Source organism: Sturnus vulgaris, chromosome 3 (genome assembly GCF_052056855.1).
Source record: "Sturnus vulgaris isolate bStuVul1 chromosome 3, bStuVul1.hap1, whole genome shotgun sequence".
Taxonomy (NCBI): domain Eukaryota; kingdom Metazoa; phylum Chordata; class Aves; order Passeriformes; family Sturnidae; genus Sturnus; species Sturnus vulgaris.
Window position 1 is genome coordinate 79881755 of NC_142245.1, and position 220469 is coordinate 80102223.

Sequence of the window (220469 nt, forward strand, 5' to 3'; positions counted from 1 at the left end):
CACCCCAAGCCCTCAAAAGCCATCCACTGAAATGCATATTATTCAGGAAAGAGAAACAGCAACAGGAATGCTGAAGCTGGGACATGGAGGGTGTCCTTAAAGGATTAATCGGCTTTATTTATGTCTCCAAGTACAGACAATTTTTCACTGGAAAGAGGGAGACACCGGATGAAATGAATAGCGGAGAAAAACAAAGAGAAATAATTAGGTACACAATATGCCTGTGGAGTGCATCTTAAAAAGAGTTATTTGGGACAGGCTGTACTGATGCTGGATTATAAAAAGGGCTGGATAATTTTGTAAGTGATATAATGCTTCTATAGTGTGTGAATGTATCTCAGGCTTCAGGAAATAAGGTACTCAGCTTACAAAAATAAAATCTGCCACTTGTATCATATGATTATACAATTCTCTGGATCAATTACTATCCTTTTTTATAAATTTTGCATTTCCTCAGGCCTTGGGTACCACCCAGCACTGGCAGTTGAATGAGCTATTAATGGAGCATCGGTGATCATCCTAATGGAAAAGATCACATTACCAAAAAAAAAAAAAAAAACCCCAACAGAATTGATTTGTTGTGTGTTCATCGATTTAGCCCCTTCCCTGACAGAAGTGAGGCATGCTGTGATCCCACTGCTTGTCCTTCAGGCGTCCATCAGTCATTCCCTCAGCCTCCAGCTGCCGCACGCTCCTCTGGCCGCAGCAGCCGGGGAAGCAGCGAGGGGCCACGTCCTCTGTGAGTGCTGCTGCCCGGGCTGAGGGAACAGCCCATTAGCTGGCCACACCAGCCTCTGCTTGTCTCCTGCTGTCAACCAAGAGCCTCACGGTCGATGGTGGCATTTGGAGAGCCACAAAGGAGAGAAGGCTCCCGTAACAGAGGTGAAGAAAGGATGGAGAAGGGCTGTATGTATTGTGAAAGGTTTAGGAAGCTTGAGTGGAAAAGGGCATTTGGTTGGGGCAAGCTGGGAGTGAGTTAGAATTGGGGTATAGAAGCATACAGGAGAAATTGCAAGAAAGAAAAGAAGGACAAACCTCTCAGCCATCCAAAACCCTAATGTATTCTAACATGAATCTGTCTGGCTGCAATGATTTCTGAGCTGTCCAAACAGCCATATCCCATTTCTTCCCATAGCCTTGTGGAAGAAGCATGTTGCTGCTGCCCCACTGAAGCTGGTAGCCTCTTTTAAAGGACAGAGCTGCAACTACCTTCATTTCAAATGCTAAAAAAGGGAAAGATAAGGAAAAGGGCTTAGCAAGGAAGAGAAACCTGGGAAGGACATGACAAACAATGCAGAGCCATACAGCTTCAAGACCCCTGCAAATGGAACTGTGTTGGGGCCATGGCCAAGAAGAAGCAAATGGAGCCAAAACAGCCTTGCCCCTGAGCATCACTGCCCTCCCAGATCTCTCTCCAGATCCTTGGATCTGTGTCAAGGAGCTGCAAAGTCACCCAAGTCCTCTTCATCTGCTCAGACCTAGCTACAGTGGAGTGTCATGAGTGTGCTGGAGAAAGCTGTTTCTTGTGTCTTCAGGAATAATTTGATGCTCACTGTGGTGTTTGATGTGGAGTTGCCATTGACTGAAGCTGGCAGTACCTCTGGACTGGTACCTTTGTTAGCAGTCACAATCACTGCACAAGTGTTGTCACTTGTGTGACTGCTAAGGGCTTTGGCATGAGTAGCACCATTTGGGCATTTTACATCTCCCTCACACACCTAAACCCACTTTTTGACTAGCTCTGACTGGACTTGAAAATGCAATTTTCCTTTGTTGCATTAAATTTGGGAATATCTTACTGTAAAATCTAAACAGGACCCAGCCTCTCATCGCTGCCCATTTCTCAAGGTAGGTAGCTTTGAGGGCTCCCCAGAAATGGTAGGGCTGGACACAAAAACAGAACAAGGAAACTTTGTACAAAAGGTTTTTAGTCAAAGAAAGCAAAGAGCAGAGCAAAGAAATGTATTCAGACTAAGGTCAGTCTTAAACACACTTCAGGGGTCTAGTCTGAAAACCTGTGAAGTCAGAGTTTTTCTGTCAAGTACAGTGGGTTTTTTGGATCAGGATCCAAGTGCAATTTATTTCCTATTTTTTTCCCTAGGTCATTTCATTGGGATTTTTTTGTTTGTTTTTGGGGTTTTTTTGTTTTTCTTTTTCCCTTTCCCTGTTCCTTTTTTTTCTTTTTTTTAATATAATGAGTAAAGCTACATTGCTTCTCCTCCCTCTGCTTTCAGGAGCCAGGAAGAGAATCATTGAGCCATATTCTCCTGCTCCTCTGCAGAAAGCAAATGGCTATCCTTGGATATCAATCACTGGGGTAAAAGCTAAGAAATGTTACCAAGGAAACATTGTCAGGCCCATTGGCAGTCTCCTTTGTTTACGAAGTTTACCCATGAGCAGCATTTTATTGTTTTGAAATCAAGAAATGTTAAAATAAAATAAATCTTCGAGGATCTAACCTGTTATGCACCCTCCCTAGTGTAACAAACACCCAAAATATATAGCTCTACTTTGATCCAGCAAATAGTTAATTCATTCATCATCTTTGAATTAGTAATCTACACTGGCCTCCTGAACAAATAAAAAGTAGATTTATCACTGGGTGAAATGTGTTATTTCTCCAAGCAGGTAAACATTAAAAATACTCATAATCCATAGCAAGAAAAATGAAGGACTGCAGTGTGTCACACAGTGATCCAGCTGTGAGGTGTGAATAATAGCAAAGTGGATGCAAAAGTGACAGAGCTGACTTTGATGAGTGAAATGCTACTTTCTCATTGTGTGGGTGCATTTAGTACTCATGGAAGCAGGGGATTAATAGCATCAGTTCCAGCCAGACCTTGTGAAACAGGTGCTATACCACGCTTCCAGTATGCAGCACTTACAACACCCTCCAGCCATGGACCTCTGTTGCCCCAGTGTAGTTTTCCTGGTCATGCTACCCACTGCTCTGCACCTCCTGGCAGGTGGCAAGTGCCCGTGACTGTGAGTCACTTAGGGGCAAGCTGAGGGCACCCCAAGTCTTGTAGGAGGCATTTGTGCTTTGGCAAAAGTTTGCTATTTAAATAGGAGGCCGTGCTGTATGTTTTGTGACACATGTGAATAAAAATCGTGGTGTCACCATCATCTCCTTTACAGTCCCAGAGCTGTGGATCTCAGACTGTGAAGGTGGAGGCCTGGTGCTCTATAGCAGTGTAGAAATGGAGGGAAACTAGGATGCTGCCCAGCTCAGAGCCATCAAGGGTGCACGTGAGACCACTCAGATTTCCTGCTAGTTCACCTAAAATGATGCCTATTCTTGGCCCCTAAGACCTTTGGAGAATATCTAATCCTCAAGCCACATTCAGCATGTTTGCATTCTCCCCTAAATGGGAGGGAAGAGGCATTCAAATACCTAGGGAAAGCTGGGCCATGTAGTCATGGTGCAAAGGAAGAGAGGATCCAGTTTTGTATGAGCACTATAGCCAGGCCAGCCCTGCTCTCCCATAAACTCAGCTGTGAGGTGCCAGGAGCCTGGGGCTGGTGCTGGGTGGGAATGCATCCTCTAGGAGCACTGGGGCCCTAATGGACAATGTGGTGTCAAAGCACAGTCTGAAAAGACATCAATAAAAAATATTTTTCATAGCCAGGTGCTTCCAAGCATTATAAACTTTCCCTCAGACAGAAAGGGCAGAGTTGATGCCTTAATTATTGCAAAATAAAAAGATTAAAATTGACTAATGTGTTCAGGCACCAGGATCAAGTCACATATCTATCTAGTTTTATCGGCACTTTCTTGGGCAGAGCAGACGGAGGCCAGTCAGGCAGTCTTGCTGATTAACTGTAATATTCTCTGACTTCTATCATGATTTCTGCTTATTTTTACATTTTATCTGTAAGGACAGAGTATTCTGGACTGCAGGATCTTGTGGGAATTACAAAATTGAGGAGGGGAAAACTCTATTACCTTGAAAGGAATACAGAACAAAAAATAAAGGAACAAGTAATGACCTTTTCTTCTCTGGCTGACTCAAGATCCATACAGCATGATCAACCCTGCAACCACAGGCAGGCTGCAGTCAGTTGGAGGGGATGCTTAGCTAAACAGTGACACCCCCACTGGAGAAAACCCCCAAAATCTCACTGGCCTCTGCTAATCTGGGAGGAAACAGCAGCTCACAAGCCTATGTGAGACTGAGGTGACTGTCACTTTTGGGATGCTGTGCTTGGGCTTTCATTAGACTTCACTTGTGTGCCTCCTGCAGTCTGCTGGAGCCAGCTGGCAATTTGGGTGCTGTTCAGAGGGAAGAGTTTACATCAATGCTAAATGCTGAGGAAACCTTCACAGATAAAGATATGTGCAAATGTCTCTCTGCTCAGGAACTCAGGGGCCAGGATTTACTTTCTCTTTTCCTATCTTGCTGCTATTTATTGCTTGAAATCCATCATGAAGCTTCCTGAGCCTGATCCAGATCAAGTGATTTTCCCCAAAACCACAGGAATCTTTATTAGAGCCTGTAGTGAAAAGGAGATACTGAGGGCATTAACCTCAGATGCAGGTCCCTGCCTCCTTTCCACCAAGGGCTTCCTCTGCCATAGATGAAAAATCAATTAAGTTTTGTTCTCTGCCTCAGCTTCCCATCTGCAGAACAGTGAAGACAGCACCTTTGTGCCTCTGAAAGAAGGCAGCATCAGTGAGGATGTATTCCTAGCCCTTGTCCCAGGGATGAGAGATTTTCCCCTCACAACAGGAGCATTGTTTTTCCATCAGGGCTTGCACATTAATCCATTGCTCTGTAAGGGCAGCTACCTCCCAGCAACCTGGTCCCTTCCCAGGCATCCCATTGAAGAGCAGCCACAGCACCTACTGCTCTATTAAGGCTCACAAAAGCCACAGAGCACTTTCCCTTTTATGTTTCACAAACCAGCCACAGGCTGTAAGGACTTCAGTCCTTGGGGAAGGATCTCCCTCTCACAGAGGGACACTGAGTCATGGAGCTGGGACATGAACTTCCCACAGCTAGGCAGGACACCCTAGCCATGGTTCACCGGGGAATGGACAAACTGCAGAGAACTGTTCACCTTCAATTTCCTTCTTTTCTACAGGCTGGATGAAAAACTATTCCCTTAGCTGATAGAGGGGAGTCAGCATGCTTCAAGTCTGTCATCATTCTGCTCTGCTTGACCACTTCTCCTTTTCTCTACATACTAAAGCCCCTTCTTTCCCCTGTGGCATCTGCAAGCAGGGAACAGCCACTGCCTGCCAGTGACTTGGTGGTGGCTGGCAGTGGGGAATCAGTGGCAGCTGAGAGCAAATACTCCTCATGGTCCCAGCTCACACAAAGGAGGGAAGGCAGACAACCAAGTGTGGCAAGGAAACATAGCCCCAGCCTGGCTGATAACTGCACTTTCCTGCCTTTTGCCACTTGTGTGATGCCTGAACAGCATGAAAGCGTGTCAGTGCCTCATGTCTATAATATGGGGTTCTCAGAGATGCTGAAGAGAATTCATAGTGATGCTGTTGTGTTCAGAACAAACGCTTATCTGAATTAGTTTAAAATGGTATCATTTATCTTAGTGCTGTTCCCCCACCACTTTCCTGTTCCAGCCCCAGCATCGTATAAAAGAAAGTCCCTCAAAGTGGGCTTCTTGTTCATTTTTATGGATAGCTGCTAAAACCAGATAAAATGTATCTCAAGACACTCATCACGCTTGGAGTGTCTCCTGTTCTCTGTCACTCTGTGGCCTTACCCTGCTGGGAACAAGTAACTCCTCAGAGCATCTCTCTGTTGCAGTATTCACAGGTCCAGCTGTGCGAGGCTGGAAGAACTTACTTTTCTGTAGGGGGAATCCCAGGCAACGAGCAAAACTGGGATAGAAACATTATGAATCACATTAAACAAACAGAGGGAAAAGAGTCCATGTAGTGCAAGAGTTATAGATCAGACAGGGACAGACCAGATGGGGAAGTAAAATGTGGGCAGTCTGGAGGGTGCTGAGTTGAAGTAGTACTAGCTCCTGACTCCTGCTGAAAACTCTCTCCCGGCTTTAGCTGGCTTGCAAAGCCAACTGTTAGTGAGCCCCTGTGAGCAAAGGCAATGTCCTGGGAGTGGCTGTGCCTACAGCAAATGAAAACTCCAAACTGCGGAGCTGAGCAGGGCTGTGCCGGGGGACCCGCAGTGCTCCTGCCACATCAGCACCTGGGGGCACTGCACAGCTGAAATAACTGCAGCCGGGGCATCACCAGTGCCCGGCTGAGCCAGGCACAAACAACTGGCCATTGCCAGCAGGTATTTAAGCACCAGGAATGATTTTGGGCATCTGTTTGCCTAAGGGCTTTGCAATTGCCGTTACCCCTGTTCATACAAAGCTGTGCTGTGATTTTTCATTAGCTGATTGCTTTTACAGCCTCTGAACTTTACTCTTTGATACTTGATCATCTGGACTTTTATTTGTTAAAGGAAGCATGGCATATAACCACTTTCTTAATGTACGCCAGGTTGGTTTCCCTTGCTCTCGCCCCGGTCCAAAGAGAGCCCACTTAATTATCTATGTATATTTCTGCTTTGTGTTTTTTCCCATGGATCCTGCTCCTCTATGTATGCCAGCGTTCATACGCCACCCAGTGGCTCCCGAGGCGTTGGGTGCGGATCTCACCAGTGACAGTGCTTCCAGTGACAGGTCCCCAAACCCACTTTCCCGTGAAGTATCTTCCCAGCGGCAAGGGCACGGGCAGCACAGAGCCGTGCTCCAGGGGGCTGAAGCAGCAACATCCTCTGAAGCTCTTTGCAGACCTTGGTGCAGGTAACCACACCACTTGCACGCTCATGTAACCACATCGCTTGTTGTGCAGTCTCGGGGTGCAGCACTGCACTGCCAAATTTAGCATAAAGCAATGGGGCACCTCATGTGCATCCATTCCAGTCGCTCACGTCCAACATGCACACGTGAATGCTTTCTGCCGGGTCACTCGGGCTTGTGGTCTTGTTCTTAGTTTTCAGCCAGCCTTTAGTCAAATTAAAATAAAGAAATACATCTTCTTGGGTGAACATCCTTTCCCAGTCATGTCTAGCCATGAGTCCTTCAGTCAAGCAAAAAAATAGTCTGTGCTATGTCCCTGGCTTCTTACTGAGCCTCCCTGTTCATGTTGCCCTGCACTGCTATTCCTGAGCTGGGCAGCCAGCTATGGGGCAAGCTGAGGGGAAAAAAAGAAATTACAACATACAACTGAGTTCTAGACCACAAAGAGACTTGGGTGGGACCTCAGTTTTACCTGAGCTGCCATTCCTGCCTGTTTGTTGCTTTTTCTCCTTCACTATTTTGCTATAAAACAATGTCTTACACTCTTCATCTACTCTTTGAAAGCCTACAACATGCACAAATTTCTCTCCAGCAATATTTACATACTGTGCCATCCTGTGCAACAATAAATTTCCCTGCTGACTCTCTACTTCTTGCATTCACTGGACTCTGCCAACTTCGTGCTTTAAGAGTCTGGTCTTTGATTTGGCATGTAGTTATTGGACATTAGGCATTCATCTCATTCATTTCGCTGTTCCCTGAGGGCATGTTCTTCACCATTTGTTGTCATAATGCTTGAGGGCAAGAAGTCATTTTTCTTATTTAGCCTCTGGTCTATTATTTCGCCCTGATGCTTGCTGTCAGATGCCAGAGATGAGATGCCCCTTTGGGTAGAGCAGGCACACCCAACTATATTTGCAAAGCAAATCACTGTGAGCAAGGCAGCATTAGTGGCTGAACTGGGACAGAAAACCTGACCCTTGTAAAGAGATACCCTAATGAGAGGGATTGATCCTAACATATATAGGTCCCCTTCTCTGGAGAGAATTATGCTGGAGGTCTTAGAAAGTCCAAAACATGGAGTTTCAATGTTTGGTTTTACTGTGCCCCAGCTGTACCCCACCCTATATGCACGACCAGGGAAGAGAGACCTTTGTTTTTACAACCACAGCAGGATCAGGATTTTGTTCCAGGACAGATTTTCACTGGTTAGCACAGCCAAGCTGGGGTTCAAACAAGTCCCGGGGGCAGGGCAATAGCTCCTCTCTCCAGCTGCCCAGGATGGCTTGGCCCTCTTGGAGTCCTTCAGAGGAGAGAGGGAGTTAACAAAACGGAGAGTAACTTTCTGTCCTCTGGAAGAGAGCACGCGAGGGCAGGCAGCTCCCTTTCCAGGATGCCCTTTGTCCAAAACCCGACTAGCCAAGCATACTGCCTTCCTTTTGTTACCCAAACGTTGCTGCTCCACAGCACTTGACCAATGCTGACCCCAAGCAGATTAGACACAGGCGAGTGCCTTGTGCTCTGGCAGGGCTTGTGGGGGCTGCAATTCCCTGCACGTTTTTGGGGCAGCCTCGTCGTGGGGCTCAAACACCACTGCACAGCCTGGCACACGTCATTCTGGAACCCTGTGTGCCACACCTGAAGGGCAAGGTGGGCAAAAGGACATCTCCCATCTGGAGAGGAGCATGTGGCAGGACTCCATGTGAAACCCAGACCAAATTCAGCTAAGTCTACCCTTTTGCAAAGTAGGTACCACATTCCCTTCCCGAGCATTTCTGAATCACCACATCCATCTGCAAACACTAAATATAATAAACGCCATTGTAGGCTCCATCCAAGCCTGGCTATAATTAAATATATTGACTGATAAATGGAATATAGTTATACCTCTCCATCTGGTCTCAGCAGAGGACCACTGACATTTTGTTCATATACCCTCATTTTTTCGTCTCTTTCAGAATGAGATTTGCATCATAGCTTTTTAATGAGCTAATAGTTAAAATAGCCCCCTATAATTACGCTAGAATAATCCAGCATTATTTCAGCTTAATTATAGGGGGATATCTTAACTATACATCATTTGCAGTTCTCAGTCACTCTAATGCGCAGATGTCTGAAGAAATGACATAAAACACTGGCAAGTTATAAAATATCTAGAGTGGTGCTCATTGCGTCTGTGGAAAATGATCACATCTATTTTCCGTACCTCTGCTATGCAGTCTCCCTGCTCAGATTATTTCCTGCTAACACACAAGAGATAATATTGAAAGCAATGGAAATAAAATACTTCACTATCTCATGTCATTCTCTGATATTGTTGACTCTTTCATTTTCATATCTCCTTGATCCTCTCATAAATCTTCACATCAACATACTGCAGTTAATTTCTCTAAACCTTTAACATCTCTGGAAGCAAACCAATTCCTACTGCCTTCATAGTTGTGGCTAGGCTATGGGCTGCCTTTAACTTTGCTGTGGGTTGTTGCTTATTTGCATTAAATGACCTGGAAAAATTGCCCTGGGAGCACATGGCATTGCTATTCATGGTTAAACTCCACTTCCCCTGTTGGAGACTCCCACATCCCAACAAGGCAGCGTTGGAAATGCCAGCTTGCCACTTTGGATAGACATGTCTCTTCCTCATCACGTGGCTCTTCCCCCTGGTGCACCTCCTGCTGTGGATGTGGGATGCCTGTGAGAAGACAGGAGAGGACTGACTGCAAAGTGGCTGCTGTTTGGGGAGGTGTAGCTGTCACGTGTATCGCCACTCCTTTCCTTGCAGCAGGAAACAATGTGTGTCCCTAAGTATTTACTGTTGTGCTGACAGGTTTGCATACTCAGAGAAGGAAAGATTCACGAGAATATTCCCCTAAGGACTTCTATAACAAGAAAAGCTCAGATTTTTGCTCCGTCAACACCATTCCTCATGCTGCCTCATGGAGCAGAATTAGAGGGAAGACCTTTGTATGTTGGAATAGGTGAAGAAAAGAAGTGGTGGGAAAGCTGGTGTCAGCAACCCATGAGGACAGTAAGAGCTGCAAGCACACACACAGACACACACAGACACACACAGACAGAGCTCAGGGCCACCAGAGACAGGCTGAAACCACATGGGAACTTCTGCAAGGCTGCTCTGACCTTGGAGGGTGCTGCTGGGAAAGGGGTCTCTATAATGCAGTGAGGTGAGCAAACTGAGGAGATGGGCAGCACTGCTGCTTCCAGGGAGGTATTGAGCACTATGGGAGAGCACTGGAAGAGGTCTGCTGGCTCCAAAAGGAGCACAGGCAGAGCTGCGTTTCTGTGCAGACTGTGAACCAAGAACTATTTTTAGATTCACTTCTCTCTTTTAACACCTGTGGATCAGCCTAATGGACAGAGAGATAGTGTATAATAAATGTCATAACCTCCTTGGAAAATACCTCATGGCTTTTAAAGTAATCCCTTGATACTTTGAGAGGACTGCTGCGTGACACTGATTAAACCACCAGGGTTAGTCATGCTGAGGTAGCACTTCGTGCTCTTCCCTTGCCAGGCTGGCCTTCAACTTTGCTTTTCAAGGCAATATAGGGTGCAGAACCCCTCCAGACTATGATCCTGATTATCTGGGCTTCCATCAATGCAGCCGTGGAAAGGTGTTTTAACCTTTTAAGTGTGGTGGAAATAAGATGCACAGCTACATGGTCATCTTTCATGACAGGAAGAAAGAGACAAATTTATTCAGAAACACACTTGGTTTTGTAGCATGACTCGCAACTCCAAGAGTAGAGAAGAGGTGATTGGTTCAGAGAGAAGACACCCCATTCCCAGGGCCTGGTCACACACCACAACAGGTGTTCTATCTTTGTTATTAATTCCTTTTTATTTTGACCAAATTATCACCCTGGGAGAAATTCTCCCTAGCCTTGAGCTGGACCAGCTTATCAGCTGGGAACACAGCTGAAAAACTCCAGCCTGGAATATTTTTCAGGCTGTAATTTTCTTACTTTCTCAATATGTGTCCCACACATCAGAGATGTCCCTCCTTGAGGCACGAACTCATCTTCCCTTCAAAGTTGTAATAGTTTTTACAGAAACCTTGTCCTTATTCCCATTAGTCCTACAACCCTACCAGCATCCCTCTTCCTCAGCAGAGGTCCTGGTGTCTAGGGAGGGTAACACATCCTCTTAACTTCTCCATGGTAGTTTACCCTTTCCGTCCCTTCACAGAGCATCTGACTGGAAATGAAGGAAAGATTACCCTTTGAGCATCTCACACCCACCCAAATGCTCCAAATTTGCCTTGGGAGAATTACAAGCAGTCATTGATGGTGGAGAGAACTGCAGAAGTTGGTTTTATCCATGCCTTATTCCCACAGAAGCCCTTGACAGGCAATAATCCAGAGCTGATACACTGTGCCTGGAGAGGATTGGTGTCCTCTCTCCTGTCAGTCCTGCACTTTGGGCTAAGGAAAGTCTTTACATGACTGTTTTTGCATGCTAGAAGTGGGGCTGCACTAGCCTGAGCTGTCAGCTGAGATATCCCCCTTGCAGACCATCCGACTTTGTATCTACATACTGAAGAAATTCATACTCTAGAAACTTCTAGCCTTCCTATGCTTCTCTTCTGATACTTCATAAGTTAGGATGCTATCTACCCTTACTTTCCTATACTAGGGAAAAGAAGTGGAGGAAATTGGAGCACTTGCTCATCATCATCTTTTTAAAATGATTGAGAGCAGTCTCATTAAAATCCTGAATATTAGGAATTACTTCAGTATGCATTTTTCATTTATCCAGGGCTTTGGAAACATTGCTTTTAGGGTGAAGTCCTAAAGAAAATCACCTTTTTTGACCTAACAAACCCATTAGAATCAATTATATTGAGTTATACCAAGCTGGAAGCTGACCCCATCAGCAACTTTCTATGACCCACTTATGGAAACGGTAAGGATAAAATTATCAAGAATTGCACAGACCTCTCATACCCAGAGGTCTGTTTGCTCTGCTCTGCTCTCTTATTTACATATGCATGTCTTCCTCCTGCAGATCCTCATTAAACTCCCTCTTGTATGTGAATCAAAAAAGTATCTCCCTCATCTCCCTCGCTGGTGCGAAAAGGCCTGCATGCAGGTGAACTGCGAATGCCTGTCTTACACTCAAAAAGCTATCACATCCTGGAAATGTCTGTAAAACCAATGAATACATCTTATCAAGGCAACTGACTCCTGTTTCCAGAGCCTATCAATTTCCCAGAGCTCAGTCCCCTCCAGAGTCTTCCAAGGAGTGTTCTACACCATGTCTATAAAAACCCCTTTATCATCCTTCCATAGTAGCCATCCTGGGCTGCAGGTGATCAGGATTTTCATTCCTTCATCCTTTCTGTAAGCTGCACTTCAGATCGTGACAGTGCAGCTGATAATGCTTGTTTTGGTCCAGAATCTTCTCAGCTAACTGCAGGTGCAGGACAGGGGCTTCCTCTCCAGCAACACAGGAGAAGAGGAAAGAGGATATCTCCAGCAGCAGGGAAAGCTACACGTCTTCTCTGCCTTAGGGAGGTAGCCAGACCATGTTTCCAGCTGAAGACCTTTAGCTGTGGCCCTTAAACTGCATGATGAGCCTTTAGATCAGTGTAACATTGCCAAAGCTCATCTAACTGCTAAATAACGTTGAAACAAATCATCAGTACCTCCCTAACACCACATCTAATGGCTTGTGCTTGAAGGATTAATGAGTGGGAGAGTTGGATGAGCTTTGCCAGAATGTTCCCAGACACAGTCACTCACAGATTTTAATGAATTTGGCCAGCAACTCCTCTTGGTACTTGCTGCCTAGCATATTCATATGGCAGCTCAAGGCTTTTATCAGAGTAAAGCCTTGAGTAAAGGCAGTGTGTCCAGAATGCACACATGAGCATTCCCAGGAAGCAGAGCTTGAATCTGGGCTGAGCAGGTGTTGGAGCTCAAAGTCCACACATGTCCATTTGTGTGGTGAGCACCCAGGGCCTGGTCCCCCCATCTGGGCAGTGATGCTGGAGTGAGAAGCAGCAATTCCTCCTCCAGAGTTCTTTGAGAGGAAACCACTAGCTCGGAAAAAACTAAAACAGTCTTGGAAATGGGCATGCTGAACCATTGTGGGTAGCTGGGGGTTGCTGTTGAGAGCACTGGCTCAGGATGCAGAAGTTTGCTCTTGTATCGCTGACCCCCTCTCCATGTGTGAAGACACTACATCAAGGTCATCTCTGACACATAAGCTCATAATGGTGAGAAAAAGGCTGTGAACGTTTCAGTTATTTTATCCTTTAGGAATCTGTAAAGAAAGAGTTGAAGGCCAGGTTGTGATGCATCACACTGAGCAAAGAAAGGGATATTTTGATTATTTAATGAAGGCTCCCTGCTTGACTTTCACTGGATCTTGTGTTTGTTCATTAATGTCACTTTACTCCACATTAACCTGTTCAAATACTAACCCAACAAAGCAAAATGTCTCAACCCTTTTACTTGTCTGATCACACATAATTGTGCTGATTAGATCTTCACTTAATTTAAATCCTTAACTAAATCCTTAATTTGAGGTGAGCCCTTGAAGGTGCACTGAACAAATAAAAGTACCTTCTAACGAAGAAGAGTCAGGCTTCCCATGCTCAGTCAATTGACCTTAGAAGTTCATAATGTCCCAAGGCCACGAGTGAGCTCCAGGGCTCCTTCAGGGTTTATGAAGCACAGCAGAGCTTCTGTAGAGCAAGGTGCTGGCTGGGACTGTCTGCTGCAACCCCCAGGCCCAGGTCGGACACACAAAATAGGGTGTGCTAGGGAAGGAACACCAGCCAGCCTTGCACAGGAGAAAAGGAAAAGTTATTGGATCCGTGCATTTTCTCGGGGCTGACTGAGAAATCAGATGTTGTTAGAATGTGTGTTCAGCTTAAAAACCTGGCAAGGCCAGATGTTTGCTAAACGGATACACTTCGGCAAGTGCCTGCACATTAAAATATAAACTAAAAGTGAAAAAGTGAGTGCAACTGAAGCATTAAACAAACACAGACAGGACATGCATGAGCACACACAAATTGCCGTGTTTACAGCACAGGATGCACAGAGCTCCCATTTGCATCTGAAGACATTTAATTGTTCGTATGCTGCATACACACGCTCCCTTTTGCCTGTGGAGCCACGTCAAATGGATACATAAATAAGGGCACATAGCTACCTAAATGGTCAGTTCATCTGGCAGCAGACACTCACATCTGGGAGTGAGGCAGCTTCCAGTCTGCCCCAGCCGTGGGACATCCCCTCCTGGCAGCAGTCAGCTGGTTGTCTGAGCCGACTGTCCATGCCACGTCCTGGCTGCAGCTGTTGGGTGTCCCCAAGTGCTACAGCATCTCCTGACCACTGCCTATGAAATGCCAGCACTGCCCCAGTGCCTGTGAATGGATTTCTCTGTCTGACACCTCCTGTCTTCCTGCAAACAGAGAGGATAAACCACAAGCAGTTCTTTTAAATGAAGTAATTCAGAATTTACACTGCAGCAGTCAGATCCCAAAACTGCAGCAGATGTTACAGCAGGGCTCCAACTTCACTGCTCCAACAAGTAATGCAGTATCCAGTCAGCTCTCACTGTGACCAGGCACAAAAGCAGGCACCAACATCTACATCTCCCACTAGCTTGTGAGGCAGAAACACCATTGTAATTCTGAGCAAGTCAGCAACACAGCCAGTGAGGTCCCATAATGGTTAATGCTTCCTTACCAGGGAGAGTTTTTCAGTAGACTCAGTCTGTACAATGTGTCATTACCCCCTCAGCTTTGATCGTCAATCTGAAGAGCATATCACCTTGGAGATTAACAAAGAAATTCTGGCTGCAAAGCTGCTGAAAAGGCCACTTTGGTTTATTTTCTTTTTATATTGCTCTGTGTTTCTGCTTCACAGAACAGAAGGGCAATAAAAATTAATTTCATGATGTAATAAAATATTTGCCTCTGAGGTTTCTGGAAGCTGGAGCACTGGTATTTTATTAGCATGCAAAAATTCATTATGGATATAAAAGTGTGATGACATGGTGTGGTCACTAAACCTTAGGATATCACAGGCTTAGAGCAATGTAATCAACCAGATGAAATAGCATTTTAAACCAAACAAGTTTACAAACATTATCATTAAAAAATAATAGTAAGAAAAGTAACTATTTCCAATCCATAATTGCTTTAATCTTCATGGAGCGGGACTAAAAAAAGCGCCATCATCTGGCCCCAAATGCCTCAGGATTTGGTTTTCAGTCCAGAAGGTCTGCCTTTCTGAAGGTTGCCAGATGTTCACAAAGTTTCAGGTAAAATAGCAGGCTATCTCTGTTTTCCCAGGTTCTCTTTCCTGTCCTCCCAAATCTCTTGAGTTCAGTGAAAAATCCCATTTTGTTCCCTCTCTTGCTGCCTGGCTTTTCAATAAGGTGGATTGGCATCTCCAGAACAAAGGAATGGAGCACATCCTGATGACCTTCCTCTGAGAGTCAGAGCACTTAGCTGGAGGAAAGAAAGAGACAGATTACTTTGTGTTACTTGATTTTTTCTTCATTTGCTCAGACACTGTGTTCCCGTGTTTAGGTCAGGCTTGGGATGTGCGGGACAAGACCATGACACAAGTTACACAATGTTCTCAGTAAGCCAGAAAGATATTAACAAAGTGATTTTTTCTGAAAAGAGGCTTTCACTGGCAATGGGGGATGTTGCAGTACAAAGCATTAAATTGCTGGCTGACAGTATGGAGTGTTTATTAAAGGAACTGCAGAAGCTAAAAGATCCACTGCAAGCACTCTGATGTGTGGGGAAGCATCATTTTGTGGCCTTGCTCAAAGTTTAATCAAACAGGCACAACCAGATTCTACATTTTTCCTGATTTTCGCTGGGATAGAGCTCAGTTTCTTCTGAGTAGCTGTTTCAGTGCTGTGTTTTGGATTTAGTATGAGAACAATGTTGGTAATACAATGATGTTTTAGTTGTGGCTCAGCAGTGCTTACCCTGAGTCCAGGGCTTTTCAGTGTCTTGTGCCCTGCCAGCGAGGAGGGGCAGAAGAAGCCAGGAGGGACCATGGCCCGGACAGCTGACCTGAACTGGCCAAAGGGATATGCCACTCTACAGAACGTAATGCCCAGTGTATAAACTGGGGGGAGCAGGCTGGCAGGGACTGATCACTGCTGGGGGACAGGCTGGATATCTCTCAGCAACTGTCTTGTGCATCACTTGGGTTTCTTCGGTTTTATTCCTGTCTCTCACTCTCCTTTTCTTTATTACTACTACTACTATTATTATTACATTTTACTTTATTTCCAATAGTAAACTCTTCTTAACTCATGGGTTTTCTCCTCATCCCACTGAGGGGTGGGAAGTGATACTTAATTATTGGGTGGACTTAGACCACAACTTTTATTACCAGGAGGGCAGCAAAAACAAAGCTATTGATTTACCAGCAACTGGGTATCTGGTGGATGCAAGAGCTGTGCTTTGTTTGAGTGTTTTGCAGAGGCTGAAATGTTCCTGCATGAGCTGAAATAGCTTAAAAACTGCTTGAAACACTGAGCAAGGCAAACCCAGGACCCAGTAGTGTGAGCAGGAGGGTCTCCATATGGTCAAATGCAAACAGAGAGCAAAGTGACAAGGTTCAGGACCCTGTTCCAGCACCAAGGTAGAGAAAGCAGATGAAGGAGGCAAGAGAAAGCTGAGCAGATGAGTAGCATGGTTTTCCCTGGTCCATGAGAACCTTATGTCAGCAGAGGAAACACTGCCCATCACCTCCAAGCAAACCTCATCCCACCGGCCCAGAAGAGGACAGAGATACATGAGAAAGGTGGGAAATGTCACTGAAGCAGTCAGACAAAGGCAAGGACCCATAAGAGAAAGGTTTACAGAATCACCATGACCAGAAGTTTTTGGGATGAGAAAAGGATAAAGGATATGAGCTGTCAGCTAAGAAACACTCTTCTCACCTTCACCCACACCACAACATTCAGACCAACGGGACTTTGCACACCTTTTGTACATAACCAGCCCAGACCAAAGCAGTGACAACATTTTATGGTTGCTCTTCTCACTAGCCAAGCTAAAAACCTGGAGGAGCTCACAGACCAAAGTCAAAGTCTAATTTTACCTTTGTTAACCTTGTTCTGTAGCCTAGACTCTTCCACACAGGGAAGGCTCATTAAGTCTGAAACACATTCATGTTTTGCCTTTTATATCACAGCAAGTCAAGAGCATTTTTAAAGCATGATTGTAATAATTTCATAGAAATACCACTTATTTTCCTGTGGCTAAATTTCCTTATTTGATGAAGAAAGCAGCAAGGCCACAGCATGAGTACCAGAAAAGACTTTTGCAAGCCACAGTGAGCCCAGCGTTATTGATACCACAGGACCCTGCGTCCCAGAGGATCACTGGTGAACCACTGGAATCCTTGCATGTTTTGGGAAGAATTAATCACACTGGGCTTTTGTCTTCCTATTCTTAATGTCCCCTCAACCCTGAGATCATGATGGATGAACAGGCTGGAATGACCAGCAATCAAAAAACTGCTGCCTCCCCCATTTCACCATGAGCACCCTATGCTGCCCTCTGAAGCCTTCAGTCCATAAACCCCCAGGAACTTCTAGGTTTAGTGTTTTGGAGGGCAGACTCGTTGTCCAGCATTGCTCTTTTCATAATGACCAACACCACATTTTTTATAGCCAGGCCTCAGTTACACTGACAGTCATGGGTTTTTGGGTTTAAACATTCCTTTGCCAGGTAGCTTGAGAATATTTGGAAGACATGTATGGAAAGGCAAAAGTTCTGGGACCATTCATTCAGTACCCTACATTTACAGCACCATCACCTGAAACTGCTAAGGATAGCACTCAGTGACCCACATGGTCCTTTCCAGTCCTCCTTCTTCACTAATCAAGTGGTATCAAGTCACAGGCAGAACGCAATTATGTAGTGAGGTTCAGTTAGGCATAATAAAAACATCCCACCAAAATGAGCAGTCTGTGAAATAGCAGCAATACCAAGAGACCAAGCAGTGACAATGCTCAGGGCATATTAACTGACAATGAAGTGTAAAGACAAATAAAGATTAATACCATTTTGGTCTTCTTCAGTGAGGACATTATGTTGTAAGACAGGATATTTTCTCTTTCATGGTAATGGACCTGCTCTCTCTCATATGACCTCTCCACACAGAAAATTACCATGTGTAATTGCTCCAGCAGAGTGAAGCTCTTAATGCAGTCGCTCTTTAGCTAAGATCACTTTTTCTCTGAAAATAATAGATTTTGGTAAGTCATCGGGAGTTCAAAGAAGAGCAGTGAGAAATCCAATGAAACCAGGCCAATTTTCTTACTTTCCAATCTTGCATAAGGTTATGACAGCCTATTCACTGCACACACGGAGTCCTGTGGGGAGGTTAGTGAAGTTAAATAGGCAGCTGCTAGATGACAAAAACTAAAGAGGTATAAAGTATGCAATGGCTATTACCTAGGCAGCAGACATCATAGCTGTCAACCACCCTGTGAAGAGAGAGAACAGCCCACCACAGCCTATGGAGTAATTTTCCCCGAGGAAGAATTCAATTGTAAAGATCACTATGAAAAACTATTGAATTGACCTTGGAGATAACACTAATAAAGAGTCCTGTATCAGCAGAGAGATGGACAAAATTACTTAAAAGGGTTTTTCTTCTTTATAAAACTCAGAAGAAGTGATGCTATGCATTTTTTCTTTCATTTGAAAGGCTTGCCTAAGTAAGATTTTTTCAAAGGCATTTCTCCTGGCAGCATGCTGAAAATGAAGACTTTTCTTTGATAGCAGCAAAGTGCATAAATGATTCACTGGAGAGAAAGAAAAAAATCAGTCAGGGTGACAAAGACACTAAGCAAATGTCAGTGTGAAGAGGCATTTCAGAGAGCTGATAAACAAGATTCCACCCCTAGTACATGCCAACTTGTGGACTAAGACCTCAGGACCTGACTTTCAAGTACGGATTAATCAAACTTCCATTTCTGCAAGTGCTGATGAGAAACCGTGTCTGCATTATTGCACCGCAAATAAGTTTTGAGTGGAAATGTCAGCAACAAGACACCTGAACTTCCAGTCTGTGGGGAGAATTGGAAAGATGATTAAGTAAAGGTACAAAATGATCATCGAGTAGCAAGAGACTTTCTCTTCTAATTAAACTGGTTCTGGATTGTGGAACAGATGGTAAAGAAATGTGCCTGATTTCAGGGTGGAGTCTGACATCACTTAAGGGATGTAGGTGCTTATGATTGAAGATGGCTGGATTTGATAGTCCATGAAGTCGCTTTCTTTCTTGTGATTGCATGTCCCTAATTCTACTCCCTCTGGAGACAGTTATAGATAATTCTTTGGCTTCCACAGGGGCATGATGGCATAAGGACGTGAAGTCTCTAGCAAATATATGGCATCTGCCTCCATGGTCTATGCTTCTGTGCACAATGGCAGCACTTGGGAAACACTAGTATTGACAGAATGGGTAAAACAGCATGCCCACTGTCGAGCAGCACTGAGAGCTGGGTGTATGATGGTCGTTCAGTTCAGTGCAGCTGTGCAAGCACTGCTTGCCAAAGCAGGTGCTCCTTCTCCGTTTTATCCGGAATGACAGCAGCAAGAGGCTTCCCAATGCACAGCTGAGGGGTACATGAAGTATCAAATGCATCAGTGAGAGTCCTGGGTTCTGGGTTCAGCAAGGTACTCCACCAGAGTCTTCTGGGCTCTTTTCGAGATGCGTGGACATTTCTGGGCTACAGCTGAAGAAAAATCTCAAAGGCATGGAGAAATAAATTACTGGCCTGGATGCCACAGATAGGAGATCTTAGTCATGTCAGCACTTGGGCTTGACAACGCTTTGATGTTTCATTATTGTCTTCAGGCTTTGTTGTCAGGCCCATTGTAGTCTAGTCTCACTCATGTTTTGGCCATGACTTGGTTCTAACTTGGTTGCCACCCCTGAATTGAATAGGACCTAACTGTGCACTATGGTTGAAAGCAAAGGCCTGGCCCCTATCATTTTACACTCCCCCCAGCACCCTTCTGCTGTGCAAAAGGTGTTAAAGATATTAGCAGATCCTGATGGCTGGGTGTTAGCTAGAATTGGGTCTGTGCAACCAGGGAATGAAGGAATCATGCCCTCAGGCATGGCTGCAACAATCTCCAAGCATTTCAGGTTCAACCCAACCACACCACCCCAACCCTGCTGCTCTCCCACATTTCTTCTGGAGAGATTATTTGCAAGCCTACAGAGAAAGAGAATAGTCCTCTGCTCTTTTGGTTTGACTTTTTTTGCCAGATCCACCTCCGTGCCTTTTCCACACACAGTCCCAGAGGCAGACAAAGCAGCAGACTGCAGGAGGCAATGATTGTTCCTGAGTCCCTGGCTAGGAATAAAGTAGGCAGGAGCTGCTAAAACCAGTCCAGCCATCTATTTCCCATCACATTCATGCCAAAAGGCATTTCCTTTATATTTTGAGCTTTCAGAGAGGGGAAGAGAAGCTAAGCTCACACCATTGTCCTTTCATAGGCAGGATACAACTGGGTGGTTTTGGAGACAGTGAATGAAGATGATTAATTATTGCTCACTTTTTCACTCCATCAGATGTACAAGGGATATGCCTGTCACGCTGACAGTCTCCCTGCTCAGCCCTCTGTACACACAGCATGAGTGGTGTGATTCAGTCTCACACGCCACTCCTGAAGGGAAGAAACAGAGCCATGAGTCAGTGGGACATGGTTCCAAGTGTCCTTAATGCAGTAGTGTCAGCCTTATTGAGCAGCACTGAAATATTTATGAAACACAAACACGGGAACAATTGTTTTTAATTTGGCAATGCTATCTGAAGAGTCAGAAGACACAGCACAGATCAGATATTATTAAAGATATTTCATTTCAGAATGATCCTTACCTTGCTACAAGGAATTCAATGAAGGAAACAGGAAAAACGTTAACTATAGCATTATAATGAACTGTGGGACATAATAATAAGTGTGAATTTCTTTTTCTGATACCCAGTTCCCCTTTGTGTATGTACCAGCCAGGAACCACATATCAGATAAAAGACATGATAGCTATGCCTAGGAAATCTGGGACTCTTAGCTGGGCTAATGGCCCAGCAAGTGTTAAGGCCCCATTAGTAATGACAATGGAAATTATTAATGACTGTAATAAATAATAACTTGGCCTTTAGATAAGATGTGTTTATTTCCCATTGTGTATGCCAGAAGTTAAGAGTATTTATAAGCTACAGTCACAAATGACTGGCTTGTGCTAAATGTAGCTAGGAGTAGGCAGACAAAATTTTCTTGGAAGTCTCTGGGCCAAATTCAGACGTCAGCCATAATTTCAGCAGTACCACTCATTCCCTATCTGCAGGAGCAATATTCAATTTAGTGCTTAGAGTATTTGAAGGAAGTGGATACAAGTGTAGTCATAAAGTTTTTCACAGTGTCCCTGTTCTTTGAGCACCAGTGTAGGGTGTAGGAAACCAAGAGGGGAGCCAAAACCAGGCCACAAGGAGGAAGCCTTTCCCAAAATCTGAAGGGCCACAGCTTCCTTGCATGGGAACGGTCAGGCACTGGGGCAGGAATCAATGAGATGATGCTCTTTTCCTTTAGTCAGCCTCAGTGGAAAAGTGCCTTTCCCTCCCACACAATATCCCCCTTCCTGCCTTCCCCAGGGAATATGTGACCCCCACGGGCAGGAGTAGAATCTGCCTTACAGAAGGACTGCTGTGGGCAGTGTTGGGCAGGAGTCACTGGTGTTTGCTCCTCCAGGTGCTCCAGAGTTTAAGGAGACCAGCTCTGGAGACACTGAAATTGCTGGTCATTCAGTGATGCTTCCAGACTCGTAAATTCAGAATAAACCAGAGCAAGAGGTTCCTTAAGCTTGGCAGTCAGTGGCACCTCATCCTGCAAAGAGGAGCAGTTGGGGAGTATTGCCCACCCTTGGAAAGTGTCTAGCTTATTTCTTTCCACTTGACAGAATCCAAAACAGTTTGGTGGATTTCATTTTCCCTATTCACAGGGTTCACTTTTTACCCATGCACAAAAAAAGAAATATGTTACTAACAGACCAGAATGCTAGAAACATTTAAAAAGTGGTGACAGGGGTGGGGGGAAGTGAGGAGCTCTGCCAGCTAGCTGTGGGCCAGCGTTTTTCAGCCTGTGATATTATTCATCACAGGTGTGTCCATGGTTTCCAGGAAGGTGAGAAAGCCCAGAAGTCAGGTGTAAGTCAACTGCAAGTGGTAGTTCCCTTGTTTGGCTTTAATGTACCCCTTGAAGTACTCCACGGCCCTTCTCAGGGATCTCTGACCATGGGCTAAACATTACTGTCCTACCACTGCAGCTATTAGAAAGGAGACAATGTGACTTGAGAGGCCACTTTCACAGCCACTGAAGCCATGGGGAGCTGCTTCAGAGGCACAGAGGGATGATCCATTTCCCATTGCTGGAAATCTGCTATCCTTTTCTCTGGAGCAGTGAGGCTGCCTGGTACGCTTGTGCTAAGCTGCTGAAGAGAGAAATGCTCGGCTACTACAAATCAGTGTATATTGTCAAGACAATTTGGACTTTACAGTCCATTTATTTAGCTCTTAAAGACACTACTGATTCTTTTGGTAAGCAAAAAGTTTTTACATAAAATTGGAGACTTTCAACAGACTGCACTGCAGTTCCTGTGATGACTATGCCTATGAAAAAAACCTCTCTGGTAAAGAGGAAAAAGGAAAAGGTCTGTTTGATTAGTGACTGCAACAATATAATTTCTAGAAAAGACTAGAAGAGGGGCTACTCAATCTGAGATAACATTTGCTCTAGTGGCATGACCTGTTGTAAACCTCTAACAGTGAACAAAATGTGAACAGAGACACATTAAAATGTCAAGCTGCAAAACCTACAAGCAACAGGGAGTGTAATTACCTGGAGAAGAAGTGGAAGGCTTTCCTGAAAGCCGATTTCTTTTCCTTGTACTCCTGTTCTCCTTGCAGTTTTGTGCTGTCTCTTTACCAAAAGCTATGTGGCCATCACACTTAGCAGGGGAGACAGGGAAGTGGGAGAGTTATCAGCAAAGCTGGCTAAAACATGGAGATATTTGAAACCTGCCTGGATGTGAGCCTGGGCAACCTGCTCCAGGGGAACCTGCCTTTGTGTGGGAGGAAGGAGGTGGACTAGATGGCCCCCAGAGGTCCCTTGCAACACCAGCCATTCTGTGATTTGTGGTTCTGTGATAAGCAGAAGCAAGAACTTCTTAATGCTCAATATATATTTTAAATGCCAACAAAGTGTGAAGGAAAGCCAGCATATTTCTTACAAGCAACTGTTATAGGGAGGTGAAACAACTGAGATGAGTTATGAAAGAGTCCGAAGACGGCAGCACCTAAAGGAAAGAGTGTCATGACACTTCTTTAGGTCCCCAAAATCATTCAACAGGTTAAACTGAATGTCTTTCATCAGAGGTCATACTAAGCAAAATCGCTAAAATTAAAATCACATCACTGTATGACTGACCTTTCTTCTGACAAAAATTTAAAATATGCATTTTTAAAGCATTTTGTTTACAAAAGAAAATTCAAATTTTGAGACAAATTATTTATATGAGCAATATAGTTTATGTCAGTTCAGAGTCATCAGAAATAGTAGTTTTCACGACTTAAATGCAGCAAAATACAGAAACACAGTTTTGTTTTCCAGAAAAATTTTGTTTTCTAAAGCAAAAGGAAAGTAACTTAAATATATTATTAAAAATATAATATATAATAAACTATAACACTAATATAATATAATATAATATAATATAATATAATATAATATAATATAATATAATATAATATATTGTCTATAATGCAATGTTACAATAGATAATTAAATGTAATATATAAAATATAAATTACTAAAATATTTTAAAATATCATTGTTTTCTCATTAATGTCTTTGGTTCTTTCTCTAATAAAAGAAGATATATGATCCAATTCTTCAAAAGAAAAAATTTTCCAAGACAAAAGAGTTATGAGAGCATAAAAGCATCTCCCAAGAAATCTAAATCTGCCAAGCTCCATTTTATATTGTATTTCTCTAAGTCAAAAATGTCTGCAGTGAATATTACCAAACTCAGTCCCTGTGAGAGATCCTCTGAGCTAGGTTTCATCTCAGAAGAAATTGGTTTTCCTGTGAGGAAAGTGAGGAAGTCATTGAACTCAGAGCATGATAACAGCCTGATCTCCTAAAGTTTAGGTATAATATTTTCAGTTGGCACCACTGGACTCTATTGAGGGATTCAGTGGACACGTTGGTAACCATGAAGACAAAGCTCAGGGGTTTTCTGTGGCTATCTGAGTTGTAGAAAACATAAAATGAGATATACATTATCCATGATATCACATCAGTATACAGCATTTTTCTGAAGGCTTTTCATGAAAATTCATGGCTGTTTTGGGGCCTTTCAAATGTCTGGATTTCAGGAGGGCAGAGCTATGTGAGAAATCTTACCTGAAAATTCAGTGATGGAGGGCAGACCACTGGGCACCACATTTCCTCATGGACTGGCCTGGCCTCAGGGAGGATGGGGGTGGAGATGGACCCTTCCCACTGGGACTACAGATGTTGGGTAGAAGTCCTGGGAAGGTGGGAAATGCTTCTCCAGCCTCCAGCCACTGCTGGCCTGTCCTTGTCCCATGGGGCCGTGGGATGGTCATTGGACAGGAGATGGAAGCAGAGAAATGTTGCTGCAATGAACCCAATCACAAGGGGCAGCCTGGGTGCTGACTGGCACATCAAAAAGCACTTTATAACCGTATGAGATGCACCTTTGAAAATTAAACTGCAATTGAGGTCATGCACCCTTTTGTTCTCCATCCCCTGACTGCAGGATTTCTCCTGCAGACTAATTTTACTCAAAGTAAAGGAAAGCATGGGTGAGAGTCAGTTTCAAGCGAGCAGGTTCTTTTTCAGTACAGTGCTCTGTACAAATTGCTCTGTCAAGAAAATGTTACATTTCGAGATTGAAACTCTTAATATCTGGCAATGCCAAAATTTTGGCTAATACATCAGCCCCCACTGAAGATGATGCAGCTTTTAAGAGGATGAGGGAAGCTAAGTTGTTGCTGATAATGATGTATTTGCATTTCTCAGACTTCTTTCATGTGTCTACAAAAATGCCTCCTCCCGCAGGGTAATACAATCAGCCTTTGGGTCTAAGAAGTCGGTGAGGGGCTGTAGTGAGAATAAAGCACAAGCTCAAAATTCAGACCAGTTTGGGTCTGACTTATCTCACTTGTCGTCATCCATCTGTAAGTCAGCCTCTCCCTCTTGGCAATGAAGAGGGGCACTTCCAATTATCCCCTCCTAAAAAGACAAGTGAACAACCTCTCTGATAGGTGCTCATCTCTGTTTGGCTGGACAGGAGGCTTAGACATTTACCTTGGATGAAGTGCCCAGTGTTTCAGTAACTATGCTTACATAAAAGAAAACCAGGAGGGGATGGCCTTGGGGAGCTGTCAAGGCTGTGATTTTTAAATATCTTGTCCAAAACACTCCAGTGAGGAGGGACATGGACTTCTTATGGAAAATAAACAGCCTCAGCTGGTCTCAGCTGTGTGTCACAAAGTACACGGAGCAGCTAGGGTGACCAAAGCCTGCACAGATGTTATGCAAGAAGTTTCCTCCCTCCAAAAGCACACCTCTAAATGAGGGACTAGAGAGATGCTTGTAGCCAGCAAATATTCTCTCTGCCTCATTTAATCAAGACAGTGAGATTGGCTCTGGGATGAAATTAAATCAATTTTTCTGATTAAAAACCCTTGGAATTAAATTTCTATTAAATATTTCACCACTGTCTGATTTCTACAGAGATTTCAATTTAGTGTTGCAAAAACTATTATGAGCAAGTACACTATTCTTATTTATCGACAACTAAGGTATTTTCATTGATTGGGAAGAGATGTTTTGTTCACAGTCCAGTTTCCTCATGTTCCTGTACTTAAGTGGCAGCAAAATCAGCAGCCAAAAAATCTTTTTTGACAGGTGCTGCATGAGCCCCCATGGAGGCTTCATGGTCCACCTCTGCAATCACGATCACACAACACAGTCGAAGTGGAGGAGAAGGGGGATCTGAAGTATTTCAAGTTTTTTCTCAAAACCACAAGTGTTTACCACTGAAAACTTTTGCCCACCTCTCCTTCACTTCCTTTGAAAAATGTCATTGGAAAATACCCTTTTGCTAGCAAGGTCTAGTTTGTAGACAAGGAAAGTCTCTCCAATGACAAATGTGCAGATAGGAACCTGGCCCAGGCTTTCACTGTACCCAACCTCCAGAGCACTTTGTGTCCCCAATTTCAACTAACTTCAGAAGGAACTGGAAATATGTGGCACCAATAGGACACAGGTCTCTCTAGGCCAACAAAGGTCTAGTTAATTGCACAGTTAACTAAGGATGGAGTACTGAGGGAGATGAGAAGAGCTGGAAGTTCAGCCATCACACTGCTGGCTCCCTAGGAGAGCTCCATTACAAGTAAACTCACCCACAACCACTCAAAAGGAGAGTTCTGTGCTGGACAATTGCAGGACAATCAGCTTCATCCTCACTTTGCTACAGCTAAACAACAGTTTCCATTATGCAGTTGCCAAGGGTTATGGGGAAGTCACTAGGTTGTAAGCAGGATTCTAAAAATACCATCCAGCCACCACTCCGTAGCACTTTTAACACTATGGCTTGCAAAAATCTATAAATAAACTCCTGTGAGGAACTAACATAGAATTTTTCCTTGGAACCACAGCTGGGAGAGTGAACATCTCGTTCATTTTATGTCTTTTTTTTTTTCTTCTAAAAACATACTATTTTTTTTCCTAGCTAGTGAGAGTTGTTCAGCATCAAAACCAGAAGTAATTTTTGAAGAAAAATAGTTTCTTTAAAAAAAATCTTGACTAAAGGGATTGTTAAATTTTGAAAACAATTTGAATACAGAGGTAAAGACACTCCCAAAAATCTTATGTTCTCTAAAATGCACAGGTTCCTGGCTCCGAATTGGCATTATAGGTTGAAAGGGACATCAAGGATCCTCTGGTCCAACCTTTCTTGGCAAAAGCATATTCTGGTCAAGATAGGTCAGCACTCTGTCCCTCTGAATCTTAAGTGTCCACTGTTGGGGAATCCACCACTTTCCTGGTGAGACTATATATCATTCACTTGCATGCTAAATAAAAATGGGCATGAAGTTTTGAAAAGAGGAAGGAAGGAAGGAAGGAAGGAAGGAAGGAAGGAAGGAAGGAAGGAAGGAAGGAAGGAAGGAAGGAAGGAAGGAAGGAAGGAAGGAAGGAAGGAAGGAAGGAAGGAAGGAAGGAAGGAAGGAAGGAAGGAAGGAAGGAAGGAAGGAAGGAAGGAAGGAAGGAAGGAAGGAAGGAAGGAAGGAAGGAAGGAAGGAAGGAAGGAAGGAAGGAAGGAAGGAAGGACCCATAGAGTGTTTATGTGCATATTACTTTTTGCCTAAACCTAAAGCTTGGAAAAATCCCCTAGTTCCTTTTTTAAAATCTTTGTCAAGAGTGGACATTTTACAGCCTTCATGCACCATATTTTTGGCAGGATGATGAGCTCTGAGAACATATGGATTGGATCAGGGCAGATGGGGTGAACCTTTTCTGGTCAGTGGATGGCCTTGAAGGTCACACAGCCCTCCAGTCCTGCAGGTTTCCTGTACCAGGGAATGACCCCAGCCATTTCATCACAAACACTGGAAAAGCAGTCCAGCTCCTAAAACCTTCCAAAAGCCCACATAGGTTTTTTGATCCCAAACACCTGCCAAAGTCCAAACAGAGACTCAGGTACCTTGGAATATTGTGGTGAGCCAAATAAGGGCTGTGAGGTGAGGCTGGTTAGATTCCTGGCCATGCATAAGAGGCTTTCAAACAGCAGGATGAGTGCATGCATGAATCTGCATGTATGTCCCATGTGCACAAACATAATGCTGTTGTCACTCAGCCCACAGCATGACTAGCAGATCCTTTAAAAAGAAACCACACACGCACAAATATTTTATGTGCATGCCTTATACATAAGGTATGGGCCAAATGACTTGCCCACACAGTTCTAAAATGTACCCTTTTCCTCCCTTTGGTGCCAAGGAAATGTTATTGACTACAAATGGTGACAGAGAGAATTGCACAATCCAGTCCATACGTATGAAAACCAGCAGGCTGAGCATAAATGTCTATTTCAAGGAATACAGATGAATCAGTAATGATATTAGAGTGATTAGCCAACTGCCTTAATTGATATGTACAAAACCATATGTGCTTATAGGCTTACAAATGCTAACTCACGCTTATCACCATCTGCACAGAAAAGCCACAGTGAATTTACTTTTTCTTAATGCAGGTTCATAATTTTAAAAGAGATGGGCTGAAGAGGGTAGTGAAAGGCTGTGCCATGAAATGTTCTTTGCCTGTAGCATGGGGGTCTCTCAGACCAGATTTATTTAGTGACTATAACAGAGCTCAATTATTGTTCAGTTCAGTGCAAAGACATGAGGGAAATATAATAACCAGCTTTTCAAGAACAAAAATAAAAGCAAGTTCTTAAGAAAAATTATGAGGAAGGCCAGTTGTACATTGGCTCCCATTCCTCTGCAGCCTTCTCCAGGTTCTTTCCTAGAGTTGTGTATGAATCCACAGCTAAAGAAGAGCAATCCAGAAGTGCCTAAATGATATCCAAGTCCACAGGCAAGTCACTCATCACCACAACTTCCACCAAAGAGCAGTGATGGCCAGAAATAGTTGAGTGTATTTCTCACAAAGTTACTGTGAGAGTGTCTGACTGTAGGTACAAGTTCTTACCTTCAGAGCCAGGTAGAGTGGGAGCTTACAGCTCAGGTGTTATATACATTCATTCCAGGCACATGTGCTTTCCTATCCCTTGGCAATACAAATATGTTATAGATCACCCACAGTCAAGGGCAATCAGTCACATTTCTGCTAATATAGTCAGAGCACAAAACTGCAGTGTTGATGCCAGCTCCATGCCTGACCCTAGGGAGACAACTGACATCCAACCTGGAATAAAGACTACAATGTAGTTTGGTCCTCCTGATCCAGGAGAGTGAATTTTGTGTCAGGTATGGGTTTTGTGAATTATCAGCTGCCCTCCAAGGTTATGGGATGAATCTGTGAAGATATTTGGGGGTTAAATTCTGCTTATAATGAGGAGATAAGGGGGGAAAAGTGCATATACATCCCCATGGCCTCAAGGCTAAGTCACTTGCTTAAGCAACACAGCTGAAAGTTTTACGCTGGCTGTCTCTGCAGAAAGATCCATTAGAATTTGCTGAGGTACAGCCTGCCATTTTTGACTCAGGCTTCATGGCAGAAGACTATTAAGACAGAAAAATTGATAAGGATTCTCCTGACACTTCTGAAACATGGAGGACATGCGTGTGTGACAGGGGCAGGTGAGTTACTCTCATTTTAAAAATCTTGACAGCACTGTGCATTAATAGTGTCATAAATATTGTATCCTTTCTGCAAAGGAAACTGAGAAGTTGTTATAATTCAGTTGTCACCATTGTGTGGGCACTGTGTTGTGTCTGGGTGACCTGCAGGCTCAGAATAATAACGAGGGTGATTCATCAGACCTCACCAGCAACAAAGTGGAGAGGGAGTATGTGATGGGTAAAGGCTTTGATCACGTTAGACAACAGCAGCTGAAGGAAGGGTTGGATGAGAAGGTGCATGTGAAAAGTGTGATTATTAGACAGGTCCCAGTAGCTCTGGAATGACAGGGAATCCCTGGGTGCTGGCAATAAGTGTCAGTCACTGCCAATTTAACAGGCACACCTGAAACAACTCACTCCAGAGGAGCTGGCAAACATCACAGGGGTGCAAATAAGTAAGAAACTGGTACAGAAATACTGAAATACTCCTATCCTGTAAAGCACAGTCAGTATGGGAGCAAACTATAGGTCATGATCCAGTTTGGATATGGGCAAATTCAAACCAGGACATCATGTCACAGGAACACAGATACCAAGTCATGTCTGTGGCCATTGGCCCCTTATGCACATGGCCAAAGCAATATGGCTTCAATCCTTCCTGAACCAGGCATTTGCAGAGCAAATTAGTCCTTTGAAAAGCAGCTGCTTTAGAAAACCCAAGAAACCATCTCAACTCTGAGACTCTCTGGGTGTTTTCTTCAGTTGGGGTATCCCACTTTCCCCATCTCCCTGTGCCCAGGTGCCTCCAGTTATAGAAATCTATACACAGAATCTCACAAGTCTCAGAATGATTTAGCAAGAGGAAGTCATATGCAATTGCTACTTTGAAAAAGCACACTCAGACATGAAAAAGAGAAGTGAACTTGGCCTCTCTCCCATGAAATCCATACACCACATAGCTTACCATGTAAATACAGCAAATTAAGTCAACTAAAAAAAAAAAAAAAGACCTAACACAAAATAGTTCAGGAAGTACTGGTTTTATTCAAGGTGTTTAGAGGTGCATGCATCATTAGCATACATTAGCACCTTGCTCAGTAGAAGCTTGGGGTCAAAGCTGGAGCATGAGAAAAATGAAATGTACATCTCTAAAATGTGCTGGCAGGGCCTCAAAATAGTGGCCTCAAAACCAAAGGAACTTACTGTATTTTCACCCAAACATAGCATGTGGTTTAGAGTCAACACAAGTGTAAGTCAGAATAACACACGTTAAATGTACTGATAGATTTGAAAAGCAGTAGTAAATATGGAGCCAGAATCCAATGACTATTTTCAAAGGCATTTGTGATTCCAAAACTCAGTTTTATGGCAAATACAATAAAAGAGATTGACAATAGAATTGCATGTCAGTAGTTGCACTATTGCAAAAGAAGACCTGGAGGAACTTGATAGCTTATCCAAATCACCCTCATCCCAAGGAAGAGTCAATGATACATTTACTAGTCCCACAAGGGCTTGTCAAACCCATATATAAAAGCCTCCAGTAATTGCAAGTTAAGCTGTGCACTTCTTGTCCTAAAGACATAGCAAGAAAGTTTTTCTTTTCAAAGAGACTTTTAACAACTTTGAAGGCTGTGTAAGTCCTTCATTCTGTACACTCTGCTGACCCAGTTACTTTAGTCCTCCTGTGGAGCCCATGTTTTTTGAGATGTGTCAGCAGTGGTGTTCTCCTATGGGTTCCCTCCAGCTGATTCCATTTGCTTTGAAGTGCAGCATCTAAAATCAATCTTAGAGCTGCAGCAGAGGCCCTTCCAGTGCTGACCAGACCAGCAGGAATATTTAATTTGTGCTGCAGGCTAAACAGATGTCTATATTCCCCACTGTAACACTTATCTTTTTCTTTTTTCATCATATAGACAGAGTTGCCTCACGTTGAACCTGCAGTTCACAGAAAACTCCAGTCTTTTCTGCAGATTTGCTGAAAACCAAGTATTCTCCATGTATTCCTGTACAGGGGTACTTCTATCTGAGTGTGCTTCCTTGAATTTTTACTGCCTGAAACTGACCCTCTTTATTTTCAGTCCATGCCTCTCATTTGGGAAGACTGTTATGAATTTCTAGTCCTTTCTTTCAGCATGTTCACAGTTCCTCACAGGTTTATATACATCATCCAAGTCATCAGTGGGAACACAGATCAGAGTTATAGCACAATTACAGCACCTCTTTAGAGCATGTAATAGATGCTGGTACTTTAATATATAAAAAAAATCAAAAGCCATGAACACTAACATTTACAGGTAGTACAAAAAGTGATGCATGAAATAATGACAAATCAGTGATACAAAGAGATCTAGATAGTTTTGTAAAATGGATTCATCTGACAAGTATGAGTTTTAATATGCCAAAACACAAATCACAAGCATCTTTGGAAATTAAGAATGCAGATCACAACTGTGGGATGAGGAAGCATGTTTTTGAAATGGGAACTCTCAAACTTACCCCACTGAAAAGGGATGTTGAAGCAAAACCACAGCAGGGCATAACAACACTGGCTTAAGTAAGCAGCGAATCACAAAACAGAAAAAAACATCCAAGGAAGGGAACTTTTAATGAGTCAGAATGTCTCCTCCATAAATATTTCCCAAGTTAAAATTAAATTGACAACTCATTTTTCTAGGAGGCCATCAATGCACTTCTTTCAGATACTTTCCCACCTGCTGATCAGATGATATATGCATATCAGCACTATCAGTGTGATTGCTTACTCAATGAAAGGAGCAGTGATGTCTGTACTGCTGTCAAACACGAGGGCAGAATTGAGGTCTGTGTATTTAAGGTATCAGACAGATGTTTAGGACAAGGAACAAAATGCTGCAGTCCCCAGAGGAGTCTGTAATAATCCATTCCAAACTTTCAAAGTCTTAGCCTGTAGCATAGAAACTGCACAAACCTGTGGTTTCCATTTCTGAAAGTTTTAAGCAAGCAAGTCTTATGTAGTCCAACTTGTCAGTATGTCTGATCACAAACAATGCTTATGTCTAAAGGACTGGTATGGCTTTACAGCTGAATAGCTGAGGCCGAGAGCTCCATTCTGAAATCATTAGTGCTGCACAGCTGAGTAGAGACCACTGAGATGCAGTCATTTGCCTAGAGACAGTTAGAAACTAAAGAACTGAATAAAGTTCTTCAGTGCCTCAACTACTAACTAACTCTTAAAACATATCTTCTAAGGGTTCATCAAACAGCAGAATATTTTTAATTTCCTGCTAACAAATTTCCACAAACAGGAAGAAGGTTGGCAAGGAAGAAGTGCAATGTCAGACCTCCATATATCAGCACTGTCAATAGAAAAATGAAAATTCAGGAGGAGTCTGGTTTCTACTATAGTTCACAGATAGACAATGTCAGATCCTCAGATCTGTAAATTCAAAACAGTCTTCCCACACTGGATATGAAGTGCCACCCATTTCATCCAGCCCACTACTTCCAAGGATGGCTATGTCAGATACTTTGGAGGCTGGTGTGAGACCCTTCCTATACCAGGAGCAGGATTATGCAAAGCTGTACTTGAGAAACCTCTGGCTGTTTTGAAAATAGCATCACAGAGAAAGCCATCTATCTAAAGCCCACAAGCAGTTTCATCCAAGAGGACTTTAGAATCCAGTGCCTGGAATTCCTTGGAGAACTTTTTGTTCCTCTGTGATACTGAGAGAGAACTACTGAACTAGTTTTCCTTAGCTGCGGTGCAGCTCTGAAATCTCCTTGATTTTCTGTATTTTTAATGTCTAACTGCCTGAACTGGTCCCATACAGCACAGTACAGATCTAACCTCATTCTAATTTATTTAAATGTATGCAATAAAAGTGTGGCTACCATGCAATTAAAGTGCCATTTCTGTTCATTTTAAATGTCAGTGTAATTAAAGTTCACAGCTAATAATATTCATAAATCTGTAGATTTTTCCAGGCTCCTCATTTAGTACTTCTGGAGATTTCCACACATGAAAACCTTGGCCTCCGTTATCACTCATGTATGGATAGTTGTGGTGCTTCTCTGCTCACTATCTTTGGCCTAAGGCTTTCCTACACTGAATATCTGTTGCAGTATGATACATGATCTATCATTTTAAACTTCTACTTGCTCATCACTTTTTTTATCAAAAATCACCTTCTTTTTTATAGTTCTTAAATCTGCAAACAACTGTACTGAAATACAGGGGTAGTGCATCCTCATGTACAAGAGGAATGGATGAATATCCTTGAGATTCAGCTGCTGCACCTGCAGTGACTTCCTTCTGCTTTAACACACAGGACTGTGCCAGTGGCAGACATTACACAGTCTCATCATCACTGCACTGTGTTGTTCTAGGTTTTGGGGGTTTTTGACTGTCCCTGTGCCACAGGTAGATCAGAGCTAAACTCTGGTCATGGCTCCTGTCTGAAAAGCTCTGGGAACTCTCATTCCTTGCTTCCCTGATGAAAACCAAGAGACTTTTCCTCTCTGGAGAAGGCAACATTTCTTACATGCAGAAATTTCAGGAAGCTGCTGCTAATCCTCAACATCCTCCATATACCTTTCCTTCTTCTGGTCATTCAGCTATGCAGAGCATGGTGAAAGAGATCCATATTCCTTCTTAGTTCAACTAACTAGAAGTGCAAAAGGGATACTCATAATGAGCAGAGCAATGGAGCAGCACTGAAGTCCATGAATACAAAAGTTGCATTGCCCATTTCAGAAAGTAGCTAATATCCTGCTGCCAGGGATTTTTCAGCAATATTCTCATAAGTTAATTCATCCCAATATGGTTAATTCACCTTGAAGTATCAGTGTGAAATACTTTTTTCTTTTGAGAAAGTCCAAATGCTTCCAGGGCATAAAAGAAGTGGCACACAGATCTCCCCCAGTAAGACAGCACAACCTAACTGCCAACCCAAAGTTTTCCACAACAGTGCTTTCTGCGTATATTTTTTTAAGCTTTCTCAGCTCCTAAGATGGTTCCCTATATGGGCTGCTGCAGAAACAACTCTTGAAGAATTGTCTGCTGGCTTTAGTCTCATCCTCCTCAGGAATGTGGCTTTGGAGTCACTGCATGAATATCAATGTATTTGCAGCAGACTGATGAGGTTCAGCATCAGTGTACTTCCACAGTGAAAGCACTTGGGAAATTGCTGTCACTGACTATCAGAAAAAACAGAGGGAAATGGAATAAAACAAAGAGAATTATGTGGATTATTTAACTGGGACACAAACTCCTTAATATTGTTGCTTACCAGTGCAGAGAAGTCTCAGAAATCTGAAGGTTTTATTCCAAAATAGCAGCATGATTGACATGAAAGAAGTTTATTACCATGTCAGGACTCATTTCCCTAAGTCTCTCTGTCTAAAATTCGTGTGTCTCACTGTCTCTGGCCCCTCTTTAAACAGCAGAGAGCTAGGTACTTCAAGAAGTTGTGACACAGGTAAGGGGCTTGGGCCTGATGATCCAGATCCTCCTCTAGATATCCTTGCATCACTCCAACAACAGGATAACCCTTTTACAGGTTAAACAAAAGTGAGTTCTATGGGATAAAACCTACCCAGCTTGAATGCACTGGCTCTGGTTTTCCACGTGGCATCACTTCTCAGGCAGGAACACAACAGAGAGAAGAAATTTTGAGTGGGACCTTCTTTTGTCCATGTGCCAACACTCCCACCATAACACCTGTGGCTTATTGGCATGTAAGGGTTATGCCAGGCAGGCAGGTAACTCTTCTGTCTGCCCTAGGAAAATGCCCTGCTCAATCACCTGCCATCTCCCTGGGACCCCAGTACCTGCTGCAGATTGGTCACATTGCAATAGCATCTTTCCGAGCTGCAGTGTCTGGAAAACACAGCAAAGGAGAGAAAACAAATTTAAGGAGCTAGGCCAACACCACAAGGAAGGAAATGCTAGGCTCTATGGACTAAAGAGAAGTCCTTCAGGGACACAGCCTTTTGCATCATAAATAATGAGTATGTATCCTACTACTAAAGCATGTAACAGCTTAGGCATCGTCATAAAACAAGGTATTTCTGTTAGTCTGCTTTGCTTATAGTAATGCCAAAGGGAAAGAGAGCTTGTAGACCAACAAAATTACTTGAACACATTTTCACTGGAGACTGCTGGATCCTGAGAGAATGTTTCCTTCTAATTTAATAAAGAAAGTCTGAATTCATAAACAGCTCCTTGAACTAGAATTTCTACTTTGTTGAACTTGCATTCAGTCTCACTTTTTATGTCTCTGATCTTGGCTTAGGATGATGGCTGATTCAGATCTGTGGAAAAAGAGATAGTGCCCTAATTGCTAATGCAAAGAAAATCTTATCTGTTTCAAGCAAAAGTCTGGTGGAAGAGGAAACTTACAGTTACAGATGGCAAAATCTATTTTGTCCTTATTTGGGCTGGTTTAAGCTTTGGGGAATGAAACAGAGGGGAGCTGTTTGTTTGTCTGTTTGTTTTGTTCTGGGAATACAGCTCTTAAAACAATTAGTCATCTCAGAGAAATTAAACAGAAGCGGCAAATATAACTGTGAAAAAGCTATTATTCATGCCCACATTAACTAAAACAATCTTTTTATTCTTAGAGAAAAATAAATTAGATGTTATTTGGTTCGGAAACTTATTGGGTCTACTAAATGCAAACAACTCAGAGATTTTCATTGCTTGTGTGCCCTTCCTGAGCAGGGAAGGACAGTGCACATTCCCAGTCATGACAAACTTCCTACTCCATGTTGAAGTAATACAGTCAGAAAATTGAATATTTCCAGCAGAAAACAGAAGAATTTCAGTGCCATGGTACAGAAATTGTGCTGTTCTTCAGCATAATTATAATGAATTACAAGCAGTACACTTGCACAGCTGACAATATTAATATTCTGACCTTAACACTCATTAATATTCCAAAGTGACCCAGCTGAAGTGAGCTTACACCTTACATTAACCTTCCCAATAAAGCTCCAAGCCCTGTTACAACACAAGAATCTCAAGGCTGACAACACAGGCCAATGTAGGAATCCCCTACAACAACCAGGCAGGGTGGAAGAAGGAAAGAACACTTCTTGCCTTCTTTGGGATGGAGCCACAGGGACACGGGCTGGCTCTGCAGCAGGACCAGGAGAAGCATGAGCATGCAACATGTGCAATATGGCTGGCTCAGACAGTGCATCCTGAAATGTAACTGTGCCTTGGACAGTTTGGTATGGATTAGTACCAGCTTAGCCTACCCAGAGCTTGCTTGAGCTACCAGGGCATTGAGGTCACAAAATCCATCTCCAACATTCATCTCACAAGTCTGTTCCTCAGATGATGAATTAGAAAAACACAGCTAGAGGTGAGAGAGAGGGAGATGCCTTTGCTTTTTCCATCATGTCAGGAGCATGAGGAAAGAACAGGAGCAGGGGGTGACCCAGTGTCCCCTCCCTGTGTACACACAAGGCTAGTGATGGACCCAGGGCCTGGAGGAGTCTCCTGGGGAGGACATGCTCTTCTGTGTGTCACATACAGATCCTTCAGTTCCTGTGCAACACGGAAAGGACAGACTTTGGGGCTGACTGAATGGCCTCCCTTTGCCTCTTGTGAAACTATCAGGAGAACTCGCATCAAACTCCACTCACAGAGGATGCCAGGTACTGCTGAAAGACCCCATGTACAGGTGGAAATTACAAGAAAGGTCGCTCACTTTTTTATCAAGTGTTTCCATTTTCTGTGGTTATTTAGGGATAACCTAAATGACTGGTATTAAAGAAATCCACTCAGGAACAACAAGAAGTGTAACAGAGAGGAACAAGATCCCATTATGTTAGTGGCTGTACAAATCCAAAGAAGACATAGCCATTCTGCCAATGGAATATGGCCAATAAAATATTAATGGAAATTTGGATTATTTATTAGTGACCTTTTGGTCCATGGTGGCCTCTGAATCATCATTAAATACTTTGTGTGTCATGCAGATCTCGAATTCAAAACTGTGCTACTAAATCACACACAGGCATTAGCTACTGCTGCAGAAAGCACCAGTTGTTTCCCCTGCACATCATCTGATGCTTCAGGCATGCTTGGAGAAGCCCTGGACTGCCTTTTACAAGTTTGATATTATCTTTTTATAAGTAAGCTCAATATTACAGAACTTACCCTTGAAATAAATGCCCAGTTATTTTTGGTAAAATTTTAATTTCAACAATTCAGTCCTGTGTTTTTCCTAAATTCATGTGAAAACCTTTGCAATTCTTCCTTTGGATGGCAAAGAAAAAAATTCTGTCTTTGAGAAGACATTAAGTTCTCTCATAATTAACGGAAAAAAATACTGTAAGATGTGATTCAATAACTTAACTGATCCTGTGGCTTCAGAAAAAGGATGATGAATTCAAATAGCCAAAAAACTGATACACTCTATGGGACTGAATGCAGACGGACACTAGAGCCAAGGGAATTGCAGTGACAGGAAACAGAGCAAGAGGATGGTGGAGCTATGGATGTAAAATAGATAATTTCTCCAGAAACGAAATATATGCCATGTCCTGTACTGTTGTTAGTGATCAAATATCAAGCTGAAAAGAAGAGGACTAAGAGCCCAGAAAGCATGAGGTGGGTCTGGGATGCCGCTGACCATCAGAGCCCATCAGGGGAGCTTAACCTGGGACAAGCTTGGGAACTCAGTCTTGCAAAGGAAACAAACCTATCTGAACATCTGCTGCATGCACAGCTCAACCTAGCAGCTCCTATGCATCACATCTGTCCCTCCTGGCAGCCCAGGCTTCAAATACAAACAGCATAGCTGTGGCTGGCCCTAGAGGGAAGAGGTTTCCTTGGCCCCCTGAGGTGATGATTTTATAAGCAAACCCCACATATTTTAATGCTTTATTTTATCAGATGAGACCAGGACTATGTGATAGCCAACTCCAAGAGTCCAGTCTGATTTGGTGCCATTTCAGTGGTTTGATGTCAATGATGTTTTCATTAGTGAGAGCTTAGAGTCACATATTCGGTAGTCAGTGGCAAACATCAGACTGGAGGGATAATTCTTACCTTCAATCAAGCTATACAATACCATGGAAGTGGTTACAAGACAGTCTCATCTGGGGTCTAAAGGCACTTGAATTGCAAATGGTGTTTGTTCTGGCCCTTCTATGCACTAGCACATCTGCACCTGAGAGCAGAAAAAGGAACCACATGCTTTATCAAGGATAAGTGAATTCAGTATTTATTTTAAAACATTAAAACTTCAAATGGCTTCCCAGGAGTGGTCTTTATATGACATAATTACACTATTACTGAATCTTCCTTTTTTATTCTTGCATGACTTTCACTGGGGAAAATCACACTGAAAGCCACAGCTAGTTTATGAATATTATAGTCCTGGCTCTAACTGTTTGCCAGGATTTTCCATTAGGCACAGGCTATGTTGAGTAAAACACTGTGTCGAGGCCAATGTACAGCAAGCAAATTTTAATTTAACATCTCAGCTTTTTTTGCCCTGTTTTCCCAAAACCAAATAACATTACCACTTGTTATCAGGAGATTTAACTTGCATGTAAGCCTGTTTTGATTTTATTGATGATCCTTTTAGGTATCTCAGTAAATTTTGTAGGCATAACCACCAGCTGAAGGAGCAGTGAGGTATGCAGGCTGCTCACATGTTGCCAGCCTCACAAGAAGAGCAGAAAAGAGAAAGCAGCTCAAGTGCAGTTGAACCAGGACATCCACATGCATGATCAGATATTAAGGCCTTGGGGCAGTTACAACGTTCTTTTTTTGGGTTTTTTTTCCATCTTTCCCCCTAGTTCTCTTGTTTTAGTTATTATTCAAACCATTGGTTTTTGGTGAAACCCTCCAAGAGTGACCTCCCCACCTCATGCACATCATGTGCTACAGGAATGGAAGCAGGACCACTGTATGCTTTATTGATAATGCCTGGGGTTCATTCCATGTCTGACAGTAAGGAAAGGGTGCCTTGCCAGCATTACCAGGGCATTTTTCATGGTCATATTTGGATATGAGAGCGCTGGAGAAGTCTGCCAAACCATTTTTCACATTTTCACACAGCTGAAAAATAGCCACAAGGCAAGTGTGACAGTGAGGGAGAAGGAGGGAAAGAAGGGTTGGCCTGAGACACCCTTGTGCCTTGTCTCCTGCAATGACACCCCATGTCCCTTGCAGAAATGTCACAGTTTCCTGGCTGGTGCTCCAGCTTACCTTACACAGCAGTTCCCAGGGAACCAATACTGTGTTTTTAAGTTATAGAAAAGTCATGTCAGCTTGAATGGGCAGGTACCACTTGTGCAATTGTGAGACAGTGACAGTCGTGGTCTCTTTTGGGCAGCCACAAGAGGGCAATAGGACCAAATCTAACTTCTTGAAGAGATGTCCCTTTCAGCAGAAAGTAGGTGTGTGCAAAGCTCGTCTTTGCGAGATGCTGGGTGCTCCGTGAAGGACACGTGTTTAGGAAGAGCTGCCTGGTGTCAGGGAGATGCCTGGACCAGGAGCATCTATGTTGTCCTGCAGCCTCAATCTAAGTCGGCCTCACTCAGGAGCCATGAGCAGGTCACAGGCAGAGCCCTTGTGCTGATCTGCTCCCACGGACCTGTATGGAGCCAGGCAAGGAGGGGACACTGCAAGTTCTGGTGCAGGAAACCTGGTGGGAATTGCTCACCCACCCTGCTCCGTGGGAAGCAATCAGAGTTGTACCACTGCTTTCAGGAGACATCTTCCAGATCTACAGCCTATAACAAGCAGTTGTGTGGAATGATAAATAATGTCAACATATTCAAATAATCATGTCCTTTGCCCATACTAAAAGCTGAAGTGTTGTATTCTCACCATAACAAACCCCAGTGGGAACAGGATGAATGTTCCCGTTGTGAAAGTACACATTGTCGCGGGGTTCAGCAATTAGCTGCATCAGAATAATGAAGAAAGCTGCTATTTGCATAGAACATCACTGCATTTTACTTTTGTGTTTTCCGTTTAGCAACCTTCAATCATTAAAGAGACAAGTAGAGACAAGAACAAGAGGGAAAGCTGTATGCTTACTTGCTAAACACGATGTGCCTTGAAAATACAAAAAAAAAAATCATATGACTGTTGAATCCAGGTCAGCCCTGTGTGAACAGTCCTGCTAATAGGCCTCATTATCAGAGGGAAAATTAGTTCTTGCTGTTGGGATTGTTATAAATGAGGACTGTTAAAAGCTGAGTTTATTACTGTGTAGCTGGGCTGCATTTAAAAACGTTATTGAAGATTTTCCAGTCCTAACAATTTTATTAGGAACCACTTAAAAGATCAGCTGAAAATGTGGCAATTTCTGGATAATAGAAACAAGACTTGTTCTTCAGCATGCAAAGGCATTGTGGGTTTTTAATTAAGGTTTATGTAAAGGAGGTTAGAGATGATGGTGACCTCCATGTGAGAACTGGCTTACTAAGAGCTCAGCCCCACCAATGCACCAAGTTGTGAAAAATGGCTCCCAGAAAAAAGACCTTTGGGTTGAAACTAATATCCAACAAGTTAGAGAAGTCTACCTGACACTGGGGACTGGCAATTTAGCTCCAAGGAACTGCCTCAAATCCAGACATAGTCACCATAAGTAAAAGTAGCCATGTCCAAACAGTCTACCCACCAGGGTGCAATGGTTTGGATTTCTCATGGACAGAAGTCTCAGGAGAATATGGATGTTATGTATCTCAGCTGATCTGGGTCAACCTCACTGTGGAGCAGACACTGTCCCAGATGTTTCACTGACAGAGGAAAGTGCCTAATCTCCCAGCTCAGAAGTCAATGCCTGCTGGGCGTATCTAATTCAAGTTTTAAAGTCAAATCACAGGGCAAAAGAACTATCATCCCTGCAAGACTAACTGGGCTTTTCCCAGAAAGCAACCTCCCAAGCTCAAAGATTTACCTTCTCTCAAAACCCTTTCCTCTGAGGTTGTCTGTGAAGTAGCACAGAGCAGAGCTCACACTACCAAAGTATTTTTGACTGTGGTGGCCTGGGCGAGGGAATGGATATGATCACCACATCATTGCTGTTCATTTCTCCAGAAAACCCCTTCAGAGCTAGGAGGGAGGGATACAGCACAAGTTCACCCACTCTTTATGATGTGGGAATTCAGGACAACCTTCTCATTGAAAACACTGGTGAGCCTCTCACCATCAAAAGCCACGTTGGTATGGGCACAGCAGCACCTGGATCCCTGCACAGGGAGGACACCAGTCCAGCAGGCAGGGAGACGTTCAGCCCCAGCAGCTCGGGTAACCCAGCAGTGCTGTGCCCTGCTGTAAGGGATATGGCAGGGACAGCTGAGGAGGATTTTGTTCCATCAGCTAGATGAAGGAAGGTCAAGACAGGCCACCAACCTTGTCAGCTGATGTCATGGGGGAGAGCCCCTGCAGCGCAGCCCAGCAGACACCAAACCTCCCCTTTCCATATGCCTCCATGGTTTCCTGGAGCACAGAGTTATGTAAAAGGTTTTGCTCCATTTCCCTCCATGGCTATCATGTCAGCTCGTGGGTAAATTGCCATGACAATTAGGGAGAATAATAGGAAGACGTGACATATGTTCCTTTTACTTCAGCACTGTCTGTTGAAAACTGGAACTAAAAAGTACCAGGCAGCTCCTTCCCTGTCTCTGGAATTTCATAGAGAGTGACTCCAAAGCATTAAAGAGGCACAAACTAAATTTAAAACAATGAAAGAGAGTGCATGATTTTCTTTGTAGCAGCCCTTGCTTGCAGCAGTTATGTATGTTTCAAATAAATAGAGTGGATGCTGTGAAACCTTTTGGAGGTTAATGAAAGCCACTAACATAACAATAAAATCTTCTCACAGCTGGAGCCAGAATGCAGCATTAATATTTACTAGCCAATGAGCATATTTACATGACAGAGAGGATTCTAAGAGTATCTTCGATACACAATTAAGACACTCACATGCACTGGCAGGAAAATAAAATAAATAATTTTATTATGTCTATGATACCATCTCTGGTAATGCACTAATAATTACAAATGTATATGCAAGGCTCTTGCAATAGGGAAGGTCTTGTAAATTTTATTCACATTTAAGCACATCTTAAATTAAGTTGTGGCTTCTAAATTGTTGGATACAGAGGAAGAAAACCAAAGGTTTAATTTGGTATCAACTACTTCACCACATAGCCTGCCTAAGATTTAGTGTGAGAACTATGGATATATTTCAAAAATGTCTGGGTAACAATGACACTCGGTGTTCGAGCCTAGAGAAAAATGGTTTGGAGAGGAAAATACATCTCTTTTAACAAGATAATATGAGATTATATTCCTTTTATATTATACCCTTGTCTTTGGTGTCAGAGCCCAGGCTGGGATCTGCAGTGATGCTGGCCAAGAGATGTGAGTGTGTACAGCCCATGAGAAAAATGGGGCATGTGAGATCCACCTGGGTTTGTAACATCTGCACTGTGGTAAGGGTTTTCCCAAAGAATACTGCAAGTCAACACCACTACATAGGTAGCCTGATATATTTGTATTGCAATTTTATTATCTGGTCTAACATATGTGAATAGGTTTGTCTGCATACACAGAACTGAAGATTTACCTGAAGGTTCAAGGTTGCAACAAAGCAGGGATATTTTGCACAAGGACAGTTCTCCATAAATGTGAAAGCCTAGCTTACAAATCCTGTTATTCATCCAATTAAGCTGTAAATATGTTTCCATTAAAAAGTGGTTTAATTATTATGGGACATTACTGCACGTAGCTTAGGTACAGCATTAACAGTGAAATGCTCTGCACATTCATTCCTATTTGTACCAAGAAGCATCTAATCCTAGTGCTGCTGAAAGCTGAGTAAGGTCTGCTGCATTAGAACCTCAGTTTAATCACATCATTCTGGGTTTTTTTGGTTATTAGGTATTTGCTATTCATTTGAATTTCTGCTACAGGAATACCAATAGAATGTGTTCTATATCCTAGACCAAAACAGCTGAGAGATGGGAAAAGAAAATATTGCTGGTGTTCAAAGAATGAATGATTGCCTATATCATCTTGCCTTGAAAAGTCTGAAGTACAAAAAATTAGCATCATTCTTAACAAAAATTATTGGGTTCGGTCTATCAGTTATTATTATTTTGTATCTTTCAAGGCTCTGTTGTCAAAATGTTATCAAAAACATGTTGCTAGTGAAGGTCTTGGATTTATTGTGAAGATATTATTAAAAGGGAAAGGAAAACAAATCTGAACATTCAATTTATTTACCTTTTTTGACTGTTTCTCTTAGCTTAGCTAGTAGAAAGTCACTAACATCAGTCTTGTTTCATGTTACTGGAATGAGTTTCACTATCGGGTTGTCAGAGCTGCCATATTACGGCTGCCAACACTGCAGGAGAATATTTATTGCTTGAAAAACAACAGTTCCCACTGGATTTAGAAAACAATATAATTGCAGTATTTTATAGGGCATAAGTTTCATAATGCCAGAGGTGGTTGTCCTCTCCCCCCATTCTCTGCACCCCATTTCCTTTCCCTGCTCTGCTCCCCCCAGGCTAGGTCTGGGACCACTCCAAGACAGCAATGCTCTCTGCATGACAAGCATGCTGACACACTGAAAGGAGAACAGCTCTAATTGCCAGCTTAAGCCTAAAACTGCACAAGGGAATTGCTAAGCAAGGCTCGAGGTCACGTACAACCAGCCTTACCCCACTGAAACAGGGAATGACACCAAATGTCATTAGAGTATCCCCACACAGAGGACCCTGAAGCAGACCCCAATGTGACCTAAGCACATCAGACAGCAGTGGTTTTAGTTGGTTTTAGTCTCCTCAACCGAGAGATGCTAATTCTCATTTCAAAGCAAGAAACAAAGATAAAGCCTTGGAAGAGATTCACAGGTCTGGCTGAAGGACAAATAACTGAACATTCCTGAATGTGAAGAGTAAAGGAAGCAAGACAAAGTCCAGTTTTTATTTCATTCTATCTTCCTTTCCAGAATCAGTTAACTTGCACTGCAAGTCATGTCTTCCAGAAAGAAATTACAAAGAAAAAAAAAAAGAAAGAAATGGAAAAGCATAGCACTATGGAGAAAGAAAAGTTATGAAAATTAATATATTTCTCGTGTGAAAAGAAGAGATGTATAAAGAGGGAGGTAAAAAGAGTACTTAAAATGAACAGAAGCCAAGAATGAACTTCTGTTAACCAAAACACAGTGCTTGGGAAAATATTTCCCATAGGATTTAGGAAGAAATGTCCTTAATTTTTCCATTTAAAAAATTCCCCATACAAAGAATTTCCAAACCAAAAAACCCAAGAGAAATACAGACAAGTGCTTTAGCTCAGGGCCTGGAGTAGGGAAGCCATAGTTAAAGTCATGCAGGGAGTCTGCAGGAAGTTGCACTCTCACCACAATTTACCAGCGTGGTCCTTCCCCCATGGTGCCAGACAAGCATCTCCTTCCCATCCCTAGAGTTTCTCAGTCATGGGAGGCACAAAATGCAGGTGCCAGGGTGGCCAGCACCAAGTGTTGTGGACAGACACCTCAGCAACTGCAGCATGATAATAGAAATGCAGCCTGTCCCAAAGGGATAGAGAAAATACAAGAGATACTCAAAACTATTGAGTATTTTTGAAAACAATCACTTATGACAGACATTTAGAAGAGTTCCTGAGGAAAAGTGTGCAAACCACTAAGAGTTCATGGGATGTAATTGTAGACACATAAACATTTGTAGAAAACTGATTTTTAGGCACAGAATAAAAATCAACGTGGCCTTATTTTTTTAAAAAGAGAGCCTTGTCCCTACATGGAATCTGCACAGAACACTCTTAAATGTATGATATTAAAGCTACCTATCAATGAAGTAGATGCTGAGTGACTAAACAGTTCCTATCCAGAGGTCTCTTCTAGAGAAAGTACAAGGTGCTAGTTTTGCCCCTGCTTGTGGCCAATGTTTACAGCCAAAGAGAAGAAACAGCACTGCTTAAGCTGATAATCAGCTTTTGCTTCTGACACAGTTTTAAAAGCTGGCTGGGCAGGTAAGAGTGTACAAGAGGTTTGAATGTGCCAATGTGGATTTGTACTGACACTGCACTGGGCTGTCAAACACAGAGCAGAGACATGAGCTATGCAGCTGCTGCCAATGTGTCCTGGGAGCTGTTTACTTTGTCCAGCGGCTGTTTTTAACCTGAGCACCAGGTAGGAGCTTCACTGGTGAAGCAAGCTTGCCCAAAGCCACACTTCACAAAGGGTTATTAGTTATTTCCAGAGGAGACCAAAGCAGATATTAGTAGAGGGTCAGAGATGTCACACCTCTGACCACTGCTCAGGCAGGTCAATAACCAACCCTCTGTGGTGGTCTGGATGCCTGGCAGTGTGGGACACTCCAGTCCTGCTTCTGTCCTCGCTTCTCAGTTTGTACCTCTGTGATCTCTGTGACCTTACAGAGAAGTTGTTCACATTCTGAAGTGATGAAGTGATAGATCTTTGAAGTCATAGTTACAGCTAAATTGCATCAAAAAGCAGGATGGAGGCACCACATTCTCCAAACTGACTCATCAACTCCCCAACACCCTGATGTTCCCAAGACGAAAGTAAAAGGATTTTATTACCTGCTGCCTGCATTTGTAGAACACTTGCCCAATATGTAGTTGGTCTCAAGAGCAGTGGCTTCACAGGAAATATAAAAACTTACATAACAATAGAATGACCTGGTGAAATTTTCCAACTGTGACTCTCGTAGCTGCTCCGACTGAGCCCAAAATCCTAAGATGCCTGGTTACCTGGAAAACCATCTGTAGAGTCTCTCACAGCATGTGGTAGGGGTACAACTAACTCATTTCATAGCCACTTCATTTTGATGAATGTAGCACCAGGATTATAAAACAGTTTAAGTCTAAAACATTAGCTCCTACCTTGGTACAATGGATTAATTTGATTAAATCTGGGCCACAGTACTCCATGGGGCAATTCATAATGTCAATAGGATATCAAATGGTAGGACTTGTCCTCTGAGCAGTCAAATCACATATCACTCCAGCCCAATGGAGGACCCTTTTGTAAAGGTTCATGTCAGTTCATGGGACCTAATATCACTCCTATGAGTCACCAAAAGGGCACTTAAGGTTCAATCTCATTGAACATTAGGCAACAGCATGCACCTGCAGCTGGTCAGTTCACAAAGAAAGGCAGGGAGATAACCCACTGTGTACACACCAATGACAACACTAAGTATTTCATAAAATCCCCTTCCATTTTCCTGGGAAGGGCTGATTTTCATCAGGTGCTGATGTGGCTTGCTAGATCTTGACAGAACAGTTTACTTCACTTGTGCTCTGGGCCATATGAGTGTGGTTCCCAGAAATGTCAGTTCCCTCCTGCTGCTGCTATCTGGGCTGGCAAGCCTGAGACACACAGTACAATCCCAGTCCATACCTGGGAGTTGTCTCCTGTTAAACCACTTATCTCCATACCTGACATCAGCGCAGGGAATGTCCTAGCTGTGAAAGACAAAGGCACAAATGAAAGCCCATGGCTCAAGACTCCCTTCCAGAAAGATTTGATTTCTCCAACCTGTTTGCATTCACATCTCAAGGGCATTTAAGCCACATGGTCTAAGGAGCCCAGCCCCCAATATTAATGGATATAATCCTGATAGTTCACAGATCCCCAGCTCTCTAACTCTGGCACAATTGCATACATGTTGCCTATTGGCATCCCAAGGCCTCCTTTTGAGATTCTACTCACACAGCCTGCCAAATGTCAGGATGAACAATTACCTCTGGTGATTGACACAAAGGAAGAGAGCTTCAGCAGTCATTAACAGAGGCCTTCACTACAACAAAAAACCCTCGTTTATTCTCTCTTCCTAAACCACAGCTTGTGAAGAGAGAAAAAGAGAAAAAGATAGATAAAAAGAGCAAGCAAGCAAGCTTCTTTTCCTTTTTGTAAACTTAGAGCTGTTTTCAATTTTCATGTGTTTTAGCCTGAAGAACTGTACAATTCTTTTTTAAATGAATATATAAATTGCCATTTGATAAAAAGAAGAAGTTTGCTCTCTAGTGGCTGAATCTAAATAGCTCAAAAAAAACCCACAAGCTGCTGAAGAAAGGGAGTTTCATCAAAAATGTGCTCAGTTCCTAATCTTTATGCCACAAAATATTTGATCTTTGCCAATACTCACTGTTGAATGACTATGACTGCTCCGATTCTAATAAGCAAAATCAAAGTGCAGGGCATTAAGAACTAACCCTGTGCAGTTTATAGTTGCAAAAGGAATAGGTTCTGTCTCTAGATGCTTGCTGATGTGGGAAAGGACTAGGATAGGGTCTGAAGGGTCAACTGATATAGGAGAACATCCTGCACAACCCAGATTCACTGGCCATGGAAAGTTTATGAGAAGACCACTACAACAGTGGCTGACTCCTGCTTGTGGCTTTGACCATATCAGGCCAACCCTGCACTTTGACACTTCCATTCATTATGGTATTTTTGAGCTGGGACTGGCTTGTGCCAGCAGCCAGGATATCCTGGGATGGAAGAGTGCAGGACCAGGGACAGATGAGGTCCAGAGGGCACAGGGGCTTTCCCCAGGCCAGCAGGAGGACCACAAACAGTGCCCAGGCTCCTGCACCCATCCCTGACCCCAGGGTAGCTTGCAAAGCTGCACAGTTGAGTCAGGACACAGAAAATACTTCCAGTTTCTTCACATTTGTATTTCTGCCCCGGGTCTTCAGCTCAGGGATTTCAGAGCAAGAAGGCCCATTCTGCTTCTCCCAGCCAGCCAGGCCCCCTGGTTTCCCTTTGCACAGACTCCCATGGTGATGCCTCAGACCTCATGTAGATTCCAGCATCTGGATTTGGGATGGTGCTTTTGAGAAGTGCTTTTCCTAGGGTAGTCCCACAGCCTTTAGAAGAAGCAATCAGTGGCAGGGTCTCTGTACCATGGCTATCTCATTTCTCTCCTTTAGAGCACGTCTGGCAGGAGGAGCTGGGTGCCACAGTGTGATTAGGTCAGCCCAGGAATTGCAATGAGTATTCACAAGGGAGGGGAAAAAAGCGAAGAAACAAATCAAAGATACTGCCTCAGTGAAGACCAATCCTGTCCATGCTTTTATTTCACAGGAAAGTCTGCAAGACCTCGTGCTTCTTTGGCAGCCAGATGGAGAAGGGGACAAGGCAGATGAGTGACAGCCAGGTCTCAAAAGCCCACCCACTTGTGAGGTCCATTCCCAGGCAGAGTAATTGCCAATCAGAAGCAAACTACTTTATAATTAAAGCATTGTATGAGCAAAAGGATGTCTGGGGCTTTTGCTTAATTGATAGACATGGCAGAGAAGCACAGACGCATGGACAGAGGGGCTTAGGCAACAATTGCTGAAATCAGTGAGGGTTTTGCACAGTTAATCCAGGGCAGGAGCAGAGCTAGGGCAGATGTAGAGGCACTAGCAATTCTCCAGCCAAACCCTGCAGTACCTTAGCCCAGGAGAGTGTATATACCTCCTCCTTCCACACACCCAGGGCAGGCAGGGGCACAGCCAAGCCCTTAGGGATCTCATTCCCAAAAGAGGAGCTCCACATGTTTTGTCACCATGGATAATGCAAGTTGGGGCCATGCCCCATGGCTTCTGCTGCTCTGGCTCCTGCCCCACTGCCTGCCTTGCACACTGCATTGAGAAACCCTTTCTGGAGCATGAGCCTTGTAAAGTTCCCCACTGAGGAGTCGTCCTCTTTTCTTCCTGTTACTCTTTCTCAGAAGATGGGTCATGTCTGTGTTTGGCCACAATGCCAGACGACATCTCTTAACTGTCCTGTTCCTCATGCTCAGGAAATCCTCTTTTGCAGCTTAAACCAGAAAGAGAGTGCTGTGGTTATCCAGTCTGGTCTCCATATCCTGGTTTATTTGGCCTCCCAGCACTGAGCCCTTCTTGAACAAAGGTATTACCTTTGAGAAGAATCTTGTTTAAGAGTTGCAGCGTGATAAGGAAAGTCCATCCCTGACGCCAAGCACCAGAGATGGTACAATGTCACCCCACAGAGCAGAAATTATATATACAGTTGTTGTATTTGGATCTTGAAACAAATAATGCATAGTCATTTACAGAACAAAACCACCCACACCTCAGTCATATTTCATCATTACTGTATTGCAGCATTTCAGGGTTTTTTTGTATTTGAAGTTCGTAATACCCTAGATGAAAAATACAGAAGCAGGTTTAGAAATAATTTCTGAGTTTAATCAGACCCTTGGAGATAAGGAAGTGACTACATTAGTTTCTTGGGCTGTCTTTGGCTACAGCATGATTTCCTATTATGAGCTAATCCAGAGTGGCACAACATCAGTGGGAAACAGGTCTTGGGGCTCTTTGCAAATCCCTAACCTCCCCAGTAACCATATTTTACACCCAGCCCTGCAGGCAAGGGTAACTGAGGTTCTTATTAATAGATCGCCTGGGGCCGATTAGAGTTAAATGACACTGAATGACCGGTGTTCATATATGTGTATATTTGGCAGGTTTATTTTAGGACAATTTGGTTTCAATGGAAAGAAGGTATGCAGCTATTTTTGTTATTATCTGTAAAAATGCAACAATATCAAAGTATAAAGATATCACTTGAGAACATTTTTAAGGAAAAGAAAGAACAAGAATAAAAGGATAAGAGTAGATAGTGGACAGGAAAGATCAGTGGATCAAGCAACCGGACTCAGTTGTTGCAATTTCGATGTCCCTTGGTCCAAGTGATGGTCGCAGTCTTGGTCTCTAGGGACATGGGGGAAGCCCACAGAACATAAATTTCAAGGGATTAATAAAAGTTCAGCTTCAGGTGGGAACGTCCAGGTACCTCCCCTGGAGGGGGGAGTTTTACACTGTGTTTCAACACTACGGATGGTGACCAGTCCTCTCCGAAGAGCCCCCTAAAAGTGAGTCTGACGCCTCGGGGGTCTTTGATGGTCCATGACTCCCCCTAAGACCTGGCAGCCGCTTCTCTCCCCAGCCTAGTTCAGCCAGCTATGCCCGGTAAGAAGGGATGAAAACCTTCATGCCCATGTGAATGTGAATGTCCCTATACCTCCCGGCAGGGGAGACTCACACCTCAACCACTTGTGTAATAAGAGAGGACATTGTTATGATAAAAAGCATTATCCCACCTCCACAGGATGTGTTTCTTATCCCTCCATCTGGCTCAAAACCCAGGTTGTTGCTAAACAAAGGTCGGTTTGTCTTGGTCATCCCTTGGCGGTGGGAGCGCTCCCCCTCTGCACCTGGGCTGTTCTTGTGCAGATCAGAGGTTTTGCCACCACACACACAAAAACCCTCTTCTCCCCTTCAGCCGGGGTGTGCAAATCCGGCCTCAGCAGAGCACCCTGCTGCTTTTGCAACTGGTTCGAGTCATTAACCCTTAACACTTCAGTCCTTCACACCATCATCCTCTTGAAAGCTCCTCCAGCATCCCCTGCCACAGTGCGCTGTCTGCTCACCGTCAGCTGCGCCACACTGAGCTCCTCAGAGGAAGATTTTTAATCTCTCTCAGAAGAGACTATCAAACCCTTCCACTGATACAAGGTAGCAACGGAGATAAATTGATGACAAGACCAAATAAACTGCGACTGGTAAAACAAGACACCCCTCTCCTGAGGGGTCTCCGGAGAGGCCCAAGGAAAAGGAATATGTATATCACCAATCTTCTGAAAGTATCAGAGCCCTTAACGGATGTGGAAAGGATGTGCCATATATTCCCCTTTCTTCCCAGGAGTGTTTCCATGACTGAGCCTACCAGATTGGCCATGATATTGGACTACCTCCTTCACTGCTCTGCTCTTCATGTAATAGGTTCTAGCACCAGAAAGGTAACACTGTGATTATCTTTTCTGATCTCCCTCATAACCTGGTTCAGTGGACCTCCTGGAAGTCATCTATCTTTATGAAAACAACCACAAATGTTAATTTTCTTATGAGGGAAAAAACACTTCAACCATGTTTGAAGTCACTGAAGTCCAATTACTATTATACTCACAATAAAAAAATGCATCTTATTTTTGTTTGAGTTTCCTTACTTTCAGCTGCCATCCAGTTTTTCCATTCATCTAGAACAAAAAGCATTTGGCCATCAAGTATCTGTCCTCATCCAGGCAATAGTAAGCAGTGACCAGTCTTGCTCTCAGGGGTCTAGTGTCATTAGATTCTTTCCAATGAACCAAACAGGCCCTGGAGTCCTTCTTGTGTTCTGCCACTTCTGTTCCTAGATCTGTGACTTCATGTTAGACACACATTGAAGCACATGTGGTTTGTTTGCACCCAGCTAAACCACTGATCCCTGTCATCATCTCCACATGTCATCAGCAATGAGTCCCCCTTCCTCCATCAATAATATTTTCAGTTAAAAGCCAGCTTGTGGATAATGATGTGTACCTGTATTAATGGATTAATCTCCAACATTACTGAAGAAAAATCTGATGCTGCTTAGGCAGATGAGAACCAAGAAAACAGGTCTTACATACAGTATGGGTTTGTTGTTTGGAAAGCAGTGATGCCAGAAAAGACATGAGACAAGGAAGCAGGTTGAACACCAGGTCCTTGGGATGCTCTGACCTTTGCTGACCCATCTGATCTCTCTTCAATGACGAGAAAGGAAACATCTTGCTTCCTTGAAGGTAAAAATCTGAAGGCTAAAACTGAAACCTGCTTCCCAAACAGCTTTCCCTCAGTACCCTTCCAACAGATTGTAGACCAACTTGGGTGAGAGACTGTGCCTAGTGAGCTCTCCCCTGGCTTCTTAGGCTGGACACACCATTGCAGATGGAAGGTAAAGTCATCCAAGTTGCAGAAATGTCTCTCCTGCACCTTACAGCATGTGGGGAGGCTGGCAGAAATGGCAAGCAGATCGTGAGGGAGGGGGGAATGTAGTAGTGCAACGTGACAGGAATAGAAATTACATCGCACCAAGCTTTGATGTCTCCACTCATAAGCTCTCAGAAAGAGTTTTACGGATTTCCTTCCCAGTACTGTCACACAACTAGATTAGATTTTGCTTACAGTCAATCTGAGAAAGGCTTCACCAAAACCTAAGACTCTGAGCAGGATATGGTGGAAGTTTGTTAGTGTGAGTTGCACTTCAGCAAAGCTGAATGTTGCATAAAGCAGCTTTTTTTTGACCAGCACTGAATCTGAATGAACTCCTCTTTTGACTGAGCTTTCATTCCCTGGAAACTAAGACCTTTCGTCCCTGTTTTTTAAAGGAACTTATTTCCCCTGTCACTGAAAGTGAAATCAGAGCTGATTATTTCTGCTGACTTGGGTGCTGTGCTGTGAACAGGAGATGTCTTTTAATGTAGCTCAAACTTCTTTTAAAAGTGTATCTAAGGAATAGAAGTGAATGATGAGGTTGTTCTTATGTAGTCTTAGTGTTGCCATGGAAACCATTTCCTGCCTGTATTTATCCCAATTCATCTTTGTTTTTTCAACAAGGGGAGGTAAAATTTCCAAAATAAATAGACAATTCTCTGAAATGAAGGTACTTATTAATGAGACAGGGTATCCCCAAGATACACAGCATGGGATCTGGTACTTTTCCAGTCAAGGTCACTAGTTGAAATACATCCCAAATCAAGAGCTTCTGGGGGAAAAAAAAAAGATGTAATGAAGGGATAGTCTGTATGGCTGGTGGTCTGTGTATAGCCCATCTTAAACAGGGCTGTTTCTGGGGGGAAAAAGACACATTAGTCAGTTTCGTGTGCAGCTGGCCCTTGAAGTGTGTTCCCACCTCACAACTCTCTCTCGAATGGGACCTCCCTTTAAGGAGGTCTGGAGTTCCATCATGTCCTGGATTAAAAAATACCTTGGTTAGTGATTTGAATGCAAGCTCCATGAAGAGGCGATGGGCTGGTGTCTGACACACAGCACATCACAATGCACAGTGAGAAAGAAGAAGCATGAGGACCAGAATGCTGCTACCCATACTTGTCACATATGCTCCTTAGGACCACCATGGGACAATTCTGGAAGATAAAACTCATGATGATGGGACCAGCAGGAGAGAAAAAGTTGCCCTCTTTGTTCAGGTATTCATATCTTCCCTACTTTGTTTTCCATTTTACTGTTTTAAACATTCCTCATCATGTCAGAGCAAGAATTCAGTGGAAAAACCCTAATTTATAAGATTATATGCAAATACTTTGAAATTGGAGCATATTGCTAGATATACATGCTGGGGATCCTGTGGGTGTGTTTGGCCTGTAGCTGTTCAACTGGAGAGTGCTGGTTAGGCTGAAACACTAACCCTGTGAAAGCCAGAGGCTTTCATTCTTCCAGTGACTCCAGTGGGGTGGGGATGAAGCTCCTCAAGTTTGGTGCACTGACATGTGAAGGAGGTGACTGGCATGGCAGGCACTGTGCCTGACTGATGGGTTTTCCCGAGGACAAGGGGAATATATGTGATGAAAGTTTGGGTAGGAACTGGGCCTCCATATGAGCACCCAGAACATCCTTCTTCCTGGGAAAACAGCTGAAGGGATGTTCTGAAAGACTGGCTCTCTTTTACAGAAGCCTTCTCTGTTTCTGAGAGGGTTTATTTCCTTTGTCTCTCCTTTCCTTACCACTAACTTAACTTAAGTCTATGTCTCCTTAGTCTCCTTACACTAAAAGAATAGAGGCAATAAGGGAATCAAATGGACAGCTATTAAACCAATCTAAATGAAGGAAGTTAAGGAGCCTTCTGGAGACAGGCTATCCGTCTGTGGAATGTCACAGGCTGGGTTAAATTATGCAGCCTCACCACACCCCAGTATCTGAGATAGCTGTGAGATAAGCTAAGCACATTTTTAAACCCAAAACAAAAGCAAACACCTGAAGCTGCTCTAAATTCTGGGCAGAGAAGTTGGGCAAGGGTGGAGTTGCCTATGCATTTTAGGAATTTCTGGTAAAGACTTCCTATGAAAGAGAACATGCAGGGTACTGAACCCTGCACCTCACCTTGAGTACAGGCAGCAGAAGGGGAAGGAACGGGGAGGCAAGACATGGAAGCAGACCTGTAGGATTTAGATCAGAAAATGTAACAGCCTGTATAGCTGCAATGGCTCAGGGTAACAAAAAAAATCAAGCTTCTCAGTTCATGAAGCCACCTGGGTCAAAAGAGGGTAAGAACTCAGCAACCTCATCTTATTTTGAAGGAGATCATGGTTGACAGCTATACCACAGCCACCGCTTTTGGAGTCCTCAGCTGCACTGCCACCATGTCACCTCTGCTTAATGCCCAGTACCTGAGGGCAGACCAGAAGTACTTGTCTCCTGGAATGCAGGAGACATTTCCAGCTTACATCCTGAAATGTAAGCAGGGAATGGGGCATGGAGGTATGCCAGCCTGGGTTGCCTCAGCACTACTTGCTGGATCTCAGCAAAGTGCCTCCACAGATGTCTACAGGCTTAAGGCCAGGCTGGGATCCTGAACCTGGCCTAGGATCAAGCCAGCATCAGGAGATAGGCAGGCAGAGAGTAGCAGGGCTCCTGGGGTTGTGTGAGAAGCAGCAAAACAGAGACAGGAGGAGGACTGGGGACTGGAGCTGCACCCAGGTATGTACCAAACATTGCTAGACAGAAAAGAAGCTGAGAATCATCATGCTGGCAATCCTTGGAGAGGAAGCCCAACACATCCTGAACCTTCACTGTGTCTTAGACAAAGACAAGTATTTTCTCATAAGTAAACACAACTCACCAAACTTTATGATATTTTGCACATCCTACCTACAACCACCTGCACAATATTCAAGGCTCTTAGCTATTTGGATCTAAAACACTGTTTGTAAAACTAAGTTTGACTCAGCTATAACATTGATTTTGGTCCCAGCTGTTTATACTAAGGAACTCATTACAGCATAAGCATTTTGAGTATATTATATTGAACTATTAAAAGGGATTTTGTTTTGTGGTATTTAGAGTAGTTCTTAAATCAAGACCTAGTCTGTCTCTTGACAGTATTATCACTGCAACTTCCTGATATTCGGTCGATGGAAGGATAGAAGGACCATTACAGCTTCTTGCGAACATGAAGTATGATGCAGTTAATTAAAGAAACGTAAAGTTAAAATGCAGTGCTAAAGATCACCTCTGTGCCTCTGAATGCACACTGGCATTATATCAGTTGGGTAATGATGGGATCATTTTGTTCACCATTTTAAGCTGAGGTTTATACAGTCCATTATAGGATGGAAATGTCACCTTACAATTTAGCTGAAGGTGATGTCAGACTGTATGGTCTATAATTTAGGCCATATTTCCAATAATATTTTGATTTCATTACTCTGAAGTATGAACTTGAATGGTCAGACTTTGAGCCTTCTAAAGCAAAGGGTGTTTAAAAAGCCAGAGATTCCAGAGGAGAGGCTCACAGCCTTACTGCCCCTTTGCTGCTCTGTGCACATCCTCTAGCTGGCAAAACATCTCTCCAGGGGGACATTTGCACAGGTCCTCATGACAGCCTGACCCAGGCAAGAACTGAGGAACGCTAAGACAGAAAGCATGAGAATTGGTGTGTCTCCCACTCACTTCCACGTTGCTGAGGGAAAACCATCAGGAAAACTGTGGCATTTAAATGAGCAAAGGCACTCTGTTAGTTAGCCCTGGTAAAACACACATCTACAGAGAGACAGGTGACTATATCCAGAGCATCAGTGGTTAAATACAAAATGTTCCAAGAAATACCTTGACTTTTCTTCAGTATAGCAAATTTGAAGTTCTCTTTGAATAATAAAATAACAAAACTCTTTTGATTTCATGTTTGCCAGGTTGTGTATAATAATACCAGAAAAGATCAAAACCTGGGCAAGCCAGGCCATGACTGGCTGCCGGATGCTGCGTCAGAATAAGAATCACTGAAAATGGGAATGTTTCCAAAAAGGGAATGGGCTGCATCATTCATTCCTGACAGAGTTATGCAGCTGTTACTTAAGCCAGTCCTTGTCATGCCACAGTTCCCTGATAGTATCAGGAACTACATGGACATTTGTCAAAACAGGATGACATCTAAAGATAGCATTGAACTTAAGGGAAAGGAATTTTAAAGAAAACAAATTACCATGGTTACCATGTAGGGTGAGAAAAGTTCCCTGTGAGTAGAAACATGACTTAGGTGACCTTTGCTGAGACAGACTCCTGAGACAGCACTAAGCTGTGCAGAGCCAGCAAGAGAAAAACAAGAGAGTCTGAGCAACAAGTGAAGATATTTCAATGTTCAAAGTGGTACAGTGCAGCTGCTGCAGGTCATACCCCCCTGTAGAGCCCAAAGATTTGGCCCAGGAGGCTCAGTGATTTGTAGCTGAAGCAGTTGGAGCCTACATGCCTCTGCAGCACTGGCAGCAAAGGTGAACATGCCAAAACCTCCACAGCACAGCCAAGCACCACTACCAACCCATCCAAACACCCTGGCTAAGCCACAGGCCAGAGCTGTGATCCAGCAACATGCTGAAACCAGCACTAGGGTGCTAGTGCCAAGCCAAATGCCACATGTTGCAAAGCCTTGATAAATCAGGTCTGGCTACTCACAATTGTTTAAAATCATTGGTGGGTTAACCTTGTACAAGCGTGCTGGGTGCTGGAGGAGGCACTGATTGCTTGTGCTGCTCTGCCTCTGTGCTGCATCACATCCTCCCAGGAGCCATGAAAAGACAGCATAAAGTCAGTGGCTAATCTGATAGCAGTCGCGTGCCTGCTCTTGCCCAGCACCTGTGGAATTACAGCATGGGTTTATAAAAGAGCTTAGGGCTTCCTGTGGCTTGATCTGAGAAGCTGGCAAAGGCCAGAGCTTTCTTACCTGTGCACTTGGACAGTGACAAAGAAACCGGGGTAAATTGCAACCCCTCTACAGCCCTTGAAGCAGCAGCTGGGGTAACAATCTCAACTCTTATCAAAATCCCATGCATTGGCCAGTCTCTATGGAAGAGTGCTGAGTCTTTTGTTACAGCTGCACAGCAGCTTCTCACTCAGCCCCTGACTGGCAGAACACACTATGGCAGGAGCATATCATGCCTTTCACAGTTGCTCTCCTTCCTCCTGCTGCCCCCAGCACCACAGAGCTGCTCTGGTTTGTGCCTTCTGTGGTGTTTTGGTGACCCCAGGCCTAACCTGGAGGAGAGCTCCTGCTCCACTGTTCAGCCTGATAAGAGATGTAACATCTCGCTACAGCCCTTTGAGCATCTCAGCTACCACTAGGCAAACAGCCAACACATAAAGGTTTCTGGCACAGGTGCAGGCTGGCTATGCTATTGGAGTAGAAAAAACATAAAACCCCGATTTGTCTACCCAGGCAATCCAAAAGAAGTTCTTGGTCTTCTCTTCCCTGTCTCTTGCATGCCTCTATTTCAAACCTCACAAGCACTCAGACACCCAGGTATTCACCTTCTTCCACCATGTGAAATGCTGAGACTCAAACCAGGATATTGATGTGGTAACATATGTTCCTGAAATTCTTCTGAGCAACAAGGTCAAGAAAGTCCTGCTGTGGTGACTTCAAAGAGAAAGTCTGCATGAATCCTCTAGCTCCTAAATTTTTATTAGATATTTTTGGGTGGAGTGGCGTCCTCTCCCTTAGGCACTTAGTGGCAAGCTATAGTAATACAGAATGGAGTTTCTGACAGTGTTTGCAGTACTCAGGAAGGGACAAATTTCCATGAAATCATCACTTCCCTGCTGAGCTCAAAATAGCGTGACATAAGCAAACCATGATGAACGGACGAAAGTTTGTTCTGATGATGTAATCCCAACAGTGTTAGGTAACAGTGAAGGTTGGCAATGCCATGAACACACAGATTTTGCAATCTTCCCTTTTCTATATTACTCATGTGCTTTAAGGTAAATGCAGTTGAACTGGTCCTTTAATTTTAATAAAGTCTCATCTTGGCCCTCTTACTATTAAGCAACAGTATGTTGTGAAAGTTTTAGTTTTACTGTACTCAGATAACAGATGCAAGAACAGGATGAATATATAGCAGAATGATAAAATTCCTCTATGGCCTAGCAAAGTTTACAACTGTCCTTCACACTCCAGCCAGTAGCATATTTTCCTGTGATGTGAAGGAAGATAGTAGAGATGCTTTAGACCTCTAAAAAGTACCTCTGTTAACACTAGTCAGTGCTGCGACTTCTCTGGTGTCCCACATCCTTTCTCCCAAATACAAAATCAGCATTTCAGCTATGTAGTCATTAACTTTAATTTTTTAAATCAACAGTTAAAAGCATCTGACTAAAATTCCCTTCAGCTTTCATTTCCCATTCTTCTGACATCATCCTTTCAGTATCTCTCCAGCCATCAGAGTCCAGCCAGAGAAGAAGACTGAACAAATGCAGAAGCAGACAATTAATTTTCCCAGAATCTCTTCATCTGTTCCAAATAAATTAGACAGTAAAATGCAATGGGAAAGGCCATTTTAAATTCATTACACACTTTCAAGACCTGAGTTAAAACTGCAAATGGTTATACTGTGTATCAGAACCAAATGCATGATTGAGGTTACAAACAGATTTTATTGTTTACATTGGCCACTGTGTAACCTAAAGCAGCTGACTGTTTATTTCCCAGAACCAGTTACATCAATTCATAAAGCACTGGGTATTTGGCTTTCCTTTTTTTTAAGAACTGTGTTGCAATACAGTTTTTAGCATGGAAATTTATCAAAAGTATTTACAGTTGGTTTAGAGTTCAAAGGGGCAAGATAGGAATTCAGATTAACTGGAAATCTAAACAAATGTAAAGGAAAATGAGGATCAGATTCCAAAAACCTTCTACTCTACACTGCAAGCCTAACAAATGGTCTTGATTTGTGTTGGTTGTTAAAGAAGTGTAAATTCCATGATAAATTGATGTAGCTCCTGGGATGAATAAAATCAATAATGTAATAACACTGAGTTAATACCAAGCTGACATTGATTGAGAATGAGTACATAGAATTTGAGGTCTCCTTCCATGCACAAGGAGATATTAGTAAATCAGAACCAGATTGCCAATTAAACCTTGTTATTTTAGGGCAGATGAATAAAATAATGTGTGATGAATAGAGCAGACTGAGGGTGAAGCTAGTCAGTTTAAAACTGAGTGTTCAGAAGTCTATGATTCCAGAATGGGAGCATGTGAAGGAATCAATAATGCCCTCCGAAGGCTTGCAGAAGCTGATGGTTTGTATTGCATTTTTCCATAGCTGTTTCTATATGGGCAAAGGAAGGGGAGGCAAAAGATCTTTACTCCAAGGAATGGGCCCCAGTTCACAAATTAGTTTTTGCAATTTGTCTCCAATTTAGACATGTATTATTGTGTTCCCTTAGTATATGGTGAAACTGGTCAGTGAATAGGCCTTCTCCAGCTCCTAACAGACTTGTTCCCTTTGCATGTCCAGTGTCCCTGCTACTTAAATTCTACCCGGGTCATGGGTGGAGAGTCAACACCAGGTGAGCATTAGGCCTTTCCAGACACAATGCAGAGAGCAACTGAGGGCTTATGGTAGGAATATTTGATCGCTAATATACTAATTTACACTTTAAATCACAAGTCAGGCTTAGAGAAGGATGGGTCATGAGAAAACAAACAGAAAACCCAAAATAAAATGACTGTGTGCAACAGAATGAGAAAATGAAGCCTTATTTCTTATGTCTTTTTCTCTGTCCCTCTATCTCTTTTCCTCTCTAACATCTGGTAAGACTTCTCTCTCAGGAGAAGTGACATTTTAATTATTAATTCTCCCAATTTCATGGAAATTTAATGCAACTTTGATACCACTGAGGCCTCTATACTTATCTGGAGTTGGGTATTAGGGTAGAAGTCATCTGGAGGGATGAAGAGAGATATGCACATATGCAGGACACAAAATGCCATCTAGGTTTAAAAATATATTCCTTTTATTATGATAAATGGAGTGCATTTGTTTTGAAGATGGGAAGGAGGAATGACTGCAGAAGCTCAGGGTGCTGCTGGGTCTCAGCAATTACCTTGGAGTAGATGTGGAGAGACTTCAGGAGCAGTGTGACAGTGGGATGACTTGCCTGCAGATATGCAGACGGATATCACAGAGCCAGACCTCAGGTTTTTCATTTCCACCCTCCATCCTGAAAAAATGAAAACAGAAGTGTCTTTTCCTCTTGTTCTAAGACTTATGTATCAGCGGGGTAAATCTTCTGATAAAGAATTTAGACATTTGTTCAGAGAGAACACAATCTCACCTTCTAAAGAAAATCTCTTCTGGGCAAAGACTGCATCACTGCTGCAATGTGCAGTTCCTTTCTTCCTGGGGTTTGCAGCAGCCTTGGATTCTCCATAATGGCTGTGCTGGGATTGGTGCTGAATGCACCACTGGTGGTAAATAATTACTTGACCAGTTAGCAGACTCCTCATACTGTCTCCTGTGCTTTTACAGTCTCTCCAGATGTATTGTACCAGAGGATTTCACAGGATCACCACAAGAGCTTGCTTCCACCTGAAGCAAGTTTGGTCACCAGCTTCAACAGAAACAGGAGACAAACCCTACATGCTCCCCAGGGTTTCTGTCAGATACCAGTGTCTTCTAAACATCTGTATATAACTAAAGAGACTGATAAGTAATGAGGGAGGGAAGACGTCAGACAGGAATGCCCTTGAAATAAGCTATTCTAACAATATTATGTTGGGATTAAGATAAGCACATCATCCTCAACTCTGTGTGAATGAACTGAGGCTATTTAGCAGCTCCATAATTCATTCACCTTTTTTTTTTCTCCGAGTAAAGCACCAAACACATTCATTATTGTTGGCTTCAGGGCTCTTGGGAGCCACCTTCAAAGCTCTCCATCTTCAGCATGGACAGCTAATCGGGACAAATAATTTCAAGCAGTTTAAGAAACAGCTTGACCCCCAATGCAATATAACTAAAGGTTAAAGGGACATCTTGGTGTGTATCTTTAGAGAATATAAATTGAGCTGTTTATCCCTTGTCTCTGGAGCCTGTGCAAGGTTCAAATTCAGTTTATAAGCTTATCACCAAAATTCATTTTATAGAGTACCTTAAACTCCCACTCAGTCCGATCAAAGCTTTTCCGACATAAAGTGAATGAGCTACAATGGGTTCCCTTGTTCAGTCAGCCAAGTCAATGTTCTTAATCAGTATAAAAACATCAGGAGTCAAATGGTGGTTTTTATTAAAATGTGTTTGATCAGCTTCCAAGGAGGTGACAGAGGTCTGTGGAAAGAAGCAATCCTGCCCACTCCTAGAAAATGCATGTGAGCCCTGTAAAAGCACTGGGCTCTGAGAAGACCCTGTGGCTTGCTCATGACTGACCTCATTATCCTGGAAACAGGGCGCACCCTCTCACCCTTCACTCTAATCCTCCTCCAGCCTGACCTCTTTTGAGTTGTCTACTGCTGAAAACTCATTTATGGCAGCTCCTTCCACCGGATAATAATCAAGCCCCTGGGCTTTGCCAGGGATCAAAGAATGATTGCTCCAGTTGTCTCAAAATCTATTGCTTCTTTAGATGCTGTTACTGCTTATTCAGATAAAGAGACATTATGATGAAAGTCCACAGCAGCTGTGGATTAGAGACAGGGCAATGTTTAGGAAGTGATGTGTGGGGCACAGCGTCCATCTGACTTTCTGGGCACTCACTCAGCTCTTCAGGAGAGAGTGGATGTTCCCCCAAGAACACCACACAGACATGCCTGGCCCCAAGAGCTGCTTGTTGGTCATAGCACTCCTACAAGTCTTTTCCAAACATAGGCCCATAAGTGACAGCCACTGCTCAGTCATCATGCCACATACACCCAGACATCCCCCACATATCAGAACATCTGTCTAGAAGCCAAGGTCCTCTCTTGAACTCAGTGAACATAAAGTTGATTCTTCCAGCAGTAGGGAAGGAGCTCACTGAAGCCTTCACCCCTACAAAGCACAGACAGGGAGAAATTCCACATCCTGGGCTGTCTGGTCGAGAGAACTGATCACCATGAGTACACTTGGAAATTAGTTATATTGCCCAAGGCTTCATTGTGACTTGAGGCTGTCAAACAGCTGGATCTCTCCACATTACAAAATGGAAGAATCAGCACAATACTGTCTTGCTATCAGGTCCTTGATGGGCTCACAACTTTCCTAATGTTTCTCTGCTACAAACAATCTTATCTCAAAAATCTCCATGCACTATTGCCAGAAACCATTTACTACCAAGAATAGCTCAGACATGGATCTCTGAATGGCTGACATAGAGATGATCAAGACACATTCATGACAGCAAGACTGTTATGAAATAGAATCATTCTCTGGAACAGCTCTAGACTTCAGATACTTAGGGCCAGAAAATTAAAGCTAACTAAATTCTGATTCATGCAATTAAGCAACAGCAACAAGACAACAGGGCCATTTTACATCCATGTGCTGGGAAAAAGGAAATTACCTAATTAATAGAGAGGCTCTCCTGCATTCATGATGTCCTCTCCTTCCTCCAAAAGCCTGTCAACAGAAGTTGGCAATAAAACAAATATAACTGAGATATTTGAGGAGATAGCTCATCAACAAGACCTATTCACACATGCAAGTCATCAACAAACATTTCAGATGGGAAAACTAACCAAATTTGGCAGGTGAAGCCTTTTTTGCCCTTGGGACTATGCTTGAAACTAATAATTTGCAGTCATAAGTCCAGTTGGACACATCACTACCTCAAGAAGTTTAATCAGTGAAGACATAATCTCTGTTCAGAATTATTTGGTCAGATTTTTCTCTCCCCAAGGAGCCATTGGGAGGCAGGAAGGATGTGTCCACACACTGATTGGTGCAGGGATCTGACTAATAGGAAGAAACCTCCAACCAGGAGATGGGAGTGGAGAGTGAAAAGGCATGTAACAAAAAAAATTTCATTTTCGTTTATTTACATTTTGAAAACTTATGCATCTGCAGAGATTTGATAATTTTAAAGAACTTCAAATAAAGGACAGGAAAAGTAGCTGATTCATCTTATGGTCTCTTATGGACATTCCCTGTGATGACCAGTGACAGGACCCGAGGGAATGGCCTGTAGAAGTTGTGTCAGGGAAGGTTTAGGTTGCATATCAGGGAAAGGTTCCTCACCCAGAGGGTGGTTGGGCACTGGAATAGGCTCCCTAGGGAAGTGATCATAGCACCAGCTATGATGCAGTTCAGGAAGCATTTTGACAACACTCTCAGGCACATGGTATGATTTTGGGGTGATCCCGTGCAGGAATTGGATTTCAATGATCCTTGTGGGTTCCTCCCTAATCAGAAGATTCCATTCGATGGTCCTTGTGGGTCCCTTTCCCATTCAGAACAGTCAATGATTCTATCATTACCAATTCAGGCAAGTAGAAAAACTTACACAAACCCTGAACAACTGAACTCTATTCCATTCACAAAATAAAAGCATGAAGAAGAGAGCAGTTGAAATTGTCCATGATTCCACACTTTAGAAAATATAAGCAATTCCAAGAGCTCCTAAACACAGACTTGTGATTAAAATTTTACACCCGTTTGCTAAAATTTTTATCTTATGCCCTAGCAACATCCTGTGAGTAATTCCTATCTTCAGGAACTACATGGATCTTATATTTTTATCCTGATTTAACTATATCTTAATAAATGGAGCACAGTCATAGGTTTTTTTTTTTGTTTGTTTTCCCAAAGCAGACTGAGTTGGATTTGAGGAGATGAACACGGGAGCACACAAATCCTAAGCAACTCTCCCTAGGCTTCGGGCTACCTGTTGATAGTTCATCCTCTCTCCAACAGTGTTACATAATGTCTGTAATAGTACATTTAGGTAGTGTAAACATACCATGTTTCAATGCTGCAGTCAGTGCTTTCTCTTACATAAAGTACTAATCTAAGGGAAAAGGTAAGCAAATTACTAGTTAAAGAAATAGAAATAAAACATTTTTTTGTTTTCTCTCCTTTTTGCCTTGTTAGATGCCTCCCCCCCCCCCCCCCCGGCTTATCATTCTCCTTGTGCATCCTCCTTTCTTATCACAACAAAGTGACAGGTTAATTCAGATTTTCCCTCTGCAACCTTGACCACCTTACCCATATCAGCAATCTCACAGCCCTGACCAGGTGTGACCACCCACCTTGGTACTCAGAGAGCCCAAAGCCATCTTGGTGCTGCTGCCCAGCTTCCTCCTGTTTACTAACAGAGGTATGTTTGTGCTCAATTATAAATGCCATTGTACTGAATCACTGAAAGATACAGGACAGCAGTTGAGTGTGGAGATTTCTAGGAATAAGATGTTTTTATTGTGCTGCTGAACTCTCTCTCTTTCTGAAATGCTTGTAGATTTGTGATTTGAAGAACCCATTTTTTTACTGTATTCACCAAGCTAGAGGCATGCTGATTCCTCATTCAAATTCCTAAAAGTATAAAACAAATTACATGTTCTTGCAGTTCTTTTTAATACAATTAGTTACATATCTCTGTGTGTAAAATATTGTTCACCTGCATTTTTTACCTGTAGTGATGGAAGATGATTATTCAGAATAGTTGCTGCATTCTCATTGAGGAAGGCAGCTGACAACCTGGTTCAGTTCACATCAAGCATGCCAATAAGACTTACAGATAATCATTGTTGACACACTGTTAACTCTTAGTCACGATATTTACTGTGCTCTGTGTGAGATAATGACCGGTTTGAACCCACACCGTTGATAATAATACGGGGTTTGTCATGTCTTTCAGAAGGAACAGGATGAGGAGGGTATCATTCTTTGTTCATTATTGTTTCAGCTAAGTGAGAGGAATCATGTAGGGCATTGACTGGAACAGTTCAGTGTAAAGCCTTCACCCTTCCCAACTCATGCTGGTGATTAGTTGTTGACATGATTGACTAGTGACCTAGATATTGTAGGATGACAAGAAATCTCCATGTTGCATGGAAAAATCTTTGTTTTACTACAGCATTTCTTGCATCTCCTCTGGCAGCCAGTGCTCATTGTTGTCTGAAGCAGAATACCAGACTTAATCAGCTTGGCCTTGCACAGTAACCTCCACGTTCCCATAAACATGGAAAGTGCATTTCAGCTTCTCCCTACCAGACTGGATGCAGTGTCTGTGTGAATACTCACCAGACTGCTCCCTCCTTGCAGCCTCCACAGAACTAATTCCTTGCTTCCCATACTTGCAGCACTGTGCTACAGTCCTTTTCCATGATCCAGGGCTTCCAGCAGAGTTGACCGGGCAGTCTTCAACTGGCAAAGTGAGTGGTCTGGAAAAGCAGAGTGGTGGAAATATGAAAAGAAGTCAAGGAGGTGTAGGGACTGTTTTATCCACCATGGAAACAGCTGCAGGATGGCTGTTTATCCACGCTCTGTCATCTGGGAGGCTTGGTGTGGTGTCCCTCCCATCCTGCATGAAGAATGAATTCTCTAATGCATCAGAGCCAAATAAACTTTGTGTACCTGTATTTAACATGAACAAAGAGTGACAGTGTCACTTTTGATTGCAGGCTGAAACACAGCTGTTTCACTGAAGCCCAAATAATTGTGCAAGGAGTGAGAGTCACAAGACCTCTGATAAAAAAGGAAATGAAGGCATAGTCTGAGAATATAAGGCTCAAATCCTAAGAATGGGATGGGTTTGTGTTTATGCAGGTAGGTAGGTAGTGAGAAATGTGATTCAGATGTTTTTATGAGGCAGATCCATATAACTACAAACTGGGTAAGGCTGCCAGATTTCTGTGCGGTTCCATTGTGCTTTAGGGAATTGTCACACCCCTGATGCTGTACTGGAGAGGAAGAAGGTGACTTCCCCCCTAGGGGAAGTCCAGCTTGTCATGCAACAGCACCCATATTTTCCCAACCAAAAGCTGCACCAGCCACTTTGTCAGGAATGGGAGAACCACACCTCATCTGCAGAAAATAGAGGGTATTGCAACAAACATCCCTTAAAAAGATGCACAGCTCATAATGGCTGCAGGCTGTATCAGGCCTCTATCCTTCAATTAGTGATCTTCCAAATGACTCACCAGTGAGCATTGCATTAAAGACCTGCAATCTGCAAGGACCATATCTAAGTATTCATTGACAGGACAGGTAGCACCACTTTTTTGAAGGTTGCCCAACTTCTCTTTATAAGGTCCTATTTTCTGTTTCCTTACATCTCTGCCAACCCTTGATGAGTTCCAGCTCATGTGTTTCAAGCTTAGTGCCTGTCAACAGCTCATTGTCTGCTAGTTGGGTTTGATGATTTGGTTTGGTTGAATTTGGGGCAGACATCTTATTTTCTGTTCCATCAGTTTAGCTGTCTCCAAGAGAGATTTGTCAAAAACAAAGAAACAAAGAAAGACAGAAACAAGCAAAATCAGAAAAAAATGTTATGGATTTCTTCCTATAATTGCTCTTTGTGGCAGAGAAGTGAAATTTGTCAGGCAGATGGTCCTCAGGTCATGAATCTGCAGGAAAGCCCATGCTAATGATGTTTCAGCTAATCAGATTGTCGTGAAGCTTGGTCTTTCCATATGGCTCCTGACTGTGCCACAGTGGTGACAACATCATCAGTAGTAGCATTTGACCATCTCTAAAAGAGAGAACTAAACGGAACAGGGCACAAGTATCAGGCCTGAGGAAGCAGGCTTGCAGGCAAGAACCTACCATCAGATTGTAGTTGCAGTCATTGAGTGATCCATTCATTCCCTGAAAAGGTAAAACTACTTGGGCCAAATCAAGAGAACCACCTGTGAGTGAGCCTGTTGTTGCTTTGTGCTTCTGTTATCAGTTTTCTTTAAATACAGCAAAATGAGTCCTGCCAATTTGTACAAACTAATTTAGTGTCTAAGTAATTTCTGGAGGTTAATTCATTATGGGTGCTCCAGGTAAATATGTGGGAATGATAGGCATGTGGCTGTTGCTTGGGCTTGGGAGACTGTTAAACCAGAGAGCCACCATCAGTCAACCAATCAATCTATCAATTAGCATTGATTAATTGAAGGGAAGAAGAATGACAGCAAAGATAATGTAATCCTGTTTTCTGAACAATAAAATTGAGCATGTGTAAGCTCCAGCCATTTCTGAGCCATGGGCACTGCAGTATGCAGTGTCTGGAGCAGGATCAGTGGTAGGATCAGGCAGGGGGAAGAGAAGCTGTACCTTGGAGGAGGAAGATACAGCAGTGAGACCAGGCAAGCACAGTGAGACTAGGCAACTATGTGAAGGGAACAGTAATAAAAGAGTATGGATGATAGAGGCTAAAGCAAGGAAAAGGGAGTAAAGCAAGGAAGATATGCTTGGAAGGGGACCAGTCCAAATGTACAGGGGTATCCTGTACACTTCCTACTCTCCCCCTTCAAGGACAGATGAAGGGCTAGAGAAACTTTTTCCTACTTCTCGGGCCTATCCCTCTTGCTCCAAGTCATAATGAGCGCCCTTACCACTTCCAGACTGTAGTGGGGAAAAGCATAGGTCCCAATGTTGGGGTACAGGCTGGCTCCAGCTCCACAGCTGCACAAAGGTGTGATGGGATGTAGCCTGGACAGGTATTTACAGCACCAGAGGGCACCAGACAGCAAGGTGCACGTGTTAACTGAGTCCTTGGGGCTACAGAGTTAGAGAGGTAGGAACAGGGAGCTGACTTGGAAAAGTAGACAGGAGGGGCCATACATCATGAGTGTATGATGTCAGAGTGGCAATCTCAAAGTGCTTTTTTCATTCACTTTCTGTAACTGACTTGGAGTAAATCTCAAAATACCTGGCTTCTGGGATTTCTCTCTTTGCTCTGTCAAATCAAGAAAATAAGACTACCTTATAAATTCAACCTACCCCCTCTACTAACTCTACCTCACTGAACTGTACATGTCCATGCCATTCATACCCCAAACATGGCTTTGCAAAACACTTTAGGGAATAGAGAACCACTAGAATTTTTTAACTTCACAAATGTGGTGAAACTTGTGCTGTGGGTCTGTATAATCAGCACTCATTTACACCTCTAGAAGTAACAAGACAGGCTAAACCTTTCAGCCATTGCAGCACCAATTACAACCCCCTCAGCCTAATGCCAAAGATATCATCTCTACTTCCCTGGTATCTGGCACTGAAGTCATCTCAGTTGATTTCCTGCCCTCTGTTAACAACCCCGGTGGCAAGAAGGCCCAGAGGCACTCCCTGTGACACATATCTCTGCACTAATATGATCATTTGAACCCTGGAAAAATCAGGCTTCCTTTTCCCCTCTGTGTCCTTGTGCTCTGAAATTAGATTTCCTTAGATGTAGGGTAATTAATATGAGTCCTCTCCTCAAAAAAAGCACATCAGGCTACATACTTTACTCTTCAGCTGCAAACTGAGAGAAGTATAACAGCCTTCCTACACAGCTTGCTCAAAACCCAGTCTCAGGGCTCTAATGGACTGTTGAAGAGAAGCAGCTGTGGCCAAAGCACACTCCCAGCTTGGGAAATACTTGAAGGAAAATACCTTACCCGGCATGATGATTTATGAATGTGTTCAGAGTAAGACTTTCAATTGTTCCCCAGATATCTTCCTCTTTCTACCTTACAAATTAGATCCTTTAAATCCTCCATTTAAGTTCTTTCCCACTAAACATTTTAGTCAGGCTAAATGGGGTTTTATCCTTGGGTTTTGTCACAGTAACTGCTCAGAGCAATAGTGGTCTCCTTTGCAAAGGACATTGCTAAACTGGCCTCCTCTGCAAAGGCCTTTCAGCTATATTAGCTGCTTTAGGTCTGACAGCCCCTCATGTGAACTCACTTTCCTATGCCCAGCTTGAGTTTCACAGCAAGCTGGGCCACCAAGAGTGAAAGGATGTGATCTACCAATCACACCAGAGATTAGAAACACCTTGCTCTGGAAAGAAAACTAAGAAAAACATGAGGATGTATATGAATAGAAAAAAAGTATTCAGAAAACCTTGATGTGTCATCTTAATCGTCTTCCTATTCATGAATGTACTTGAAACCTCTCACAAGGTTATGATAAGAAGTTGTTCACCAGTGTTACAAGAAGACAAAGCGTTCTGTTTTTTTCCGAGCAGCAAGTTACAACATGAAAGCGAACGTGGTGTGCAGAACACTTTTCACCTCCACGTTCCCATCCAGAACTGTATTTTCCCTTGATAAATGAACTACGTCCTACAGCTGTGCTACATATTTCAGACTAACAAGGGCAGAAGTAAGGTCACACCAATTCTAGAGCACTGTCTATTGAGACAAAGGGATTCAGGCTTGTGTCATGTGCTCTGTGTTTCATGCAGCATAGATTTAAACTATTTCCTGAATCCCTTGTTTTCCTGGGGACATGGCAACAGTTTATGTACACTGAAGTTAGACATGGTCAGCTTATGCATTTTTCCCTTCCTCTACCAAACATTATCTTGTTCCTTTAAACCCAGCTTAACCTTACTTTGGTTCCTGTTTCTTTGGGGCACATACACCAACAAGAGAAGTGAAAGCAGCTATTTCTGTTTCTTTCGACTGCTCTGAGCAGCTCCTGAATGCTTGAAAGTGAATAAGGGCCAGAGACACCTCAAAGAGGATGAGTGAATCTCTAGTTCCAGTTCAAAACAAAAGGGATCCTTGAACTAAATCTCTGGTGCAAATTTCTTGTCCTTATCTGGTAACAGACCTGCTGCCAGCAACATACAGTCAGAATGTGCAAGAGCTGAACAGCGAACTTGGGATTCATGTCACTGAACACCTGCTGTCTAAAAAATTCAGATGGTCATCTAGGCCTCCTCAGCACACAGTGCAGACATACAGACAAAGAGAGTTCATCACATCCTTTTACACCTACTTTGGGCTGGTACAGGTTGTGCCTGGAAGGCGTCTCTTTGTCTCCATATGGTATGAGCTAGATGCTGAGCTATCTGGCTGGGGTTAGGTGAGAGGCACTGAAATCATCTTAACAGCTATGTTTATCTGGGTCTTCTGTCCATCTGGGCATTTATATCCAGGATCTCCTGATGCTGTCAATTCCAAGGCATTCAGAGGACTGATAGTGGTGTCTCTAGTCATCTCGTGTCTCTGTTGCTTTCTGGCTATTTTTTTCAGGAAGTTAATTCCCTTCAACCATGAACACGATTCTAGAATTACAAAGATGATGGAGGAAAAAAAGGGGAGGTTACCTCTCTCCCACTCTTAATGGAATCTGAAAAATGTCCAAAAGCTGTTCTTAAATGAGTAGCTCTGTGAGCAATGTAACTGGTGACTCCTGATTTCCTATGGATTCCTGTTTACAGTCAAATTCTCTGGAGCTTAATAATGTACAAATGCCAATTACAGCTTCTCTGGCACTTGGAGAGGTCATAATGATCCACTCCCACGTAAAGTGTCTCGTGTCAGATCTGAGTTCTGCTTGGGCTTTTCCTCCAGTGAAGGCATATACATGATATGTCTCTTCTAGAGAGACATCTATTTTCCTGACTGGAATTGCATATGAGTTCAAAGACCTGAGTGGACTGACAGCAAAACACAGCCAGTCTTCCAGCAAGCAGAAAGCCCCTTGAAAACTCAAAGAGAATCCATTTATACTGTAAGGAAGTAAACTAAGAATGGAAATACTTTTCCCTCTATACAACTTTCAATGAAAACTTTTGCTCACCTCTGCCTCTTTTTCCTGTTACATATCACCTCTGAAGGCACAGACCTGGCAGATGGCAAAAAAAGAGTAGTTGCTTTTGTTATTATTTAGATATAGAGCACCTTAATGTATGCTAGTAACTGCTGAGTTGGGTGGAGAAGCTTCCTGATGGAAAATTGTATCTCCCTTTGGAAAAAAAAAAAAAAAACAGAAAGAAAAGAGGAGGTACTTGGAAAGATAAAGGGCAATTCAGTCCTTTGAATGCTCATATCATAAAACTGAATATGAAATAATTACCATAAATGAGGCAACTACAACCTCTGCAACCTGGATGACATCCTTCTGTGTCATCAAAATAAAAGTTACTTGCAGAAAATATATCACTTACTACCTTATCTCAGTTACCCAAGCTCACACATACAAAAGAAGACCAAAGCCTTCTAAGTTAGTTCTCTCTACAAAGAAATTTAACTCTGCAAGGATTTTAAGCCTATTTCTTTCCCCAAAAATACTGGCACTAGGATAGGCATGATTTTATCCTTAAACAGGGTGTTCCTTAGGCTCTCTGCCAATTTAATTGGCTTATTCATATCCTTCCCTTCCAGATTACCTCAGGGTGATTTACATGTTGGAGGCCTATAAACACTGATGAATCAGTACATGAAAACCAAAAACATTGTTCAGTGTCTGACAGGGTCCTCGCTGTTTTTTGCCCCCAAATTAATTGTTCTAACTGGAACAACCTAATATGTCATCAACCTCTGACATCATTCTAATGCTATACAGAAAAAAAGAGTTGCTAAAATACAATAGCACTACTACAATTTGGTTTTTACCAGTGTTTCCAGGTACTTCATAGGAGCAAGTAACAGGTGAGGTTTTCAAATGGGAAAATACAGATGTTCCCAGTCTGGCTTCTTCAGCTGACTGGCCATTTTGAAGACTCCTTCTGATTTTCCATCAATAAATCACTGTGACTGAGCTCTAAAGAAATGCAAATACAAAGACAATTTAATTTCCTCTCTCTGAGAAACATAGCTTTTGTTGTAGCAGTTCAATACCTACACTAATACAGTTTTATTTAGAAGAGCTTGTGGACTTCCGTTGAATTCAAAACAATTTCCTTCACAAGTTAAACCTGAACTACACCTCTAGGAAATATTTTGCAGGCCAATTAAGGACAATTTTACCTCCACCAAATACAGGAACAAGCACAGATTTGTATTCATTAATAAAGAAAGAGCTGGAAGAGGTTAATTTTGCCTTTTTGTCGATCAAAGTCTTAGACTTGCATGTATCTCCTTTTTGTGATATGAACACTTTCATAGAAGCATAGAATGGTTTGGGTCAGAAGTCACCTTAAAGATCATCTAGCTCCAACTCCACTAGACTCCATCCATCCAGTTTTTTATCAAAACCATAAAATGGTTTTCATAAAATGCACTAGAAAGCTTTACAGAGCACACTTCTCTAGAACTTTGATAACAATTGAATATATTTTGCCTCAGTATTCTCACAAAAAGCAGTCACTCCATCATCCTCTGGGGAATTACTATACCCCATATTCAAACACATTACATTTCCTGCTTAAATTATGTGTCCCTGCAGTGCCTTTCCTAAGCAAGGTTCCTGCTTCTAGACCAGAGCTATTGGTGGCTATGCAGCCACTCATGGAAATACAACACCCTTCCAATAAGTTCCTATTTTGCTTTCAAAAAAAATTTTCAGTCTTAACACCAATCTCCCTAAGATCATCAACCAGCAGTTTTAAAACCATTTCACAGTAAGATTTCCATAATGTCTTTAAAAGCCACAGATTGCTTCATAAGGCATTCCAGTACTTGTTTTCACAAGGACTTTGTGAAAACTTATATCAACTAAATACTGAGTTAATAAACTCAGTACTCTTAATAACAGAGTCCATACACTTAAATACCTGCTGGAAGATGAACACTTCTCTACCATTACAGCTGAAATATTACAAAGTCCAGCACTTTTAAAACAGTGCAAATGCCTTAAAACTAGTTTCCCTGTTTGCACTGGCAGTTGTGGTTACAGGTGTCATGCACTTACTAGCTCTGCTTAGATATTAAATCTTGCACTCAAATTCACTCATATTTGCATTCACTGACTATGTTTATCTACAAAAAAATCTGCAATACATTTGTCAAGCCCACAACATGTTCATACAGAAGTTCTAAGCAACATCACAGAATTGTTACAGTCCATATATGTAAATGCAAGTGAGCCACTGCATGAAGTTTTTAATATGCAATACAGGAAAGCAAATGTGTAATGAAATAATGGGAAGAATGAGGAGTGAACTCCCTAAAATTATAGCACATATATACATAATTTTTATAAACAGCTGGAATGTTTCATTCCTACTGAATACTTTAAAAACACAAACCAGTAAATAGAATTCAGATCTCACAAGAAGTCCATTTCAGGACTTGATCATTTAGAGTAATAGAGAAACATTGCCTAACCAAGGGAAATACACGGAGCCCACACTCGAGGCTCACTGCAGGAAAGTGGAGAGCTGGCAGCCCTTTGAATTCCTCCTCTTTGATCCACAATGAAAAAGGATAATAAGGGTGCATGTACTCGCCCTTGTCTAGTTCTCACTTTCTTCAAGAAAAGGAGCTGTGCTGATTCAGGGCTGTAACTGTGGCCCAGGAGAATCTTGTCCTTAAACTCCCCACACATTAAAACTACTATTTAAAAGTTCTCAAGATTTTGTCTCCCTTTCCTTAATTCAATCAATTCTAGTAACAGACGCTTCTTTGTTGCTTGTCACCAAAGTATTTTAAGCACTTTGAATCCTGTCTCGTTTTAGACTTGTTTCTAAAGGAGTCAGATCTGGCCTTCAGCTCTTTGTTTTTCTTTCAAAACCTTATTGAACGAGTTGTGCTCCTCTGCATTCACTTCAAGGACACCACATTTTCTTTTGTCATGATAACTCTCACACTGGAATGCCTCAAAAAACTAAACGCAAAAATAAAACTATCTTTTCAATTTATTATTTTTAATAGCATCCCTATGGCTGAGTTTGAGATAACCCCTCAAAAGGACATGCTGGGGGTCACAATGCAGAAAATGGGGCTAAAGCCTTGCAAATTGTAGCTCAGGCAAGAAAACCAGGAATTCAGGAATGTTCAGTTCATGACTCTATTTACACCTTATGCTGCAACAGGGATTGACAGCTGCAGTAGGTCTGGCCTGCTCATTCACAGTAGGCTCTCTTTCCTACAACATTAAATGTAAGCATGTGTTTTGTGAGCAGGGGTATTGTACAGAAAAACAGCTCCTGCTTCCACCCAAGTCCACAGGAAAACAAAACAGACTAGGAGTCAGAGCTTTCCTTTCTTCACTTTTATTTAAATGTCAGTATTTTATGTGGTTGTTTATTAAATAATAATAATACAATAATGCCCAGAGGCTCCAATTAAGACTGGGAAGTCGCTGCAGTGGGATTGTGCAAAGAGAGAGGAAGGGGCTGGGAATTGGATGGCTCCCCAGCGACCGGGAGCAGGGGCTGGGAGCTGGCTCCTCTCGGCAGGCGGGAAGAGCAGGGGCTGCTCCCAGCGCTGCCCAACACTGGCAGCAGCAAAGCCTTTTGTTTGCGTGGGAGTTTGATGGTACTTTGGTTTTGGGGTTTTACTCCCTTGGGGTTTTTTTAATGTCAAGACACAGAGCAACCAGGAAGACATACAAAGAGATTTTCTTCAAAGTAGATGAGGGAATAAGAAGAGTATATGTAGCTGTATATGCTAATTCTTATTAATTAAAACCAGAGTGCTGGGCTGGAGCTGTGCACAGGCTTTATTAGCTAATATTAAAACAAAGGGTTGATTGCCTTCCACAGAAATTTTGCCTTGGCAAAGCTCCGTTTGCTGCAGTGGAGTTACTCCTCTGTTCACACCAGTGTGAGCACAGGATCAGGCCAGGAGCCCTCAGGAAGGAATTAAAAGCCGATAACAAAATAAAAGGACAAACGGGGAAGACAATCCTAAGGAGTGACACAAGAACAAGCATGTTGCTCTCGGCAGAAAGCAACTGGCAAAAATTAATTGTGTAGTCAGTCTCTTGCTTGGTTCTTTTTGTTTTGTTATGAAAGAGGACTTGTTTTTATAATAGAGCAATGGGATATATTTCAGGAGAAGAATCTGAGCTGGATAGGTGTTATAGCAAAAGTACATTTTATGGGGAGATTTGAACGAAGGCAGTGTGGATTTGGTTTACAAGATGGGTGCAGTTGTTCCAGGCTTAAAGAAAAAAAGGCAGCATGAGTGAAAGTCCTCTGAGGAAAGCCAGAGAAGGGAATGAAGAAGGGAAGGAAGTTACTAGACTGAACCAGAATGTGTGGGATTGACACAAACCCCAAATGAATGCATCAGTAGAAGAATGCCAGGCTCCAAAGGTGAGGCCTGAAACCAAAGCAATGAACAACACAAGAACGTCCAAGAAGAGGCACAAAGGTGATGAAATGCTCCTGGTTAGTGAGGGAAAAGGGTGAGGAGGGCAGTGAAAACTTTTTCTCCTGAAATGGTGAACAGAGAGACCCTGAACTGTGGGTTGAAAGGAGAAACTAAAGATTCCCTGGGAAAGAGTTCTGGAAAGCTGGTAATTTATGAGCATCTTCAGGCTAGAGGTGACCTAAGTCTGGGGAAGAATTTTGGAAACAAGGTCTGAGGTGGGGAAACAGGTCGTTGGAAATACTTCACAGAACAACTATGACCTAAAACCAGCTTTTATATAGAGAAAAAAAAGGAGCAGATCAGCTTGAAGGATGATAGAATTAGCAGCAGTGGCGGAGAAAGAACAAGGAGTGGGTTTGCCAGCAGAAGATAGGTGCTGTCTTTTGTTTTTTCAACGGAAAAGGTATGCTAAATGAGAAACACTGTACAGGATTGGCAGAGGGGAACAGAGGGGTGATTGATCAGAGAGGGAGAAGTAGGTTAAGCCACAGGTGTGCATAGATGGTAGAGCACACATACATTGCTTGGGAGACCAAAGAGCATCCTGGAGGTCAGCTGCAATGGGAAAGAAGTTTTTGAGAATAAAATGTAGCCAGGTACTATCTGAAAAGAACAGAAGGATGGATAAGACCGGTAAGATAGTGATAGAGGAGTTGAACACTTAATAAATGATCTGGAAAAATAGGAGTTTTAACTCAAGTCTTCAGTTCATTGTTCTATGTAGAAAACTGAGCTTAATAAAAGCAAAATTTCCAGCTGACTTCCACGCAAAATTTCCAAAGAGGCAACGGGGGAAGTACTTGCCCATTTCTTATGTGTTGCAAGTGAACAGAATGAACAGTATCTCAAACCTGCTCCTAGTCCTGAGGAAGTCAATAGGAGATAGTTAAGAGATAATTCAGTTGTCACTCTGTCCTATGCTGGCTTATTCTCTAACATGCTGGCACAGAAGAAAAACTGACCTTTACCATATCTCAGCCTGACACAGCTGTGTAAGCTCACAGAGAATCCAGCCTCCAGTCCACTGAAAAAGTGGAGAGACGTTCACAGCTCAGCATATTTGACTTCAATGGCTCTTAATTTACATGTTCAGTATTACTCACATTACTAATACTTGGCCTGTAATTTTTTTCACCATTCCAGCTCAATATATTTTTAGTTGACTCAATTCTACTCTCCAATTAACATGCAATACCATGCTGCTCCTTTACTCTTAGAATCAATTATGAAAAGTTCTTTTACAAAGATGTAAGAGAACATTTTGGAAAAAACATCTTTTCATAAGAAGTACAGTGTTCCTTTCTGTTAAAGCACTGCACCAGTTTAAGATCAATAGCAAAGCAGAGTTTAACATGGTGCAGTATTTGTCCAAAATCCAGGCAGGGAAAATTATATGTAAAGTTTAAAAATGTGAATTCTTAACAACAGTAAAAGAAGAAAACTGATAGGCACAACATAAACATTTGTGTATAAAAATGTTTGACATTGGGGGGAAGGGTATTCAGGACATGGTGATATAAGGCAATGTTTCTTTAGGTTGCAGTAGCATTTCCAGTACCTCACGACGCTGCCCTCCTTATACACCATTACTTTTTTGGGGATCCTACACAAGGTTGTGACTAACAACAGATAGAAAAGAGTACTGATCCATGCTTTGCTAGTTGATGCTTTCCTGAAGTCATTGAGGTAATTGCAGTAGTCAGAGCTGCAAAATTTTACTCAGTGCTTCGTAATTATTCTATATCCAGGTCTGTTAGCACAATCCACGCATATACACCAGTGAGTTTAGTAATTTTCTTTTTATAGCTTCAATATATAATTCTGAATACAGGTGAACTGACTCAAATGGGTTATTCCTGCTTCACATCCTTTCAGGCTGTCACATTTTAACTCCAGCCTGCAGCTAAGCACCACACAGCCACTCCCCTGGTGGGATGGGGGAGAGAATTGGAAAGGTAAAAGTGAGAAAACTCATAAGAGTTTTCTGAGATAAAGGCACCTTAATAGGGAAAGCAAAAGCTGCACACGCAAGCAATGCTAAACAAGGAAGTTATTCACTGCTTTCCGTGGGCAGGCAGGTGTTCAGATATCCCCAGGAAAGCAGGGCCCCATCACACCCAATAGTGACTCGGGAAGGCAAATAGCACGACTGTGAATCTCCATTGCCTCCCCTCCCCCCTTCCCAACTTTATATGCTGAGCATGATGCCATATGATGTGGAATGCCCCTTTCATCAGCTGGAGTCAGCTGTCCTGGCTGTGTCCTTTCCCAACTCCCTAAGCACCCCCAGTCTCCTCACTGGTGGGATAAGAAGCAGAAAAGACCTTGATGCTATGCAAGCACTGCCCAGCAAAAAATGAAAATATCCCTGTACTATCAACACTGTTTTGGTCACAAATCCAAAACCTATCCCACATCAGCTACTGAAAAAAAATCAACTCCACCACAGCCAAAACCAGGACACCAATAAAATGTTTAATTTCACAGTGACTTTCTTGTTGTCAATTTGTATTGCAAAACTTCCTGGGTTATTCTTAATAGTCTCATGTCACTGAAAACATCAATACCATAGAATCCCTTTTTGAAAAAATTACTAAGCCTTACCTAAAGCCTAGCCCACAACTAAAGACTGAACATTTTATTTTCACCCATACTGGTGCTACTAGAAGAGTGTTCTGGAAAGTCATTCCTCTGGCACTTCTAAATGTTCCTCTTACTTTCAGTTTAGGTGAGGTAACTGACAGTTCCTGTTATCAACATAGTCTTCATCACAAAAATAGATCTCCTGAACTTATTTTCCCCTTGTGCTTTTAAGGAAAAATCATAGAATTCAGCAATCAGTAGGGGTAATAATTTAAATAACAATACTTTAATTTCCTGGGGCTAATTTTTCCCTTTAATATTATTCTAATCAGCTCAGTTACCTTTTCCTATACAGATTCTGGTTTTAATTAATCTTTTCTGAATATGTGGAAGTATATACAGTATTTTAGAGGAAATCAGTGTTTTGAATGTCTTTTATATTTGGAATTACACCTTTTGTACTTCTGCTGGCAATACCTTAGTAGCTCAGGCCTAAGAAACAGATTTGTCCTATTGAAAGTTAATGTGTGTTGCAGGTTCAGGTCATAATTTTTGGTACAGTTTGTCAGCATAAGTCAGCATCTAAAGAAGCAGAGCTGACCTTCACTGACCTCTGCCTTTCATTCCTGTTCTTGTGTATCCTTTCCCTTCGGCCAGCACTATCTGCGTTCCTGTATAGCAAAGCAGACTGAGAAATTTACTCCCGTTTTCTTTCAACCATTTTTTACACCTTCCAATTCGTGTACTAATCCCTATTATTTCAGCTTAACTAATCCCTTCTCACTTGGCACCATACAAACACCTCACTGACATAATGGCAGATAACCACCACTGCATTTTGTCCACAAAATCTGCAACCACAGTGTGTGCCTAACACATAAGAAACCTTTGGTACCCATGTCCAAATTCAAGTGGTATATCACCACTTAAAGTGAATTTTGTTCACTTGTGGTGAAATGAGCAAGACCTAGAAACTGTTCAGCTAATCCGTGGTCCTGTGCTGGCAAGCACAACTGGTTAATGAGAAATGAGTCACAGGTGAAGTGGGAAGAATATGGTTAGATGGTGTAGAAGAAAAGGGCTGTGGTGTGGATCCTGCATCAAATGAATAGGATGTCTCAAAGAAAAGGAAGAGGAAGCAAAGTCAAGATGTCATACAAAGAGAATGAGAGGAAGACACCAAAGAAAAAACAATGGGGAAATGGAGCAATGGCAGAAGGAAGGGGAAGAAAACAGAATGCACAAAACCTAACATTTGGTCCACTGTGATATTTCCATCACCATCCCAAAGCAATACACTGAAAGGGTTACTTTCCCACCTCAATCAGAGCTGTACAGAAGTCAAAATATTGTCTTGAATCAGGACTTGCCTTTTTAACAGGTGCCATACTTAAAGTACACATTCAATAAAATCTAGCACAATGTCAGTTATGAATAAGCTCTCCCACTCCCAGTATTAATAAAATTTGTGGCTACCATTTATTTTAAAAAGATGCTTATAATACATAATTTTAAAGGCAGCCCATGTAGCACATAATGGGGCACTATAAATTGGTTATATAATAAGTAAGTAGAAGACAGAACAATATAAACAGTGGTTTGCAGCCTTGACCCTATGGTGTTTCCTGCCACAATGAAAGTAAAAACACATGTTCCCTGACAACCATCAAGCACTTTGTCACTGCTGTTGGACATTTTGCTGCCTTAGGGCTTGTCTACATGCAAAGCTACATTGGTTTGGCTGGGTTTAATTTGCTGCAAAGGGCTGTGTGAATTCTTATTTTGACCTAAATCAGACTTGCTTCAGTTTAGTTCAACAAATTAAAGGTCAGATAAAAGCTAAGTAACTCTGTTGATTACGACAATCACAGTTCTAATCAATTGCTTACAATTATAGCGCTGCCTGTGCTGGCAAAAGTTGACTTTCTAGTAGCTTATCTTGATGAAGTTTCACCTGATTCCTCAGACTGTCTTAATTAATTTAAATTGTGCTTGAATGGTCCTTTGGATCTAGTGCTACATGGTTAATGTCACCAAATCTTTGCTTCTGCTGGTGAATGCAGAATATATATCTAAAATAATAATTTCAGTGGGGAAGTGCTGGTTACTCTGAAACTTTCTTTCCACTACCTCACCCCAACACAGGCACTTCTCAGCATAAAAGTGATGGCAGAAGCAGGGCACAGAGCACTCCGAACTAAACAGGTGCATCATACACATACTAAGAGACACTTGGAGTTTCCTTAATTCAAAGCCTGCAAGAGCAATTTTGCCTGACTCTGTCTGAGTTAAGTGCTTGGTAAGAATATTTAACAGCAGAGCCCAAATACAGGGAAAGCTATATGCTTAGGGAAATGTAATGGAAATGAAGAATTAAACGAATGGAAAACCAGCCAGCATTATTCCAAAGTAGAGTGTCCACAGAAGTAGTTTTACCAGTACACTAATAGTAGGACAATTGTAACACTGTAATAACATCAGTACATTTCCTGAGTCTTGCTGCAGAGAAGCAGAACTTGTCTTAGTTTTAGAAAGGCTTGTCAACATCCTTATTTCCAAGGAAACACTCCAAGTACTTCTTCTTCAGAGGAACAGCTCATAGCAGAGGATTCATTTTGTGATTTTCCAGTATTAATTTGAGGCTAAGGCAACTCAGGCAAGCATAAGGTAAATTTCACCTAATTGCTCCAATATTGTCACAAGCTATCTGTCTCAGAAAACAAATAATTTGTTGAGAAGGAAGGTTCTGCTAGGTCACCCCACCACCTGAAACCTCAGCTACCCCAAGAGCAGCACAACCACAATGTCAGCACAAGCAGATTGGTGTTTAGACTGACTGGGTGCCACTATGGCTTAATTAACAATATATGCCACACACCAAACATACACAGCAAGTCCTGCTTCCCAAGGATGGTAAGGTTTGTGGGGTTTTTTTAAGTTATTAGAGAAAGCCTAGCTTACATACACTTCACGACACAATCAAAAAATAGCAAAGTGTCAAAACTTTAGGAGGGCATATGCATAACTTTGTCTTTCAAAGACAACTTGTCTTTGTATTCATGGTTGAATTAAGAACATTAGATACAGAAAAACTAAGTTATATGTATTTTGGGGGCTATCAACCTCTGTTAGCTTTCCCACTGTGGTGACCTGTAACACAGTTTGTTTTAATCAGGAAGCTGCACAGGAAAGAGCTGTGCTCTTCCCAGCAGCAGCTTTATCGTTCTTTGAACCTCTTCCCTCACCACTCTCCTTAAGCAAGAATGTGCTTTATGCAACTGCAAGGAAACCACTCGGTTACACCGTGACACAGTTCCCGATATCGTGAGGCCTTTCCATGAGTGTTATTAGCTACCACCTCGGTCTCCCGCACGCTCCCTGCTCTGCCCTCACCATGGAGGCCACTAAAACGCACTTTGCCCCCAATTTCACATACAGACAAGCGCCATGCGGACGTACATCCGCCGTCCGGCCCGCTCGACAGCTGCCCTATAAGGAACCAGGGCAGGACCACCGTCCCCTTTGTGCCCCCGCGTCCCAAGGAGCCCGGCCGGCCCTCCCCTGGGGTCCCACCGCGTCCCCCATCCACACCCCAGCCCGCACCCTCCCAGGGGGGATTTAAACCAGAACCCGGAAGCCTACCCTGCCGGCGCAGTGCACGCCGGGAGCTGTAGTGCCGGCTCCCCAGTGGCCATCCTGCCTTTTAGCGGCGGGGGACGGGGCGGGGAAACCACGAGTCCCGTGAGCCTCTGCGGCCGGGGGGGGCTGGCGTTTGAACCGGCGGCGTTGTTGTTGACGCCATATTGCTGGTGCGGGGGTTACGGCCGGGAGCGCCATCGCCGCCGCCATCGCCGCCGCCCGGGCCCTGCCATCGCCATCGCCCCGCATCGGCCGCCCCGCACCGCGCACCTGGGACCGGCACCGCGTCCCTCAGCACTGCTCGTGCCCCGCCACCGGCCGCGGGCGGAATTTGTCCCGGCCGGGCAGGGCGGAGCGGGCGGGGAGAGCGGAGACCTAGCCGGACTGAACCGGGGCTGCTGCTGCCGCTGCCGGGGCCGCTCCCTAGAGAGAGGCCGGCGGGGAGGCGGCGGAGGCGGCCCTGACGCAGCCGCCCCCTCCTTTCCCTTCCCTCCCCCCCAGCCCACTCCAGACAGCGGGGAAGACGCCTCTGGGCAGGGCCGGCTGCTGCTGCTTCCACCGCTGCCCCTCGCTCCGAGACCCCTTAGCCACTCTGCGCCATGGCTTGCGGCGCCACTTTGAAAAGGACTCTGGATTTCGACCCGCTGCTGAGCCCGGCGTCCCCGAAGCGAAGGCGATGTGCGCCATTGTCAGCCCCGGCCTCAGCCGCCTCCTCCTCCTTCGCCGCCGCTGCCTCCTCCCCGCAGAAGTACCTGCGCATGGAACCCTCGCCCTTCGGAGAGGTGTCGTCCCGGCTCACCACAGGTGAGGGACGCGGCACTCCCTGCGCCCGGCAGCCCCCTCGGGGGCAGTTCGGCGGGGAGGGGGCCGGGAAGGCGGCCGGGAAGCGGGGAGGAAGAAGGGGGCGGGGGGGTTGGGTGGGTCTGGCGTCCCCCTCCAGCCATTTTCTGCCGGGCTGTGCGGCTGGCAGCGGCCGGGGCGATCCCTGCTCGGCTTGGCACCGAGAGACACAATAGAAATGGCCGTTTGCAGCAGGAGAGGAGGGGGAGGAGGAGGAGGGACGAGGAGGAAGAAGGGGGGGCGGGTTGAGCCGCTGCGGGCGGGTGGCCATAGGAAAGGGGTCGGTGAAGGCGGGGGGTGCGACTGGAGAAGGGGACCTGAGTAGGGGGCGGGGGTGCTGTTGGGGAGAAGCTCGATCCTAGGAAAGGAGGAGACCGGCTTTTATTTTTTCCCCTTCTGTTCCTGCTCCCCTGGATGTGGCAAGGAGAGCCGCAGGGGCGAGTCGAGCTGCGGAAACGCTGGGGGCGGCAGGGGACCGGGGGTGTGACCGAGGTGGGGCTGGGGTCGGGAGTCGGCGAGGCCCCAATCGATCCCTTCCTCGCAGCCATTATCAGTGGGTCGAGGCGGCGGCACCTCCTCCCGTTGCTCAGACATCGGGGGAGGGCGAGGGGGCAGGGCGGGGAGGCCGGCCTGTCATCCATCACCCGCAGAACGCCACTGGGAAAAGGCAAAAGCGGATAAAACAAAGGGGTAATCCCCCTTCCCAGCCTCTTAATACGGGCCGTCGTCCCGGATAACCCATTCTGTGGTATCCTTAAAAGTTCCGTAGGGAAACCGAGCGTTAAAAGCGGTTGTGTGCAAGGGTGAGAGTTGCCTTTAGGGCAGATAAAATGGAATCGGGCGGTCTCCTCCTCTCGTCTGGGAGACGCGGGGCAAGAACGAAACCCTTTTACATTCTTAAGGTGCGAGAGATGAGTCAACCGGCGGCCTTAAAAGCTCGAGGTCTGCCTGTGTAATGGTTGTCACTTGAAAATCATCCTAGTTCTTTTTAGCAGCGGGTAGGGAGAAAAGAAAGGAATTAATCTTGGCTGGGCTCGGAGGATTGATTGGCCGATACCATGCTTAGTCCAGTGGGCAGCTTCCAGCCGTGCACTCGGGGACGGTGCAGCTCGCGGCCATGAGTGGCTGTAGCGCCGAGGTATGGATGTATCCGTGTCCTTTGTGTGCAGGAAAAAAAAAAAAAAAAGGCCCTCTGCAGTTGTTGCAGCAGAATTCCTTCCGCTGTTGTGTTTAGTACTCCCTTTTATAACAAAAGTTGGCTCCAGGTTACCAAGCACTAAGCTTGAATGTTCAAATTGCCATCTACACGTAGGACAGTGCCTTGTTTCAATATTCTTAGTTCGGAAAATGGTACTATACAATACATTTTTTAGAGGTTTTTAATAAAATAATAAAAAATTGCTATGGAGGAAATACAGAGGACATACAGAGTAAAACTTGGCATCAGTGCCTTGATATTTTTTTGAACCTCTAGGAAAGGATCTTGAATGAGTCAGCGGTCTGGGATGAGAGTTGTGATGGATGGCACTCACTGGTACAGCGAGGCATTACATATACTTTGAAATAGATATTTAAAATCAGACCTAATTTGATTCTTTTAGAGGATAAGTGTTACTTCTTTGCAATGATTTATTTTGATTTCTTTAGGGTTTGGGGAGCTTAGGTTATGAATATTTAATATAAATGTTGTCTGGTCAGTAAATATGTATTGCTGAAAGGAGGCAAATCGAAACAATTTTCAGGAGAGCCAGCCTACAGCAATATTTGAGGTAATACTTAAGCTTCTATCGTAACCATTCTGAAGGGCTTAAAAACCGAGATGTTAATAAAATTGAGCAAATACAGGCTTCTTTATCTCCTGAGAAAATCAAAGGTTCAGGTGGTAATCCATGTGAAAAGGTGATTTATGTACAGACAAGGATGCATTTTATGTATAAAAAATGTGTTTAATATAATGAAGAGTGAACGACAGTAAATCAAAATGTCTCCTACAGCATTTGAATACTCCTAAGCAAAACTTGAAGTTGTACACATTTACATGGATTTTGCTTAAAAGTTCCCTCTGGTTTCCATTTCAGGAAAAGAAGAAATCTTTATTCGGTGCTGGTATAAATGTATCCGTTAATCGGCTTGCTTAGTTTTTAATTTCAGTTGAATTTAGGGGTATTATCACATTGTATATATTTCATTTCAACCCTCACTGAACAAAAAAGAGCTCATAATTTTAAAGCGGGCTGTTGGAATATTGTGTATGTTTTATCTAATTATGTAAATGTACCTGTGAACTAATAGTTTGCATTTTTCCCGCTAATAACTTGAAAGAATCAGGTGGTTTATTCTAGAGCTCTGACTTAGGTTTAGACCTAGTGTGCTGCAGAAATATATATTGCTTCACATTGACTCTAAAATGAGTTCACGTGACCATTTCTGATGCAGATGTCTGCATTAGGGTCAGATAAATCTTGGTATATGTGTGAAAAGAATTCCAGTTCGATTTAAAAAGTGTTCCCGAGTCACCATTTTGTGTTAGTTTTTGTGTTGGGAAATTTATTAACAATGGCCAGAATTCTCTTGACTTGACTTGGGCTTTTCTCAGCCTGTTACTGTAATCCTTAGATTTCCAGCACTTCAAAAGTGTCTGTCTGAATTCTGTGTAATGAAAATTAATGTTCATATGAAATCAGAGCTCTGTATATTAAGGACCTGATTCTTAGACTTTAAGTTCATGCTTAAACGTTTTTTTTATATTTGATATTCTGGCCTAATAGTGTTTAACTTCACACAGTGGAGACTATATCAGCACCATGACTTCTTACCACATCGTTCATCATTTCAAAAATGAATTATCTGAAAGCAGAATACAGATTGATTGAGTGGTGTGCTGAGAACTGAGAATACAGTGTGGTAGTCAGATGAGAAAACAGCTGTCTGTATGGAGTGGTCATAGACAAATAACCAATGTCTGTTCGAGAGAGGGTAGGCTTATTCGAAATGAAATTTATCTCTCACAAGAGTGTTTTAATATTTTGTGGTTATTTGAACAGCTGTTAGGTCACTTCCAGTTTCTCGGTGAATTTGGCAGCCAAACTGTAATTGTGGCTTTATAGTCTGTACTTTCTGTGGAATTGTGCTTACTGGCTTGAGCATACTCATGAGTATGTTTGCTAATTTTTGAATAGTATTATTTTCATGTAGAATTATGTTTTTTAAAACTGTGTTCACTATAGGCAGTGCAGAACATACCTGCCTGGCTTCAAACTGGTTTAGTTTTGAAAGAGTGGCTCCTCTTAAATATTTTTCTACTGCTTGAATACTACAGATGAGTTTTAGTTTCACATAAATTCTAGCTATATATGAGTCTGTTTTGTGTAATCAGAATATCTGCACCTGGGTCTGGATGCTGCCTGTGTGTTATGCATACTCTTGTTTGGTTTCCTCTGAAGTCTAAAGGGTGCTTTTCTGTTTCAAAGCTGTTAAATGAATTCAAGAGTGAAAGGAGAAAACATTGGCAATATTAGTTCTCTGCTCTCTGCTGGATGTTTTGGAACCATTGTTTGCAGTTTTACCCAGATGAGAGATTGTTCAGGCGTGGGAGAAAAAAAGAAAAAACTGCTCTTAAATTTTTTAAATTCAGAGGCAGGTTAGTTATTGAAAACCTCCGTGTCTGGACATTTCTGAGATTGAATCTGCAGTGGGAAATACAGTTGAAAGAAATTGGGGGAACAGAAGGGACAAATAATGTTGATCTTAGGGATTTAAATCTCCTAATTCCTGGTGTATATAGAAGCTCTGAAGACAGACTGAGAAAAGGGTTTTTTTCCACACTTCATCCAAAACCAGAGGTTAACTTGAAAGACCTTTATGCAGTCAGAAAGGATGAAATAATTTAAAAATCCACCGGCTTTAGCACATGCAGTTTTTCCTCCATCTGAAAAGTTCATCTGCCTCAACACTTCCCAGCAACTAACTAATTTTACAAACTAAATACCTTAGTGGGTGGAGCTGTTGAGAACAGGCCTCTCATGAGGACTCTTTACACACAGAAGGTAGATAAATTTGCCTTTAGTATGTCCTTTTTCTTTCACAGAATAATCTGGAAAAGGATTGATGTAATTGACACAGTTTTTCAAAATTAATGAAAGAAAATGTCTTTGACCTTTTTGAATAGGAAGAACTGTCAGTCTTGCCTGTGGCCCGTCCTCCTATGACCTTTGAGTTGCCCTCTTGAGCAAACTGAACCACTTCTGTCTGAAACTTGGTCAGGCAATGGCCAAGCATAGGTTTGGCTTTTAAGTGAGCAAATCCAGTGGCTTTGGAATGTGACGTATTAGTAGTGCTGCATCTCCTTCTGCTTAATTTCAGTTTTGTTAAGTTATCCACATGTGTATTTATTGCTAAATTATCTCAGTGAGATGCCAAGTTTCTCATTCTGCTCCAGTATTGCAGAAGTCATTAGGATTTTAAAAAAGAAAACATTCCCACCCCTTAAAAAAAGTCACGTAATGACTGCATCTGGACTTCATAATTTAATTTATATGAAAAATTTCTGTATAGATGCCTGTGGTGACTATAAATGTTAAATACACTTGGTTGTAGATGTCATAAAATGTTGAAGCTGTTTTTTCTTCCAACGGCAAGTCTGATAAATGCAATGTGACATTTTATGTGAAGGGAGAGATCTAATTGCTGTGTCTAATACATTTTGCATTGCTTGATTTATTTTTCATTCCTCAATCCCTTGATCAGGACAACTGGGACTTCCTGAAATAACACATTTGCAGAATGAGCTAATTCATATGTGAGCATCCAACCTGTGGGAGAACCAGAGCTTTTATCAGCCTGAAACCGGGAGTAACTGGATCTCGTGAAGTGGCCTGCTCTCTGCCCCAGTCCGTGGCAAGGTGCTTCTATCCATTCTGTAGCAATAGCCAGTGGCTGTGAGGTGTCAGCATGTATACCCATTTATCAGTATTTTCTCTCTGGCTTAGAGCATGCTTCTCTGAGGGGGAGCATGGTTTCCAAAAGTATACGTTCTGTAACTAGTCTCTTAACATGCCTAATTGAGAAACGTAAGTGGAGTGGTTGATATCTGAGACCAAAGCACGGAGAGTAAGAGGAATATTTGGGTTGTTTTAATTTCTGTCTCTGCCGAGGTTCCCTGGTTAAGTGGAAAAAAAAACCCTGAGGAATACCTTTACCCATTGCTCTGCTGCAATGCTGCTTTTAGAGGCATCTTAAAATAAGCATTGTATGCCAGAAGTCTGGTGGGGAGACCAGAAGTAGGAATGTGGTGACCTCAACTAGGTATTGAATCAGGTTGAAGACCTAATGGAAATGTTACATGTTAATTTGAACTAGGACAGTGGAGCAGTTTTGCTTTAACAGAAGCTGAAATCCCTAAAGACTTTTGTGATTGACATCAGGATAGCATTTGATTGATTACTTAGAAGAAATCTCAGGCATGCTTCAAGTTTGAATGCATATGTTGAATGGTGACATTGCAAACTGAAACTTGAGCTAAAGGTTCCATTTCAGGCCAGGAAGACTGCTACTCTGATTTCAGTGCATTGAGTCACCTTCCTGTGTGTTTTGCTGAATTTTCCTTTCGCTAAATCAGAGAAGCCAAGAACCGTGATGAGAGATTGATAGTTCAAAAATCAAGCCCAAAGAAGAAAGTCCTTCAGGTGAAACAGTCAGCACCTTCATAGTTGATAAGCAATTACTAAAATGGAGAAAATAATTGTTTGCCTTGTTAACTTTTTAAGTTGAACGGTTTCCTTTGTACATAGTTTCTAGGTAATTATAGGCCAGGATGAAGTAATTAGGTGGCAGAATTTTGAAAAAGATTAACTTGACTTCTTATCATGAATTAAAGAATGTAGGAAGACTACATCTCTCCTTGGAAATGAATATTTGGCTTTGTAATCCATTAGTGTGATAAGATGTAAAGCTTGAATTCTAATTTACCCCGTTCATATTTCATCCTCTCTTAATTCAGAAGTCTTCATTCTCCAAATGGCATCTCAGGTTCTGAAAGATCTTAATGCAGAATTTAAAGAACCTATGTACTCAGCTTTATTCTCTCAGTACACAGATCTGGATTTAAAAAAAGTATCCATTTCATTGTACTGAATGAATCCTGACTGAATCCCTGATGCCTTTGGTGGTTATGATAAGATGATAGCAGTTTTCATTTGTCAATCTTAGCCTTGATCCTGAAGGACAAGGGGGCATGAAACAAGTTCTTGTGTAACTGGTGGAGATTCATAGTCATGTTGAATTTGAAATGCTATGTACGAAGTATGAAGTACTAATTCCTTTCGGTGTGTTAGCAGTGTGGCTTTTTCCTGCTGCTACACCAGATCCAGCAAGTCTGATTTTCACTTTCAGCACCTCTGCCGGGAGTTTTCTGCTAAATAGCTCTGCATCTTCAGAGGTGGTTCTAACCAGCAGGAAACACTGAGCAGAGGGGGTAGAGTGAAATTACAAAGAAACTGAGGATAGGCCTCACAACACAGTGATGTGTGTTTCATCATATTAAGTATATTCCTTTTGTCATCTCAGATCAAATCATTGTCTGACATACAGTATCTGATTTGAGCTTTAGTGTATGTTCAAAGTGGATGAAAGCTTTTATTTAAAATATTTAATGAGTTGTAATATATGTGATGCAAGTTCTCACTTAAATTTTACAGTCTTAGAGAAGGTGACAGAGTAGATTTTCTTTAATGAGCGTACTTTCAGATTCTAAATTTTTATATATAAAATAATTTGTTAATTAAAATGCATGTCATTGTTTTAAAGGACAATTTGGGCCTCCACACTGAGGCACGTAAACTGTGCCGTGTTTGACACCAGTTCAGTTCACATTTTAATTCAGTTGTGCACTGCAGAGAGAATAGTCAGAACTAATTGGAAGCCAGATAAGTTAAAAAAACTGAACTTGAAAAAGCATGAAGACTTTCTGGATGCAAAAGTAGGTTGGATCTACTAATTCTAAGATTTGTTTAACTAGGTCAGAGTTTTAAAAGTCTTTACAGCTAGATGTCTGCTGTATATAGATGGTGTTGAGAAGTTGTCTGGTTTGCACTACCTTAATATTTCATGGCTTTCTGCAGGTGCTGAGATGCTATAAAAATGTTAATATATTTGTGTGGAATTACGAAACAGAACTGTAAATGGGAGAAATAGCTTGGTGCATTTAAGCAGTTTTTCTTATTGTATTAGATGATTTTAATTTGGCATTCAGATTTTCATTTAAAATGAGTCATAAATATTTGCAGACTTACACTTCACAAAGAAGTAGTTTTAAGTCTTAAGATTTTATGCTACTGTAAGTTAATAAGAATCTACTTAGTCTTTGCTGATATAAAAATGTGCCTGCTCTATTTGAACGTTCCTGGTCTCATCATTCACATGAGAAGTCATTGAAAGTTTGTTGCTATGTTAAACTTGCATTTCTTGACTCTTAACCTCCGTGTTATAAGTGGTGGAAATCGGGAAGTATGAGATGAGTCAGTCTCCTTGCCTGCTACCAGCAAGGTACTGAGTACGCCTTACAGTCCCCTTTTCTGTGCTGAAGAGTGGTGCCTTAAATCTTGTAAGTTAGTCTGAACAAAGGAATACTGTTTACCAAACCGGGCTACAGACATGCTTAGCAAGTGTTCAGTTAGTGCTTAACATTTCAGGCTTTTTTTCTCCTGGTTGCTGTTTGCAGTGTAGGCTTTGTCATGTTTAAATAGTCCTTTCTCTTAAACTTTACTTAGCTGTATACTTTTAGCTGAAGTCATAGTAATGCTAACTGTTAAAGGGATTTTGTCAGAGTGGGAATCTCCCAGTATCTGTCAGTAGTGTTTATAGAGATTTTTTATTTTCACAGCAAGATTTGAAGGTGACAATTTAAAAAGTATTGCCAAATGAGAAGTAGATGAAATTGCTGTAATATCATTGAGACTTCTTGGCCACAATTCGGTATAATTTGGACTAGAATCATGTATGTGCACAAAAAATCCACATGTGATTTCTCTGCTTCGTCTCCCTGTCCACCCCCCCCAATTGCTTTTGCTCCTTCTATTCTGGCTGGTATTTTAACATTTTCTGTAAATTATTCCTTGTTTAATTTCCATTGTTTGTTAGGACTGAATGGGGACAGACATGGCATATGATTGTTGATTTAACTCTTGCAGTTTTATCGGTTGACCAGAGTATGTTTACTTCTTTTTGTCCTTAATGATTTTGGTGATTAATGTGGTTTGAGAATGTTTCTGCAATAAAGATAAAAGAAAGGAGAACTGTAGAAAATATTTTTATCCAAGTTGTTACACCTGAAATTTGGCTGGTTTTTTTGCAGTTCACATGGAGTTCGAAAAGTGTGGCCAAGACAAAGTAGTCATAGTGAAGGATGGTCATGGTCTATTATGTTTTTCAGTTAATACAAATGCAGCGTGAATATGTGCAGTCATGTTTCTCATAGTGTAAACATGCTTTAGCACAGATGATCCTAGGAGCTGCTTTGGTTTCTATTCAAAATTATGCTGTATCACTGCAGCCAGAACAGTGCTTGATTTTGAGAAGTATTGTTCTACCACCATAATGCCATTGAGTATAAATATTGTTAGGCCATTCTCTGACTGATGTGTGTATGCACATGACCAGCTCTGTATGGGATTCTGTTTAATTTTGGAAGCCTGACTGCATCTTGGTTTAATATGGTTTATGTACTTTGGTACTGCATGGGAGTGCATGTATTTTGGCCTACAGAAAGTATGAATCCTCTATTCCCCCAGCACCACTTTCTTGTGGTTCCTTCTCTTAATTTACCTGCTGTGCTTTTTTGTTACTGTTTTATTATTGTCTTCTGCACTTGCTGCTTCTTTGAACCATATTACTGACCTCTTATTAGAGAGTTGGAAATTGTACAGCCGGAGGCATGGGACTGAAAAGGTATCAAGTCCTTCATCAATGGACAAAATCCAAGAAGCGCCTTTGCTGACACTCCTGTTGACTCAAATTCCTCCTTTTATGAATTGGAAATCTCTAGACTCACTCATGGAATTGAACCATGTCAGTATTTAAACATCTAATCTGAGAATTGGTTCTACTTGGTCTAGCAGAGACTTCAGCCACCGACTGAAGATGGTGGTAGCTGAAGTTACCTGCCTCACATGGTTCCTGATTAAAAATGTTCAGATAGGGAACCTCAGTAGCATACGGATTGCAAACATGAAATTTGGTTAAAGTTTTCATGGTATTGTACTGGCAAAATGCAACAGAAATAGGAAGGTTCTGAGTGGAGTCCTTTGTAACTCTGACATGATCATGTAGATTTATATGCACCTGAGTTTTGGAAAGTTGTCTTTGTTAAAAAGTCTAGAAGTTTCAGTGGAAGCCAATCGTGCAGATAATCTTTTTCTCAATGCATTTGAGCATTTAAAAGCAAGAGTAATGAAGAATGAGAGTCTTTTGAAATTTCTTTATGGGAAGGTCTCATGTAAAAAGTAGAAGATTCCTTTATTTTCATGAATATTTTACACTGCCAGAGGATATACAGTTAGGCCACTGATGCACTTGAGAGCCATTTGGTATGTGGAATTTCATACCAAATGTGTGAGAGAAGGCACAAAGGATTGGTAGTTCCTGTTGCAAGGATTTGCTTTTCCCGTATGATTCTACAGTGGAGATGAGATTATTAAAATAATTTACTGTATTTTATTCATTGCAATCAAAAGCTGCACTACATATTGCCATACTCCTTTAAAAGTGACTGTTGATCCATCCACTGTATTTTATTTGGATAAATTTGAGGCTGTCAAAAATGTTGTGGAAAGCTTTTGTATTTTTCCTGTCAGCTTCCAATTCTTTGATATTTTAAGCAGCAGGTGCTTAATGCATATTGTATAAATTGTGTTTTCCTCTTCACTGTGCTGCCTGTAGGCCACTCAGCCTACAGAGAGGAATGGCAATTCATATGGATGTTTTATTCTAGAGTCTCTTGTTGTATGAGTGATAAATGCTGTGTAGGGGTCAAAGATTAAATATATGAAACAAAGGTAATTAATACTAATATAAGTTTTATAGCCAAATTTTCACCCATGCACATTGTATCGTTCCTAAATTTTAGGAAGTGGGGGTTTTTTGTTAGCAGTACTCTGGTGCCAATACTTGACCTTAACTAAGAACATTTTTGCTAGTGTTCTCCTGGTGAAAACAGTCTGGGTTACCTTTTTTTTAATCATTCTAATGGTTTTATGTCTTAGGTAAAACACTGTGGGTTTTGTGGGTCATGTTTTAAGGGTCTGTATGTCTTTTATCATCTGTTACTTATCTGCAGCATTTATGTTTCATTTGATGTTTGAGTGGAAATCGAGTGAAATGGTGAAATGTCAAGACAGTTATCTTAGGGGATTTTTTTTGTTTCTTTTTTCTTTTTAGAACAAATTCTGTATAACATAAAACAGGAGTACAAACGCATGCAGAAGAGAAGACATTTAGAAAATAGCTTCCAGCAGACAGATCCTTGTTGTTCTACTGATGCACAGCCACATGCATTTCTCCTTACTGGACCAGCTTTGCCAGGTACCCAGATAATTCTGTGTAATTTTCCTATGTTTTCTTAGGCTCTGCTTGTGTAAACAATTTTTTCCAGTTACTTGGTGGTTTATGGCACCCTCTCGCCAGTTACTGTTGTTTTTTTGGCCATAAATTGTGTGTAATTCTGCTATATTCTGTTATTCTGTCAGATTCCATTTGAGTAAATAGTTTTCCCTGTTACCTGTTGTGTTATGACACATTCCCACTAGTTACTGCTGCTTTTTTTGGCAATAACAGCATTGGTCTGGAACATGGTAGCTTTTCGTTTTAAGAACTGGTTGGACAAAAACCTGGCATTGTTTTCAGGAGACCATCCTGCCTACTCTGTCGCTGATAGGCTTTTGCAAAGCAACTGTCTTGGCACCAATATACTGTACTGTAACTTTTATATAAAATATAATTTGTATGTGGCAACTGCCATGTCAATGGTGTTCACAGTGTTTGTATAGCACTCTTGGAGTTTGGATAGCTCTGTGTGTTGTCCATTGCAGATGTCTTCCTTTTGAGCATCCAGTTTTGCTTCAATAGTAATTAGGAGGATTAAATAGCAGAGAAAATCTTCTTCAAATGCTTTGTAAAATTCTTTTAATGTAAAAGGTGTGAAAAAGCCTGATTATAAAAAACTGGTTCCAATCTACTTGTAATTGTAAATTGATATGCCCAAATATTTACTCTTAGGTACTTCATCTGCAGCATCATCACCATTGAAAAAAGAACAGCCCCTGTTTACTCTCAGACAAGTTGGAATGATCTGTGAACGTTTGCTGAAAGAACGTGAAGAGAAAATCCGTGAAGAGTATGAAGAAATTTTGACCACAAAACTTGCAGGTATCTTGCAGTTCAGGATAATATACCTCAGAGTGTGTTTGACAGCCTAAAACTTTTCTTATTTCTGTTTATGTTTTTTTCTGATGTAATCTGATGACAGTATGGGGTTGCATACATGACACGAAAAATGTTTACTCTCTGATAGGTTTTTTCCTTCTGTGCTGCTTTGGATAGAAAGTATGACTCTTAATTATTACTACTCAGTGCAGACAGTGGTTTTATTTCAGTTAGAACTTTCTCTTGCTATTTTGTCTGAATTGACAGTTTCCCCTTTTTTCCCCCTTTTTTCTTCTTTCCTTTTTTTTTCTTTCTTTTTCTTTCCTCCAGAAAGACTGCCTTTTAGAGCACTCTTTGAAGGACTGGTTTTTTTTGTTTTGTTTTTTTCCTGCTTGGGAACTGACTTCCTTTTTCTGGAATTTGGCAAGATGACAATACCTTAAATTTCCCTTTCTCTTCCCAGTACTTACCATTACACTGCTGCCAGCAGTGTTTGGTATCTGCCTGAGAATCAGTTCAGCTGTTCTTCTGATGCTCCATGTTGAATTCTTGTATTTCACAATTCAGCTGAAATTCTTGGCACCTGATGCCAGCTTATCTTTCCATAAAGATCATGCTAATGTCAGCATTGTAAATTATGACCTTTCTTCAGTTTTTGAGGTCCTTTACTTGTAAGCCTCTTGCTAGCATTTGAGCACCTAAATTCCTTTGCATTCAGAGGTAGATGCTTTCACAGTATGATTTGGAGTCTAATTTAATATTTAGTGTAATGATAATGAAAATCTGAGCACATTGTTCTGCAGACTTGCTTTTGAATACTTACAACTGTTCTTTTTCCCACCTGAAAACATGAGAATTAAAGTTGGCAGGTCTCTTCAGGTGGGAATAAAACCTTTTACAGGCATGCACATGCAGAAAGTCACCAGGCTTGTGGGTTGCTTGTGATAGTATTGTCTCTGCACCTGAAATTCTGTTCATGTTCTACACTTGATGATCTGCCATTTCTGTAGTTCTTTGTCCCTCTTAAATCTATATCTATTTAGAACTATAACTAGAGCCATGAGTACTTCTGCTGCTTTGGGCCTGGTGTTCCATTTCAGTGTTTTTCTTTTTAACCTGCTTCAGCCTGATGAATTAGGACTCTACAGAACTTTTTCTCCTAATTTATGTATGTTAGGAATTGGGTCATTTCTTGTATTTTCTTAAATGCATTTCATTTAACAGGGTTAATAACCATTTGAAGAACAGGTAGATTTACATTTGTTCCAGACAAATTTTGGAGTACAAGCTTGTAGTTCTTTGCAAACAGGAAACCCCTCTATCAAGTTCCTTACATCTGCTCTGTGTCTCAGTCCCAAAGGGAGCATTGTTGGGTTTGTTTTTGGGAAAGGGAGGGGATTGAATTCTCTCTGGGAGTTGTGGTTTAGTGAGATGATTTAGGTTTACTTGTTCTGACCATGGTGCTCACCAAAAGAGCATTTAGGAAGATCACGTTACTGCATCACATATATTAAGCCACTAATACATTTTCAACATTATTCAGTGATTTTAAAGACTGACAGAAGTGTTTAGAAATTCCTTATCTGGAAGGCCAGTTATGGTTGTCTGCTACAGAACGATTATATCCTTTTCTAAACTTTTTGCAGTAAGGTGATACTCTTTGTTACAGAAGTAAAGTCAAAGGAAATGTGACTGGAAATTCCATACTAAGTCCATAACAAATCTCAGTTGAATAGCTTCTTTCAAGTGACTTGACTGAATGTTTGCATCTTGGATATTTTCTGAATCAGAGTTGTCATGTAGATAGTTAGCCAGACACTGCCTATTCTTTCCTGCTTCCATGTTCTTTGCAAGCAGAGTTGCCTTTCATGCAGAGAAAGTGTTTGGTAAATGGAAAACTCAGATCATTGTAATCCCCTGATTTCTCTCCCTGCCTCTGTTACCTCAAATTGCTGTGTTAGCACAAGCTTGGTTTTGCAAGAGCCTTAGCAGACTAGCTTGAAAGGTTTTAAAGACTGTGAAAAACAGCCTTTTATAGTATCATAATTGTATTTGGGTTCATGTCATTTATCCACCTCACTTAAAATAGTTAGGATGTATATGACACAGTGATGTAAGTATTTGTGCAGTGTTCACTTAAATTTTCAAGTAGTTCACTGTAGGCTGCTCCTACCTTTGGACTGCTTAACTTGTGAATCTGAATGTAATAAAAAAGGGGCTTTTTAGTAACTGAATTTTTAAAAAATTTGCAAAACTGTAGTTCTAACAAAGATAATGTTACAAAGCAGCTGCGTATGTTGGCTTCCACCTTTAAAGAACATTAGCAAGTTTGATTTTGGCCTTTAATACATACTTTAAGAAAAGTTCTAGTTGCTTTTATTTTTTGAAATGGTTTCAGTGCACTAGATCCTTCAGTCTGCTCTTTGTGTTATTTTGTTGTTTGGCTGAAGTCCTTGCAGGGCTGCTGAAAAGCTGCTGGTCAGAACTGCAGTGAAGCAGGTGCTGCTTGTGTGCAGAGGGGAGCTGAGCTGGCTGCCATGACTGCAGGGCCCCTTGGTCAGGGATGAATGTCCTTAGATCTTTGGGTCACTCCGTACTTTGGGCTGCTGCTGCACTACTTGCTGATTACTGATACCCTGTTTACTTCAAAGGTGAAGCTCATCCCTGCAAGAGGATGGGAACTTTATTGGGGCAAACCTGTGGGACTAGGAACCACTACAAATCTAGCTGCATTTTTGGTTGAAGATTGCCTTCTTTGACCTTGCCCTTTTCTCAGAACACCCCACATTGCTGCACATGTATTTTTCCACAAGTGAGGAAGGGGAATGGAGAGAAGCGGCATCTGGTAGATATTACTCTCCTTGTTCAATTTCCTAATTCTGAAAGGTGATATCCTGCTGATGAGTGCAGTATTAAAACTGAATAAAATATTGTGAATGTATTTGTATGTATGTGTGTATAGAAGGAGTAACCTTTCTGGGAAATGACAGTGTTTAGTTCAAAGCCAAGTATGTTTCATATCAAAATTTCATTTCAGATGACAGAGTAACCATTTTCATACAGTCCACAGTTAGCTATGTGTCTCCCATAGTAGCTATTTTTGTGATTGGAATTACTGAAAAGTTAGTGACTTAGCATTTCAACCTTTTAGTTTCTTGTTTGCTTTTCTGGTGGTCAGCAAATAGAATTTCTAACTCTGTAGCAAATCCCTTTCCTATACTTTTGTGTTTCCATTTTATTAAATTAATTTTCTTATATATGGTAGTGGTAGGAGCAGACAAATTATATTTCCAACCCTAGCACTGACCTTTATGCCATGTTTTCCTTAACTACCCTGCCCCCATTATGGATCTGTAAAATGGGCACTTCATTTTTTCAAAATATGGTGTGTAATACTTAGCAGGTGTGAGGTATATTGAGGTCTTCATTATGTGCAGCATAATTCTCTTTGAGTTTACTGCCATCTTCCTCATTTACAGAAGTTTGTAAGGGAGAGCTGTTTAATTAAGGGGACATTGGCTGAATTGTTCTGGAGGATAAAAAAGAAATGGCAGCTACAAACTGTGTTAAGTTATTTAAAACTACTACTAGTTGGGGATGTGTTTAACTTGTATGATTTCTGTGTGAGTTAGCCCTGAGTATTTTTCTGCTTGATTTAAACTTAATACTCATACACGTAATGCTTCATCCTTGCAGAACAATATGACGCATTTGTGAAGTTCACGCATGATCAGATCATGCGACGATATGGAGAACAGCCTGCCAGTTGTGAGTATCTCTTTCTTCTGGTCCCTGTAACAGCATTGAGTTACCAAGTGTTCAATAATTTAAATGGCCATTGTTTGCTGTTAAGCTGCTAGGCCCCAAGGTAAAATACTCGAAATTGAGAATATGAAATATTGAAGTTGAAAGGGAGAGAAAATGCAGCTTGTGCTTAAAACATCCACAGCTGGTTTCCTGTAGCCTGCTGGGGTTTTAGTTCTGAAACCAGTTTTGATACTAGAAGGTTTGCACAAAGCTGATACTTGTTACTGCTGTCATTAACTCTTTTTTATTTTTTTCTTCTCTTTCCAGATGTTTCATGAATCACACTTTCTGCATATGTGGGCTGCCCTATACACCCTGTTTTATTGTTGCAAGCTATCCCAGTAAAGACTTGCAGCAATGCCATATTTTTTCCCCCCTGTGAACACAGGTTATTTCAAGCTTTTGTCAGTGGCAACCACTCTTATGCAGCAACTGGTTTTGGAGTGCTCCCTGATGTCAGTACCACCTGGATGTGGACCTTTGCTACCTGTAATAATACCAGTGGCCTCATTTGCTGTATCATTACGATTTGGCTTCTTATGTTAATAAGTTTGAAAAAGTAAAGGATTAAAGCTGGTGTTCTAGAAGTTGCCCTTCACTGGTTGTGTAAATAAAAATGTAGAATGACACTTCTGACTGAAGTTAGTGTGGTTTTCATAACTGTGCACTACAACAGAACTGTAATCACAGTTAAGTTAGAATGTAATCCCAGGACAATTTTAAGCAAATAGCCCACAGTACTGCCTGTGAAATAGTGAAGGAGGGCATTTCTGTATTCCATGACTTTTTTGGGGGTTAAGAATGGGTTTATATGATTTCTCATTTTTGTAGTTTTTATTTATTCTATCAGTCTTTAACAAATGTTTATTGCTGCAATTTTTCAGTGTATCATTGTTTTACTGCCCTTGTAGTACTGGAATTTAGTTGGAAGAATAAAACATTTACTTCTAATCTGTTTGTTTTTAATATGCAGGTGGAACTTTTGCTGTGTATGAATAAACTTAAATCTGAGTGTTTAAATGAAAACTTTATTTACTAGCAATAGTGGGTGGGTCAGTTTTAGACCAGGAGAAGGAGGTGGATTAAAATCTCAGGTCATTCTTCAGAGGCAGAGAAATCTTCCTTAGATCATCTGTATTTTGTGTTGAGGAAGCATGTTTGGTACAGAATGGACACAAAACTGGTGATGTAACTTGCTGCAGATGACTCAAACAGCAGCTGCACTTGCCTTCCTTCAGATTTCAGTGACACATTAAAGGAAATGTGTTCATGAGATAGAGCAGTAGCATGTACTGTAAACTGGGACAGCGTAGGTATTGCAAGAGCTGGAGGTGTGTAATGCCTGTTAAAGGTTGAGAGCCTTGTTGGATGCATTCAGCTGTTGACAGACTGCTGTGTCGGTGCTGGCTGCTGCTGTCTGGGCACTGCTGGGTCTCTGAATCACTGCCACGTTCCCACATGGCAAGTCCAGATCTGTGTGTTGCTATAAAGGCCTTCAGTTACCTGCTCTGGGGACAAGAAAGCAGTTTCAAAGTAATCGTTTGATTATCAACTGCTCTCTTCTGTAACTTACTGTCAGCTTCTGGTTAAAGGAAGTCTGCTCTGTGATAGATCTCTGTCCCATCTCAGATTAACAGAGGAGTTTGAGTTGAAGGTGGTAGATGAACTTGGTAATTGGCTCATGCTTACTTATGGTATCAGAGAAGCCTTTTGATGAGTTCTGCTTCTTGGTGAACTCTTTTAGGAGTGAGATTGAAGGTTCAGAATTGGACACATTGCCCCATAGTATCAGTATTTTTTGCTTGCTGTCCTGAAACCTATGTTGCCTAAATACTTGGATTATTTCTGCTTTATTTTCAGAATCCCAGAAATGAGAAATCTCTACTAGACTCTCCTCTCAGGTCTTCTGTCACTGAAGATAATACTGTCAAGGGCTGTAATTTCTGTTGTCTGTCTTGAAGTCTTTAGTCCCTCTCCTTCCTGCTCCTCACTTTTTGACCTCCTTCTCTAAGTTGCCCAGGCTAGGAAAATCACTGCTTCTAAGTGGACCACCATGCAAATTCTGGCATCCTCATACATCTCATGTATTTCCTGTGTTTTTATCTTTTCCTTTGGGATATTACAATTTATAAATAAGTGATGTCATGCTAGCTTCCAGCCACTCCTGTACTGCTCCAAATTGATGCATAATAAGCAGTCTTGTGGCAGATGAAAAGCATGGCACCATGGGTGCTGATGTATAACAGCTGTGGAATGCTTAAGTTGTGCCTGTTTTGGAAATGAGGTTGCATTCTTTGGAATTTTTCATTTTTTAACCTGCTGCTTGTTCTGTCTTGGACTTCAAACTGGCTCCTTTTCCTAATCTCAGTGCCAGTATCTGGTGTGATGAATCACACATGAAAGGCTTGTTCTAAGAGACATACTCTTCAGTAGGAAAATGGCTGGCAGCTTGATGGCTGTTGAAAAAATTAGGGAAATTCGGGTACTGTGAAGAGCTGACTGGTGCTTGAAAACAAACCTGCTTTGCAGAGCCTTTTCAAAGGCTTTTGAGTTGAGATATAGATACAGTTCAGTAACTACACAGTTCTTGGCACTACACTTTATGGTGGCCATGTGTAGAATATTTTTACCACTTGTGTGTAACTGCAAAAAAAAAGCCAAGCAGGCTGAGAACAGTTAATTGGAATTTAACAGAGTGAAACCAGAGGTCTTGGTTAACCTGTTCTTAAGGTAGTGATGTATTTATTTCTTTCCAAGCAGATCTCAGTTACTGTGTACTTGAGAAGCAGCATGTACATCCCATGTGTTGATTTTTGACTCTAGATGTGAGAGCAAGATGACTGAGCGTTTTTCAAGGTTGCAAAGGAAGGAGATGCAAGCAATCTTGTGTGCTGGTATTTGAGATTTGCCTCTTGAACAGTATGACCAGTTGCAGTTTCTGCTTTAAAAAATTGCTTTATGAAAGCTCTCTTTGTTGCCCAGTGGGGAATTGGGAAGGATTTAAGCTTTCGGATTCCACAATGGGGAGAAAAAAATGAAGGCTGGTAAAGTATTAAGAGTTTGTGCTCATGTTAACCAGTGCTTGTGACTTTTGTATTAGAAGTCATTCTCAGTGATGAAATGGCTTTTACAGGCACCTGGACTGTTCTTATAGTTTATTGCTGTTGTAGGCTTCAAGAAGTTATAAAGTTTGTGTTTTAAACCAGTAGTGCAGTAGTGTAAAGAGGTGTCAAAGAACAGCATCTGTAACAGTAGAGAAAAAGGATTGGAATGGTTATTTCAATGAGTGTTAACTTCCATTCAGGTCTGATTTTTGGCAGTTCTGTTGAGAGATGTGGTTACCTAAGAATATGATACAGTTAGTTCAGAGGTGAGGCTTTACACTGGAGTTTCAGAACTACTACAGACATTAGCACTTTAGTGATTTTTTTTGTCCTGTTTTTTTTAAGCGAGCATTGCAGACAGTGAAAGTTTTCTGGAATATCTGCAAAACATGTTATTACTATGCAGACAGTTGTAGAAACTAATTTTTAATTTTCTAGTTGAATTCTCTATTTCAGCTAAGGTATGTGAGTGAGGGTGTCTCAGCTGTTACTGACGTTGGTTCCAGATTCAGTGATGTTAAGCTTTTTCCAGGAAGGTAGGACTGATTGCAAAGTCCAGTTTCTGAAGAAAGAAAGGTGAACTAAATTAAATTTATGACCAGTTTAGTTTGTATTTTTAACTGTTCAACCTTCTTACCCTCCTTTCTGAAGAAAATGAAGCACCAAGTACAGAATTAAAGATTTGATCTGAGAAAACCCTATGTAGCACAGCAAATGTGACTTTAACCATACAGATTTGTTATTAGTTAAAGGGAATAAACAGCCATTAACTATTAATTTTACTGTTTTAATGTCATGTTGCCTGCACATTTGGGGATTAAAGGCCACACACTGTTGAGGCTGGTTTCTCTTTATTTCGGAATATTTCACCCTCCGGGGATGTGAAAGTAATCTGGGGTGAGGTTAGCGGAGGGGGATGGCAGGGGACAGCTACACACCAAAGCACTTGGTTCCCTGTCCTCTTGCACATCAGAGACATTTGGTGCTGCTCCCTTTCATTTGTCAAGTGTGTTTGTGAGATAAATGGGGTGAGGTTCAGGATGGGGGAGTGTTCAGCCTGCCCCTCTGCTGAAATGTCTTGTTTTCCTCTCTGCTGCTGGAAAGCTCTCTGTATACACTACTGAACAGGTCCCTGAGCCTGCTCACCAGGGAACAGGAATTTTTCACCTGTGTCTTGGAACTTCAGCAAGTGCTCCACTGCCATCCTAAAAATTCATGCTCTTGAGGTTTTAGTCATTGTTTCCCAAGTTGCATGTTCTGGCAATAGAGTCTGATAAGCTCCTCCTCCTCCCCCTCCTGAACTGGCTGGCAGCATTTAGAACCAGACCTCCACTTACACACGGCAGGACATGTTGCTGTGACTCTGCAATTTCTGCAGTTGGAAAATACACAACTCCTACCATCTCTGAGCATATTTATAACAAGCCTGACATCTCTTATATATGTTCCTGGGGAAACAGCTGGCTAAGTTACTGATTCTTTTAACAGGACTTCCCCTCCCCAGTACAGATCTGGTTTATGGAAGTGATTCTGTCCTCAGAGCTCCAGGCTGAAGTGCCAGTGCAGTTGAGTAGGAGCATCTGGAGTCTATTGATGGCTGAACTAGGGACCAGTTCAATGCCTCAGAATGAAAATGAAGCCTCTAATCCCTTCTCAGTCAGCTGAGGGTGTCAAAGTTCTTTGGAGGTAGTCTTTTACAATAAAATAATTACCACTCTGCAGTTGTCTGGGAGGAACACCTCTCTTAACAGCAGCCCTTTCTAGGTGGTCAGGCTGCCCTGAAGTTCCTGCCCTTACAAAACTCCAGTGCACCTGTCAGAGCCCTTGACAGGGTTTGTCAAAGCATGGCAGACACACTGCTCTGGAGGGCAATGCAGCTTTTCCCTTTGGTTCCTAAGGCTTTTCCCGTGGTTGAAGAACAGGGCACAGACGCTGCCATAAACACATCTGCTCCTCAAACGGAGTCAAGGGAAAAGGTTGGTCTGAGAAGGCTTTCTGAAGATGATCAGCAGATGAGCAGTGCTGGTACACACTCAGCCTACACTGCCCTTCACACAGTTGTTCCTTTGCCTGCATGCAGCACAAACCCTCAGCAAAGAGGGAGGTTACATACAACGTGCTTTAGGTGATTTTCCACCTGAGTGCACAAAGTGCCATGTTCTCAGTCTGTGCTGGCACAAGCTTCCCCAAACAGCAGAAGTCAGCTAGCAGTCATCAACTTCACTAGAAAAAGGAAATTATTTAAATAGTTCACTTTTGGACTTGCCAAAGGGCAAAACTTAAGTTTCTTCGCAATTATTCTCTCCTCTTCTCTTTCCCAAGGAGTTTTTAGGGCATTAAGACCAGTTTGGAAGAACACACTGCAGAGGCTGTGGAAGTTCATTGTCTTCTTTAGCATACTTGTTTTATTTATTTTTAAATCTAGTTCAAGGATCTAGGAGGCATTTTATAATAATGACTCAAATCCCACCAGCTTATAAGGATGTTAATAATACTGCTTCATCACTTTTGCGGCTGACAGAGCCAGTGTTGTCCTTTTGGCTTGCTAGCCTGAGTTTTATCAGTGGACTGTTAAATATCACAGCAAAGAAGATTGAAACTGACACAACAATACAGTATTTGGAACATGAACATTGGTAAAGCAGAACATTACACAGGGAAGATGAGCATTAAAAAATAACATCCCTATTCAAGCCTGTCCAGGCACTCACAATGTATCTCACAACATTCAGGCACTGCTGACTTTGACTCAGTATGCAAAGTTAGTGAGGAATGGTGTAGTGGGAACACAGCCCTTGCTCCGTCGGGAAGGTTTATTGGCACCTTGGTGGCACATTAACAGCCTCCCCATGTCAGCCTTGCCACGTGGTCAGTTTTCTGCTTGCTGGGCTTTATGAAGCCCAGGAGCTCCAGTTCAGAAACAGCTCGAATAAAGCGAGCGCTGGACATGTCAGTGAAGGAAAGAAACCAAGGACACTTTTTATGGCACAGTGACAGACACACTGTTCTCTTCCAGGAGGGCAAGACTTCTAAGTCACGGTAAGCACAGATTACACAACATGTTGCACAATAAAATTGTTGGAAATAAGGGCAGAGCACAAGCTGCCTACAGAAACACAAATCTTCAATCTGATCAGTAGTTCTGCCATATGCATATGATGTGACAGCAAAGGAAGAGTTCCCACTGCCAAGAAAAGCTTAAAGCCTACAAACATACCAATTTTGTAGTGTCTCAGAAGAATTTATACTTTTACGTCCCTTGACAAAAAAATGGATGGATAATTACAGAGATTTTTTTCTTCTCCTTACTTTTTATTCACTCTGCCTTTGTTGCTGCCTGTCTGACATATTCTCAAGTTAGAGAATTTAATTTATTGTGAGTGACAATTAACAGTAGAGCTTGTAAAAAAGGAAAGGCCAGGAATGCCAGGTATAGTATTAGAGCATATAATTATCTTTCCTTTAGTTAAGCCTATTTTTGTACAACTATTAATTTCTTCTCTGTGGCAGCACTACTGCTGTAGCCATGAGTTTTGGTTCTAATGCTCCTCTATTAAATACTTTTTAGACCTCAGTTCAGGATCAGGACAAAGTAAGAAGCAGAATGGGTGTCCTGTGGAAAGTAAGTTCTCAAGTCTAAGGTACTAGAACATAATGAGTTACTGCTTCTATTTCTCCTTCTGCTGTCCAGGTCACAGCCCTCCTCCCATCTGTTCCCCAGTAATGTTCTACCCCCATCCAACAGCTATACCAGCTCTGTTGATTTAACCAAAGAGTTTCAATTTTTTTTATGGACTTTTTGTTCTGTTTCAGACCCAAACAACTCCTATAGACAAGAGATGCTCTCTAACCTCATCACTCCCAGTCCAACTATTTCAACTGATCTATTTCTTAGACATTTTCAGTATATTAAGGCTGTTTAAAGTAATTTTTCTGAAATTAGTTAATGCACATGAAACTGTATTTTAAAACCCCTGGTTCATAAATCCTGTGAGCTTTTCCATGTCAAGCTTGATTAAAATGAGAAAGGATACTGGATAGTATCATCCACCTGGTCTGACGAAGCTGCGTCTGCGTTTGGTTCCTCGGCTGCCGTCACCACAGTTGAGAAAGCCTAGAAGGGGAAAAGCAGCACAGATTTATTCCAGTTAATAGACAGACAGATCTGCATATAAAACAGTGAGCTGTGAGCTAAAGGCTATCACTCAGGGGGAGTAAGATCTTGGAAGGAGAACTCTAGGAGCATGTCAGTTCAGCAGCAATCAAAGAGCAAGCAAGGTTACATATTACCATGGCAGGCAGGAATACAGAATGCAAGACATCACTCTGTGAACTCTTGTGCCTGCATTTTAAATCTCAAAAGGTTCTGAGTCCTGACTCGTTCTCAGCAAAACTACAGAACTGAAAAAATACTCTCAAAGTGAGACTGCTTAAATATTCTGGGGATGTGATAGAGGTAAGTTGGCTGTGAAGAAATCTATAAAACTGAGGGACAGCAAGAGTCTGGGTAGGAATATACAATACACAAGAAGCAAGGCAGCAGCAAACAAAACACACTTGGAACAACTAAAAGGATTACCCTCTAAACTGCAGGTAGGTAAGCTACAGTTTCTTGCAGAGGATGCTGTGGTTGCTAAAATATATTGGTAATGACATCCAGGTAGGTTTACAAAATACAGAAGAACCACTCAAGTGTAGGAAACCTTAGAACTAAAACGTGATAGTTAGCCAGGAAGACGATCATATTGTATTGTAATGTATGTTCTCTTCCTATACTCTCTCTGCTTTTGCCTACAGTATGAGACAGGTTATTAAGCTAGAAGGACCCTGGCTTTTCCCTGGCACAAGCCTTCTCTCCAAGAGCCCCACTTGCCTGTTTCCATAAAAGTGTCACAGAATACTTAAAAACAAAGACAAAAACAAGAAAGGCAATTTCTTTAAGCACAAAATCTGATCTGTGCCAAGCATAAAATAGAAGCAGAAGCAAAATAGTTTCATCACAGAGCAACAGAGTTGGAAATCAATGATTCACAGTAAAGACAAACTTATTGGAATTACTGTGAGTTCTTGTGGACCAAGGTATGGAATGATTTAAGCTGTCAAAAGGGGCACTAAAGAAAAGCAGACATGCAGCAAAAAGATCAATCAGAATACTGAAAGCAGGTAAGGGTACTGTTTGCATCATCACATACCTCTAACCAATCAACGAGATTGATTAATCTGCCACATTCCAAATGAAGCTTATACACTATGCATATATCAGGGGCTTTATTAGAAATGCCTCCTCCATCACATTTCAAAGCTTGATTCTGATGAAAAAAATTGAAGGCAATAACTTTGATCAGTGTCTAAATCTTGAGCAATTCGACGGGCTAGATAAAACATTATTTCAGGTAATTCAGATAGTAGGCATTTTAAGCAAATGTTTACTGTTTGCATGTTTAATGCTAAGTTGATGGTACAAAGAAAAAACCCAAAAAACAAACAGGAAAATAAGAAGCATACTATTAAAAAAAACCAAAACAATAAAACCCTCCCACAGTACTTGACTCCTGGTGTTCCTTCTATAACACTTATGTAGTATCTACTGTAATGAGTGATTATCTGACTATGCTTTTATGTAATTATTTTGCTAGTTCTATTTACATATGAGAGAGAAATATTCAGTTTTATGGAGTCAAAAGAAGAAACCAGTCATGATTTGCCATCCAGAAAATAGGAAGTATCCTTTTCCCAAGCCCCTTGAAAGGAAGAGGAAGACTTACTATAGATCTGTCATATGTACTAAAAATAATTGCTTCTCTCATCTCAGAGTTTTATCTTTGAAATGTAACAATCATTTATCTCTGGCTTGAAACTCGGCATCTGTAAAGGCAGAAGTCTAATTTCTCACAAAGCATTCTATATTTCAGGAAATTCAAAGAATCATTAAGGTTGGAAAAGCCTTTAAAGATCATGTGAGTCCAATGATTAACCCAGCACTGCCAAGGCCACCATTAAACTGTGTTCTTTACTGCCACATCTACATATCTTTTAAATCTCTCCAAGGATGGTGAGTGCACAACTTCCCTGGGCAGCCTGTTCCAATGCTGCTTCTTTCCAGAAAGAAATTTTTCCAAATATCCAACCTAAACCTCCTTTGGTACAACTTGAGGTAATTTTCTCTGGTCCTCTTGTGGATTCCCTGGGAGAAGAAGCCAAGCCCCACCTGGCTACAGCCACCTTTCAGGCAGATGTAGAGAGTGATAAGGTCATCCCTGAGCCTCCTTTTCTCCAGGCTAAACAACCCCAGCTCCCTCAGCTGCTCCTCACAGGACCCTGCACCACTTTGTTGTCCTTCTCTGGACATCTCCAGTACCTCAATGTCCTTTTTAAAGTGAGGTGCCCAGAACTGGCCACAGAACTCAAGCTGCAGCCTCACGGCTGAGAACAGAGGGATAATCCCTGCCCTGGGAGAGTGATAAGGTCATCCCTGAGCATCTTTTTCAGTATCAATATGTGCTTGTTAAAATGAGGGGCCCAGAACTGGACACAACAGTCGAGATGTGGCCTCACCAGTGCCGAGTGCAGAGGGATGGCCACCATCCTGGTGCTGCTGGCCACACTATTGCTAATCCAGGCCAGGTGCCATTGGTTTTCTTGGCCACCTGGGCACACACTGGCTCATGTTCAGCTGCTTTTGACCAGCACCCCAAGATCCTTTTCGCTGGGCAGCTTTCTAGCCTCTTTGGATTCAGGTCATCAGCACTGAACCATTTACTTGGGAAGTTAAAAAGTGACTCAAGCCAGACGCAAAAGTCTCTGTACAGCTGCAGAAATTTACACCATTTCATTTCAGTTTCATGCACTCTAAGAAGTCAGCTGTTTTAACATGAAAACAAATACTGATGGTTTCTTTCAGCTCATAGAAGTTTGTTCGAAAATGCTTTCATATGCTAGTAAAATATAAAAGCAACTTTTTGGAAGTTATAAAGCAGTAGCAATGACAGACACCTTCAAAATAAAAACGCTTTTCAAGACAGCAAAGAAGGCTAGGCAAAGAATATAACTTTGCTCAAGAATCTCTAGTTTACCCATAGATGTAAATTCCTGCAATTTTTGAGACTCAGCTCCAATTTGGACTCTGGCACTTATGAGACATTTCACAGTTTCCAGAACACCTAGCAATTTTCAAGTTTATTTACTCTCCTCTACAAGGAACATAAAAGCTGTAGACCTTAGGCTAATATCTGTCAGTTCATTACAAGATGGTTTCTAGAAAAACATCAGAGAAATATGGCTAACTGCTCACAATGTTACAATGCAGACATTAGTCTATCAGGAACTGTAACTCAGCAGTGTACCATAATAGTTTCAAATAGTCCTGTGTTAGTACCTGGCACACAAGGTTACACTTCTGGCTGATCTAGATCTAGTGGCTCACCACTGCCTAGAAGGACAACACTACACCCTATTCTTTTCCTCTCTCCTTACAACACCCAGGTCTGTCGTTTTCTACCACTCACCCATGTGCCAACCTGGCAATGCTGGACCCTTTGCACTGATTTTCTAATTTTAAGGTTTCAGGACAGTTACCACAACCAAGAGAGGATACAACCTCCAGAGCACCTGCACACTCCTGGAACAAATCCATCTGTAGCAGCACCTGAGAGATCCCAGCCTCCCTTGTGGTAACTGGGCCAAGCCTCTGAAGTGCAGCCACAGGGAGCCAGCGGGGAAACCTCGGCTGTGAGGCTGCAGCACACGTGTGGTCCCGAGAGGAAATAACCAGGCTGACAAGCAGGAAGCTGCCCTACAACGAGCAGCCAGTTGTGAAACCATCTGTACAGAGCACAGGTGCTGCTCCCAACAGAAGAGAACAGGAGCAACCCAGAACACAGCTGATGAGGAATTGCTCTTGCCTAACCCTGCCCCAAGGCTAGGCAGAGGACACAGCATACCTTGCTCTAGAATCAATGCTGTTATCCCAAGGACCAAATCCTCTTTCCCTGACAAGGGAGCTGGTATCCCAAGTTTCAGCTTGTTAAATTTTCAAGGGATCAATGAAACCAGAATTACGCCGGGTTTGGTGCAGTTCTTTTGGGGTTCTCTTCTCCCCTCACCTGATAAATATGACCCTTGGTTCACGTTTAGCTAAATAAATAACTGAACTTGACTCCTGTAAGCAATGCATCACATATTAATCATTCACTGGTACTCTACTGAAGCAATTTTCTGTCCTGGCCTTCTGAAAGGAACAGTTCTGGAGAACTTTGCTCTGGTCACAGCGCAGAAAAATACAAACCATGCAAAAGTCATAGAAGAAAATATTTGACTCACGTGCATTAAAATGTAAGCAAGGTACTCAGCCAATACTGCTACTGTTAGAAGCTATGCCAAAACTTCACAATCTTCTCAGAAAACATTGGAAATATGTTAAAGCATGTCCAAGTACAAAGTACAGGATGACAGGGGGCTTTAAATCTTGTCAACTCATCAAGGAGAACAGAATATTTATTAAAGACATCAGTAGTTAGATTTTCTTGGCTGTCCTAGTCTATATATATATATATATACAGGTTTTCTAAATATATAAATTACTAAGGCTCATATTAGGTTTCTTTAATGGTAACTTGTTAACTACTCTTCTCACAAATAAGCTCTGTAAATGGTTTCAGTAATAACTCCTGCACACAGCAAAACTGATAACCCTCATTCAAATCAAAGACGGTGCCAACAAACCCAATCACGTCGTAGATTTCAAAGGATGGTCTATCAGCTTCTACAGTTCCTGATAAGCTTTGACTCAAGTAGTGCATTATTCAGATACAGCTACAACCAATACTTTCTTCAAAATTATGATCACTTTTTAAGAAAAAATATTAGGGCATAAGAACAACTTCAAGTACCTTCTATAGTCAAGGATAAAAAGAAATGTATGTTCACTCCTTTTCCAGATCCTAGTCTATTTCTTTCTTTTGGTCATCCTTTCAGTTTGACTTATGAAGGAAGTGGAGAACAGTCTGCTTTTCTCTTCTAGAAAAGGGCAGGATTAGGCTGATAGAATCAAGGACTATCCCTTTCTTGGACTCAGAAAACATTGGATATCAATGCACCACAAGTATTAAATTAAAATTTCAGAGGAAAACAAATGGACTTGGTTAAATATGTTGTATTTATGCTATTTTAATGTATGACTCCACCTGAATAGTCTTTGCCTTACAGCTAATCCACATAGTGAGGACTGAGCACCAGCCCTAATAAGAAAGTCTCTGGAAAGAGTAACAGACACTTTATTTTTCCCTGTGGGCAGTCATCTTAATTGTAGTGGAGGACAAAATGTATTTTCTGCAGTATCTACAGAAGAAAAGAAAGTATCACGGCTAGAACACGCTCTGAAAAATGGATTCCTCCTACAGAACGTTTTCCAGAATTACCTTTGCAAGACAGATTCCCCAGCTATTTGAACAAAGTCCCCAGTTGCTTATCAGCACTTGCTAGTTCTGTGCAAAACAGCTGAATATGTGCCAAGCTTCCTGAAACAGTACAACTCAGCCTTGCACACCAGCCCCACACAGCCTCCCAGAACTACTTCAGCACCCAAACACTTGCTTCTTACCTTCAGGTACCAGTGTGGGTTATTTAAAGCTGTGTGCAGTGCAGTCCTGGGGGCAGCATTCAAGTGGCCTCGGAGAACAGTGGTAGTGTTGAAATACACAATCTCATGCAGGGTCCTGTCATCTGCAGGAACAAGGTATTTTCTGGAAAAGCATGAGGTATGGGGGGAGAGGGGGAGACACAAGCTTCAGCTTAAGGGAAACAACACAAGTCTGCTGCAGTCAGACTACAAAAATGCATGTTACCCATCCAGTACTGAAAAATCTCTGAAAAACAAGATGAACAGCACTGAAATAAACTTTTAAGCAGAGAAGTCTGTTATTATGAACTCTACATCTAATGAATTTAGCATAGAACTCTAGCTGAGACACGGACAAATTAAGAAAAAAGAGCAGCAACTACAGTGCTAACCAGTCAAGTACTCTACAGATCTTGCTTGTCCATCTCAAGGACTCATCATGAGTCTCTGCTCATCTTTGTCTTCCTATCTGAAGCTTTTTGCTTGGCAGTCATACTCCTGTTAGCTTCTCTGCCTCCCCCCCACTCTCTATAATTAACAAGTGCCTTCATCTCTTCCCCCACCACAACAAGCCCTTCACATTTTCCACTGCAGAGCTGCCTCCAAAACTGCATCTGCTATGGCTTGCTCACCAAAACAGTTCCCAAAATGGACAGGATATCACACTTGACATCGGTACAGTTTCATAAGTAGAGCAGATCAGCAAAGATTAGGGTAAAGACTCTTGACTTTATTTTGCCACGCATACCCACTCCTCCCTCAACACTGTTTCAGCAGCCAAAGTAGGTTGGTCAATTCGTATTCTAATTATTTCAAATGATCTATTGGAAAAGAGGTGTGCTTTGTTTGGTTTTTCTTTTTTTAGTTATTATTTTTAGAGCCCTCAAAGAAAGAATAGGAAGGGAAAAAATAAGTATGCCACAGAGACTGAGACATAATTTTGACAAGATTAATGTAACATTTCATTTGCAACTTATGGTGGAAACTAATACAGGAATATAAAACAGGAAGGCTCACCTTACAAGACTGTCTATATAGTCAACAACTTCAAAACGAAGCATTTCAAACTTCGTCAGTTTCTTAGACCTCCTTGATTCCTTCAACTCCAACAAAGTCTTTAAAAAAAAGTGATGCATAAGACTACATAGGAGGCAGTTATTCTCTGGAGAATACAATCTATATGTTTAATGTGTATAATTAATTTTTGCTAGCATGTTCTCACTGATGATGTCTGAAATGCAATCATGCAGTTATTTTTATTTAGGCCAATGTATTCAGTTCTCAAACCCGTAGGAGTTCAAGAAATTCAAAGAAGTATGTGTTAGGCAGAATGTCTAAATTACAAGTTAAATAAAAAGAAAACATCTAATTTGCATTTTAAAATCCTGGTTTATGATAGATATTTTCTATAATTTTGTATGTGTCAGGAAGGCCTGAAATACATCGTTGATACTTATTCATTCATTTTTAAGATGAGACACACACACAAACCCTTTACTCAGAGCTCCAGCAAGCTGGGAAGAACTAACCATGAACATTTTAAAACATTAATTTAAGGAACCAGTCAGTAAAGCCTAGGCAGGCCTAACCTTCTGAAGGTGATAAAGGTCTGTCTTCTTCTGGAGCTCCTTTTGTGACGATACGGACACATCTCGTTCTTGGGAAGCTTCTGCTACTGGAACAAAACGAATGTTTGATATGTGGGGTAGACTTTTCCTACATAAACCTCCTAAACCAAGCAATCTTCAATGTACTCAGTAGTTCCTTGTTCAAAGAGACCCAATCACAAGCAGCTTTTGGGTCTTACATCTTGTAAAAGATTATTAAAAAAGGAATCTGCAGTACAGCTTAGCCAATAGTGATTAAGTAACAATTCAACCATGAGCAAAGGCCCAGCACAAGCCTTGCACATCACTTTAAATCTGTTTAGGCCATCCTAGGCCATACTCTCAACATTTGTTAACTGGACAGATTAGGACTAGGTACTACTGATGCTTTTGGAATATTCAAAAAGCCACATGCTGCATTTTTTGTCCTCATGTGGAAAAAAATGAGTAAGAAATGAGTTCTCCCTACCTAACCCAGAAACTGCAACCAGAGTAGCAAACAGAAGCATGCTAAGCCATTTCATTGTCCAGTTTTATTCTCACCTTATTAATAATTTATTAATTATTAATAAGAATAATTTATTAGTTATTAATAAGAATAATTTATAAGAAAATTTCAACTTCATGGATATGTAGTTTGGTGATCAGTTGCACCATTATTAGTAATTTTTAGATAAAAACAAAGAAGAAAAACCTCCCAAAGCACAATCAGTGCAAGGATAAGAGATAATCAGAACAAAAATAATCTAGATTTCTTGCCATACTTAAGAAAATGGCAGATGGAGATTCCACTCACACATCACAGGTAAAGCTCTATCAGCAGTAACAATCATGATATTTAAAAGCTTTTTGGTGACATGCAGAGAACAATTTGGTAACTCTTCCAGGGTCCTGTGGACATTTATCTGAGTGTTGAAGACTTCAAAACCTCCTCTCCACTACTACATCAACATATTTATTTCCCAAATCCTTCAGCTCAAAACAGATTGAACGTGAAGCTATTTTGTTTGTTCAAGCTTCATGATTTTATGTTTTTGAGTTCATTAGGCTGTCAGGACAATGAACTTTATTGTTATTATAAAAAAGTAGCATTTTGGACTATCCTTTCACTCTAAGAGCTCTGTGGGTGATTTGGATACATCACATTTTTGGCAGATGTCTGAGAACCCTCAATAAAGATCAATACCATCACAAAGTAAGAAATTATCTAACTCAGCAATTTATTCACATACAGTTTAACTTAACTTCCCCGTCTCAATTTTCCTTCAGAGCCTAAATCCACTTTGTAAACAAACTAAGATCATCATGGATTCAGTAGACCTTCTCTATTTTAAAACCATCTTCAAATCCTAAGTGAAAACAAATGCTGTCTTTTTTGTGTTATAGTTCTGCAAGTTCTGAATCCCCAGAGTTGTTGTTACTTATTTATTTCCTCAAGGTAAAAATCCAACTACTTAAAAGCCTTTTGCTTTAATTCTTTTTTTTTCAAATGAGACAAACCTTTAGTTTTCCATCATAGTTCAGATTCCTCAGTGATGGTATCAGCAGTGACACACACAGCTTTATCAAAGTGATGACCTATTTTCTCTACCACAGCTCTGTTTTTACTACAACTATTAAAAAATACATGGTACAGACAGGAGCCAATTCTTCTGGACAGCCCTCAGTTAATCCTACAGTGTAATGTGACTACTTTAATTAATATTGACTGCATCTGGGAGTTGTTGCCTACTATGCTGTATAGCAACCACACTGATAATGAGCTTAATTAATAAGCATAAAACAGACCAGATGATAACCAATTCATCTTCAAAAGCCAATCTTTGAGGAGTGCTTCTCCATAATTCAGGGCAAGCAACAACATTCCTATCCAGAAGAATGCTGGAATACATCATACTCCTATTTCAGAGAGAATGCAGCAGTTTCAGTTAACCTGCCTCTAAAAGACAGAATGCTGCTACTCATTTGCCTTGCTAAACTTAGAAATATGTCCTCCACCATGAACAATCAAATCTAGGGGCTTGACAAGTCACAGCCTATCTGCAGAGCTGACAACTGGCACTCAGGGTCCCAGCTCTGAGCGTGCAGGGGAAGGAACCTTACATATATTTGGGTTAAATACCACGTCATAAGAAAGTCTGCTGCTATTTATCTTTAAAAACAGTTTGTTTTTAGCAACTGCAACATCTGCTAAAATGCTAAAAATACATTTCTGAGAGATTTAGGGGATAATGTTTGCTGATTTGTCCAATTTTTATCTTACATCACTCTTCCGTATTGTAAAAAACATGAACCACATACCAGAAGAGAATATAAACATTTCCTAAATTTGTGCATGTATTTAAAAAAAAATCCTGCAAATATGACAGGCTATCTCAGGAAAAATGTTTGGATTACTCATTGGTCAGATTACAAAACAGCTTTTATATAATTTGTAATGGAATACATGATGGTACACACCCACCTTCTAGATTCTGAAACTGGGTCAAGAACTCCTTCAACTTTTCTGCTGCCTTATCAAACTCCTTTCCAGAAGATGACATCAAAATTTCCACACATTGTTGGAGCATGGTTACCAAATCAGTCTTATTCAACATCCTAAAAGACACAATTGTTGGCTGAAGTTTGAAATGCAGAACAATGAAACAGCATTCAGTATTCTTAGTTGAAAAAGGTTAAAAACCAGAAAATTTGAAAAACTCTTTTTAAAAGAAAAAACCTCCAGGATTTCAACCATTTTATCTTGCAGCAAAGTAAATTTTTTTCCTGCTGTCATTAATAGAAAGAAACAAGCCTATTAGGTTTGGTGATTATGTTCTTCACATTTTCCTGCAGAACAGTAGTTTTCCTGATCATCTAAAAACACTTGCTAGACACAGGAGTTGCAGTTTTGAAACTGTGAGTCAGACATCAAAACAAAATTACAAAAACCCCAACACCCAAAACCCAACTATGGTAGGGTCCGGAACTCATTCCCAAAAACGGAAAATGAAATGGTTAAAAAAAAAAAAAAAAAAAAAAAAAATCACAGCGTAAACATATTCACAAAATTATTCTCCGTGACTCAGAATGACTCTCAAATGAAATCTGTATGCTTTTTTCTGTATTTAATTGCTGTAAATCTACACATCACTAGAATCCCAGAACCATTCAAGTTGGAAGGGATCTCTTGAGATCATCTAGCCCAACCTCCAGCTCAGCATTTACTTACTATTTCGTTATTAGGGCCTTTCCCAAATGTCACCAAGCACTGCCGAGTCTCAAAAATCTTAATTTAAAAGATACCAAAGCAATGATGGTGGTCAGTGTCCCAGACAGTGGGTTTCCATATCAGCTACCTAAAAAATGACTAAGAAATTTGAGGAAGAATTCAGAGGAGGCTGGGGAAGTTCTGTGGATATCTGGAGGGAAAACTGAAATTTGAGCTCTAGTTTCTAACTGGGAATTGATACTAAGTGCTTATAAAGGTTAAAATTTAAAACTTCAGTTTGTCTGCTTCAGAGTTATGGATTTTTGCAAGTGAAGTATTGCCTTCAGATGCACTTGTTTTGTACAGAAAAGCATCAGGAGTTAACAACAGAAAGGGTGACCTTGACCACACAAAAGGCTAGAAAACATTTTGAAACTGTCTTGTGTAATGTAATGGATAAACAGGATAGCTTTGTTCCAGGCCAGACAAAACACTGTAGTTAAACACCCAAGATGGAAAAAAAAGAAGCAGATCTGGAGATCTGTGAATGGGAAAGAACAAATTTATTTTCATAGTATTATTTAAAAGGAAACTGCAAGTTCTAGAAAAAACTTATTTACAACAACAATGGGATTACAGGGCCCAAAGAATAGGCAAGAAGACAGTTATCACATATGAGAAAACAGTAAAGGATCCTTTGCAACCTTTGAGGTTTGAGGTTACTGCAAGGTATGACAGGTATTGGTGGGTTTGAGATTTTAATTTAGTGAGGAGTCCAGCTTAAAGCAGAAAGGAAGATCTCAGATTAACAAAAGGCAATAAATAAATCTGATTATTCAGACAAGTTATGAAAGAGAAGAAAGGAAGCTACTATGAAGTCCACAGAAGCTCCTTCTGAATGCTCAAGTGGGGAATCACCTGAAGAAGTGATAGCAGGTTGGTCAGCACCAAATGACTGGTCACGGAATGGCAGGACTGTGATAAACAGCATGTGATGAAAAGCCATCCATAATTAGCAGACAAAAAACAGAGTACAATATGTAGACAGAAGACAATAGGGCAGACATTTCTTGAAGTTTTGCCAGCCAAAAAACTGATGAGATGTCCCAGCCAGTTAGCTCCACATAACCAATCAAGTGAGACCCTCTCCAATCTTCTTGATGTCTCTCTTCTGATGAAATTAACGCAAAATGAACCAAAGCTCACACATGCTCTCTGTCGCCACATGGCATCTTTTAGACTCTGGAAAACTCAGGTAGATTAACCACTGTTTAGATTACTCAAGTTAGATTACCTGAAACACCATCTTTGGAAAGAGCACTTCTAGAAGATTGGATAAAAGCCTGTCCAAGGAAAGGCTGAAGTCGAGAGGCCAATCACAAAAGAAACACATTTCAGCAACTTAAAACCTTAAATTCAAATACATTCATGAAAGGCAAAAGAGATACCTTGTTACAAAATGAGAAATAAGCTGATCTAAAGCTTCTCTATTTTTCACTTTCTAAATACAAGGGAAAAAAAGATGGACTCCAGAAAAACACTGAGAAGGAATATGAGATGGGGAAGAGTGAACATAAGGATATCAAGAGGTAATGTGACTCCCAGGAAGGCAGAAATATTAAAGAACAGCGAGTAACTTTTAAACATGAGCAAAAGGGGGGAAAAAAAATTGAGTAGAAGGGGAAAGACCATATTTTATCATTTTCTTCTAAAAGACAACAGCAAGATTCTATACAGAAAAAGCAGAGACAAGAGGAATTATTTGTAAAAAGGCAAACAGAAGTTAAAAGCTGAAAAAATTATAATTACAGCTAGAATTCCAAGCACTTGAAGAAGTTGTGTTCAACAAGTTTTGTTATGAAAATGACAATTTCTGGATTAAAAAAAACCCATAGAATCATCATCTATGAAAGCAGCGACCATGATCACTGTATTTCTATCAGAGGCTCCCACAGTGGGAGCCAGGACCAGAAGAACAACAGGAGGGAGATGAACAGATAAGAATAAAAGGGGAGCAAGCCAGAATCTGACAGCAGCATCAACTTTGAGATAGGAGAAGAGACATGAATTCAGAGAGGATGAAAGCAAATTAAACAGAGGAGAAGAAAAAGGAGAGGGAAAACCAGCCAAGAGCTATTAAGAGATTGCAAACAGACAGTAGAGGAAAGCAGAATGACACATTTGGGGGCAAGAGCTGAGAGCTGACTGAGTGTTGTCAAGATTCAGGAGAGTCAGAGAAGGAACACAAAGGAAAGACTGCAGAAATGACAACTCAAGCATGTAATCATTTCAAAGGGATGAGGGTAAAGAACACAAGAAAGTGGCTGTGTGCGAGAAGTACTCAGTATGGCAAAGGTACAGTTTGAATAGAGTGCTCCCTTGTGTGTGTTTCAGCTCAGAAAGCTACCCTCCATCTACCACTGAAAGGTTTTTTCTGTTTTACTGGCAGACACCTCAAACCTGAGCAGCTCAGGGGGTCTGAAGAGGCATTTATATTTACAGGGTCGCACTGGCTCCTTGAGCAACAAAGCCAAGGGATCGTCTGAACGAGTGCAACTCTCAGGAGACAGACACTGCCATGTGTCTGTTGGAAGCACATTTAGAAGTCTGTAGCTGCAGCACTGCAATTGAAAGGTTTTCTATCAAGAAAACTGGCTTTGACGATTTTGGCATTTTAAACAGTGGCAGACAACACAAGTACAGGCTCTCCTAAAGTCCTACGCTCACAGTATCAGAACAAATTAACTCAGTCCCTGTAAAAGCTGTTAAGGCAGATTAGGAAGAGAAGAAAAGCAGTAAAATAAAAAAGGAAGGCCTCAGCTAGTATTCATTTGGAACAGATTCTAATTTTCACAACAGATTAAAATTTAAGACAACTAAGACTAATAATTTGATTGATAATACCTACCACAATCATACTTTAAAAGACATAACCCAACTCATTCTCATTCACACAAAGTAATCTCAGTGGTTTCAGCAAAATTACTCAGGGCATATGAAATATTAGAACCTGGCTGAATTTCACAGAAATCAGTAGAAAACAAAAGTGAAAACAGCAGCCAATTACACTTGCAAACCCCAAAACTAGCTGTGAACAGGTAATATCCTGAGCTTTAAGTTCCAGAGTAAGTGATGACTGATATTTTCCATGTGTATGGTGGCATTAAAACAAAATGAGAAAAAAAATCACCTTGCTAGTTGAAGAGATGACTCATACTCCTTTGTCTCCCACACTCGGTTTTCCAAACAAGCACAGTGCAACTCCCTGATCTGTTATGCAGAAGGTGAAGAAAGGATAAAGTGTTTTACAGAGTAATGTGGAAATCTTACAACAAGCTGTTCAAAGCAATAAGCAATTCCTTTAGAGTCTATTTTCCAAAGATGCAGAATGATTGCAAAAGGAATGAGAGCACTTAGTATCTTCCAGAACTAAGCTTCTTGCTGGGGACTGTTGCTCTGCACCAGGTTCCAAACAACTAACATTCAGGTGACAATGACTGCAGTGAACAGAAAGGAACTCCAGTGAAATGCCCCAGCTAACACATCCTTTTATTCTCAAACAGTGGGACAGTTCGTGCTGCTTTTGTAGTCAGTGACAGATTCTAGTAACAGTATGCAATACATTGAGAACTGAGAGACAAGTGCACATAATACATAACTGCTCTTCTACTGGAAGAAATCGCTTAGTATGAGAAGGTGGATTAAATGACATCAGAGCAACAGGACTATTAAGAGCAATTATCACTGTTCCTCCTACTACTGCTTTTTTTCTGCACAGAAGGTTGCTAAAAACTCAGACTCTTCGTCTGAATTTGACTAGTGATCTAATAGGTGGCAGAAGAGTGTACATTGTCTGCAATGCATACAGATAATCTCAGATGTGGGAAAGTCAATGTGTGGATTCTTTTGCCGATCTGTGCATCTGCCTCCTCCTGGAAACTCCTTCCTGTTGACTGACAAGGTTATCATCCATGCCAGTAAAAAACCACATACTCTCATCCTCTGCCCATAGCAAGAAAGCATCTCTCTCCATTTTAAAAAACAAGGGGCAACATTAATAAATAAAGAGTAAATATTTATTTAGACATCACACTTTGAGGCAAAAAAACCTCCAAAACAACAAATCCAAACCAAAACCACAACAACAACAAAAACCCAACAAGATCCACATATAACAGTACATCACCTGCTTGCCCAAAGGATACTTTGGAAGAGAAGATGTGAAAACATGAAGACATCTCAGAATTGAAACATAATTTTCATGATAAACATGTAAGTCCTCCAGCAACTTCTCTGTTTCTTCCTACAGTGATAGAATAATTTAAAAAGTAATTCTGACATCCATTTAAAACTCCTATGAAGCACTTAAAATGACTCTGAAGTTTTGATATTGTAGTGTGCTATGATTTAAATCACCAATCTTAAATTGAGACTAAGCAAATGAGCTGTATTTCAACAGTTTACTGTGTTCCCTTTGCATATTGCTACCTTTACTATCTTCCTTCAGCTCAGCAGAGATTTACTGTTGACTAGCATTATTATTCTACCATTTTCAGCTGTATTTAGGCCTTCAGACTTGAAATGTCATCTCACAACAATGAGAGTATACACTCTTCCTTTAGCAGGGAATGAGAAGTTACATAGCTACTTTTACTCGAAAACTTGCATTTTAATAGTACAAGTACATTAAAAAATTTATTTCTTATCTTGTGGGTGGCTGTTGTTTTTATTAGTTATATGTACATAAGAAGACCAGGTCACAGAAAACAAATAAATATTCAGTTCCTGCTCCTATGGGTTTTTAATTCGACTTTTGCTTATTCATGTGTGAGAATATGTTATTCTGCAGTGAGAACCACAGAAATAGAAAAATCACATTAAAGAAAAAGAAATTATTGAGTACTGCTACTGAATTTTCTGCATGGCACCACATTATCACCGGCCTGCCATGAAAGCATGTATTAACACTTCTGGAAAGCCACATTCAAAAATTCTGGTAACTATTCTAAAGTAATTTATTCTTTGTGGTCATTACATTTAAGTCAGTGAATCAAAAGATCTTCTCTGTCTTCAGTCAAAAATAAAGAGGAAAAACCACAGGATCCTCTACATATTTTACTGCCCTTTTGCTTAACTCTGAGCAAACTATTCAAATGGAAAAACAAAATAAATCACTGACATTTTCTAGAGTTAAACTGAAACAAAAGGTATCAAAGATAAAAGAAAAGCAAAACCTTGTCTACAGGCAATATAAGGAAGTACAGATGTATGGAAAGAAAAAGCATCATACTGCAAAGACTGAAAGTAACAAAGACAGTGCTACAGAGAACTTTATAATTTTCAAAGAAGTTTTACATTATTAAAAACATTAACGACCTTTCTCCCCATGAACTTTTTATATATGGAAATTTAAGAGTCACTGATATAACAGCTGTTAAGGCAACCTCTAAAACCTTAGGTAGACATTCACAAGTTTTTATTTTAATTTTAAGTAGGATCATTAAAGAAAGAAACTATCCCCACCTCCAAATAAGCTAAGAAAGCAAGTTCTCTCTAATGCTGCTTCATCAACCTTATTTCCCCAAACCCCAAGCATTAACACACCTGTATTCTTCTTGCTCCTAGCTCAAGATATAGTTAATATAAGTAAATAGCAATGTATTTTGCCAAATAACAAAGTGAAAGGCATAATCCATTGTAGAAGAGTTTGAAAATGTCATTAGAAGACTACGTAATATTATTTCCAGAACAGAAATAGAAGACACAAATGCCACATTCACATAGTTTCAAATTAAATTTTCCATGAAACCTTTCAGACAGATTTGTTAATAATTATGATGTAAAATTGCTTTTAAAACTGATTATTTTAAATAGGTGAGACTTCCCATAGTTATTAAAAAAAGTGGTAACAACATGGAATATAAATGAAGCTGATAACCTGTATTGCAGGTTTAGGGGCTAAGCTGGAAGACTAAAGTGGTCTGGTGCTGAAACACCAAGTTCATATGAAAGATTACTGTAGTGACTTTGGAAGTGTCTCCAAAGCTGGGTTATAGGTGAGCATGACATCAGAATAAACAGCACCTCATTAATGCAGCAGTAGGACCTATTTCCCCAGGCAGAATACTCTGCCAGCTTGGCAAGACAGTATTGGTCCTGCCTCTACTGTGGAGATTAGAACAAGGGCCTTCAATTAAAAATCTGTGAGAAGCATCATATGCACCTAAGCATGAGAATTCCAGCTTCCTTTCCCCAAGTTAAAAGGTGAGGCTTGTGAAATAAGGAATATATTATCAAACATCTAAGGTTGAAAACGTATAAATTTTAAGCTGATGAGTATTCAGCTTTCAAAGCAAGTGTGAATAAAGGGCAAAGGAACAGTAGTAGAAGATAATAGATCATAAAATGATGTAAAATCATATCTCATATTGAATACTGCAACTGTACTTGTAATGTTGCCTGCTCCTAACCTCCCCTCCAGCCATTACCACTGTTCTTCACACCTGAAAAAGCTTTACACACCAGGCAAGTACCATTTGCCTGACAGGTTAGAAATATTTGAAATTAAGAGTAAGGAGAAACCTTTTACCTTGAGCACTGCTTCTGAGTGGCTCAGATGGTGAAAATAACAAACAGATTTTTGTTGGTGAATTCCTAAAGGGCTCACAATAGCAGTAGTCTGACTTCAATCAGTTGGCAAAGCTTCAGATAAACATGTAACAAATTAGTTTTAATCCTGTATGAGGTCTAGTATGAATGTGTGCCTTGGGACACAGACTGCCCTACTGAGTTCAATCAGAAACTTTGTAGAGACTATGAAGGATTAAGAGCTTATGAAATAACCTCCAAGATTACTTACACATTCTTCAAACGCTTAACTGACCTACCAAGAAAGTCAGTCTGAGTAAGCATGAAAAGACCTGGCCATAAATAAACCTTGTATCCTTCTTTTTAAGCAGTTATATTTCTAGACATAGCTAAAAGTTGATGTAACAAAGTTGTGCAGCTTCATATAAAGGCTGACCTGGCAACCCTAGAGATTTGGAATTTTGTCCTGCCAATCCTAATTCCTCATTACTAGTCACAAAGCACAGTACATTTTGTATGAAAGATGTTATACAGAACTTTACATCTTGGTCTTATATTTTATTATGTTCCACAAAGTGATACATTGGGCAAGTTATTTCTGTCCTTCAAAGACATTCTTAAAATTTTACCTTTAAGAAGCAGTCATTTGTCAGCAGCGCAACCTGTTTCCCTGACTCTTGCTTTTCCACATACCTTATGGCAAGAAGAAAAAAACAACATAAAATTATAATGTAAAGGAAGATTCTAGGGTGAAAAATGTGTAAAATGCTTACGCTGCTATAAGAAATACGTATCTTTCTTTGGAAAAATTCAAAAAGGACAGTCAAATCCAACAAGTTGAAAGGCCACACCAAAACCCTAGAGATTATGCTTCAAATCAGCTTAACAAGTTTAAAAGTGATTTACGATTACTTGTCAGAATAATTTGTTTCTGTATTAAGAGCAAGAAGAAAAAAAAGTAAATTCAAGTGATTACACATCACAGCTGTACTCTCTAGGGTAGAACATTAAGGCTTCCTGAAATTATTTAGAAATGTCCTCTGTTTGATCAATTTACCTTTGCTACAGAAATGTGCACAAATGAGCTACAGTCTTCACAGAACTACATTTACAGATTCTTTTTTATCTTTTTAAAGCCAACTCAATACATGATTGTCCAAAAAATATTTCCCCCTTTACCTTCTAAAAGAGGGCAGTCTCCGAATGTTTTCACACTGTTCATGTGATAAAGAATAAGCTCTCTTCTTAATATCTGCTAGTTGGCAACACAGTACACTGAGGGGCTGGGAATAGAAGTGCTCCACAATACAGAGCTGAAAAAGAAACCAAGAAATAAGGATGTTAATAAAATTAAATCTCCCTGCTATATCTACCTTTTAATGCCTTTGTACTACTACATTGCATATACTACAATGATAGCAATGGTACTCCTATAAAAAACATTAATTACAATTAATAAATATTCCCACAGTCACTACAGGACATTGACTATATAATTGTAAACATCCACATTGTTGCCTTCTTTGCTATATATGCTATTCATTTTCAGTACCTCAACTTTTCCCCCCTCTTATGTAACGTCACACCGAGATATATGACATGATGGTGATCTTGTATTTATTACTTCAAAAATCTGATCTGAAATCGCTTCATCCTTGAATACTTTTAACACACAAGGACACAGCCATATACTGTCAGGTCTAAAACTTGTATTTCCATGTCAGGCCAATGGAGAAGTAAATTTTGATGACACTTTCAAATTAGAGGAGCCGAAACCTATGAAAGCCCACAAAGCTCTGTTTTCAGGGAGAGGTACTATGGTCAGGACATTTCTCCTGGCCACATGTAATCACTGAATCTTGCATGTCAAAAAATCAGAGAAATTCTGTAAGTATATGACATTAAAAGGGCATATTTTACTAGCAGGTTCACACATGGAACTAGGCAAGAAAGAAACTATTTCACAATCCTGCATTAAAACAGACAGGGGCTACAAATTCTTCAGAGAACTCTTGTCTGCAATCCACAACAGCTATGAGGAGACCTAGACAGAGAAATAAATCTAGATATGAGGAATTATGTAAAACAATAAAGACTTAACTATCATGCTCTGTAGAGACTCTTTTTGAAAACCCCCTGAGCTCTTCCACTTTGCCTCCTGACAGAGGGTAAATGTAACTCCCACACTGCTACACAACTGCTTGGAGCACAAGTTTATTACCTCCTCTGAGGCACCAAGTAAATGACCCTGAAGCTCCTGTTTCCCTGAAAAGGCAGGAAGTGTGCATCCAGAAATTGTGCCAGGAGTTCCAAGTGGGGAAGAGACACTGCTGTAGCCAACTCACACCAAGACAAACCAGAGTCCAAGGAGCCCCTACAGATGATCAGAATTGGGGAGTTCCGCCAGGGGTGTTAAAAAGCTACAAATTAATCTATAGCAAAATGCACATTTCTGCCCATTAAGCCAGGTCACCCTTTTAAATGCAACCATAAAATATTGTGGGTTTTGTGGCAGAGTAAGCTTTTATTTGCTTCTTCATACAGGTCCTACCAGTCTGCTCTTAAACCCTTATCAGTAAAGATTTTAAAGTATCCATCTGTTCACAGATCCAAACTGTTTCCAAAGGATATTTTTTTCATGCAATTCAGCGATACTAGGACCTAAGAAACCTTTCAGTGCCTAGTAATTACCCTTTGTTTTCACAACATAATTTGAATTCTTGTTACCATTGCCTACCTGAAATCCTTTGATAAAATTCTGGACAGAAAAGTCATGGTACAGGAATATGTTGATGAGAACCTGCAGAACTTTTTCTCCGAGTTTAAAGGGAAACCGGGATGTCAGAAGCAGCTAAAAGATAAAAAGAAAAACTAGCCATAGCAGAAATTTTCTCCTGAATTCAAATTAGTAAAACTTATATAAACAACTCTTAGTATATATTAACATTCAACTAAATGAGATACTTAATACACTGTCAGCTTCTAAAAACAGTATTTATACTAAAATATCAATGCAACGATAGATTTTCAGTTTATTTTACCACATTTTCATAAGTATCTTCCACTAATACAACATTTTAAGCTAATTTTGCTAAATGCTATTTTTGTAAAATTACAAATAGAACTGACACTGCTGTAATAAACAATGACACCACTACTTTCAGCATGTGTAACAGAGACTTTGGAAATCCTGTGGGCTACCAAGAATCCACAGGCATGATATTTATACGGCTTGAACATATGGATAACTCAGCTAATGTCTGACAAGCGGCAAAACTCAGCTTGAACTTTACTTTTCAGAATTTTAGCTACTTTTCAAAGCTATCTTTTTCTGGAACACAGTAAAACTGAAATCACAGCTTGGCTTTAATGAAGAAGTGTGAATGTCAAAGTGTAATTGCACAAGGCAATGCAAATGAAAGCAGGTGTATGTGTGTGTATCTCAGTATGAGAAGGGAGCTCTCAGTATTGCACTACTCTGCAGCTGCAAGCAAAATATCTGAAATCCACAACTCTCAGCAATAGAGTCCTTTCCAAAACCTTCAGACAAACCTGCATTCAAAGGCCACACATGTAAACCGTGCTTACACGCACACACACACTCATTTCCATTTAGAAAGGAAATTACCTTATCAATTATAGTAGACAGGTGCTCCTTACAGGAAAGGGACTGGAAAAGCTCTATGCACAACAGAGAGGAAACCGAGTGAGGAAGTAGTCTGTGGATAATCATTGGTGATGTAGCGATTCCAAAAATCAGCACTAGAGGTAATTCATGGATATGCTGACTGGAAAATGGGGGAAGCAGAAAAAAAAGTAATAGTTACATTATAGAAGCTTGTATAACAAATGCATTATATTCCTACTACAGCACTGAATTTAAATACAGAAAGGGGTAAATTAAGAGATTTGCTGCCAGTAAACCAAAAGAGGAATTGAAAAGAGAAAATTAAACAGAAAGATGCTATTTAAAGCCCTTAAGTAGTTAAGAAAATGAAAATCCATTTTCAGATTCACATTTCAGAAAGTGGCACAAAAAGCATAATTTCAGTCAGTCTTGTGCTGATCCTACCTTCCCAAAAAGTTATATTCAGAGAATTGAGTCTTATAATTGGATTTTTTCAAAGATAGAGAGAAAAGATAAGAAGATACATTAAATAGGTAACAGCCAAAAAAATTTACAAGATTTACACCATTTAATAAATTCAAAATAAATACGAAACATCTCCAACGTCTGTGTTCCAATCACACTTAAAAAGATTTCCAACTTTTCCAGATTAATCTTCCTCTTCAAATAATTTTTGAGTATTTGGTTTAGAACTGAAAATCAGGACTCAATGTGTATTCCTTGAGGACAGCATACAATTTATACAAAATACAGTGTTTTCAGTATCATGTCATCATTATTTTCCATTTTTAATAGTTTCCAGGAGGTACAAAATATGCTATCTTAAATATCCTCTACATTAAAACTGTCAATTTATTCCTTTATTTTGTTTTTGCCACAGCAACTTTCTGAATTTGGATTTTAATTGTTATCCCACAATTCCTTCATTTCTCTAACTCCTCAAAAGAAATTGCTGAAGAAAAACATAAAACCAATAAACTTCATTATTACTATCCACTGTTGATAACCTTAAGAAGGAATGAGAACTTTGTGATTAACAAATCAGAGGAACCTCTCACATTTTCCCATTTCACCTTTATTATTAAACAAGGTTAAGAATGAGATGAGGATAATAACTGGTGATACAGCAAGTGAATTGCCTAGGCCTTGTTTAGAGGTAACACCAGGTGCACACACTGCAGCTCCAATTCTACCAGCTCCAACTGTAGCTCCAACTTGGGGACTTAAGTGTAAGATGCTCTTTTTGGAAAGCAGCATGAGCGTTTGATTAGCATGCCTGAGATTGCATTAAGACAGACTAGAGAAGAACAGAAGTACAGGAGTACCTGAAGTAGTCAGCTGCTGATTACAGATCCTGGCCAGCTGGGGAAATTTTATATACACCCCGGTTAGTAAGTTAGTGACCTTTAAGCAGCAGCATTACATCAGTAATCACACAAAAACACACTCTGCAAACAATTTTAAAAGATCTAGACATCTTACAAATTTAGTTTCACATTCAAAAAATTCTGTAACAACTAGTACCAGTGAATCCTACTATATGAAGAATTAAATCTCAACTGGCCCATAGGCACTCTGGTTCACAGTCTCAAGCTCAGCTTTAGCATAATTAACCCCTAAAAGCCAGCTAGTAATTTTTTGCTCAATCACTGCTGTGAAGAAGCTGCACCAATATTTGACTCCAACACTTCACTGGCCTCACTGTTACATTTCAAAACAGCTGCAAATAGAAAATGGGTAAAGGAGTGGAAGAACTAAATTTCAAGTTACATTACCTGCTGATGACTATGAAGTCTTGAAGAACTTTTGTGGTGAAACTTTCCATGTCTTTGAATATTACTACAACTGGAGGAGACTGCCAATGTCTAGAGGAGGAATTTCTTTTTTTGCTTGGAGTTTCAGAATCTGTTTTCTTTAAAGCCATTAATTAAACATTAATACACAGAAGCCAGCAAAATGAAAAAGACTGAATCACATCTCTGATATTATAATACTCCAAAGTGACATGACTGACTTTTTGTCAGCTGTATTTATTATTAGCACCCAGAACTGCCATTTTTCTTCCTTCTGTTTGGCACAGCACAAAGTATAAAGAATAAATAGATTTTTAAACACACAGTCCAACACTGACAAGATTAGCTCTGAGAGACAGAACTAGTGGAGCTCTGTTGGGAATGAGGGAGAAGATCTGAATTATGTACATTGACATTGCTTATTTTCTATATCTTTATCCAGTAATAAAAAGAGTATGCACTCAGTACACTTTAGTTTATCACACTGCCTCGATGGAGTAATCAGAAAATCAGTTGTAACTTGTATTCATGACAGAAACAAAACTTAAAACTTCAATAGCTTTAGCAAACACAAAGATAAAAAACATTTTGAAAGTTATTTCCTTACTGCTTGCCAATGTAGTGTGGGCTGCAGATGACATCATGGCTCATAAGTACTAATACAGTACCTTTGCCCTGGATGACTGTTCTTCTGTAAAGTTTTCTTTTAATAAACAAAATCTCAGCAGTCCTGGGAGAAAAGCATCTGGCATGAAGCTGATAATGCATTTTAAGCTTCCGGCTCCCAATGAAACATATGATAAAACAGTACTTCTTGCTTGTGTCTCAGAATTCTGACATTCTTACATCATCAGTACCTAACTCCACATTTGTTCTATGTGTCACATATTGTATTCAAATCATTTCAATATCATGTTATTTTTTAGTATTACATTAAAAATTAACCTTTGGCATTTTCTCACAGAAAGCTGAGTTATTAAATCTCTGTTTTAAACACATCCAAAGGTCAGACGTTTTCACAAACTGGGGATAAAAAAAATGCCAACAACATACCTTTGTTACACTCTCATACCAGCTGGTAAGAGAAGACATTGAACAACGTATTTTATTCTGTGAAACCTGCACACAGTTCTCATCTTCCAGTGAGTCCACATCTATATCACAGTTCATCAGCTGCCCCATCAGCTTCTGCATCAGATTTTTTATGCCTTCACAAGACATTTTTAGAAACATGGCAATGATATTTGGTTATCTGGCAACACTTCTCCATCTCCTACTATAAAAAACTACCCCAAAGTTATTATTCATTATTTTCTACATTTCTAACTATTCTCCTCTCTCCAGAATGCACATCTTATACTCCTGAAAGCATTAATGATATGCACGCTGTTCATGCAATCTACCTAGATGGCAACAACTGAGGTTAAAATGTTTGTCTTCCATCTTTACCTGAGCTCCAGACATCTGCTTTTAACAGTGACTTAGAAATAAATAAAGCAGCCACTCCACAGAACTGACTATGCAGCCATATGTGATTTTAATCTTTTTACTTAAAAAAGAAGCATGGAGGGTGGGAGAATTTTATTCCATCCATTCTCTCACTAAATAATGACTGTAAGCATTTAAAAAGCGGAATACATACACCTACAAGAAGAAAACCAACCTACAACATCTACATGCAATGCACTAAGCACCATATCCTTAACTGCTATGCTACAGCTAAGCAGCATTTCAATCTTCACTGTTTTAAACTGAACTGGATACCTCTCCAAATAGAGTACGATTACTGCTCTGGTGACATAGGTTTGAGCAAATCTTTGGAAAATCTTTAAGATCCCTCTGTCTGTTACTCTTACATTAGGGGGCAAAAGCTAGAATTGCTAGTTAATTTATATCTTATTCAAAAGAAGCAGCTATACTATTGCAATATTTACCTGGGCAATCTTTGGCTTCCAGCAAGGCTACATAAGGAGTAATGTTATCCTGAAGGACATCTGAGAGACCTCTGAAAGTCAAGTCATGATCTGTAACATTTACACCTAGAGAGAAGAGAAAAAAAAAAAAAAAAAAAAAGAGAACAAAATTTCAAGAGCATTTTTCCCATGACTCGTGAACAAAATGATTGAACAGTAGACAAAAAAAACCAGAAGATACCTCAAAAGGTTAAGGAAAGAATGAAAAGTATCACATCAGCTGTGAGGAAGATGAAAGACTAGCACAAGAGTAGACATACATGTTGACAGTCCCTGATTAAGAGAAACAGGGAGTCACTGTGAATACCCTTCATCATATAGCTTGGTGGGGTTCTTTAAAGAAAGCTTTCTCAAGAGTGCAAACCTGCAAGAAGCAGGACAGGTTTTCTAACATCCCTCAGAAGCCATCCAGAGCCATGTAAGGCCTGCAGACAAGAAGTTAAATTCACCTTCTCTAGAAGAATACTGTATCCAGAGCTGGATCCTCTCATGGCTCATATAAAGAGGAAAATTACTGTAAATTGCTGTGAAACTCAGTCTGAATTCACTATGAAATACTTAGTATTTAATGCCTTTTTTAATATCCCTAATCAACAGAAAAATAGAACAAGCCACTCCAGGAGGCCATTCAGAACTTCATCCACAGTAATATTTGAAGCAGTAGTTTTCCTATTACCTACAAAAATAAAGTACCTTCCACTCTTTGTTAGTGGTGTTACTGTTAGCCTACATGGTAAGTTTGAAGCATAGGTCCAATTTTAATTTCCCTAAAATAATCCACTGAAAATGTAATCAACTTGCCTTGAATCACGTTTAGGATTTATAGGCACAAACCTCTGAAAGAAAGGAGAAAGGAAGAAAAAATAAAAGGACTTCAGAACTTTACTAACTTCATCTCCAACTATTTTCTTCACTCTCTGCTCTTTTCCCAAGATAAAGACACTACTTTCCTATACATAAAAAGATGCATGCAAGAACACACATCAGAAATACAGAAGCTGTATCATGGTTAAGTTGTAGAAACCATCAAGCATGCTGGTGGCAGAAACGAGGACATGATCAAAGTTATCTCCAGTGCCTGGAACAAAAAAACCCCAAATCACTACCAGCTGCTTCAGAGAGACCTGCAGGGGAGTTGTTGACTTACTGGACTATTAAGCAACATAGACAAAAGGGGAAGGAGGTTTTATCTGACTTCCTTCTCCCTGCCCAATCTCTTCTGTTGACATGTTTGAAGCTGATATTGCTCACAGTAATTGCTGGAACTCAGTAAGTTTCTTTGATGTGTCTGTGAGTTTTAATCAGATATACATTACAAAAAATGTTTTTAAAAAAATTACCTAAGACAAGAGCTGCAGTAGGGATTTCTCTGAACTTCATCCTGCAAGTCCATTCTGTTGTCTTCTCTTGAAAGTCAGAATGAGACCTGCTCAAAAAACTCACCAGATTCTCAAGCAGCTGCTTATTCAAGTCTTCCTGTATCCGCTGCAAACATACACAGAGAGAATTCATCTATAAAAATGTGAAAACACCTCTGTATCTTCCTTTTTCTACTCCTTTCCTGCATCATCTTTAACCCTTAAAACTCCAGGGGTTTAAGCTTTCCTGTGATCTATAAACGACACGAACTTACGCATTGTGTGGCGAACAAAGACAGTTCCCATCTTGGAACTTCTGGTCAAGTGCCTCAAGAATAATTTGAAAAGCAAATAGGTTTTTCTGTGGTACTTTAAAGCACCACAGGCTTTAAAGGAGGAGAAAAAGCCTCAGTGACGTAGGCAGAGAAAAATAATATAATTAGTTTCTGGAACAATGCTCATGGAAATTCCTATTCTTCCTTCCCACCTTACAAAACACTTGTAAGCATTTTTCTGAGATATCTAAATGAGAACAAATATTCTGCTCCTCCAAATCTAATTTGGGATGAAAGAAGTAAAAATAGTAATAAAGGAAATAAATAAATATGTTTTATAGGAAAAATACTAAACCATGTGTCTCCCATGTTTGCTACACTGTCTTTTGACCTTCAGGATGATTTCCACACAACAATTTGTATAAGCAGGAACACACGAAAAGGTGAAACAAAGCAGGGGGAGATAAAGCTTTTAAAGGCAAATATATGTCTGCAGCATTTTGTATTTCTTTTTTTTAATCTGTGTGCCTTTGAAAATCTGTCCCTAAACCAAAATATGCCTCCTGCTAGAACAGACAATAAAACCTCCTGTACTCTGAAGTTCAGGATATCAATTTATGTACTCCAGAATGCACATGTTAGAAACAAGATTAAACCCTTGCTCCAAACAAAATCATCATCAAGACTTATTATCAACAAAAAGTGACACACACAGCTGTGAGCTTGATTTTAAGCAAAGTGGCAAAGGCAGTCTCTAGCAGCATTGAAGAGGCCACTATCAAAGAGTGACTGTCACATCTCCAGGAGACTGCACATGATTCCTGCTCAATAGCCTGAACCCCGTTTCCATTATACAGAAGGGCCTCTGTTGGTCTCCTAAACAACTGATAAAACTGTACACAAAGTAATTTTAGTCTTTTCATCCTCCACTTATTGAAGGATATTTTTCTGGCCTGATGTTGATTGTGCAGCTCTGAACCTGAAAAAATCTATGTAACTAAGGACAAATTGTAGCGTGACATTTTTGAAAGAATTTACACCATCAGTGTTATAACACCATTGTAACAACTCCTGTATTACCACAGATCCTTTAACAATCCTCCAAACTTCTGTTTCAGATTCCATAAAACCCTAAACTTCCTGTGATCACTATTGTTTTTGCTAAGCTGACCTAAAAAGAACCTCAATTCTTACTCTGGTATATATTATTTCTTCCACTGTGCATTTGTGACAATGGAATTCAGTCTGCCATAGCATTACACATTTACCTAGCTTTCTTAAAATACATCAGTCTTTTCTTGTCAAAACAACTTTGTTACAGAATTGTTTTGAGAATGTTCCAGAAAGTTCACCAGGCTGCTCTGCATCTCAAGTGACCAAGTCACTTACTTACATGGCATTCTCACTCTGGAAAAGTCACAGGAACTGGAAGTTCAGTTACTGCCACAACACCAGATTTTGTCATGACTACTTGTTATGTGGTCTGAAAACCATTATCTTCATATTAGAGCAAAAATTACTGTATTTTAGCCCTGCGCTTTGCCTTTTTGTTTCTAGCCCAGATGTTGGTAGAATGAATTCTCGCCTACATGAAAAGAAAGCTTCTGTAAGTCCTTGATGAGATTTATCATAAGAAATTTGCAAGACCACTTCTGACAGCAGGAGTCAAAACTGAGATACCTTGCAATACTGAAACAAAAAAAAGTCCAAAATTCCACCCTCCAAAAACAAAGGGCAGTTCCTGCCACACTTTTGTCAGCTTTTCAGTTGTGAGAAGTGTGAAAGGATGTCATCACCAGATGACAGATGGTGCTGCTACAACCACAGCAGTTTATGATGGACCTACAAAGGCCAAGAGTGCTCTACAATAAAGTGCCTTGGAGGGCAAATCCTCTTCTGAACACCTCAGGCAGATACCAGAGAACAAAGAAAACACCAGCGTAAGCACAAGGCCTGCCAACAAATCACCAGGCAGCAGGGCCCTGGCAAAACCTTTGGAGAATTTCCTGCTAGGCTCCCTTAGCACACTAGCAGAATCCCTGGAATAAAAGCCCAAACCAGCAAGCCACATGAAGCCACATGCTTCCCATGTACTCTGCCACAGATCAGGTATGTGTGTTGAAAACACATAAGAAATGAAATCCTGACTAGCTAAAGCCCTCACCTATCTAGTCTGACCTCACAGATGATGCTGCTTGGAGGAATTCAGGCTTGAGACTTTCTAAGGCCCCTTCCAATCTAAATTATCACACTGTTTTACATGTAAGAACAACCACCAGCTCCAAGTTTGCAAACACTGGGATAAAAGGATGACGATTCAAAACTCAGTAGAAAAGTTATCACAGATAGACCAGAAACAGTATGAAGAAAATTCTCTGTGTAGCAGCAGAAATAACTGCACATAATCTGCCCTTGGGCAATTCTAACTCTAAGGAAATGCTCATATCAATATGTCAGTATAGGAGGAACTGTCTTCCATCAGGAGGAGTAAGACCAGAAGAAAGTATCTAGAAAACTCCTAACAGCCTGAAAGAAAACAAGGGTTGGAACAGAATTAGAGGAATTTATGAGCTTAGCTCAAGGGTCCAGATTTTAAGCTATATCCATCTGGCTTCTACTGCACATCCCAAAACAAACTCCAGGAAAAAAAAGACCTCCTAATGTGTAAAGAGCCCAAGAGCAAGCAGAAGAATATGAAATACTTGCCTAGAATCTGTGACACTGAATAGAGGAGGGGAGGAAATCTCTGCTGTATGGAAGCAATTATTCATACTATAATGCAAGCCAGCTGGCTATAGAGACACAACAACAGCATGCCATGTAACACATAACAGCCAGGAGGCCACAGTTCAGTATGAAATTAACTCTGACCCCATTCACACCATCCATACTGATTCAATAGGCTGTATTTGCAGCAGTGTCATTTCGTATTTGACATCCATGCAGCTGTGTTCACATAAATCCACTGTGAATCCTGGGCTGCTGTGTATGAATTCTGGAACATTGAAGTCAAGATCAGCCTAAAATCCTCAGAGGGCTGCCAAGTAATAACTAAATTGGAAAAAACAGTATGCCAGGAGGTAATAAAGAAGACAATTACTAGGAAGAGAAGCTTAGAAGCAGCAGCTTGAAGCAGCAAAAGTGTACAGTTATGTGGTTACAAGTAATGTGTACTTGATGCATTTCTTATTACTACTTTATATTCTGGACAGTCAATATTTCTGGCGCTCCTACTGCTTTAACTAACTGCCATGCACTTTTAAGGACCTCAAAAAGATCCCCAGAAACAAAGAAGCAAGCAGTATTGTTACAAATACAAAACACCATTTTAGTGGGAGGCACAAGAATCACCTGTGTTTCGGATTTGACCTGGTTCCATAAAGACTGACAAGTGACAAACCGTAGCTCAGTATCCTCTGAATCATCACTTGTGCTTCTGAAATCATGAGCTGGAAACACAGAAGGCAAAGGAAAACACAAATAAGCTCACGAAAACAAAACCTTTTTTTTTTCCTGAGAATAAAACAAAGCACCAACTGTATATATACATATTTCAGGGAGATCACTTTTCTCTTAAGCAATTAATTAATTTCTGGTATTTGGTAGAATAAGCAAGGGAACAAGCACAATCTATTACCCAAGTATGCAGGCAAAAGGTAAAGAAGAAGCTTCTATCTCAAGTCCCAGATAAGCTGAAGACTAAATCAGAGCAAACAGCCTTTATTATTAAAGTAAAACAATCATCATCATCTTTCTCTGGTTTCAGCAAGCTTTGTGGGTCTACTTGATTGGCATTCAATGGAGCACCAGCAGTGCCTTGATGTCTAGAAAAGAGCCAGTTGATGAGCATAATCTCCTAAAGCACTAAACTCACCCGAAACAGGTCTCTAAATGACAAATGAGGGACATTGCTCCATTTCCATTGTCTCACCTATCATCTCATTTGTATCTCTAAGAAAAATCACTTAGAATACATAACCAACTCTGATTACACAGATCTTAGACTTTTAGTTGAAGAAAAACCAACCACCACATTATCTGGTAACATACCAAGGCATAATATCCTTTTTTCACTACCAAAATTCAAACTATAGGCACAAATGTCCTCAAAAGACCTTTTGTGGGGTATGACAGTATCATCAACTATTGATGCAGAGGAGTTTCACAACTAAAACTTCATTTTGGACAGGACTGGGCTTCAGACTGGACAGAAGCACATCCAAGTACATGTTTTAGAATACCACTTTAACCAACTGCTGTGAAAAGCCAAGCCAGCTCACCTCTGCCTCTCTCTTTTACTCTTTTAGGGCTAGTCCAGTTAAATTTACTTTTCCACCTCAAAGCATTTGCTAACTAGAACAATATGCTTAGCAGTTTATCCAAGCATTTCTAATCTTGCAAAAACAGAAACATAATATCCAGTAAGGGATAAAATTTCAATGCGGTGCAAATGCACAGGCCTTGGTTGTTGCAATAACAAAAATCTGGTCTCATTACTTTCCTCTTTTTCATATAAATTGTCATACCTTTTGATAGCTCTAATGATGATAAAAGTAGTTTAACCTGGGAAAAAAACAGTAAGTTTCCCAGTTGAGTCTCAAATAGCAATTATTTGAGATGCATTATTTCTGGTTCCAAGAAGAGTCAGTCCTCAAATGAAAACCGACCCCATACACATCTAGAGAAAACGTATACAGCAAATACTATTCTTCCTTCTTTTCCATAAGAAACTTAGGCAAAATACCCAGAATGTGAGATTTCTGCATGGGATATAATTTCTGACTCCCACAGCTTAAAAATGGCTCATTCAGACCTTCAGGTGAATTGTTTGTCTGCTAGTAAAAAACTTATGGTAGCATGGTGAGGAGTCCTCTTGTAAAAAAAATGTGCAAGGACAAAGATGGCTATACAATCTTGATTGCTGGAGATAAAAAAAAGTCCAGCGTTTATTCAAGCCAATAATTTGCTTGCATTCTTCCAAAGAAATGAGTTTTCAGCAATCAAGGAGTAAGAGAAAACCTCAGACAGCTATGACAGAACTCATTATATGAACTCAATCAGATGTGATGAACCTTTCAGGATTAACTCTTCTCAAAAACAGAAACATAAATGAAAATGCACTAACCTTTTTTCTCAGACAATCTTCTCTTCTTGGTAGTTGGTTTAAAAACAAAGCAGCCCTGGAGAACAGCAAAAAAACCCCAAATAAACTTCAATACAAACATCAATCTGACTGGCTCCAGAGGCCACTTCATTGTCCTTTTATTTCAGTGCTCCATTAAACCAATAATTTGCACTGAATTGCCAGCCTCTTAAGAATATCAAGTTACATATTGTCCCTTTATATTTCTGTTTCAAATTGGAACACTAGTGGAAGCAGTAACCCAGCACACTTGTTAGGAATTTTTTCATCTTTCCACTATGTTTTGCAATTCAACCATCAACTGGGCCAGTAGCAGATTTTTAAAACTTCTCAAAACCTCCAACAGGTTTAGAATTAAAAGGAAATTATTCCCTGGGGACACATCAGTACAGTTTTCTCAGGACAGCTTCAGTTAAAAACAAAACAAAAGGCAAGAGGCTGAGATGAATGGAAAACACAATCCAGAATAACGCAATGAGTATTATTAAATCACTTATAAAAAGAAATGACATGCCCAAGCCACAGTGAACTGCATCCCAACGCAAAAAAAGTAGATGGTTAGAATCAGAATGACAAATGTTTGGGAGAGGTTCATATAAAACCCTCTGTTCCAAGGAATTCCTGTACAGAGAAGTCATCTCCCAGTCAGACCTATTTTATCACACAAGTATTAGGCTTTGAGTTCTTGAAGATTTTTTTTCATTTTCTTCTAGAAAATCTGAAATTTCTTCCTCAATCCTTTCTACAGAAGCTCATCTCTTTTGAAGAGTTGTAAAGATTTCCTATATATTAGAAATCACATGCACTGCCCAACTCTCACTATGAATTTCTTGTCCTGCTGCAAGGGGGAAGGAAACACCTAAGTGCTGGAAATAGACTGATTCAATCCCATATTTCTAAATGGAGATGCTTACACAAGGATTTACTGAACTCAGCCTAGAATAGTTCAGCCACTACAGTAAGAATGATGTAGTGAAAATCAAACACCAGAGGTATGTTCAATTTTGCTCACAGTCACCAGTCTGTCGAGTGACTTCAGACACATTATTTCCTTTCTCACACAAATAAGAAATTGCAGTAAAACACCAACATTTACATTGACCCTCTCTGAAAAACAGCCTCAGGAACTGGAGATGCTTTCAGATAGATTCAATTTTACCACGTATATTAAGGACCATTTAAAAACAGTTGGACAAAAGTAGTGGTTATTGTACAAGTGCTAAACATTCTGGAACAATTCCACTGCAAAAAGGTGTCCTACAGATTTATTTGTGCTGCTGTGTGCACAAATGGAATTGGTCACAGAAAGTATAAATCGTGTACACAAAAGGAGAATGGATGCTTAATCAAACCAAACACAAATACTGCTGAATGCTTTGCAAACAATGGCTTTTCCACACCACTGCATGTGGCTGAGACTGGAATAGAAAACTGCAAAGAAGTACTATATATAAAATGTGGGAGGCAAGGTGAGGGGACATGATTCACTGCCAAACTATCAGGCAACAGCCATTGTCAAAAGTGAAATCCACCTGTTTCACATTAAGTTTTAAGTTTGTTTGGAAGCACTTCACTTCTGGAAGTAATAATCTGCACAATGCCTTCCACACCAAAGGACGCAGCTGCTTATCAAAACTCAGTGAAAAACAATGGAAGGGGGCAGGAGTCTTCCCGTGATGATAAACACACGCTGTGAAGAACTGCTGCTGTTCACTGTATGATCAAGCAAGAGAGGAAATAAGTTAAATGTTTCAATGCAACATTTCAATCTCGCTATTCATTGACACTCTGATGAATGCACTATCCCTACCGCCCACCCTGAACACAGCTCACATAAAAGTTCTCAATTCGGAAACATCAAGGCAATAACAGGCATTTAAAGTTACATGTGGGAGACTTTTAATTCTATTAGTTTTGGGGCGGAGGAGTGGGTGGGTGAAGCAATGAGTGTGGCAGCAAGCACTGCCACCAGACTTCATCTGGAAGCGACAAAGCCCACAGCCACAGCACCCTTGGCTCTGTTCTGGGCGAAATTTACTCTAAGTCGGAATGGGTTTTGTTGTGGCAAGAAGGCAGCGGGCAGGTGACACTGCGGGGTCACTCAGCCCTCACGGTGTGACTCTAGGGCAGCCCTGTGCAGGGATAAGAGCTGGACTCGATGGTCCTTGCGGTTCCTTCCAACCCAGGATACTCCGTGATTCTGTGGGACTGCGGCGAGGGCAAACAGCGCCTTGGGCGAAGCGAGGCCGGGCACGGATGACGAGCCAGAAAGGCTTTGGGAAGGGGCGGGCAGCGGAACAGGACAACCGGGAGCCTGGGCACCAGGGAGGCGGGAAAGGCAGCGGCTGCGGGAGGCGGGAGGAGGAGCGGGCGCAGAACACGGCGGACGATGCCGCGGGTCCAGCTCCCGCACAGGCCGCGCTGTTCCCTGGGGAGCCCTCCCCGCTCTCTCCCGCTCCTCACCTTGGATACGGAACACGTGCTCATGCTGCCCCGCGCCCGCCGCTACCAGAGAGCAGCAGCAGCAGGAGGAGGAGGAGGAGGAGGAGGAGGAGGAGGAGCAGTTCCCGCGTAGGCGCCCTCCCGACGCACCGCGCTCCCGACGCGCCGCCCACCTCCCTGCGCGTCCCCGCGCAGCTCCCCTCCCTTCCCTGAACAGTGGTACGGCCCCCTCTGCCCTGAGCCCCACGATTCCTCCACCCCCAGCGCAACCAATGGTCTCCTCCCCCTGTAAGCTGAGAATGGTACGGCCCAGCCCGCCCCTGGGCGGGCAGAAAGGAGCGGGGCGGGGGGGAGAAGGGTCGGCCGTGGAGCTTCCGCCGGGCAGTGTAGCTATGGCAGCAGGTTCCTTCCGGAGGAGCATTGCTTCCCAGGTACGCTCCGCTCCTTCCCATGGCTGGCGCGGAGCGGGAGCGCCCCTTGAACCAGATGTCCCCTCCATGCCCTCACACCGGGTCCCCCCTGCCCGGGCGTCCCACAGTGGGCGCGACCCTGTGCCGCGGTCTCGGCGCGCGCTGTCCCGCCCCGCCCCTGCCCGGGGCGCGCTTTGGGGTTTCCCGCGGGATTAGGATGGAGTGCGGGAGGAATGGCTGCCATCCCTGGAAACGTTCCGGGCCAGAGTGGATGGGGCTCTGGGCAGCCTGGCCTGCTGTGGAAGGTGTCCTGTCCCTGTACATGGCAGGGCTTGGAACGAGAAGATCTTTAAGGTCCCTGCTAATCCAAACCATTCTGTCATTCCATGTATACTTCAGTCCATAATGGGTTCGATGGGATCCTTCATGAGAAAAAAAAAAAAAATCAACTCTGGTGTTTTGCCTTGCCTTTTTTCTAAGGCTCCTTTAACATATCTTAGGTTTGTATTTTATTATATTGTTCATAATAGTTATGAAATCTTTACTTTTTTTTACATGGACTGAAACTAGATTTCAGATATAAAAGCTGCATTCCCCGTGGGTATTTAAACGGGGAGCAGTATTTTTTCTTGGACCTTTGTCTCTTTGCTTAAGTCAATTTTTTTTTATTTATTTTCAATTTAGCTTTCAAAAGTTTTGGATCTGCCGCCAGAGAATCTAATAAAGTCCATATCCGCAGTTCCTGTCTCCAAAAAACGGTAGTTGTTTACATTTTATCTTACAGTGCTGGTCATGTTTTATTATTTTATGTCATGCTTATTACTGCAAAAGCTTAACAAGACTTTAGGGAAAAAACAGAAAACCCCAAACCTTTTATACCAATGTAATTATAAGATAGTTTAATTGAATTAAATCCTTGTGTTTTTTCAAGAAAGCTCAAAGTAAATATAATTGCTTACAAGGCTGTACAAATTAATGGCAGTGCATGGATGGCAAATGCTTCAACACTGGTGATCTGAATGTGAAACTGCTTAGAGCCAATGCGAAGTTACATGGGATTTTTTTTTCAGTGTCCTGCTCAGGAGTTGCAGTAATGTTAGCAAATACATTTTACTCATTCATGAGCATAGTTTTTGTTTATTCTGAGGTGGTGTTCTCACCATATCTGCTTTCTGATCGTATTAGTGCAAAGGTGATATTTGGCTTTCTAGTCCAGCTTTCTAAATATAATGACTCCAGATATTTGTGACTGGGTTATGATTGGCAATTACACTTGTCATATGCAGAGTCAGCTTGGATCTGCCACATTTCCCCAGCATTTCAGCAGGTTTTCTCCCTGATTTTCATATGTTGTGGGTTTTTTTTTTCAGGCACGTTGCTGATTTCCAGGTCTCCATTGCTTCCGTGATAGAAAACAGTTCTAGTGATTGCTCAGCACAAGACCTGCATCTTCAAGCTCAGCAGCTTGCTGAAAGGGTATGCCAATGAACTCATCATATATTTATGTAATAATGAACTTGCAGACTAGAGGTGTAAGGGGCCTAATAAGATAAAAAAGGACTCTTTCTTCAGGCATCTCTTTGGGTCAAAGTAGTTTGATGACTGTACTTGCTGTAATTGTACACAGCATCTTCACAGGGAATTGGAGAAGCAGCTTCAATTAAGGTTCTTGTGAAATTGTTATTTGCAAACAGTTTAAAGTAAATAGTGCTGGTGAAGTTAGGTGAGTGTCTAAAGGGTTGCCCAGCACTTGAGGAAGAAATTGAATGTGTGGTAGCTTGGAAAACCAAAGACTGCAAAACCCAGTTCTGGTGATGCAATAGATAAAGTTGGCTTGTGGGACAGGTAGGCCTAACTTTCAAATCCTTTCCTGTTTCAAATTAAGTTTTCTTGGAACAGCAGTTTTTTCAGTTGTGCTAGTTTGGGAGATGGCAGCAGCTGGGGTGTTAATACTGAAAAAGCGACAAGTGAAACCAGTTATAATACTACTGAGGAGTTAAACTATTTCTCACGTCATTCTTCACTGCTGAAGTATTGAAGTTATCCATGTCTTGGGCCTGTTCTAGTAAGATAAATATTCTGACTCGGGTGGAAGAAGAGCTAATGATGCGCAGATATACAACAGAAAGTTCTGAAACAACTGCAAGATGATCTAGAAACATGAAATAATTCATGTTGGGAAGGACCTCTGGAAGTTATCTATTCTCATATCCTCTCCAGTGCAGCTGTTTTGGATGAAGTTGCTGAGGACTTTTGAAATCCAATGAGGTGTTAAAAGCCTCCAAGGATTTGACAGTCTCTCTCTCACTCTGTTTCAGTGACTGTATCATCACAGTAACTAGTTTTATTTTTTTCCTTGTGTGTCATTTTAAAAACAGCTGCTATTCCCAGTGTTTAAGAAGCTGCAAGTTTCCTCCCTTCTTAATCGTTTGTGGCTCAGTAAATAATCCTGAAACATTTATCCCTACAGCTTTACATGGAGGAGCAATTCTAACAGTAAAGAAGAATAGACCATCAATAGACTCCCAAACTAAATAGACCATGCCAGTTAGACAAAGGAGAATAAAAATCCATCATCTCTAGGGAATGGGGTTTTTTGTTGAATAAATGAAATGTATTTATTTTGTTGAATAAATAAGATACATAAGTTCAACTTGTTTAGATTGGTGTGTCATCTCCAAAGAAGTGTATAAACTAGCAAAATATAACCATGTATCAAAAAGTAGCAGAGAGACAGAAAAATGCAGGCAGTTGCCAGTTTTTGTCATGATAAACAGTTCATGGGGTGCCTTAAGGTTCAACAGAATGCTCTTAGTCTCTTCTGAGGAAATGGGCCACAATGTTTGAAATACAGGTATTTAGGTTGGACAAAAAGAGAAATTTTTCCAGTTGACTAAAATAGCCTAAATAACAAGGCAGCAATGAAGCAATGTGCTCTCAAGTATTGAAAATTGTCTGTCAGAAAGGTCAGAAGGGTCTTGTTTCCATGGGCTTTTGATTTCATTTGTCTGGCTGATTCTTGTTTTATTTTTGTATTGTTAGTTCTTTGTGGAGGGGACACTGTGTTGGGTTTTTTAGTGCTTCTGTACTGCACAATGGCATCCTAGTCCAAGCCTTGGGCACAAAGGCTTACCTGTTCAGTAAAGGACCACAGGGCACTTGGGGAAGAGGTTGTTAAAGCTGTGGAGAGGACAAATGAGCACTCTTATTAAAGAGAAATAAAAACTACTGACAAGACAAATGACAGATAATGTAGAAAACATTTATCAGAACAAATGTTGTGGAGAAAGTCCAGTGGGTTTGTTTCCTCTCTGCCCCATAAGTAGAAAGGACCATTTGTAAAACAGTAAGGTGGAAGATTCAGTGTCAACACAATAAATGTTTTTTTTCCCATAGCTTGTGAGTTAGCATTGGAATTTGTTATTATCAGAGCTTGTGAAAATAAAAGAATATCAAAGCTAGCTATGATTTCTCCTGGTTAGGTCACTGTCTTAAGCTGGAGACTTAGCATGGGGGTACAATTTCCTCTTCATGGTGATGAGCTTCAGTAGGAATGCACAGCTTGCCTCTCTTAGATACCGAGCCAGTGAGAAGGTGATTGTGTCATATTTTTATATGCTTTCCATCCCTCTTTTTCCTTTCTTTCAGACAACTTTTTGACTATGAAAGACAGCTAGTTTAATAAGAAACTCTCAAACGTGACAGGTTGAGGTCTAAACCTCTTGGCCTGTGAAGAGACCCAAATTTGTGTTGACATTAGGTGTTGGTTGGCCAAATACACCTTATGGGTTCAGAATGTTCAAGATATGTGCCTTATGGAAATTGTAAATGAAATTTTTAATAACTTGGCCTTTAATATCTTTATTTTGTGACACTGGGTACCGCAGAATGTTGTCACTAAACTTTTTTTTTTGTTGTTAAGTGCTGGCAGCTACTGTGTAAGTTGTCAAATGTATCTCAGCTTTTGTCTGTACAAAGAGTTCAGCTACTGCTCCCAATCAAAAGAAAACAGAGACTGTGCACAAGCAGGGTCTGAAGTGGAACATATGTGTGGCATTTTCAGTTGAGTTATATTCAGAACTTATAGAGCATGAATTGGAAATAATAAAATAGTCCCTTTTCCAACAGTATTGGTGAAATGATCCCTTATGATTGCTTCAAACAAATAAATAACACTTAATGTTTACAGTGGATTAAATTAATATTCACAGTGTATTGAATTACAGTTTTCCAGTCCAACTGTTTTCATTTAGAGTTTCTGTTTTGTTTTATTCTCTTAGCTAAAATGTGATTCAGTAGTGAGTGAGATCAGCGCTGGTCCAGGAACGGTGAATTTTACAATAAACAGGGAATTATTAGCAAAGGTGAGTAGTGTCTTTCAAGTGCTTTAAGGTAAAAATAGATTTTCTCAATATAAAACTACAGAATGCCTACTATTGTCTTAGGAAGGTATTTTCTATGTAAAACTTGTCTTTTCACAAGTTTTCCCTGAGGATCCCTGTTGCTTTGTTATGTAGGCCTAGAATTTGAAATGAGGCTCAATAAAGTTTCTTCCTGTGAGGAAATAACGCATCTACTGTTCACTGATAATCATAACTCTTCTTCTTTCCTCTCTCTGCCTTTAAAATGCAGAGTTATTTGCACCTACTTTGAGTTCTTACAGTGTACAACTCTAAAGTTTTGATCTTGTAAATACTCTTAGTTTTACCTGACATAGAAGTATTTGATAGCAGATCTTTCATTACACACTTTGCTGAAAAAAAAACAATCAAGGGGAAAAAATTCCCAAAGGGAAGATGTATTCCTCAATATCCTGACTGAAGTATACATATAGCTTGTAACTAAGCCAGTGGCTATTACAGATAGGTCTATAAGTAAATTTTGTGTATGTGTCTAGCTTGACTTCTTAGATGGTGTCATAATAAGAAGAGAATTAAAGGTTTTTTTGCAGATGATATTCCTTTTTAAAAAAATCAATAGCTGTTGCAGAAAAGAAGTGATTTTTTGAGTGGGAAAAATGAGAAAAATTCCCATTGAATGAAGTGAGATTTCCACTTTATTTCCCTTTGTTAAAGGCTTCTGTTATCTTCAGGAAGCTTGTCCAGTTCATGTGCTGCATAGATGAGGTCTGTAGTGCATTGGCTTGTGTGACCTTACACATTTCAGTTTTTGTAGGGGCTGACTTGTGCTATGGCACATTACTGATAATACTCACACAGACTGTCTTGAGGGATATTCTAAGGCATTTTACACAGTCTCCAGGCTTTCAAAACAGAGATTTTTTTAGTACAGATCACTCATACTGGCCTTACATACTTGCAGGTGGGAGAGAGAAAGAAGAGTTGTTTGGACACACTAGGATTGAAGAGTTGGCTTTCTTTGGTGCTAAAAGAGTAGAAGGTTTTCACAAAGTTCAGCCTCAATTTTCACCAAAACTCTGCCTACAATTTCTCTTAAATTTTTTATTTGATCAAATACAGCTTTCAAAAGTTAGTGGCATTTTTATCTGCATATGAGACCTTGTTTTCTTGGCAAAGCAGCCATCTAATTATTAATGTGAATAAAGGATGTGGGATCAGTCTCCTTTGTGCCTGGTAAACAGTTTTCCTGGCAATGCTTTCTGTTGATTAAACTTTTTTATGTGTGTGTGTTTTGTTTTGTTTTGTTTTAAATTGTACTTTAGACTGTGCTGCATCAGGTGTGGAAAGATGGCTCAGAGTATGGAGTAAAAAGTGAACTTTTCTCTACAGTTCCCAGACAAAAGGCAGTGATTGAGTTCAGGTGAGCACATCTGAGGGGGTCCTTTGAGACAGTTGCCTTGTCTGCTCATTGATATTTTCTGGTTAATATTCATTGCTGTAAAGTGTGGTGCCTGTATGTTAAACTGTATTAATCAGTATTATATTCAGCTGTACTTGACAATCCGATATAGTCACCAAGTAGAATATAAATTATATTCAGGGATTCGAGGCTTTAAGCAGGCTTTTAAATTTGGTATTTAAAGAGTTCATGCCTTACACAGCCCTCCATTAAGAATATTCTCATTTAACACATAGTAGCATTCAGTTTTTAAGAAAGCTGCTTTTTATTTTGTTACGAAGAAACAAAATCTGAATTTCCAGGCACTAATCCATTTCTTTTTGCACCTTAATACCTTCTTCCCTGACTTGTTAAAGCAGGCAGGCGTTTGTCTGGCTAAATTTTGTTCTTACTTACTGCCCCCAAAATTTTTTTCCAGTGCAATTCTGTTGACTTTCACCTGCTGATGGAATGAAAAGTGGCTGACTGAGATTTTTTATGTATAAGTGTTTTCATTGAGTAATATTCCCTCTGCAGGCTTCTATAGTCATGGAAAGTAAGAACTTGACCTTAATTTGAAGGTTGAATTTTCATAGCTGAACTTTTTAAATCTGGGCAAACAATTGTGTAGGGAGGTTTTTGTTGTTGTTTTTCTTTGTGGATGTGGGCATTGCTGGAAAGATATAATTTTGGTTACTGATCCTTGTACACAACATCTCTCATGCTGGTTTATCTCTGAAAAAGACATGAGGAGAATGATCCATATGTCCAAAACATGTAAAAAATGAGAATATATTTTTGATTCTTTGTCACTAGTACAGCTGGGCTTTGATTAGATCTTTTTGTTGTTGTTGAGTTGGTTTGTGGGGTGGTTTAACCACAACGCTGTCTGTTAATTGATAGTAGAGGGAAAGCTGGTTGGATAGGAAAACTTGCTGTCTAGGACAGAAGCTAGTCAGAATCTTATGGGAAAATTGAAAATGGAGCTTTTATTCCAGCACTTCTAGATTCATGGCTTGAATTCTTTTAACATGGTTATCTGGCAGTTTTGTCCACTGAACAAACGTTATTTGTAAAAATCTGTTACAGCTCCCCTAATATTGCCAAAAAGTTTCACATAGGACATCTGCGTTCCACCATAGTAGGTGAGTGTGCATTTCACTGCCTCCTGGGACAGCTGCTTTGTCTGCTTCACTTGACAGGGGAGCACTGGGAACATTTCACTCCTCGGGTGTGGGTGTGAGTGGCCGTGTCAGGCTCAGCTTGCTAATTAAAACCTTTCTGCTCATTATGCAGTGAAGAAGAGAATGTGGTGTGTTGCTGGCAGATTTATTGAGTCACACATAATATAGTTTTACGACTGCCAATGTTAAATGAAGTAGCTTAAAATTGGTCTTCAAAGACACCCAAGGCAGTTTTCATTGAGGTGTTATGAGAGCCCTTTGAATTTTAAATTCTCAATTTGCACGGGACTGCAGAGCAGTTCAGATCGTTATGTCTTGGTGGCTGTCTTGCAAAAAGCTATTTTTTATGCTAATTACTTTATGCCAATATTACTGAGACAATTGCTGCAATTTCTAATAGAATAATTAATAAATTTACTCTGCAGTGTTCTAATGGTATATGGAAAACTGCATTTGTCCCTTATTTCCTGATCTCACAATAAAAATTTATAGGTTGTAGCAGAAGATCCTACAAAATCTCTGCATCTAATCATATATTAGTTTTTAATTATACTTAATTCATCATGTATAATTATTAATTACGTAAAGTAATTGCCTCTTCCATGGACTGATAGTTGAGTGAAATGATGTATTTTGGGGTTTTTTATGTGCCATTTCTGGATCCTTTGTTGCAGAAAAAAAAACACTTTCAGAAATAGTTCTGTAGATCAATGTTTGTCCCAGAGTAAGACAATTAACTACAGAGAATGGAATGGAAAGTAATTGCAAGCTATAATGTAGTGTTTTAACAATACAAGAAGAAAGAGCTTTCTGCATCTTTTACAGCAATATTGTAATTAAAAGGTAGCCTTGAAGTACAGGAAGATAGAGGAAGGGATGTGGATATTTCTTCTTTGTAATTCTAAGGTTATAACAGCTCAGGAGAGAGATGATTTTGTTTTAAGAGCAGCTGGAACTTATATATATGTCCTTATGTGATAAGAGAGGTTTGGAGCATATTCTGTTAAGTGCAGAGCTCAGAACTGCTTCAACAGTCCATAGAGATTCAGGACTTGATGTTCTCTTTTTAGCATCACAGTTAACAGCAGTTTGTGAATTTTGAGTGCTTGCCTAACCTGGTATGAGGTTGCCTGACTGTGATGGAATTATGTATAATGCCGCATATTTGTGAGAATACAAGATGACTTTAAAAGGTTTTTCATGATCTTATACTTTGCAATATGTACATGTACATCCACCTGTGTATGTTTTTATCCCTGTTGTGTGAGACACTTTGTGGCACTGTTCAGATGCACAGCCTTTCTTTTCCTGCTCAGAAAGGAACTTGCTTTTTACTATTACTGCTACTGCTGCTTTCAGTTGTCAGGTGTTTTAACAAATCCTGTGGAGTATTCCATCCGATTTTTTTTCCTCTTCATTTTGAATACAGATGATACAAAACCAGAAAACTGTTCCATAGGGATGAGAGACTACCTACAACTGAATAATAATATCATTTTTGTTTCATTACCAGGGAATTTTATAGCAAATCTCAAAGTTGCGCTGGGACATGAAGTAGTAAGAATAAATTACCTTGGTGACTGGGGCATGCAGTTTGGTATGTTTCAATATTTTTTTATACTTCGTCCCTTTCTATGTTATAGTATGGTCTAGCTTCAGTTTTTTAGGCCCATTGGATTCACTCTGTGCTCATAAAGAATGATATCTTGTTTCCATGCAGGTAATGTATAGTTCATTTCCTTAAAAAAATCTGAACAAAACAATCTAGACTGATCCATCAGCAGTATGACCTCTACTGATGTCCAAGAAATAACAGGACCAAATTTATCCAACTGTCCCTCTCTCCCTGAGTAGTTCCTCTCTCAGACTAAATGTGTAGTTTGGGGGTTATATGTTTTGGTTTGGGTTTGGATTTTGTTTCTTTGGTTCTGAGGTTGTTGTTGTTCCTTTTCTCATTAGTCATAAAGTATAATTAATGTCCACAACAGCCACATTTTGGCACACTGGGGCCCAAAGAGTTTTTATCTTTAGAGATATCCCTACACTTTCCCCAAAATATTCTGTTTCCCCTTAAAATGTAGCAGAAGAGAGGTGTGTAGATGGAGAATGTGCAAGTGAATAGGGACTAGAAGACTATCAGTCCACTATGCACACATGTAGGCACCCCCATCTCTTCTGAAATCATCAGATCAGTGGGGACTATAATGTCCTCTCAAGTGCAGGCTGAGCATGCATGGTTTGATATTTATTGCCACACCAGAGATAATTTATGTCCCATTGCTGGATCTATAGCTATTCCTCTGGCATGGCAGCTTACCCATCCATATCATTCACAACTTTCACTTCTGCTGTTAATCTTGCATTTTAAAATGATCTATATTCTCCTCTCCTTTTCTAATTTCCCTCAAAAACCTGGTTCTGGCATATTTTTAGGCATTTAACAAATGGCAATCATGCCTACTTCCTCATTCTTGAAAGCTGATACACCTCTGAAAACTATAAAAAAATCCCCACTTCTTTTGCAGTAGGCTCTAGAAACTGTCAATTTACTGATGTTTAAATGGCAAACACAAAGTGTCTGTTCAATGGTCACTTTTGGTTATTCCAGTCCTTATGCTGCTTCCTTCAATTTCAGTGGTACTGCTGTTTTTGGGGACATCAAGGAATCAATTTTATGAACAGAATTGGATTAAAAATTTATAAAGTCAGTACCCTAATTTCACTCCATTTTTATATTCAAATTCATAAGTGTAGATAACTAAAATACATTCAGTTCTACCTGTTGTCCTTCTAGACTAAATTCTTGGATTTTAGACAGTGCAGTATAACACTCTCAGGACTGTGAGAGTGGTAATAAAACATTCTTTATTATAGTATTTCCCCTGCAGCTTGTCTTTCCTGATCAAACAGTAGCTTATAGCAGAGCTTTGCTTCGCTTATGATTTGTTTCATAAGAATTGAATACAGAATGAGTTCACCAAAAATTGAGTAAATTTCATCCTTGCATATTTCATTCATGTTTGCCCCTTAGATATAATTTTATCACTACACTATTGTATAATGAATATGGCCTTGACAGTTAAGCAGTGAAATGTTATGTGGATGAAAGGCTTCTCAGCTGACCTCATTCAGTCTGCCTTTGAAGATATTAAATAGCACTCTGAAGTCTGAATATTAAGAATTTTTATGTATTTTAATATAAAGGTTCCTGAAGGTATAAAGATCACAATACCTATTATTAACATGTGTGCCATTTGTGCAGCACACAACTCTTAGAATCATGCTTTTGACCTAGTAGTAGTTCCAACTATTTCTTTCAAAGAAGGTACTCCCCTCTTTGTTTGGACTGGCTCAGCTCAAATATATGGCAGATATTATAACAAATAATAGTCATCCTTCACAGAGTTATAGCATAGCAATATTACTGTAATGGTCCTTTCTCAGAAGCAGTGCTGTAATTAACAATCTGTCAGCTAGTTTTACAACTGCTATTGTCAGAGGCTTTTAAAATGTAAGAATTGAAAACATATTTTCCTGAAACATAGCAGAGAGACCCTCAGCCTTTAGGCAGTTTTGGGGCAGGTTTCTTAAGGTAACAAAGCCTATGCAGTCACACTATCTGTCCATCTGTCTTCCTGTCACTCTGCTCCTAATAAATTTTGAACCCATTGGGCAACTTCAGCCAGATCTGACAAAGAAATATTTTCATGAGAATTAATTTCTTTTGGAATTATGACAGTTGTCAGCTGAGTAGGGGTAGAAATACTATATATTGACCTCTTGGAGAGAAAGTTGACTTCTGTGTTTAGCCTACTGGCTAACCAGTCAGCACCTCTAAGTCAGAATCACTTCCAACATGTGCTGCATCTTGCCATTAACTGGTGAGCATAACAAGGTCTGGGGATAACATGAGAAAAACAGAAAATGTGTGGAAGGATGGATTTGGGTTGAATAAGGGCTGACAGTTGTGCTGGAGATTGGCTATCTAAGAGAGGTCATTAGGAAACCCAGCTCTGATTGCTCATAGAACAAGCTGTCCTTTAACTAAACTTCCTTTCAATAGGATTAAACTAATTTTATTTCCTAAAACCTAACCTGTTCTTTTTCTTAGAGCCTGCCATGCCTTCTTCTGTACAGCTGTACTCAGTGTTTCTAAGAGGGAAGCTCTTGAGACAGTGCTATTTGTTTAGTTGCAGAGAGTTTCCCAAAGGGGTACCTACATACCTATTCTATTCCTACATTAGTCCTGATCCTTGTCAGCTCAGAGGAATAAGCTGGCCTTAAAGTCAGCCTCAGATAATCTTGGAGACTGATGAGTTAATATTGGTGCATTGCTGAAGGAGTTAATAGGGTCTTGTCATTTAGACAAAAAGATTGGGATTTGGATTTCTTTCTCTTTTAGATGGCTTTTGGAAAGTCGTGAAGCCAAACTGGGTGCTCAAAAAAAGCTGCATATTCTAAGCAGGCAGCAAAAATTTCCCTTGAAAACATTGCATGAGTGGTATGAGGAATTGTGTTGTATCCTAGTTCTTATTGTCCTTAAAATGATAATACTAATAAGGGAGGAAGCAAAACAGGGACTTTTGAGTGTGTTCTGTTGCTGGACAGTTTCCACTGTGTGGCTTCTCATTTACATCTTGTTGCTATGTAAAAGATAATTTTCTATACGAGTCTAGAAACACAAATTCCTTTCACAAGGAATTGAGAAATCAACTATTTCTTACTGTTTTCTAGCTATTATATTTCTGGGTGGTGGTGTTTATGCAGTGGAATAATAAGTTATGCTTTTGATTTTCTTTTTGTTTAGTTTTATATTGTTTTAAAAAGTTACAGTGTTAAGACTAGACTTAAAAAAATAACCTATCAATATACTCTGGTCTGTTGTCTAACTATGTATGTAATTGTTATTCAAGGCTTATTGGGTGTTGGTTTCCAATCCTTTGGCAGCAAAGAGAAGCTAAAATCCAGTCCTTTGCAGCACCTTTTTGAGGTAAGTTCAGAGAAGACCAACTAGATTTGTCTTTCCAGAATTAAACAGGTTATGGTTTGTTGGCTTTCTCAATTCAAATATGCCTGATACCATCTGAGTTAGTATTTAGCTTTTGTTGATCTTTTGGTACTTGTAAGTGCCTCCATCTGAGCTTGCCAGCTTCGTTGGCACAGGTAAACTTTGTTCACTTGTTCCCTCGTCCCTGAGTCCTGCCGATTTAAAGTGATAGATTCTTGACACTGAGGTGTTTTAGAGCTGTAGGACTGATTTAAAGAGAAACAAGAAGCAATTGTATTTTTGGGGTTGTGCATCACTGTGTATTACTTCATTTTTATTTATAATTTCAGTCCGCTCTTAGAATTTAAATTTTTTTATACTTGAATTTTGCACCAAAATTCAAAATACCAGCTTTTGCAGTAGCATGTCGGCGTTATGATCTTAAAAAAAAAATTGCCTTTAGGTGTACAAAACAGTATTCAGTCAAGATGCAAAAAAGTCTAAAACAGTAGTTGTTTGAGACCGAACTACTTTCTCCCAGTTTTTAAGTGTTGGTTCAGCTGTATGCCTGGCTGTATGAAAAACTGAGATGTGTTTCAAAGTGGTGCTTTTTCTGCTGGTGTATGAAATCAATCTTTCCTATGAATATAAGCTTGTAAAATACTGAGTCTGTCAAGGATTTTGCTGCTTCAACTGCTGTCTCAATTTTAGACAGTGCAGTTGCCATAAATGTCAGTTTTTGTGGTCCTCTGAAGACATGTTTGTGTTTTAAAAGTCCGTGATAGGTTCCCTTCCACACATAAATTAGTTCTTCCATATTTTGCTGCTGCAGTTGTTTCAAGGTTAGGAAGAGGATGGTAGTGACAGCAGTAAGGAATTAGGACATTAGTCTTCTTTCAAGATAAGCTGCACATTTTCCTATTGGGTTTTGGGCCATTCATTCTTTCTTTAAATGGGGAATATGTTGCTTTAACAAGTCTTTTAAAATTTTGATGTTAAAAGTGTCATCTTTAAATGTATTTGTGTTGTTCTTGTAGAACTGTTTTTATTGGAGGAGGCGATTATATTACTTCAACATTTTCAGTGTCCTATTTTAGGTGTATGTGCAGATTAACAAAGCAGCAGAAGATGAAAACACAAAAAAGCTGGCTAAGGATTTCTTTAGAAAACTGGAGGAACATGATGAGCAGACATTGTCAATTTGGAAGCAATTTAGAGACCTCAGTATTGAGGAATACATCCGGATTTATAAGGTACAAATCATCCAAATGTTTTTTCTGTGTTGTTGGTAAAAGGGTTTCTTTCTCTGTTGCTTCATCAGCATAATTGACAGTGCACAGCACCTTTTCTCTAGGAGACTGCCAAGCAGTGGACTCACTTGGGATCAGAGATTGCTCTAATGTTATCAATTCATTGCCTTTCCCATAAACTTTAGAATGTTGTGGGGAAGCTCTTTCTCAGTATGCCAGACTATCCCTCATTCTGCTTGGAAACAGCACAGCACTTGATTTCTCATCCAAGCAGGCTGTCACTTCAGTTGCTGACATGCTAGATACACTTTATTTACTGGTGTCCAGGTGACTGGCCTTCAGACTAACTCTTACTTCTCAGAAGTCCTGAAGCTCAAAGTGTGGTGCTAAGCAGCAAGGCAAATCAGTGTTGGATAAATATTGCTCAGTTTTGCTTTATCTTTGAAGTAAGCAACAACCCACCAAATTAAACGGTTTCCATGTAATAAATTTTATTAGAAGATAACTCTGTTTTCACATTTCTGATCTAATGTTATAATGTTCTAATGTTGCGTATTAAATTGGGTGTAAGAAATTACAGCAGCAGGAGTTCTCTGCAGGTGGAGTTGAGCTAATATACAGCCATCTGTTGCACACAGTGATCTCATGAGCGGAGCCAGTGTCCCCTGTTACACGGGACATGTTTGTGCCCATAACCAAAAAATTAGTTTTGAAAAATTGGGAAGCAGTTTATAATCCAGATATCCTGGCTGGGCTTTAACTTCTTCCCTGAAACATCACTGGAGCCAAGAAAGTACTCTTAAATTAAGATCTCCCTAAGTGAGACACTTGATAATTCTTGTGGAAAGCTGACCTCTGAAGGTGATTGGGTACTGGGCTGTGCAGCTGCATCTTGAACATCACCCATCATTGATCAGATGATGACTGGTACAGCTGGATCTTTCTCTCCCAGTTTCATTTAAACTGTATAATTTAACTGTATAATAAAAAGTATTGAACTGATGAACTGACCAGGTTTGACAGTTAAGGTCATCTTGTCTCTTCTGAATGTACCCTCAGCCTTCATGGTAATGATGATTTCTGTATGCTCAGCAATGATTGTGACCAGCTTTTACTTTTTAAAATTCCTTTTAGCATCCTTTTAAAATAGGGTTGGTTTCATGTCCAGGTAGCTCCTCTGCAGCTCACTGGTCTCACCTCCAGCACAGCAAGTAAGAGACTTGCCTCAGAGCTTGTGTGTGAATTGCTCTAACCAGGTTATGCCCAATTCCTCATGAATGTTACATCCAGCCTCTCCTCAGGGAGAGATTCATTCTAATGCAGAAATTGATTAAATCAAAATCCAAGCATCCTTTCCTTTTAACAATGAAGTGACATTTCCTGGAATAACATTAATCTTTGCAATGTATCTGATCTGTGACCTATCATCTGACTTAATTTGAAGAAAAATGGTTGGCCTTGGTCTTAATAATATTACCCTTCTTTTATATTCTTGTAACTTTTCAGCGTCTAGGAGTGCACTTTGATGAATATTCTGGAGAATCATTTTACCAAGAGAAGGCCCAGGAAGTTCTGAAGATGTTGGAAGATAAAGGACTCCTTCAGAAAACAATGTATGAACTCATTCAGTCTATTGGTGTAGTTTATTTAACATCTCAGTTGCACTTCAAACAAGATGAGATGAGATGAGTGAGGTTTGTACATAATCTAGGGGAAGAGTTTTCTTTACATGGTTTTGGTAGCTGTTCTAGTAGAAGACCATCAGGGTTTGTGCAGTCACAGCTAAAATTTACACTTTCCTTTTCTGTGACTAGCACAGAAGCCTGGCCTTGACAAATCGGGTACGATGACCGTGTTCAACTCCTAATGGAGTTTTAGGCTGTTGATTAGTTTAGTAGCTGTGTGTGCCATTTAATGAGCATAATTAGATGAGATCCTTGCCTTGATTAAAGAGGTGCCTGGTTAAACTGGGATGAAAGCTGTAATCAGGGAATGCACCAGAATGTGGGCATGCTGCACCCTGGCATCAGCAGTGGTGACAGCAGACTTACAGGAACATTCTTCAGAAAGACTTAAGGGAGATGGTCACTCAAAGAGGAAGAATGACACTGTCTAGAGGGAGTGGGGTTTGTGACAAAAGGCCTTGGTTTTGGCTCTGACCTCAGTCTTACCTGAACTTACCTGTGAAATAGCTTGCAGTGACATCAGCATTTTCCCTCAACTTACAGAAAAGGGACAGGAATTGTGGATCTCTCAGAGAAGAAAGATCTCTCAACATTTTCCACTGTCATGCGCAGTGATGGGACATCTCTTTATATAACAAGGCAAGTAAGTCCATCTGTGTTCATTGCCAGGGAACTTTTGGATATGAGCACATCAATAACTGATGACATGGATTTTGAAGCTTTTTATTTCTAGGATAGTTGTAGGTGAAACCAGCAATGTAACTATGATGGGATGAAAATGGCTTTTAAATACTTTTCCTCCCCCCCAGTAATGTTAATAAATCTCCTCTTTGCATAAATCATAAGACTTTCTCCAGCTACTAACTTTGAAAATAAAGCTGGGATCTCTGGATCTAATAAATAGTTGCCAAATAATAAAAGTTTTAGAAAGACCTTTGCTTAAAATGTTTATTGATGGTGTGATACAGGAAAAATTGCTTATTCAGCCATGTTTTCATTGACTCAGTGGACCACCAGTGCTGTAACATCAATTTTATTGCTGTTTTTCAGCCATCTCATCAGCATGCTAAAATTCCTCTTGGGTATTTTAATATGGAAGCCTTAACAGTTTCTTTGTGCCAGGAATGTAAATAGATCTAGTGTCTAGCCCTCAGGGTAAACTCTGCACAGCTTTTCAGGGCAAGGGTATTAGAGAGATGCTACAGTCAGTCCTGCACTTTAGGGAGCTGCTGAATCCTGTAGCCAAAAGGAGACAAAGATGCCACAGCTCCACGCCCACAGGTCAAGCAGGAGTAAGCATGAGTGCCTGATCTCAATAGGCCCACACACAGGGCCAAAACCACTCAGCACAGTTGGCATTTTGCTCCCCTCTGGGTGGCTAGGTTGAGTATCTATTCCTGTGAAGAAACAGATGTATGTGTATGTGATAGATATGGTGACATAGATACTTGTATTATGTATGTGATATGTGTATTATTAAATAATTTAATTAATATACATATGTATTGTACGTGCACTGTGTATCCCTCCAGTAGCTGGAGGTCCCTGTGGTCTCTCCAGCAGCTGGCCTGGACCCTCTGATGCCAACAGTACAATGTCCTCTGGGTGCCTCATCTCTGCAGGCACATCTGGAGACTTCCTGGGATACTTTGCCTACTTGCTTGGCTATTCAGCTCGATATTTGCTGTCAGTCATACGAGGACGTGTGTGCTCTCACTCCAGCTGTTGGCTGAGACACCTTGTGACCCATGGTCAGACTCCAGCTGTTATCACTTCATTTCACTTATGCCCAGTCCACTCAGTCTCTGACACCACAGATGCATGGCCTACATGAGCTGTAGTCCCCAGCTCTAGTTACTGACACTCCAAATACCTGTGCACACTGAGGAGAGAGCTCCCTCACCCCAGGAGAGTTTGAAATGGAGTTTGTTGGGAAGACAGGACAGACTGTGCTGATGAGGTGCAGGACAGAACTAGGCAAACATATAACCAGCTTGGCTTACAAGGCACCCACTCCTGTCATCATCATCTCCTTCTCTTTTCTTATCTTTGGTTCCTCCCCTAAGCATCCCATAAGAAGTCTTGTGCAATTGCAAATGCTTTTTTCAGATTGGAATACACGGGTAATGGTTCTCCTGTGACAGTCCTGTGTGTGTAGATGAGCTTTGTACCATTTAAGCTAAGGCTGAATTCCAGGTTAGTTTTCCAGGAAAGGGTTGTTTCTCTCAGTTCCCAGCAGGCAGACAGACACTGGACTTACTCTGCACCAATGAACTGTTTCCTCAGTAATTTTCTTAAGTAGTGGTTTAAAAAAAACATTTCAGACATGTCATCAGCAAAGTATACACGTACTTTTTTATGTGTAAGGCATACATGGATCCTTCTATTCAGGAAGTCCTCTCCCCTCCATAAAAAGTAGGTTATTTTTCTAAGAGGCAAGTAGTGAGGTATGTTTGAGTGAAAGTCCGAATAGTTTCTCATTATCTCTTTCAGAGATCTTGCAGCTGCTATAGACAGAATGAATAAGCACAGCTGGGATACCATGATTTATGTGGTAAGTAATTCTAGATTCAGCACACACTTTTGTGCTGACTCTCTCCAGTAACCCAGGGGCCTCTGGCTTGCAATATGACTTTGACACACAGTATTTTTGGCAGTAAAATGGATGCCTTTACTATCTAGTGGCTGTGCCTCTGTGTGGCAGTGCTTCTTGGTTCTGTTTCAGTGCATGACGCCCAGAATGGTTGAAAAATACCTTTAAACTGAAAGAGAGTAGGTTTAGATTACCCATTAAGAAAAAATTTCTGACTGTGAGGGTGCTGAGGCACAAGAACAGGTTGCCCAGAGAAGCTGTGGATGCCTCATCCCTGGAAGTGTTCAAGGCCAGGTTGGATGGTGCTCTGAGCAGCCTGGTACAGTGGAAGATGTCCTTTCCCACAGCAGGGGGGTTGGAATAAGATGATCTAAGGTCCCTTCCAATCCAAGCCTTTCTATGATTTTATGAAAATTAGCTCTGGAGTTATTCTCGACTATAAAAATTCATTGCAATTAGTTTGAAAGGAACTCTTACTTGATTTGCCATTTTATTTTCTTTATAAATGTTGTAGTTAATAATTAAACAAACTAGAAAAAGCTGTTAGTATTATAACGGGTTTTAAAATGTTAATTTGGAAATTAATAGTCTAAAATTAATCTAAGTCTATCTGAAGTCCTGATATCCGAAATGTACATTTTTACAGCTTTGAAATGCTTTAGTTTCATTATGTAGAAATTGCACATGAAGTACTGTTTATTCAATCTGAATGAAGCAGTTGTAGACAGGGAATCTTTATATTTCTTGGTTTCATTATTTTGTTTTTTTGCAATTCTAGCAGTATCAATAATGGATATGAATAGCAGGACTGTCTCCTTTCTTGTCTGCAGCTTTTTGGATATCGTATTAGCAAGGAGATTTCGTGTGATGCTTTTAAATCTCCTTTTTCTCAGCTTTAGAAAAAAAAGTTATGGAGGCCATATTTTTTTAGATGAAGTCCAGAATTAGTAATGTGTGGAAAAAAATCTGTATGTGGTCATGTTTGGTAATGTCCTTGTACCTTCTCTGTACAGCTTTTTCAAAAGTCAATATAATGTGACACTTAACAAGATGCAGGGAGAGAGATCAGTAAGCAAAATATTTAATACGCAGTTTAAAGTAGAACTTCTAGTTGAACCACATTCTTCCTTTTAACTTCAGTCTTCAGGAAGTTTGCTGTAGCTTGCCACTCTCACGTGTTGTCATAGAACAGGGACTTTTTGGTTATTCTGGGGGAAGTTGTTGGGTTTTGGTGGGAGCTTTTCTGGCCCTGCTGGCTGGAGCAGTGAGCTCATTGGTGTCAAAGGGCAGTGTGGCTGGGAAAGTGCAGTGCTTTAGATGTTAAGGATGTTTCGTGTCTAGTTCGTGTGGATGGACAGTTATTTGTGCTTGATATACCAGGAGGTAGCAGGGACCACGGGAGAAGGAACAATTAGAAAAAAATAAATAGTTGGGTGTTAACTTTGCACAAATCAGGATGTCAGCTGAACTTTCAGCTAATGGAGTGAGCAAGCATAAGAGCAAGAGTCTTGAGCAGGCTGCTGCTGTAGCTGAACTCAGTCAGGTTAATTCCTTGCCTGGGCCTCCCTGGTCTCCTTCAAGTCCAAAGAGATACACAGCACAGCCAGATTGGGATGTGATTGTTGTGTCCATCATAGACAATGTCCCGTTCAAGAGGGAAATGACAGGTTAGCCTGTCCTGTCCTCTCAGCCTTCCTTAGCTTGTATGTTTTTCAGAGGACATGGTTAGTATTTTTATAATTTCTGACTTTCTACAGGCTGAGAAAGTGGGTCATAAAATAAAAGAGTGAAACAAACTCTTAGGAGACTCCTGTGGGACAGACAGCCTGGTGAGGGAACTGCCAGCCTTGCTGAGCTTTGCTCCTGTTTTGTGGCAGTGCTTTGTAGTGAGTTAGGACTTTACTCAGTGTTACCAGAGGCAGGAGGACTTCATGGGATTAAATTAGAATGCTAATGATTTTAGTCTTTAATAATTAAATACAAATATATTTCAGAATCCTAATCTTGTTACAAGAAAATTATTTAGAGACTCAAGAGTCTTATTTCATAAGATCGTCTTATTTTCATCAGATCAACTTCTTTAAAAGAACATTAAATTGTTTTACTACTTGTAATGCTGTAAATCTGTGTGTTCATCAAATTAGGTTTTAAAAAATCCTACTTATTTCATAAAAAGGCAGTGGTATGAGCAAAATATTCAAAACATTTTAAAATGTGTGGCACGTTATTAAAGAGGTACTAAGATTCCATTGAATGTTGCACTCAAAAAGGAGATGAAAATGCTTTTATATATTCAGAATTTAATACAATCCATGCTGTCAGACTGCAGACTTCTACATTAAAGCCAGCCACTTAATGAGAGAGGTCTGGCTTTGTGCAGAGATGCACCTCATCTGTAAGGTGCATGAAAAAGGACTTGGGAGGCCTTGTTTGAAGCACCAGCCACTGCTGTCTATTTATCAGCTGTCCTTTTATCAGCCTTGCTTGTGAGTCAGCACAGAGAGGTGATTCCCTGGAGCAGAGCAGGCTATGAGGAGCTGGGAGGGAGGAGGCAGGTGCTTGATAGCTTGGTAGAGTTGAGAAGGAACACAAGATAAACATTTCACTCCTTGTCCCAGGGCACCAAACAAATGAGGAAGTAGTGATTATTTGGTTATCTCTGCACTGTTTTTTAAGGAGGGATTAAAAGGAGTTCGAGTGAGGCAGTCAAAACAACTAGGCAGGAAAACGAACCTCATAGCAACAGCTGTAGCTAGAAACATCTATCAAGATTGTTGTTAGACATTACATAGTTAGAAACAACTTCAGTTCGTAGGAGAGTGTAACTGAAAGTGGAAGAAAGTGCAAGATGGATCATTGTTATGAAATTGTGATCATTTATACATTTTTAAAAAAATTATGTACCTGCCTTATGATGTAAAACTACAAATCACACTGCAGACAATAGAAACTAGTGGGTTCTGGAGGTAGACTGCCAAAGAGGTGTTCTGTTTCTAAGCCAAAGGACCCTTAGAGTTTGGTGATATCCCAGGGGTATAACAAGAGCAGCAAGGTTCTGAAGTCAAAATTGAGATGTTTTGTTTGATGGGGAGCTCTCAGGTCATGAGAAACTAAAGAATATTAAACTTTCTTTTACTTCATGTCTTTGCCTTCATGACGTGAGAATAATCATTTCTGAAAAGGTGGATTTATTTTTCTAACACAACTCAAAATCTCATTGCCATAGATTCCAGCTGTCACAATTTCCAAGTCTTGCTTGTCTTCATAGGTCTTAATTTTGCTTGCAATGACTTACTGGCACTGTAGTATGTGTGTTTATGTGTTAAAAACTACTCTTTATCAGACTTGTAGTGTTTTCTGATATGCATCAATTCTGTTCCTTAGACAGATAAAAGCCAAAGTAATCACTTTCAACATTTATTTCAAATACTGAAGCTCATGGGCTATGACTGGGCAGAAAGGTATGTACTTAAAAATAGTAATTATATACCGGTTTGGGGGTTAATTTCTTTTTCCTCAGTAATGGGTATAATATGTACATTGGCATTTCAGTGGAGTGCTCTTTTGAGGAGAATCTCCTGACAGTGTCCATCCACCACCATGCTATGGCACACATCATGTAGGCATTTTGGATGAAACTAAGCTACAAGATGTGTTGCTGGTGTGCAAGTCATGGACTCCAGAGTACAAGCAGACATTTGGTCTGTAGGACCCAACTAGTACTAGTCCAACAGAGAAACAAACCCTCAGAATTATGTGCAATGTGGGCCTCAGGTCCTTATCAGCAACCTTTTCATTCTGTGTGTTCACTCCTACTGGCCTGATTTATTGGTGAATGAAGTTATTGCTGTGTGTTCAGGATGTGAAAAACAGCCCTGTCTTTCATTTAACAGGTTTTTCATAACTGCCTGATGTGAAAAAGGGAAACAATTTTAAAGAGACTTTGTGGCATAGCTTGTGGGATATTGTGTGGTCACATATTAAATTATTACCTCTTGAAGTATTTTATTTTAGCAGAGATCAGAATCTGAGTTTGAATCATGCTTCAGGCTTGGAGTATCTATTGCAGGGAAGTGTATCCCTGCTGTTATTCATTGTAATTACCAATCTTGTTAGCAATCTGAACAAAGGTCAGTAATGGATCTCCAGACTAAATCATATTCCTCTCTGCCAGACTGCATGTCTTCTGTGGTTAAATACAGGGTTTTAACCTTCAGAAATACCAACCTTTCTCCTTTCACAGTGCTTAAAGTTGTTCTGAAATTGCCTTAGATTCTGGATCAAGAATAATGCTTGGGATTATTACGAGCAGAAGCAATGAGTACTTTATTATTAGCAATGATTAATTATACTTTTAGTTTAATGTGGCCACAATAGAATTATTATGACTCCTTTTCTAATTATATTAAGAGATCTCTGTTGCCACAGTAATTTGATCTGTCTACATCTTGCCTCTCCTCAATTTATTGCAAATTATTACATTGAGGCCTCTGTACTAAAGCTAGTAGCAAGAGATTCCTGAGAGGACACAAATGACCAGGCTATCATAACTCTGATCATTATTTTCCCGTTATATAATAACATGGAGCTTGGTTGCTGAAATGAGAGTTACTGATTATATCACCAAGCTTCCCATGTTGGAGTGTTATTTATTCAGCTGTTATTGCTGTTTCCTAATAGAGAATCCAGCTCTGAAAAAACACTGCAAACGTTTCTCTTGATTGAAATATAATTTTGGTCCTGCTGCTTCTCAACACAGGTGCCAGCATGTGTCTTTTGGTCTAGTTCAAGGCATGAAGACTCGGAGAGGAGAAGTAATTTTTCTGGAAGATGTTTTAAATGAAGTTCGCTCAAGGATGTTACAAAACATGACTTCCACAAAAAGTTAGCTATTTCAGGTCTTATTAGTTTCTTTTGATGTTCTGTGTTGATCACATTGTGTCATCTTTTCCACCCTTCACTTCTCCCTTTATTGCACTAATCACAGTAATATGGCTTTTTCTTTCTTTTTGTACTTCTCATAATATAAATAACATTACAATAATTCTTTGCAACTCTGTGAACTCCCCTAAATTGAAGATTTGCAAATTCTAACATTCAGTGAAATTATTTCATCATTCACTGGGAAGGAAGTACCTGCCTTTCAGGGACAGCAATTGTTTTTTTCTGGAGGGACAAACTAGTCATTAGTAGATTTGGGGCTGGAGTTCAAGGATCAGTCAGATTTCAGCCAAAGGATTTACAGCTCTGACAGTTTTCTCTGGCAAGAGCGACCCTCTCTTGCCTGCCACTGCTGCCTTGTCACCCTGCCAGCCTCCTGGCTGTTCCCGAGTGCCCGGGAGGTCGCTGCTCTGCCCCCAGATTGTGCTGAAGGAAGGGTTTGCCTGCATCTCACTCGGGCTGTGGCTCCAGGATCGTTTCCTCCTGATGCAGTACAGATCCAAGCCATTCCCAGTGAAATGCTGCCCCCTCTTGTGCTCTCTGGAGTTAAGTGCTGGATTGAATCAGCGATTTGATCAGCGTTAGTATGCATCTTCCTTGCTCTGCCTCCTCAGCTTTTTTAAAGCAGACGATCTTCCTTGTGAAATGGACAAGCAGGTGGTGTCCCTGCACATGGCAGGGGTTTTGGACGGGATGGTTTTTAAATGTCCCTTTCAACCCAAAGGATTCTGTGATTCTCCCAGTTCAGATTCCTTCAGTTTAGATATTTCCAGTGGATGGTGTGACTATTCCATAAATGTACATTCAAATGGTCCATTAGCCATTGGAACAACTTTTCTTTTTTTGTTTATGCATCTTGTATCACTTGGAGCTTTTTATCAGTTTTTCAACAAAATCTGAATTTCCCTGATCTTGAAGACTGACTGTCGGAATTGTGAAAAGGTATTCAGTGTAGCTTGCATAGCCTTTTGTAATGAACCCTTCTCATCTCAAAATCTGTGCTACACATAGGAGGGGAAGTGAGAAAAAGCCCGTGTGAAACAGCTGTTTTCAGCTTTTAATAGAGATTTATACCCTGGACTCCTTGGTGCATGCATCCTGACAATTTCCATATTGCTAGTTTATAGTTATGGAAGATCTGCTCCTTTATTGGCATCTCCAAGTATGAGCAAGAGAGTCATTATGGTACTGCAGACTTAACAATATTTTTCTTTTTCTCTTCAGCAACCAAAGAGATGCAAGATCCTGTGGAGACAGCAGAGAAGGTTGGTCTTGCAGCACTCATAATTCAGGTGAGTGAGCTGCCTCACGAGGTGTCTGCATTGTCTGTGAGAAGTTACAAATTGAGATGAAGAGCCATGTCTGGGTGACATCAATTTATTGTTCCAGGACTTCCGGGGCCTCCTGTCGTCTGATTACCAGTTTAGCTGGGATCGAGCTCTCCAGAGTCGGGGAGATACAGGTGTGTTCTTGCAGTACACCCATGCCAGACTCCACAGGTAAGAGAAGCATTTCCACACCACAGTCTGACATGAATTTTAACCTTATTAACTTACTGCTTTGCTAAGTAGTAGTGCTAACTCCTTAAATATGACACATGTTCTCTTTTTCAGCAGAAGTGTGAGTTTAAGATAGAAATCATTGAGACTTCCCAGAAGAGCAGGCCAATTAAAATTAATTTTCTACCTCATTTCCAAGGAACTGAACTAACGTGTAGTTTCTCAGTTCTGTGGTCAGCTTCTCTGTGGTTGGTGTCACTGATGAGGAATGGTTGCCTGGAACTAGGGAAACTGATGTAAAAGCCAAAATGCCCATACTTGTAAAACACACCACATCACAGAACTTGGATGCTTTGGCTACCACAGTAACTAAGGGATTATTTTTAACATTATTTCCCAGTGTTTATAGCCAAGATTGAAAGGAGATCCCTTCTTGTTGACTCAGGTCAAACACCTGACATATTTAATTTTTTTTTTAAGTGTTCCAGAAGAGTCCAGTTTAATCAATTATACTGAACTGCCAGAGCAGACCTTAATATGTGTTTTCATGTAAGATTCCTTCCTGGGTGAGGCCAAAGGTGTGAAGCAGCCTGATGTTGTGAGGCAATGGTAGCAGGACATGGTGTTCAGAGACAACGTGCAAGCCTGATCACTTTCTCTGGTCTGTTCCTCTTGTACTCCCTTGTCCTGTAGGTATTGGTGGTTCCAGGGTACCATTAGTGGAGATTGACTACCTTCCTAGTCCTTTTAGCTTCTGGACCTGTTGTCCATGCATATCTCTAATCCTGTTGATAACTGAATGGCCAGCACAAATTCATTTTTTTTTTCTTTTTTTTTTAAATCTTAGGTTGAAGTCATCTAATGTCTGTCTCAGTGTTCCATTCAGCTTAAGCAGAGCCTACACTGTTTTCTTAAAAACACAGATTACTGGGGTTTTTTTGTTCAGCATTTCTAAGAGGTGGTTTTCATCCAACATTTGCTTTCCATTCTTATGTTCTAGTTTACAACAGATGCATGGGAATGCAGAGATAACTGATGTAAATGTGGCATGCCTACAAGAGCCAGATGCCATCTCTGTTCTTCAGCATCTTCTCAGGTTTGTCTAGTTTTCTTTCCAAATACCATTTCCCTTAAAATAAATATCTGGATTGCTACTGACCTATTGAGAGGGCACAGACTGCATGATTGGAAGAAAAAAATGGCTTGTTTGAGGCAGTGACCTGCCTTTTGTGCCACATGGATTGCAACATTTGAAACGGTCATGGCTTTAGAAGCCATATGATGGAAAAAGCAGTATTTGGGACATACTCTGTGTAGCTGAGCCTCCTAGTTATTTCCTGTGTTCACAAAAGTGTGCTCAGCTCTGTATAAATATTGGTCTCTCATGTTCTGTTTTTGTCATGTGAGAAAAGAGAGAGGTGGTGAGGTAAACGGAGTATGTGCATGCACATTTGGGAGCTCAGCATCCTTCAGAGCTACTGAACATGCATAACAGGTACCTGTTAATAGCAGTAGTGTTCTTCATTAATTCAGTCTTAAAGTTGAGCAGTTTCTGTTTTCACTGTTTCATAGATGTATAATTAAACTATGGAGACAAGGGAACTGTCCATGTTGCGCAGCCTGTGATGGAGTCAGAAGTGACCAAAGCTTTCAGAATTCCTAGTGAGAATTCCTATATACAGTGTTGCACACTGTGCAGTGCCTGCAAGTTAACTCTTTTAACCATGCTAAGACCTTCCTGAGGCCATCTGTTTAAAATTAGGACTTCCAAAAGTCATGCCAGTGCACCAGGTGCCTCCTCTGACCTGCACATGTGGGCTGCAAAGCCCTGCTGTTAACTGTAATTGCCTCCAGAGGTCTGCCTGCAGTCCACTGAGCAGCAGCAGGACCAGCCAGCTCTCAGCAAGACCAGTGCTGTCTTATTTATGCAGTGCCATTGTATTTCACAGAAAACATGAGTTCTTTCTTGGGATTTTTTATACTCTTACCTGACTGCTGAGCTGTCGTTATCACGATGTACTCCCCAGTTCTGTAGCTTGTCTTTAAGAGAGGAAGATTCCACAACAGTTCAGCTTGGATGTGCCTGGGAGCTGAGCAGAGTTCAGCAAGTCCAGTCCCCACATTGAATTTGAAATCTCTTCAGCCCTGGAGGTGTTGTTACCTTTTTGCAGGCTGTGAAAAAGGACCACAAAACACATGAAGAAAAAACACAGCTCTTGTGATTGCCTGTACTACCCTGTTTAATACTATCTTACAAAGTTGAATGTATTGTGTAAGTTATATAAGATGACCCTGCTTGAGCAGGGAGGTTGGACCAGATCACCCACTGTGATCCCTTTCAGCTTGACCCATTCTGTGTGATTCTGTATTCCAGGATTTGTCTTTTTCTAATGTTGCAAGATTCCTTTTATCTACTTAAAATTTTTAGCTGCATTTACTAAAGGCAATGTCCTCTAAGGGACTATTTTGACTTCCTTGGTTATTTATCACATTTTTTGCTCCTAGAAACGTATGACTAGTGTTCAGATAAAACCAGACATAATGTTCCAGGAGCAAATACAGCTATTGTGTTCTCTTTGCTATAGCCTGCCTCCTTGAGCTGTTTGCATGATGAAGAGCAGAAGCAATCTCCTTCAATAATAAGTGAACAAGGAAGGAATAATCAGTTGTGTGCTAATGATATGGCTTAGGTCTGCTTCACAAAATTAGTTCTTCTAATTCTACAGCTGTGGTTGTGTGCTTGTTCTGACTTAAGCAAGTCTGATGAGCCTTCTGAGTACACCTTGTACCCCTTCAGCACCAAACAATAATTCCCTTCCTTCACAGGTATGATGAGGTCCTGTATAGATCTTCTCAGGATCTGCAACCCAAGCACATTGTCAGCTACCTCCTCACACTGAGGTAAGGTGTTTGCTGATACTGGTGGTGTCTCCAGAGAGGACAGGCATTCCTGAGCTGGCTCTGCAGCCCTCACTTCTGCACTGCTTTGAAGAGTAAAAATAGTGGGAAGATGCAAATTTGTGGGGCAGTTTCCCTGAAGCAGGAAATATATAAAGTAGGGTAGCAAATCATGTAATAAATAGTAGAGATTAAGGCTGGAGCCAGGACCCTCCTGAGAAACTTTACCGTTTTTAAGAAAAAAATAATAATTTGGCTGAAACCCAGTATCTGAACCTAAAATCATGCTGGACTAATGATGTCTTAAGGAGCAGATTTTAGCTGATAACATCCTATCAATATCAACATTTTAGCTAGGAAATTTTATCCAAACTACTTTTAACCACTATCTCAGCCCCTGAACAAAGCTTGTTATTAGTGTAAGTCATACTGTATATCTGATTCCCATAGGGATTGGACAGCACCATGAAATGCTGGTGTAGGCTTGGTGGAGGAAGCTATAGAGCCTGTGTACGGGGAAGGCTTTAACAAGTTAAGGAAAACCATGTAAAGAATCGTGCATCTTGGGAATGATAGGATAGGCTCTCAAGGATCTTCCCAGAGCAGTCTTGAGACTGTTTTGTGAGTTCTTTGTGGGGATGGAGGGTAGGGTGTGGGAGGGTATGTGTGAAGTAGGGAGATTATTTTGGGGTTGTTTTAGGAGAATTGTCAGGGCATGCCATCAACACCACACAGGCTACAGAAAACCCATGCCCTCCTTCAGCCGGGTGAAGAAGCTGTTGGAAATCAGCCTGTGGCGTGCTGCAGTTGTGGGTGGCTCTTCCAGTTCTGCTGCTTTCTGTAGCCCACAGCGCTGCGTTTGTCAAATGACTTACTCCTCCTCACCGTTCTGCCGTGTTTTCCCTTTCAGCCACCTGGCAGCCGTGGCACACAAAACCCTTCCCGTGAAAGGCAGCGCCCCCGATGTGGCACAGGTACGGCACAGCAGGGCTGGAGCCTGGAGGGCGGCCCCGAGGAAGGATCCATCCGCCAGGGCTTTGCCAGCCCAGCAGTGTCACCACTGGGGGGAATATGAGCCCGCAGGCAGAGGAGCCAACAGCCAGGCTCTCGTGGGCGGCACCCCTTTGGGAAGGCAGGGATTGCTGTTCACAGCTGTGCCTTCCGGAAAGGGCTGCTCTGCTTGATCCTCCAAAAACACAACACCCTAAGGACAACTGCTCCAGAGCCAGTCAAACACCTTCTCATCACCTTTCCTTCTGAATGTTTTAAGAGTAAACATTTGAGCTTTTAACTTGCTCGTTGACTTTTGATGGTTTCCTTTAGTGGTTATGTAGGAAGATACAGAATTAGGAGAGAACTAAATCTTGTCTCCTCCCTCTTGCCACCTACATATCCCAAGTTGTCGGTATTGCCTTTCTAGCTAAAGCACAGAGGCTGACAACTATTAATGTGCCATTCCAAATAAATGCAAATTCTTTTTACTGATCTCCTAGGCAATGTTTGACCCCCCAATGACTCAGTAAATGATATATTAATTACACTGCCTCTTTCATCTGTTTCAAAAGGAATTACCTATTTGATTTTGGTAGGAAATAACATTTAAGTGTTGAGCTGTGGTGTGGAGGAAAAACATTCAGTAGAATTGGTGGACCTGTAGTCTGTATTTGAGCTTAGAGACTGTAGGCATTTGTGCCTTTGGAGATGGACTGCATCAAGCTTCAAGGAAAACTTCAGATTCTTATCCTGTAAATAAAAATATTTCTAAATGTCTTGCACTGTAACAGCTTTCAAGAACTATCATTTTTGGAGCGAGCTTGATAGAGCCCTTCCCAAATAGCCAGCTGTGTAACAGCTAAGACATTGAAAAGGGAGTGTGAAATTTTCAAAGCAGCCTATAGTTGCTTGACAGCCTGTCACCTAGGCACAGCGAGGGGAGGGATTCCAGCGGTATCCTCAGGCTGTACTAGCCCTCGGTGCATGAAAGATTTTCAGCTTTTAGTCATTGCACTCTTGTTCAGGCATCTCTGCTTGCTCTGCCCCGAGGGCAGGGCTGGGCTGGGCTGGACATTCCTCTCCACCTTCGTTTGACAAAATGTCCCTCTGTTGACAGTGCAATGGGCTGCCAACAGCTGCTATGAATTCTGGCAGCATTGGTGTGTTCCTTAGTACTCAGATTTTGTGTAGATCCGAGCCCAGTGGCGGCTGAGACTGCACAGGGACAGGCTGCACACGGTGTTCTCACCTCTGCGTCTAACTGCTGTCCCAAGAACCACACCCTGTTCTGTAGCACTACCCTAAAATTACTTTTTTCCTTGTTTTCCAGGCACGGCTTTGTCTCTTCCATGCTGCACGCTCAGTTCTAGCCAACGGAATGAAACTTCTTGGCATTACACCTGTAACTCAAATGTAATGAGGCTGTATCCGATGTCAAGTCATCTCTCTTAGTAAACTGATTTTTTCCACAATAATATCAATCCTCTCCTGTATGTCACTGCTACTGCAGGCTGAGAACTCCATCTGCACTGGGACGTTTGTGTTCTCCATCCTACCAGCTGCCCAAGATCAGGTGTGGCACAGCCGTTTGCAGGGGGCAAGGCTGTCACAATCACTTTCTTCAGCCATTTGGTGGTAGCAGTGTACTCAAGACACTACTCTACGTGGAATTTCTTATAAAAGAGAACTGTGTATTTGCCATGTAAATATCAAATCCTTTTGTAGAGAAAGGGGTGTAAACTGTGCTGCCCTAAGCAAAGTTCTCCACTCCTGCGGTTTCCACTGTGTACCAAGGGCTCCAATGGCACAAGGGCTCCAGGTGCTGTGTGTGTTATAACAAATCAGTTCCTGGGTCTTGTGCCAGATGCCCCTTCAGGAACCTCAGCCAAGCCCAGCTGCCAGCTGTCACACCCTGCTCCTCAGCCCTTCGTCTGTCCCACTGACAGGGTGGCTGCTGCCCAGCTGGTGGAACAGGAAGCACAGTGTTCCCTCAGCACTGTGCACACAGGCAAACGTGGCAGATGCTGCTTGGCACCCGAGCCTCATGCTGCTGTAGAGGTGGAGCAGCACCTGCCTGGCAATACCCTCCACTATGAAAGCCTCGACTCCCAGGAGCAGCATTGTGGTGGAACAGTTGCTAAAAGGTAGAGGGGACCATCCTCTCCCATTGGAAAAGGAATTTAGGCATGTTTGTTACTGCTGTGTTTAACATGCTGCACTTTCAAGTACCAAAGCATGAAATTGGTCATATTTCAACTCTGCTGTGAATGTCATCGTTGCCCAAATGCACTAGGGTCAGTTTTTCCTCAATGTAGAGTTGAAATATCTGGAAGGCCTCAGAAGATGAGGAAGGAGGTTGGTATTACACAGCTAGTACTAATAAATTAAAGGCAAACATGCTTTACAGGAACCCTTTTCAAGCAACTGTATGCACAGAGAGGTTGAGAGGGAAAAGCTCTTCTAGATAGAAATTTTGTGTTGACTCATTGAGACTTAAGCCAGAGGTACAGGAACAAATACAAACCTTCCCCTGTACCACACCTAGAAGATCCCTTTACCACCTACAGCCAAAAAAAAAAAAAAAGAGTAAAAGGAAATTCACAGCTTCAGTCTTTCATCTGGCTTTTTAAACCAAACACCACAGGCTACCTCTCATCACTCTGAGGCAGGTGATGCTCAAAGCAGAAGTATTACGTGTAGAGTTGCATCATCTCATTGCCTTAGAAGAGAAAGTCTTCCTGTCATTAATCAAACTGCAATTGCCAAGTATTTTAAAAGAAAATGCTAGCAGTAGGGGTTTTTTTTAATAGTTTTTTTTATGAAGCTTTCAGGCATTTCTGCCCTCAAAGAGCAAGACAGTTTATCAAATACACAAAGAACCTATTTCCCTGTGTTATATACATTATGTACAATTGAGTGATCAGTTCCTTCATTGGGTTTTCCTTGTAAATGAGACTCTTCACTGTCGATGTGAATGAAGAATACCTTCCATAAAATACCCAGCCAGCTCCTCAGCTGCAGTGTAGGCTCAGTGTCAGCCACTGGAAATTCCACAAGTAAAACAGAACTTCTGCTTTTAGTCTATCCCTACTTAAACCATTTCATGACTAGCTTAAGGCTAATTTTGAAAAAAGAAAAGCAGTTTTATTTTAAAAGTCCGTTTTTCTCTTGTCCATCTGTCCATTTTTATGGACATCACACAGTAGGAAGTCTCTCTTTTGAGCTCGTAGTCTCTGAGGGCTGGATTTTTGTGGTGTCTTGTCGAGGTAATCCATAGAAATAAATAGAAAAACACACCAGGACAGCACCCAGGATGAAGGTAAAAGCTGAAAGGAAACAAAGTAGTTTAAATAAATACATTCATATATGAAACCTTCAGCAAGCCATGTAAGTTATGATATCTGAATGACAGTATTGAAGTTACCCAAAACGAAACAAGACAGCAAGCTATTGATAAGTCACAGCGTTTAGCTTCATCCTCTGTCACTGGGATCTCTTGAGTGTTTACAATCCCTACACGGTTCCAATTAGTGTTATCAGCAAGAATGTGGTGGTGGTAGTCATAAAAGGAAGAGTGAAGCATCTGCAGTCCCAGGTGCTATCTGTACAGGCTTACATTACAATAAACTTAATCATAAAAAGCCAGTGGGTGTGATAAAGTAGCCTCTGATAACACCTACTTTCCATGTCTAGACAGGGCTATTAAGAAACTATTAACGAGGCTTTCACAGAAAGCTCATTGGTCCAGGTTTAATTTGTGTCAACTGTCAAGAAAACACTCTGCCCAAGTAAGTTTTTAAAATCTTTTCATCCCTTGCTTTATGGCGCTCTTTTGCAGCCAAACACTGATTTTTTTTCTCCTTATGCAAACTTTCCTTAAGTTTTGTCTCACTAATACTACAACAAAAAGCTAGTTTTTCCACCATTTTCCCACTCCATCTTTGGATTAAGGTGGGAAACTACCCACAGCTAAATAGTGAAGGACGGAGCGGGAGTGCCGGGCACAGTATCAGACACAGACTTGACTGGGGAGAAAATCTTTGTAGTTGCAGAACAGCCCAGAGCCATCTGCTGTTTCCTCTCAAAGACATTCACCACATCAGTCAGTCACAACCCCAGCTGCTGTTTGACTTTCTCACATGATGGTGTCCACAGCAGATGAGCAAAGTACAAGTTAATGCAGTAGTGGGTGTAAGTCATCAAGGACGTGTAAAGCCCTTGAAGAAATAGCTGAGGAATTAATTTGGCACTGGCTGTACTAAACCCAACAAGAAATAACCCATTAACAGTAGTCCCAGGTAAACAGCTGTATCACACACTAAACTGCATCAGAAAGTGATGCGTGAAAATAAAGCTGTTTAAACCAGAAAGTTTTTTCTGTTTGAAGTTGTAGATGCCTCTGAAAGAAAAAAGCACCGGTGCCTCTGAAAGCATAGAGTCATCAGGCACCTTTGTGCACCACAACGGGGACCGACGATGCATTAGTGCACAGGAGTCCTGGAGAAGACTTGAAGCTGAAACAAGAAAAACTGAGAGGGGGCATAGACGATGGCTTTGATATGAGCTGTGTACAGCAGACTGGGCAAGAGGAAACATGCACAGCCATCAAATCAAAGGCAAAAAGGCACTTACTTATCTGGAGGCCAAAGAGGTTGACTGATGCCACAGTAGAGAGAACAATGGCTGCCGCTGCAGAAAAGCCTTTCATGATGTTATCTGTGTACTTAACAACCACCGAGGTGTAGATGCCACCCACGCTGGCCAGAACTGGGAAGCAGATAAGGTGTTACCATAAGTACAGATGCAGTAGGTTATTCTTGAAATGATGCATTTTACGCCACTAGTGTGCTCCCACTGTGGGCTACATTGTCCTAATTAGTGATTTAGCAGATCATTCAGTGTAATGGGATGTCTAAGTGGCTTCCAGTAAATAACTCATTTAAAGATTATCTACTTGCTAGTTCAATTATTTAGGCTGCTGTTTCAGCACAAGTTTAAACTGAATAAGTGAATAACTTCCAAAAAATTATACTTTTAAATAAAATCCCTCAAAACACAGTTGAGAGTGTGTCAGACTAAATTCATAGCGTCCTGCAATCAGTCGTATCATTGTTAAAGAAGAAAAACAATGTCAAAAGACTAAAACCACAAGATACTTACATATGACAAACCAGACGTAGTATGTGTAGCCATAGAAAAACCCTTTCTCAAGAACTTTGGCTCCATCTGACGTGTACACGACAAATAAATTCACCACAATCCCAGATAAGTACAGCTGAATGTTCCTCACCCACAAGGAAGTATCTGAACTCTTTAACACCTTTTCAAAATAAACTCCTGGAAAAAAAAACAAAACAAAAACCCAAAAATATTTCAGTGAGAAGAATGATTCATGGTTTGTTGCATCTTAAAACCAGACAACCTCTGAGAGCCAGCAAACTCAAGTTCACTATCCTTGGAAGATCTCTTCTGAACACCAATGATGGATCCAGAGTTGGTGCTCCTAGTTCTCAAGGCTCAACCCTTGATCTTCTGAGAAGATGAAAAGGCATCACATCGGAGTACCTCACTGAACTCGAGGGGCATTTTCTATCCTGTACAAACTCCCTTACATCTGTGTGAGCATGAGTATTCTACAGCAAAGGGACTACCTACGACTGTTCCTCTCTTACATTCTCAAGTACTTCAGATTTGTAACTAACTTAGCCATCTAAGGAGTTACTGTTGTCTCATAGAATATTTTGTTAAATTGTTTCAATTAGGCTGTTAAGTTTAAGTGCAGTTAAAACCTTCAGGCCTAAACCATTGGTCAAGTCCGGGGCTAAATTTAGCAAATTTACTCTTTCCTATCTCTACCCTTTTTCAATCCACAGCCTCCAGGAAGATAATTTTATGTTGATTTTAGTTTTAGATTGATATTAGTCCGATTTTTCTCGGGGAATAGGGGAGGAAGGGAGGATCTATATTACCTCAGTACTGAAACTCAAAACTCCTCAGGAGCTTTGTGTTGGCAGAGCACTTGGCAGAAACCACAGCTTCGGGGGATTGATTACAAGAGCAAATCAAAACCGAGGCCTTCTGCTAATTGAAACTACAGGCTGGTCTTGGGGAAGAATTCGTTTTAATCTAAAGCTCTAGTTCTCAATACCACATTGGAGAGCATTATTTTTATGCTTTGCATTACGGAAACTCCCCAAATACTTCTTCATTATACTAGCTGAGAGGCATTTGTCAGGCTAAGAGGCAGACATTTGGCAAGGCCCTCACCACCTGCCTTTTTAACCTCTGCTCACCCATCAGGACTCTGCCAAGCTCTGGAATTTCCTCCACATTCCAAAACAAAGAGAGCAGTTTGCAGGACTCTTACCAGGGACTTCCATGACCTTCCGGTGAGAGCCCTATTGACTAGAAGTTTATTGGTGATTAATATCACACATGATCCTTCACACAATGTGAGAAAATAATATGGAACCAACAAAGGTGGCACAAAGACCCGTGTGTTAGAAGCCCTAGGCACACCCTACCCCCTCACCCCCCAAAATCCCCAAGTTAGCTTCAAGAAAGGCCTTGCTAGTCTTTTATTAATGAAAAATGCAATTTATAATTTAATAGAATACAGTGGGTATTTATGGTTTACAAATGAGAAGGCAGATTTATATTTCGGGGTACAAATAATTCTAAAACCAAGGAAATATGGTATCTTCTCATAAGAATATACATTTTTGAACAAGAAACTAGTATTGTTAATGAACTGCAGCCTTTAAAATAACCTAGAATTACTTTGAGATTTGTGCCCCCTGAGAAGACCCACAGAGCACAACCAAGTGTAATCAACATAACAGACATTTGGCTTGAGTAAGAACCATAGTTGTAAATGTTATAAATGGAGAAAACAGTAGGCAAATCAGTAAAATTATGCTTTTAGATTTGTGAATATACAATTCACAAATCCACTAGGCAAGACGAAGGAAAGAATGGGGGCTGATTAGGAGAACTTACTCCTCAGACCTGTTTTAAGTCACAAAGGATCTGCCCTTAAATCATCTCTCCAATGCTTTTAAAAGCATTGCTAGGGCCCCAGGTACTTGGAAATTATCACAGGATCAGCAATTTGAAGAAAAAACTTCTTTTCCATCACTTAGTGACAAAACCGCACGACCTTTTTTTCATTTTGCTGGACTAATAAAACATACTGTAAAACATGATCAGTCCCAAAACTGGAGGTCTAATGGCAAAATAACTGCTTCATGGGAGCGTGGGAAGGAAGAACAGGATGGGAATTTAAACAGAGTTTATGTTTTCAACATGTAAAGCCCCAAGGGCACAAGGAGCTTTGTGGAAGAAACACCGTCCCTCCCAGCTGCCCCAGAGCTTCAGCTGTCAGCAAGGAAACCCAAGCTGCAATCTTTTTGCAGAAGAAGAAAGCCCTAAGTGTCTCAAGCTGCCTGCATCAGCCTGTCAGTGCTCTGAGTTTTGCAGGTCTTTGGGAGTACAGCTGTTGACCACATTATCAGGGAAAGCAGGAGTTTTAGGAGACTCTGAAGGCTGTATTTTGTCTTGCAGCTTGAGAGCATCTATTTAAATGAGGAAATTCATAACCTTCTAGGAAAAGCTGACTGAGCCCTACACAGTTTTATTATTTCTGCTTCAAAGTGCCCATTTCACTGAAACAACACCAAATAAGAATGACACTCTCCTCCTTTCCTCCTCTACCCACCAGAATGTTTTTCCATGAGTAATGAGCATCTATGCACAGCACAAGATTATTCTTGCATGATTTTACAGTACTAGAGGTGGGTGACACTACCTTGTTTTTTTACAGAGGAGGGGGGAAGAATCCAGTCAGGAGAATATGCCCCTGTGAGCCAAATTTAAAATTAACAAGTAATTTGCATTTCTTTATTTCTGAGCACCAGTTCATTTGTCCTAAAGTTTTGGTGTCCTTCTCAGAAGCCAGAGAAAAAAACTACACTGAGGGGAGACATTGGTTGTAGAACAAAACAAAGATAAACAAAACCAAAAATCCTTCATTGAGTTTACCCAGGCTCCTGCTACTAATCTACCTCTCTGCCTTCCTCATGCTCCCTCTACATCGCAGTTAGATTTTCCACCTACAGAACTATGATAATGTGTATTTCAGGGCTGAGCTCAGTTCCTCTTGTAAAAAAAAATGCAAGTATTTCATGTGATCACCAAAGGGGAGCTATTCACTGCAAAGTAAACTTTATTAAATTGATGTACATTAATTAAATGTACTGAGTGAGTCATTATGCTGCTCCCTACAGTCTTATTCGCAGCATTTGAAAGCCACTTCCACTTGCAAACCAGCCCTCTATGTTGCATGATGTAAAACCAATGGCACATGCTCCTATCATTTGCTTGACAATGGGAGTAATCATGTTATGAATCTGCCATAATTACCAAAAGTAGAAGATAATTATGGGCAGAGGGAATAAACTATTAGAGAAAGACAGTTAACAAATGCAGAATGTTGCGTTTTAAACACTGAGTTCTCCAGTCCTTTAGATACAACCCATATACAGAAATAATACTGTACCTGCAAATCCTGAACATAACACTGCCACAGCAATCGCTCCAAACCCTAGCCATGGATTCTGCTCCACCTGCAACATCAACCATTATTTTAAAAAAGGATACAACACTTCAGTCATTCACAATCAATTCATAATCACAGTAATTCATAGTAAATTCCAGAGTGCTGTGGTTTGACTTCAGCAGCTAAGCAGCACCCAGTTCCTCACTCATTTTCCCCAAGCCCCACAGTGGGGAGAAGAATTGAAAACAAAAGATAAACTTTTTGGGTTGATATAAGCACAGTTGAATAACTAAATCAAAACAAAAACTACTGATAATTCTAGTACAATTAACAAAAGGAGAGAGAGAGATATATAAAACCCAAGAAAACTAAGTGATGCACAAGATAATTGATCCCCACCTGCTGACAGATGCCCAGCAGCAATCAGCCCCTCCTGGCCAAATTCCCTGATTTTCCATACTGGGTGTAACATTCTATGGTATGGATTATCCCTTTGGCCAGTTCAGGTCAGCTGTCCTAGCCATGCCCCCTCCTGGTTTCTTGTGCCCCTCCTCACTGGCAGAGCAGGAGCCACTGAAAAGACTTGGACTCATGGTTAAGCACTGCTGAGTCACAACTAAAACAGCAGTGTGTTACCAACATTGTTCTCATACTAAATCCAAATCACAGCACTGAAACAGCTACTAGGAATAAATTTAATTCTATCCCAGCCAAAACCAGGGCACAGAGCTACTTCACTAAGTAGAGCAAAATTATTAGCATTTCACTGCAGTACCACGTGCTGCTCTAGGGCTGTCCCTCAGATCAGCTCAGTGTTGCTGTGTGGTGTTCCACTTTCTGTGGGTGCTCTCACAGTGCTCAGAGGCACTGTCTACTTGGCTGTGGCCAGTACTCCCAGAGGCATGACCCACCTTTCCCACTAATGCAGCTGGGGAGCAGCTATGACCTAAGAAACAGAAGACACTTGTTTCTCCCTACAAGGGTATTAGGTCAGTGCCTCTGAAGGGAGTGTTTAAATGACATACCCACACTGCGCTGGAGTTTCACTCCTAATTCCTCCCAGTGCTTTGATTCCAAGTTCTCTGTTCCAGCAATTACAGTGTTACCAAGGCCAACAGCTGGAAACAATCTATTACTCAGACATTCCTAGGATGGTGCATTAGACTGATTATGATGGTTGTGGTAATTTATACTAATTGTAGCAATCAGTTGCTTTTCCAACAAATAAGACCGGAGGAATACCACAAGCAATACTTCCTCAAATGGTACACAATAAAGCGAAAGCCAAAGATCAAGGATCATTTACTCTTCATCTGAAGAGGCAAAATATTAACTCTTACCTGTACTTTTGTAGCCTGAGCAGGCTCCCACTGAACAAGGGTAACACCAACACACAGCATGAAGACAGAAAACCACTGCAACTTACTAAGGGTACGGTTCAGCATCAGGACCGTACATAAAGCTGTACAAGGGATCTTCAACTGGTATGTCACCTAAAAAAGATGGGAATGTAGTGCCGAGGACATAGTTTTATAAAATCCTCCAAAACAAGAAAATAAAACAGAAAATTCAACTACAGAATGACAGATTTTTATATTCATTGATTTCCTACGGATTCATCGCCAGCTACAACAAAGTGAATTTGAAGTAACTCTAGCAGCGAGTGGCTTAGCTCAGAAAGCCAGGGCTATGCAGCAGAGTGTATGCTCTGAATAGAACAAAACATAGTTTAGCTTTTAACATTGAGGCTGAAGAGTGCTGTGTGCCAGGCAGATACCTATACATGTGCATCACAAACCAGAACAGAGAAATATATTTCCAGATCTGTTACTGACAGAAACCTGCATTACCTGGTAGACTGCAGCATCCAAGTTGCTAAGAGCCACGAATGCCATATTGTTTTGGAGAGCGTACACCACAGATGGAACACTTAACTTTAGCAATTCTTTAGGACTTCCGAATACATTTTCTTTTAAAGATGTTATTAACCTTGTCAGACTTCCAGTTTCTCTGCAAAACAAAACATTAGCATAACGAAGGGCATTTCTAAACTGGTATTTTAAAACAGAAATCAAATCAATGAATCTCTTGGGAGAGCTGAAAATTTCTCCTCCACAACCAGCTGTACTTTCTGCTCATAAAAGAAAGAAAAGGTTAACTGGCAAAAAACAAGTGAGGTTTTCAACAAGGAGAAAGCCCTGAAGGTGAGACAGACATTCTGGAATCGGGAAGTTAAATGCATTAATGTGTAGCAGTGTGTCAATATAGGCAGTGGAACAGAAGGCTGTTGTTCACATCTCCCCTTTTTTACTGGGTATTAATGGTTGCGTGTGATGTCAAATGCCCATGATTTTCCAGATCCCCTTTAAACTGGGCCTCACAGTCCAGTGAAAAAAGGATTGTACCCTTGCACACTACTTATCCAGAAAAACCTTTCATTCCTCAGTCAGCCATGGTTCCCAGTCTAACTTGTGCTGTGGGAGATGCTGGACCAGCACCAGCACATATGTGCAGAGGTGTGGCTGGTGTGTGGGGACTCCCTGTTGCCTATCCCTGTCTTTACATTTCACACCTCTCCTTCAAGTAATTACAGTGTGTGACAGAGCAGGCAATGGGGAAGAACATGTTGCTGCTGGCTGCTTTTACAGTTTGCAGCTTTTCACAGCTGCCCTCTGCATTACTGGTTCTCCCTAATCACTTATACACCAACCTGACATTTGCTGCTTACTTGTTGCTGCTGCTCCAGTCCTCTTCCCAGTTCTCCCACAGCCCTCTTTCCAATCTTCTCTTGCTTAGCACTGACAAATACCAACATCCAAAATCATTCCTGCCCCCTCCCACAGGCCTTGAAACTTGCAAACTGTACTGCTCTTAAATTTAACTCTCCTTGTGGTTCTGTTGCACACTTGTATGAATGAATAGCTTTAACCACATTGCTTCAGCATATTTTCCTTTCCTGATCAACCCCTGACTCTGTACTCCAGTTGTTAAACTTTTCTTCTCCAAAGATTGACAGACTTTACCCTCTCATGATCCTTCCATTCAAATTTCTCTCCTTCCTTGCCTTCCTCCCTACTTGCACCAAGCATATACTTCCTTTTCTTTTTTTTTTCCCTCTGTAGGGAAAGCAGTGTTTATGCAGGCAGCTGCAATGGATTCTTTTTGTATTTTTCTGTAACAGAAAGCACACACAAAAACCAGACATGTCTGGCCACAGGGAACAACCATGACAAGAGAATCCATGGACAAGTAGCAAAAAGTGAAGCTTGCAATACAAGAAAGGGGAAAAGTTCATGCTACAGCTCACCATGGTTAATTGCACTAGATATAAAACTGTAGAAAATGTTAGGAGTCATTGATACTACAGGCCAATTTTTTTTGTTTGTTCCATTTCTGAATACATATTACATTGTCTAGGACTGGGAGAAAAGATGTACAAGAAAACCGGGTGTCCTAGGGTGACGTTATGGTGTTTGTATCTCCAATCGTGTATTCTGTTTATTCTTGGTATTATGTCCTGTGCTTTCAGGACTGAATCTGAAAGGGAAGGTTTGTTTTGTCTCGTTATCAGCCAGCTCACCTCCCCCATGGTCTGTGTTTAGGAGATGCTGGCTGGTTTGGCTTGCCTGCCTGCTCGTTTCTGCCTCTTTTTCTTTCCTTTGCTTTGCCCTTGCTTTTGCTTATTAGTTAGTTCAGCTAGGCAGTCCAACTTTTTCCCTGGACTGTTTTTTCCCACCCCCCCCTCTTGGATACCATCTGAACCTGTTCCTGACGGGGACCTGGGAAACACCAAGGAACACCGGGACTCTGCATTCTGTGACCTGCAGCAGTCATCCCCCAGCGCCAGAGACTGATAACTGGGCGACCACTCGCCGGAGAGACTCTGTGAGTTTGTCATCCCTTCAGAACGGTGAAAGAGTTTTTTGTCAGCTGGTGTTGGTTTTTTGTGCTGGGGAGTGGTCTCGCTTGTTAAATAAACAGGTTTTTTCCACTCTTTTCTGAGGAAATTCTTCCCGAACCCGGTGGTGGGGGGAGGAGTCGGGGTTTGCTTTCTGGGGGCTCCTTCCGGAGGCTTTCCCCCAAAATCTGTCCTAAACCAGGACACCGGGTAATACCCAAGTACAGCTGGACTAAAGTGCTTCTATCTCAAATGTCTAACAGAAAATAAAATATATTTAGCACATGGTTCTACTCTATGAAAATAAGAAGTAAAAAAAACTCAAAAAACCACACAGCAGTATCTTCTTTTGTTGATTCTATTGATTGATACTAAGGTGGGCTGTCAAACAAGAAAATAATATTTAAACTATACCTGCTTCTGTTCCAGACCATACTCAGTGAATTTGCTGATCACATTTTTAAAGTCACAGCAGCAATAGTAGCTTCTGTCTACTTTAAGTTCTAGAACCAAATTTCAGCAAGTGAAGAATAGTAAGTCTAATAATCACCATCTTCTCTTTAGTTTTTGAGAAAAAGATTAACTATCTAATAGTTCATCTGTGCAGTGGATGTGCTTTCTGAAGCATGCATTTACCAAGAATCTCTAACTGTAAGTTGAATTCAGAACATGGCCAAAAAAAAACTTTAAACAAACCTCCATGTACAGCTGATAATGCAAAATTACGTGCCCAAAGAAGTACACTGCAAGATCAAATTGGAAAATAAAAAATTATCGAGCTTGAATTCAGCTTTCTTGATGTTGACCTAGGTTTGAATTTTAAAACATAATCAATTTTCTTTGTAGAATGGTTCAGGTTGGAAGAGGTCCTAAGACCATCTTGTTCCAACCTTCCTGCCATGGGCAGAGACACCTTCCATTAGACCAGTTGCTCCAAGCCCCATCTAGCCTGGTCTCAAACACTTCCAGGGATGGGGCATCCACCACATCTCTGGGCAGCCTATTCCAGAGATTCACCACCCTCACACTAAAGAATTTATTCCTAATATCTAACCTAAACCTACTTTCTTTCACTTTAAAGCCATTTCCCCTTTCATAAATTCATTACCCCATTGACAAAGCCAATTCCTAGGTATGAAGAGGTGAGAAATACTAATAGCTATCAGTTATGCAACAGAAAAATGCATTTGCTAGAAAAGCTGAAGTTAAAACTAGAGTTTGCAAAACAGCTCTGCTTTTCTTCATCCAATACTAAGTAGTTATGTACCAGCTAAGAATGTAGCAAATGCTATTACCAGATGGTGAACAGGACTTTAAATAAGCATGAGAAATAGAGAGTACACTTGAGTTAACAATTAGCACAGTTTAAACTATCATAAGCTTCTCTTTTGAAAGACAATTCTTTGGCATTCATCCATTCAATGAGCCCTCCAGGAGACGCCTTAAGAATAAACAGTGAAAGCATCATGTAATAATGTGTAAGAAAACAAATTTGGCACCTGGAACAGTGGGAGAGTTGTACTCTAGTATCCTATATACTGCAGTTACCAAGGCTGTCTCTTTCAAAAAGAAAAGCTACTCACACAAATGTTTGCTGCTGTACAGTAAAAACAGATAGTACTCTGTCTTCTGACTGGTTACTGAACTACAAAGGCACCTTACCTTGGGTGAGACAAATTGATTAGGATTTAAAACTGAAGGAAGCTGTAAAGGAGACATAGAAAGAATCTATGCTGGAATTTATGCTGTTCAGTATATTCATAAGTGATCTGAAAGGGGAGGTTCCTAGAAAGCTGGCAACTTTTGGACCCACCAGCATACCAGACATACCCACAACCATACCAAGGAGAGGTGAGCATAGCCTGACAAATGGTGTCTGCTGGTGCCCGTTTTGCCCTCAGCTATGGAGAGAAAAACCCCACCAGCTGACCAGATCAGAATAGACATTATAACCTCCAAAACAGCTCAGTGAATCTAATTCTTCCCATTTTAATTGGTAAAGAAGGCTCAGGTATCAATAAATGAGAAAGAACCATAGGAAACGACCCTGCTGCACTAGGTGTACTATAAACAGCCAGGGTCCCAGGTGCACAAGCTTTGACAAATGACACACACAGGTGAGGCTACCCAAAGGTCCCTCACTACTGAGAAGCGTGGGCTGCTACAGTCTCCAGAGAGCCAGTGGGATCCTCATCGGTCACAACAGTGAGAATCACAGCAGAACCACGTGTCAGCAGAGTCATTTCTGCCAGCATTTTGTGCTGACACAGTGAGAAGCCCAGGGTGCATGAAAAGAAAAATAGAAATTACTCACTGGTCACACCTGCCTTCTCTAACACATTCTATTTAATGAAAGGTTAAAGAAGAGAGGCAGTGTGTTACAGTTGCCTTACCAAATTCAAATATTGTCTCACTTCTAAAGCAAGTAAAATGCCATTTGTATGTTAAGAGGAAAAGAACTGATGAAAATCTAAGTACATCATGTGACTTCATGATCCTCTAGCACATAACAGCCAGCCTTCTGATGTACCACAAGCCACAAAGAGAAACATCTACCAGAGCAGCAAGAACTGGAATTTGAAAAAGTCCAGAATATAAAGATTCTTCCTAGAAAGGATGTAGCACAGGGAAGCTGAGAGAAAAGGCAGCAGACTGATAGCCTTCCTACTTGAGATGCTCAATCACGGACTAAAGTTCTAGTTCTTAGCAGCAGTCTGGGATTACAGAAACTGATATTTTTTTATCACAGTCTTTCAGCATTGGTTAGACACAGCAAAATGTCTGCCTGTAACATTGTTTGGGAAGATTCATTAGTAGGAACGTTAGAATTTTATGTGACTCAGCAGATGATGGCTCACAGCAGACGATGAAAAGTCGAACTTTCAACTACACCAACATTCTAAAGACCCAAAACATTGTGAATAATCCATGCTGACACTCTGAACTGTGATTCCAAAGCATACAAACATAGAAAATATGTTGAAAGGACACACCTGAATATCATGCTGTATACAAAGCAGTTTCAGGTGATGAAGACTCACAAGCTCTAACCCGCTCTAAAATTACCCTTTACAGCACGATTATCCAGCCACATTCTCAAACATATCTGCACTTCAGTACCCAAGAATCTGAGGTTAGAAGCAAGGACTGGTTTTCAAAACACTGATCAGCACTCCCACACTTACTTAGCCAGGATGCCCACGCTCAGGACCAACTTGATAACTTCAGTGACACACACAGCCGTCGTTGAAAAGTAGAGTTCTGTCCCCACTGTCCTGGTGTACCGCAGTGCCACCGTGTACGTGGCAGCAACCAGGGTCATCACCGTGAGGCAGTACAGCTTGAACAGTAAGCTGACATTTTCTGAAACAAAACAGAAGAGATGACTAAGCGTGACCCCCATTTTAATTTAAGAACTGAATCAGTGTAGTCTCCAGCTGGAGGGATGTATCAAACACTACTGTGTCAGCAGACAATAATTATAATGTTAGGAAACACTTCCCATAAAAAGGTTTTGGTTAAATTTCACAGCCTTCTCAAAGAAGCTTGTACAGAAACTCCAAGTGCTTGGAACAAGATGCTCTCTTGCCTTCGTAATCACCCTTCATTCTAGAAAAAACTAAAAAACTAATCATACATTAGTATTTCTCTAATAACAATCAAAAAGTCTTTCTGTGCTTTCCTGCTCTTTAGCTGACAATAGGCGCTTGCTCCGAATTGTCAGCTGATCCTCTTCATGTCATATACTGAACTCTGACACAAAGAGGATTGGCAGACTGACAAAATCAAAAAGAGAGGAAAAGTTCAGTATCAGCAAAGAAATCTAGCAAATCTTAATAAATAAGGCAGCATTTCCTTCAGCTCTATTTTCCACCTAAGTTAGTAAAAGAAGATTTTGCTTTGAATGGTGATGTAACTTCACACAAAGGGTTTTCTTGAAAAATTCTCTGTAGTAAGGTCAAAGGTTAAGGCTTTTCCAGTAATTTAAACCACACAAAGACTGTGTATCATTTGTGTTATCCCCTCTGTCTTCCTCACTGCTATACTCCTACAGCAGTAGCAATACCTGTAACAGTTTGACCTGGACCAACTACTATCCTGCAAAATTTAGGAGTTAGCCTGCCCAAGGTCTCATGGCACAAGGAAGTTTTTCATCTATCCACACTCATCTAAGGCCTGAGAGTTTCATCAGGCCACTCCAGTGCATTCCCAGGTCAGGGAATGCCTGACCCTGCATCTGAACCAGCAAAGAGAACAGCACACAACTCCAAATAGGATTTATCTGCACAAAGGCAAGATCCAACACAAGACATCAGCAAATACGAGGCTTCTATAAAATCCTTTTTCAAACTGGTAGATCGTTATGTTTGGCATCTCCCTGGTGAGTATTGGTCATCCAGCAGCACCCTTGGGGCCACTGTCATGTTCTAAATATATTAAAGAAACGTATTTTGATTGGTGTTTCTGTTCCACTGCTGATTAGAGAATAAGTAGTTTTGTAATAACTTTGCTCATCTAATAAAAGAATGAGTTGCTGAATCCAGTGCGACCAATGCTTTGGTTCATGTTTCTTTTAAGCCAGAGATGTCTTCAATTGCATAACATTTCTGCAAGGTACACTTAATACCTCCTGCCACTGCAATCATTTAAATTAGCTACTTCCTTATAGATAAAAATCTTACCCATGTCAGTAACCACTTTTAAAAGGTAGAGCCAATTAGTTTTTGGTCTAACAATGCTTAGAAAAGACTTATAAGCTGTAACCTATTTTTAAATTAAATTTGGATTGTGGGGAGGGAATCCAAGGGCATAACAACCAGGAAATATAATTAACTCCATCTGGTTTTACAAAAACATATCTTCGAATGGTGTTTCAGTGCTGACAGAAATTATATTAATGCTGCGATTTGACACACAAAAATTTTAAGCCTATGCACCACCAAACTAAAGATAAACTTAATCCTTGCCTCTATTAACTACCCTTAAAAAAAAAACCAAAAAACCCCCAATTTGACAATGGTTTGGAAACTTGGGTAAACCGAATGCAGCAAGACATAACAAATCTAGTATCTAGACTAGATAGTTCCAACATTATGTAAAAAGGTCTTTTCAATTCTTTTCAGCCTGGACATTTCTTCAGCCTGGCTCACATGTCTGCATCAGTACCAGTGCAGCAAGGGGAACAGAAGAAAGTATAGTTGGGGCACCTGTAACTTCTGATTATAAATCTGAACTTATAAATGCCTAAAGAAAAGAAGAGCTGCCAAGAGGCTTTTGTTTTTTTCCCAGTAAACCCCACCTGGATTTCTGGCAAAAAAGGGACCAGACAGGCCAAAAGCCTCAGGATATAAGTGCGGGCCTCCCACACATCTCCATGGCTCATCTAAGGGCTCCCGCCAGGGCTCCTGGAAGGCAGCCTCGGGCCAAGCGTGGCATGGGAGCAGAGCCCGCTGCCTTCCAGGCTATCCGGGGTGGCAGGTGCCTGGCACTCACTGCTGGGAGCCTCCTGCCCCTCACCCTTCCAGGCCCCCGGCCCTGCCAAGCCACTGCCGGGAGCTGAGGAGCCCTGGGCAAGGCTCTCCATGGGGGAGCTGGAAGAGGGGCAGGCGGCGCCTTCCTGGAGGATTTAAACTCTCATGGCTTGCCCGAGGTTCTGAGACCGTGTGGGCTCTGGCCTCCTTGTACACAGAGTCACTGAGAATCAGGGAATCAATTAGGTTGGGAAAGACCTCTAGTGTCATCGAGTTTGACCTATGACCGACCACCAAGTCAACTACACCATACCACTAAGTGCCATGTCCAGTCTTTCCTTAAACACCTCCAAGGATGGGGACTGCACCACCTTCCTGGGCAGTCCATTCCAGCAACTAATCATCCGTTCTGTGAAGAAATTCCTCCTAATATCCACGCTAAACACACTCCAATAGGCACCTGGGTGCGGCGGCGTTTCCAGGGACACCTGCGGCGCCCACGGGTGGGCGCAGGGAATGTCCCTCTGCACTGACCACCTGCGCCCCGGGATAAGCCCCAAAGATGCTGCGCCACGGTCAGACGCTCCCCGAGGGGAACTGTCGGCGGGGTAGACGCGACTGTGGCTGAGGCGTCCCGGGGACCCGGCAAGCCCCGTAGCGGGAGCACTCGGCGCCCACACGCCGGGACGCAGCGGTGCCGCACCGCGCGGGGAAGCTCCCGGGCGGCAGAAGGAGAGCGCGAGGGCGGGAAAGCAGGCGGGGAGAGCCCCTCCCCAGCGCGACCCCGCGGCCTCGCGTAGCCCCTTCCCCCCCTTCGCTCCCGCGGTGGTGGCGCCCGGTGCCACAGCCCCCAGCGGGGAGGACAGTTCCAATCCCTCTGGCAGGGGGGAGGCCGGGGGAGTCTGCGCGCGGGTCGCGATTCCTCTTGGGGAGCGGGTGGGAATTGTCCCCATTCTCCGGCCGTGCGGTCCACCGGGACCCGCGGGACCCGCCGGGCGCCCCTCGCCGCCGCCCTCACCTTTCGGAGGCGACATGGTGCTCGCCGAAGGCTCCAGGACCGCCGGGCCGGAGCCGCCCGCCGTGCCCCGCCGCTCCTCCCATCGCACCATAGAGTGCGGCGCGGCCGCCCAGAGCGCCCCGCCGCCCGCGCCGAACCATCGAGTCGAGCTCCGTCCCGCCTGGATATCCTGGAGAGCATCCTGCTCCACCCGGCCGCATTTCGGAACTGTTTCATCGGCAGCAAACATCCAGGAATCTCACACACGTATTTCGCATTGCCAGGAGTAAGCTCGTAGCCACCGACACGTTTCTGCTGCGACAAAACCGAGATGGAGGTTGCAATTGTATTCCCCTGTAATTTTACAGCACTGTAATTCCCTTGTAATTTTACACCTTCTCCAGTGGAAAAGAACAAAGTAGGATAAAATGAAATTTCAATCATCAGTTTACTTTTAAATAAAATGTATTTTTGGATTCTTGAAATACCAGTTTGTTGGTAAGGACTGTTACATAAAAGCCTCAAAGCAAATAATGAAAATATACAGCAAAAAAAAAAGTGTTTAATAAAGAAGCAACTGGGTCTTTTAATCTGGGGGAAAAAAAAGCTGCAGCTAGTAATTGCACTGATATGTTAATTAATAAATATAATCACTGGTACCTGCTCACAACTTAAAAACATGGAGGAGCAGGAGATCTAGCTGCTACTTGTTTTCCCAACAGAGAAAATCATGTAGTCAAAAACCATTCAGCAAAGCTCTTTGTTAGTGCTCCCCTTACACTCCTTTGTGTTTTTAATAATGCTTTGGTGTTTCGTCCCTGTTGTGTAACTTTTAAAAGTGAAGCCAGATACCTTGGAAAACAACAAGAGAATGCTATCTTGCACAATGCCACAGAAAAATCACTCAACCTCAAGCTTGAATCTTCGAGCTTCATTGCCACAAAAAAAAAAAAAAAAAAAGAGATTTAGAAACCTTAGCATGGCCTATCACAGTTGTGCACCTGGACAATGTGCAGATAGCAGCTTGAGGAAGTCTTTAAAACAGATATTCTTTTCATGACAATAAAGTACCCCCTTTTCCATTTGAGAAGATTTTTTTATCCTGAAGCTCAAATAATTTGGGTTTTCACAAACAGAAATACTATCTGCACTTGCATCGATCAGACCTGACACATATTTCTTTGCCACAATGACATAAAGATAATAATTTTTCTCTGTTGTGCTTTAGATTTCGCAAACACAAGCGAAACAGAGCTTTCAAAAAGGTCCCCTGAAGTCAAGTTCCTATGGTTTGCAGTGTGCTCATACACTCTTTAGCCAGGAAATTGCTAGAGACCTAAAAGGGTGCTAGAACCACCCAAGATAGATGCCTTCTTCTCTACCTCCTAGCCTTGGTCTACACTCATCGGGTTGGGTTAATGCCAGCACAAATGGACAGGCCCAAGGACCCAGACTGGTTTCATTTTGCTGTTCTTGACAATTCTGCTCTAAGGCTGGAGCTGTGACATTTGAGTGACTTTCCTGGGGTAAGTTTTTGCACTTAAAGATAGTATTTCAACAAGCAATTGCTGCATTAAAACTTCAGTAAAATCCCAGAATGTTACACATTTAAATATTAGAAGCAAGAGTCCTTGGGAACATCTTGATTCTAAATTGCTATTTAAAATCTGTGCTTCAGGCTTATCACTTCTGTCACTTAATGCCAGTCAGCAGCCCCAACAGATAAGATAAATGAAACGGACCAACTGTTCCTGGAATCAACAGACACAGCAAAATCTTTAGTGTTTAAAATCAGATATATTATGGGATTTTTATACACATTCAAGGTGTGCCTTCAGGTTTCTCATTTTCACTTAGGTTTCATCCAGTGGTCTTGTTAAGTCTACTGTGACCATATGAGTAGTGGGAGATGGTCCTCCTCGGAGGCCTTTCAAGAAAATCTGGGGTTTGGGTACATTGCTTGAGTTGTCACGCTTAGTCTGGGTGCCAGCATCTTTTGGCAAGTACACTTGGGTGAAGTTCTCTCTTCTCATGTGGCTGAGATCAGTCTGCATGGAATGAGTCAACTTGCGGCGCAAGTTGGCCTAAAGACACAAAAAGAATCAGATTAAGCAAAACTTTGTTTGAACATTTTAGCACCAGTATATACTCAGGAATGTTTGTCTATTATACATCTGTGGGCTTCACAAACCTGGAACATGGCCCACCTTACCCTCCTGTCAGTACAGGGTTGTGACTGATTTGGTAAGTCCTGAACTAACAGGATGTCAGTGAACAGCACTTTAGGTAGCCCACACAATTTTAAATGTGTCTCTTAATAATTTCATACCATTGGTCATTGTCCTTCAAATTTTATTAAATGCTTCACCTTTGTTTTGTTAGAATAAAATGATTTCATTGCAAGTGCTTCTGGTCTTTGTCTGGTTTCTGCCAAATGTGAGGTTTAGGGGTTGGTGTCACAAAGTACCAGATAAAAGTGAAAAAATGCTTTCTTACACCACATTGCTCACTAACCCCTTGACAAGGGATAAAAGTTAGGGTAATTTATGATTAGAGCTGGTTATTCACAGAAATTGCTGTAGATCCAACAACAAAACCACTTCTCACAAAGTGTTAACGTTCTAAAGCCAGCACTTGAAACAAAAAAATGATCCTTATTCCACTGAGCCTTCTATGTCAGCAACGATGTAAAACACTGTAAATTATGATATAATGCTCTCCTCAGAATATACAAAATACAGTCTAATGTGCTGGAATTCAGACCCCTCCATGTAAATGAGAAAGTCCCTGGAGTCCAGTCGGGTCAGTGAAGGCTGGATTCAGTGAAAGCTGGAGAATGATACAGCTGGCCAAATGTTCTAAATGTTGTATCAGGGCAGGTTAAAATACTCTCCAGACTCCACCACTGAGGTCCCTCTCTGCTGGAATGCAAGGTGAAGCATCTAAATGTAGGCACGTTTTGGTACCTTAATCTACAACTGAATCTTATATGCAGAGACATCAAGTAGAACCCAGAAAAGAACGATAAGGAACTTACAGACGAGATAGCATGGGAAGAAAGACAATATATTAAGTCTTTTATTTTTTTTTCTGAGAGTTTTAATGACTGAATGTATGCTCTTACAAGGAACTGTGCTTGCACAGAGAAATAAATGTGAGCTAAAAATGTTACTTCTAACAGCTTATAGGTTTTCTAACAAAGTAATAGCTTAATATTTCATACCAAAAGTTTTTTGGCTAAGTATGAACAACACAAAAGACCCCAAAGGCATGTAAGCTCATCCTCTAACAAAACCCATAAATATGTCTGATGCTTCCCCGAAGTATCAAATTCATTGATGCACTCGTAAACTATTTTTGTTATTTTATCACTTTGATATTAAATGTTTTATCACCTCCATATTATAAATTAGTATAGTCAAAGCACTTTTGCATGCATCTGGGAGTTTTTCTTTCAGTTCCACATCACTAATCTCTCATTTGGACAGCTGAGGCTAAAACACCCTTAGTACTTTAAAGTACTTTCTCTAAATATTTCAAACTAATGAGCTACAAATTTGTTTGGGAATAGGCTTCATGACCAGATATTGGAAAATATCCACTTCTGCTTATGCTGAAGAGCCACTGACCACATCTTATGTTTATTTATGTACTTCTTTCCTTTACAGAAGCAAAAGAGGCTTTTAGCTAGGCTTCTTGTAAACCTAATTGGCTCAGTAACAACTATTTCTTAGAATCCTTTATGAGCTATCAACACTGACAAGATTCCTCAGTCTAAAATTTGGGTTTCCTTTTATAATGGTAGAGATTTCATAGCAAAAATAGAAACAGAAAGGAAATAGGCTGCCCAGCAGACCACAGGCCTCCACAGTGTATCTTGTTCACAGAAGAAAAATAAAATCCCTTTAGTATTATAAGTTCAGCTGGGATTGTTAACTGCAATATTCCCTGTACTCACAAGTTGTTCATTTTGATTGAATTGTGAAAATCAGGTGCTATACCTTGACAGCTACATGTGCTGGCAAACCCTAGAAAGAAGCTTCTGAAATATTTACTGTTAATTTAGAAGTTTTTATGTACATATGTGGTGAACCTTCTATGGACAGACTGTTATTTCCAATCTATCCTGATAGTATGACAAACAGTCGCTCTCGCTTTTTTTCACAAAGAAATTATATAGTAGTATCTTCAACCCCTTAAATTGATTTGAATGTAGAACAACTTTAATATTCAATGCAATTCAATTCAAAATAACAAGCTCTTATTACATAAAGAAGAAATTTGAAATTAATAGATATAGCAGTGGAAAGACTGCTCAAAAAATAGGGAAAAATATGGAAGAAGTGAGAGAAGAAGTTTAGAAATAAGGAGAGAAAATATCTCGAAAAAAAATCGAAGTAGTTGAAATTAAGTGTATGTCTTTGAATAAAAGGTTAGATTTATGTTTCAAGGAACAAATGTTAAGAATAATTTATTCTCAAATTTGTTATCCAACAATGAAAATCTGGTAATAACAGTACAAACCAATTTTATAGCTTTTCTTCTCAGTTCCCATTCATTCCATTCATAGGATCTCACAATAGTTGGAGGCAAGATATGAGTATCAGTTTGAGTGCCACTGTCACGTTTTGGGGGTGGTTTCAGTGAACCTCTGCTTGCATTTCTGGCCTGAATGAAAAGAAACAACCAAAGCCAAACGAGGCATTGAGAAGAATACAGAGAAATAACATATGGATATGCAACTTCATAGAGACCTGCAAATCCCAGGTAATGGATAATGATTTTTACATTCAACAATATTTTTGTTCCCCAAGCCCCCACTTAAAGGAAAACATTAAACACCTGATGGATTTAATTTCTGACAGAAAACCCTTGAGGCAGAGGCCACAGCTGAGTTGCAGGCTCCTGCCTATCTAGTGAGTGCTTCATTGTTAGCTTTTGGAAAAAAAGGATCCCACCACCACCAGTATTTTATGATGCAGGCACCTCAGTTTGTCTTCATGAATGGACTAAAAATCACAAATCATAACTTGGAGAAGTGCACACATCTCTGCTACAGCTGGGATATAAACTCTGTTTCTAACCAAGGGCCATTCTTTTCACTCCTAGGGATCTAAAATTCACGAGTGGATCACAGAGAATGTTGTTTATAAATCCAAATCAAGTCTTTGAATTTCACATAGTAACACCATTACATTCATTATTGATGAATCCTTTTATTTTGTAATATGTTCCATAACTTCTGTCCCCAGGCAGCACTACACCCCCATCCAGCAAACATGGATGGACTGCTAAGCTAAAGCTCTGTTAACATGATATCTGACATATCTTCTGTTGCACTTATTTACTGTTCCTTTAAGCTACTTTTGCAAAAATGAGGAAAAGAAACATCAGACACAAGACCTGCCTAGGCTATGGACTAACGGCTTTTATCACTGCCAGAATGCTTTGGACCTACATATTCTCCTATGAATAGATAAGGTGAGAATGATATCAATTAGAAACGTTTCTTTAACACTCTGAAGACCTAGAAAAAATGGATCTTCAGACAGGCAGAGGATTTTACTTAATTCCTAAAGATAGGTATCTTCTGTTCTCTTTCAGAAAGGACAGACCAACCAGAGACCTGGCAGTTGTTCAGCAAGAGGCATGGGCAGTGTGTACCTGTGCATGTGGAACAAGGTATTCAAACTGATGATGGAGCTCAAGCAGTTGAATTAGCTCTGCATATTTTTTTGCTTTTTCTACATTCAATTGAATGAACTTATCTGGATCTTGAGCAAAGAGGTATGCAGCTTCTTTTGAACTAAAAACATAATATTTCTCCTTGTGCTTCAAAATTCCAATAGCAGGATTTCCTAAAAATGAGAAGAAAAGCCAACCAAAATAAGCTCCACAAATTAAAATAGTGAACAGTATGATATCCAACTCAAAAGACATTAGTAATCAAGATTCTTTGTTTCCCTCAAGTTAGTTTCACATCCTTCTTTTTCTGAACTCAGTATAAACCCTTGAGAACAAGCTTTTTTAAATATAAAATGTCTATTTTGTTAACTCAGTAAAACTGCTTTTGATCAGTTCACATCCAGCATGCCTTAGGTGCATAGCTCAGAAAAATAACAGATAAAGCATATATTGCAAAGGCCTTAGAAACCAGTCTCTACCCTCAAATGTTTCCCCTAAAATCACCAGTAAATATCTGATTGCATTTATACCAAAGGGCATAGCACTGAGATTAACTGAAGAAGTAGATAAAGCAGCTGGGAAGCTGAACAATAAATTAACAGAGAAAATGAAGTGTCAATAAAGGCCAAATAACTTATATAGGAAAACACAAACTGATTTCAAGGACAGGGGCAGGTAGTGCTTCAGATGTCATTGCCCAGGAAAGACCAGAATCATCACAGAGAGTGCCTTGAAAATACTCAGTCAAAAAAGGAATTATTAGTATGCAACAGAGGAAGATAAGAAAACCAACATTATAACAACCTATAGGCTACATTTGTAATAATACGTTTTGTTTCAACACAACAGAACAAGTAAAAGGGAGGTAGGAGTGATCAAAGGCTTGTGATACCTTTCATAGAAGGAGAGGTTAAAGAAAGAAGCCTCCTCAGCATTAAAACGAAAAAAATAAATAATATGATAGGGGGTTATAAAACCATTAATTGTGTGCAATATAAAATTACTATTTAGTAATTTTCCTAACAGAAGGACTATCAAGTCTTTGTTGAAATTATCAAGCCAGAGCTTAAAACCATCTCAAAAAGAGGTACCTTTTCGTAGCATATATAATTATAATTGTGAGACTCTTGAGAATAAGAATATCCCATGACAAACTCTAGATGGATTCCAAAATCAATTAGATAAATGAAAAAACTCTTTGAAGGATTATTCAACAGAAGGTTACAGACTCAGCATTAATCAGAGGAAATCCCATAACCACTAACTAGTAGAACAATGAAGGATATAATTAAGGAAGGATCACTCTGACTTGAATTCTCATAATTTTAAAGTGTTCATGACTCTCCATGTGCAGTAATCAGATATAGGGCTAGAGTGACCTTCAGTCCAACTTAGGACAGCTGTTCTCATGTGCAATAGTAAGTAAATGTAAGTAAATTACATTGCCATTAAAATATCTGTTCTTTAATACTGACAAGAAAATGGCTGTATTTTCTTCCCAAACTCCTACAGGTTTAAAAAAATTCTATATGGACATGTTCTAGAAAACATAGGGACACAAAAAAACATGGACTAGGATAGCTGAAATCAGGCTAACTTTCAAGACAAATGAGCCTAGAGACACCAAAAAGTCCTATGATTAGTTGACTTAATCAAGTGCACTTTTGCATTCTTTTTAGGAAAGATTTTTAGTACTTTGTCATGACTGTTTAAAAATACATATGAGGTAGGCATGAATGGCTATGTTTGCAACATATGGATACATAAAACAGAAGGAATGGCCATTTTCCTATGCCTGCATTATAGCACATTAACAACAGTAACCAAACCTGTATTCAGCTGCAGTGTAGGTTATATAGACATATATACAGCAGGAAGAAACATTTATCCATCCCATCTTGTTTCTGCCCCTGCTTGCTCTTCAAGCCCTCCTGCCTTCTACTAAGGGCAGTTTATTTGTGTATTTAAAATAAGATATTTTAATTAGGGAAATAAGTTATCTGGGGTGAAAATTGCAAATGCAGAAAAACTATTCCAGCTTTGACGTAAGAGGATGCATTCAGAATGCCTTTACATTTTTCCTAATCCTTGTGTAAATATATAGTATGGAAAATGTCTAACTACAAAGCATACCTGGAAGAGTGATACCTTTCACACCAATTGAATGTGCACAGAAACCATGGTACTGGATTAGCAACTGATCAAAATTATCAGTAGTCTCTGGAAAAAGCCATTCTTGGTTCTTGAAATCAGAAACATTCACTTTGGTTTCTATGAAAAAATAGAACAAAAGAAGGATTTCAATATTAAAATATCAGATCTCTAAAAGCAAATATTATTACAGGATGACCAGATTACGCTGTTTTTCACAGAATGACCTGCAGTGCCCAGATCCTAAAAGGCAAACTTCAGTCCTGCCTTGAAAGAGAACCTACTGAAAATCAGTCCTGCAAGAACTTTCTTTAGTAGCATTAGTTTTCCTTGAAAACATGGGACAACAACAGGAAGACAATATTTTATGCCTTGATTTTGCTTTCACCCACCCATGCATTACAAATTCCCTGGCATAAAACTTGGTTCCTAGGGATACCATCTTACAAACAAACTCTTCTGGTAATCAAAGCCCCATAAAATTATTTTGTTTATACCCTACCCCTCAATTTCCAAAGTTCTGAAAGGGTATAAAAAGACATATATACACTTCAAAATATTTTACAAAAAATTATAACCATTCTCTGATCATTCTGCCATTTTTGTAAGGTATACTTGTATCTAGCTCTATTTTAATTTTATATGTAAAAATAAAATCCCAAGCTTCACTACATGAAAATGTAAATCTACGTCATACAAGGCTTATTTTAATTTACTGTGCAAATTCTGAGTATTAAAAAATCAATATATAGCACCTTCTGTAAAGCACCTATTGTAAAGAAAATTCAAACTACAAAATCTTGGAAAATTAAGGAAAACCAAAAAGTTTCAAGTTTCCATACCCATGGTTTCTTTTATCCTTTCTTCATCACTTTTCACAGTCACTCCTTCCAGAAGAGAGGTTAGCATTTCCTCTGGAAAAAGCTGTGACTGGGTTTCCAAGAATTGTTGCAGATTGTTAGCCATATTTGTGAGGAAGCTTAGCAGTAGCATTTCATCCTGAAAGCTGGTCCAAAGCTTAGAAAGTTCCATAAACAGAGGCTAGAACATAAAGAACATTATCTGAAATGCAGATTTGTTTTATGTCTACAGTGCAACCCAAGCACTGTGCACAACAATCTCATCTATGAAGAAAGCAGGGCTGATCTCCAAGGCCTTCCAGAAATTCCAGTGGAACTCAGGGACACTGTAAGAGGAGCTCCCACCACTTGCTTCCACCTAAAGCAAGGATACCCAGCATGTCAACCCACAGGCAAGAATAGTGCTTTTCTATATTTTACTCCAGAGCCTTTCTCAAATAAATGTACTCTGTGACCATGCTTTGAATTTAGTGCTTCACTGACAGTACAGTTTTATAACTGAAAATAGGGTGTACAGGAGTAAGCACCAGGAGGAACACATCTGATTAATTACCAAAGTAGGTAAAACCACACCTATATACAAACTATCACGTTTTGGTTTTTTGCGTGCCCTGCTTCCAGAGTGACATGCTGTTGGCACACAGGTGTAGGCACATAAAGAAGAAGCCTGTAAGCTTTAAGTTTAAATGCTGTTTTCTATGACAGCAACATAAAATGTGCCCTGTTACATCTAAACACACAGAGAGCATTTACAGGAAGAGATTCAACCAATCTGAAATGTACACTTAGCCACATATTTTATGCATGTTAACAACATTATCATAAGAGCAGCCAACAGAACCAGCTCTGGAATTCATCAGTGTTGCTAATGCCGTGGAAATGTTATGGTTACAAAAATGGAAGAAGCTAAAGGAAGATCAAAAACATTCTTAATAGAATAAACAAAGAATATTAATGAAATGTACTCTTTTTCCCAAAACAAATGTTTACTACAAATATAGGCCTTATCCTATGCTTTTTAAAAGACAGAATGCCCTGCTTCTCTACCTTTGTAGAGGATCTAGCTTGCTAGCAACAAGCAAAAGACAAGAGAAGTTATTTAAATGGTGTGTTAATAGAAATAGCTCTACCTGAAATCTCTATCTGAAATCAAATGGCATTATATATTCTGTCTTGAGCAGAGAAGACAAAACAACTAACTAACTAGAAGGGAAAAAACCTCTAGGAAGGCAGCAAACAAAATTAGACAGCTTTTAGGGAAAAGGGTAAGGTAAATCAGTCACTTAAGCCCCACAAAGATATAGAAGAGGAAAAACTGCTTTGAGTAGCTGAACAAGAGGGGAAAATGTTCTCCAAATGAGAACATCTGGTTTATAAAATCAAAAGCACACATAAATTGAAGCTTGGATTACTCAGTTAAAGCACCATTCCCATGAGTTTCCAGCTTGGATGGTCTTGTGGGAAGTGTAAAAATTACTCTGAGTAGGTGGGGGTCATGATCTTCCTCTTCCTCCACAGTAGGCTTTATTTTGCTTTCTTTGCTTAGGATGTTGAAAAATAACCTAAAATATGTATGAAACTGCATGCTGATGAAGGACCACCACAAGGAATTGGAATGATAATCAAATCACACAAAATAACAAGCTCTTACATGAAAAGCAAATTGAATGAAGCTGGTTTCTAGCAAATTTCTCTCCCATTTCCTTTGTAACATCCCAGCTTTTCACAGGCTCATCAAGCAGCCTCCCTCATAATACCTGTAGTTCCCAGCATCTGTTTCCTTCCCCCCTAATACCTCCTTGCCATGTCCTGTAGCTCCCAACCAAGGGTGCAACAGTACAGAAGATCAATCCTTCAGTGGCTGCTCACTAGACAGAGAGCCCACAAACCATTTCAGACCTGATCTTGGTAAGGCTCTTATTGTGTGTCCCTAGTTGCTCTTTTTTTTTCCCCACAAAACTTGCAGAAACTGACATATTTTGATATCTTTGGACTCTGACAAATGTGACTGAAACTTGCCAACAGGTTCAGAAGCTACTGGGAGGGGAAAAGAGGTTAACACCCCCATCACTGAAACCCAGTTTCTTTAGAAAAATTATATCAATGACTCATACTGTAATTACAAGGATTGCTGTCTGAGAGAACTGCAATCATTATGTTCTTAAAGTTACTGCAAGGAACAGACAAAAACCGGGAAGATATCACTGTAAATCTACAAATACTGACAAATAAGACGCAGTAAAATACCATTTCATTCCTTTGGTCTCTTTTTGTACCTTGCCTTTTTCTTACCTTAAGAGCAAGTCTTTTAGTTGCCCCTTCAAAAATCACAGATGATATTGTAATAGAGAGAAAATATGTAGCCTCTTTCTAAACATAAACTATTCAAAAACACACCAGCAAAGTATCTTACTTTAATAATTTTGTCTTCTGAAGAAGTAATGGGTTTTCCATTCATAATACTTACAAAAACTTCTTTGAACTCTATGGAAGTCTTATCCTCCACTGTGTTTTTCAATACCATCATTGCTGCTTCAAACTGAACATTCAACGATTCAACTTCTTGAGCATTTGTAATTATATTAGACTGGAAAGAGAATTCCAGGTTAAGATGTATCATACTCCAAAAATCAAGTATTTGGTAATAAGCATTTGCTTGGGCCTCTTCTTTCAACTATTTTCTGAACAATCATTTTAGGGAACATAATGTACTCTAGCTTTCCACGAAATACATTTTTCCTTAAATGTTCAGGTGTTCAGGCACTTCACTCACACAAAAACCAGCATTTTTTTATAGAAAATCCTCTACATTTTCCCAATGAAGAGAAAAAAAAACCAAAAAAACCCAAAACAAAACAAAAAAAAGCCACCCCAAACTTTTTTTTCACTGCCTTATACAGGAAAGACTAATAAAAATCTGCAGTTTCTCAAAAGACAAATGAAAAGTTCTTCATTAACAAAACAAGAATTTAAATTGTATTCTTCAAAGACTTTTGATGGTTTCATATATTTCGGGGGTGTCTGCAGACTAAAACTGAGATGATTTATAGATTGATCAAGGAGATTTTTTCTCTCATGCCTTTTGGGGCAGAGAATCAGTATGCAAACAACTGTTTAATGGTAGACTTGGCAGTGCCAGGCTAATAGGTTAATGGTTGGACTTGATGGTTTTAAAGATATTTTCAAACCTAAACAATCTACGGTTCTTTATCCAGAGATATATTTTATTTTATTTCATTTATTTCCGAATAAATTTTCTTATATTTCTGTCCTGTGCAAGTGGGTAACTTGAAGACATTCCATCTGCAGTAAAAGTCCACAGGATATAACAGGATGATATCTCACCTGAAGGATGCAAAGGAAGGCTTCGTACTGTCTCACATTGAATAGTGCTTCTTTTAATTTTAAAGAACTAAGCTGGGAGTGTCTGTGGGTGTCTTCCTGCATGAATTCCAGCAGGGCTGTGTAGCGGTGAGCTAGCAGCTTGCAGGAATTCAGATTTTCATCGAGAGTCCATGTAGCCAACAGAATGGCTTCGTTCAGCATGTCTGGCACTATTCACATAGCATAAATACAAAATACATATAAAAAGAATTAAGGAAATCATTATCAAATGATTTTCCTATTGCTTTAAGTGCAATATTTGAACATAATGGTCTTGCAATGAAATTTTGATTTCTACATTTTGTCCTTATATTCATGCATTTCCAAATACTTGCGAACCAGATTCAGCCACCCTATTTCACTAGTCAGGTTGTTTCAAATATTTAGAATTACAGGTGTGGAAATATCATAGTCAAGTAACGGAGTGTGAGAAAACTTGCTTTATAGTAGATGCAATTCTGTTGCTACAACTGACATGAGTTTCCTGAGAGAATCTGCACAATTTTCAATTCTCAGTTTCCTAATTTGTAAAATACCAATATCAATAACAGGCCTCCCTGAGATGGGAAATTATTGGAGCATCTCCAGTGAAGAAGTCCAGGAAGTATGAATTGGGAATACCCAGCTCAAATGCAGTTTTTTACTTACAGTCATCAATGCCGCTTCCTCCTTTCTGGCACTGCTTGTTGTACAAACGAATTCCTGAGACTAGCATGGCAAGATCTTTCAGCTGTTGTTCTTTGTCCTTCTTACTGAGTGAGATGAAAGTAATCATCTCTGTCTGGGGGAATACACTCTGCAAGGCAGCTATAAGTATTACAAAGTGTGAGAAAACCCTCAATATGAGGGAACAGAAAAGCAAACTGTTAAATAAACAAAAATAGCCTCTCCTAAACAAATGCGAAGAGTAGGAAATCTATGAGAAATTTACACTTCAAGGCTGAGCAGTGACAGCTTGGATAGTAAGCATTCATCACAGTTTACCCCTTTTGTATCTAAATATCAGCAAAGAGAAGGTGAAATTTTATTTTTCAAGAAGAAAAGCCCAATTTCACAGTTTACTGACCTGTTACCTCCCTGACAGCTTCAATATCTGTTGGGGATCCCAGGCCAGATCTCAGCAGTGCATAAGTAACAATCTTTTGATACACATTTTCTGTGTCTTCTTGTACACGTGGATGGCTCTCTGTGATAGCTCTAACCACAGGAGCCAGTTTTCCTTCCAGAACACGCTCCTGCTCACTCAGTAATTCATCTAGGAAAGGAGGACACTTAGAAAGTGCTATCTAAGTTCTTTGAAATTTGGCTTATACAGAGAGTGCAATTCATTTCCATGGTCGGAGCACCAACTTAAGGTTTCTGAAGCACAGTTACATGCAAGAGATGTTCATAGTACCACACCATTAGAATTTAAAACAGCAGAGTTAAACATTAATATAATTAGCATGATTAATACCAGGCAATAGAGTTCTGAGAACTGTTCAGGCCAAATTAAACAGCAAGTCTCTGGCTGTCTGGACTCCTCTGACTGTAGGAGAACCTAACTTACATACACACATATTTCAAACCCATCTGAGGTTACATGCTCAAATCTGAATATTACTCAGGATCTCAAAAACTTGCTGGAGTTACTGAGCTCATAGAGGATTTAGGAGCAGCTCCCAGTGTTGCTAATTTTTGGTTTTAATCCATGCTAACAGGAAAACAAATTCATTATGTCCCCACAGAGAAATGCTTTTTTCATGTCTATTCTTGTTCTGTTCTATTTCCCAGACAGCCTCCACTGTCCCTCTGATATCTGACATGTCGTTTTATTTTCACATTCTCATTGTCAGGCCATATGAAATTACTGCTGATGAGACAAAAATGTAGTCAGTTAAAACTGTAACTGATTGTTCAAGATTACTCAAATCTCCCCATTAGGGATATTGATAAAATACTGAGTTCTGAGTGCCTTCAGACACAGGTGCAAGCTTTTCTTGCTGAAGGCAGCTAACCACTGAACCTGAAAGTGTAATTGTCCTCAAGCAACCTAATACATTACATTGAGTAAATCTCTCAGACAGCATGAGAAGAGTGTACTATCAAATCTAATGTACATTTTTCCCAACTATATCCATACTGGAACATCAGGCTCCTGTACAGTAAATTTCTCCTGGGATTTTTATTTTGCTTTACTGCCAGGATTCATTAAATAGTAATTATTATTATTAAATTATAAACTCAGCATCAACTTCTATGAAAACATACTTGACATTACCTCGGCTTGCATAGTTCATATCAAAGTAAACTTGCATCTTAATTGTGCTTAGGGATGGGTTTGTTGTGTCAAGCAGTCTGGTAACACAGAGCTAAAAAGAGAGTCAAAGAAGTGAGTTCTTTCTCATCTCTGGGGAAACATCTGAACCAATAGCGATCTACTACAGGTTTCACAACAGCTGTAGAGCCCCTTTGCTACCATTCTCTCCACATAAAGCTTTTCTGAGGCTTTGTTTATAGAAGCATAATCCAGTCTTTAGCTACAGAGCCATGAGAATAAAGTAGCACTAAAATTTTGAAAGTGTTCATGTCATTTTAGTTACAGGAACAGGTAGCAAATAATGCTATAGTCTTAGATAAGTACTGACTCTCAACATCATGTCAGAATTACCTGGATAAGATCCTGCATATCATTTTCCGTAAGGATTTGATCCATATTAAAGTCATTTCTTGGATCTAAAACAACAGCTTTCACCTAGAGATTGCCAAAAGAAAGATACTAATTTACATCTCAAAATGTCATCTTTGTAACTCACTTTTTATTTTCTGAAAAATCTCAGATGCATTCAATATTTCTTTACTATTCTTTTTTATCCATTTCAGTCTTTGATAATGAAACAAAATTACTTCATTTCACATCTCGCCACTTTCAATCTCAGTTCTCAGGTACAAATGAAGAAAAAATCTTTTTATGATACAAATATTTAAATATAGCTCCTTTAAAAATTACTTGGAAAAATATTTTCCTAAATAACATTTTCTGAAAATCCATCATGGTTGTTTATGAACTTCTGAGTTGGTGTTCTACGCTTCAGAATAAACATTTACCATTTGAATAAAAAAACCCATAGTGTTCTGCATGCAAGGAAATACGTGCATGTTTGCAATTGGTGTTCATGCTAGCCATTTGTAAGAATTTTTTAATCATTAAAATTTTCCTGCTTAATCTGCTTTTGAGCCCAATCTATTTTCTAATGTTGCAGTGTCAGCTTTAGGGGAAAAAAAATGCACATTAACAGTACTGCTGTGAAACATTTACATTTATATACAAGTTTATCAAGAGCTGATCATCAATAAAAAAGGAACCTAGTCCATCTTTCTTTAGACAAAGCTTTGCAGGCACATGCAGACTATATTCTGCAGCAGTGCTGTGTCTCCTAAAAGATGCCAAAATGTAAAATGGTTTTAAGATACTTATAGTTGTTTAACAAGAACAATACTGAGACCGACTCCACTAAATTTTCACTTTAAGTTGGATCAGAGCCCACTCTTTCAAATATTCAGCCCATTTATACTACCTGGCTCTGTCTGAGCAAGAAACAAACAAAATTATCTCATAATAGAAGGAAGAGGTAAACATCAAAGAACAAATATAGCTGCTGCATTAAATATTCACCTATGCATAGCACATTCATTTATGAGAGTGTGAAGAAACATTATTAAAACTTGGTAACACTTCTCTTTTTCACTTCTGAAAAAAAAACCCCAGTGGTTTATCTGCCTGCAGAAGAGAACTGAGAAAGAGCTCTGAGTTGGAGCTCAGAAAGTTTCCAGGACTCAGGACCTGCAGCCTTCTGGGAGCATTATATTCACATAAGATCTCAGGGGAATAAAATACTTTCCCATGCTGTTAGGACCCTATACTGGATGTCGCTGAATGCCCGTGTACATTTCTTACTGCAGGCAATTGGAAACCAAGGTATTTCCAAGCTCAGGTCACCCCTGGAAGCCTCAGCTGCCGCCGGCCCCTGAACGCTGCCATCCGCGCTTACCATGAAGGCCACCAAGGTTTCCGAGAGGCTTTGTCCTTGGGCAGCGCACTCCAGGCCGACCTGGCGGATTATTCTCTTGATGACACTTTGGGTCCGCTCGCCGGACATGCTGGCCAAGCACACACGCCTTAACCGGGTTACATTCACTTCAGCGAGGGTCGGGCCGCCAAACCTGCCCGCTGCCGCTGGCCACGGGCGGGAGCGGCCGAGCGCCAGCCCCGGGCGTTGCCATGGGAACGCGGCCCGGCCCGGCCCGGCCCGGCCCGGCCTGCCGGGAGAGCGGCGAGGGCACGGCGGATGTGAATTTACACACAGCGCACAGGGAGACGGAGTTTGTACAGGATGGATGCGGCAGGGTGCCAAACATACGCGCCTGCATGTATTCCACAGACGTGGCTGCAGAGGCACAGGAGTGTGGGTGCGAGTGTCTCTGTGCACATACCAACCCTGTGTGTGGATGTCTGCAGCTATGGCTGTATACAGGCGTGTGTAAATATAGATACACGTGTGATAATTGATGAAAGCTTCGTGTTAACCACAAAAGCATTGGGGTTTGTATAAACCAGAATACTAAGCTCTAAAGTGAAGCATGGACACTAGATAAAGGAAATTATATGATAAAATAATTGTTTAAAATCACCTTGTTATGTTATATTATGTTGTATTATGTTACATTATATTATGTTGTATCAAATAAGTTGTATCGGCTACCAGCTTACAAAATCAGACTTCCCAAAAAGCCCTTCCTGCCTTTGTCTGATCAATACTGCCTATCTCAAGGACCAGATTTCCAAAACTTCTCTGGTGGTTATCTACAAGGACCAGATGGCTATCTGTGACTGATTATCACCCAAAGGCTTTGTGAATTTGTGTAAGGATGTTTTCTCAACCACCACTGCTTATGACAACAAAAACCCAAAAATTATTAATTACAATGAAAAGCCACAGTCTAAAAAAACCTGCAAACCACGGTTCAATGGAGCGTGGAGTGGGCGGTGACCCCTCACGTTCCCCAGCGCGCTGCTTGCTCTTTCTATATCAAATAAAACAATCGAAATTTTGCTGAATATCGAGACTTTTGTCTCTCATTTATAATACACATGTGTATAAAGACACATACATACTGTACATAAGTATACTACCTTAATATCACAGAGTCACAGAATCATTAAGGTTTGAAGGAACCTCTAGAAATTATCCAGTCCAACCCCCCTGCCAAGGCAGGGTAACTTAGAGCAGGTTACTTAGGAATGTCTCCAGAGGGAGATCCACAGCCTCCCTGGGCAGCCTGTTCCAGGGCTCTGCCACCCTCACTGCAAAGAAGTTCATGTTGAGGTAGAACTTCTTGTGTTTTAGTTTATAGCCACTGCTCCTCACCCTCTCACTGGGCACCACTGAAAAGTATCTGGAGCCATCCTCTTGGCACCCATCTGAGATATTTATGTGCATTAATAAGATCCCTACCAGTCTATTCAAGACTAATCAGGCCCATCTCCTTCAGTGTCTCATTAATAGAGAGATGTTCCAGACCCGAAATTGTTTTTATGGCCCTCCTCTGGACCCATACATACATACATACATACATATACATACAATACAATACATATATAGATAGATATAACCCCAATGGCAGTGGGGGTCAGAACTAGGTGATCTTTAAGGGCCTCTTCCAACCCAAACCGTTCTATGAATGGTCTGCTGGAGAGGGGCAGAACGGGAAAAAGAAAACCTTCATGGCAAGCAAGCAGACAGCCAAAACACCTGTGTGTTAGCAACACACCATAAATCCAAACACAACGCCACAGGGAATGCTGATAAGCAAGCTAACTCCATCCCAGCCAGACCTGGTACAGATAAATGTATTTACACACCTATAAATGCATACAATACATAGATAAATTCACACATACGTCTATAAACAGAATGTGTGTTTGGTACACAGCAAGTACTACAGGCAGAGGCAGTGCAGACAAGGCAACTTTGCTCTGCAACACAAGCAAGAGAGCCATCTTTGCTTTCAGGTGTCATGATTGCTGCTGGAGGTGGCAGCTCCTCTGGGTGTAGTGCCTGCAGGTACTATAGGTCACAGCCTGCAAGCAGCAGCCCAGTGAACCCCAAGTTCTTGCACACACCAGTGGGCACATCACTGGATGAATGCAATGCCTTGCTGTGAGTAGTTCAGTTAGTCAATATGCAATTAATTCCAGCTTTTCCGTGTCATATAGAGGAAAGAGTAATAGCATGCTAATTAAATTTAAAAGCCACGTCCCTGAAAGGCAATCAGATAAGCTCAAAAGGCACAGGGAATGCAGGGATAACAGATGAAAAGCTACAACAGTCTTCCACTGATTTAATTTTTTTCCCTTTGATTTACGTTGTCATACAGAGGGAACTCCACTGAGAATCACGATGAGATCAAGATGATAATCTAATCAGTAAAATTAAGATGATACTATGCTACCTGGCAAGTAGCTGCAGGGTTACATCCATGTTGTCAGTGTGTGTACAAAGGTACAGTGCAAGGACTGCCAGCATCATCCATGGGAAATGCTTTGGGAAGATCTGTGGAATAGGCATCAAAACAATCCTGCAACGGACATTGTGAAATCTTAGGTTTCATTCTAGCAGCGCAGCTAATGGGGTTTCTTAATATGTCTTCTGCACTGATATTTTAAAAATTCAATACCCTTAAGCTCAGTAATTATAGCAAGACTTTCATCAAGAGAATAAAAATCTACAGGACCTATTTTTCTACAAATTGCTGGATGAGAAGATTTTGGCACCCTTCCTGGAGCAGAAGTGTGTTGCTGTTAGTGAGCTTAGGGTCACAGAGATTTTCCTCTGTGTTTCCTGGTAAATCACACAAGAACCAGCTCTTCTACAGTTGCAGGTGGGGAGGATCAAGAGAAGAAGAATAAAGCAGTTTTGGGGATTAGAAGAAAAAAGAGAAGGTGCCAATGGCAGCTCTCTCTCTACAAAAGCAAATTTCAAGCCAGTCATAAACCTTGGGTCTCAAAGCAGTTCTGGTAACACTTTCTCCTGAAAATATTATCAGCTAAAAGCGGACAGTTTTACAGAGTTCAACCAAACACTGTCTGCAGTAGAGATGGAGGTGGAATTTGTGGCTTTGCTGATGCAGAAAATCAGTTCCCAACCCATAAGAGCCAGCGAGACTTTTGCTGACACATTCATAGGCTTAGTACACAAATAGTTTCAGAGAGAGCAGAAATCTACAGGTAGGATTTGTCCACGTTTTCAGTATGTATGCAGAGTCTGCATAATTGTGCAATTTTGGGTTAGCAATTTAAGGACTTTTAAAAGATGGTTTACAGACTGTTTCATATGTGTCTGCATCTACATCTGCAGTTAGCACAGTCTCTGCAGAACATTTGATGCTGAAGACCTGACAGCCACAACATACATACTTTAGTAGTTGTTACTTAAGGCTAGCTTTGGTCTGGTCCTAGTGACTGGTCCTTTTGTGGCTGAAGTGTATTTAGGGGCACTGACAGAGCTCTCATTCAAGCTTAGTTTCACACAAAATATTCACATGCTCAAAGGCTGCTCTACCGTGCAAACCAAAGCACAGCAGGTGAGGACTATGTAGAGATTCTCTCTGTGAACAGGTGCTTGATCCTAAATCAAAAAAACAACATACAACATCCCACTTCCCCAGTATTCACAGCCATGTTAATCTGCTGGAGTATTTCCCAGGGAAAAAATAAGCTTTCAAAAAGCTACCAGTACTAGCAGATGTTCAACTGCCTGTGCATTTTTAGGCTGCAGGCGGGAAGGAAAGAACAATATATAGAATTTAAATTATTTTATTGTTTTAAGCATTTCAGTAGTATTAACCTGTATTTCAGATAGCACTAGAATCCAAAAGTTACAAGAAGGGAAGGGAAGGGAAGGGAAGGGAAGGGAAGGGAAGGGAAGGGAAGGGAAGGGAAGGGAAGGGAAGGGAAGGGAAGGGAAGGGAAGGGAAGGGAAGGGAAGGGAAGGGAAGGGAAGGGAAGGGAAGGGAATTATTTCTCTTCCAAATAAAAACATACTTTCAGGGAAGGTTCATAATCTGTACTAGACCACAAAAATTACTTTAACTTACTTGTAACCTACTGAAGACTTTAGGTTGCACAACAGTGTTTTATAACCAAAGCAGTTGGATTTCTTTTCTAGAATTAGTATCAAGTTTTGTACAGTTCCAGGAATGGAGGCCTGGTACCTCAAAGACAGATAAACTCTTCCCCCTGGCGGCGAATCTGAGCCATTGACAATAAAAAGGTTACTGGGTTGTGCTAGGAGGAATTCCAGATTAGTTTGAAGAGTCATTAAACAACACACACGGTTGTTTTTAAATCTCTAAAGTTTGACACCCTAGTGCTTTATTCATGGGAAAACATATCAGCTATTTGATGAATTTGCTATCACATTAGACTGGCTATCACATCTAGGAAGTCATCCCTTTATCCAGCTATATACAGAAGATGGGATTTACTTAACAGGTTGCTCAAGTCTGAGCACATACCCTCATTTTGCTAGTGTGGGAACAAAGTTGCAGCTGGGTGCTCTGACACCACTGATCTGCAGAGAAAACAACTCAGAAGCAGCTACATGACCCAGCAGTCCAGTTCAGGACATGGCCTGAGCCACATAAGGTGAACAAAGAGCTTGCACCCCAGAAGATAACAACTGCCAGGATGGCAAAAGGCACTGCTTTCTGAAGCTTCAGCCATTGCCCTGGGCTCAGTGGAGATGCTGGGCTGAGCAAGAGTCTGTCTGAGTTCCATTAACACAGCCACATTCACAAAGGGATTCTGCAAGCACTAACCTTCCAGTCATTCCCACTCATGGCTCATCTGAAAGAGACCTTCCAGCCCAGGTAACCTCTCTCTGCACTCAGGCCTCCTCTGACTGGATGCCCTGCTGGTGAATGAGCACCAGCCCCTTGGACTGAAGGTCTTCTGCTGTCATAAATATTCCAAGGTACTGGTTAAAGCTCTTCAAAGATGATACACCTAAGTGCAGGTATTTACAGCAGACAGTGCAGGACACAAGCAGAAGCTGAGTCCCTTTCCACATCTCTGAAGTTAAAACATAAACTGTGTGATGCAGGTTTTTGTTTTCTACTCTTCAGAGTCCTGAAACTACCTTGTACCTTGATGCAGAAACTAAAGTACACTTGATTACACTTGGTTGTTTAATAGGAGCACTGCAAGGAAAGTCTGTCTTCACACAGGAATCAAAGGCCTATCTCTTTCAAGAGGGAAAATACATTCCATCTATCTGGCTTTATTTCCAAAGTGTCGTGGAGAAGTGTCACAATCAGAAATCCATTTTGTGAGGACAGACAAGTCATGCCACCTTTTTTTAGCTTGTCTATTAGTTCACAATAAAGCTGACTTTCAAAGCTGGGAATGTTTTGGTGCAAAGGTTTTTATTCTTTCTTCCTCCTCAAATCTGTATATCAGCAAATGGAAACCTCTGTGCTTGTGCTGCCTTGCTTGAAGCACAGAGTTGTAGTGCTGTCCAATAGTGCTGACCAGCTCAGCTTTAATGACATAGTCTCAAAAGAGCATGCAGTGCTGTTTTAAGCTTATTCGACTCTCCTGAAAAGCTATATAAGTAGTAGGTATGTAACCACTGCAGAATCATTGAGGCACAGTGTAGACTAATGGTTCACATTCAGAGGAATCCTAGTCAACATTTATAGCAATCATTTGACATATAGTTTATGTCTTACCTCCCTTTTGGAATATGATAAAGGAATGTTATTTACTTCTCCCAGCTCCAACATTTTTTCTGCATTAAAGAAGGTATGTCTGAGTATGCTAGTGCTGCGTCTCCCCCTAATTCCCACTGTATCAGACTTTCACTGCAATATGAAGCTACCTGGAAGGGACCTTAGACTTAATCATTGGACAGGAGACTCAGATCAAGGAAGACAACAGTTATCCCCAGGATGAAACTGTTGCCAAGGCAGCAAGATTTTGCTGGACAAAGAAGTGAAATTTGGCTTTTAACTCAGAAACAGAAAAAAGTCACTCACAGATAATATGGCACAAAAAGTTTACCTTTCATTTGAGTATTTCCGGAAAAAAATCAAACAAACAGAAGCATAGAATCCCAGTTAATAAATGCACTGTTGTTAGCCTGGATCCCTGAGCAGGCACAATATATGCTCTGTATTTGCCAGGTTACAGAAAGGAGTGCAGAGCACAATTATTTGTCCTTCAAACCTTGAGAGGTCTGGCAGTCACTGTGCGGAGGGAATGGTGAGATTCCAGACATACCATTAGTGCCTGAAACGGAAACTCCTGCAAAAGATGTATTATTCAGCTGTATTCAGATGAATCACTACTTAAGGCTCCCAAACAATATTAACATTACATTACAATTTCAGTTAAAGAGATTATAAAAGTAATCAAGAGAATTTTGCTTTAATCATCCCTCTAAAAAATCCGCTCAAAGCAAGATGTAGGACTTATAGACTCAGAATCACAGAATCACTAGGTTGGATGAGACCTTCGAGATTATCCAGTCCAACCCATGCCCTAACATCTCAACTAAACCATGGCTCAGAGTGCCACATCCAATCTTTTTTTAAACACATCCAGGGATGGTGACTCCACCACTTCCCCAGATAGACAATTCCAGTACTTTATTATTCTTTCCATAAAAAACTTTTTCCTAATATCCAGCCTATATCTCCCTAGGCTCAGATGAAGACTATATCCTCTGGTTCTGTCAGTTGCTACCTGGAGAAAGAGAACCAACCCCGCCTCTGCTACAGCCACCTTTCAGGGAGTTGTAGACAGTGATAAGGTCACCCCTGAGTCTCCTTTTCTCCAGGCTGAACAACCCCAGCTCCCTCAGCCATTCCTCACAGGGTTTGTGTTCCAAGCCCCTCACCAGCCTCGTTGCCTCCTCTGGACACATCAAGCGTCTCAATGTCCTTCCTAAACTGAGGGGACAGAACTGGACACAGCACTCAAGGTGTGACCTCACCAGTGCTGAGAACAGGGGAAGAATGACATCCCTGCTCCTGCTGGCCACACTATTCCTGATATAGGCCAGGGGCCATTGGCCTTCTTGGCCACCAGGACACACTGCTGGCTCATGTTCAGACGGCTGTGGTACAGTACTCCCAGGTCCCTTTCCACCTGGGCACTGTCCAGACTCACTGTCCCCAGCCTATAGCACTGCAGGGGGTTATTGTGGCCAAAATGCAGTACTCAGCACTTGGGTTTATTAAACCTCATCCCATTGGACTCTGCCCATCCATCCAACCATTCCTGGTCTCTCTGCAGAGCCTTCCTACTTTCCAACAGATCAACACACACTCCCAGCTTTGTGCAAATTTACTGATGAAAAGCTCAATATCCTCATCCATGTCATCAATAAAAATATTGAATAGGACTGACCCCAGCACAAACTCCTGAGGAACACCACTGACGACTGATCCCCAGCTGGATGTAGTACCATTCACCACCACTCTCTGGGCCTGGCCATCCAGCCAGTTCTTAATCCAGTGAAGAGTGCTCCTGTCCAAGCCCTAACTCAATCTATATCAAGTAGTTGCTACATATTCCTGATGGGTTATGTTTCAAGAGATCATTAGTTTGGCCAGAGTTTGGCTGTTTCATGGGTTACCTAGATAGTAGTGGGCCTGATAATAACTCAGAAATATCAAAAATTTTTTACACGAAACCACCTCCTTGTACAATGTTCAGATGAGTAATTTCAACATATAGAATATCCCACCAGTATGCAAAAGCAAACAAACAAAACACAGCAGAAAAAACCCCCCTGGGGTTGTAATTTTCTTTTGAGCTTAACAATTGTAAGAATCAACTGCTGGGCAGCACCCTGCACTGATGGGATTCATCAGGAGATGCAGGATTGAGGACTTTCTTCTCAGTTCAAAATACAGGAATTTATTCCAAAGTTGTGGGACTACAGCTATCCAACAAATAGATGAAGGAGAGAATATTACAGGAAATATCCTGCTGTATCTGACTCCATTAGTATGAGAAGAAAAAAGTACACTAATAATGGGAATGTGGTTATTCCATAGTTTGTAAGTTAACTTCTCATTCTGCATACTTTTATTCCGCTACAGGCTTCTCACTAATGTACAAGGATGCTCTTAATTCATCTGTCAGAAAGGAAGGGAATGATCAGTGAATCAGACAGGGAGGGCAAGAGGATTATTTTCCACAGTGCTCCAGAGCCCTCCCTGCAGTGTTTTCCACATGTCAGAAAATGAGCTGAGAACCAAATAGATACCTTTGTAGTTATGTGCAGATTTCAACTATTCTCCAAAATTCTGAGGGTTTTTTTTGCCCAAAAGCAGTTATATTCCCAATACAACCTCTTTCCCTTAAAGTAGCTATTAATGCTTAAGACCCTGTCAATTTGTGCTGAATACTTGGCAGGAAAACTCTTTAGAGAGCTATGCCTGTTTGTAGCAATCTTCAAAGGCGGCACTAAGGACTGGAAAAAAAGTGATATTTTAACATCATGGGATGTGTAATAACCTTTAAAAAACCAGAAGTATTGCTGAAATAGCACTTCTTTCTTACCTTTTAGTTTAGAAATGATTTCTAAGACTTTTCTTCAGATATTCAGCACTGGCCAGCTGTGATTGTTTTTTTTCAATCTGGCATGTCAGCTAATCTTAATAATAGACATGGAAAACTATATTTGGATAGAAAACAACTTGAGGAGCTGGGAAACTAATTTGTGAAATTACAAGTACACAAAACGTGTTATAGAAGGAACTGTTCAACTATAGCAGTAAAATCTGAATGAAAGGATTTAGTGATGGTCATAGAATCCATCTTGCTGACAGAAGAGCAGAAGTCCTATTCCTTGGCAAGCACAAACATTAGAGAAACACAAGCTGGGCTTGCTTTGAATCAAAGGCATGTCTTGAAAAAATCTTGAAAGCCCTTTGCTAGGACAGTTTACCATGCTGACTTTCTCTCCAGCCTCTTCCCATGACTGAAGTGAAACTGGAGTTTTCTCCAAGCCTCTATCAAAGTGTAAGCTGGAGGCCATACAGACCTGCAGGATGACTCCAGTGCACAACCACAGCACCGAGCTGAGGAGTACTTTGGCCAGAGAATACCTATTCTTTACAGTTTTAAGGTATTTAGAAATGTGCCTGCTGGCAGATCATTTTGAGCACAGTAAATCTTAATGGCAGATAAGAAGAGTTTTCAATATTAATAAATGTAGAACATAAGTGCTCTCACGTGCTGCAGCAAGACATTGCTTTACTGAGAAATATAATGAGAATTAACAGCTTCCAAAAAGCCCTAGTTCTGGGCAATGCTTTCAAGTTTGTTGCTTGCAACATCTAGGACTATTTGGAAAAAGCAAAAAGAAAGTCCCTACATTCATATTGAGTCCTTGCTGCCAAAGCTTTGCCAGTTGTTTCTTCTGGCATTTCCTCATTTCCTGGAGATAGAAGGGTGTAAAACACATGACCATCAGTCATGAGCATGCCCTGCTCCCCTGAAGTGCCAGGAAAGCAGCATGCTAATATCTTTCTTGGTCTGAAGCTTCAACCAAGAGCAGAAATCCATAAGAAATATCTTTTAGCCCGGAGCAGACTAACTGACATCTCCCAGAATTCCTAGTCAGTATTTACTTGTCATTTAACCAGATATCTGCTTAGAGTTGGCTGCATTAGAAAGAGAAACTTCATATACCTGACTTGGGCCTCTACTGATGGCAGCCTTTCTTACATCTTTGCAGAATTCACTCACTGGTGAGCAAATCACCTGCCCTGATTTCTGATCCTGTTTTTGCCTTTCAGACTCTTGGTCTTACCTTGCAGTCCAAATCTTCAGTCCCAGCCCAAGCAACAAGGGACTTCTCCTCACCCAGACATGGACCAGGAGAAGGCACGGCCAGTATTTGGCCTCTCACAAGAAGTGCCCTTGCTGCTTTCTAGGGGGAGGTCAGCAGGGAAGTGAATCTCTCATTTTCATTCCTGCTGGAGCAAAGCAGTCTTTTCATGGATTTTATTTACTTTTCAGAATTCTTGGCTTTTGCAAGTTTTGTGACTCCTGAAGCTCCTTAAATCCCACTGTAAGGGTGGTGTACGAACTCCCTTGATGTGGATTCTATAGTGTTGCAAATCATGGGCATTCTGCATGTGAGACAAGAGGTATTATAGATAATCCACCACAATCTGAAAATCTGAGTTTGATTTTTTTCTCTACTGTAAAATATTTGGCCTTGCTTTAGTAGAAAATTTAATTTGTTGTCAGGTGATATTTTAGGCTAGAACAAACGTATTTAAACACAATATTTATGTACAAAAAAAGTACACCTCATTATAGTTTCTATTAAAATCTCTTTTTCTTTGACTAGCTGTGTTGTTCCATTTGAAACTGAACAGGATTATTTTACTGAAACAAATTTTGAAACAGGTAACCATAATGAGTAACACTCTTCTTTCAATCGAGTTTTGTATACTATTCTTCATGGTTAGTTCTATCTTAATACATGTGCAACATCATGCTATTTCAATCTTTAGCTCTCCAATAATGAACAAAGGATATTTGTTCTCAGAAACAGCTCAGGTGGGTATATTCACTTTTGTAAGACAGACAAGGAAGTTCTTGTTTTACTTTTAATCTGTGACGTTAATCAGTTTTCTATGGGCTTAATCTTTAGTTTTGGTAATCTATTTGAACTTCATATAATTCTCTCCACTTGTGTGTCCCCATATTGCTGATGTCTAAGCAGTAGTGACCTTAAAGTGCTGCTCCCAGCTCAATTTCATGTCATTACTCTATTCTTAGGCAAGTATAGTTCCTCCCAATAGGTCTCCCAATTATCAACCCAATCTGGTTGCAAAATTCTTGGTTTATTGTGTTTGAAGGACTGAATCATTTGTGCTCATACAAGACACATCATATTAGCCATCTTTAAGCTTGCACACACCAGGCTGAGAACTTCCAACTGACAACTTTCACAACTTCTTTTCAAAGTTCAGTTGGGATAGAATTAACTTTAAATGTAAGCACACTATGGTATGAGGTTTAAAAGACAACACATTAAGTATTGATACAAGTGTCTTTCATAAACACAGAATTCAGGATTGAGATTTGACCTACACTATCAAAGCAGTAACTCACAGATTTAGAGAACTTTGGAGCAAAGCAAGGATTTTCATGCCAGTTCCAAGCTTCGTGGCTCCACTTGTTGCAAATCTTTATTTTAGAAGATCTTCAAGCTTTTCAGCCAGAGCTGAAAATTACATCCCTTTTTTCTTCATCTTGAAGAATACCTTCTTCTTCCTAAAGTTAGTTTTTGAAGGAAGTCCACATTGACATTAAAAGCTTATTTGTCAGCTTTGTGGATGACCCTTAATGCACAAACTGCTCTCAAAAGTGAAATTCTGGAAGGATGTTTTGATGAAAGGCAACTGATCATTTCTTTGACCACTTGCTTACACTGAAGGTTTCACAGCATTCTAGAAAATGGACATCTAGATGGGAAAATAAACATAGAATATCAAAAGGAAAAATATAAGTTTACAGCCTGCTATGATCTGTATACTGTCTATATAAGACTTCTTCTAGAACTGTCTGGGAAACATCCACAATATAAAACTTCTCCCAAAAGCCTGAGTTAATGGCTCTACATCAATACATGTCTGGCAGTAAATCTGTTTATGTCCCAATCAAGTAGAACCTGCCTAAGTCACACCTTAAAACATGAGCAGCAGATCAAATATTTACACAGTAGTTGATTGCAACACTATTGTACTTAGGGCTTGCATGAAATAGCCTCTTGCTTTGTTCCTGCATGGCACCCACTACTTCTGATGAAGACGGATATTCCTAGCACACACATCTGTGGGTGAAGCAGTCATTGGACTACTTTGCTGGTCAAAAATTTTCTACCCCAGTGACTCAGAGCAGCCTTTCAATGAGCTGCAGAAGTGACTTCTGATCAGCATGTGAAGACAAAAGCTGTTTCCATGTCCCATTGAAGACTTGGGTCTAACTAGAGACCTTCAGCTGAAGGAAAGATGTTTGCGTCTTATTTGAAGTCAAGAAGAGAAGAAGAAAATACAACAGGCAAGAAAAATGGGTTATGCATGCAGTGTGAGGGGGAAATAAAGCTGAGATGAGTGTGCATGTATACATAACATGGAGCTCCTGGACCAGGTCCAGTGGAGGGCAAGATGTTGAGGGGACTAGAGCATCTCTCTTACAACGAAAGCCTGAGGGAGCTGTTCAGCCTTTAGATGACTGAGAGGGGATCCCATTAATGTCTATCAGTCTCTGAAAGGAGGGTGCCAAGAGGATTGAACTAAGCTCTTCTCAGGTGGTGCTGAGCAATAGGACAAACAACTGTGGGCAGAAACTGATGCACAGGAAGTTCCATCTGAATTTGAGGAAGAACTTTTTTACTGTGCAGGTGACCACACACTGGAACAGATTGCCCAAGATCCATCCAGACACAATCCTGAGCAATGTGCTGTAGGATGACCCTGATGGAGCAGGGAGGTTGGACCAGATGGTCCTCTGTGGTCCCTTCCAATCTTACACATTCTATGATTCTGTGTGACTCTGCACTTCAGTGAAGAAGCTAATCTGCCATTTTTTGCACATTTCTGTGCTAGTTCTGGTTTCTTTGACCTTGCCTCCTGTAGTTTAGTCAAAACCATTTAAATACTTTGAAAAAAAAAAAAGCTGTGGCTCCTCCCCTGTGTGTGCACATACAGTGATACCGCAGGGTTTCACTTTCAGGGAGAGGGAGAAAGAAACTGCTGCAAAATATTCAAGAAATTCCTGCCTCCAGCATACATTCAAGAGGGTGGCTTTGAAGTGTTGTAAACCCTTGACTCACCACTTCTCTGGTCCACACACATCAGATTAATTAAGATAGCCTGCAAGGAAAGGGCAAAGGGGAAAAGTTTTGCTATCCTCAGTAAAAAGTCATACTGATACCCACTGATATCCAGTTTTCCAGCATATTATGGTATCATGCCTGCATGACTTTTTACCGGAAGGACAATTTCCACTTTTAAAAGAGTTCAGTAGAAGGTGCTGTAAGAGCATTATTGCCAGGAGCTGTGGAAGGAAACCTGGTGCAGTGCACAGTGACAAATCCTCACAGCATGTTTGAACTCAGAAACTCCTTAATGCCATAAGCTGGATTTAACAAAACTAGGTATACAAGAGGAAAGAGGCCTGACAGAAACCTACTGAGAACCAAGAAATAGCCATCACCTAACATCAGCTGCCATCCTCCTGTGGGGTTAAAATGGTTCTTACTGTTCCCCTGGGCTTTAGACAGAATTGTACTCCTCAGGTTTTCCAGCCTACTTCCCATACCAGCATTTGGGTGAGAACAGATAAGTAAATTGAAGGAGCACAGATATTTTTGTCCTAAGTAAGGCTGCAAGGCAATTAAAATATGATGATTTTATGTTAAGGATTACAGCATCAAAAAAAATTAGATTTTTTTCATTAGGGGAACAGAAAGATATGCAGTTTTGTATACTTAGAGGAAGAATAATTTCAGTAAAGGAAAAATAATTTTAGTAAACAAGAAAAAACATGCAATCAGCAGGACCTTTAGAAACTTACAGGGCCTACAGACTTCAGCCCTATTATTCACTTTGAAATGAGCTCAGTTCTTTCAAGAAGTCTTTTAATACCATGTATATCCTTTTACACTGCCAGACTTTCAAGATCCACTCCAAGTCACTCAACATACTGCTGCTTAGATAGAACCAAGCACAGGAACATATGAAACTGAAAGGCTTTCAGGCTTTTACAGTATTAGAAGCCTTTTGTTCAAGAGGATCTTTGAACTATGTACATTCCAACATCTTAACCTTGGATTTAAAGCTAAAAAGATTGGGGGCACATAGTGAAAGAGCTCTGCTAGTGTGGTGTGTGTGTAGAGAATGCCAGGTTATTTTTCTCCTGAATGGAATAAAAGAAAGTTTTGCTGTCTATTTGGCAGCTTCCCAGGAATCCTCGGGCAAGATCATAGTGGTCCCACATCATATTATGAAAGGAATCCAACTCCTCATTGTCCCTGGTGAAAGCCCTGCAGAGGATGGTCTCCGTGGAGCTCAGTGCAGCATTGGCAAACCTGCAAGGGCGTGTGTCAGCTTGCACAGCAGAGACACAGATCAAGGCCTCAGTCACACGGGTGCACCTCTAATTGACCAGCAATAATGTCAGTGAATTACAGTTCATGTCCCATATGTGGCAGACTGGGTGGCTGGTGGTTTCTGTAACATTGCCAAGTTTCCAGCAAAGTCACCCAGGAGCTCTGCAGTACGTGCCAATAGAGCCCTTTTTGGCAGCAGTATTAAAAGAGTAAGAACTTTCCCTTGGCAGCAAAATCAGTAACTCCAAGATTTCATTTACAAAGCTCAGCTTACAGAACTGAACCCAGTATCACAGCGTTATCTGAGTCATGCTTTGAAACACAGTTTCTTTCACATGGTTTGTGAGCTGGAATGGGAATTTGTTGCTCTTGACTACAGCAATCAGTTTCATCTAATGTGGTTTGTAACAGATGAAAGGATCAGTCCAGCTGGTGATGGAGATCAGATTTCTCTCATTAACAAGTACAGCATTCCAAACCATTTAGAAGTCTTTATCCAGGAGAGGTCAGTGAGCCTTCTACAGAAGAGCACCATCTGCTTAATAACCAAGAGATGGATATTATTGAATATATATATATATATATTTGAATGTTACCCAGTTTCCATTCTCAACTACCCATAGACAAATTACCATTTATAGTTATTCAGTATAGAATAATCATTTCAGAGCTATCCCCTGATATTGATTAAACACATTAAGAAATGGGGAGATTTTTCATTTCCTTGAGCTGCCTCCTCTTCCTCATCACAGTGATGGCATCTCTGGTCTTTGCTTTCTATTTTTTCATTTGTACAAGGATGCAATGTATAAATATAGATTATATATAGATTATATACAGATTGTGGAATTCATGAGTTGCCCTGTAAAAAGAAACAGACCTCAGGGAGTTAACTTTAACCTAAGCTCATCCAAGTTATTATTCAAAAGTGCTCACTAATGTGACTTTCAATTTCTAGTGGGGAAAGAAGTTTAACACACATACACACATACCCCCACAAACACACCCACCACAAAACAGTCAATCTCACAGATGAGAGAGTTTAGGAGAAATTTAACACAGACATTACAGCAGCAGCCACTTCTTCCTCTGTATTCCTCACATGACTAATGATAACGCATTAAACATGCCAGCAAGCATTTACCTTGTTCTCTATTGAATCCAAAGCAAAGATCCTGTTTTTTTTAAAAAAGATCTACAAATACATGTGTTGACTGGACTCACAACTCTTCCCTCTTAAAGTGGAATTCATTATGTGAAAATGTGGCCTTACTTGAAAGTAATGCTAATGCCTTTTTAGCAAGGTGAGAGTACTTTCAGTATCTGATTCAGAAAGTGAAGGGGCATAATTTGTTTTCAACACAGCTCCAAATCCAGAATAACATTCCAGTTTTAATAAAAAAACTCTCCTTTTGTATAAAGGGAGAGGGGCTGTACTAAGAGTCACCCCCAAAGGATCCCCTTTAATGCTGCCCTGCAGCCCTACAATACCTTGAAGAAAACTGACACTTGAGCTCCAGTGCTGACTCAGCTGGCATTTTGATACTAGCCTTGCCAGTGCTGGAGATATTTCATGTCTTAGTTAATGCTTTGACATGTCTGAGACACATGCACCCTGGCTCTTCAGGATTAGCAAGTTTGCAGGCCTCGCATATTTTATGACACCTTACGTAGTGTTTGACAGCAACTCTTCATAAAGGTCTTCTTCATAAGAGCCATAAGCTACATCTTTTTTTCCAGGACTGCCCATCTTTAGATGACTTGTATGATGTTCAGCCATGGCAGATCCTACTTCAACTTGGCAAGAGCCTCCACAAGTTTCCACTATGGATGTTTCATACTTTTTCTGCTGAAGTATCAGATAAGCTATATAAATATTTAATTTGTAACTTGTTATCTAGGTGTGTTACTATAAAGACTGTAACACAACCTTAGTTATAAAGCTCCTGAAATACTGTGAGCCAGTGCCCAAGAGCAAATGTCCTCTACTTTAATGTAGCTAAACGAGAATTGTGAGAACATTGGCTTTGAGAGTGCAGTTGCTCAAAACCTTCTGTGTTGGTTCTACTTAACAAACTAATGAAAAGGCTCAAAGAAGCATTATGGTCTCTCTCTGCAGTACTTTTTTAGAGTTACATCTTCCTCAAACACGAAGGGCTCTTGTGTGTTACATTTATGGGCAATCTTGATTTTAAACAAAACGGGATTCATTCACACTCTCATAGCCATGCACTCATAAGCAAGAACATGCTTGTATCCAGGTAGTCTGACTGGGATTCACTGTGGTGACACAGTGGACAAAGGAATGTACCTGTCATTTGTTACCACATCTGGGCTAGAAGTCAGGTTAAAGGCAATGGGACACAAGCACAGCAGTGATGCATTTACTTACATAACCATTACTTACAACATCAGGAACACTTTTGTTTGAATTCATGGTTTATTGAAAAGCTCTTGAACGCCCCAGAATCATGCTCTGAATGTAGAAATTATGACTAGGGAGACCTTCTAGCTAATTTACTTAACAGGTATTGGCATCTCGTTCCTCCAACCTGCGGCCAGTAAAAGTCACAAGCCAAAAAGTGCGAGCATTTGGTGTTCAGAAGGAAGATGTTAGGCCTTAGAGGAAGAGGTTGGGAGCTTCAAGAGACACTTTACAAGGTTACTTAAAGCTATGTCTGTAAACAGCAGCTGATGTAGATCAGTTATGAAGTCAGACTGGAAATGTAAGAGAATGTGTATCCCACTGAACAGTATTTTGAGAGTTGACTCAGTCATTTTCTCATGACAGTCAGCTCTAAAGGTTTAATGCATTTAAATATTCTAGTTCAGGTAACCTAAGAATTAATCTCCTCTTATAACAATGATCTTTATTTCAAAGTCCCTAAATTTCATTTCTGTATACAAAGAACGTGTTTGTAATACAACAGTATGCAGAAAACTACTCTCCTCAAAATATAGGAAAGATGCATTCAAGTTGAGATCATTATTGATACTAGAATGTCCTTTGTAACTGAGAAATTAGATGCAAGACCCGAAAGGTCACTAAATATGAATGGTGATGCTGTCCAGGTAGAAGTAGGAGAGCAGAAAACAGGATAAGATGGAATCACCTAGTCAGCTGACCCAGAAAGAAGCATATCTGGCAGACAGACTTAGTCCTTTAAAGGGAATGTGACAGAAGGACTTAAGGTGCACACTAGAATAGTTATGTGTCTCAGCATCAGATTCCTATCAATATAATGAAATTATAAGATCATTTAAGGTGAAGTTTAAGGCTGAAGGTCTAGGTCACTGACTTTTAAATCCATATTGAAAATCAGAACTGGGTATAAAGCAGGATTACAAACCTCATACTAAAGAGGGACTATGAAAAACACATGAAAGATGGTTAACACCTTAGGTATAGTGTCAAAGTAGGTCAGATTCCAGTCTCAGAGTTAAACTACTCTTTTGCAAAATCTATTACTTGCAGTACTCGACTAGACTCAAGGTTAAATTACTCTTTTTCTGAAATGTGACTCCTGTAATGTGTGGCACATCAAGTAAAAAGTCCCAAAACCCTCAAACCCCAGGAATCATTGTGTGATACTACAGGCAACACAGGGAAGGGACTGCAGCAATTGTGGCTAGCAGATATAGCACCCAGAGCCCTGCAACTAATCTGACATGAGCAGTTTAAGTTGCCAAGAAGCCATGAAGGAAAATAGAATGAAGTGGAATAGCCAGCAATATTCCATTTATACTGCAGATTAAGTTTTCGAATAAACAAATTGGAAGTGCCTGTGCCTTTTGAAAAGCTGACTTGAGGAAGGAAGAATGTAATCTTATGAGAAAAATAATGAAAACATATGGTGCTTAGACACCTTGATGAGTAGGATTTTTCTCTAGTCACTCAAGTTTTAGGAAAAGCAACAGCAGACTGCAGCTGTACAGTGGAAAAGTCCAAGTAATCAAAAGAAAGGCAAGACTCAGCAATAAGAATGAGGCTTGGAGTTGGATTATTGCTGGATTACTAGCTGTTGTAGTCAACCTGTTTACCTCATAGACTCAAAGACAGGTAGTTGACAGCTAGTCCCAGTAAACTGCAATGAAGGTAGCACAGGTTTTCTCACTCCTGAGGATGTTGCCATCATGGTTATTAGCTCAGTCTTCCTTCTAGATTTGTCTTTCTCTCTGGTCACTGCTAGAATATGCCCAGATAGAACCCTGCCTAGATATCCCCAAAACACCCATGTACTGTTCCTACTAGCCAATATTAATGGCAGTTGTTCCAGCATCTGCATCTCCGACCAGACACTTGCTGCATTCTGCCATTATTCACTCACGTTGGTTTCCTCTGTCTGTACTTTAAGTCGCAGCAAATGTAATGCTGTACTTCTGCTAATTAAGCCCAGCAAAGGAAATGACACCAGTAACTCCAATCCCAGTGGCTGGGTTTCTCTCAGTGTGGGTACCCCTGCACCCATGCACAGATATGGTGCGTTCATTCTGTGCTCCGGTGCCCATCAGGCTCTGCGGCTCCTTAATTGCCTCACATGCACAGACAGTGCAGGCTCACACTCCAAATGCTACCAGCCTCATTAGTTCCTTTCACACTTCATTTCTCCATGTGAGGCATTCAGAGGTTTCGCAATCTGCATATCTTCCTTTTAAGATGTCACAGAGCTCTTCTGCAGACCTTTGAGGGATTAACGAGCAAGATGTCTCTATTTTATTAATTAGCTGCTTCTCAGCCGTACTCCATAGCTCTCCACTAGTTCAGCTGCTCAGCTACAGTAATTAGACAACCCACTTTTCAGTCTTCCATAGCATTGCCTTAGAGAGAAAGTTTGTTCCTG

The 220469-nt window shown here is 40.9% G+C and overlaps 6 protein-coding genes across 17 annotated transcripts; 2 read left to right on the forward strand and 4 right to left on the reverse strand.

Moving 5' to 3' along the window:
• Positions 1-14243: 14243 nt before the first annotated feature.
• LOC148224438 (uncharacterized) lies at positions 14244-81548 on the reverse strand. Of its 7 annotated transcripts, XR_015802614.1 has the most exons (7): positions 81426-81501; positions 71556-71703; positions 65257-65396; positions 63977-64024; positions 62582-62637; positions 60149-60265; positions 14244-15268 (listed from the first exon to the last, which is right to left on the reverse strand). XR_015802614.1 is itself a non-coding variant. In XM_088162072.1 (5 exons), exons 1-4 carry the CDS (start codon positions 81476-81478, stop codon positions 38257-38259), a joined length of 420 nt encoding a protein of 139 aa, XP_088018198.1. In that variant the 5' UTR covers positions 81479-81548; the 3' UTR covers positions 14244-15268; positions 38246-38256. The 7 variants fall into 7 exon arrangements, 3 of the variants coding, with proteins under 3 accessions (XP_088018198.1, XP_088018197.1, XP_088018199.1); XR_015802613.1 differs by lacking the exon at positions 63977-64024; XR_015802612.1 differs by lacking the exons at positions 62582-62637; positions 63977-64024 and adding an exon at positions 70741-70785.
• Positions 81549-82004: 456 nt separating this feature from the next.
• AKIRIN2 (akirin 2) lies at positions 82005-98435 on the forward strand. Of its 2 annotated transcripts, XM_014877814.2 has the most exons (5): positions 82005-82226; positions 92694-92837; positions 93531-93680; positions 97374-97445; positions 97752-98435. In XM_014877814.2, exons 1-5 carry the CDS (start codon positions 82022-82024, stop codon positions 97760-97762), a joined length of 582 nt encoding a protein of 193 aa, XP_014733300.1. In that variant the 5' UTR covers positions 82005-82021; the 3' UTR covers positions 97763-98435. The 2 variants fall into 2 exon arrangements, with proteins under 2 accessions (XP_014733300.1, XP_088018196.1); XM_088162070.1 differs by lacking the exons at positions 97374-97445; positions 97752-98435 and adding an exon at positions 96329-97367.
• A 4531-nt stretch (positions 98436-102966) lies between these two features.
• ORC3 (origin recognition complex subunit 3) lies at positions 102967-138480 on the reverse strand. Of its 2 annotated transcripts, none has more exons than XM_014877835.2 (20): positions 138223-138480; positions 135742-135796; positions 133968-134065; positions 130324-130468; positions 128945-129049; positions 128064-128218; positions 126993-127129; positions 125218-125377; positions 124327-124440; positions 122769-122902; positions 122219-122282; positions 119188-119304; positions 118192-118271; positions 114276-114409; positions 111794-111876; positions 111222-111319; positions 110187-110328; positions 105781-105897; positions 104623-104702; positions 102967-103529 (listed from the first exon to the last, which is right to left on the reverse strand). In XM_014877835.2, exons 1-20 carry the CDS (start codon positions 138244-138246, stop codon positions 103424-103426), a joined length of 2148 nt encoding a protein of 715 aa, XP_014733321.1. In that variant the 5' UTR covers positions 138247-138480; the 3' UTR covers positions 102967-103423. The 2 variants fall into 2 exon arrangements, with proteins under 2 accessions (XP_014733321.1, XP_014733320.1); XM_014877834.2 differs by having other exon boundaries at positions 111794-111879; positions 138223-138397.
• Positions 138481-138507: 27 nt separating this feature from the next.
• RARS2 (arginyl-tRNA synthetase 2, mitochondrial) lies at positions 138508-167915 on the forward strand. Of its 2 annotated transcripts, none has more exons than XM_014877838.2 (20): positions 138508-138632; positions 139296-139369; positions 139982-140087; positions 142892-142975; positions 144295-144392; positions 145500-145555; positions 147108-147191; positions 150508-150584; positions 151679-151834; positions 153338-153444; positions 154060-154155; positions 156010-156070; positions 159494-159570; positions 160869-160993; positions 162275-162342; positions 162440-162549; positions 163550-163645; positions 165376-165450; positions 166358-166421; positions 167771-167915. In XM_014877838.2, exons 1-20 carry the CDS (start codon positions 138594-138596, stop codon positions 167855-167857), a joined length of 1740 nt encoding a protein of 579 aa, XP_014733324.1. In that variant the 5' UTR covers positions 138508-138593; the 3' UTR covers positions 167858-167915. The 2 variants fall into 2 exon arrangements, with proteins under 2 accessions (XP_014733324.1, XP_088018195.1); XM_088162069.1 differs by lacking the exon at positions 138508-138632 and adding an exon at positions 138995-139111.
• A 1294-nt stretch (positions 167916-169209) lies between these two features.
• On the reverse strand, positions 169210-185722 carry SLC35A1 (solute carrier family 35 member A1). The gene is made up of 8 exons (XM_014877844.2): positions 185385-185722; positions 182081-182258; positions 176848-177007; positions 176338-176490; positions 174998-175064; positions 171601-171777; positions 171073-171207; positions 169210-169766 (listed from the first exon to the last, which is right to left on the reverse strand). The coding sequence occupies exons 1-8, from the start codon at positions 185611-185613 to the stop codon at positions 169636-169638; spliced, it is 1230 nt and encodes a 409-aa protein (XP_014733330.1). The 5' UTR covers positions 185614-185722; the 3' UTR covers positions 169210-169635.
• Positions 185723-187140: 1418 nt separating this feature from the next.
• On the reverse strand, positions 187141-201688 carry CFAP206 (cilia and flagella associated protein 206). Of its 3 annotated transcripts, XM_088162067.1 has the most exons (13): positions 201475-201688; positions 200094-200177; positions 199704-199794; positions 198510-198698; positions 198092-198250; positions 197405-197613; positions 196527-196646; positions 194042-194240; positions 193182-193319; positions 191528-191602; positions 191028-191221; positions 189888-190031; positions 187141-187447 (listed from the first exon to the last, which is right to left on the reverse strand). In XM_088162067.1, the coding sequence occupies exons 1-13, from the start codon at positions 201580-201582 to the stop codon at positions 187217-187219; spliced, it is 1941 nt and encodes a 646-aa protein (XP_088018193.1). In that variant the 5' UTR covers positions 201583-201688; the 3' UTR covers positions 187141-187216. The 3 variants fall into 3 exon arrangements, with proteins under 3 accessions (XP_088018193.1, XP_014733331.2, XP_088018192.1); XM_014877845.2 differs by lacking the exon at positions 191528-191602; XM_088162066.1 differs by lacking the exons at positions 191528-191602; positions 198510-198698 and having other exon boundaries at positions 201475-201675.
• Between the last annotated feature and the right edge of the window lie 18781 nt (positions 201689-220469).

Excerpts from the sequence above, each read along its gene's own strand:
- SLC35A1 (XM_014877844.2), bottom strand. The coding sequence starts at position 185,613 with ATGTTTGCTGCCGATGAAACAGTTCCGAAATGCGGCCGGGTGGAGCAG. Across the intron at positions 176,491-176,847 it reads TGGATGCTGCAGTCTACCAG|GTGACATACCAGTTGAAGAT; the intron begins GTAATGCAGGTT and ends CATCTTTTTTAG. Across the intron at positions 169,767-171,072 it reads CCTCTTTGGCCTCCAGATAA|CTTTTACCTTCATCCTGGGT; the intron begins GTAAGTGCCTTT and ends GTTTCCTTTCAG.
- ORC3 (XM_014877834.2), bottom strand. The coding sequence starts at position 138,246 with ATGAGCACGTGTTCCGTATCCAAG. Across the intron at positions 129,050-130,323 it reads TACTGCAGCTCTTGTCTTAG|GTGTAAATGTTACAGATCAT; the intron begins GTAATTTTTTTA and ends TCTTCTCTCTAG. Across the intron at positions 128,219-128,944 it reads GGAAGCCAAAGATTGCCCAG|GCATAAAAAATCTGATGCAG; the intron begins GTAAATATTGCA and ends TGTCTTGTGAAG.
- LOC148224438 (XM_088162071.1), bottom strand. The coding sequence starts at position 81,478 with ATGGCCACTGGGGAGCCGGCACTACAGCTCCCGGCGTGCACTGCGCCG. Across the intron at positions 65,397-81,425 it reads GCGTGCACTGCGCCGGCAGG|ACCACTCACTTTGCCAGTTG; the intron begins GTAGGCTTCCGG and ends CTGCTTTTCCAG. Across the intron at positions 60,266-65,256 it reads TGCAAGGAGGGAGCAGTCTG|GATGGAGGGTGGAAATGAAA; the intron begins GTGAGTATTCAC and ends TCATTTTTTCAG.
- RARS2 (XM_014877838.2), top strand. The coding sequence starts at position 138,594 with ATGGCAGCAGGTTCCTTCCGGAGGAGCATTGCTTCCCAG. Across the intron at positions 142,976-144,294 it reads ACAGGGAATTATTAGCAAAG|ACTGTGCTGCATCAGGTGTG; the intron begins GTGAGTAGTGTC and ends ATTGTACTTTAG. Across the intron at positions 162,550-163,549 it reads ACCCATGCCAGACTCCACAG|TTTACAACAGATGCATGGGA; the intron begins GTAAGAGAAGCA and ends CTTATGTTCTAG.
- CFAP206 (XM_088162067.1), bottom strand. The coding sequence starts at position 201,582 with ATGTCCGGCGAGCGGACCCAAAGTGTCATCAAGAGAATAATCCGCCAG. Across the intron at positions 198,699-199,703 it reads TATGAACTATGCAAGCCGAG|ATGAATTACTGAGTGAGCAG; the intron begins GTAATGTCAAGT and ends CTCCTTTCCTAG. Across the intron at positions 187,448-189,887 it reads GAAGAAAAGCTATAAAATTG|GCCAACTTGCGCCGCAAGTT; the intron begins GTTTGTACTGTT and ends TTGTGTCTTTAG.
- AKIRIN2 (XM_088162070.1), top strand. The coding sequence starts at position 82,022 with ATGGCTTGCGGCGCCACTTTGAAAAGGACTCTGGATTTCGACCCGCTG. Across the intron at positions 82,227-92,693 it reads GTCGTCCCGGCTCACCACAG|AACAAATTCTGTATAACATA; the intron begins GTGAGGGACGCG and ends TTTTCTTTTTAG. Across the intron at positions 93,681-96,328 it reads TTTGACCACAAAACTTGCAG|GTGAAGCTCATCCCTGCAAG; the intron begins GTATCTTGCAGT and ends TTTACTTCAAAG.